Source organism: Myotis myotis, unplaced genomic scaffold (genome assembly GCF_014108235.1).
Source record: "Myotis myotis isolate mMyoMyo1 unplaced genomic scaffold, mMyoMyo1.p scaffold_m19_p_4, whole genome shotgun sequence".
Classification (NCBI taxonomy): Eukaryota; Metazoa; Chordata; class Mammalia; order Chiroptera; family Vespertilionidae; genus Myotis; species Myotis myotis.
Genome location: NW_023416346.1, coordinates 90,246,172 through 90,534,529, shown reverse-complemented (window position 1 = coordinate 90,534,529; position 288,358 = coordinate 90,246,172). Strand labels below are relative to the sequence as shown.

At 41.3% G+C, this 288,358-nt stretch overlaps 3 protein-coding genes and 1 pseudogene across 7 annotated transcripts in view; 2 read left to right on the top strand and 2 right to left on the bottom strand.

The window, feature by feature from the left end:
• The window catches only part of UPRT (uracil phosphoribosyltransferase homolog), an 89,745-nt gene extending 81,841 nt beyond the window's left edge, over positions 1 to 7,904 (bottom strand). For all 3 annotated transcript variants that reach the window (XM_036305679.1, XM_036305681.1, XM_036305680.1), the window contains exon 1: positions 7,367 to 7,904. In XM_036305679.1, coding sequence (XP_036161572.1) covers positions 7,367 to 7,743 — 377 coding nt within the window. In that variant the 5' untranslated portion in view covers positions 7,744 to 7,904. The remainder of the gene's footprint in view (positions 1 to 7,366) is intronic.
• A 63,926-nt stretch (positions 7,905 to 71,830) lies between these two features.
• ABCB7 (ATP binding cassette subfamily B member 7) lies at positions 71,831 to 274,788 on the top strand. 3 transcript variants are annotated; one of them, XM_036304439.1, is made up of 15 exons: positions 71,831 to 72,031; positions 140,945 to 141,031; positions 170,059 to 170,178; positions 242,332 to 242,464; positions 243,552 to 243,820; positions 244,657 to 244,745; positions 244,838 to 244,925; positions 246,781 to 246,955; positions 248,244 to 248,401; positions 248,975 to 249,138; positions 249,297 to 249,426; positions 252,594 to 252,765; positions 263,231 to 263,334; positions 265,879 to 265,986; positions 273,217 to 274,788. In XM_036304439.1, exons 1-15 carry the CDS (start codon positions 71,864 to 71,866, stop codon positions 273,430 to 273,432), a joined length of 2,181 nt encoding a protein of 726 aa, XP_036160332.1. In that variant the 5' UTR covers positions 71,831 to 71,863; the 3' UTR covers positions 273,433 to 274,788. The 3 variants fall into 3 exon arrangements, with proteins under 3 accessions (XP_036160332.1, XP_036160333.1, XP_036160334.1); XM_036304440.1 differs by lacking the exon at positions 71,831 to 72,031 and adding an exon at positions 139,670 to 139,705; XM_036304441.1 differs by lacking the exons at positions 71,831 to 72,031; positions 140,945 to 141,031; positions 170,059 to 170,178 and adding an exon at positions 239,629 to 239,745.
• Positions 105,580 to 107,499, bottom strand: LOC118654251 (glycerophosphocholine phosphodiesterase GPCPD1-like; the record flags this gene model as incomplete). Its single annotated transcript, XM_036305589.1, has 1 exon — positions 105,580 to 107,499. A coding segment is annotated over one exon (1,872 nt), but the record flags the coding sequence as incomplete, so codon positions are not given.
• Positions 128,794 to 132,013, top strand: LOC118653729 (annotated as a pseudogene).
• Positions 274,789 to 288,358: the final 13,570 nt, after the last annotated feature.

Below are 288,358 nucleotides of genomic sequence, written 5' to 3'. Positions count from 1 at the left end.
GCAGGAGCTACGAAGAAATCTGCAGATTCCCCTTTCTTGTTTGGGGTTTGGAGGTGCCCAAATGAGGCCCAGCTGTGAAGTAATGCAAGCTGCTGTGGGGCCTTGGGCCCTCTCTTGGAAATTCTGGGTCTGTCTGGCCCACCTGCAGTTTGTTAGGTAATTTTAGATTGCAAAGGGTCAGTCCATTCATATGCAAAAGTCTCTGCTGCAGCCTGGGTGGGGCAGGGTCTCAGGGGATCAACAGGGCAGAGCAAGCAGCTATGTCTGATCCTCAGCCCTGCCCTAAGGGGCCCTGCGTCTCAGTGTCCAGGTAATCACTGAAAGCACCTCCGAGAGAAAGCCGTCCTCCGGTTCCGAGTTCTGCCCACTGCCAGACCGTCCAGTCTCTCCCCGCACGAGTCCGGGTCCCCAGAGACTTCCCAGAACTGGAGTTCAGAGCAGTCAGGGGCTTGTGACTCCCTCCCGATTCAAAAAGACAGTCGTGTCCTCAGTCACCAGCCCTTGCCGCGTGTGCCTACGTACCTCTGCACTCCACCTCCACAGCTCCTCTGAGTCTCAGTGTGCTTTTCTCTTTCCTTCTAGTTGCAGAATTTCCACTCAGCCAGCCTTCCTGTAGTTCTGGATGATGTCCGTTTTGTCTTTTAGTTGTATTTTTGAATTTGTTGTGGAAGGCAGCAATTTCCAGTGTTTACCTATGCCGCCATCTTGGTTTCTTATTATTAGTGTAGATTTTCTATTCTGAACATTACACCCCACAATTATTTTTATAACTGCTTATTTGCACTTCTTAATCGCTTCACCTTTTACAACCATCCTCCCTACCCTCCTCTCATCTGGCAACCTTCAATTTATTTTCTCCATCTATGAGTTTGTTTCTGTTTTGTTTGTTCATTTATTTTGTTTTTTAGATACCACATATAAATAAAATCATATGGTATTTGTCTTTTCTCTTTCTGACCTATGTCACTTGGCGTAATACACTCTGTGGCCATCCATGTTGATGGAAATGGTAAGATTTCATTCTTTTTTATGACTGACTTTTTAATTTTATTATATATAGATATAGATATAGATATGTACCACATCTTCTTTATCCATTCATCTATTGATAGACACTTAGGTATATATATATATCTTGGCTATTGTAAATAATGCTGCAAGGAACATAGAGAGGGATGCACTTATCTCTTCAAATTAGCATTTTGTGTTTCTTCAGATAAATACCCAGAAGGGGGATTGCTGGGTCATATGGTAATTCAATTTTTGAAGAAAACTCCACACTGTTTTCCATAGTGTCTGCACCATTTGCATTCCCACCAATTGTGCACAAGGGTTCCCCTTTCTCCACACCCTCATCAGTACTTGTTGTTTGTTGATTTATTGATGATAGCCATTCTGACAAGTGTGAGCTAATATCTCACAGTGATTTCAATTTGCATTTCTCTTATGATTAGTGATGTTGAGCATAATTTCATATGTTTATTGGCCATCTATATGTCCTCTCTGGAAAAATGTCTATTCAGGTCCTCTGCCCACTTTTTAAATTAGATTTTTTTGGTGTTAAGATACATGAGTTCCTTATATATTTTGGTTAACCCCTTATCAGATGTATCATTAGCTAATATCCACTCCCATTCATTAGGTTGTGTGTTTTCTTTTAAGGAGTTTGGATTTTATTCCAAGTATAATGAAAGACAGTGCAGTTTTAAGTAGAGGAGTGTTTTATAGTTTTTTAAGCAACAGGTAAAATGGAAGTAGAACATAAAAGCTTTTTCAGCAGATTTAAACCAAAGGAATGTTTCATTTAAAGTTAATTTATAGTGAAAGCTCTAAACATATAAACTCTATTTCCATAGTTACTTTGTTACTATGCGATCACTAAAATAATGAATAGTTACAAGGTTGGTCATGGTATGCAGATGATTTATAAATGACTTTAGTTCTCCTTCTTTCACTCTCATAAAAACACTAGAGGCCCAGTGCATGACATTTGTGCATTGTGGGGGGGATCCCCTCAGCCTGGTCTGCACCCTCTCACTGTCTGGGACCCCTCGGGGGATGTCTGACTGCAGGGATCAGGCCTAAACCGGCAGTTGGACATCCCTCCTACAATCAGAGACCATTGGCTCCTAACCGCACGCCTGCCTGCCTGCCTGATCTCCCGAACCCCTCTGCCTGCCTGCCTGATCACCTCTAACCACTCTGCCTGCCTGCCCGAGTACCACTAACCACTCGCCTGCCTGCCTGATTGCCCCTAACCACTCACCTGCCTGCCTGATCGCCCCTAACCCATCTGAGCCTGCCTGATCGCCCCTAACTGCCTGCCTGCCTGATTGCCCCTAACCTCCTCTGCCTGCCTGATCTCCCCTAACTGCTCGCCTGACTGCCTGATCGCCCCTAACCACTCTACCTGCCTGCCCGATCACCCCTAACTGCTCACTTGCCTGGCTGATCACCCCTAACTGCCTCTGCCTTGGCCCCTGCCACAGTGGTTCTGTCCGGAAGGACGTCTGGAATGACATCTGGAAGGTCATTTGGCTGTCCAGTCGAATTAGCATATTACACTTTTATTATTCTAGATACCCCTAGTGAAGTACTTGGAGCCAATCTAATCTGACTTTAAAAAAAATGAAAAATATGGCTTTTAGTAACTGTCAGGTGCAAGTCATCAAGGCTACAGCTCTTTAGTACCTTCCTTAAAAGCTCATAAAATACTGCCATTAATTATTTACTTGTACCTCAAAGCAAAGTTCAATCTAAACATTCAAAATCAGGTAAAAAATAGAGAAACTATCAGTTTTCCTTAGAACCCAGGTTTCAGTCATTCAGAAATGTATTTTTTATAATGATTGCAATATTAATACCCCTATGTGCAAGGTACTGTGACAGGCCAGACCTTCTTTCTGCCTCCTTGAGATCCAGACTAGCCCCTGAGACATTACCAGGATATGCCCAATAAATATTATAACACAAGTATGTATAGTTAAAAGAGGCACCTTCCTCCCTCCTAGCTTAAAAGCCAGTAGGAAAATTCACATGAAATACTCAGGGAAACCAAAAACATGTCCATGTTTTAAACAACTTGCAGGTGACAGCTTTGTGGGGGGGGTTTCTGTAGTGGACATTTTGTTTTTGCCCAAATTAAAGGGAAAAGTTCTGAGACTTCTCTGGTCTCAGGGTGATGCCAGACCAGGCTTTCTGGCTAGTTCTGTTTAGTGTGTAGAATCCTTGGCTCAGCCTATATCTTGAATCTGAAGCCAGGCAAATCACTATGCAAACGGCAGTGGCCCAGCCTGAGCACAGCACAATCACCAGAGTTGTCTGTAAAGCTACAGGTGCTCAAGTTCCACCCAAGACTACTAAGAATGGAAAGTAAAAACAGAAAAAAAGACTCCCCAAGCACTTCAGATGCACAGCTTTGGTTAAAAATATTATATTACCTAGTCAGATTACTCAAATCACATTAGGATGCACTCACATTAGAACTGCACAGGATGTTCATCCAGCCTAAGGTTAATTTTCTCCACTCCAGGTGACTAAAATAAAGTCACAAGACTGAATGTACTCTTTCTTTAGTGCTAGTTCACAGACTGAACTTGCTAAGATTGTTCAATTTTCATCCAAGCTTCAAACTGAGGCCATGGCAACCTCCCTTTGAATAAGTATATAGAAAATATTCAAATATTTGACTGCTCATGAAATAGCTTTACTTGAATGTTTCAGGAGACAAAAGAAAACAACAACAACATAAAACAGGGAGGGAAGCTGATTTTTTAAATATACTGTATTGCCTTAAATATGAGGTCATGACCAATAAGGGAAAAGTGCATCACACTCAGATTTTGCTGGGTTTAGGACAAAAACGTGGCAGCAGGGGAAGTATGGGTGGTTTAATCCACTGCAATAATAGAAACTGGAAATGAAGGAGTCATTTCTCTTTTGTGACCCATGTATAACAATAAATTATCTAACCATTGATGTTTTTAGATTACTGCACTTTCAGTGGGAGAAAAAAACATTTCCTTGAAATGCCACAATATAATCAACATACTATGTTTCAAATATTGCACATTTTTTATCAGTCCCATTTTCTCAATCTTGCCTGCTTTATATAGTTACAACAACATGCATTCCTCCTGGTTCAACCCTATTTCCCCATAGCAAAGTCAATTCAGAAAGCAATCCCTTCACCAGATAGGCGCTAAAGATTAAAAAAAAAAAAAAAAACAATAAAAGGAATAACAAGTACTACAATGTCTTCTATTATCAGACAGCCCTATCATATGATGTCACATAAAAATAGAGAAGAGTATAAAGCCTCAAGGAAGACAGCATATGATTAAGTGACGGCGCCTTCAATAACTAGACCTAAATAAATATAGTTCCTCTTACCACAGGTACGTTACAAAAACCCCTAAAGGGGATGAAACAGGTCTTTCTAGTGTTGGGGATGCCAATTTTTGAAGATATAAGCAAAAGAGGCCTCTGTTAACAGATTTCATTAACGAAAACAAAACTAAAACACTGTCTGCAGCCTAAGCAACTAAGCAGCAATTATCAAAAATCATAGTGCATCGTTCCGTACTGTATCATAGCATGATAAAAATTATCTAGAATCTCTCAATGTTTTTTTAAAATAACAATGTGCGTTGTATGTACAGTTTAATTTCTTTTACTATCTCCTGGAAGCTCAAGAAACCAGCACTTATGGATGCAATCAGAACCATGCACAAATCCAAATGTGAAGTCTTGAAATGCCTTAAATGTGCACAGCTCTTCACTCTTTATAACAAATATTCAGACAGTAAAATATCTTCTTTTAGCCTTCCAGGAACTCCGTAAAACACTGCCAACATCCTCATTTTACAAATGATAAAGTTGAAGCACAGAGATGCTAAACATCTTGCCTAAGATCACTATGGATACTAATGTCCCCTTCCAAACTCAGAAAAAAAAAATGTTTCCCTTACACCCAGGTTTACTATACTACCCAGGCTTTTCTAAGTAATGCAGTAAAATCAGGTATTGATAGTGTCATATATGAATGCTGAATGTCATGCCCTCTCCAAGTTCTACAGCAATGCTTTACTCTTACATTCTCATGTAAAAATCTAATGAAATCTAAGGAACCCTTTGCCATAAAAAAGGCACATGTGCAAAAGTTCATAGCAGTGTTATTCATAATACCCAGAGTGGAAACCACCTAAATGTCCATCACTTGATGAATGGATTAAAAAATTGTTATATATCCATAACATGGAATATCATTCAGCCAAAAAAGGAATGGCGTGCTGACACAACATGAATAAACCTTGAAAACATTATGCTAAACAGGAAAAAAAAAACTAGTCACAAAACACCACATGTTGTATGATTCCACTTGTATGAAATGTCCAGAATAGGCAAATCAATAGAGTCATAAAGTAGTCTAGGGATTCAGGTGGGTTGGGGAGAAATGGGTATTGAATGCTCGTGAGTATGAAGTTTCTTGTCAGAGTGATGAAATTGATTATGTGATGGCTGCACAGCCATGAATATTCTAAGTCACTGAATTGTACACTTTAAACAGTGTATGATATGGTATGTGAATTATATATCAATAAATATTCTACTTTTAAAAAATCCTTAAAAATGCACATACAAGTAATATTTCCCAGATAATTTTGGAAGGTTTGCTAAAGTCCCTGAGCCCATCTACAGGTGCAGAGGGAGTCAAAACTCAAGGCCAGCAACTCTTGTTCTATAGAACCAAGAATCATCATCCTATTTTCTTTGTTTTACAGTTAATTTTATTTCAGTTTACCCCATCTCAACTACCAAGCCTATGCATCCTACATTTTAAGATCATTACTTCACCTATTAAATCACATGACCACAGGTTTTCAATATGGATTCATTAAAAACAAATAGTATAGCTTTATAAATACAATTTTTAAAAGCTTTAGAAAGAACTTTTAGTAATCGAGTATTATTTACAAGACATTGTTGGAATTTAAATATGTAAAAGATACATTTTTTTTGTCCTCAAGGAGCTTAAAATCTAAAAGGTGAGATAATATCAATATACAAATAACAATATACAAAATAGTAGGTGAATTATGCATTTAAAAGGTCAGGGAAGATCAGCAGAGGAAGAATGATTAAAGGAAAGCTTCTTGGCAGAGGTGGACATTTAATTCTAGGTTTGGCCTAGAAGAATAGATAGGATTTGAACATGCAGAGGAGTAGAAAGACTTTCAGATGAGAGTAGAAGCCTACCTATATGGTAGGCCATCAGAAGCCAAAGAGAACTGCTGAGTTGGGCAGTTACCTAATCAAAGTGGGATATTAATAAGGTTGATTGCTCCGTAATGTGTGGATGCATGTGGAAAAGAAAAAAAACTGGATCAGGGAAACAAATTAGGAGCCTATTACAATAGTATTAAGAAAAGGTTACTAGTCTGATTTAGGGAGTGATGTCCTGACTCAGTAGTCATTTTAAAAGATCAAAGCATCCACCAAAAAGTTAATTTTTAGACATGCAGTACATACTCATTTAAAGTTCTGCCAATATAGAAGCCAGCTATAGTTCCATCATGGTGCATATGTCCCTTGAGAAACCCCATCTACAACGTAAGTTCTGAGATTTCAATGTAGCATTTAACATGAAGTTTTTGCTACCTTAGTTTGTGAAATTAGGAAGAGCACCAAAGGCTCCTTTAGGCCCCCTTTCCTCCATTAATTATACAGGAAACAGTCGATATTCTAAAAGTTTACAATAAAACAATCCTTATAAGTACCGCGCGCTAACCGATTGCGCCACTGGAGCTCCAGTTTACAATAAAACAATCCTTATGAGTTGGATGACAAGCTTGCACGTGACCAAGTAAACCTCAACTCCAAGACTAAAAGACCTTAGACAAAGTGTTATCTGTAATAGCAAATCCCAAAGGGACAGATGGCCTGTTGAGCACAACAGAATTTCCTTGAAATGGCTTTATTTCTATTGTGAGCCTGAGGTGATTGCAGGTAGAGTATAACCTTAGGTAGTTTTATAGATTTACCACGTAGATAGGCACCGGACAAATAGCATAGGCGCGTTTACCTGCCTGGAACGAATTCTTCATCGCTCAGAAGAGATAAAAAGAAAGCAGGAGGCTACCTACAAGGTTTCCTTCCTCGGGAAACACAAAGCGAGGTCAAACACTGGGACTAGGAAAAAGAGGGTCGGAGTGACCAGAGCCCTTCAAAGAAAAAGCCCTGCCCAGATCTCCACAAGCCAGTTTCCCCAGGCCCAGAAAATTAGCCCTGAGCCCTTTTACTTCTAATTCCCGCCCACCTCCAGATAGACCCTCCAACTCCCTCTCCCCTTCAGTTCTTGGCTCACTTGTCCCGGATGATGGTCTGCAGCTCCCGGATCTGCTCATTCATGGGTAGCAGCTTAAGCTGAGCCCCAATCTGCCAGGAGAGTTGGCTGTCCCTTAGGAAGGAGTCGCCGGCGGATGCGTCATAGTTGCCACTGCCATGGTTGTGCTCCTGGCTGAGGCTGGCGCTGCTGCAGGCCTGAGGGCTCCCCTCCCCCAATACACTAGAATGGGCGTGACTGGTGAGGAGAGTCGGTTTGGCCTTGGAGGTGCTGTTTCCCCCCACATAATCTGGGGTCGGGTCGCCAGGTCGCAGCGTCTCGGGGCTTGGGATAGAGGCAGAGTTTACTTGTTGGTTGTGACAGGGCATGGAGTCCGGACTCCGTAACTCCGTGGCCATACACCGACCCCGGGCTGTCCCCGCAGCTACCACCCCCTAAGGATAAAGGAGAACGGGGAGAAAGGGTGCGTGCTCACGTGCTCGCCTGATAGCCCCCGCCTCCTAGGAATTTATAGCCTCTTAGCCCTCTCACCCCTTGGACTTCCTCTGGTTCCCTTTGGCCTCGCCCTTTCCCAGCCCCGCCCACCAGATGTACAGACTGCTAGACACTCTATTGGCTTCTCTCCCTGCCACTCTGCAGCAGCACACTGTTTGTTAACCCTTTGAGTCACTCCAGTGGTGTGAGTTTCCACATCTAGACAGGCAGATCAGTTGAGGCTAAGGATGCTTAGTTGCAGGGTCTTTTGGGAGCCCCTAGGGATTCTGCATGCAGAACTTTGGGTGAGTTTTAGAGCTAGGAAAAACTAGGGGGGTGATAAAATGATGACACACACAAGGCCCATGTTTTCAGACTTTGTTTCTTGGCAGAGAGCTTATACTTCAATAACTACATCTTCAGTTAGCTTCTCTATGTGACGGAAAGGACCAAAGTTTTGCCACCCTGAAGCTGCTTTGGGGGATATTGAGTTTAAGCTGTTTATTAAAAAAAATAAGACTCAGAAAGAACCTACCCAAGAAATTCAGAGAACCTGATTCAAGAAGTAGAATTCAGGGTGTTCCCTTTAGCCTAATTTGAATTAAATATGATAAACAAGAGAGCTTCAGGCAGGGACCTGTTAGCTAGATACCCCCTGTGTCCCAATGTTTCTGAGTTACCTAGCAAGGATGCTTTGCCATATGTATTCTTCTCTTCCTCAGCTACCTGTAAATCCCCCATTTTCACTTCTGAAATCTAATGTCCTGTTCCTCCCCTTTTCTCATTTGTTCAAAATGTCTTATATACCTAATGTTGCCCCACTGTCTTTGGAAATTTTATGGATTTATCTATGTGAATTCCCCATGTGCATGTATTAAACTTTGATTTTCTCCTGTCAATCTGTCTCTGTTCACTTGGTTATTAGCCCAGCCAGAAGAACTTGGAAGGTGGTATGAAAAGTATTAATATATTTTAGCCCCCACTTAACCAAAAGAGGAAGTAAAAATATGCCTAGAAGACTGCCCAAGAACCTGCCCTCTACTAGACTATTCAACCAGTTTAAGCTTCCCAAGTGTGCTTGACTGCTAGCGTTTTCCTTATCTGTATTGGTTGGACCCTACACTGTACAATTACCATGGGGATTCTGATAGCATTTTAAATCCACTACTGGGGCAGGATAGTAAGAAGCCAGGAAAATTCCTTGATAATGGGGAAACTGAGACAGCTGATTCAAAATGGCCTCATCCAGCACCCTGACTCACCTGCCCCCTTCTCCCTTGCATGACCACTCCCTTAAGCCTTAAGCCCTCAGGACAATAAGGTTCTGAAAAGCCTCAGATCTGGTTGACAACAGAGACAGAATTTTGGTCCAACTAGAGATAACATCTAGGCCTCAGTTATGTTTCAGCTCCAGGTCCAGAAAAGCAGCAAAACCAGAAGCAACAACATGGTCCAGCTGCAACAACTAATGATCTCCTACCTTAGCACAATCCTGAAAGTATACACATGGGAAGCTGATTAATATTCTATTGAGACCCTCTGCTTGGACCTCCCCTGAAATTCCTGCCTGTACTAAACAGATAAAACCCTTTAAGAGAAAGGACCCAGTGGACACACTCTTTCTCTAGGGCATGCTTGTGACTCCCTCCATTCTTTTCTAAGGTGTGTAGCTTTGCTTTCTTTCTCCTAAGCCTTAAAGGTTGCCAGGAGACTTGCAACCAGAGGAGTAGTAGGCAGCAGCAACTCTTCCAGGGCTAAGCCCCTGAATCTGTCTCCAAGGGCCCTTCTTTTGTCTCTGTAACTTGTTTCCTGCATCCATGCTACAACCCAGCTGGCTCATTTCTGCCTCTATGACTTTCTTTCTAAAAGTCTAAATAAACTTCTTGCACTAAAGTTGTTGGCTATGAATTCTTTCTTTACCAATGTCTAACCATCACTAACACTACCACTTGGGTGTTTTTTAAATGCTTGAAAAGACACATTTAGTGTGTGGAATCAGTATAAATACTTGAAGTAAGAATGGCTACAGCAGTACTTTTCAACATCAGTGTGTATTAAAATTGTAAAGCTTGCTAAAAAGCAGGTTCTCATGGACTACTTTTGAGATTCTGTTTCGGTAAATCTGAGATAGAACCCAAGAATCTTTATTCTTAACAACTAATCCAGCCAATTGATTTTTTTACATGGTACTCTTTGTTGAACAGTGACTTATAGGCTCCATTTTTAAACAGCTACAAGCTGAAAGTCAGAAACCTGACAATTTTGCTAAAAAATTATCGAGCAGCATTTTAAAAATCCCTTCCCCATCTACTAGTATGTGAGATGCTTTAACAATTTGACCCCTAAATATTCTTCCAATTTAGAAATTCTAAAATTCTATTTGCCTTGCAAACAGCCAATTCTTAAAATGTCCTGTTCCACACAGGAGCATGAGCAACAGATGCAGAGATTCAGAGAAATATAAATAACAGATAACAGGAATACCTAGGTCTTTGGTGGGAATTGATCCATTTTATGTTTGTTTAATGTTTTGGTATTAATATTATTTTTATCCCTTTATCTCCAATTGTCTCTAGTGTTTGTCTGACCCTTTAGGTCAGTACACTATTAGCTGTAATTATACAAAGTTTAAATTTTATTGGATGATAGGAATTGCAGCCTAAAATTATAATGTGACTGACTTTTGAAGGTCTATGCATCTTTTCACCCAGCACAGAATTAAATTCAAAGGAACTATTTTTACTCTTACAGAAAACACCCATGCATACATTTCCCTACATTAACCAATAATCATTAGCAAATCTATCTAGTCAGATTAAGAATTTAAGATGCTATTAAAGCAAAATTCACTAAGGATTAATCATAACACCTTAAATATAGTGGTTTATAATTTACAAAGAACTTTTATACACTTTCTCATTTAATTCTCAAAAAAAGCTTGAGGATAACCAATCCTACTTTATAGATGACATTTGCATAATTATTCTCCCTAAAGTGATTGTCCAAGGCCACCCATCCAAAAAGAAAAACAAGACTGTAACCTCAGTATTTTGACTTTAAATTCAGTCTTATTTACACACAGCTACATATTCAAAAAATCAGTAAGTTCTCTCATTTATATCACAATTTTGATGTATTCCAGCTTGCTTTCTAGAGATTTTTTGTTTTCTTTCTGTGTTTCCTCATTACTGTGGTTATTTCTGATATTTGCTGGTCTCCTCTGTCTAGGCATCTATGTATTGACCTTTCTCTAACAGCTTTCTCTGAAGAGGTCTTTCTACCGTTTTCCAGTAGGTGGTGCTGAATCACAAGATTTTTACATCTGTTACCTCCCTGAGCTGACTTTCTTGGCTTTCATCACATAGTACAGCCACACTGCTTGGAGGTGGGGGTCTGTTTTGCCCTCACTTTAATGGCAACCTTGAAACTCTGTAAGGTCCCCCCACATACCCCACCTGGGGATCAATGACAGAGGGAAACAGCAATTCTGTGGGAAGCAGCCTATTGTCTTCACTAGCAGAGAGGTGTGGACAAAGAGCCTGGAATGCTGGTGACCCTTGAGCCCTGGCAAAGGTCAGAGCTATGCACCAACTGTTTAGTTGAGACAATGGTAGCTGAAGCAACTTCCCGACCAGATAGTAATGTAAATCCTTACTGATAAGATAGTCTGTCTATTACTGGAAATAGCCTGCCTAAGGGCTATAGGTGTATCTCAAACTGAATAAAAGGGTGGCAAGGCCTGAGAACAAGCAGAGTCCTTCCTCTTGCATTGGGCTCCCACCTGGCCCCCCAATTTCCAAATTATTATTTCTTGTCTCGTCTCTGTCATTTGCACACAACCCCTCTACCAGAAACCGAATCCTGAACCATGCATGATGTGGGTGATTCACACAATTCTACTTCAACAGCTATTGGTTTGCAGATAATGTGCTCCCCTACCTTACACCAAGGATAACTAGAGGTGAGTTTTGGGAGTCTAATGGGCATCAGGACTCTGTGGCTCCATGTCTTTTGAGCACAGGCCACCTGACAGCAGATAGCCAGGCAGAACACCTACACTGTACCCTTGCTCAGGTGTCTCAGCTGGCTCAGTCACAGTTTACACTGCTCACCCTGCTGAAGAGCCAAGAGAGGCTCTGTATTCCTCCTGGCCCATGGAAGTGCATGCTACCACCAGTTTCCTCCCTTCTTTGGTTGATTCAGAGAGGGAAATCACTTTGGCCAGAGTCCCACTGCCTCAACCATAGACTACGAGACACCTGACCCCCACTGTCATGGGCTCCGGGACCCTTGTAATGAGTTGCAGAGTGACATGACTCCAGCAAGAGTCACACAACACTGGCCAAAGTCACAGTACCTGAGCCTCAGGCCCCGAGACTACTTCTCCCAGGCTGTGGACTCTGGGAACCCACAGTGAGCACATACCAGTGAGACCTCAGGCAAACCTTCCCAAAAGATATGGAATCATGATCATATCCAAATCAACTTGCACAATGAAGCCGGGGGTGAGTCACATTGCCAATCCATGATGAGATTTCATCCATGAATAAGAAACTAACATTAAAGACCCAACTACATCAAAAGAACCCAAATAGCTCAAGTAGAGAGCTCAGCTAGATCACCAAGCCCAGGAGACCTGAGAGACTGCACCACTGGGTCCCCAAAATCAACAACTACATAGCACCACCCCCGAAAGAACCTGGATAGCAGTTGGATCTAAGACATAGAAACAATTAAAATGGTACAGCAAAAAATGGGGAGACAAAATACAATCCCCAAAGGAAAGAAAAAGAGAAATCACCAGAAAGGGAATTAAATGAAATGAGGCAAGAAACATGTCAGAGAAATAATTTAGATAATGGTTATAAGGATGCTCAAAAAGCTGGATGAAAAGTACACAGAACTCAATGGGAATTATAAGGAGCTGAATGAGAATGTCACCAACATGAAAAGGAACCAAGAGTAAGTGAAGCATGACCTACCTGCAATGAAGAAAACAATAGAAGGCTTAAACAGTAGACTAGAAGAAGCTGAGGACTGCATCAGTGAATTAGAAGACAAGGTAGGAAAAACCACACAGACACAAGAGAAACTGGGAAAAAAAAAAAAACTTAAAAAGCAGGAGGAGAGCCTGCGAGAGCTTTGGAACAACACAAAATGAAACAACATCTGCATAATAGGGATACCAGAAGTAGAGGAAACGGAGCAAGGAATAGAAAACCGTTTTGAAGAAATAATGACAGAAAACTTTCTTGATGTTGGCAAGAAAAAAACCCACAAAAGTCCAAGAAGCACTTAGAATCCCAAACAAGATGAACCACAAAAGACCAACACCAAGACACATCATAATTAAACTGGCAAAATCAATGACAAAGAACTTTAAAGGCTGCCAGAGAGAGACAGAAAGTTACCTACAAGGAATCACCCATAAGAATATCAACTGAGAGATTCAAGATGGCTGCCAATGGGATGGCAGGCTGCAAGATAGGGTGTGAGTGAGAGAATGAAAGGAGATTGCATGGATATGTCTATATTTGTGATTGAGGGACAGCTATATTCCAAGGAATTGTTGGGGACTGCTGGATGGGGCTCCCTGGCCAGGATGCCTCTAATGCTGCTGAAATCTCTCCTGGAGTGGCCAGCTCTGCTGCTGAGACCATGCCATCTTGAAGGGGACAGAGTGGAAGTGAACTGAAGTCCAGCCTTACCTTCAATGGGGAGACCTCGGACCCTACAACCACAACCCCCAGGGACAAGCTGCCTCAGCTGTGAACCCAGGAACACTAAGACTCCAGCCTCTCCAACTGCGGGTGCCTAGAAAGTCTGTCCAGGAGACAAAGAGGCGTGAATATGCGGATGAGCCCTGTACCTTCTCACGGGCAGATAGAAGGAAGAGCTGAATCGAGTACATCCACCTGGTATTGGTGAATTAAACACAGCTGGTGAGGCAATCTGTGGATGGAAAGGTCAGATATCGCCTAGGGAAAGGTGAGATCTGGGATCCAGGCTGGAGGGAGAAACACACACACAACACGCATAAAATGTGCACAGTGGGGAATAGAGTCACAGAGGGAGACTGCACTCCACAAAATCCTTGGCTGTTGGGGTCAGTGTAGCCCTCGAATGTGGAAGGGGGTCCACAGGGCTGCTGGCAGAAGGGGACTATAGAAATTAACCCACAGCAGGGCTGGGCCCAGAAAGGCAGCCTGAAGTTTTACCAGTATACCAGCTGTGGAGTGCCAGGCGAAAAAGACACGAGTCTGTGCACTTCCTGTGGCATTTTTTTTTTGTCATTTTCTTTTTAAATCCTTGCTTTTGATTGCTAAGTTCAGTACATAGGACGGTGATGGTGAACCTTTTGAGCTCAGCGTGTCAAAATTTTGAAAAACCCTAACTTAACTCTGGTGCCATGTCACATATAGAAATATTTATAATTTTTTTTTATATTTTCAACCATAGTAAAAAAAGGATTTATATTTTTGATATTTATTTTATATATTTAAATGCCATTTAACAAAGAAAAATCAACCAAAAATATGTATAAAATGAACAAAAACAGAAAAACAATGTGCATTTAGGAAAAAATAATAAAAACAATGATAATCAAATGGTATGAAAACTAGAAATTAGTGACTTTTTTGGTGCTGAAGTTTATCTGCTAATTCTTCGATTGCAGGTTCATACTTTGGTGCACTTCAAGGCCAAGCAAGCGCCACTAACTTCATCTGTTAGCTGGTTTCTTTTGTTCATTTCAATATTATTTAATGCTGAAAACAAAGTCTCACAAAAATATGTTGATGAAAAAATTGTTAGCAAAGCCATCGCTAGATTTTTTATGTCGCTAAAAGTGTCAGGTACTCTGTTCCAAGCACTCAAAATTTCTTGTTCATAGTTGCACTCTTCTTCATTATTCAAACGATTTCATTCCAGATTTTCAAGTTTCGACCTTAAGTCGACAAACACATGAGTCCAAATGCTACCTTGAAAATCTGCAAGTTGCATCTCTAAATCATCAATTTGCATCCATTGGGAATCCCTTAATTCCAAAGTACTGTAAAAAACTACATCCGGATACTTAATTATTTTAATGGTCTGTTCTAGGCTTCTAAATTGGTTGAATCTTTCGCTGAACTGTTCAAATAACGAGTTTACTATATTATGGTACATAAATATGGACTCCATTACACTCGTTGTAGTGGCCTGCTGGAAATACTTTTTCATCCGAGGAAAATACTTATAAGTTTTAGTTTCAATATCTCGCTTAAAAATTTTAAGTTTATTTTCAAAAGATTTGATGTATCCAAACATAACGTCAATACTTTTGCCAAAACCTTATAATTTTAAGTTCAGTTCATTCATATGAACAGAGAGATCTGTAAAAAATATCAAATTGCTGACCCACTTATGATCATTGATCTGAGGAAAGTTTGCCAGATCCTTATTCTCAATAAATACCGTAATTTCTTCAAAGCACTCCACAAATCGCTCAAGTACTTTACCTCGACTCAGCCATCTCACATTATTGAACATCAGTAGTCCACTGTAGGTTGAATCAACTTCCTGTAAAAGTGCAGAAAATTCTCGCTTGTGAAGGGATCGAGAAGCTATAAAATTCACAATTTTTGTTACAACTGACATTAAATCATTCAATTCTGAGAATCCCAATTTGGCACACAACACCTCCTGATGGATAATGCAATGAAAAGGTACTAGTGGATGTCTAATAGCTTCCATGAACAATTTCAGGAATCCCACGTTTTTTTCCCACCATATTTGGTGTCCCATCTGTTGTGACTGACACAATTTTAGAGATATCAATGTTTAGGTCACTGAATGTTTTTATAACAATCTTACATATTTTGTTTCCTGATGTACTTATTGGCACTGATTCTAACTTTATCAACTCTTATCTTTGTGAGACCATCAGAATAGACAGTAAAGCAATAATGGCCAACCAAGCATTTGATGTGACATCAGTAGTTTCATCAAGAGAAATCAAAAAATATTTACAACTATTTAAGTCTTTTTTAAATTGATGTTGTACGTTTTTGTTAAGATCTATTATTCTGTCTTTGATAGTATTTCTAATGAATGGTAACTCAGAAATTCTTTTAATAATATCATCTTTATGTTTCATATCGTGAAATAGAGCTGATGCACATCTTAGAAATGTTTCCTTAATAAATTCTCCATCACTGAGGGCTTTTCCATGCTGAGCTATGGAGTGAGCAATACAGTAACTTGCTGATGTTAAATTTGTAGAGCATCTTACAAATTTAATGATGGAATTTTATTGACTTTTATAGAGGTGTAGCTGCCTAGAAATGTATTCCGTCCTTTCATCAAATACTTTTTTTCAAGAGCTGACAATGATTAGTTTCAAAATGTCTCTTTACATTCCACGTTCTGCTTACTACCATTTCATTACACAGTATGCACAATGATCTGTTGTTTCGGGTGACAATCCCGTACATCTCCGTCCATATGTCTTGAAAGGGTCAGCTACTGCTACTTCCACTTCAATCTTGCTTTTCTATTTTTTTGATTCTCCATCACAAGGCTGCAAAAATAAATAAATATAAATCACGGCATTTTTTATAAAAGGTTGATAGGTTTCTTACCTATTAACTTTTTGCAGTGTTGTTGCACTGACTCCTGGTGCAAAACAATTCAAAGATAGTATGTATAACCAACAAATATATGATGCTGTAAACAATTATCTGACACGCAGAATGTCTCGCGAGCACTATTGCACTGTATATCTTTTTCTTCTAACCCTCCCACTCCTGTCTCCTAACGAACATGGTGATCACGTGCATCGGTTTGCCAAATGCACCCGAATGCACGGGAAGCTTACCCAAGGCACATGTTGACAATAACGAGGCTGTTTCCAGAATTGGGCATTTTGTCACTCGAGTAAAAATAAAATGTCGTGAGTAAAGATTAATCTCTTTATAGTGCAATTCTTAACCTTTTTATATTAATGTCAATATTGGAACAATGTATCTTGGATGTTTTCACTATGTATCTTTGCTACACAACACTGATGTACATGTTTACATCTGGTTTTAGAATTACATTATTGATCATGAGTAACGTGAGTAATAATATTACTCGAGTGATGTCCAACTCTGGCCGTTGCGAGAGACAAATATTTATCTGAATTATGCATAATTTGAATTATGCAACTCTTTGTCTCTGTAGATGCGTGTCACCAAAAATGAGTTCACGTGTCACCTCTGACACGCATGTCATAGGTTCGCCATCACTGACATAGGATCTTCCAAGTAAAAAACACTCACCGAGACTGCAGGGAAAAGCTGTTTTTGTGGAACCTGGGGATCAGAGTGGGGAGAGATGAACAGAAAACCAGATCTAGGGCAGTCTATCCGCCCAACCCAGTATTTAGTGCTGCAGGAAAAGCAGTCTAAACACTGGGTAGGGGAGGGGCCTTTTAGCACCAGATATCAATACAGAAACACTGCCACTCAGGGGTTGTATCAGAAATTGATTCTTGTGCTAATACAACTAAAGGCAGGCTGAGAAACAAAGAGGTGCCGACTGCTTGAAAACAGGGTTGTGGCTTATGACACAGAGGAGCAGTGGAGCGCAGGGAACTTCAATACTGTGCTGTCTACCTGACAGGAAAAAGACCTGCCAAGCAGAACAGTAGAGGAAGTGAACAACCTCCACCGATTCACATTATTATTTTTATCTTTAACTTGAGAAACTAAATTTTTCTCTCACTTGATTTTACCTTTTTTATTATATTTTTATTTTTAATTATTATTACTACTATTATTTTACCTTTTTTAAAGTTTTATTTTATTTTCTTCTTTATAATATTTTACTTTGGGATTAGAGATCTACATTCTATTTTTATTTTTCCTTTAGCATTATTTTATTCTATCTCAATTTTTTCTTTATGCCAACACTCTCTTCCTCACATTTCCACTTTCTTTGTCCTGATTCTCTTACCCCAATCAAAAGACATAGGGTAGCTGAGTGGATAAGAAAACATGACCCATATATCTACTGTCTACAGGAAACCCACCTCAGAACAAAGGACTCACACACACTGATGGTGAAGGGATGGAAAAAGGCTTCTCAGGCAAATGAAAGTGAAAAAAAGCTGGGGGAGCAATACTTATATCTGACAAATTAGACCTCAAAGTGAAGGCCATAACAAGACATAAGGAAGGCCACTTCATAATACTAAAGGGAGCAATTCAACAAGCATATATAACTCTGGTAAACATATACACAACCAATACAGGAGCATTCAAATACATTAAAAAAAAAACTGCTGGAGGATATCAAGGGAGAGATTGACAGCAATACAGTCACAGTAGGGGACTTTAATACCCCACTAACACCACTGGACAAATTCTCTAAACAAAAAATCAGCAAAGAAACAGCAATCCTAAATGACTCACTAGATCAGATGGAAGTAATTGACCTCTTCAGAACATTTCACCCCAAAGACACAAAATATACATTCTCCTCAAGTGCACATGGGTCATTTTCAAAGATAGACCATATATTGGGACACAGGCAAACTCTTCAAATTCAAGAAGAAAGAAATTATATCAAGCATCTTCTCAGATCACAATTGCATAAAACTAGAAATCAACTACAATAATAACAATAAAAAAGTCTAACACCTAGAAGCTAAATAGCTTGCTATTAAACAATGATTGGGATACCAAAGAGATCAAAGAAGAAATAAAAAGCATCATGACAACAAATAACCATGAAAACACAACAATCCAAAATCTATGGGACACAGTGAAAGCAGTCTTGAGAGGGAAGCTCATAGCTAGCTGCACAGGACTATTTCAAAAAACAAGAAACAATGGTAATAAATTACCTAACCCTACAACTCAAAGAGTTAGAAAGAGAGCAACAAGAAAAACCCAGCGTAAGCAGAAGGAAGGAAATAATAAAGATCAGAGTGGAGATAAACGACATAGAGACCAAAAACAAATAAATAAATAAAATCAAAAATAAATAATACGAAAGATCAACAAAACCAAGAGTTAGTTCTTTGAAATGATAGACAAGATTGATGAACCTATAGCCAGGCTCATCAAGCAGCAAAAAGAGAGGACCCAAATAAACAAAATCAGAAATGAAAGAGGTGAAATAACAACCAATCCCACAAAAATACAAACGATTATGAAAAAATACTATGAACAACTCTATTCCAACAAAAACGACAACCTAGACGAAATGGACATATTCTTTAAAAAAAATAGAAGCTCCCAAAAATCAACCAGGAAGAATAAAAAAACCTGAATAGGACAATAACTACCAAAGAAATTGAAATAGCCATAAAAAAAATCTTCCAGCAAACAAAAGCCCTGGTCAGGCGGCTTTACAGGGGAGTTCTACCAAGCATTCAAAGAAGGACTACAACCTATCCTCCTCAGACGATTCCAAAAAATTCAAGAGGAAGGAACACTTCCAAGCTCTTTCTATGAATCCAGCATTACCCTAATCCCCAAACCAGATAAAGACACCACAAAAAAAAAAAAACTACAGGCCAATATTTTTGATGAATGTAGATGCTAAAATCCTCAACAAAATTCTAGCAAATCAAATAGAACATTACATTACAAAGATCATACACCATGACCAAGTGGGATTTATTCCAGGGATGCAAGGATGATACAATAACCACGAATCAATAAATGTGATACATCACGTAAACTAACTGAGAGACAAAAGTGACATAATCATATCAATTGATGCAGAAAAAGCATTTGACAAAATCCAACACCCTTTCTTGATAAAAACTCTCAGCAAAGTGGGAAAAGAGGGGTCATACCTCAACATAATAAAAGCCCTATATGAAAAACGTACAACCAACATCATATTCAATGGGAAAAAACTAAACACATTTCCCCTAAGAACGGGAACAAGACAAGGATGCCCACTCTCACCACTCCTGTTTGACATAGTACTGGAAGTGTTAGCCATTGTGATTAGACAAGAAGAAGAAATAAAAGGCATCCAAATTGGAAAAGAAGAAGGAAAACTGTCCTTATTCGCAGATGACATCATATTGTATATAAAAAACCCTAAGGACTCCATCAAAAAACTATTAGACTTAATAAATGAATTCGGCAATGTAGCAGGATACAAAATTAACGCCAAGAAATCTATGGCATTTCTATACAGCAATAGTGAGCTTACAGAAAGAGAGACTAAAAAAGCAATCCCATTTACCATCACACCAAAAATAAATTAAGATACCTAGGAATAAACTTAAGTAAAGAGGTAAAAGACCACTACTCAGAAAACTACAGGACATTGAAAAAAGAGACAGAGGAAGACATAAACAGATGAAAGAACATACCATGTTCATGGAGTGGTATAATCAACATCATTTAAGTGTCCATACTACCCAAAGCAATTTATAAATTCAACGCACTTCCCATTAAAATACCAACGGCATATTTCACAGACCTAGAACGAACTCTCCAAAAATTCATCTGGAATAAAAAACAAACAAACAAATAAAAAAAACAAAAAACAAAAAAACAGAATAGCTGCAGCGATCCTGAGAAAGATGAACAAAGTAGGTGGGACCTTAATACCTGATATCAAATGGTATTAGAAAGCCACTGTTCTCAAAACTGCCTGGTACTGGCACAAGAACAGACATATAGATCAATGGAATAGAATAGAGAGCCCAGAAATCGACCCGAACCAATATGCTCAATTAATATTTGACAAAGGAGGCAAGGACACACAATGGAGTCAAGACAGTCTCTTCAATAAATGGTGTTGGGAAAATTGGACAGATACATGCAAAAAAAATGAAACTACACCACCAACTTACACCATACACAAAAATAAACTCAAAATGGATAAAGGACTTACATGTAAGATGGGAAACCATAAAAATACTAGAGGAATCCAAAGGCAGCAAAATCTCAGACATATGCCGAAGCAATTTCTTCACCGATACAGCTCCTAGGGCATTGGAAACTAAAGAGAAAATAAACAAATGGGACTACATCAAAATAAAAGGCTTCTGCACAGCAAAAGAAACCATCAACAAAACAACGAGAAAGTCCACTGCATGGGAGAACATATTCGCCAATGTTATCACCGATAAGGGTTTAATTTCCAACATTTATAGGGAACTCATACAACTTGACAAAAGGAAGATAAACAATCCCATCAAAAAATGGGCAAAGGACCTAAATAGACACTTTTCAAAAGAGGACATTCAGAAAGCTAAGAGACATATGAAAACATGCTCAAAGTCACTAATCATCTGAGAGATGCAAATCAAAACAACAATGAGGTATAATCTCACACCTGTCAGAAGGGCTATCATCAACTAATAAACAAAGGACAAGTGCTGGAGAGGATGTGGAGAAAAAGGAACACTTGTGCACTGCTGGTGGGAATGCAGACTGGTGCAGCCACTATGGAAGACAGTATGGAGTTTCCTCAAAAAGTTAAAAATGGAACTCCCATTTGACCCAGTGATCCCACTTCTAGGAATATATCCCCAAAAACCAGAAACACCAATCAGAAAGATATATGCATCCCTATGTTCATAGCAGCACAATTTACCATAGCTAAGATTTGGAAACAGCCTAAGTGCTCATCAGCAGATGAGTGGATTAGAAAACTGTGGTACATCTATACAATGGAATACTATGCTGCTGTAAAAAAGAAGGAATTCTTACCATTTGCAACAGCATGGATGGAACTGGAGAGCATTCTGCTAAGTGAAATAAGCCAGTCAATGAGAGAAAAATACCACATGATCTCACTCATTTATGGATAATTAAGACCATTATAAACTGATGAACAAAAATAGATACAGAGGCAGAGCAACATCGAACAGACTGTCAAACTATAGCAGGAAGACTGGGGAGGGTTGGGGGGGTGGGTAAGACATCAACTGAAGGACTTGTATGCATACATATAAGCATAACCAATGGACACAAGACACTGGGGTGTATGGGAGGCTAGGGGAAGGTCAAGGGGAGAAAAAAATATAAGGGACATATATAATACTCTTTGTAATACTTTAAGCAATAAAACAATTTTTTAGAAAAGCTGTGGTACAGACCTGGCTGGTGTTTCTCAATGGTTAGAGCAGGGGGTCCTCAAACTTTTTAAACAGGGGGCTAGTTCACTGTCCCTCAGATCGTTGGAGGGCCGGACTATAGTTAAAAAAAAACAAAAACTATGAACAAATTCCTATGCACACTGCACATATCTTATTTTGAAGTACAAAAACAAAACAGGTCAAATACAATATTTGTATTTGCATGTGGCCCGGGGGCTGTAGTTTGAGGAACCCTGGGTTAGAGCATCAGCCCGTGTACTCAATGTTTGCAGGTTTAATTACCAGTCAAGGGCACGTACCTGAGTTGCAGGTTCTATCCCCGACCCAGGTCAGGGCACCTGTGGGAGGCAACCAATCAATGTGTCTGTCTCCCATTGATGTTTCTCTCTCTACATTCCTCCTCCTCCTCTCTCCCTCTCTAAAAAAATTAACGGGAAGAAATATCCTGAGGTGAGGATTAACAACAACAACAATAAAAACTGTGTTACATTTACACAATGGAATACTACACGGCTTTTAAAAAGAAGGAAATCTTACCTTTGGGACAGCATGGGTGGATCTGGATATTATAATGCTAAGCCAAATAAGCCCATCATAGAAAGTCAAATACCATATGATCTCACTTATATGTGGAATCTAGTGAACAAAATGAACTGATAAACAAAAAAGAACCAGAATCATGGAGACAAGGTATAGACTGACAGATATCAGATGGCATTTGGGTGGGCCAGATGGTATGAAAGATGGTGAAGACAATAGCCAAAGATCACATATGCAAAGACCATGGACACAGAGAACAATGTGGTAAGGGCCAGAGGGAAGGGAGGGCGGGATCTGGATAGAAGGGGGCAAAGGGGGACACCAGTAATAATGTCAATAAAAATGTTAAAAAAAAAGATATGAGTTGCAGGCACTCATCTTTATTATAGACTATGCTGGTGGAGCAGGCTATAATACTCTGTCAGGGCTTCCTCTTCTCTAGAAAGTGTTAGAAATCCTGTGAAATTCTATCACTTAAGCTATATTTCTACTGAGTGGAAATGGTAACACTTCTAATTGTATCTGTTATTGCAATATCATTCTTCTCAAATGAAATTTCTTTTTATAATAGGTTGGTAATAGGTAAGGCGGAGATAGAAAGAAAATGTCTAAAACATAGAGTTGAAAGACACAGGGTTTTAAAAAATCACATTACTTTAAATTATTATACATCATAAGTGCAATAGAGAAAATAATGACAAACCCATTTTGGACAAATTTACTGTATGACTAAACTAGGGTAACCAACCATTCCATTTTCCCTAGGGCTATTCTGGCTTAGTATTGAAAGTCATACAACAACTTAATCTTAGTAATAATCTGTCTCCAGAATCACACAATAGAATGACTTATATTTCAGGAACGTTTTATGGTATGTGAATACTTCATCATTTTTATATTTATTTAAAAACAGAAAACAATATTAGCTAACTTAAAATTTTAAAAATTAACTAATCAAAAAATTGGCCAATGATTTTTTTCACTTTTCTTTTAAATTTTCTCCACACAAATACACTGTATCTACAATTATTTAATTTAGCCTTTCCTTTGAGTATTATATTACAAGCATTTTAATATGTCATTGACATGCCTGTCAATCTTTTCCTTTGTGATTTCATCTGCTACTTCAAACCTTAGAGAACTGTAATCTCTGTGGATTTTTCTTAGTTTCAATCAAGTACAATGTCTCTTCCAATCCTCCTTTTCTCATCCTTTCCTTGAACTTTGCTTTAAATATTGTTTGTTTTAGATATACCTCAAGGCAGATTTACTTTTAAGCCTCAATCTCTTGTTTATATCACACATGTAAAGGATTCAGACAAGGGGTAATCAATTTCAATTTATGAGGATTTATGAGTAAAGGTTATAGAAATTGTGCTTGTTCAACTTTGACACTGAATCAGCTTGTTGGTGTGGATGAGAAGATTGGCAAACTTTAAAAGACTTCAAGTAGATGAAAGGATAGATACTATTCACCAACTGTTCTCCATTTCTGTTAAGAGTTAAAGGAAATGTATATACTAGGGTAAGAACAACTTAGGTTTGAAAATATAGAATTGTTAAACAGTTATCAGAATTAATATATAGAGTTCTATTATGAAGAAAGACTGAAAAAAGAATTAAGTTGATCTTGCCTAGATTGCAAAATTGCAGACTCTGTAATGATTTTAAATATTTATATAGCATTTTGTAGTTTACAAAACAATTCTCCATAATTATTTCATCTGAATCTCACAGCAGCCATGTGAAGTAGGCATATATCCACTTAAGGATGAGGAAACTGACTTACTGAATTTCAAAGTTAGAAAGTTGTACAACTTGCTCTCTTTTAAAAATGTTTTTTATGGGACATAAGGATGGCCAAGAGACATATGAAAACATGCTCAAAGTCACTAATCATCCAAGAGATACAACTCAAAATGACAAGGAGGTACCATCTCACCCCGGTCAGAATGGCTATCATCAATAAATCAACAAATGACAAGTGCTGGAGAGGATATGGAGAAAAAGGAACACTTGTGCACTGCTGGTGGGAATGCAGACTGGTGCAGCCACTGTGGAGAACTGTATGGAGTTTCCTTAAAAAACTAAAAATGGAACTTCCATTTGACCCAGTGATCCCACCTCTAGGAATATATCCCAAGAAACCAGAAACACCAATCAGAAAGGTTATATGCACCCCCATGTTCATAGCAGCACAATTTACAATAGCTAAGATTTGGTAACAGCCTAAATGCCCATCAGCAGATGAGTGGATTAAAAAACTTTGGCACATCTATGCAATGGAATACTATGCCGCAGTAAAAAGGAAGGAACTCCTACCATTTGCAACAGCATGGATGGAACTGGAGAGCATTATGCTAAGTGAAATAAGTCAGTCAGAGAAAGATAAATATCACATGATCTCACTCATTTGTGGACTATGATGAACAACATTAACCGATGAACAAAAACAGATCTAAAGACAGAGAAACATTGATCAGATGCTCAAACCTCAGAGGGAAGGTATGTGGGAAACAGATTATTGTCTTCACTATGTGATAAGCATAGACAGAGAACCTCCCGATGTTATGCCCAGAATTCAAGATCCCCAAGAAACCATGCCAGGGAGTCAGTCCGATGCAAAAGCAGAAGGTCCTTTATTGAGTTAGCTAACCCGACCCGGGCCTCCAGTCGACGCAGCGACCGGAAACCGAGTGAGACCCGTGTGAAAATCAGGGCTTTAATAGTGAGGGGAGGGGAGCTGGCTGTGGCCCTGCCGATTGGCCGGGCGCAAGTCGGGTCTTGTTACACAGGATGTGGTCATCTCTATGGCGCGCACATCCCTTGCTTGTCATTGGTTAGTTCAAAGAAATCCTGGGCGTGGCCAGCAGGGGCCTGGGCTCGGGAAGAAGGCACTTTTCTGAGCATATGGCCTCTGCCCCAACATGGAGGATCCAGGGTAAGATGGAGGGCATAGCCCTCGCCCTTTCATTCCCCCCTTGTCTTGGAACTCCCGGCTCAATCATGAGATGGACTGCACTTTTATTTCACCGTTGCTAGGGGCCCGTAGTGAGCACACAGAACTATCAACTGAACTATTTTATACACTTAACAAATGGTCCGGTGGAAGGGAAAGAAACCATTTTAGCTTTAACAACTTCTATTGAAATAGGATTTTTCTTCTTAAAATTCCTCCATGGCTATTAAAAAGCCAAATAAAGATTAATTTATTTACTGTCCTGATGTTTGCATAAACACAACAAGAATGGTAACTGACTACCTTTGCTGGAATTTCATGGTTGAACCTTAATGTGCCCCGTAGGGCCAGGAAGCCAAGCCATCCAGCTGCCATCAGGCCTGCCTGCAGTACCTGCTGAGTTAGGTGAATCCCTCACCTGTAGCAACTCCACCTGAGCCCATGCTCCAGGCTTTAAGGCCCATCTCAGTAGCCCTCCTACTCGTTGCGGCCCAGAGTGTGTGGGGGTTCTGCAGGGATGCAGAGGCATCTTTACTGTTCCCCTTCTACTCTTACCAACCGCCAGTGATGGTAGGGCATGGGCCTGACGCTCCAGCGCCAGCCGTCTTCAGGGCTCCCAGGCAGGATACCAGGCTTTCTTCATGGCATTCTTAGTGGCTTCAAGTCTTTAGAGCTCAGATAGGGCTCTTTAAAACATGATACTCCAGTCAAAGTTTTCCGTTACTACTAGGCACCAGTCTTACTGAATCTATGCAAAGAAACGTACTTACTTAGCATTGCCAGATTTTGGAGGAATTACATAAGGAGAAAAACATACTGATTTACTCTAAGATTTTCTGACTTTCCTTGCTAATTTCTTTTCATGGATTTAAAACAAAACAGTAATTGTTGGTCCATGCCTCAGACTTTCTAGTCTAAACAGGCTTTTTCCAGCTTTACTACCCCTGGCATGGGCATGGTGACTCAGACCTGCAAGACAGTATTACAGGCTGTCAACTGTTAGCTGTCTCTCAACAGAGACCAGAACCTGATGGGCACCCTTCCCTGCCCAGTTGGGCACTTGTCCTCTTGGCAGCTAGACACCCTTTACTTTTGGGGGACACCCCACACAGCTCCCTTCCAGGACAGCCAACATACATTCAAACCTGCAAAAGAATCAAAGGTTAATATAACATATCAATACAATGAAACATAATATTGGCATCATGGCCGCTTCAGGTAGCCAAATCTACCACTAAACATGTGATCCTATAAATGGTCCTTGTCTCTTTGGAGCCATGTCCATGAAGATTCAGGCATTATCTAAGTGTATTACACAGTATTGTGGGGGCTCCTGGTGACAGGAGCGATCGTGAGTCATGTTACCGGCATCAGGCAGGTCAAGCACTCCGTAGCTTGAGCTTGAGCAGGTTGCATTGATCTTGATCGATCGATGCTCCATTTGGTGATGAAGTTTTTCCGGATGGACCCAGGTCGTGACGCCGTCTACCTTGAGAGCGGTGGGGGTCTTCAGCACCACAGTGTAGGGACCCTTCCAACGTGGCTCTAGGGTCACCCAGCAGTGCCTTCTGATGTAGACCCAATCTCCTGGTCTGTGCTGATGAGGAGTTGGGGGTGGGCTGGTCCTGTAGATGGCGCGGAGGCGCAGCCAAATGTCCTCGTGCACCCTCTGGAGCCCTCTCAAGGAAAGAGATTGTTAAAGAAAAGCCACCCAGTCCTCACCAGTCTCTGAGTCAGATTCCTCCTCTCTTGGAGAACTTTAAAGTCCTGATGGCTTCTAGGTAACCCTGTTTATCAGTTACAGCACTCTTCTTTTTTGTACCAGTTCCCTTTGTGGCATAGCAGCAACCAGGCCTCTTTCAAGGGAGTACGCTAGAAGTGGGTATCAGCCCCTCCTTTGCTAGCAGCAACAGGTACCAAACTCTTTCAGTACATTTGACCAGCTTCATTCCTGCCCACCTTTACAGATTCTAAGGTCCATTGTTTTCCTTTAACCAGCAAGCTAAATGACACTGGCCTGTATTATTTAATTCAGCACAGGCAGGGGGAAGGGCCCATGGAATCTCTGCCCTGAGGAACTGTGAGCCCCACCCTTAAATGTCCCAATCAGACTAGAAAAGTCACAAATATCTTTTAAATCTACCCCAGAATTCCAAAATCCCAACCTAGCACAGAATATATTTCCACACTTACATAAACACAGTCTTGGGATCTTGAGCAGGTAACAGGAACACCGCCCAAGTCCCCTGATGGGGGCCTCCCTTTCCCACGTCCCAGGACGGGATTCTTGACCTATGTCTCATCCAGATAGAAACGGTACTCATATTGAACAAGGAAACCAAGACTAAATAGACATGATAACTAGATACATTCCCCATTAAGAACTTTGAGGTGCATGCCACATTTATACCACAAAATACCAACAAATCAGTTTCAGTTGTGTCAAGATACAGAACAAGTCCCTGAACAGAGGCGGTAAAAAACTGTCTAGGAATGCTTTTTTTTCTATCTTTCTAAAACCCTTAGCCAGTCCGAGTTTCGACTTCCCTCCGGAAGTCCCAGAGATGGTGAATACCATCTAGAAGCCATTCCTCCAGATACAGGACAAGTCCCTTAGAGATTCTTGATAATCTACATCAGTAATCCATTTATACAATCCCCTAAAAGTTAAAGAGGAAGGAAAGAACCATTCAATGTCCTTCAAGAGGATTAAACACATTGGATCCTCTGACGTTTCAGGGGTACCAAGGAAGGAGAAATTAGGCCATGTTCAGCCCTTCTCACAATCCATCATTAGTGACAAGTCCCAGCTCATTGGTATATTATTTACTTAACATTTCTTTTTTTTTTCTCCTATCACACCAAGGCCATGCTTTCCAGGTAGCTAGAACTCTTAGCCTTAATTCTTAGGTGATTAGCAATACATTTTAAGAGACACAGAAAAAAGAAAAATCTTTCTGGGTAACCTAGGTAAAACTTAGGAAAACATTTTCAACACTTAAAAACAGTTCTCAACATAATAGGATTTAGTCTGGACCATGGAATCAATTACTCTTAATTTGTTTATGATATTATGTATAACTGTGGTTCTACTGCTATCATACCACTGAAATTATATTAAGACAGTGATTGCTAATTTATTAAGTATTAAATAAATCCGCGAGGCTAGCACACTTTTTGCCCCATCTGCATTTCCGCAGTAAAACTCCGCCTTAAAACTCTACCCCTGAAATCCCATCCTGCCTTAGTGAGCAGACACTCCTTTTGTGATTGGCTAAGTCAGAGGGAGGGGCTGTTCCAAGATGGCGGCCCCCAGGGGCGCGGCAGGCCATGCGGCCAACATGGCGGCTGCCAAGTCAGGCAGCTCAATATTGTGACTGTCCACTGTTCTCTGACAGAGCAAACCAAAGCCCCTAAAAGTAGATGGCCAACATTATATTGTAGACAAACAGAAATCTCATTAGCTGTTTATACTCTTTATAATTATCTTAATATCAATTAAGTTTAAACTGGTTTTTGTATTAAAAATCTTCAGTTGAGGTCACAAAATCAATCCTCTCTTCTCAATCACATTAATAAGCAAAGGCATTTTCAATGAACAGATTAACTTCTATCATTTAGACCTCATATTAGGCATATTTAGATCAACATTTCAGTATTACAAATTTCAATGCTTTTAGATGATTTGCACGTAAAAGTTTTAAGTTTCCAGCCAATAAGCCTGGCACAGCTGCTAAAATGGTCACAATTTTCCTGTTGGGGAAGTCAAGAAACAAAACCATAGCTATTCACATGTAAACTTGACTATCAACTTCCTGGTGGTACTTGCCTCAGGGCGGGAAATTTCAAAAGCTACTTTAAATCGCCTTGGGAAACCTGCCTGTATTTTTTTGTCAGGTTCATCTCCGCCTTTTCAAAGACCAAAACAGTCTCGGGTTTTTATTCTGTACACAGCAAAAAGTCAAGTCCAGCTCAAAACTATGCGCACTCGTTTTTAAACTGGCCTTTTCCCTTTACATGTGCACAGAAATCCCGGATGCATTTATAAATTTGTAAACGCTTTTCAATTACAAGAAGGATTTTAATTTTAGAATACTTGGGGAGGGGGTGACCTGCTCCCATAGACCCTCACTCAGGCGGCCGTCCGACCGCCACACAAAGGAGGGGTGAGAGCAGTCCCCCTCCCTCCACATTCATACACTTTCACCAGACATCCATTCAGAGTTTAAACAATCCATCCAATTCCTAACAACTTCCCCATTCCTGAGGGAGCTCTAAAGCCTCCCCCAACCTCCTTGAAATTATTAATCCAGCAAGTCCACAAAATAAAACGGAAACACAAACAACTAAAGGGCCCAAAAAAGTACAGCCTTCCAACTCCATGGAAGCAAAAACCGAAAGCTAGACGTTGGCTGCGCGCCAACCAGCAGGAGCGACCCGCCTTTTCTCAGATTGAGGGGTTCCTACAGACCTTCCGACTCCGTGGAAGCAAAATTTCCCCTCTTCAGATGGAGGATCGGGGCGCCCCCCTACTCCTCCTGCCTGTCTCAGATTAAGGGGTTTCCTACAGACCTTCCGACTCCGCGGAAGCAAAGCTATACCCCTTCAGATGGAGGATCGGAGAGTCCCCCGGCTCCTCCCGCCTGTTGATCCCGTGCATCCACTCAGATCATTATTACAGGCATTTACAGGCATTTACAGATTTCAGAAGTGAGCTCACACCGGATAGATACAAAACAAAACACGCAACACAAACAAAACAAGACCTACCGCGGTCAGTCAGGCCCTCCGGACTGGGAGTCCCCTCAATGGTGTTGGGGATCCCGGACGAGCCCCCAAAATGTTATGCCCAGAATTCAAGATCCCCAAGAAACCATGCCAGGGAGTCAGTCCGATGCAAAAGCAGAAGGTCCTTTATTGAGTTAGCTAACCCGACCCGGGCCTCCAGTCGACGCAGCGACCGGAAACCGAGTGAGACCCGTGTGAAAATCAGGGCTTTAATAGTGAGGGGAGGGGAGCTGGCTGTGGCCCTGCCGATTGGCCGGGCGCAAGTCGGGTCTTGTTACACAGGATGTGGTCATCTCTATGGCGCGCACATCCCTTGCTTGTCATTGGTTAGTTCAAAGAAATCCTGGGCGTGGCCAGCAGGGGCCTGGGCTCGGGAAGAAGGCACTTTTCTGAGCACATGGCCTCTGCCCCAACATGGAGGATCCAGGGTAAGATGGAGGGCATAGCCCTCGCCCTTTCACCCGAAGGCTGGGTGCCTTTGAAGCCCTAGCAGAGGTCGGAGCTAGGTGCCACCTCTGTTTGTCCAGACAGTGGTAGCTGAAACTACTCCCCCATTTATTATTATGTAAATCCTTGTTGATGGGCTAGTCTGCCTGTTGCAGGGGGTCACCTGCCTAAGGGCTATGCTATGGGTGCATCCCAGAATCAATAAAAGCTTGGTGAGGCCTGAGCATGGGTGGAAGTCCTTCTCCTTGAGTTGGACTTGCCCGCCTGGTCCCCCAATATTTCCAATTATCTCTTGTCTTTTCATTTTCATTTGTGTGAGGCTTTCCTTCCAGGTCCTGAACCCTGACCCACGCGGGACATGGGAAGGAAACACTCAACATCTGGTGCCCAAATGGGAAAACTGGAAGTGAAGGTTTCGCTATAGCAAAAAAAGGAAGTTTCACCAAAAAAAGTGAGGGAGAAAGAATTCACCGAGAAAAGGTGTGAAAAATTCACCGAAAAAATGTGGGGGAAATTCACCGTATGCAATGCCCAGGATCAACTTCAGAAGTCACGAGCTATAAGTAGGCTGGGAACGTTTTCTTTCACCAGGCTTAGGGGGCAGGATTTGGCTTTTAAAAAAGTAAGAAACTTTATTATAGACTTTTGATTTGCATGCTTAAGGAGTTAAAATTTTAGAAGGTAATCTCTTACAGTTTTTGCATGTTATTATAGAACATAACCCTTGGTTTCTTGAAAAAGGTACATTGGATCTTAAAAGTTTGCCAAAAAGTTAATCAGAACTTGCCAAAAATTGTTTCCCCTTGTGGAAAACGGTATTTCATTTGCTAGAGCCTTTAGGAGAGGTCAAGGAGGATAGATCTCCTCCCCCTTGCACCCTCCGCTCCTTAAGAGGAGCAGAAAGCAAAGAAAAAATGGGATGAATGGCCTTCATGGCTCCCTCCACCTCCATGTCCTAATTCTGAAATGTTTAATTTGCCATTAATAGCATCACCTGTGCAAAAAGGCCAAATTATAAAGAAGCTGGAATATTAAAAGGTACTCTTTTAAATCAGGATGGGGAAAAAAAAGAGTGCTATGGTCATCTTAATTTGGTTTCTTGTCCAAATTAAAATCTTAATTTGTATTTGGAATCTAAAATCTGTAATAAGAAATGAAACCCCACTGCCGAATCCGCCTCTGGTGTGGAGAGATTCAAAGGTGGCAGGAAAAGGCAGAGTTATAAGCTCTCCCACAATGAGATTACTTAATGTTTTGTTTAAAAATTACCGGAGAACATCTTATGACAACCAAACTTTGGCTAAGATTACCTTGGGTGCTAGCCATGACTTTAGAAAGCGAAATAGGAAAAAATTTAAAATGTCTTTTTCTATTAAGCATGACTTTGGGAAAAATACACCATCTGAGTCATTTGCTGAAACTTCCCCCAAAGCAGGATGTGGGGGAAGAGAAGAAGGAAGCACATGGCGATCCAATATGGATGCCTCCTCTCCAAGTATTCTAATTTAAAGTCCTTCTTGTAATTGAAAAGTTTTACAAAATTTAAAATTGCGTCTGGGATTCCTGTGCACGTGTAAAGAGAAAAACTGGCTTGGAACTAATGTGCGATTTTGGACATTTAGATAGAGTTCTGAGCTGAAATCTCTTTACAAATGTACAAAATAAAACCCAAGACTGATTATTTCCTAAGAAAAATGGCGAATTTGCCTCAAAGGAAAAAAGATGCAAGCTGGTTCTAGCAACAAGATTGATATTTCCATAATAAAGAGTAGTCTTTAAAATGTTAATGAACCGCATTCCAAAGTTAACTTCAAGGCTAAAAGAAAATTCAGTAAAATTGTCTCTGTTTCAAAAATTTGCTAAAGAATATGCCTTAAAATAATTGGATTTGAATCTCAAGAATTATTAAACTATATTAATTATAAAAAACTAAGTAGCCCAGGTAAAAGATGGCTCCGCCCTTTAATTAAGGCTGGTTTCCCAAGGCAATTTCTAATGGAGGAAGGGCTAGCCTCCCTTCCCCCAACAGAACTAGCAGGTAGGCAAAAATTTCCCGCCAGTGGCAACTTCTAAAGAGAGGCTTCCCAGTTTCTGATCCTTGGGAGAAAGAATGTAACTAATTTGCATTTTAATGGTTACCTGTTTCCAGTCAATGGCAGCCCAAGTCTTTGGGAGTGTGCTAAATTGAATTAGATATTTTGAAATAACAAAATGCTAAAATATTAATCTAAATTTCCCTCATGAAAAATCTAGAGCACAGAATTAAATCTGTTGGTTCATTATGTCTTGCATTTTTGAAGTTTATTCTTAAAAATGTTACTGATTGAGAAATGCTAAATACTTGACTTAGCCTTGAAGTTAACTTTGGAATGCGGTTCAGATTGAATTGGGAGAAATTGTGTAGTTGTGGTAGCTAGATCCCTAAACTGTAGAAATTTATTTTTGAGAAAATAATTTTTGTTTTCTCTGAAATAATCAGGAATTCAAAATATGTTACTCATTGGTCTGATTAAAAAAGAGGATTAATTTTAAGACCTCAACTGAAAATTTTTAATACAAAAACCATTTTAAATTTAATTGATATTAAGATAATTATAAAAGGTATAAACAGCTAATGAGATTTCTGTTTGTCTGCAATATAATGTTGGCCATCTATTTTTTAGGGATTTTGGTTTGCTCTGTCAAAGAACAGTGTAGACAGCCACCCCTTTGAGCTGCCTGACTTGGCAGCCACCATGTTGGCCGAATGGCTTGCTGCTCCTCTGGGGGTCACCATCTTGAAACAGCAAAGGCCCCTCCCTCTGATTTAGCCAATCACAAAAGGAATGTCTGCTTACTGATGCAGGATGGGATTTCAAGGGTGGAGTTTTAAGGCGAAGTTTTACTACGGAAATGCGGATGGGGCAGAAAGTGTGCTTGCCTCTCGGATTTATTTAATACTATTTTTAAGAAGATATTTTTAATGCTTAATAAATTCGCAATCACGGTCTTAATATAATTTCAGTGGTATGATAGACCAATATTTTGAGCAGTTAGCTTTATAAGGGCGGACAATAGAGCTCATATTTCTTAAAAGGCTTGTAGATAGAGACATTTTTAAAAGACATCTTAAATTCTGAGTAGAACCACAGTTTTACATATATCATAAACAAATTAAGAGTAATTGATTCCATGGTCAAGACTAGATCCTATTATGTTGAGAACTGTTTTTAAGTGTTGAAAATTTTTTAATTAGATATGTATTTGACAGTTTTTCCCAAGTACAATATTTTTTTTTATGTGATTTTTATTTTTTATTTTTTTTATTTTTTTATTTTTTTAATTAAATCTTTATTGTTCAGATTATTACATTTGTTCCTCTTTTTTTTTCCCCCCATAACTCCCCTCCTCCCAGTTCCCGCCCCACCCTCCGCCCTCACTCCCCACCCACTGTCCTCATCCATAGGTGCACGATTTTTGTCCAGTCTCTTCCCACATCTCCCACACCCCTTTCCCCCCCAAGAATAGTCAGTCCATTCCCTTTCTATGTCCCTGATTCTATTATAATCAACAGTTCATTCTGCTCATCAGATTATTTATTCACTTGATTCTTAGATTCACTTGTTGATAGATGCATATTTGTTGTTCATAATTTGTATCTTTACCTTTTTCTTCCTCTTCCTCTTCCTCTTCTTAAAGGATACCTTTCAGCATTTCATATAATCCTGGTTTGGTGGTGATGAACTCCTTTAGCTTTTCCTTATCTGTGAAGCTCTTTATCTGTCCTTCAATTCTGAATGATAGCTTTGCTGGATAAAGTAATCTTGGTTGTAGGTTCTTGGTATTCATCACTTTGAATATTTCTTGCCACTCCCTTCTGGCCTGCAAAGTTTCTGTTGAGAAATCAGCTGACAGTCGTATGGGTATTCCCTTGTAGGTAACTGAGTTTCTTTCTCTTGCTGTTTTTAAGATTCTCTCTTTATCTTTTGCTCTTGGCATTTTAATTATGATGTGTCTTGGTGTGGTCCTCTTTGGATTCCTTTTGTTTGGGGTTCTCCGCGCTTCTTGGACCTGTAAGTCCATTTCTTTCACCAGGTGGGGGAAGTTTTCTGTCATTATTTCTTCAAATAGGTTTTCAATATCTTGCTCTCTCTCATCTTCTGGCACCCCTATAATTCTGATGTTGGTACGCTTGAAGCTGTCCCAGAGGCTCCTTACACTATCCTCGCATTTTTGGATTCTTTTTTCATTTTGTTTTTCCGGTTGGGTGTTTTTTGCTTCCTCGCATTTCAAATCATTGACTTGATTCTTGCGCTCCTCTGGTCTGCTGTCGGGAGTCTGTATAATATTCGTTATTTCAGTCCGTGTATGCTTAATTTCTAGTTGGTTCCCCAATATAAGATCGAGGGTCTCATTAGTTTTCTTGTAGATCTCATTAAGTTTATCGGCGGCTTCTAAACAGTTCTTGAGAGACCTTAAAAGTGTGGTTCTGAACTCTATATCTTCCATTGACAATTTTGTCCTGTTTCTTTGTCTCCGCATTTTGTTATGCTTCCTTGGTGCACCCCCTAGTGGTCTTTGTTCGAAGTCTTATAGTTAAATCTTGATTGTTGTAGCTAATTCCAGGGAGGGTTTGACCTCCAGGCCAAGTGGCTATGAGAATCAGCTGTGTCAGCAGTGAGAGAACTTCTGTCCTCTAGGGAGGTGCTAATCTAGCCTTTGCCTAAGGCTATCCAGCAAATGCCTGTGTGCAGGGCTTGGGCGGGGCGGGTCGCACAGGATCAACAGGGTGGGCCGGAGAGAGCAGTTATGGCGGCTCTCAGTCCTGTCCCCAGGGGCTCTGCCTCTCTGAGTCCCAGCACCCGCTGCAAAGCTCAGAGAGAAAGCTGCACTCGCTCTGACCGAAGCCAGACAGTCCCGCTTCTCCCGTTTGAGTCTGGGTCCCTAAAGACTCGCCTGGATCTGGAGCTCAGAGTCTGCGACTCCCTCCCGATTGAAAACGCCACCCGCGCCCTCCGCCGCCAGCCCGCTCTGCGCACTCCGCACCTCAGAATTTGACTTCAGCACTGCGCCTCCTCTGAGTGTCCGTATGCGTTTCTCTTTCCTCCTAGTTGTAGGACTTCCACTCAGCCAGCGTTCCTGTGGTTCTGGGTGATGTCCCTTCCGTTTTTTGGTTTCACTTTTGAAGTAGTTGTTCAAAGCAGCAAACTCCGGCGTTAACCTAAGCCGCCATCTTGGTTCTCCTGATTTTTATTTTCCCAAGCACAATATTTTAAAATATAATATGCTTGGTTGCATAAGGAATTTCTGCCAAATAAAAGAAAAAATTGATTTATTAGTAGCAATGTCTTTATTTAAACTAATATACCTTCCATGTCATTAAAACTTATTAATAAATGTATGCACAGACCCACAAAGTCATTTTTTAATCTCTTAAATCTAGAAAACCCTGTTTGACTTAAACTAAGAACAATTAAAGGTTATATGTTCCCTCCCTAAACAAAAGTTAAATAGCTTATGTCAAAGTATTTAAAAGGGACTGATAGCAATAATCCAATCAATGTTATTTATTGTTAACAAAGATAAGCAAAGTTAAATAATGAGCTTTATTTCAAATTAATTTAAATTGGCTATTGAGATGAATAACTATCTAAGAAGATTTAACTATATAGTAAACTGTTCCTGAAATATTAAATAAAAATTTTTATTGATGGTTCATCTAATAATAATTATTTAGCATTTAATAAATCCAAAGCAGTTATATCTCTATACAAGAAATTAAATCTAAAGTCTTCAAGACTGCATTAAAGAAATTTTTTCAAAAGGCTCTTCATATTATAGAATATTTCCTGTAAGAATATTACATTAAGCCTAAATTATTTTAAAATTGTTACTTTATTATGAATTTTCAATTGTAATGTCTATAACAGGACACCTGTGAGAATGCCCTGGTGTCAAAGTAGGCCAAAAAGAAAACAGTCTAATTAAATGAGAAGAATCTCAAATTTAACATTTGGTCAAGGATGTGTTTATATATTTCCAAAAAATTTCTCAAAGCACTCTGTGGATTAACACAAGACATTAATTTCAACATGGACATGAAAGAGAAACTGGTAAAATTAAAAAGGAGCCCAGAAGTGGCCAGGAGCGCAGGAACACCTAACAACATCCTTGCTATGTTAGCAGTAATCATCTGTACGGTAATATTACCTAGGGCAAATGTGGAAGTACTTCAGACTTATGCTCCTGACCTTTCATGGGTAAGAACCCTTATGTGGGCTGATCCCCCGCCTAATATAGTATCCAGTAGGAACATAGGTGGGGCAAGGAAGTAGGGGTCTATCACTACTTGCTCCTGGGAGAGGTGCAGAAAATGTAACTAAGAGCTTGTCTATACAAAAAGAAATTGACAGCCAGTTTAAAATTGAACTGCCATAGCCTAGAGCAAAGAATAACCTTACATGATATTATTCTACAATGTCATTAATAATTTTTGATATTTTATAACAGTATATTGTACATTTATCCCAAACAAACTTACAAGCTAATTCTTTAAATGTTTGGCAGGATTTAATTGAAGACATGAAAGGATTTAATACCTTCCACTGTGTGGGGGGCCTGCCTGAGAAGGCAATTGAGCATTCTGTATTGACCTCTCTTGCCCTTTTTGCCAAGAGGGTCCCTCTTCTCACAATCCAATTGCCTATAGCTGTTGCCTGCGTTCTCTGTTCATGCTGAGGTCATGGCGGCTGGTACCATGGATCTGTCTCTCGCCCAATGGCGTGAGCTGGGCCCTCTCTAGAGAAGAAACCTGGGTTCCCCAAGATATGTGATCAATGCCAGGGCACCGCCAGTAGGCTAGGGGATTCCAAGGCAGTTGCTGGGCATGGAGGCCATAGGGGCATAGGCTACCAAGGAGACAGAACTGAACCTCACATCACCCTGATTGGCCCCGGAGGATGGCTGGTTAGTCAATGACGGGTAAGATTCCTCTGGGAGGGACGACCTAAGACAGGCACAGTCACAGAGGGGCCTCAGGGGAGAACTTGGGGGTTAACAGAGGTGGGGCACAGATCCTCACCCCCCCATTTATGCAGGAGCTTGAACACTCGCCCCTTCTGAGGGAGGTCTCCTGCCCCCATGGCTGCTTCTCACTTCCCATGTCCAGCTCAGATCGGGACCCAGATAACAGAAAGAGACTTGGCCCAGCTGAGATCAGTACCCAGAGAACAGAGACCTGGCTGACAACAGCTATCCTATATCTAAATACATCCTAACAACAGGAATGCTCAGGGCCTCCTCAAGGATGCAAAATAATCCTTTCCACTAATATTTACAGTGTAAACTAAGATTGTTGTTAAAGTATTAAACTTGACAGTAAAATAGTAGTCAAGTTTTCAGATTAATTAAAATTGGCTCAAGAAGTATTAACCAAAATTTTCATTTCATGGTAAAATTGCTTAACATGCAATGAACCTAAAGCAGTCATATTTTTGTGCAGAAAAAAATAAAATTTATAGTTATCTAGACTGCATTATAAATTTTCCAAAAAGTCTCCTAATTAAATCAAAAAAGGGGGGATAGTGGGAAAATATAGTGGAAAAATGCCATGTAAGGAAATAGATCCTGTAACTAAATTACATCTAGAAAAATTTTTTCATTTATAATGCTAACAGCGAGACACCCAGGAAAACACACATGGTGTCAAAATAAGTCAAAGGAAAATCATTTGGGCAAATATAAAAAGGATCCACCAAGTAAAAATTTCTTTATTAACCTTTGGTCGAGAATATGTTTGTGTACTTTCAGAAAACAACTTCAAGACCATGTGGATTCCTGAAACAGAGAGGAATTATCAGGAATGCTCCAGCCATGAAGACAAGAGGAAAAAAAATCCAGAGATGGAAGACGCTGACAACACTTTTCCATGCTAGCAGTCAGCAGCTGTGTGTCGCTGCAGGTTGCCCAGGACAAAACCAGAGAGGGTCGGACCTGCATTGCCACCATTTGTCCATCATCCAGAACTGAAATATCATGGTTGACATGTACACATCAGGAACTGTCTGACATTGAAACTTGGACTCAGAACTATTGGACATTGAAATTGGGACTTAAACATTTTTTGTTCTTATATGTTTATTTCTGGCCTTCAGATACAAGATTTTTAAGGAAAAAATAAGGGGGAGATGTGGGAAACAGTTTATTGTCTTCACTATCTGATAAGCATAGACAGAGAACCTCCCGAAGGCTGGGTGCCTTTGAAGCGCTAGCAGAGGTCGGAGCTAGGTGCCACCTCTGTTTGTCCAGACAGTGGTAGCTGAAACTACTCCCCCATTTATTATTATGTAAACCCTTGCTGATGGGATAGTCTGCCTGTTGCAGGGGGTCACCTGCCTAAGGGCTATGCTATGGGTGCATCCCAGAATCAATAAAAGCTTGGTGAGGCCTGAGCACGGGTGGAAGTCCTTCTCCTTGAGTTGGACTTGCCCACCTGGTCCCCCAATATTTCCAATTATCTCTTGTCTTTTCATTTTCACTTGTGTGCGGCTCTGCTTCCAGGTCCTGAACCCTGACCCACGCGGGACATGGGAAGGAAACACTCAACAAAGGTAGGGGAGGAATGGGGTAAGGGGGAGAGATCAACCAAAGGACTTGTATGCAAGCATATAGGCCTAACCAATGGGCACAGACACCAGGGGAGTGAGGGCATGAGTGGGAGGGGTGGGGGCAAGGGGGTAATAAGGACACATATGTAATACCTTAATCAATAAAGAGAAATAATAATAAATAATAATAAATGTTTTTTATGAATTTTTTTAGAGAAAGAGAAAGGGAGGGGGGAGAGAGAGAGAGAGACATCAATGAGAGAAACATTGTTCAGTTGCCTCCCACATGCACTTCGACTGGGGATCGAGTCCACAACCTGGGCATGTGCCAGTGATGACACGCAACCAACTGAGCCATACTAGCCAGGGCAATGCCATACAATAGTTGAATTGTAAAGTGTACAATTTAATGGCTTTTAGCTTATTCATAGAATTGTGCAACCATCAGCACAATCAAGTTTTTTTTTAAGTTTTATCATCCCAGAAAGAAAACCCCATACCCAAAAGCAGTAACTCCACCATTTACCCATTTCAGGCAACCACTAATTTACATTCTCTTATAGAAGTGCTTATTCTACACATTTCATATAAAAACAAACATGCAATATATGGCCTTTTGGATTTGCTCACTTGCCACGCTTAGTATGTTTTCAAGGTCCATGTGTGTTGTAACATGTATCAATACTTTATCCCTTTGTATGGCTAAATAATATTTCATTTTATGGATATACCACATTTTGTTTATGCAGTCACTAGCTGATGAGCATTTGGGTAGTTTCCTCTTTTTTGCTATTATGAATAATGCTACTATGAGCATTCATGCACATGTTTTTGTATGGACATGTTTCCATTAACAGCTTGATCATAGGCAAAATTCTAAGACAGTCCCTAAGATTCCTGTTCTCTAGTGTATATGCCCTATGTAATCTTTTCCCCTTGAATGTGGGCAGAACTTGTGAATATGGTGGTATCACTTCTTTTATTTGGTTATGTTATATGGAAAAGATGGAGTAATTGGTAGTTGTAATTAAAGCCCGTAATCATTTGACTTTAAGTTAATCAAAAGGAGATTATCCATACTGGGTCTCACCTAATCAGGTAAGCCCTTTAAAAGACGGTCTAGAGTTCCATTCTCTCCACATCCTCACCAGCACTTATTGTTTGTTGACTTATTGATGGTAGCCATTCTGAAAAGTGTGAGGTGGTACGTCATTGTTGTTTTATTTTGTTAATTAAAATTTTTTTGGTGACATTCGCTAATATGATCATACATGCTCAGATGTGGGTTTTTATGTTGCAACAAAAGGCCCAATGAACAAAATTCGAGCATGGGTAGAGACCCTAGGCCTGGCCGGCAATCAGAGCCGATCTGTAGGGCAACCAGTGGGGTGATCAGGGGAGCCCCCCTGCTGGCACCTGCCTTGGCTGGCCTGGCACTGCTCGCTTGCTGGCCCTGCCCCCTGATCGCCCCACCGCCCGCTTGCCTCCCTCTGCAGAGTGACCGGTGGAGCAATTGGGGGCCTTGCTGGCACCCGCCTTGGCTGGCCTAGGGCCTGTAAGCTGGGTGCAGCTCCTGTGTTGAGCGTCTGCCCTCTGGTGGTCAGTGTGCATCATAGTGACCGGTCATTTCACCGTTCAGTTGATTTGCATATGAGGCTTTTATTATATAGGCTATCTGTATATTGCACTGTGTGCCCACCACTCTAAGTCAAATCTTCTCCCATCACCATATATTAGGACCCCCTTCACTCTCCACCCACTTCCCTCTGGCAACCACCAACTGCTGTTTGTGTTCATGAGTTTCAGTTTTATATCCCACACTAAAGGCCTGGTGCATGAAATTCACGCATGGGGGGGGGGAGGTGTCCCTCAGCCCAGCCCACACCCTCTCCAATCTGGGACCCCTTGAGGGATGTCCAACTGCCCAGTTAAGCTTGATCCTTGTGGGACATTCCAGTAGGATCAGGCCTAAACAGGCAGTCAGACATGCCTCTCACAATCCAGGACTGCTGGCACCCAACCACTCGCCTGCCTGCCAGCCTGATCACCCCCTAACCACTACCCTGCCAGCTTGATCGATGCCTATCTGCTCCCCTGCTGGCCCGGTCACCCCTAACTTCCCTCCCTTGCCAGCCTGGTCACCCCTAACTGTCCTGCCCTGCAGGCCTGGTCACCCCCAACTACCCTCCCCTGCAGGCCTGGTCACCCCTAGCTGCCCTCCCCTGCAGACCTGGTCCCCCCCAACTGCCCTCCCCTGTCAGCCTGGTTGCCCCCAACTGCCCTCCCCTGCAGTCCTGATTGTCCTGAACTGCCCTCCCTTTCAGACCTGGTTCCTCCCAAATGCCCTCTCCTGCAGGCCTGGTCACCCCCAACTGCCCTCCCCTGCCAGCCTGGTTGCCCCCAACTGCCCTTCCCTGCCAGCCTGATTGCCCCAAACTGCCCTCCCCTGCTGGCCATCTTGTGGTGGCCATCTTGTGTCCACATGGGGGCGCCATCTTGTGTGTTGGAGTGATGGTCAATTTGCATATTACCTATTTATTTGATAGGATATGAGTGAAAGCATATGCTTCTTAGCTTTTTCTGACTGACTTACTTAATTTAGCATAATATTTTCAAGGTCCATCCACGTTGTTGCAAATGGCACTATTTCATCCTTTCTTATGGCTGAGTAGTATTCCATACTGTATATGTAGCATATCTTTATCCACTCCTCTATTGCCAGGCACTTCAGTTGATTCCATGTCTTGGCCACTGTGACTAATGCTACAATGAACATTGAGAAACATATGTATTTGCAAACACGTGTTTTTGAGTTTGGGGGGTATATATCAAGGAGAGTGATTGCTGCATCATATGGTAGCTCTATTTTTAATTTTTTGAGGAATCCTAGAGTGCTTTCCATAGTGGTTATACAGTCTACATTCCCACCAGCAATAAGTGAGGGTTCCCCTTTTCCTACAACCTCTCCAACACTTGTTATTGCTTGTCTTGTTAATAATAGCCACTCTAGCCAAAACCGGTTTGGCTCAATGGATAGAGTGTCGGCCTGCGGACTGAAGGGTCCCAGGTTCGATTCTGGTCAAGGGCATGTACCTGGGTTGCGGGCATATCCCCAGTAGGAGATGTGCAGGAGGCAGCTGATCGATGTTTCTCTCTCATCAATGTTTCTAACTCTCTATCTCTCTCCCTTCCTCTCTGTAAAAACTCAATAAAATATATTTAAAAAAATAAAATAAAATAATAGCCACTCTAATAGGTGTGAGGTGGTAGCTCATTTTAGTTTTGATTTGCATTTCCCTAATTGCCAGTAAGGTTGAACATCTTTTCATATATCTATTGGCTGTTCATATGTCTTTTTGGGAGAATTGTATTTTCAGGCCCTCTGCCCACTTGATTGGGTTGTTTATTTGCTTGGGGTTGAGTTTTATGAGTTCTTTATATATTTTGGAAATTAAACCTTTGTTGGAGATTTTTAGTTTGATATAGCCCCATTCATTTATTTTTGTCTTTACTTCCCTTGCCTTTGGGGTCAAGTTCATAAAATGTTCTCTATGACCAAGGTCCATAAATTTGGTGGCTATATTTTCTTCTATGTAACTTATTTTTCAGGTCTTTTATTTAGGTCTTTGGTTCATTTTGAATTAATTTTTGTACATGGGGACAAACTGTAATTCAGTTTCATTCTTTTGCATGGGGCTTTCTTGTTTTCCTAGCACCATTTATTAAAGAAACTATCTTTACTCCACTTTCTGTTTTTGGCTCCTTTGTCAAAAATAGAGCCTAGCTATAAAACCACATGTATATGGACAGATAATTCTCATTGTCATTTAAATTTACATCTCTCTGGTGATTAGTGACATGGAGCATTTTTTAATGTCTCTTGGCCATTTGTATGTCCTCTTTGGAGAAGTGTCTATTTAGGTCCTCTGTCCATTTTCTAATTGGGTTGTCTTTGCTTTGTATGCGTACTTTATATATTTTGAAAATTAACCCCTTATCAGATGTATCATTGGAAAATATGTTCTCCCATACAATAGGGACCCTTTTCATTTTTATGCTATTTTCTTTTGCTGTGCAGAAGCTTTATAGTTTGATATAGTCCCATTTGTTCATTTTTCCTTTGTTTCTCTCACCCTGGGCTATGTATCAGTGAAAATTTTGCTCCATGAGATGTCTGATATTTTGCTGCTTATGTTTTCTTCTAGGATTTTTATCGTTTCACAACTTACATGTAAGTCTTTTATCCATTTGAGTTCATTCTTTTGTATGGATTAAGTTGGTGGTCTAGTTGCATCTTTTTGCATGTACCTGTCCAGGTTTACCAACACCATTTATTAAAGAGACTGTCTTTACTGCATTATATGCTCTTTCCTCCTTTGTAAAATATTAATTGAGCTTAATGTCTTGGGTCAATTTCTGGGTTCTTGGTTCTGTTCCATTGATCTATATGCCTGTTATTAGGAATGCAGACTGGTGCATCCACTATGGAAAAAAAAAAACAGTGTGGAACTGCCATTTGTCCCAGTGATCCTATTTCTAAGAATATATCCTAATAATCCCAATACACCAGTCAGAGAGAATACATGCACACCTATGTTCATAGCAGCATTGTTATTTACAATGGCTAAGATCTGGAAACAGCCCAAATGCCCATCAGGAGAAGAGTGGATAAAAAAGCTGTGGTACTTTTACACAATGGAGTACTATGCAGCTGTAAAAAAAAAAAAAAAAAAAAAAAAAAAAAAAAAAAAAAAAAGGACCTCTTACCCTTTGAGACAGCATGGATGTACCTAGAGAGTATTATGCTAAGTAAAATAAGCCAGTCAGAGAAAGAGAAGTATCACATGATCTCACTCATATGTGGAATCTAATGAATAAAATAAACTGATGAACAAAATAGGTCCATAGACATGGAAGTATGGAACAGACTGATGAATCTCAGAAAGAAGGGGAGCAGTAGGAGATTAACCAAAGAATTTACATGCATATATGCATAACCTATGGACACAGACAATAGTGCGGTGAAGGCTTGAGGGGTATGGGATGAACGGGGTCAAAGGGGGACATGTGTAATACTTTGAACAATAAAGATACATATTAAAAATTCAAACAATAAGCTCATTTTACCTTTAAAAACTTTAAGAATAAATCATGAAAGATAAATTAAGGAAGAGTATTATTTTTTTACTTGTCTGAAGTACATCTCAACAACTTCAGTCTTTCTGACTGAAATTTTAAAGATTCAGTAGCTGACAAATATTTGTGGAAAATCAAGCTTACCTGATCTCTCTCAACATGAAATAAAATGGAGGAGGCTGCTAGGGAATATATTAAAACATCAGATGACAATAAATAAGTTATAAATTAAAAAATAAATAAAAGCGGGTCTAGTCCTTTCCTGAAAATTCAAAGTAAAAAGGTGATCATTAGGTACAAACTTTCATTTATAAGGTGAATAAGTCCTGGTAATGTAATGTATAGTATCGTGACTATAGATAATAATACTGTGTTGTATGTTTGGAAGTTACTAAGAGAGTAGATCTTAAAAGTTCTCATAACAAGAAAATATATTTATAACTATGTGTGGTGATTGATGATAACTAAATATATTGAGATAATCATTTTGTGACATATACATATATAAATTATCATTTTGTACACCTAAAACTAAGACAATGTTATATGTCAATTATATTTCTATTAAAATAAGCAAAATATTTTCTTGCCAGTCTTGAAGTAACCAACTAAGTTAATTGCCTATAAAGGTATTCATATGGCAAGACCTGAGTATGCCTCTGGAAGCTGAAAGCAATCCTGAGCCAACATCCAGCAAAAATCAGCAGTGATTTTAGTCCTACAGATGCAAGGGAGTGAGTTTTGCCAGCAAGCAAGGACCTTAGAAGAGGGATCCCAAGTCTCAGATAAGATTACCACTCTGAGTTGATTTTATTTTGATAATACTCTTAGCAGAGGATGCAGCTAATTTGTACCCAGATTCTTGACCCATAGAAATTGTGAGATAATACCAGTATATGTTGTCTTAAGCTGCCAAGTGTGTGCTAACTTATTTAACAACAGACAGTGAATACAATATCCTTCTGATCCTTTCTAAATCACAACATAAAGTATTTCCTCTGTGTACCTGTGTTCCCTACCTTCTCCATGATTATTAATAACTAAAGGCCCAGTGGATGAAAATTCATGCAGTGGAGGGGGGATCTCTCAGCCCAGCCTGCCCCCTCTCACAGTCCAGGAGCTCTCAGGGGCGGGAGGTGACCCATCAATCAGGGGAAGGTGAAGTCCCCATCACACCTCTGCTGCTGCCACTGCCGGCAGCGCAAGCCTTGGCCAGCCCTGATTACCTGAGCCTCGGGTGGCCCTGGGCAGCTGGGCAGCCACATCCAAGGCTTGCCTGCACCTTGGGCCAACCCTGGGTGGCTGGGGGTGCTGAGGGGATTGGGGGACTTCAGAGGCAGGCGCACCGGTGGGGCTGAGGGGACTAGGTACTGCTCTCTTATGGCTGTGGGTGCCGCCATCTTTGAGGGCAGCAGCAGTCAATTAGCATATTCCCTCCTTATTGGCTGTGGGCGCCACCATCTTTGAGGGCAGGGCAGTCAATTAGCATATTCCCTCCTTATTGGCTGTGGGCACCACCATATTTGTGCTGGTGTGAAGGTCAATTAGCATATTCCCTCTTTACTAGATGGGATGTGTCATAACTATTGCAGTTGCCTGGGCAATTATAGATTTTTTTTAATCTCATTTTGCCAGAAAGCCTCACTCAAACATAAAGAAAATAATGATTCTGATTAGCAAGAAATCACAGAATCATGAGTTTTTATAGCCAGAGAAATCTTAGAAATGTTACATAAATAGTCTAATATGAATATTGATCAGGCTTAGACTAAATATTGATGTCATATGGCAGGCTATCAACCCTTTTGCAACCTGCCTCATTAAAATTATTTCCCAGATCACTCTATGCTTTTTCTATTCTCATTCTCATTCTTTCACTCCACTTCACTGACCTTTAGATCATCTTTTAAAAAACATTCCAGTCTTTTAAGGGAGAGGTTAAGATGGAAACTGAAGTGAGCTCTGAGAGATTAAAAACATCATGCTATGTATAGCTTCATCATGGATGTACATGCTACACTTCTTCACAGTTCAGTGGCTCTTTCACACCAGAGTAAAACCATGGAGCTATGAAAGCACAAGCTAATTAGATCCTGATGAAACAAAATCAGAGTACACCTAGCAACATTTCTAAGGGAGCCATTTGATTAAATTTTATATTTTCAAAATTGTAAGTAGGTAATACCAAATAAAGTAAACAAACAACTCTTAGAGTGCAAAATGAAAGAACCTTATTTCTTTAAAGATGAAAAAGCAAGAAAATACAATATAAACATATCCACATTTAAAAATAGTTGTTTGTGGGGGGGAGGTTGGGGGTTAATGGGGGGATGAGGACACATTTGTAATACCTTAACCAATAAAGAAATTTAAAAAAAATAGTTGTTTGTGTGTTAGTGTCATTTAAAAATAATAAAAAAACACAAAACATTTTCAATAGTCCAGCCAGCGTGGCTCAGTGGTTGAGTGTCGACCTACAAACCAGGAAGTCACGGTTCAATTCCCGGTCAGGGCACATAGCCATGTTGCAGGCTTGGTCCCTGGTGGGGGGCATGCAAGAGGCAGCCCATCAATGATACACTCTCATAATTGATGAGAGTATCTCTCTCTCCCTCTCCCTTCCTCTCTGAAATAAATAAAAATATATTAAAAAACATTTTCAGTTCATAGCAACACAATTTATCATAGCGAAGATCTGGAAACAGCCTAAGTGCCCATCAGCAGATGAGTGGATTAGAAAACTGTGGTACATCTACACAATGGAATACTATGCTGCTGTAAAAAAGAAGGAATTCTTACCATTTGCAGCAGCATGGATGGAACTGGAGAGCATTATGCTAAGTGAAATAAGCCAGTCAATGAAAGAAAAATACCACATGATCTCACTCATTTATGGATAATAAAGACCAGTATAAACTGATCAACAAAAATAGATACAGAGGCAGAGCAGCAGCTAACAGACTGTCAAACTACAGCGGGAAGGCTGGAGAGGGTTGGGGAGCGGGAAGCGGGGGGTAAGAGATCAACCAAAGGACTTGTATGCATGCATATAAGCATAACCAATGGACATAAGACACTGGGGATTAGGGAAGGCCAGGGGAATGTCAAAGCGGGGAAAAGAAGGAGATATATGTAATACTCTTTGTAATACTTTAAGCAATAAAAAAAAAGTGGAAAAAAAACATTTTCAATATAAAAATGATTTATAATTCATTTTACAGATTTTAAAAATAAGTGCCTACTGTACACCTGAAAACAATACAAAATAGCACTGAAATTAAAGTGTAATTGAAAAATTAAAAATACATAAAAATTTTAAAACCTAAATAATAAATACAACTATAATATAAATTGCTGAGTCTTCATGGAAATAAGGATGGGGGAGTTGTAGCCAAGAATTCAGTCAGTTACATAAACCCAAGCTTTGTAGTCTACTACTTTAATTGATAAGAATCAATCAGGTTAGTAGAAAGCATCCAGATAAATTATTCCATGTCATAAGATAACCTTTCTCATAAATAGCTCATTTTACACTAAAATTTGTCCTTCTTGAAGGGTTCAAAATATTTTGGCTCTGGACATATCTAGTTTAAAATAAATAATCTTTATTTAGCATGCTTTCACTTTATCCTTTAATAATTAGAGAATTTAGTTTTCATCTGGAAAAAAATCAGTGCCACTTGATTAATTTCTGAGCAATGTTTGGATAGGCTCAGAAAGAGATAATTCCTATTGTGCCATCTGCATGGGGTACCACAGTCCCAGAGAAAGTCCCAAGAGATCATTCTTTGGCAAGAAAAAGCTTAGTTGCTCTTTTACAATACATAGGATTGCCCACACTATTAGGGTCTATAAACAGCTTTGGCATACTCCTTAAACTCTATGAGGTACATTGGCAAATACAGTTTAGGTTGGTGGCACAGACATTGGGGCCAGGCTTAGGTTTGAGTTCTGGCTCTGCTGCTAATTAGGTAAGTAATCTTAGGCAAAGTTCCTAAACTTCTGCAAGTCTCAGTTTCCCTCAGCAGAAAAAAAGGATGATTTAATATTACTTACCTCATACAACATTTGAAAAGATTATATGAGCTCATGTACGTAAAGCAGGTAACAAGTCCCTATTACAAATTAAGCACCCAATAACTAATACTTATTATTATTATATATGAGAAGGATTAAGATATGATTATTTTGTATAGCATGCAAATGAATCAGCTCATTTATAAATTTGCAAAACATTTTCCCCTGAAGGTAAAGCAATAAAATTGACTAAAATCTCTAAAGTTTTATTAGGTTAAAAATAATGAAAACTTAGTATGAGTTTTTAAAAATTTTATACAAACAACTATAATTAAAGCACTCTATGGCACAGTACTAGGAGAAGGGGCTTTGGAGACCCTCTGGAGGTGGATATGAGTTCTTCTAAGCCAGTGGTCAGAAAACTCATTAGTCAACAGAGCCAAATATCAACAGTACAATGATTGAAATTTCTTTTGAGAGCCAAATTTTTTAAACTTAAACTATATAGGTAGGTACATTGTTATTAACTTAATTAGGGTACTCCTAAGCTGGACTTTGCTAAAAACGTCCTCAATCTGATTGAGGTACGTTCACTGAGGTCGACCCCTTCCAACTCTCCCATCCACACTCGTCTTGCATACTTGTTTCATCTATCTCCTTTCATTCATCCTCTCTATATGTCCAAACCATCTCAACATACCTTTCTCAATCCTTGACACTACATCTTTCACTCCACAATGTTCCCTAAAATTAACTTAATAAACTTTACTTAAAGTTTTAAGTCTGAGTTAAACTATAGGTACATTGAATAAAACTTGATATCATACTTAATAACGATATTATTTATTGATAAAATTAAATTCCTTACAATTTACCTTATATCCATAAAATTAAATCATGACAATGACTGACAAACACTAATGTGAACAATGGCCTTGCATCTCCTTGGAAAGTTTGGGTAAGTCAGGTTTGTATGTTGTTTTTAATTTTAGGCACGATTCCAGGTTCTCATCAATAATACGACTTCTCAATTTACTCTTGATAAGGTTCATGCTTGAAAATGATTGTTCACATAAATATGTGGACCTGAATAAGGAAAGAACAGCAAACGCTAGTTTTTTCAGTTGATTATATGAGTCAGGAATACTATTCCAGGTGTTAAAAATCAACATATCTTCCTTCTCCAGGTCTTTCAAAGACGACCACTTGTGCTGTGAACTAATTTCACATTTGTTTTTCTCCAATATTTCTATATCAGCACAAAGACGTTCAAATTTCGAGCTCCACAGTTCTTTGTTTTTTAAATCGAGCAATTGCATTTCAAAGTTGCCAATGTCAATATTAAAGGGAGAAAAATTTAATTTTGTTACAGTAGCATTGAGAGGATTTTTAACAAAGGCTAATGTCGCTTTGCTGTTTCTGAATTCCTGAAACCTGTTGAGAAAAGCTTCCCTCATATTTAAAAGTGTTGTTTTGAAATAGCAAATGTCAATATCAGAATTATTTTCTTGGCGATGTTTCAACAGGCTTGGAAAGTGAATCAAAGTTTCTCTTTTAAAATTTTGAGCAAAAAGAGATAATTTGTTTTCAAATGAAATAACTTCTTCTAACATCGAAAAAACTGTGTTTCCTTTCCCCTGTAGTTTACAATTAAGCTGATTTAGATGAGATGTAACGTCTACCATGAAATAAAATTTTTGGATCCACTGATCGTTCGTTACTTCTGATAGTGAACACCCTTCTCAAGGAGAAATGCTTTAATTTCTGTTAATAAGGAAGCGAAACATTTCAAAACATTTCCTTTTGATAACCAACATACCTTGTTATGCAGCAGAAGATCTGCGTACTCACTCTCCATTGCAACTAAAAATTCTTTAAATTGGCGATGATTAAGAGCTTTAGCTATAATGGAGTTCATAATCTTAATCACCAATTCCATAACTTTGCAAATTTCTTCTGGAAATTCCTTCTCATAAAGTGCTTCTTGATGAATGATGCAATGGTAAGTAAGTATCTCGTGATTAATTTTTTCTTTCAAAATAGCAACAAACCCGTTTCTTACGCCGGTCATACTTTTCGACCCCTCTGTTGAAATTGAGACAATTTTATCGAGTGGAATATGGTGTTTTTCAATGCACTCAATTACAGCATTTGCTATATCCTCTCCACGTGTTTGACCTTTGAGTGGCAATAATCCTAAAAGTTCTTCTTTAGGACCTGTAGATGAAATAAATCATACAAAAAGTGAAACTTGTGCTGTATCATTTATGTCACAAGACTCGTCAGCTGCTATTGATAAAGCTGAAACCAATTTAAGATCTTCGACTTGCTGGTTGGTTATATTCAAAGACATTTTGACTGGTCTATCTCTCACTGTTTTAGCAGACAATGGTAACTCTTTAATCTTTTTTTAATAATATCTGCTTTGTTCTTAAAATCCCGAAATAGCTCTTCAGATGCATTTATAAAACTTTTTATGTATTCACCGTCTGTATATGGTTTTCCTCTCTTAGCAATCTCTTGACTAACCACAAAACTTGCAATATTAACATTGTTGGAAGATTGCATCCAGTAATTAAATACAGAACTTGATTTTTCTTGACTCTTCTGAAGTTCCTCAACTGCTTTCTTCCTTGCATCACCGACAGGATATTTAGTACTAAATGACACGTGTTTAGTTGTAAAGTGTCTCTCCAAATTTGATTTCTTGTTATGCACCAATTTTTCCTAACAAATAAGACAGGTCAGAGGCCATTTAAATTTTGAATAAACGTGAAAGTCTCGGTACATTCAACTTTAAATTCACGGTTTTTGTCTTCCGTTTTTTTTTTTTGCTTCTTCTTTGTAGCCATCTCAAACAGGGCACCTAAAAAAATGTTTCATTTTATAAACTCAAAATGGATAAAGGACTTAAATGTACGACAGGAAACCATAAAAATTCTAGAAGAATCCAAAGGCAACAAAATCTCAGACATATGCCGAAGCAATTTCTTCACTGATACAGCTCCTAGGGCACTTGAAACGAAAGAGAAAATGAACAAATGGGACTACATCAAAATAAAAAGCTTCTGCACAGCAAAAGAAACCATGAACAAAACAACGAGAAAAACCACTATGTGGGAAAACATATTTGCCAATGTCATATCTGATAAGGGCCTAATCTCCAAAATTTATAGGGAACTCATACAACTTAACAAAAGGAAGATAAACAATCCAATCAAAAAATGGGCAAAGGACCTAAATAGACACCTTTCAAAAGAGGACATTCAGAAAGCCAAGAGACATATGAAAACATGCTCAAAGTCACTAATCATCCGAGAGATGCAAATCAAAACAACAATGAGGTACCATCTCACACCTGTCAGACTGGCTATCATCAACAAATCAACAAACAACAAGTGCTGGAGAGGATGTGGAGAAAAAGGAACACTCGTGCACTGCTGGTGGGAATGCAGACTGGTGCAGCCACTATGGAAGACAGTATGGAGTTTCCTTAAAAAACTGAAAATGGAACTCCCATTTGACCCTGTGATCCCACTTCTAGGAATATATCCCAAGAAACCAGAAACACCAATCAGAAAGGATATATGCACCCCTATGTTCATAGCAGCACAATTCACCATAGCTAAGATCTGGAAACAGCCTAAGTGCCCATCAGTAGATGAATGGATTAGAAAACTGTGGTACATCTACACGATGGAATACTATGCTGCTCTAAAAAGGAAGGAACTCTTACCATTTGCAACGGCATGGATGGAACTGGAGAGCATTATGCTAAGTGAAATAAGCCAGTCAATGAAGGAAAAATACCACATGATCTCACTCATTCATGGATAATAGAGACCATTATAAACTTTTGAACAATAATAGATACAGAGGCAGAGCTGCCTCAAACAGATTGTCAAACTGCAGCAGGAAGGCCGGGGAGGGTTGGGGGGCAGGAGGTAGGGGGGTAAGAGATCAACTAAAGGACTTGTATGCATGCATATAAGCATAACCAGTGGACATAAGACATTGGGGGATAGGGGAGGCTAGGGGACTGTCTAGGGCGGGGGGATAAAATGGACACATATGTAATACCCTTTGTAATACTTTAAGCAATAAAAAAAAAAATAAATAAATAAAAATAAAAATAAAAATAAAAACATGTAATAAATAACTTCAAAAAAAATGTTTCATTTTATAATAATAAAGCCACCAACACAAAATAATTACAATTCTTAAATTGATGACAAAAATACCTGTAGGATTTGCAGCTGGATGGAAAAATACAGGTAACTTTATGCTTCGAGTACATACTTTTGTCACTCGCGCGGGATTTGCAGACGCGACTAGCACTAACCACTGCACAATGAGAATCCTGACTGACTGGCTCACTCAACTTGTGCATGAATCGCGCATATCCCGCGGCCCACCTGCGCCGTGTCTCCCATTGCCCGACCAACCCACACCCCTCCTTCTTCTAACCCCACTTCTTCAAAATAAACTCGCCCAGGCCGAAAACCAACTTCTGCGCATGGGCCACAAAGTTTCAATTGCACTGTACATGTGCACCCACACGTGGTATTTTGTGGACGAGCCACACTCAAGGGGCCAAAGAGCCGCATGTGGCTCGTGAGCCGCGGTTTGCCGACCACTCTTCTAAGCTATGTATTCTTGGGCAAACTTTAAGCTTCCTTTTTCTCACTTGAAAAGGAGGGGTTACAAGAGAACCTACTATTTATGAGCTTTTTAAGAGGATAAAATTAGATGATTCAAGTTAAATTACTCAGCGTGGTGTTTAAAGGAGAATAAATGTTCAATGAATGTTCCCCTCAAGAAAAGGGAAGATGGTTTTCAAGATGGCAGCAGAGTAGGTGGATCTTTCTTGCATCTCCTCTGAGAACCAAAACGCAAATAAAAATAAATTCGGGAGCATTCACTGTGAATTACCAACTGAAGACTAGCAGAAGAGGAGACTTTTTTTTTTAATTAAATCTTTATTGTTCAGATTATTACATTTGTTCCTCTTTTTTCCCCCCATAACTCCCCTCCTCCCAGTTCCCGCCCCACCCTCCGCCCTCACTCCCCACCCACTGTCCTCATCCATAGGTGCACGATTTTTGTCCAGTCTCTTCCCACATCTCCCACACCCCTTTCCCCCCCAAGAATAGTCAGTCCATTCCCTTTCTATGTCCCTGATTCTATTATGATCACCAGATTATTTGCTCACTTGATTCTTAGATTCACTTGTTGATAGATGCATGTTTGTTGTTCATAATTTGTATCTTTGCCTTTTTCTTCTTCTTCCTCTTCTTAAAGGATACCTTTCAGCATTTCATATAATACTGGTTTGGTGGTGATGAACTCCTTTAGCTTTTCCTTATCTGTGAAGCTCTTTATCTGACCTTCAATTCTGAATGATAGCTTTGCTGGATAAAGTAATCTTGGGTGTAGGTTCTTGGTATTCATCACTTTGAATATTTCTTGCCATTCCCTTCTGGCCTGCAAAGTTTCTGTTGAGAAATCAGCTGACAGTCGTATGGGTATTCCCTTGTAGGTAACTGAGTTTCTTTCTCTTGCTGCTTTTAAGATTCTCTCTTTATCTTTTGCTCTTGGCATTTTAATTATGATGTGTCTTGGTGTGGTCCTCTTTGGATTCCTTTTGTTTGGGGTTCTCTGCGCTTCCTGGACCTGTAAGTCTATTTCTTTCACCAGGTGGGGGAAGTTTTCTGTCATTATTTCTTCAAATAGGTTTTCAATATCTTGGTCTCTCTCATCTTCTGGCACCCCTATAATTCTGATGTTGGTACGCTTGAAGCTGTCCCAGAGGCTCCTTACACTATCTTCGTATTTTTGGATTCTTTTTTCATTTTGCTTTTCCAGTTGGGTGTTTTTTGCTTCTTCGCATTTTAAATCTTTGACTTGATTCTTGCGCTCCTCTGGTCTGCTGTTGGGAGTCTGTATAGTATTCTTTATTTCAGTCAGTGTATGCTTAATTTCTAGTTGGTTCTTTATCATAAAATCGAGGGTCTCATTAGATTTCTTGTAGATCTCATTAAGTTTATCGGCAGCTTCTAGACAGTTCTTGAGTGACCTTAAAAGTGTGGTTCTGAACTCTATATCTTCCATTGACAATTTTGTCCTGTTTCTTTGTCTCCGCATTTTTTTTTATGCTTTCTTCGTGCACCCCCTAGTGGTTTTTGTGCGCAGTCTTGTTGTAGTTAAGCCTTGATTGTTGTAGTTAATACTGGGGGGATTTGACTTCCAGGCCAACTGGCTGTGAGAGTCAGCTGTGTCTGCAGTGGGAAAACTTCTGTCTTCTGGGGCAGAAGAGGAGACTTTTAACAAGGAAGGGCAGATACTACCACTAGATTGAACTTAGGAAGGCCACAACAAAGGGTGGTACAAAGGGTGAAGTAGCATGAGAGGCTGGCCCAGCTCCCACAGGCAGCAGGCCCAGGGTGAGGAGGGATATCTTGGTGGGGGCAGGGGAGGGGGGAGGATTCCAGGAGAGGAGTGAGGCCCAGACCCAGGGCTCTTCAGCCCAAAGAACCAGAGCAGAGAACAGTATGATCCACATAACATACAGCCATGAAAGGCAACAGGGCTTCTATCCACCAGGGAGAGAAGGAGACTGTTAGAGACAAAGCTACTTTATTTAATGATTGATTTCAAAGAGGAAGGATGTGGGAGAGAGAGATAGAAACATCAATGATGAGAGAGAATCATTTTGGCTGCTTCCTGCATGCCCCCTACTAGGGATTGAGCCCTCAACCCAGGCATGTGCCCTTGGTCTAAGCAAGTGGAATGTCCACTGTGAAGTGGCCTAAAGGTCAGTTCCCAGGGGAGGGCGTATCAATTCAATTCTTTGATCAGAGATAACAATATCACTTTCTGAAACTAAATTCTTTATTTTTTGTGCATTTTTTAAAAATATATTTTATTGATTTTTTACAGAGAGGAAGGAAGAGGGATAGACAGCCAGAAACATCGATGAGAGAGAAACATTGATCAGCTGCCCTCTGCACACCCCCCACTGGGGATGTGCCCACAACCAAGGTACATGCCCCTGACCGGAATCGAACCTGGGACCCTTCAGTCCGCAGGCCGACGCTCTATCCACTGAGCCAAACCGGTTAGGGCTTTTTTGTGCATTTTTAACATTAAGAAATATTTCATCACAACTGAAACTTAAGAAGGAAAAGATAATGGATCCCTATGTACCTGCAACCCAGCTTAGTCATATCTTAACATTTTAGTATATTTGCTTTAGATCTTAAAAATAATAATTTAGTGAAGACCCCTGTGTTACCATTCTCGAATTCTAGTCCCTTTGTTTTTAGATTTATTCCTATTTTATTCCTTTATGTTACTTTGGTGGAGTTTGAAAAGAAGAAGAGACAAATAGATTTGATTAACCCAATCATGATTATCTACATGTCCAACATATTTATAAACTTAATACCAAACACAGACAAGGATTATACAAGAAAATTATATGTCAATCCTACTTATGAACATAAATGAAAAATTAGAGAAATAAATAGTGAACTCAATCCAGCATTGTATAAAATAATACATCAAGACCAGTAGGCTTTATCCCAGAAATACAAAGATGACTGAATATATGGCCATATACTGATGTATTCTATAGCTGTTGGAAGTAGTTTGTCTATATGTCCCCTACATTAACAGTGTTAATTATCCATATGATAGACAACTTTTAAAGAATAAATATCATATAGAAAAAACACAATTCAGAAAAGATATTCAATAAAATTTAACATTCATTCAAGATTTTGAAACTCTTAGTTAACTAGAAATATAAAGGATCTTCTCTAAATTGACAAAGGTTATCTCTCCCACCATAAAAAAAAAATCTATTTCAAGCATTTTACTGAATCATTAGACTTTTAGTAGAGTTCTCCTTAAAGGCAGGAATATGCCTAGGATGCCCACTTACCCACCTACTATTTGACATTGTATTGGAAGTAATAGCCAATACAATAAGATAAAAATATAAACAAACATTATTAGAATTGAAAAAGTGAAGACAGCAGTAATTTGTAGATTATATCATTTTCCAGATAAAAAAATAATCTACAGATAAACTAATTAAAATGCAATAAGAAAGTTAAATAAGTTCGCTAAGTAGAAAGTCAACCCCCCAAATCAGTACCCTGTAGAGGATATAAAGTTTTTTAATTTATTTTTTATTGAATCTATTGGGGTGACATTGAATAATAAAATTATATAGGTTTCAAGTGTACAATTCTATAATACACCATCTGTATATTGTATCATGTGGTTACCATTCCAGGTCAACTCTCCTTCCATCACCATTTATTCCCCTTTACCTTCTTCTCTCTCCCCCCACACCCCTTCCCTCTGGCAATCACCATGCTGTTGTTTATGTCCATGTATGTTAACTTGTCCAAATTTTCCACACCTTTAATACTTATTTTGGGTTTTGTTCTATCAGCATTAAAATGTCCCACTATGATTGTGAATTTGTTGATTTCTCCATGTAATTTGGTCAACTATTGTTTTATATTAGTTGATATTATGAAGTGGATACAAGTTCATGTTTGTTACAGCTTTGTGGTAGCTGATAAAAGATTATTAAGTCACTTCCTTTTAATTTATATTAATAATTTTCACCATGAATTATCTTTTGTCTGATATTAATATTGCCATATCTTTACCTAGTGTATCTTTTTCTACCCCTTTATTGTTAGCTTTTCTGTGTGGTGATGTTTTAGATGTGTCTTTTGTAATCCACATGACTCCTGGTTTTGTTTTCATATCCAATATGAGTTGTTTAATAGACACTTATGATTAATTTACATTTATATTTAATTATAAATGTTTTGGGACTTGTTTTTATAATATTATCTTGTATTTCACTTGTGCCCTTGTTTGTTTACTTCTTTATCCCTCCTTTTCCATTTTCAGCTGATTTGATTTTCCCCCCTATGACTTTGAAAATTATGCATGTGATTTATATTCTTTCAGTGGTTACATTTATAATTTTTTTTGCAGAACTAAACCATTTTATTTATTTATTTTACTATTTTATTTTTTAATTTTCTTTTATTGCTTAAAGTATTAAAAAGAGTATTACATATATCTCCTTTTTTTCCCCCTTGACCTTCCCCCAGCCTCCCCTACCCCCAGTGTCTTGTGTCCTTTGGTTATGCTTATATGCATGCATACAAGTCCTTCGGTTGATCTCTTACCCCCCACCCCTAAACCCTCCCCGGCCTTCCCGCTATACTTTGACAGTCTGTTCGATGCTGCTCTGCTTCTGTGTCTATTTTAGTTCATCAGTTTATAATGGTCTTTATTATCCATAAATGAGTGAGATCATGTGGTATTTTTCTCTCATTGACTGGCTTATTTCAATTGGCAGAATGCTCTCCAGTTCCATCCATGCTGTTGCAAAAGGTAAGAATTCCTTCTTTTTTACAGCAGCATAGTATTCCATTGTGTAGATGTACCACAGTTTTCTAATCCATTCATCTGCTGATGGGCATTTAGGCTGTTTCCAAATCTTAGATATGGTAAATTGTGCTGCTATGAACATAGGGATGCATATATCCTTTCTGATTGGTGTTTCTGGTTTCTTGGAATATATTCCTAGAAGTGTGATCATTGGGTCAAATGGGAGTTCTATTTTTAACTTTTTGAGGAAACTCCATACTGTCTTCCATAGTGGCTGCACCAGTCTGCATTCCCACCAGCAGTGCACGAGTGTTCCCTTTTCTCCGCATCCTCTCCAGCACTTGTCGTTTGTTGATTTGTTGATGATAGCCATTCTGACAGGTGTGAGATGGTACCTCATTGTTGTTTTGATTTGCATCTCTCGGATGATTAGTGACTTTGAGCATGTTTTCATATGACTCTTGGCTTTCTGAATGTCCTCTTTTGAAAAGTGTCTATTTAGGTCCATTGCCCATTTTTTGAATGGACTGTTTATATTCCTTTTGTTAATTTGTAAGAGTTCCCTATAAATGTTGGAGATTAAACCCTTATCAGTGATAACATTGGTAAATATGTTCTCCCATGCAGTGGGCTTTCTTGCTGTTTTGTTGATGGTTTCTTTTGCTGTGCAGAAGCTTTTTATTTTGATGTCGTCCCATTTGTTCATTTTCTCTTTAGTTTCCAATGCCCTAGGAGCTGTATTAGTGAAGAAATTGCTTCGGCATATGTCTGAGATTTTGTTGCCTTTGGATTCCTCTAGTATTTTTATGGTTTCCCATCTTACATTTAAGTCATTTATCCATTTTGAGTTTATTTTTGTGTATGGTGTAAGTTGGTGATCTAGTTTCATTTTTCTGCATGTATCTGTCAAATTTTCCTGGCACCGTTTATTGAAGAGACTGTCTTGACTGCATTGTATGTTCTTGCCTCCTTTGTCAAATATTAATTGAGCATATTGGTTCGGGTCGATTTCTGGGCTCTCTATTCTATTCCATTGATCTATATGTCTGTTCTTGTGCCAGTACCAGGCAGTTTTGAGAACAGTGGCTTTGTAATACATCTTGATATCTTGTATTGAGATCCCGCAAACATTGTTCTTTCTCAGGATTGCTGCAGTTATTCGGGGTCTTTTTTAATTCCGGATGAATTTTTGGAGAGTTCGTTCTAGGTCTGTGAAATATGATGTTGGTATTTTAATGGGAAGTGTGTTGAATTTATAGATTGCTTTCAGTAGTATGGACATTTTAATGATGTTGATTCTACCAATCCATGTACACGGTATGTTCTTCCATCTGTTTATGTCTTCCTCTATCTCTTTTTTCAGTGTCCTGCAGTTTTCCGCATATAAGTCTTTTACCTCCTTAGTTAAGTTTATCCATAGGTATCTTAATTTTTTTGATGCGATGGTAAATGGGATTGCTTTTTTAGTCTCACTTTCTGTAAGTTCACTATTGGTGTAAAGAAATGCCATAGATTTGTTGGTATTAATTTTGTATCCTGCTACATTGCCGAATTCATTTGTTAAGTCTAATAATTTTTTGATGGAGTCTTTAGGGTTCTCTATGTACAGTATCATGTCATCTGCAAATAAAGACAGTTTTCCTTCTTCTTTTCCAATTTGGTTGCCTTTTATTTCTTCTTCTTGTCTGATTGCAACGGCTAGTACTTCCAGTACTATGTTGAACAGGATTAGTGAAAGGGGGCATCCCTGTATTGTTCCTGTTCTTAGGAGGAATGGTTTTACATTTTGCCCATTGATTATGATGTTGGCTGTGGGTTTGTCATATATGGCTTTTATTATGTTGAAGTATGATCCTTCTATTCCTATCTTGCTGAGGGTTTTTATCAAGAAAGGGTGTTGGATTTTGTCAAATGCTTTTTCTGCATCAATTGATATGACTATGTGGTTTTTATCTCTCAATTTGTTTATGTGATGTATTACGTTTATTGATTTGCGGATATTGTACCATCCTTGCATCCCTGGGATAAATCCAACTTGGTCATGGTTTATGATCTTTCTGATGTACTGCTGGATCTGATTTGCTAGGATTTTGTTGAGGATTTTGGCATCTATGTTCATGAGGGATATTGGCCTGTAATTCTCTTTCGTTGTGTTGTCTTTGTCTGGTTTTGGTATTAGGGTGATGCTGGCTTCATAGAACGAGCTTGGAAGTGTTCTTTCCTCTTGAATTTTTTTGAATAGTCTGGGGAGAATAAATGTTATTTCTTCCTTGAATGTTTGGTAAAACTCCCCTCTGAAGCCGTCTGGCCTTGGGCTTTTGTTTGCTGGAAGCTTTTTGATGACTGCTTCAATTTCTTCCATAGTTATTGGCCTATTGAGATTTTTAGATTCTTCCTGATTAAGTTTTAGAAGGTTGTATTTTTTCTAGGAATATGTCCATTTCCTCCAGGTTGTCTAGTTTGTTGGAGTAGAGTTGTTCATAGTATTTTGTAACAATCGTTTGTATTTCTGTGGGGTCTGTTGTTATTTCTCTTCTTTCATTTCTGATTTTGTTTATTTGGGTCCTCTCTCTTTGTTTCTTGGTGAACCTGGCTAGAGGTTGTTTATCCTTTCAAAGAACCAGCTCTTGGTTTTGTTAATCTTTTTATTGATTTTTTTTGGTCTTTATGTCGTTTATCTCTGCTCTGATCTTCATTATTTCCTTCGTTCTGCTTACACTGGGCTTTTCTTTTTGCTTTCTTTCTAACTCTTTGAGTTGTAAGGTTAGGTAATTTATTCTCATTGCTTCTTGTTTCTTTCAGTAGGCTTCTAGAGCTATGAACTTCCCTGTCAAGACTGTTTTCGCTGTGTCCCATAGGTTTGGATTGTTGTGTTTTCATTGTCGTTTTTTGTCATGATGTTTTTTATTTCTTCTTTGATCTCTTTGGTAACCCAGTCATTGTTTAATAGCATGCTATTTAGTCTCCATGTGTTTGATCTTTTTGGATTGTTTTTATTGTAGTTGATTTCCAGTTTTATGCCATTGTAATCTGAGAAGATGCTTGATAGGATTTCAATTTTCTTGAATTTGAAGAGACTTTGTCTGTGACCCAATATATGGTCTATCTTTGAAAATGACCCATGTGTACTTCAGAAGAATGTATATTCTGTGGCTTTCGGGTGAATTGTTCTGAAGAGGTCAATTAATTCCATCTGATCTAGTGAGTCATTTAGGATTGATGTTTCTTTGCTGATTTTTTCTTTAGAGGATTTGTCCAATGGTGATAATGGGGTGTTAAAGTCCCCTAGTATCGTTGTATTGCTGTCAATCTCTCTCTTGGTCTCCTCCAGAAGATTTCTTATGTATTTGGGTGCTCCTATATTGGGTGCGTATATGTTTACCAGAGTTATTTCTTCTTGTTGGATTGCTCCCTTTAGTATTATGAAATGGCATTCTTTCTCTCTTTTTATGTCCTTCAATTTGAGATCTAATTTGTCAGATATAAGTATTGCTACCCCGGCTTTTTTTTAATTTCCATTCGCCTGAAAAACCTTTTTCCATCCCTTCACCATCAGTCTGTCTGCGTCTTTTTTTCTGAGGTGGGTTTCCTGTAGACAGCAGATATATGGGTCATGTTTTCTTATGCACTCAGTTACCCTATGTCTTTTTATTGGGGGCATTAAATCCATTTACATTTAAAGTTATTATTGATAGATACTTGTTAGTCGCCATTTTTATTCTTTACCCCTGTGTTCCTTCTTTGTTTCCTATTTTTTCTTTTTACAGCAGACCCTTTAACATTTCTTGCATTTCTGGTTTGGTGGTAATAAACTCCCGAAGTCCTTTTTAGTCTGTGAGACACCTGATTTCACCCTCAATTTTGATTGATAGCCTTGCTGGGTACGGTATTCTTGGATTCAGACCCTTTCTTTGCATGACTTTATATATTTCATTCCATTCCCTTCTTGCCTGATGTGTTTCTGTTGAGAAATCAGTCACTAGTCTGATGGGGACTCCTTTGTAGGTGACTTTCTGTCTCTCTCTGGCTACTTTTAAGATTCTTGCTTTTTCATTGGTGTTTGCCAATTTAATTATAATGTGCCTTGGTGTTGGTCTTTTGGGGTTGACTATTTTTGGGACTCTGTGAGCTTCTTGGATTTGTGTGAGTTTTTTCTTCCCTATATCAGGGAAGTTTTCTGTCATTTTTTCAAATAGGTTTTCTATTCCTTGCTCAGTTTCCTCTTCTTCTGGCACCCCTATTATGCGGATGTTGTTTCGTTTCGTGTTGTCCCAGAGTTATCTGGCTCTTCTGCTGCTTTTTACTTTTTTTTTCTAGAAGCTGCTCTGCTTGGGTATTTTTTCCTACCTTTTCTTCTAGCTCACTGATGTGGTCCTCTGCTTCTTCTAGTCTACTGTTGATGCTTTCTATTGTGTTCTTTATAGCAGTGATGTCATTTTTCATTTCTTCTTGGTTCTTGTTCATTTCCTCTTGGTTCTTACACATATTGTTGAATTTGTCTTCCATTCTTTTCATCCACCTTATGACCATTTCTCTGAATTCTTTCTCTGATAGGTTGCTTGCCTCCATTGCCTCCATTTCGTTTAGTTCCTTTTCTGGTGATGCCTGTTTTTCTTTCATATGCGGGCTGGTTCTTGGTCTCCCCATGATCTCTCTTCTCCAGGTGTTTGGTTATGTAGGGCTCTCTCTGCTGCATTGATTTAAAGGCACAAAATACAACACAACAAGGCATAACGTACAAGGCACTGAACACAAATGTATTCACGATATTAATAACCCCAAATAAAGGTGACCACCTGAGCAAAGAGAATTAGGGAATAAGGAAGAAAGTAGACAAAAAGATAAAAGAGAAAAAGAAAAAAGACAGGAGTGCAAAAGTGAAATTGGGAAAAGGGAGAAAAAAAGTAAGAGAGAAAAGAGAGAGAATGAAATAGAAGAGGGGAAGAGACTATTTATATGGGGAGAAAACTCCAATAGAACTGCCACTAATTCCAACAAATTCCAGCAACAGATCCCTGGAGATGAATGCAAACTACAAACAACCATTAATATCAAGAGAGGCAAGGGAAAACAGAATAAAAAAAATAACCAGATGCCAAAACCGGTTTGGCTCAGTGGATAGAGCGTCGACCTGTGGACTGAAAGGTCCCAGGTTCGATTCAGGTCAAGGGCATGTACCTGGGTTGCGGGCACATCCCCAGTAGGAGATGTGCAGGAGGCAGCTGATCGATGTTTCTCTCTCATCGATGTTTCTAGCTCTCTATCTCTCTCCCTTCCTTTCTGTAAAAAATCAATAAAAATATATTTAAAAAAAATAACCAGAAAAGAAAGAAAAAACAACAGAAAAATAAAAATAAAAAGAAAAACAACCTCTCAAACAAGCATGAAAAAACCCAATATACTCAACAATCAAGCAAACAACAACAAAACAACAGAGAGAGAGAAAAAAATTTGGATAGTGAAGAAAGATAAGGGAGAGGTGTATATGGATTTAGAGCAGGGGATTGGAAATCCTATCTAATAAAAGAGAAACATGGTAATTAGCCGTACATCTGTTACCCTTCCCATTGGCTAATCAGGGCGATATGCAAATTAACTGCCAGCCAAGATGGCAGTTAACCACCAACAAAGATGGCGGTTAATTTGCATACATAGCCGCAATGCTGCCAGGTGAAAGGGGAAGGACTGAAGAATGGTGATCGGCAACCCAGGTGGCAGGCAAGAGCTGGGGGGTGGGCAAAGGCCACCTTCAGCCGGTGATTGCCATCGGAAAGCCGGTTGGGGTTGCAGGCTGGCATGCGTGGAGCGACTGCCATGGCGATTGGAGGGCGGGAGGGCCCCCGAGCAGGCCAGGCAGCAACCATGGTACACCCGGGGCGGGGTTGCCGGCTGGCCTGCACCCAGAGATCGCCATGGCAATCGGAGGGTGGGAGGGCCTGCCCCTGCAATGGGAGTGCAGGAGGGCCAGGCCCAGGTCAGGCCGCAACCCTGGACCCCATGGTGGCCAGGGTTGCCGGCTGGCCTGTACCCAGTGATCGCCATGGCGATCGGAGGGCAGGAGGGCCTGCACCTGACAATCGGAGGGCAGGAAGGCAGGAGGGCTGGGGCGCAGGCCAGGCCACAAAGGAGACTCCGGGGGCTGGCAGCTGGCCTGCGGCTGAGATTGCCATGGTGATCAGAGGGCGGGAGGGCCGGGGCACAGGCCAGGCCGCAACCCCGGACCCCACGGGGGCCAGGGTTGCTGGCTGGCCTGTGCCCAGCAATCGCCATGGCTATCGGAGGGCGGGAAGGCCGGGGCGCAGGCCAGGCCACAACACCGGACTCCTGGGGCTGGCAGCTGGCCTGGGGCCCGGAGATTGCCATGGTTATCAGAGGGCGGGAGTGCCGGGGCACAGGTCAGGCCGCAAACCCGGACTCCCCGGGGGCCAGGGTTGCCGGCTGGCCTGTGCCCAGCGATAGCATGGCGATCGGAGGGCGGGAGGGCCTGCGCTCCGTGATCGGAGGGCAGGAGGGCCGGGGCGCAGGCCAAGGGGCAACCCCAACCCCCCAGAAGCTGCCTGCCTGCGCCCGTGTGCGGCAGCAGAACCGACAGCCCAAGCCTGTGTGCAGCCTCTGAAGCCACCTGCTCACAGCCTGTGCAGCCACAGAAGCCGCCTGCTCACGCCTGTGTACAGCCACAAAAGCCGCCTGCCACCGCCTGTGACCTGATCCGGTCCGGGTTGCAGGCCCGTGCCCATGTGCGGCTGCAGAAGCCACCAGCCCTTGCCTGTGTGCAGCCGCAGAAGCCGCCTGCCTGCCGGATCCCACCATGATCCACTGAGTTATGAAGCCAGAGAGCAAGGAGAACTTCCAGCCCTGAGTCAAAGTGGGGAGTGGAGGACATGGCCTCCCCTCCTAAAGTCACCAAAGGACAGGACTTAACCTAAGCCACATCCTCTGAGACAGCCTGGCAGGCACCACTGACCCTCCCTGCAGGCTGGGCCCCCCTCCCCCTTCCCCTGTCCTTGCACAGCTCCCATAGCCCCCTGCTGGCTGAGTCAGGCACAACAGGTTTGCAGCCACAGGGGCGATCTAGCAGCTAATGAAAAATGGGAGAACGAACAAATGAAGCAGCTACTGCAGTGGGGAAAAGACATTCACCAAATTCTTTGTCTCTGAGAAACTGAGGCAGCCAGCACAGGCCCCTGCATGGGACAAGGCTTCTGCTTCTAAAGAAATGTCCTGGGGTTAGAGGTGAGGGGGTGCTGCCTTTCCCCTTTCGGAGCTCTCGGAGGAGTCTGTGCTCCCCCTCCTGGTATTCTTAACACCCAGAGACCCCTCCCCAGTCCAGGCAGGAATGTTCCATGCTGACCGCCTCCAGAAAACAGAAAACAAAGAGGCACTTCTTGACTTCAAGCCTCTAAACCAGTGGTTCTCTACCTTGGCTGCACATTAGAATCACTTGGGAATCTTTTTAAAATCCTGATTTCTGGGCCTCATCCTCCAGAAATTCTGTTTCTTTGTTATGGGGTGGGGCCACAACATAAGTAACAAAGAAACAGAATTTCCGGAGGATGAGGCCCAGAAATCAGGATTTTAAAAAGATTCCCAGGTGATTCTAATGTGCAGCCAAGGTTGAGAGCCACGGCTCTAAACAGACTTGACCACTGCGGGCAAAGACCTGCAGCTGAGAGGGGGCAGGTTCTGGGTGTCGAGGTCCAGAGCGTGGAAGACCTCCTGGGGGAGCAGTGGATCTGGAAGCCTGTGTGCTGGGTCAGAGACACGCCTGCCTCCCACCCTCCCCTGCCCTGCACATAGACGTGCCTGGACTGGGGTGAGGAGGAGGAGAACTAGAGGGAAGGAACACTGAGTGTTTGTTGGTGGCCATGTAAAAAGGACTGTGACCCTCCCCTCTCACTGAGTCACTCCCTAAGGCAGCAGGAGACGGAGGGTCTGAGAGCAGCCACACAGCTTTGTGGCCGTGACCAAGGCACCAAGATGGTGTCCATGCAACGGGGCTGAGGAGGTGTCAGAGGACCTCACCCCAGAAAACCCAATAGCTCTTTGTGTGAGAGAGAGAAGGTGGCAGGGAGGGAGGGAGAGAGCAAATTGGACTCAAGAGGCCTCAAGGCCCAGATGAGGAGAATATACCAAGGATCAGCATGGACTTGAGCTCTGAGGTGAGGGTCAAGGGCAGCTGGGTGGGGGCCAGCCCAGACAGAAGACTGAGGTCCAGATGTTCTTGACCCTGCTCGGTTCTTTGGCACCTCTGCCTGAGATATAAACTGTCTGACATGGAAGTACAACTCCAGAGAAGGGGGTGGGGAACCTAAGTTAAATAATATTTTGTTTTTGTTTTTTCACTTGGCAGAATGGGGGCTGAAGTTGAAGTTAGGTTTGGTTACTAAACAATAAAGAAAGCAACATTTCTTGCACACCCGACTGTGTGGTCTGAGTTTGCTGCTGCCTATAAACCGAGAAAAACTTGTAAAATGAAGTACTAATCTCTAGGGTTTAGGTCAGACCGAGTAGTGCCACTCAGCCAGAAGCTGGCTCATGGCTGGCCAGTGCAGTGATGGTGGCAGGAGCTTCTCCCACCTCCGTGGCAGCACTAAGAATGTCCAACTAACAGTTTAGGCCCGACCCTTGGGGGCCTAAGCCTTTAGTCGGACATCCCCCGAGGGCTCCCTGGCTGCCAGAGGGATGTCTGACTGAAAGCTTAAGCCTGATCCTCCGGGGAGTGGGCCCAAGTCAACAGGTGGATATCCCCCAAGGGGTCCTGGACTGCAAATGGGCGCAGGCGGGGCTGAGGGATGCACCCTTCCCTCCGCCCCCCGCCCCGAGTGCACAAATTTTGTGCACCGGGCCTCTAGTTGGATATATAAGTAGGGTGAAATTTTGATGGGGGTAAAAAAAGGAATATGGAAAATCTAAGGCAGGAATAGGGTAAGAGAAACAGGACAATAAAGGGGAAAAGTGAGGAAGAGTGTTTTGGCATAAAGGTAAAGTTGAGGTAGAGAAAAATGATGCTAAAGGAAGGATGAAAATAGAATGTAGAACACTAATCCCAAAATAAAATAAAGAGAAAATAAAATGACACTTTAAAAAATGGTAAAATGGTAGTAGTAATAATACTGGTTAAAAATAAAAATGTAGTAATTAAAAGGGTAAAATCAGGTGATGAAAAAAGAAAAAAAATTGGTTTCTTAATTAAAAGGTGAAAAAAGAATAAAAAAATAAAAAAAAATGTGCAGTAGTGAAGGTCCTTCAGTTCTACTCTTCTGTCGGGCACGCATTAGTCCTACCGGGTATTCAGGAGAGTGTTGAATTTCCCTGCGATACACTGTTCCTCCGTGTTGTAAACCACAGTCCTGATTTTAAAGCATGCCGTATTTGTTTCCCAGACTGCCTTTATTTGTATTTACAGAAGGGTCAGTTTGTGGCTCTGCCTCTGGGTGGCAGTGTGTCTGGATTGACCTCCAAGGCTATAAGTCCTCTCTATCCAGTAGTTAGTGTTTATTTTCTCTATTGTACTTAAAACTGGTTTGGGAAAGTCCACTGCGCAGAGCTGGTTCTTTAATCGTTACTCCCGCTCTGTTTCCCAGGTTCCACAAAAACAACTTTCCCCTACAGGCTCTGCGAGTGTCCCCAACTGGGCAATCCCATGCACTGGGTTTAATAATCAAATGCAAAGACTTAAGGGGAAGGGAAAAAAACAAGAGCCTGAGAAGTTGCACGAATTCGCAACCCTTCACCTTCCAGCTCTGTGCACAGTCTCCTCTGCACGCCCTCTCTCCCCTGGCACCAAGCAGCCGGCACACTGGCAAAATCCGAGGTTGCCTTTTTGCATCCAGTCCAGCTATGGGCTTATTTTTAGCGTTCCCTTCTGCCAGCAGCCCTGTGGGAGCCCTTCCACACTCGCGGATCATGCTGGCCTAAAGGCCGCGGACTTTGTGGGGTGCAGACCTCCCTGTGCACGTTCCTCTCCCCAACCTGAATTGCAAACCGCACCTTCAGGCGAAATCTGACCTTTCCATGAGGAGAAGCAGGGCTCCACGTAGTCACACTGTCCCAGATCTGGTGTTTCCGGGTTAGCAGCCCATCTCTGGATGCCAGGTCTTTGGATGTATACGCTTTCAATAACAGCCACTCAAGATGGCGCGGTTTCCACGGCTGAGCCGGTGCTCCGGGAGAGATTCCAGCCACAGTCTCCAAACATCACCTTTCTCCAGGAGTCCTCCGCCTTTCCCGGCTGCAAACTGTCTCTCAGCTGAATATCCTCTGCTTATTTGGGCTGTATGTTACCTGCTTCAGCTGCTCACCCTATCTGCTCTGGGACAAGACACGGGACACGTCCATCTATACCTCCGCCATTTTTTACCCCTCCCCCTCTGAGGTTTGATGGTCTGATCAATGCTTCTCTGTCTCTGGATCTGTTTTTGTTCATCAGTTTATGTTGTTCATTATATTCCACAAATGAGTGAGATTATGTGATATTTTTTCTTTCTCTGACTGGCTTATTTTGCTTAGTATAACGCTCTCCAGTTTTATCCATGCTGTTGCAAATGGTAAGAATTCCTTCTTTTTTCCCTCAGCGTAGTATTCCATTGTGTAGATGTACCACAGTTTTTAATCCACTCATCTGCTGATGGGCACTTAGGCTGTTTCCAAATCTTAGCTATGGCAAATTGTGCTGCTAGGAACATAGGGGTGCATATATCCCTTCTGATTGGTGTTTCAAGTTTCTTGGAATATAATCCTAGAAGTGGGATCACTGGGTCAAATGGGAGTTCCATTTTTAGTTTTTGAGGAGACTCCATACTGTTCTTCACAGTGGCTGCCCCAGTCTGCATTCCCACCAGCAGTGCACGAGGGTTCCTTTTTCTCCGTATCCTCACCAGCACTTGTCATTTGTTGATTTGTTAATGATAGCCATTCTGACAGGTGTGAGATTGTACTACATTGTTTTGATTTGCATCTCTTGGATGATTAGTGACTTTGAGCATGTTTTCATATGACTCTTGGCCTTCCTTATGTCTTCTTTTGAAAAGTATCTATTTAGGTGAGTTGCCCATTTTTTGATTGGGTTGTTTATTTTCCTTTTGTTAAGTTGTATGAGTTCCCTCTAAATGTTGGAGATTAAACCCTTATCAGTGATAACATTGGCAAATATGTTTTCCCATGCAGTGGGCTTTCTTGTTGTTTTGTTGATGGTTTCTTTAGCTGTACAAAAGCTTTTTATTTTGATGTAGTCACATTTGTTTATTTTCTTTTCAGTTTCCAGTGCCCTACAAGCTGTATTGGTGAAGAAATTGTTTCAGCATATGTCTGAGATTTTGCTGCCTATGGATTCCTCTAGTATTTTTATGGTTTCTCGTCTTATGTTTAAGTCCTTTATCCATTTTGAGTTTATCTTTGTGTATGGTGTAAGTTGGTGGTCTAGTTTCATTTTTTGCATGTATCTGTCCAATTTTCCCAGCACCATTTATTGAAAAGACTGTCTTGACTCCATTGTATGTTCTTGCCTCCTTTGTCAAATATTAATTGAGCATAGTGGTTTGGGTCAATTTCTGGGTTCTCTATTCTATTCTATTGGTCTATATGTCTGTTCTTGTGCCAGTACCAGGCAGTTTTGAGAACAGTGGCTTTGTAATACTGCTTGATATCTGGTATTGAGATCCCTTACTTTGTTCTTCTTTCTCAGGATTGTAAAGCCTTTATTTTATGACTGAATTTAATGACTTGACTCTAGTCTGAATTACCCACTTAAGCTAGAGTGGTTTAATGGACATGCAAATTTGATCATGTTACTCTTCTGATTAAAACCCTTCACTGGCTATATAATCAATTACTAACTTCTTAGAGGCCTTTTCACCATTAGTTCACTTGCTCACCCAGGCTCATCTCCTATTACTCTGTGATATACTCCCTAAACTCCTGAACCTAGAAAATTTTTATGCCTTTTTTTTAGCATGCCATTTCATTTATATGGAATTCTCTTCCACTGGAAAATTAATCTTATTTAAATAACTCTGCTCAAACATCATCTTACATTGAAACCTGAAATATAATATGAATCTTGAAACAAAGTAAAGCTAACTTCTTGGGCCAGGCATAGTCTTTGTCTTCATCAGACTTATCATTAGTCCAGGGTAGTGGTCGGCAATCTGCGGCTCGGCAAACTGCGGCTCGCGATCCACATGCGGCTCTTTGGCCCCTTGAGTGTGGCTCTTCCACAAAATACCGACTTCTGCGCATGGGCCATGACGTTTCAATTTCACTGTACGTGGGCGCCTGCACATGGTATTTTGTGGTATTTTGTGGGAGAGCCACACTCAAGGGGCCAAAGAGCCACATGTGGCTCGTGAGCCGCAGTTTGTCGACCACGGGTCCAGGGTGTGTCTACATAAGGAGTTCATAATTATTTGCCTGTGCTGTCTGACAGGTTTGAGAAAGCAGCAATGAATATAAAATTGCAATTGCATTATTGTCTCCATGGTTTCAAGTAACATTTACACTTGGAAATGCAGTTTCCCAAATAACTAAACATATTTCAACATCATTTTGTTTGATGACAGTGGTGTCAAAAGAATATAACCCTGTTGCCCTAGCTGGTTTAGCTCAGTGGGTAGAGCATTGGCCTTTGGACCAAAGGGTCCTGGGTTTGATTCTGGTCAAGGGCACATACATGCCTTGGTTTCAGGCGTTCTCTCACATTGATGTTTCTCTCTTTCTTTCTCTCTCTCTTTCATGCACCCTAAAAATCAATGGAGAAAAAAAAATCCTCAGGTGAGGATTAACAAAAACAAACAAACAAAAAAAGAATATATCCGTGTCTTTAAACATGAATTTTATATACATTTACATTTTACTATCTCTCATCTAATCTAGCTGTTTTGAAATAATTAAGGACGCTGCAGAAAACAAAGGGAAGAGCTAGAGATGCAAATTAGCTCAGTAAAGCTGTATGTAAAACCCTCCCAAAAGCAACAGACCAGACTGCAAGGGTCCTCAAACTACGGGCCCGCGGGCCACATGCAAATACAAATATTGTATTGTTCCCGTTTTGTTTTTTTACTTCAAAATAAGATATGTGCAGTGTGCATAGGAATTTGTTCATAGTTTTTTTTTAAAACTATAGTCCGGCCCTCCAACGGTCTGAGGGACAGTGAACTGGCCCCCTGTTTAAAAAGTTTGAGGACCCCTGGACCAGAGGATAACCACTACTAGGTTGGCACAATCAGCCAACTAAAAGCGCTTAAAATACGAAGAGACCATGACTAGGATGAAGCCCCTTCCCTGGGGAAATGAATATTTGTAGTTTAATCTACCCCAAGTGTTAGTGCACAGGAGAGTGAAGATAAGAATATGCAAAGGGAAAACGCAGAGTGGAGTGTGGTACTGAGTTGGAGGTGATAAGAGGCGAGTGAAATGATGGACAAGATAAGTTTGCTAGATTTAGCAAATTTAATATTTGAGATATATCTATATTTAAAAATGGAACAAAATAGATCCAGAAACATAGAAGCATGAAACAGACGGACGAATTTCAGAGAGAAGGCAGGAGTGGGGTGGGTGGGTAGGGAGAGATTTACCAGAGAATTTATATGCATATATGCATAGCTTACGGTGTGGTGAAGGCTGGGAGGGGCGGGTGCGTTGTGGAGGCGATCAATGGGAAAAAAAAAACCAAAACGAAGGGGATATCTGTAATGCTTTCAACAATAAAGATAAGTTAAAAAATAAAATTAAAAATTGAAAAAAATGATACATTATTTATCTGAAATTCAAATTTAACTGCGCATCCTGTATTTTATCTGGCAAATCTAGGAAAAGAGAAAAAGACAGTATTACTCTGATGTTCCCGGTTGTGTAAGAAAAACTTGCAAAGGCCGGCCCTACTAGAAAAAAAGCGGTTGCACTAAGGTACCTGAATCTTAAGAGAAGCTATTTCCGGTCTTGGGCCCTGGGAAAACGAGGGGGGAGGGGAAGAAAGGACTAAGGCCTCTAAGTTCAGTCCTCCAGTGTCCCACAATCCTCTGCTCTCGCTTCCTCTTTCCTCGCTCAAGATGGCGCTGCTCGCGATACATTCCTGGCGCTGGGCTGCCGCGGCGGCTGCTTTCGAAAAGCGTTTGCACTTCGCGATTCTGATCCGGCCTCTAGTCTCTGTGCGCGGATCAGGTCCGCAACGGGGGTCACGTCAGCTCGGCGTCCCAGGAACTGCTCGAATTTCCCAGGTAAGATGCCTTTCACATGGAAGAGTAGGGTTCTGAAGGGCAAGGGGGGAAACGTTGCCCTCTTAACCTCGGATCAGAAAAGGAGCCAAGAAGAAAGGTTGTCAGGGCTATCTCGGAGTAGCAGTAAGTGAAGTAAATTAGGGTTAGTAATTTGAGAAAGGGGTGAAGGAAACCTTTGGGGTACAGCAAATGGGAATGGGACCGGCGGTTCTGGACAGAGGTCATCCGGAACACCAGTAACTCGTAGGATTTACAGTGTTCTCTTAGTTTAAGAGATGGGGTGGACACCATTCCCATACTGCTTACCTTGGTAAATGCAAGGAAAACTGACTACTTTCCAAAGTTAGTAATGGAATTTGGGACCAATTTGCCAATGGTTCTGATTTTACTCGGAAGTAGCATTTGGAGAGTACTCAAGAAGATGGCAAACTAGGTATAAGCAAGCGGCAAATTGGGTTGGCACCAGTTATCCCCCTTGCTGACAGGGCTCCTTGATAAGCCAAAACCGTAATTATCTTTTTCTCCAAAACATAGGCCGTCCTAAATTTATATGTAAGCATGATTGTCCTTTGAACCGAAAACAGTGCTCTTCTGTGTACACAGGTCGCTTTGGAAGCCATAAGGCTACTTATCTTTAACTACTGAATGTAGTTATGCTTATAGTGCCTCATAATATTTGTGTCCGTTATTATCTGTTAAGAACAGGGTTTTAAAATTTTTTATTTGCATTTGCTCTACTTCAGTGTACCTTTTTATTTCTTACATATCGACCAAACATTTAATTGCCACCACTTGTTCATCAGTATTACTAAAGTGTTATCAGCTTTGTATGAGAAATAACCTCTTAAATTTTGATTCTTCATCAACAAATATTTAATATCTACTATGTACATAGCACTATGCTACATAATGGGGTACCAAGAGAAACATCTTAATGCCTTCAAGATTGGTCAATTTCATTAAGGAGATTGGATCTATGCATTACAAGAGTCACTAAAAAACAATGTAGTAGTTGTAGTTGCTGTAGACATCCAGAGGAAATAGTGATAATGAAGGGCCAAATTATAAAATGGATCTCATACTGGTGATAGAACTGGGAGAACATTCCAAGCAGGGACAATAGGTAATGATGCTAGGCATGTGGAATGAATTCATTCATTCAATAATTAATGAACAGAACAAAATATAGGCCGTGTCCTTAAAGTTTAAAAGCCTAGTAGTGGAAATAGATTAAGTAAACAGGCAATTATAATACAATAGTGCAATGATGGAAAATGTCCAAAGTACTGGAAGATATACATGAGGGGCATCAAGTCTAATCTTGAGGTGGAGAAAATTGCCTTCAGTGATGGATACAAAAGCAAAGACCTGAAACATTAGGAGAAGTTAGCCAGTTAAGGAGGGAATAGCATGTGCAAAGGCCCAAATGTAAGAGAGAACATGGTCCTTATGCAGAACTGTATATGGTTTACACTAGTGACTAGTGAGTTCAAGATAGGAAGTGGCAGATTAGGCTAGAGAAGCAAATCCAGATCGTTTTCTTAAGGTTTTAGGAATACTTTATTGTTGAAAGTTTGTAACATGATCTCCTGGGAACCATTCTTGTTCTGTAGTCCTCTAATAAGCCAAATAAAATTAAGATAAAATTTGTAGGACTTTGTCCGCCTGGAAGAATGAAGGGGAAAAGAAGTTATTAGGTGTTTCAGAGGAGGTGATGGCAATAAAATGTTAGCGTTCTCTTTTTATGAACACTATCCCCACAACTTACTTACTCCACTGTCCTCTACACTCTACCATTTCCTTTGATTACAATGTCTGTGATGTGAAAAACAAGGGAAAGATGTTTCCTTTGCCTTCTCCTTCTCAGAGGCATGCAACTCTTGCCACCTTTTTTAAAAAAATGCATTTAACAGGGAGATGAAGGAACTATTATAAAGCTTTTAAAGTAGAACCTGATATAATATGAGGCACATTCAAATTACTTAGTGACTTGTGATTTAAGATTACAAAGTAAATATTGAATGCAATCTTTTAGGACAATCATTAGTATATAGCATAATATTTTAGAGCTGGAAAGAAACCTTTTTGGTGTGTTACAAAATGTTAGTGGGTTGGATCAGCACTCTTTTAAAGGTGAAATTTAGTAGAATAGGAAAGGAAGTATTGCTGTGTACATATTAAAGGACATATTGCTTTATGTACTTTTATATGTTTATACACATACACATTCCCACATGTATATGATTACTGGGATGCATTTAAATGTGTTTTTCACACTAGAGCCTGTGTATAATATGGTAGTAATTAGCTTCATGTGTCTGTTTAAATTAAATTAAGTTAAAAACTTAATTTCTCAATTGCCACATTCTAAAGTCTGAATAGCCACATGGATATGGAACATTTCCATCATTGCCGGAAGTTCTGTTGAACAGTGCTGCTATGGAGAGAATACCATATCCGGCCCTTCTAATTCTGCAGATGAGGAAACTTAAGTCTTAATAATTGACAGCCTTTAAGGCCATTCATTCATTTATTGTCTTCTGTGGGTCAGGTATTTATAGAAGGGTTGCTAAGACTCTGGCAGACACTAGGCACACAGTGTTTGTTGAATCGTTATGATACTGGTCTAATAATTAATAGAGCACTATTAATAGAGGGAAACACCTTAAACATAAAAGTTTTTCTTAAAATTGGAAGATTTTGTGTGATAAGATTTAAATTGTAATGATTTATTATACAGTTGCCTCTCTGTGATGTTAGTTGATAATAAAAGGACTTATGAATTTTGAATGATAGAATTTTGGGTTCATTTCATGAATATTTAAATGGTAGAAACTGAATTAATCTATAGCACCTTTTATCTAAGTTTAAAATGTCCTTGACTCTTGATCATATACTTCATTTTTTAAAATTAAATTTATTGGGGTGGCATTTGTTAATAATATTATATAGGTTTCAAGTGTATAAGTCTATAAATTCTATAATACATCATCTATATATAGCATTATGTGTTTACCACCCAAAGTCAAATGTTCTTCTATCACCATATATTTGACCCTCTTTACTCTTTACTACCTCTCCCCCAACCCCCTTCCCCTCTGGTAACCACCATACTGTTGTCTGGTCTATGAGTTTTTGTTGTCTTGTTTGTTCATTTGTTGTTTTCAGTTTTATATCCCATATGAGTGGAATAATAAGGTATTTGCTTTTTCTATCTGACTTATTTAGCTTAGCATGATATTCTTAAGAACTATCTATGTTGTCACAAATGGCAGTATTTCATCTTTTCTTATGGTATTCCATTGTATATATGTACCACATTTGTTTGTTTTTTAAACAAATTTATTGAGATTAATTCAAATATCATACATTTAAAGTGTGCAATTCAATAATAGATTTTAGTATATTCAATAATATGTGCCACCGTCACCATAGTCAACTTACATTTTCCATTACATCAAATACCATATGATTTCATTAATATGTGGAATATAATGAACAAAATAAACTGACGAACAAAATAAAACCAGAAGCATAGATACGTGGAACAGACTGGCAAGTGCCAGAGGGGAGTGGGTGGGGGTAACTGGATAAAGAAGGTGAAGGAATTAGCTAAAGAACATGTATGCATTACCCATGGACAGGGAAAATAGTGTGGTGAAGGCCAAGGGAGGAGGAAGCAGAGGTGAGTGGAGGTGGGAAAAGGTGGGTTATTGGGGGACATCTGCAATAGTGTTGACATCAAAAAATTTTAATAAATAAAAATAAAACTATTAACATTTTGGCTATCACCTCCCATTCCTCTCCCCAACCTGCCCTAAGCAGCCAGTAATCTATGTTCAGTCTCTATAGATTTGTCCATTCTGGACATTTCACTTGCATGGAATTGAGACTGACTTCTTTCACTTAGCATTATGTTTTCAAGGATCATTCATGTTGGGCATGTATTAGGTATTATATAGTTTTTCATTGTCATGTAATATTCCGTGATGCAGATATATAAGATATTATGCATTGCTCGGTTGATGGACATTTGAGATGTTTCCATCTTTTGGCTGTCATGAATAATGCAACAATAAGCATTCATGTACAAGTTTTTTATGGACATAAGTTTTCATTTCTCTTGGATGTATACTTAGGGATAGAATTGCTGGGTCATATGGTAACTCTATATTTAATTATTTAAGGAACTGCCAGACTCGTTTTCAAAGTGACTACACCATTTTGCATTACCATAAGAAGTGTATGAGGGTTAAAATTTTTCCACATCCTTGTTGATGTTGGTCAAACATTTAATTAACTCACTTTAGTCAAGCCATCTTAGTGGATGTGAAGTGTTATCTCATTTTTTAAATATATTTTTAATTGATTTCAGAGAGGAAGGTAGAGGGAGAGAGAAATAGAAACATCAATGATGAGAGAGAATCATTGGCTGTCTCCTGTACGCCCCCTTTTCAGGATCTAGCCCGAAACCCAGGCATGTGCCCTTGACAGGAATCGAACTGGGGACCCTTCAGTCTGCAGGCCCACGCTCTATCCACTGAACCAAATCGGCTGGGGCTCATTGTGGTTTTGATTTGTATTTCCCTGATGACTAAAGATGTTGATCATCTATCCATGTGCTTATTGGCCATTTGTATATCTTTGGAGAACTATCTATTCAGGTTGTTTGCCCATTTTTAAATTGGATTATTGTTCTTTTATTATTGAGATGTGTGAGTTTCTTATATATTCCAGATTCAAGTCCCAGATCAGATATATGATTTACAAATATTTCTCTAATTCTGTTATTTTTTCTCTCTTGATAGTGTCCTTTGAAGCATAAAATTTTTTCATTTTGAAGAAGTTAAATTTATGTTTTTCTTTTGTTAGTCAAACTTTTGTTATTATAGCTCTAAATCCATTGCCAAATATGAGGTCATGAATATTTACCCAGGTGTTTTCTTCTACTGAGATATAGAAACATTATTCTTGTATAGCTGTCATTCCTTTTCTCTGTTTTGCTTTACATATAGTGCAATTATAAACATTACAATCCTAATGGTACATTATCATAATTACTTTACATAATTTTATGACTTTTAAGGAAGCAGAGATAAGAAATGACAAATAAATATTTATGGCTTTTGTTAATATTCTCTACATTTGTTTTCTTGTGTTTGAGTTTCCAGGTGGAGTCATTTCTTCATCCTTCATCCCAGAATAGCTGTGGTCCTACCCATCTCCTTTGTGATGTCATTGGCAAATATATTGCATCTCTGTATGTTATAATCTCTACAATACATTATATACATACTAGAGGCCTGGTGCATGAAATACGTGCATGGGTAGGGTCCCTAGGCCTGGCTGGAATCGGGGCTGATCTGTGGGAAAACCGGCGAGGCGATCTGGGAGCCCCCGCTCGCACCCACCTTGACCAGCCTGGCGCCGCCCGCTCGCTCCCCTGCCCCCCGCCGCCACCACCAGTCACCTCCCTCTGCGGGGCAACTGGTGGAGCGATGGGGGGGGGGGGGGTTGAGGCCCTGCTAGGACCCACCTTGGCTGGCCTGGGGCCTGCAGGCTGGGGGCAGGTCCTGCATTGAGCGTCTGCCCCCTGGTGGTTAGTGTGCTTCATAGCGACCGGTTCCACTAATCATTCCGCTATTTGGTTGACTTGCATATTAGTCTTTTATTATATAGGATTATTTGTGGACATAAGAACATCCAAATTAGTAGAGAACTTTTATAAGAATTTATTTAAGTCCTGACTGGGTAGCTCAGTTGGTTGGAGCCTTGTCCCAATATGCCAGGGTTGTGGGTTCGATATCATGTCAGGGCACATACAGGAATCAATCAATGAATGCATGAATAAGTGGAACAACAAATTAATCTCTCTCTCTCTCTCTCTCTCGCTTTCTCTCTCAAATAAATAAATAATTTTTTAAAATAATTTAGTTAAGCCAAATTAGTGATAGTTGATTTCAAATGCTCCTGAGAATGACAATTTTTCAGTTTCTTTTATAGTTTTGGAATTAAGGTCATAAAGATTACATGGAAGTGGGAGAAAGCAAGTTGGGGCTTGGATTACAGCAGGGGTGGGCAACATCAGGCCCATGGACCGTATAAGGCCTGTGGAATCATTTGGTCTGGCCCTGCCAAGACATTAGGGGTGAGTTAATTAAATATTTGACCAAATATAGCAGGCTAATTTTTAACTTGATAATTTTGTATTTGTCCCCAAATGATGTTATAAATATCCAAGTGGCCCTTGGCAGAAAAAAGGTTCCCCACCCCTGGATTACAAGATAGTTAACTATATTATTTGTGCTCAGGGGTCTGAAAAAACATTATTACTCTGGCATTTCAAAGGTGTGTTAACCTAGATGCACAAGAACAATGAACAGGGATTTCTTAAGGCAATGATAAACTTTTTACTAAAGAAGTTTTGTGCCTAGGGCATGACCTGCCCAGTTAGGAATTTAGGATCAGATCACCCTGTGAGATTACTTTAAGTTTGATTTATTAAAGCACCCCCCTTTTGAAAGTAGAAAAAGTGTGCATTTATAGGGTCTTTTATAGTCCTACTAGAGGCCCAGTGCACGGGTTCATTTACTGGTGGGGTCCTTCAGCCTGGCCTGCGCCTTCTCACAATCCAGGACCCCTTGGGGGATGTAGCAGTGCGCAAAGCAGCAGGTGGCAGGGGAGGAGCCCCAGCTGGAGCCGGGTGCCACGCTGCTCCCCCTCATCCTGGTCCTGGTGCGCCTGCTGCCACAGCTGGCTGCTGGGTAGTGCTGCTGCAGCAGTGGGAGAGGCTCCTGCTGCAGCAACTGTGCTCTCCAGCAATGAACCTGGTTTCTGGCTGAGCAGCGCTCCCGTTGTGGGAGTGCAATGACCACCAGGGGGCGACTCCTGCATTAAGCGTCTGCCCCCTGTCATCAGTGTGCATCATAACGATTGGTTGACCGGTTGTTTGGTCGACTGGTTGTAACAATAGCTTAGGCTTTTATATATATACTAGAGGCCCGGTGCACAAAAATTTGTGCACTCGGGGGGGAGGGGGGGGCCCTCAGCCCGGCCTGTGCCCTCTCGCAGTCTGGGACCCCTCGGGAGATAACGACCTGCTGGCTTAGGCCCGCTCCCGGGTGGCAGAGGGCAGGCCCAATCCCTAGGTGCAGCCCCTGGTCGGGTTCAGAGCAGGGCCGATTGGGGAGTTGGGGCGCCTTCCCCTGTCATGCACAGAGCAGGGCGGATTGGGAGGTTGCGATGCCACCCTCAGTCATGCTCAGGGTAGGGCCGATTGGGGGGTTGGGGCACCGTCCCCTGTCACACTCAAGGCAGAGTTGATGGGGAGGTTGTGGCGCCACCCCCTGTCACGCACAGAGCAGGGCCAATCAGGGGGCTGGGGCGCTGCCCCCTGTCACGCACAGAGCAGGGTCAATCGGGGTTGGGGAGCTCCCCCCTGTCACGCACAGAGTAGGGCCCATCAGGGGGTTGAGGAGCTCCCCCCTGTCACTCACAGAGTAGGGCTGATAGGGGAGTTGGCTCACCGCCCCCTGTCACACACAGAGCAGGGCGGATCAGGGGGTTGGGGCGCCGCCACTGTCACACTCAGGGAAGGGCCGATGGGGAGGTTATGACTCTACCCCATCACACACAGAGCAGGACCCTTGGGGGGGGGGGTTGAGGCGCCACCCTCTATCACCCACAGAGCAGGGCCGATGGGGAGGTTATGGCTCTACCCCGTCACACACAGAGCAGGGCCCGTGGGGTGAGGGGGTTGGGGCGCCACACCCTGTCACACACAGAGCCGCAGGGTGATCAGGGTTTTGGGGAGCTCCCCCCTATGAGGCACAGAGCAGGGCCGATCAGGGGGTTGGGGCGCCTTCACCTGTCATGAACAGAGCAGGCCCATAGGCAGGTTGTGGCCCCGCCCCCTGTCACACACAGAGCCACAGGGCGATCAGGGGTTTGGGCGCTGCCCCTGTCACACTGATCCCGGTGCCGGGAGGCCTCTCAGCTCCGCTGATCCCAGTGCTGGGAGGCATATTACCCTTTTACTATATAGAATAGAGGCCTGGTGCATGAGTGGGGGCCGGCTGGTTTGCCCTGAAGGGTGTCCTGGATCAGGGTGGGGGTCCCCACTGGGGTGCCTGGCCAGCCTGGATGAGGGGATGATGGCTGTTTGCAGCTGGTCACACACCCTTCAGGGTGGGGGTCCCCACTGGGGTGCCTGGCCAGTCTGGGTGAGGGGCTGAGGGCTGTTTTCAGGCTAGGACTGAAGCTCCCAACTGCTCCTTTTTTTCTTTTCTTTTTTTTTTTTTTTTATTCTGAGCCAGCTTTAGCTCTGAGGCTCCAGCTTTTAGGCCTCCGCTCCTGGAAGCAGGTATCTGGTTTGTTTCGGTTCTACAATTGAAACTCTGTATCAACTCCAGCTCTGAGATCCCAGCTGGCTGAAAGCTGGTTTCTGGGGTTTTGTTTAGCGTCTATATTTGTTACAATGTTTGAAACTGCAGGCTCAGAGGACTGCAGCGGCAGGCGGGGAACGTTGGAGTCCTCCGCCACTGAAGCAAGCAAGCCTCATGTTAGTTTCAAGCTGCCTGGCTGCCGGCCGCCATCTTGGCTGACAGTTAATTTGCATATCTCGCTGATTAGCCAATGGGAAGGGTAGCGGTCGTACGCCAATTACCATGTTTCTCTTTTATTAGATTAGACTAGAGGCCCGGTGCAGGAAATTCGTGCACAGGCGCGGGGAGGGTTGTCTCTCAGCCCAGCCTGCACCCTCTCCAATCTGGGATCCCTCTCGCAATCTGGGACTGCTGGCTCCCAACTGCTCGCCTGCCTGCCTGCTTGCTTGTCCCTAACCACTTCTGCCTACCAGCCTAATCACCCCCTAACCACTCCCCTGCCAGCCCGATCGATGCCTAACTCCTCCCCTGCTGGCCCGGTCGCCCCCAACTGCCGGTCTGGTCTCCCCTAATTGCCCTCCCCTTCAGGCCTGGTCGCCCCCAACTGCCCTCCCCTGCTGGCCTGATCACTCCTAACTGCCCTCCCCTGCTGGCCTGATTGCCTGTAACTGCCCTCCCCTGCCGGCCAGCTTGTGGCTGTGGGCGCTGCCATCTTTGAGGACATGGCAGTAAATTAGCATATTCCCTTATTGGCTGTGGGCACCACCATCTTTGCAGCCTGCTGCTCAGTCGTTTGATCGTCCCTTACTAACCCTCCTGTTGGCCTGCTTTCCCCATGCAGCCTGCTGCTCAGTCATTTGGTTGTCCTTCACTATCCCCCCTGCCAGCCTGGTCGCCCCACGCAGCCTGTTTGGTTGTGATGGTCACTTAGGCTTTTATATATATAGATAGATACAGTCATGTGCTGGTTAAGTATTGGATATATTTTGAGGAATACATTATGTTTTAAGAATGTTCACACCTGTAGAGAATTTTTTTTTGTTAATCCTCCCCCAAGGATATTTTTTCCATTGATTTTTAGAGAGAGTAGAAGGGAGATAGGAAGGGATGGAAAGGGGGGAAGGGATGGGAGAGAGTGAGAGAGAGAGAGAGAGAGAGAGAGAGAGAGAGAGAAAGAGAAAGAGAAAGAGAGAGAATTCTCGATGTGAGACACACTGATTGGTTGTCGCCTGCACCGGGCGCGGATAGAACCTGTAACTCAGGTACGTGCCCTTGACTGGTAATTGAACCTGTGACCTTTTGGTGTACAGGCTAACACTCTAACCACTGGACATACTGGCCAGAGCCTGTAGAGATATGTATTTGAGCCAAAAAGAATACACTTGGAAGCAAGATCTTAACAGGCTGAGATAAATGTTTTGTAGAATAGCAGTTTGCAGTTTCTTTTATGCATTTGAGATTAAGGAGGGAAGTAGGTAAGATTACAAGAAGGTGGCAAGAAGCAACTCGGGGATGGGATTACAGGATAGTTAAGATTATGTGCTTTCTTGAGGGGTCTGAAAGGGGGCATTTCAAAGGTGTTTTAACCTAGATGCACAGAAATAATGGACAGGACTTTTAAAAATATATATATTTTTTATTGATTTCAGAGAGAGGAAGGGAGAGGAAGAGAGATAGAAACTTCAGTGATGAAAGAGAATCATTAATCGGCTGCCTCCTGCACACCCTCTACTGGGGGATCGAGCCTGCAACCCAGCATGTAACCTCACTGGGAATTTAAACAAGGACCTCTTGGTTCATTCATGGGTTGATGCTCAACCACTGAGCCACACCTGCCGGGATTGGACAGGGTTTGCTTAAGGCAATGATAAGCCTTAGTAAATAAGTTGTATCCCCGTGGCATGACTACCCACCATGACTTCCCAGTTGTGAATTAAGATCAGAACATCCTGTGAGGTTACTTTCCACAGAACTCCCATTCCAGTCAACAGTTGTTAGACCATGTTGATGTCAACAACGTCCAAAGATATAGAGAACTTTTATAAGTTTATTTGAGTCAATCTGATAATTGCCAGGAAGCAAAATCTTAACATATTGCAAAAATGTTCCAAGGGCCTGCCGACTGAAGGGTCCCAGGTTCAATTCTGGTCAAGGGCACATGCTGGGGTTGTGGGCTCGATTCCCCAGTAGGGGGCATGCAGGAGGCAGCCAATCAATTCGCTCTCATCATTGATGAGTCTGTCTCTCTCCCTCTCCCTTCCTCTCTGAAATCAATAAAAAAATATAAAAAAAATGCTCCTGAGGATGGCAGTTTTACAGCTTATTTTATACACTAGAGGCCCAGTGCACAAAAATTTGTGCACTCGGGGGAAGGGGGGGGTCCCTCAGACCGGCCTGTGCCCTCTCGCAGTCTGGGACCCCTCGGGAGATAACGACCTGCTGGCTTAGGCCCGCTCCCGGGTGGCAGAGGGCAGGCCCAATCCCTAGGTGCAGCTCCTGGTCGGGCTCAGAGCAGGGCCGATTGGGGAGTTGGGGCGCCTTCTCCTGTCATGCACAGAGCAGGGCGGATCGGGAGGCTGCGATGCCACCCTCAGTCACGCTCAGGGTAGGGCTGATTGGGGGGTTGGGGCACCACCCCCTGTCACACTCAAGGCAATGTCGATGGGGAGGTTGTGGCGCCACCCCCTGTCACGCACAGAGCAGGGCCCATCAGGGGGGTTGGGGCTCCATACCCTGTCATGCACAGAGCAGGGTCAATCAGGGGGTTGGGGAGCTCCCCCCTGTCACGCACAGAGCAGGGCCTATCAGGGGGTTGAGGAGCTCCCCCCTGTCACTCACAGAGTAGGGCCGATAGAGGAGTTGGGGCACCGCCTCCTGTCACATTCAGGGCAGGGCTGATCAGGGGGTTGGGGCGCCACCACTGTCACACTCAGGGCAGGGCAGATGGGGAGGTTATGACTCTACCCCATCACACACAGAGCAGGGCCCGTGGGGGGGGGGAGGGGTTGGGGCGCCGCCCTCTATCACCCACAGAGCAGTACTTAGATGCAAAAAGACAGTAAAACAGACTTACCTAAGATACAGATTGACCTTTCTGAAGGAAGCTATAGGCCCAGAATGAGACTACCTGCCAAGATTCGCTTTTAGTTAAGAATTTTTAAGTTCAGACCATCCTATGTGGTTACTTTTGTTCTCTTGAGTTGGTAAGGCCTGCTATGCAGGCTTGCTCTGGGCTTGTCAGGTTTACTATGTGGCCCTTTTTTCATCCACAGTGATTTCCTGATTGGGCAAACATCATGGAGTGTGCTTACTAGTATAGCCTACTACACAGCTAGGTTAGGTGGTGTAGCCTCTTTGCAGAGGAAGAATAATTTTTCCTTTACGCTTCTGGGTTCTTGGCTGAGATGTCCCTGTACTAAATGACGAGAAAAACAAACAAAAGTTTAATAACATGTTTACCTCCTCTATACATGGGAGACATCTAGGAAACTGAGTAATTCACCAAAATGACTGAAGTCAATACCTTAAATATCGTCTTCAGCTGAAGACAAAAGATGTTGGGAATGGGACAGTTATGGGAGGTTGCCAGGAAAAGCATAGTAAACAGGAGTAAAGCTTGTTAGGGTTTGGCAGGTGATGCGGGCTGTGAAAGAATTCACAACTAAGAGAAGAGATGAAGTGAGGAAATTTATTTAACTTTCCATGGGAGGAAAGGGCCAGTGTATTGCTATTCAATACAACGGAGGTAAGAAAGAGTGGTTTGCACTTTTAAAGAGAGGGTGATTGTGGTGAAGGTGACAAGATTTGGGGGTGGGGTGTCTTGAAGAATTACAGTTTGCTTGCTTTCCAGGAGACAGTCCAGCCGATGTCCTAAGGAGGACATCAGTATTTTCCCCCAAGCCTATAAAACAAAAGTTTAGAACAAAAGTTATTATAAGTTCAAAAGGGGAGGGGGAAGGGAACTTTTTACTAACTAGAGACTCCTTATTGTGAATTATTACCGAGTTGTTAAGTAAAATAGCTGGGAGGAGGGGGTTGTGGGGAAAGTGTTGCCTTTAATTCAGCCCTTACCTGTCCTGCTTTGAATAGAGAGGCAGCCTGAATCAAGAGAACCAGCAATCGCTGCCTTTAATTACCAGGTGCTTCCCATAAATTGTGGAAGGCCACAGCAAAAGAGAGGCCTTTTTCTGTGCTTACATGGTTGTTATGCAGATTTAAGTCTATCTTCTGCATTGATAAAAGTTTGTAAAAATAAGGTCATTGACCTCTTCCTGGTACAGTCCAGGGAGACACCTTTTACAAATGTAAATGTGAAAAATAGAGTACCTTACTTCTGGACTTCTATTAACTGAAGTGGGAATATAATAACACTAGGGAAATGATCTTTTTAAAATCTTCACCTAAGGATATTTTTTCCATTTATTTTTCAGATAAAGTGGAAGGGAGGGTGGAGAGAGAGAGAGAGAGAGAGAGAGAGAGAGAGAGAGAGAGAGAGAGAGAGAGAGAAAGAGAGAGAGAGAGAGAAGAGAGAAAGAAAGAAAGAAAGAAAGAGAGGAAGAAAGAGAGGAAGAAAGAGAGGAAGAGAGAGAGGGGAACATTGATGTGAGACACATGGGTGCCTCGTGCACTTCTGCACTTGCCCTAACCTGTGCCTGGGATAAAACCGGAAACTGAGGTACCTGCTGCCCTTGACTGGGAATTGAGCCTGAGACCCTTTGATCCCTAGGCAGATACTCTAACCACGGAGCACTAGCCAGGGGGGGAATTCTTTTTACTCTGCTTTTTATTTATTTTTATTTTATTTTATTATTTTATTTTTTAAAAAATATATTTTATTGATTTTTTACAGAGAGGAGGGGAGAGGGATAGAGAGTTAGAAACATCGATCAGCTGCCTCCTGCACACTCCCTACTGGGGATGTGCCCACAACCAAGGTACATGCCCTTGACCGGAATCGAACCTGGGACCCTTGAGTCCGCAGGCCGATGCTCTATCCATTGAGCCAAACCGGTTAGGGCTATTTTTATTTGTTTTAAATTAAATCTTTTTCATTGAAAGTATTACATATGTCCCTCTTTTTTCCCCATTGACCGCTTCTAGCACACCCCAGTCCCCTGCCCCAGTCATTCACCACTCTATTGTCTGTTTCCATGGGTTATGCATATAAGCATACAAGTTCTTTGGTTGCTCTCTTCCCACCCCACCCCCGCCTTCCCTCTGAGATTCCACAGTCTGTTCCATGCTTCTATGTCTTTGGATCTATTTTGTTCAACAGTTTATTTTGTTCATTAGATTCCACATATGAGTGAGATCATGTGATACTTGTCTTTTTCTGACTGGCTTATTTTGCTTAGTATAATACTCTCCAGGTCCCTACATGCTGTCTCAGGGTAAGAGATCCTTCTTTTTACTGCTGCATAGTATTCCATGGTATAATGTACCACAACTTTTTTTTATCCACTCATCTACTCTACTTTTTAGAGATCCTAGTTTTTAAGACTTAGATTTCAAAATAGAAGATGCATATCAAGGAACTACAGTGATTACTGAGAAGACAGAATGTAATAAGAGAGTGAAAAACAGAGCTTGGGAAAAAATTGAGGATGTTTTTAAGTGGATTATTTTGCATGGAAATAAAGAGGGTGAGAGGTGATCCAGTGACATTTAAAGTTCACAATAATCCCTTATGATACTTTTTATTTCTAAGGTATCTGTTTTATTGTCTATTCTTTCATTTCTGATTTTATTTGAGTCTTTTTTCTTAGTCTAACTAAATGTTTGTTGATTTCGTTTATCTTTCCAAAGAAACAACCAATCAACAATTTTTGGTGTGTTGATTTTGTTCTCTATTTAATTTATCGCTGCTCTACTCTATTATTTCCTTCCTTCCTCTGTCTTTGGGTTTAGTTTGTTGTTTACCTGCCTGGAAGTGAAAAGTAAGGTTGTTTATTTGAGATTTTCTTAGTTCAGGCTTCTTTAATAAAGTATAACTGAAGTTTATTTTTCAGAGTTCTGAAGGCTGGGAAGTCTAAGATCCAGATGCCCCAGGAGCTTCAGTGTCTGGCAAGGGTCTGTTTCCTGGTTCATAGATGGCTGTCTTCTTGCTGTATCTTTACGTTGTGGAATGGCCCAGAGATCTCTCTGGGGTCTCTATAAGATGGCAGTAATCCCATTCATGAAGCTGTCCCTTTCCTTACCTGATCACCTCTCAAAGGCCCCACCTCCAAATATGATTGCTTTGTGGATTAGGTTTAAGCATATGAATTTTGGGTGGAGGGGACACATTCAGTCTATTGGAGAGGTCTTCCTTTTTACTGAAGTATTTATCACTATAAACTTCCCTGTTATTATTTTGCTGCATCCCATAAATTTTGGTATATTGTGTTTTACTATTCGCGTATCTCAAGATACTTTTTACAATTACTTTTGATTTCCTCTTTGGTCCAATAGTTGTTCAAGATTATGTTGTTTAGTTTCCAAGTGTTTATCACTTATCCTTTTGTGGCTGTTACTGATTTCTAGTTTTATTCTGTTGTGGTTGGAGAATATACTTGGGAATAATTTCCATCGTCTTAAATTTGTTAAAACTTGTTTTGTGACCTAACACTTGATCTGTCCTGGAGAATGTTGTGTGTGAGTTTGAGAAGATTATGTATTCTGCACATATCTGTTAGGTCTATTTGCTCTATGGTATTGCTCAAGTCAGCTGTTTCTTTATTGTTTGTATGCTTTATCCATTATTATAAAAGAGTATTTAAGCCCTCTACTACCCTTAGATCTGTCAATATTTGCTTTTTATATTTGGACTAGAGGCCTGGTGCACAAAATTCATGCAGGGTGGGGTACCCTCAGCCCAGCCTGTACCCTCTCCAATCTGGGACATCCCTGTCACAATCCGGGAATGCTGGCTCCTAACTGCTTACCTGCCTGCCTGATTGCCCCTAACTGCCCCCCTGCCAGCCTGATCACGCCTAACCACCTCTGCTTGCTGTCCTGATTGCCCCTAACTGCCCCCCCCTGCTGACCTGGCCACCCCCAACTGCCCCCCTCCCTGCCGGCCTGGTCATCCCCAACTGTGCCCCTCTGCCAGCCTGGTTGCCCCTCACTGCCACCCCCCCGCCAGCTTGGTCGCCCCACGCAGCCTGCTGTTCAATTGTTTGGTCATCCCTTACTAACCCCCCTGCTGGCCTGGTCGCCCCACACAGCCTGCTGCTCAGTCATTTGGTCGTCCCTTACTAACCCCCCTGCCGGCCTTGTCATCCCATGCAGCCTGTTGTTCAGTCGTTACTGTTACTGTGACGGCGTCCTGGACAATATGCATATTCTTCTATTATTAGTATAGATGTTCTGATGTTGGGTGTGTATATATTTAAAATTTTATATCTTCCTGTTGAATTAGCTCTTTTACCATTAAAATGACATTTTTCTTTTGGTCTCAAGAGACAAGTTTAGACTTAAAGTCTATTTTTTCTGATTTAATAATGATCATCTTTGCCCTGTTTTGGTTACCAATTGCATGAAATATTTTCTTCCATTCCTTCATTTGCAGCTTATGCTTCTTGTCTTTTTTACTTATATTTTTTTGCAGAGTAATCACTCCTCAGAGACAGGGACTACAAGGCCTAGCACATCTGGTTCCTAGTGACAGTCTCGCTACAATAGTTGAGTGATGAGGGAATGGCCTGAAGAATGTATGTGTGCCCAGGCTCTCTTAGTTATATCTCTCCATAGAGGTGTCTGTCCAAATATGCAAATTTTGACTGTCCTCAGGCAGCAATGGGTTTTATGTTTGAGGAACAGAAAGAAGCTGGTGTGGCTATAGGAGCCCAAAACACAGTGAGATGAGTCCTGAGAGAGGGACCAAGGCCAGTCAACTAGAGCCTTGAAAGACATGGTAAGGCATTTGGATTTTGTCTTCAGAAATGAGAAACCACTGACTCTTTGATGCAGAGAGTGCTATTTTCCTGTGTCTCCCATAACACCATGTTTTGCTGTCTATTTCGTGCACTACTAGACTTGGAGTTCTTTAAAGGCAAGAGCTCCATATTGTTCATAGGGTAGCTCCAGGGCTTGGCTTTGAGTGACATGCAGAGGCATTTAATGAATTTATTTGTTTATAATTGTTTGTTACTTTATATCGGTCAATGAAAAATAAAAAGCAACTCAAAGTCAAATTAGGATTAATATTGTACAAATGTCTGTTTTGGCACCAGTAAATACATCATTCATCCACATCACACTATCTTGGAATTTACGAAAAATCCAGGTGAGCACAAGGCTGAGGATCACTTTTATACAATAAAAAGAAACATTTGCTGAGTAAATTAATAGTGCAAATGAGACTGAAAAAGAAAGATTAAATTATACATGGAAACTGTTTACTATATTTTAGTAGGGCCAATTTAAATTTAAAAATTTTATACTTGAATTGCCAGCTGCTTGTTTAACTATTCCATAATTCAGGAAGCTTCTTACCCATACCCACAAGAAATATTAGTTTGAATTAATTTTTAACTGTATTTGGGTGATTCAAATTAGATTATTTTCCAGTGTTCAGTTTGTTGGTTAATAACATGTGGTGGTTATTGTGATCAACTCCAAATAAACCAATGATTACACATGTGCATACTCACACACATACTAGTACATGTCAAAACTGGTTCTGATTTTTTGTTGACTTTTAATCTTATGCAGACCTATACCTGAGCCTAAGTTTGTTTTTCTTTGCTTATTTTTTATTTTCTCAGTCTTACACTGTAATGTTATTGACATAATATTATTGTATTAGTTTAAGGTATACAACATAATAACTTTTATATCTGTACATACTGTGAAATAATTACACAATATGTTTAGTTAATATGTATTACCTTACAGTTGCAATTTTTATTATTTTTCTTATGATGAGAATTTAAGATTTACTCTCATCAACATTCAAATATACAGTACAGTATTGTTAACTATAGGACTGTGCTATATATTATATTCTGAAGAATTTATTTTATAACTGGAAGTTTGCACCTTTTGATCACCTTCATCCATTTTCCTCACCTCCCACTGCCGACAACCCCCATCAATCTGTTCTGTTTCTGTGAGTTTGGTTTTTTTTTTTTTTTTTTTAAATATATTTTATGGATTTTTTTACAGAGAGGAAGGGAGAGAGATAGAGAGTTAGAAACATCGATGAGAGAGAAACATCGATCAGCTGCCTCCTGCACATCTCCCACTGGGGACATGCCCGCAACCCAGGTACGTGCCCTTGACCGGAATCGAACCTGGGACCTTTCAGTCCGCAGGCCGACGCTCTATCCATTGAGCCAAACCGGTTTCGGCGAGTTTGGTTTTTTAGACTTCACATGTAAGTGAAATCATACAGTATTTGTCTTTCTTGGTCTGACTTTTTAAAAATACTTAGCATTATGCCCTCAGGTTCCATCCATATTGTTGCAAATGGCAGGGTTTCCTTTTTTATGGCTGAATAATATTCCCTTTTGTACATTTTCTTTATCCAGTCATCCATCAATGGACACATAGGTTGTTCTCATGCCTTAGCTATTGTAAATAATTCTGCAATGGCTAAAGGGTGCAGATATCTTTTGAGACAGTGATTTTGTTTTCTTTGGATAAATATGTAGAAATGGAATTGCTAGATCTTATTGTAGTTCTATTTTTAATATTTTGTGGAACCTCCATACTGTTTTACATACTAGCCACATTAGTTTACATTCACGCCATCAGTGTACAAGGGTTCCTTTTTCTACACATCATTGCCAACAAATATTGTCTCTTGTCTTTTTGATGATAGCCATTTTAACAGGCAAGAAGCAGTATCTCAATTTGGTTTTGATTTGCATTTCCCTGATAATGATGTCAAGCCTCTTTTAGTGTACTTGTTGACCATTTACGTCTTCTCTGGAGAAATATCCATTTCTTCAATTTTTAAATTGGATTTTTAGTTTTTGCTAATGAGTTGTATGATTTCCATGTATTTATTTTAGATATTAACCCTTTATCAGATATATGGTTTGCAAATATATTCTCCAACTCAATATGTTGCATTTTCAGCTTGTTGATTGTCTCCTGTGATGTGTAGAGTTTTACAGTTTAATGTACTTCCATTTGTCTATTTTTGCTTTCGTTTTTGATGTATTTAAGAAAACATTGCCAAAACTAGTGTCATGACAGTTTTTCCTCTTGTTCTTGAAGTTTTATAGTTTTTGTACTTATTTTTAGATCTTTAATCCATTTTGAGTTGACTTTTGTGTAAGTGCTCAGCTTCATTCTTTTGCATGTGAATATCCAGTGTACCCTTACCATTTGTTTAAGAGATTGTCTTCGATTGTGTGGTGTTTGCACTCTTGTGAAAGACCATTTTGCCATATAGGGAGGACTGTATTTCTGGCCTCTGTTTAAGTTCTGTTGATTTGTATGTCTGTCATTATACCAGTCTCATACTGTTTTTATTACTATTGCATTGTGATGTTTTCAAATCAGAAAGTGTGAGGCCTCCAACTTATTTTGTCAACATTGTTGTGGCTCCTCAGGGACCCTTGAGTTTCCATATGAATTTTAGGATTTTTTCCCCCATTTCTACAAAGAAATGCTACTGTGATTTTGATTGATAGTGCACTGAATCGGTAGATTGCTATGAGTAGTATAGATTTTTAAAAATAGTTTTTAAACAGAGAGGAAGGGAGAGGGAGAGAGATAAAAACTTTGATGTGAGAGTGAAACATCGATTGGCTGTCTTCTGCACACCACCTAATAGGGATCGAGCCCACAACCCAGCATGTGCCCTGACTAGGAATTAAACCTGCAACTTTTCAGTGCTCAGGACCACAGCCAATCAACTGAGCCACACCCAACAAGACTGTTCCTATGTATTTTTTTATGCAATTGTAAATGTAATTATTTTTTTTGTTAATTTTTAAAAACAATTTTTTTCTTTTTTTTTCTTTATTGATTAAAGTATTCCATATGTGTCCTTATCCCCCCATTGCCCCCCCCCCCCCCCCCCCGCAACCCTCAACTCATGCCCTCAACCCCTGGTGCCTGTGTCCATTGGTTAGGCTTATATGCATGCACACAAGTCCTTTGGTTGATCTCCCCCCGTACCCCCACCCTCCCCGACCTTCCCTCTGAGGTTTGACGGGCTGATTGATGCTTCTCTGTCTCTGGATCTGTTTTTGTTCATCAGTTTATGTTGTTCATTATATTCCATAAATGAGTGAGATCATGTGATAGTTATCTTTCTCTGGCTGGCTTATTTCGCTTAGCATAATGCTCTCCAGTTCCATCCATGCTGTTGCAAATGGTAAGAATTCCTTCTTTTTCACCACAGTGTAGTATTCCATTGTGTAGATGTACCACAGTTTTTTAATTCACTCATCTGCTGATGGGCACTTAGACTGTTTTCAAATCTTAGCTATGATAAATAGTGCTGCTATGAACATAGGGGTGTATATTTTCTGATTGATGTTTTTAGTTTCTTGGGATATATTCCTAGAAGTGGGATCACTGGGTCAAATGGGAGTTCCATTTTTGTTTTTTTGAGGGAACTTCATACTATTCTCCATAGTGGCTGCACCAGTGTGCATTCCCACCAGCAGTCCATGAGGGTTCCTTTTTCTCCATATCCTCGCCAGCACCTGTTGTTTGTTGATGATAGCCATTCTGACAGGTGGGAGATGCTACCACATTGTTTTGATTTGCATCTCGGATGATTAGTGACTTTGAGCATGTTTTCATATGTCTCTTGGCCTTCCTTATGTCTTCTTTAGAAAAATATTTATTTAGGTCCGAAAAGTATCTATTTAGGTCCGTTGCCCATTTTTTGATTGGGTTGTTTATCTTCCTTTTGTTAAATTGTATGAGTTCCCTGTAAATGTTGGAGATTAAACCCTTATCAGAGATAACATTGGCAAATATGTTCTCCCATGCAGTGGGCTTCCTTGTTGTTTTGTTGATGGTTTCTTTCTTTTTTTTTTTTTTTTTAAAAATATATTTTATTGATTTTTTACAGAGAGGAAGGGAGAGAGATAGAGAGTTAGAAACATCGATGAGAGAGAAACATCGATCAGCTGCCTCCTGCACATCTCCCACTGGGGATGTGCCCGCAACCCAGGTACATGCCCTTGACCGGAATCGAACCTGGGACCTTTCAGTCTGCAGGCCGACGCTCTATCCACTGAGCCAAACCGGTTTCGGCGTTGATGGTTTCTTTTGCTGTACAAAAGCTTTTTATTTTGATGTAGTCCCATTTGTTTATTTTCTCTTTAGTTTCCATTGCCCTAGGAACTATCAGTGAAGAAATTGCTTTGGCCTATGTCTGAGATTTTGCTGCCTGTGGATTCCTCTAATATTTTTATGGTTTCCCATCTTATGTTTAAGTCCTTTATCCATTTTGAGTTTATTTTTGTGAATGGTATAAGTTGGTGGTCTAGTTTCATTTTTTTGCGTGTATCTGGCCAATTTTCCCAACACCATTTATTGAAAAGACTGTCTTGACTCCATTGTATGTTCTTGCGTCCTTTGTCAAATATTAATTGAGCATAGTGGTTTGGGTCTATTTCTGGGTTCTCTATTCTGTTCCATTGATCTATATGCCTGTTGTTATGTCAGTAGAGTGGGGCCTTGACTTACGAGTTTAATTCGTTCCGTGACGGAGCTCGTAACCCAAATAACTTGTATGTCAAATCAAAAAGTGAATGAGTGAGACACGTGATGCTGGGCTGATGTGGTGTTCACTGTGACATTTGCTGTGCCAACTAGTGGTGGGGTATCTGAAGCTGGCTCGTAACCCGAATTTTACCTTGCAACTCAAAGCAAAAAATTGGCCGAGAGACAGCTCGTATCTCGAAAAACTCGTTAGTCGGGACACTCGTAAGTCAAGGCCCCACTGTACCAGGCAGTTTTGAGAAAAGTGGTTTTGTAATACAGCTTGATATCTGGTATTGAGATCCCTTACTTTGTTTTTCTTTCTCAGTATTGCTGCAGCTATTCGGGTTCTTTTTTTAATTCTGGATGAATTTTTGGAGAGTTCGTTCTAGGTCTGTGAAATATGCTGTTGGTATTTTAATGGGGAGTGCATTGAATCTATAGATTGCTTTGGGTAGTATGGACATTTTAATGATGTTGATTCTACCAATCCATGAACATGGTATGTTTTTCCATCTGTTTATGTCTCTCTCTGTCTCTTTTTTCAATGTTCTGTAGTTTTCCGAGTATAGGTCTTTTACCTCTTTAGTTAGGTTTATTCCTAGATATCTTAATTTTTTTGGTGCGATGGTAAATGGGATTGTTTTTTGTTTAGTCTCTCTTTCTGTAAGTTCACTATTGGTGTATAGAAATGCCATAGATTTCTTGGCGTTAATTTTGTGTCCTGCTACATTGCTGAATTCGTTTATTAAGTCTAATAATATTTTGATGGAGTCTTTAGAGTTTTCTATGTACAGTGTCATGTCATCTGCGAATAATGACAGTTTTACTTCTTCTTTTCCAATTTGGATACCTTTTATTTCTTCTTTTTGTTTAATTGCTATGGCTAGCACTTCAGAACTATGTTGAACAGGAGTGGTGAAAGTGGGCATCCCTGTCTCGTTCCTGTTCTTAGGTGAAATGGTTTTAGATTTTGCCCATTGGGTATGATGTTGGCTGTAGGTTTGTCATTTAAGGCTTTTATTATGTTGAGGTATTATCTCTCTATTCCCATTTTCCTGAGGGTTTTTATCAGGAAAGTGTGTTAGATTTTGTGAAATGCTTTTTCTGCATCAATTGGTATGACTATGTGATTTTTATTTCTCAATTTGTTTATGTGATGTATCATGTTTATTGCTTTGCGGATATTGTGCCATCCTTGCATCCCTGGGATAGATCTTACTTGGTTATGGTATATGATCTTTCTGGTGTAATGCTGGATCCAATTTGCTGGAATGTTGTTGAGGATTTTGGTATCTATGTTCATGAGGGATATTGGCCTGTAATTCTCTTTTGTTGTGTTGTCTTTATATGGTTTTGGCATTAGGGTGATGCTGGCTTTATAGAATGAGCTTGGAAGTGTTCCTTTCTCTTGAATTTTTAGGAATAGTCTGAGGAGGATGGGTTTTAATTCTTCCTTGAATGTTTGGTAAAACTCCCCTGTGAAGCTATCTGGGCCCGGGCTTTTGTTTGCTGGAATCTTTTTTGATGACTGCTTCAATTTCTTCCAGAGTTATCAGCCTATTGAGATTTTTAGATTCTTTCTGATTTAGTTTTGGGAGGTTGTATTTTTTCTAGGAATATGTCCATTTCCTCTAGGTCTGGGGTGGGCAACTTCTGGCACGCGTGGCAAATACGGCACGCCAGTAACTTTTGCTGGCATGCAAAATCCTCTCTTATAATCTTCCATTTACAATTTTTTTCTTAATATTGACTTTTTAATTTTTCAGATAAATTCATTGTAGGTGCATCTTAGATAAAGAAATAATTTTACATAGCAAGTTTTCTTAAAGACCATAGACATGGATTGACGAGAGAAGGGAAGAGCAATTTCTATGCCTCTGCCTTAACTCTCCCTGCCTTCCTTAGATCTGACCAGGGTTTTGGTTTCATCCACATACGCTTGTGAATCTTTGTTCTCAGTGATGAATTTTGTTAAGTCTCGGAATAGGAATAGCTTGACGGAAGAAAGTAGTAGCTCGTACATATCTCTGAAGGTCACGAAATATAAACCTGATGTAAAATCTCTGTCATCAGTGATACAGCAGCAAAAGTCCCACTGATAATATCAAACGGAGCCATAAAGTTTTCTGTTGGACTATCAGTGTACATGTATACATTAAAAAATAAATGTATTTTTCATCATCATATACTGTGTTTTTGTCGCTCGAATTAATTTTATTATTTCTTCAAGGTTCTTCACATATGTACACCTTAAGAGATATCAAGTAGGCGTAACATGTTCTCAAAAAATTAGGGCTGGCACGCAGGAGAATTTTGAGTCAGAGCTTTTGCTGGTTTTGGCACGCACTCACAACAAGGTTGCCCACCCCTGCTCTAGGTTGTCTAGTTTGTTGGAATAGAGTTGTTCATAGTGTTCTTTAAATAGTCCTTTGTATTTCTGTGGGTTCTGTTGTTATTTCGCCTCTTTCATTTCTGATTTTGTTTATTTGCGTCCTCTCTCTTTGCTTCTTGGTAGTCTGGTTAGCGGTTCATCAATCTTGTTTATCCTTTCAAAGAAGCAATGTTGTTTATCATTTTAACTTGGTTTCATTGATCATTGTATTTTTTTGTCTCTATGTCATTTATTTCTGCTCTGATCTTTATTATCTCTTTCCTTCTGCTCACTTTGGGCTTCTCTTGTTGCTCTCTTTCTAATCCTTTAAATTACCGAGTTAGATTATTTACTACCATTTTTTAGTGTTTTTTGAGGTAGGCCTGTAGAGCTATAAACTTCCCTCTCAGGAATGAATGCTTTCATTGTGTCCCATAGATTTTGGATTGTTGTGTTTTCACTGTCATTCGTTTCCTGGATGTTTTTGATTTCTTCTTTGATCTCTTTGGTAACCCAATCATTGTTTAATAGCATGCTATTCAGCTTCCAAGTGTTTGAATTTTTTTGATTGTTTTTATTGTAGTTTATTTCTAATATTATGCCATTGTGATCTGAGAAGATGCTTGATATTATTTCAATCTTTTTGAATTTGGATAGACTTTGCTTGTGACCCAATATGTGGTCTATCTTTGAAAATGTCCCATGTGCACTTGAGAAGACTGTATATTCTGTGGTTTTGGGGTGGAATGTTCTGAAGATGTCAGTTAAGTCCATCTGATCTAGGGAGTCATTTAGGATTGTTGTTTCTTTGCTGATTTTATTGGCTAGAGCATTTATCCAGAGATGTCAGTCCCTTTTTCTAGGCATCAAAGTCCCCTTCAATGATTCTATGGTTATTGTTGATCTCTCCCTTGATATCTTCCAGGAGTTTTTTAATGTATTTGGGTGCTCCTGCATTGGGTGCATTTATGTTTATCAGAGTTATATCCTCTTGCTGTATTGATCCCTTTAGTATTATGAAGTGTACTTCCTTATCTCTTGTTATAGCCTTCACTTTGAGGTCTATTTTGTCAGATATAAGTATTGCTACCCCAGCTCTTTTTTAAATTTCCATTTGCCTGAGAGATATTTTTCCACCCCTTCACTTTCAGTCCAGGTGAGTCCCTCGTTGTGTGGTGGGTCTCTTGTAGACAGCATATATATGGGTAATGTTTTTTTTTTTTTTATCCATTCAGCCACTTGATGCCTTTTGATTGGAGCATTTAGTCCATGTATGTTTAAAGTTATTATTGATAGGTACTTGTTTGTAGCCATTTTTTTTTGTGCCTGTGTTCCTTCTTTTTTTATTTCATCTTTTTTTCACCAGTCCCTTTAGCATTTCTTTTCTTTTTTTAAAATATATTTTATTGATTTTTTATAGAGAGGAAGAGAGAGAGATAGAGAGTTAGAAATATCGATGAGAGAGAAACACCAATCAGCTGCCTCCTGCACACTACCCACCGGGGATGTGCCCGCAACCAAGGTACATGCCCTTGAGTGGAATCGAACCTGGGACCCTTGAGTCTGCAGGCCGACACTTTATCCACTGAGCCAAACCAGTCAGGGCCCTTTAGCATTTCTTGCATTGCTGGCTTGGTAGTGATAAACTCCCTTAGCCTCTTTTTTTTTGGTCTGTGAAGCTCCTTATTTCCCCTTCAAATTTGAATGACAAGCTCGCTGGATAGAGTATTCTTGGATTCAGTCCCTTGCTATGCTTTACTTTGTAAATTTCCTTCCATTCTTTCCTGGCCTTTTGTGTTTCTGTTGAGAAATGATTTGATAATCTAATGGGAGATCCCTTGTATGTAACTTTCTGTTTCTCTCTTGTAGCCTTGAAGATTCTCTCTTTGTCTTGAACATTTGCCATCGTAGTTATTACATGTATTCATTTCCGTGTTCATCTTGTTTGGGACTCTCTGTGCTTGTGTGACTTTTTTTCTTCCCTACATCAGGGAAGTTTTCTGAGATTATTTCTTAGAATAGGTTTTCTAAGCCTTGTTCCTCTTCCTTTTGTTCTGGCACCCCTATTATTCTTATGTTGCTTCATTTCTTGTTGTCCCTTAGGCTCTCCTCCTGTCTTTTAATTTTTTTCTCCAGTTGCAGTTCAGATTGGGTGTGTTTTTCTTCCCTGTCTTCTGATTTGCTAATTCAGTCCTCCGCTTCTCTTAGTCTACTGTTGAAACTTTTCATGGTGTTTTTTATTGCAGCTATATCACTCTTTATTTCGTCTTGTTACATAAGTTGTTGATTTTTTTCATCCATCAGGTTTATGAACTGTATGAGTTTTATTCTGAACTAGAGGCACGGTGCACAAAAATTTGTGCACTCAGGGGGTGGTGTCCCTCAGCCCGGCCTGTGCCCTCTCACTGTCTGGGACCCCTCGGGGGATGACCACCTGCTGGCTTAGGCCTGCTCCCCTGGGGATTGGGCCTAAGCTGGCAATCAGACATCCCTCTGGCAGCCCGGGAGCCCTCAGGGGATGTCCAGTTGCCAGCGGGGAGCAGGCCTAAGCTGCAGTCAGACATCCTTAGCGCTGCTGAGGAGGCGGGAGAGGCTCCCACCACCACTGCTGTACTGGCAGCCATCAGCCTGGCTTGTGGCTGAGCAGAGGTCCCCCTGTGGGAGCGCACTGACCACCAGGGGGCAGCTCCTGCATTGAGCGTCTGCCCCCTGGTGGTCAGTGTGTGTCATAGTGACCAGTCATTCCCAGTCGTTCTGCTGTTAGGGTCAATTTACATATTACCCTTTTATTATATAGGATTCTTTTTCTGATATCTGTATGCTTCTGTTTCACTTAGCTGCTTTTTTGGGAATTCCTCCTTTTCTTTCCTTTGAGGTTTAATTTGTCTACCCATTTTGCTCTCACCGAAGGATCTAGGTGTTGAGTTGTGCAGGGGTTGTTCCACACATGCCATTGGCTCTTTGCACGTCGGCTGCTACTCGGCGGGTCGTGGCAGCGGCTGCTCCTCTGTTGGCAGCGGCTCCTCTGATTGGCATTGTTCACAATGGTGGTGGCTCCTCTGGCTGGCAGTGGCAGGCTGCTCGTGCAGCTGCTGCTCCTCAGACGGGGCGGGCTGCTTATGAGGCTCCTGCTCTTTGGACAGTGGCGGCCTGCTCTTGCGGCTGTTGGTCCTCGGGCAGGGGCGGGCTGTTCACGGGGCTGCTGTTCCTCGGATGGGATCTGGCTGCTCGCATGGCTGTTGTTCCTAGAACCGGGATGAGCTGCTTGCGTGCTGCTGCTCCTCAGATGGGGGCGGCCTGCTCGTGGGGGCTGTGCTTCTCTGACGGTCATGGGCTGCTCGTCAGGCTGCTGCTCCTTGGACAGTGGCAGATTGCTCGCAGGGCTGCTGTTCCTTGTATGGGGGTGGGCTGCTTGCACAGCTGCTGCTCCTCGGATGTGGGCAGGCTGCTTACGGTGTTGTTCCTTGGATGGGGGCAGGCTGCTCCCATGGCTGCTGCTCCTCAATAGTGTGTGGGCCAGTCACAGAGCTGCTGCTCCTTGGTCGGGACTGAACTGCACACGAGGCTGCTGTTCCTTGAACCATGGGAGGGCCACTTGCACAGCTGCCACTCCTCAGACGGGGGCGGGCTGCTCACGTGGCTCCTGCTCACATGTTCGCAGTGCCCTGGGCTGAAGTGTTTTGCTGGTCAGAGGAGAGCATTCTTCGGAACTCACAGGAGCCTGCACCCAGGGTGGATGGAGTCTCGGTGACTGTGGGTCTGCAGCTGAGCCAGCAGGTCCTTGGCGAGGGTGGATGTAGAGTCTTGGGTGTTATCTGAGGGCACCCTTGGTGGAGATGAGGCTGGGCTCCCAGTCACAGCAGCTCTCCCCTTCAAAAAGGTGAGGCCTCTGTGGAAGAGCTGGCTGCTCTGGTACTGTTTGCAAAGTAGCAGAGGCTGCCTGGTTAGGCTAGCCTGGTTAGCCTGCCCCCGAATGTCCTGTGGGATCTAACTATGACACACAGACACACACACACACACTGCACACAACCACACACTCTTTTGTTCCCCCACTCACGGTATCTCCCTCACTGCTGCCTTCTTCCTTCGTCTGTAGTTGGGTCTGGAGTGTTATTGACCTGTTCGTGGATGGAGTCTCCTCTTCGGGTGTCTGCTTATGTGACTCGCTCTCTAGGACATTGACCAAACAGGATAAAATTCACCTTGACAAGACACGACACAAAGGGAACAAAATATCAATGTACTTATGATACTGATAACCCCAATATAAGTGACCACCAGAGAGAAGAGAATTAGGGGAGAGAAAAGAGAGCATATATGATATCAAGGAGAAAAAAATGGTATGAGAGAAAAGAAAAATAAGAAAAAGGAAGAAAAGGGGAAAAAATATATATGGGGAGAAAACACCATAGAACAAACAGAAAAACCAAAGCATACAAACCCCAAATACCCAGTAAAGAGGGTGGGGGCAGAATATTATATTCAGAAAGTAAGGATAAGAATTGGATGGATATGGGGAGGACCTCAGTTGAGGAAGTAGAGAGAGGATGATTGGAGAAGAACAAAGAGAAAGAGAATAAAAAATTAAAAAAAATTGACTAATAGGTTAAAAATTAAATAAATTAGAATGATGGAATAATAATGTGAAAAGAAATAGGAAATAAAGACACAAATGAAAAATGGAAAATAAAAAAGAAAAAAGATCACAAAATAATAACAAAATAAAATAAAAATAAAAATGAAAAAGTGAAGTGTGGTTCATTTGGCTGCTTTAAGGTCCCACTCTTCTATACTTGTGCCTTCTCAGTTTCCTGTTTCTGGGACTGAAGGCCTCTCTTTAGGCCAGTCCCTGTGGACTCTTAGGGACTATTCAGATTTTTTTTGGTATCCTTTGTGCCATTCAGGGTGTAGTCTGGGTGTGGATGTATTGGTTGCCTGAAGACTGCAGGGAGGGGCTATCTCTCCAGGAGAAAATGGCTTCCTATGTCCCGCAAGTCAGGTATGACTCAGCGACAGACTTGCGTCTACCTCTCCCAGACCCTCTCCTCTCCCCAGCCTCTCCCCAGACTCCACAAGTCCACACCTCCACCTGCACCTCAGCCACGGGTGAATGTTCGTATCTGAAAGGTCCTATGAACTAGGTTCAGTGAACAAAAGCAAAGACCAAAAAGGGGAAAGAGCTGCACCACTGTGAGCCGCTCTCTCCCTGGCACGTTGTGGCCTGGGCAGCCGTCCAAAATGCTCCCTCTGGACTCAGTGTCTTGTGACTGTGGACCCAGATCCAGAATTCCCTACCACCAGCATTCCTGTGGACCTCCTTTCCACAGTCAGACGCTTTGCCTGTCCCAAGGGATGCGGCCTCGGTGCCCTGCGGTTTTCCTCTGGTCCTCTGGGCTCAGAGGTCTCCCAGTTCTCTCCAGCCCAGATCCCTGATTCTACCATTCTCCAGGTGTCCTCCTGGCTGTGAATTTTCTCACCAGCTGTGTCTACTTCACCAGTTCAGGGTGGATGTTATTCAATTTAGTTACTTGTTCTGTTTGCTCCGGGACAAGGCTTTGTACACATCCATCTATTTGATCGCCATTTTGTCTCTCCAATGTCATTATTTTCTTAATTTCTTTCTGATTGTTCATTACTGGTGTATAAAATGCAACTAATTTCTGAATATTAACTTTTTATCCTGCTACCTTACTGAACTCATTTATCAATCCTAAGAGTTTTTTTGGTCAAATCTTTAGGTCTCTCTTTTTTTAAAAAATATATTTTATTGATTTTTTACAGCGAGGAAGGGAGAGGAATAGAGAGTTAGAAACATCGATGAGAAAGAAACATCGATCAGCTGCCCGCTGCACCCCCCCTACTGGGGATGTGTTTGCAACCAAGGTATATGCCCTTGACTGGAATCGAACCTGGGACCCTTTAGTCCACAGGCCAATGCTCCATCCACTGAGCCAAACCGGCTAGGGCTAGGTCTCTTTACATACAGTACCATGTCATCTGCAAATAGTGACAATTTCATTTCTTTCTTTCCAATTGGGATTCCATTTATTTGATTTTATCGTCTGGTTGCTGTGGCTAGGACTTCCAATACTATGTTGAATAAAGTGGTGAAAATGGAGATCTTTGTCTTTTTTTGCACCTTAAGGAAAATGCTTTTAGTTTCTTCCTGTTGAGTATGATGTTAGCTGTGGGTTTGTCATATATGGCCTTTATTATTTTCAGGTACCTTCTTTCTATTCCCACATTGCTGATAGATTTTATCATAAAAGTATGTTGGATTTTTTTCAAATGCTTTCCCTGCATCTATTGATATGATCATATGACTTTTATCCTTTATTTTGTTCATGTGGTGCATGACCTGAATTGATTTGCAAATATTGTACCAACCTTGTATTCCAGGAATAAACCCCAGTTGATCATCTTTTTAATGTATTGCTGAATTTGATTTGCTAATATTTTCTTGAGGATTTTTGCAATTAGTTTATCAGGAATATTGGCTTAATATTGTATATGTTTGTAATATCTTTGCCTGGTTTTGGAATTAGGATAATGCTGGACTCATAAAATCAATGTGGTAGCCTTTCCTTTTTTTTGAAGTTTCTGAAATAGTTTGAGAAATATAGGTGTTAGTTCTTTGAATGTTTGATAAAATTCACATGTGAAGCGATCTAGTATAAGAGTTTCTTTTTCTAGTGTATTTTTATTGATTTCAGAGGAAGGGAGAGGGGGAGAGAGGGAAAGAAACATCAATGATGAGAGAATCATTGTGTGGCTGCCTCCTGCATGCCCCCCACTGGGGATTGATCCTGCAAATGGGGCATGTGCCCTTGACTGGAATCTAACCCAGGACCCTTCAGTCCGCAGGCCGACACTCTATCCACTGAACCAAACCAGCTAGGACTGTTGGGAGTTTTTTGATTCGATTTTGTTGGTAGTAATCATTCTGTTCAGATTTTCTGTTTCTTTTTGATGCAGTCTTAGAACATTGTATGTTTCTAGGAATGTATCCATTTATTCCAGATTATCTTTTTGTTGTCATATACTTGTTCATAGTATTTTCTTACAATCCTTTTTATTCCTATAGTGACTTGTTCTCCCTTATCCTCTTTCATTTCTGACTAGTTAAAAGGGAATTAATTAGAGGAAACATTTTAATATTGCTATTTGCCATTTCTCTATATAGAAGTGTCAGAGATGAAAGAAAATTAGTAAAATGTATATGAAAATCTTTCTCCTGTCAGAGTCTGGGGCACGCCATGGGAACCAGAGTCAAGGCCCCGCCCACCCATGTGCGCCTTGAAATCGTGCAGATCCAGACCCAGCCGGCCCCACCCCCATCAAGCCCCGCTGGGTGAGGGGCGCGGCCTGACATTCCCTGGCCCAGGCTGGGGGGTGCACCTTGGGCCAGGGGGCACGGCCTGAGGTCCCCTGTCAAACCCCGCCAGGTGGGGGGTGCAGCCTCAGATCCCCCAGCCCGGCGCTGGAGCGGGGGTGCCGCCTGAGGTTCCCCAGCCTGGGCCGGGGCCTGGGCCTGGGGTGTGCCTTGAGGTCCCCCATCAATCCCCGCGGGTGAGGGGCATGGCCTGAGGTCCCCCGTCAAGCCCCATGGGCGGGGGTTGTGGCCTGATGTCCCCATCAAGCCCCACATGGCGGGGTTGTGGCCTCAGGTCCCCTGTTCTGATGCCGGGGCAGTGGGCGCAGCCTGAGGTCCCCTGTTAAGCTCCGCTGGGCGGGAGATGGGGCCTGAGGTCCCCCATCAAGCCCTGCCGGGTGGGGGTGCAGCCTGAGGTCCCCTGGCCCGGCGCTGTGGCGGAGGGCATGGCTTGAGGTCCCCTGGGCTGGCGTCAGGGTGGGGGGCGCGGCCTCAGGTCCCCTGTCAAGTCCCACCAGGTGGGGGGGTGCAGCCTCAGGTCCCCTGTCCCGGCCCAGTGCCACACAGCCTCAGGTCCCTGCTGATTGCTTGCTAAGGATCGTTATGGGAACTTGGCCTCCTCTGTGGACGCAGCCATCTTGTTATGGTGTGGTGGTCAATTTGCATATTCCCTCTTTATTAGATAGGATTATATTTACTTGGATCCTGTCTCTTTTTTTCTTGATGAGTTTGGTTAAAGGTTTATCCGTTTTGCTTATATTTTCAAAAGAATTAGCTCTTGCTCTCTTTGATCTTATGTATTGTTTTTTAGACTCTTTTGTTTAGTTCCACTCTTTATTTCCTTTCTTCAATTCCCTGTAGGCTTTGTTATTTTTCTAGTTCCTTTAGGCGATTGGTTAGATATTTTTTAATTTGAGATTTTTCTTGTTTCTTGAGGTTGCCTGTATTGCTATGAATTTCCCTTTTAGGACAGCTTTCTCTGTGTCAGATAGATTTTAGGTCAAATTTTATTTTCATTTGTCTCAAGGTATCATTTGATTTGTTCCTTGAATTCACTGTTTAGTAGCATGTTATTTATACTCCATGTGTTTGTGTGTTTTTCAATTTTCTTCCTTTAATAGATTTCTAGTTTCATATTATTGTGTTTGGAGAAGATACTTGATGTGATTTCAATCTTCCAAAATTTATTGAGACTTGTGTTTTATCCTTACCTGTGGCCTATCCTGGGAAATGTTTTATGTGTAGTTGAAAATAATCTATGCTTTGTGTTGAAATGCTCTAAAAACATCAAGCCTATTTGGTTTAACATATTATTTAAGACTGTTGATTCCTCATTTTTCTGTCTGGAAGACCTATCCATTGATGTCAATGGAGAGCTAAAGTTCCCTGCTGTGACTGTATTACTGTGGATCTCTCCCTTTATGTCCATCAATAGTTGCTTTATGTATTCCCTCATTGGATGCATAAATATTTATAAGAGCTATAGCCTCTTGTTGGATTGATCTTTTTATCATTATGAGATGTCCTTCTTTGTCTTTTATAATAGTCTTTGTTTTAAAGTCTATTTTGTCTGATAAAGATATTGCTATCCCAGTTTTTTTTGTACTATTTGCATGAAGCATCTTTTTCATTTTTTAGTTTCATCCGGTGTGTCTGTGAATCTCTAGTGGGTCTCTTCTTGTTTTTTCATCCATTCAGCCATCCTATGTTTTTTGATGGGAACATTTAAACCATTTACATTTAAAGTGATGATTAATAGGCCCATAGTTATTCCATTTTATAATTTATGTTTATGTTCTTTTTCCCCCTTCTTATCGAAGTTCTATTAACATTTCTTGGTGGTGAAGAACTCCTTTAGCTTTTACTTGTCTAGTAAGCTCTTTCTCTCTTTCAGTTTTAAATGATAGCCTTGTTTGGTAATCTTGGTTGTAGGTGTTTTCTTTTCATTACCTTGAATATTTTCTAATTCCTTCTGGCCTAAAAAGTTTGTGTTGAGAAATATGCTAATAGTCTTAGGGGAACCTCCTTGTAGGAAACTAAGTACCTTTCTTTTACTGCTTTTAAGTTTATCTCTTTTACTTTACCGTTCACCATTTCTTTTTTTTTTGAGTTGATAGACTCAGGATATATTTGAAGATAGAATCAACATGATTTTGTTTGACTGGATTTGGGATATGAGATAAAGAACAGAATCATGAAGGACTTCAAGGATTTGGCCTGAGAAACTGGAAAGACAGAGTTGTCATTTATACTGAAATCGGTTAAATCTATAGCTAGATAAAAAAAAGTAAAGAGAGCCAACCAACACGGCTCAGTGACTGAGTGTTGACTTATGAACCAGGAGGTCACAGTTCCATTCCCGGTCAGGGCACATGCCCAGGTTGCAGGCTAGATCTCCAGTGGGGGGCATGCAGGAGGCAGCTGATCAATAATTCTCATCATTAATGTTTGTATCTCTTTCTCCCTCTCCCTTCCTCTCTCAAATCAATAAAAATATATTTATATATAAAAAAAAGTTTAGATAGAGGTCAAGGGAAAGATCTGAGTTGGAGATATAAAAATTTAGGAATATATAAAGGTATGAAAAGCCACAGAACTGGGTAAGATCATTAAGAAAGCTGGTGTAGACTGAAGTGGTCTGGGGCAGACAGCCTCACCCTCAAGGTAACTTAGAGCCCAGTCACCAGAACAAGCTTACCACGTGATTTCCAAAGTATGAAAAATTCCACTGACAAATGTTAAGATAAGCCTCAGGCTGAGCTACTGAATTTTAACTAAGTTTAATAGTATTTATGCTATAAAATGAAAGCTACTTTTTTGCTAACAGTTCATGAAAGTTTTTCATGAAAAACAAATACCTATCATAAATTAGACCATTAACTCCAAATTCCTTCAATTTCTTCCTGTTTTCCGGGTCGTTGGTATCATCACCCCAGCAGAATATGACTAGTCCCTTAGCTTTTGCCTCTTCAATGTAGGATGGGTTTCTGAGCAGTTCAGTATGTGCATTTATCCCCAGTAGATTTTCAAACTGTGCAAAACTCATTGCAATAGCAGTTGTCCGAGATCTGAGGTCCATGAGTTCAGGGTAAATATTAGACTTTCCTTGAGTCAAAAATAATATGGGATATTTGTTCTGCTTGTGCCGAACCATTGTGCAGATAGCTGCATCAAATGAAGAAAACACTATTCTTCTCTTTCCAGAATTTTCTAAGACAGTTTTTAAAATGATATCCAAAAACAGATTCATGTCAAAATATGTTGATAAGTTACCATCCCAAATTCCATCACTTTGTTGGCAGATCCACTTTATTTCTATGTTATACCCTACATCTTCTGGCAACGACTCTAAAACCATCTTAAGAGAAGGAAATGGCTGATTATCAGATAAAGAATTTTCTTCTTCAACCACAGATTCTTTTAGATCTTTAGATTTTAGTGCAGTCACATGAGTAAGCTTTAACAACTGGAGTTGGTCAAATGTTAATTCCTTTACTGTAATTTCAAATAATTCAACCGGATCAGCCTCAAATTTCTTTTTCATAGTCAAACAACAGGTGAGGTCATGATACACCACAGGCACAAAATCTTTTGAAAGATGTACATCAAATTCCACAAAGGCTGCACCATGATTAGCAGCATTTCTTAAAGAAGCAATAGTATTTTTTTGAACTTTAGCAAGCTTAGCAGTTGTTGTAGAATTCCCCGCACCTCGATGTCCAACATCCAATGGTGTTCTTGGCTTCCAATACTTGGAAAATGAAGATTTCATGTCACAACTGTATCCCGGTAATGGCTTAATAATTATATAGTCAACTCTTACTTTGCCTATAGTTTGTCTGGAATTTCTGCTCATGATAGGAAGAGTGAGGACTCCAGCACTTTTCCCACTCTCATCAATGGTAGATGATAAGAGGCATGCTGTACCCACATGTCTAGGAAGAGTATCACCCTGAACTACATGTTCACCGAGATCTTCCTCAAAAAAATCAAATATTAGTTCCAAATTATCTGGTTCTATTGTCTGTATGCTATATTCTGTCCAACGATCAGGCTGTAAGTCATACCCACAATCCGGCTGTGAATGCTTGCACTTGAACTCAGTGTCGCTTATCAAGGATATCTCCAGGGTATTGGACATTTTGTGAAGAACAGTGGGAGACACCCTATCATCATCATCTTCCTCCAGACCCTCTAGTGTCAGCTTCACTCTAAATCTAGATTTTTTAAATTTCTTCTTGGTTATAGAGACAGGAGGCTTTTCAGAATAATGCAAACGTAATCTTATTTCAGTCTGACACGTCAGCCATCCCGAATCCAAATTCTCAGCACCACTGTGGATTCCAAATTGTCCATTGTCAATAATAATTTCACTTTCTAAAGGGGTTATTGATCGTGGTTGTAGATGAGTCTCCCACTTGTAAACTATGACTTGACATGGACCACCGATAGTCTTTGGTTCTAAAAAGCACCCTTTGAAGTAGCGATACTGAACTGATTCTCCTCTACTGAGTACAATGGTTGCTTTCCAAAACATGCTTTCATCTGTCTCATTCTCTGGAAGGAGAGCCACAGCATTTTGAGGATTCCAGTTTCCCACAGCATCACAGCTTCCACATATAGCAAAAACTTCTCCTGGAAACAGAGTTCCTCTTATTTCAAAGGTTAATCTGAGAAGGTGTCATTATGATGGATTTATTTGAGGATGTGCTCCCGGGCCCGTGCCGCCGCCGCCGCGCCCGAGAGTGAGTGCCGCGGGCCGGCCGAGCTGCCGGGCTCCGGGCGTCCTCGCCTCGCCAGCGCTCCCCAAGGTGGCCCGCAGCGTCGCCCGGCTGCGCTCAAACCGGTTTCAGCTGCTCCAGACCCTCCGTTCACCATTTCAATTAGATGTGTCTTAGTTTGGTCTTCTTTGGGTTCATCTTGTTTTGGAATCTCTCTTCTTCCTGGACTCAGGTGTCCTTTCCATTCACCAACCTAGGGAAGTTTCCAGTCATTATTTATTCAAATAGTTTGTAGTCTTTTGCTCCCTCTCCTCTTTCTGGTACCCCTCTGATACAAATGTTGTTACTCTTGATATTATACCAGCGGTCCCTTAAACTATATTTATTTTTAAAAATTTTTTTTCTGTTTTGTTTGGGTGTTTTCTGCACCTTTACTGCTGATTGGATCCTCTGCCCTTAATTTCTTTTAGAGCAGTCTTTCTTTCATTTATTGTATTCTTTATTTCAGACTGGTTCTTTTTATGGATACTATGTTCCCTTTTATGCTTACTATTTCTTTGTTGAAGTTCTCCCTAAGTTCCTTGAGCATCATATATAACCAGTGTTTTATATATATATATATATTTTTTTATTGATTTCAGAAAGGAAGTGAGAGGGAGAGAGAGAGATAGAAACATCAATGATGAGAGAATATCATTGATAGGCTGCCTCCTGCATGCCCCCTACTGGGGATTGAACCTGCAACCTGGGCATGTGCCCTTGGCCTGAATCAAACCCAGGACCCTTCAGTCTATAGGCCGACGCTCTATGCACTGAGCCAAACCGGCTAGGGCTAACCAGGGTTTTGAACTGTGTTTCAGGTAGACTGCTTGCCTCTATTTCATTAGTTCTTTATAAGTACCGCACGCTAACCGATTGCGCTACTGGAGCTCCTATTTCATTAGTTCTTTAGAGTTTTGTCTAGTTCTTTCATTTCGGACATGTTTCTTTGTTCCCTCATTTTGTCTATGTTTCTGTGTTTCTGTGCATTAGGTAGGTGTTCTATGTCTCCCAGCCTGGGCAGGGTGGCCTTATGTAGTAGGTGTCCTGTGCAGCCCAGTGGCGCTTTATTCCTGATACCTGAGCCTAGTGCTCCAGGAATGTCCCTTGTGTGGGTTTTGTTTACCCACCTATTGCAGTTGAGCCTGGATTGCTGTTGGCTTATCAGTAGGTTGGATTGATCCTCAGGCTGACTGACTGGTTGTCAGAATTGGCCATGACCACAGCACATGAGTTGCTGTGCGGGAGCTGACCCCACACTGGGATTTGCCTCCATGGATTCTGGTGTCTGTTGAGACCACTCTTTGGTTGTGCCACTTGTGGAGCTTATTGGGTGGTGTTCTGTTGTCTTCTGAAGCCAGAATCAGCTGTGTTGGTTTGGAGCCTCTTGGGAGGGGCTTTGGTGAAGGCCCATGTCAGCGGCTTTCTGTGAATGATTCTGCACTCACAGAAAGTGATCTGTGCTGGACTTAGAAGTATGTGAGAGGGGCCACTGTGCAAACCAAGTCTCATTGCCTCCAGTACTATGCCTGGGCCAGTTCATCATAAGATAAGGCGTAGGGTACCCTGAATCCTGTTGCCACCTGCTGGCTGCCAGTAAGGCTCACCTGTTGAAAGGGACTTGGTCTGTATGTGAGTTGGATGAGGCAGGGTGTTGGTGAGTCACCAAGGTGTGGGGAGTTAATTTCACTAGATTTATACAAATTCAGATTTGGTGCCAGTGCTGGTTCTTGGGCTACTCGGGAAAAGGCACAGGGCACCCTGAGGCTAGCCACTACCCACCTGCCATCTACTGACCTTTGAGAATTTATTTATTTATTTATTTAAAAGTATATTTTATTGATTTTTTGCAGAGAGGAAGGGAGAGGGATAGAGAGTTAGAAACATCGATGAGAAGGAAACATCGATCAGCTGCCTCCTGCACACCCCCTACTGGTGATGTGTCCGCAACCAAGGTACATACCTTTGACCGGAATCGAACCTGGGACCCTTCAGTCTGCAGGCTGATGCTCTATCCACTGAGCCAAACCGGTTAGGGCCCTTTGAGAATTTTTAAGAAAGACTGCAGTGGGGTTTGAGGTTGACTGCCTGTTGCTTAACACATTGCGGCGGATCACGAGAATTCTCGCTTCATATTTCACAGTATCATATTTTATAAAGATATTAGCTTGTAAGAACATGTAATAACTTCAAAATGCAATGGTTATTTAATTTTAAAGTGTGCCTTTAACATTTATGTAAAACGTTTTTTTGTACTTGTTCAATAGAAACTTATTTGGCCACTGGGTAAAGCTAGCAATAAAACTACTGGTCCGCAGTGTGTTAAGTAGCTTCTGGCAGTATGCAACTTGGGTGGGGCAGGGTCTCAGGGATTCATCAGAGTAGAGGGAACAGAGATCACCAGGCTAATGCAGATTCAGATTTAGTTGTGTTGGGGGAGAGCTCAACGTGGTTTCCACCCACTGGCCATGCAGGGGGAGGGCTCAATACAGACTGGTAGCTGTCCTTTCAATCATTGCCCTGAAACACACAAGTCACTTTATTCCTATATGCCTCTCTGAGAGCTAGTTTATTCCTGTATATCCCTCTAAGAGTCCAGAGTGAGTGCCTGTGAGTGAGCAAGTCTGTGTGAGGGCTGTTTTTAGAGGATATCTGGCTTTCCAGCGGTGTTTTTTCTCACCTGAATGGATGGAATACCCACTCATTTTCACAGATAGGTGTTTTTGGGGCTCCTCTTCCCAGCACTGATGCTCTGGGCTGGGTAGCATGGTGTGCAGCTGGAACCCCTCGATCCTCAGGGAGGACCTTTGTAGCTGAGATATCCTTTGGATTCTTCATTGCTGCCCTTCAATCATCACACAGGGGTGTTGAGACAACCAGTTTTGTGGCTCTGCCTCTCCTACCAGGCTTGACATGGCTTCTTGTTTATATCCTTAGATTTAGGACTTCTGTGCAACTAGGCTTCAGATGGTTCTCCAGGTTGCTTGTTTATAATTTAGTTGTAATTTTGATGTTATGGGAGGAGGAGAGCACAGAGTTCACTGAGTCCATTGTCTTGTCTAGACCTTTCATTCATTTTGAATTTTATTTATTTCAGTCTTCTTTCTTTTCTTACCTATTCTGGCTAAGAGTTTTTCAGTTTTCCAAAAGACCAACTTAGTTTTATCAATTTTTTCCCTTCTCAATTTTTAAATTTATACTCTAATCTTTATTATTTTCTTTCTTTTATTAACTTTGGTTGTAGTTTTTTCTTGTCATTTTAGTTTCTTAAGATGTAATGTTAAATGGTTGATTTGAGTTTTTTATTCATTTTTAGCATTAGTATTGCTATAAATTTCCTTCTTAGTACCAATTTTGCTGTATCTTATAAGTTTTTGGTATGTTGTGTTTTCATTTTTATTTGCCTAAGGATCTATTCTAATTTACTTTGAGATTTAATTGGTTAACAGTGTGTTCAATTTCCTTATATCTGTGAATGTTCTAATTTTCTTTCTGCTATTGATTTCTAGTTTTGTTCCATTTTGGTGGTAAAAGATACTTGATATGAGTTCAGTCTTTTAAAATTTGTTGTCTTGTGACCAAACATGTGGTCATTCCTTGAGAATATTTCACATACATTTGGAAAAATGTGTATTCTGCTTTTGTTGCATGTTGTGTTATATATGTTGCTCTAAAGCATTGTTTAAATACTTGGTTCCTTATTGATATTCTGTATGGTGGTTTTGGATTGAGCTTATTATACTACAGGTTTTTTTCGGTCTCTTGTAACAACTTTTTTTCTTAAAGTGTATTTTCTCTGTTATTAGTTTTGCCACTCCAGGTCTCTTTTGGTGGTTATATGTGTGGAATATCTTTTTCCATCCTTTTACTTTCAACCCTTTTTAAAATCTTTGGGTCTAAACAGTGTTTCTTAGATTGTGTTTTTATTTTATTTTTATTTTTAATATATTTTATTGATTTTTTTACAGAGAGAAAGGGAGAGGGATAGAGAGTTAGAAACATCGATGAGAGAGAAACATTGATCAGCTGCCTCCTGCACACTCCCTACTGGGGATGTGCCTGCAACCAAGGTACATGCTCTTGACCAAAATCGAACCTGGGACCCTTGAGTCCGCAGGCCGACGATCTATCCACTGAGCCAGACCGATTAGGGCTAGATTGTGTTTTTAAATCCATTCAGCCAATTCCTGGCTTTTGATTGGTGAGTTTAATTAATGTACTTAAACATTTTTTTTAATTGATTTCAGAGAGGAAGGGAGAGGGAGTGAGAGATAGAAACATCAGTGATGAGAGAGAATCATTGATCAGCTGCCTCCTGCATTCCCCACACTGGGGATGCAGTCCACAACCCAGGCATGTGCCCTGACTGAGAATCGAACTTCATAGGTTGACGCTCAACAACTGAGCCACGCCTGGCTGGGCTAATTCATTTACTTTTGTAGTTATTTCTAATTAGGAAGGATTTCTGCCTTTATTTGTTTTCACTATGTTGTTAACCATTTTTCTCCTTCAAATCTTGCCCTTTTCAGGTATAGTTGATTATTTTTGTGTACCACTTTGATTTCCTTCTCATTTAATTTTGTATATATTTTTTAGAAATTAATGTGTACTGTAGGGATTATAATTAACATCCTAAATTTATAACAATGTAATTTGAATTAATTATAATTTAGCTTCAATAGCATACAAAAATGGTGCTGCTATATAGGTGCACTCTAACCCCATTACATTATTGTTATCATATATATATTTTTTATTTTTTTGTTAATTCGTTTTTTAAAATTCTTTATTGTTTAAAGTATTACATATGAATCTTTTTTCCCCCATTGACCTCTCCCTGCTTGTTCCCACCTTCCTAGGACATGCCCTCAAGCCCCTATGGAATGTGTCCATGGGTTATGCTTATATGGTTGATCTCTCACCCCGCCCCCTCAACCCTCCCTGCTGCAACCCCCCTTCCCCTTGAGGATGGATGGTCTGTTCGATGCTTCTATGTCTCTGGATATATTTTTTATTTAATTTAATTTTTTAAATAAATCTTTATTGTTCAGATTATTACAGTTCTTTCTCTTTTTCCCCCCATAGCTTCCGTCCACCCAGTTCCCACCCCACCACCTACCCTTACCCCCCTCACTGTCCTCGTCTATAGGTGTACGATTTATGTCCAGTCTCTTCCCACACCCACCACACCCCCTTTCCCCCGAGAATTGTCAGTCCACTCTCTTTCTTTGCCCTTGATTCTATTCTATTCACCAGTTTATTCTGTTTGTCAGTTTTCTTATTCACTTGATTTTTAGATTCACTTGTTGATAGATGTGTATTTGTTGTTCATAATTTGTATCTTTACCTTTTTCTTCTTCTTACTCTTCTTAAAGAATACCCTTCAGCATTTCATATAATACTGGTTTGTCAGTGATGAACTCCTTTAGCTTTTTCTTATCTGTGAAGCTCTTTATCTGACCTTCAATTCTAAATGATAGCTTTGCTGGGTAGAGTAATCTTGGTTGTAGGTCCTTGCTATTCATCACTTTGAATATTTCTTGCCACTCCCTTCTGGCCTGCATAGTTCCTGTTGAGAAATCAGCTAACCATCATATGGGTACTCCCTTGTAGGTAACTAACTGTTTTTCTCTTGCTGCTTTTAATATTCTCACGTGGTCTTTTGCTCTTGGCATTTTAATTATGATGTATCTTGGTGTGGTCCTCTTTGTATTCCTCTTGTTTGGGGTTCTCTGTGCTTCTTGGACTTGTAAGTCTATTTCTTTCACCACATAGGGGAAGTTTTCTGTCATTATTTCTTCAAATAGGTGTTCAGTATCTTGCTGTCTCTCTTCATCTGGCACCATCATAATTCGGATGTTGGTACGCTTGAAGTTGTCCCAGAGGCTCCTTACAATATCTTCATATTTTTGGGTTCTTTTTTCATTTTGCTTTTCTGGTTGGGTGTTTTTTGCTTCTTCATATTTCAAATCTTTGACTTGACTCTTGGAATCCTCTAATCTGCTGTTGGATCTCTGTATGTTATTCTTTATTTCAGTCAGTGTATGCTTAATTTCTAGTTGGACCTTTTTCATATCCTCGAGGGTCTCACTAAATTTCTTGGAGGTTTCTAGAAGATTCTTGAGCAGGGGTGGGCAAACTTTTTGACTTGAGGGCCACAATGGGTTCTTAAACTGGACCGGAGGGCTGGAACAAAAGCATGGATGGAGTGTTTGTGTGAACTAATATAAATTCAAAGTAAACATCATTACATAAAAGGGTACAGTCGTTTTTTTCAATAGTTTTATTCATTTCAAACGGGCCGGATCCGGCCCGCGGGCTGTAGTTTGCCCATGGCTGTTCTTGAGTAACCTTATAACCATGGTTTTGAACTCTATATCCAGTATTTTGCTTTCATCCATTTCTTTCATTTGTGACACGTTTCTTTGTCTCTGCATTTTGGCTGGTTCCCTGTGTTGACAGAGTGGCTTTGTGTACTAGGCGTCCTATAGGGCCCAGTGGCTTAGCCTCCCCGATCACTTGATGTGGACACTCTTGGTGCACGCCCTTGTGGGCTGTGTGCACAGTCTTGTTGTAGTTAAGCCTTGATTGTTGTAGATATCACTGGGAGGAATTGACCTCCAGGCCAGTTGGCTGTGAGGCCAGTTGTGTCTACAGTGGGAGAACTTCTGTGCTGGAGACACCCTTATTAGGCAGGACTTGCTTCAGTGGAGCTTTGGCGCTCACTGAGTTTGCCCCGAGTCTGTCTCTTATGGATGTGAAGAGTTGTAATGTGGATGGTCTCATTCTGACCACTGGGTACACTGGCTCTTGGATCTCCAAGGAGGTGCAAAGTCAGCCACTGCTTGAGGCCACCCAGCAGGAGTTACAGAGAGATCTGCAGATTCCTCTTCTTTGGGGTTTGGAGGTGCCCAGATGAGGCGCAGCTGTGAAACAATGCAGGCTGCTGACTAGCCTTGGGCCTTCTTTTGGAAGCTCTGGAGCTCTCTGACCCAGCTGCAGTTTGTCAGGTTTTTAGACAGAGAAAGGCCAGGCCATTTGTATGCAAAGGCCTTTGCCACAGCTTGAATGGGGATTGTAAATTGGGTGGGGTGGGGTCTTAGGGAATCACCGGGGCGGAGCAAACTGCAATGGCTTCCCTTCAGCCCTGCCTTGGAGAGGTCCCAGGTCTCTGTGCCCCTCGGCCCTGTGCAGGAACAATGAAAGCTGCGAGCACCTCTGCAAGAAAGCTGCCCTCATGTTCCAGCCCAATGCCAGACAGTCCAGTTTCTCTCCGTATGAGTCTGGGTCCCCAGATTGTCACCCGGAACTGGAGTTCAGAGCAGTCAGGAGCTTGTGCCTCCCTCCCAGTTGAAAAAGACAACAGCGTACCCAGCTGCCAGCTCCTTTGGCACGCCTCCATACCTCCACACTTCCACCCCTCTGCACCTCCTACCGGACTCAATGCGCTTTTCTCTTTCCTTGTAGTTGTAGAATTTCCACTCAGCCAGCCTTCCCATGGTTCTGGATGATATTCGTTTTGTCTTTTAGTTGTAGTTTTAATGTGGTTGTGTGTGGCAGCAAGTTCAGGTGTTTACCTATGCCGCCATCTTGGTTGTCTCCCCTCTGGATCTGTTTTAGATCGTCAGTATATGTTGTTCATAATATTTCACATATGAGTGAGGTAATGTGATATTTATCTTTCTCTGATTGGCTTATTTCACTTAGCATAATGCTCACCAGTTCCATCCATACTGTTACAAATGGTAGGAGTTCCTTCCTTTTTACAGCAGCATAGTATTCAACTGTGTAGATGTACCACAGGTTTTTAAATACACTCATCTGCGATTGGGCACTTAGGCTGTTTCCAAATCTTAGTTATTGTAAATTGTGCTGCTGTGAACTTAGGGGTGCATATATCCTTTCTTATTGGTCTTTCTGATTTCTCAGGAGATATGCCAAAAAGTGGGATTACAGGGTCAAATGAGAGTTCCATTTTTAACTTTTTAAGGAAATTCCATACTGTTTTCCACAGTAGCTGCACCAGTCTGCATTCCCACCAGTAGTGAACAAGAATTCCTTTTTCTCCGCATCCTCACCAGCACTTGCCATTTGTTGATTTGTTGATGATAGACATTCTGACAGGTTTGAGATGGTACCTCATTGTCATTTTGATTTGCATCTCTCGGATGATTAGCGACCTTGGGCATGTTTTCATATGTCTCTTGGCCTTCTGTATGTCCACTTTCAAAAAGTTTCTATATAGTCCTTTGCCCATTTGTTGATTGGATTGTTTATCTTCCTTTTGTTAACATGTAAGAGTTCCCTATAAATGTTGGAGTTTAGGCCCTTATGAGATATATCATAGGCAAATATGTTCTCCCATGCAGTGGGCTTTCTTATTGTTTTGTTGATGGTTTCCTTTGCTGTGCAGAAGTTTTTATTTTGATGTAGTCCCATTTGCATGTTTTCTTTAGTCTCCGTTCCCTAGGAGCTGTATCATTAAATAAATATATTGCTACAACATATGTCTGATATTTTGCTGCCTGTGGATTCTTCCAAGGTTTTTATGATTTCCCGTCTTACATTTAAGTCCTTTTTCCATTTTGAGTTTATATTTGTGTATGGTGTGAGTTGGTGGTCTAGTTTAATTGTTTTGCATGTGTCTGACCAATTTTACCAACACCATTTATTGAAGAGACTGTCTTAGACTCCATTGTATGCTCTTGCCACCTATGTCAAATATTAATTGAGCATAATGACTTGGGTTGGTTTCTGGGTTCTTTGTTCTGTTCTGTTGGTCTATATGTCTCTTCTTGGGCCAGTACCAGGCAGTTTTGAGAATAGTAGCTTTCTATTATAGCTTGATATCTAGTATTGTGATCCCTTGAACTTGGTCTTCTTTCTTGGATTGCTGCGGCTATTTGGGGTCTTTTTTTATTCCATATGAATTTTTGGAGAGTTTCTTGTAGGTGTGTGAAATATGCCGTTGGAACTTTTATTTTATTTTTTTTAAATTTGATAAAGATATTTTATTAACGTACACTTGAATCTTACTTCCTATTTTATAAAGTGATTTACATAAATCATCTTTTAAAATATAATTTTTTCAATTGTAGTTTACATTCAATGTTATTTTGTATTAGTTTCAGGTGTACAGCCTAGTGGTTAGACAACCATATAATTTACAAAGTGGTTCCCCTGATATTTTCAGTACCCACCTGGCACTATACACAGTTATTACAATATTATTGACTATATTTCATATACTGTACTTTACATCCTTATGACTATTTTGTAACTACCAATCTGTACCTCTCAATCCCTTTACCTTTTTTTTAATTAATTAATTTATTTTTTTTAATTGCTTAAAGTATTACAAAGGGTACTACATATGTGTCTTTTTTTTTTCCCCGCTCTTGACTATCCCCTGGCCTCCCCCACCCCCCAGCGTCCCATGTCCATTGGTTATGCATATATGCATGCATACAAGTCCTTTGGTTGATCTCTTATACCCCTCCCTCCTGCCCCCCAACTTTCCCCGGCCTTCCCGCTGCAGTTTGACAATCTGTTTGAGGCAGCTCTACCTCTGTATCTATTACTGTTCAAAAGTTTATAATGGTCTCTATTATCCATGAATGAGTGAGATCATGGGGTATTTTTCCTTCATTGACTGGCTTATTTCACTTAGCATAATGCTCTCCAGTTCCATCCATGCCGTTGCAAATGGTAGGAGTTCCTTCTTTTTTACATCAGCATAGTATTCCATCGTGTAGATGTACCACAGTTTTCTAATCCATTCATCTACTGATGGGCACTTAGGCTGTTTCCAGATCTTAGCTATGGTGAATTGTGCTGCTATGAACATATGGGTGCATATATCCTTTCTGATTGGTGTTTCTGGTTTCCTGGGATATATTCCTAGAAGTGGGATCACAGGGTCAAATGGTAGTTCCATTTGTAGTTTTTTGAGGAAACTCCATACTGTCTTCCATAGTGGCTGCACCAGTCTGCATTCCCACCAGCAGTGCACAAATGTTCCTTTTTCTCCACATCCTCTCCAGCACTTGTCGTTTGTTGATTTGTTGATGATAGCCAGTCTGACAGGTGTGAGATGATACCTCATTGTTGTTTTGATTTGCATCTCTCGGATGATTAGTGACTTTGAGCATGTTTTCATATGTCTCTTGGCTTTCTGAATGTCCTCTTTAGAAAGGTGTCTATTTAGGTCCTTTGCCCATTTTTTGATTGGATTGTTTATCTTCCTTTTGTTAAGTTGTATGAGTTCCCTATAAATTTTGGAGATTAGGCCCTTATCAGATATGACATTGGCAAATATGTTTTCCCACACAGTGGGTTTTCTTGTTGTTTTGTTGATGGTTTCTTTTGCTGTGCAGAAGCTTTTTATTTTGAAGTAGTCCCATTTGTTCATTTTCTCTTTAGTTTCAAGTGCCCTAGGAGCTGTATCAGTGAAGAAATTGCTTCGGCATATGTCTGAGATTTTGTTGCCTTTGGATTCTTCTAGAATTTTTATGGTTTCCTGTCGTACATTTAAGTCCTTTATCCATTTTGAGTTTATTTTTGTGTATGGTGTAAGTTGTTTGTCTAGTTTCATTTTCTTGCATGTATCTGTCCAATTTTCCCAACACCATTTATTGAAGAGACTATCCTGGCTCCGTTGTATGTTCTTGCCTCCTTTGTCAAATATTAACTGAGCATATTGGTTCGGGCCAATTTCTGGGCTCTCTATTCTATTCCATTGTCTGTTCTTGTGCCAGTACCAGGCAGTTTTGAGAACAGTGGCTTTGTAATACAGCTTGATATCTGGTATTGAGATCCCACCTACTTTGTTCTTTCTCAGGATTGCTGCAGTTATTCGGGGTCTTTTTTTATTCCAGATGAATTTTTGGAGAGTTCGTTCTAGATCTGTGAAGTATGCCGTTGGTATTTTAATGGGAAGTGCGTTGAATTTATAGATTGATTTGGGTAGTATGGACATTTTAATGATGTTGATCCTACCAATCCATGAACACGGAATGTTCTTCCATTTGTTTATGTCTTCCTCTATCTCTTTTTTCAACGTCCCGTAGTTTTCTGAGTAGAGGTCTTTTACCTCTTTAGTTAAGTTTATTCCTAGGTAGCTTAATTTCTTTGGTGCGATGGTAAATGGGATTGTTTTTGTAATCTCTCTTTCTGAAAGTTCACTATTGGTGTATAGAAATGCCTCGGATTTCTTGGGGTTAATTTTGTATCCTGCTACATTGCCAAATTCATGTATTAAGTCTAGTAGTTTTTTGATGGAGTATCTAGAGTTTTGTATGTATAATATCATGTTGTCTGCAAATAAGGACAGTTTTACTTCCTCTTTTCCAATTTGGATGCCTTTTATTTCTTCCTCTTGCCTAATTGCAATGGCTAACACTTCCAGTACTATGTTGAACAGGAGTGGTGAGAGCGGGCATCCCTGTCTTGTTCCTGTTCTTAGGGGAAATGGTGTTAGTTTTTGTCCACTGAGTATGATGTTGGCTGTGGGCCTGTCATATATGGCTTTTATTATGTTGAGGTATGATCCTTCTACTCCCACCTTGCTGAGAGTTTTTATCAAAAATGGGTGTTGAATTTTTTCAAATGCTTTTTCTGCATCAATTGATATGACTATGTGGTTTTTTTCTTTCATTTGTTTATGTGATGTATCACGTTTATTGATTTGCGGATATTGTACCATCCTTGCATCCCTGGGATGAATCCTACTTGGTCATGGTGTATGATCTTTCTGATGTACTGCTGGATCCGATTTGCTAAGATTTTGTTGTGGATTTTGGCATCTATGTTCATGAGCGATATTGGCCTGTAATTCTCTTTCATTGTGTTGTCTTTACTGGGTTTTGGTATTAGGGTGATGCTGGCTTCATAGAATGAGCTTGGAAGTGTTCCTTCCTCCTGAATTTTTTGTAGTAGTCTGAGGAGGATAGGTTTTAGTTCTTCCTTGAATGTTTGGTAAAATTCCCCTGTGAAGCCGTCTGGTCCTGGGCTTTTGTTGGATGGAAGCTTTTTGATGACTGCTTCAGTTTCTTCCATAGTTATTGGCCTATTGAGATTTTTAGATTCTTCCTGATTGAGTTTTGGAATGTTGTATTTTTCTAGGAATTTGTCCATGTCTTCCAGGTTGTCTAGTTTGTTGGAGTAGAGCTGTCCATAGTATTTTTTAACAATCATTTTTATTTCTGTGGGGTCTGTTGTTATTTCGCCCCTATCGTTTCTGATTTTGTTTATTTGGGTCCTCTCTCTTTGCTTCTTGGTGAGCATGGCTAGAGGTTTGTCAATCTTGCTTATCCTTTCGAAGAACCACTCTTGGTTTCATTGATTTTCTGTATTATTTTTTTGGTCTCTATGTCATTTATTTCTGCTTTAATCTTTATTATCTCCTTCCTTCTGCTCACTCTGGGGTTTCTTTGTTGCTCTCTTTGTAATTCTTTGAGTTGTAGAGTTAGATGATTTACTACCATTTTTTCTTGTTTTTTGAGATAGGCCTGTAGAGCTATAAACTTTCCTCTCAGGACTGCATTCATTGTGTCCCATAGGTTTTGGATTGTTGTGTTTTCATTGTCATTAGTTTCCAGGATGTTTTTAATTTCTTCTTTGATCTCATTGGTAACCCAATCAATATTTAATAACATGCTTTTCAGCTTCCAAGTGTTTGAGTATTTTGGGTTGTTTTTATTGTAGTTAATTTCTAATATTACTCCATCGTGGTCTGAGAAGATGCTTGGTATGATTTCAATCTTCTTGAATTTGGGGAGACTTTGTTTGTGACCCAATATGTGGTCTATTTTTGAATCTGTCCTATGAGCACTTGAGAAGAATTTATATTCCGTGGCTGTGGGGTGAAGTGTTCTGAAGATGTCAATTAAGTCCATCTGATCTAGTGAGTCATTTAGGATTGCTGTTTCTTTGCTGATTGTTTGTCTAGAGGATTTATCCAGTGATGACAGTAGGGGATTAAAGTCCCCTACTATGATTGTACTGTTGTTGATCTCTCCTTTGATATCTTCCAGGAGATTTTTTATGTATTTGGTTGCTCCTGCATTGGGTGCATATATGTTTATCAGGGTTATATCTTCTTGTTGTATTGATCCCTTTAGTATTATGAAGTGGCCTTCCGTATCTCTTGTTATGGCCTTCACTTTGAGGTCTATTTTGTCTGATATAAGTATTGCTACCCCAGCTTTCTTTTCTTTTCCATTAGCCTGAAAGATATTTTTCCAGCCCTTCACTTTCAGTCTGTGTGAGGCCTTTCTAATGAGGTGGGTCTCTTGTAGACAGCAAATGTATGGGTCATGATTTTTTATCCATTCAGCCACTCGATATCTTTTGGTTGGAGCATTTAGCCCGTTTACATTTAAAGTTATTATTGAAAGGTACTTGTTTGTAGCCATTTCTTTTTTTGTGTGTGGCTGTTTTCTTTCTGGGCTTTTTAGTTCTTCTTTTTACACCAGTCCCTTTAGCATTTCTTGCATTGCTGGCTTGGTGGTGATAAACTCCCTTAGCCTTTTTTTGTCTGTGAAGCTTCTTATTTCCCCTTCAAGTTTGAATGATAGCCTTGCTGGATAGAGTATTCTTGGATTCAGTCCTTTGCTTTGCATCACTTTGTAAATTTCCGTCCATTCTTTTCTGGCCTGATGTGTTTCTGTTGAGAAATCATTTGATAATCTAATGGGAGATCCCTTGTATGTAACTTTCCGTCTCTCTCTTGCAGCCTGTAAGATTCTCTCTTTGTCCTGAATATTTGCCATGTTAATTATGATGTTTCTTGGTGTGGGTCTTTTCGGGTTCACCTTGCTTGGGACTCTCTGGGCTTGTGTGACTTTTTTCTTCCCCACCTCAGGGAAGTTTTCTGATATTATTTCTTCGAATAAGTTTTCTAATCCTTGTTCATCTTTCTGTTGTTCTGGCACCCCTATTATTCGTATGTTGTTTCGTTTCATGTTGTCCCAAAGCTCCCTTAGGCTCTCCTCCTGTCTTTTCATTTTTTTCTCCAATTGCAGTACATTTTGGGTGTGTTTTGCTTCCTTGTCTTCTAATTCACTAATTCGGTCCTCCGCTTCTCCTAGTCTACTGTTGATACATTCAATGGTGTTTTTCATTGCAGCTATATCACTCTTCATTTCTTCTTGGGTCTTACTTAAGTTGTTGATTTTTTCATCTGTTTCTTCTAGCTTCTTCCATATGTTATTGATTTTTTCATCTGTTTCGTCTTGCTTCTTGCATAGGTCGTCGATTTTTTCCTCCATCCGGTTTATGCACTCTAGGACCCTTATTCTGAATTCTTTTTCTGTCATGTTGCATGCCTCTGTATTACTTAGCTGTTTTTCTGGAGAGTCCTCCTTCTCTTTCCTTTGGGGGTTTCTTTGTCTACCCATGTTTGATCTCACTGACATATCTAGACGTTGAGTCTTTCAGTGGCTGCTCCTTGGGTGGCAGTGACTCCTTGGTCTGTGGTTGCTCTTCGGGTGGTTGCGGTAGCAGCTGCTGTTCAGTTGGCAGCAGCTCCTCTGGTGGGTGCTGTTCACAGCTGTGGTGGCTCTTCTGGCTGGTGGGGCGAGGTTTCACGTACAGCTGCTGTTCCTCTGCAGAGGGCGTGGTGCTCAGGAGGCTGCTGTTGCTTGGATCTGCTGTGTTGATTGAAAGGCACACAATACAACACAACAAGGCACCACGTACTAGGCACTAAACACAAATATATTCACGATATTAATAACCTCAAATAAAGGTGACCACCCAAATTAAGAAAATTATGGGATAAGGAAGAAGGAAGAGAAAAAGATAAAAGAGAAAAAAGAAAAGAAAAGTAGGGACCAAAAAAAGGAGTGCAAAAATGAAATTGGGAAAAAGGAGGGGGGAAAATAGAAGCGAGAAAATAAAAGAAAAAAAAAGCAAAAAGAGAGAATGAAGAGGAAGAGTGGAAGAGACTTTTTATATGAGGAGAATACTCCTATAGAACCACCACTAATCCAAACAAATTCCAGCAACAGCTCCCTGGAGATGGATGCAAACTAGGAACAACCAATAATATAATGGTGAAAATAGAATGGAGAACACTAACCCCAAAATAAAATAAAGAGAAAATAAAATGTCACTTTAAAAAATGGTAAAATGGTAGCAGTAATAATACTGGTTAAAAGTAAGAAGGTAGTAATTAACAGGGTAAAATCAGGTGATGGAAAAAGAAGAGGAAAAAAAAGAAGGAAAAGAAGAAAAAAAAATTGGTTTCTTAGTTAAAAGGTGAAAAAAGAAAAAAAAAATTTGCAGTTGTGAAGGTCCTTCGGTTCTTCTATTCTTCAGTCTGGCTCGCCTTTAGTCCTGCCAGGTCTTCAGGAGTGTGTTGAGTTTCCCTGCGATACACTGTTCCTCTGTGTTGTAAACCACAGTCCTTATTTTAAAGCAGGCCGTATTTGTTTCCCAGACTGCCTTATTTTGTGTTTAGCAAAGAGTCAGTTTGTGGCTCAGCCTCTGGGTGGCCGTGTCTGGGATTGGCCTCTGAGGCTATATGGCTTCTCTATCGCACTTAAAACTGATTTGGAGAGGTCAACTATCCAGAGCTGGTTCCTTAGTAGTTACCCGCTCTGTGTTGTTGCTGGGATTCAGACTCCAGTCTTCTGTTGCTGTCTGACCCTTCTCATTTTCATGTTAAGTAGTCAACATCATGGTGAAGTTCCAAGGGATCCATAGCTCCCTTCTTTGTGCCTGTCTCCACAACCTTGTCTGCAAGTAGGCGGGACCAGCTTTTAGAGGCTTGGTTCATCTAGCTTTTTTAACTTCACAGAGCTGCTTTCTGTCTTCTGTCAATTTTAACACTAGATTGCCCACGGAAGTCATTTTGACTGCTTTTTAAATTCAATTAGAAAAACAATTATGTATATAAGGACACAATGTCTTAGAATTTTGTGACTTTTTGTACAACATATAAATGCGTTTATTAATAATTGTAGTTACCTCCCCCTCCTCCATTTCCGGTATATATATCTGTGTTATACATATATTGCCCAAAAGCAGTCATTTTGACTGCTTGGGAAATTTTAAATAATCAAATGACTCTTATTATTTAATTGAGTAAATTTCTTATATGACCAGTTCGGCTCTGTATTGAAATAACAGTTTTCATTTTTTTTCGATTACCGTCACATGATAACATACAAGTACATGATAAATTGTCGATACTTGATAAGTTGCAGTTGCTCAATAAGCTAAACTAGTACTTGTTATTTGAATCTTTATGCAGTGATACTTGTTCTAATAAGTTGTTTATTTTATTTCTTTTGTGCCCTAAATTCATGAAAGAAATGTCGAATAGAAGTGAGATATTGGAAAAGCTAAGGAACATGAGTGAAGAGTGCTCCGATATTATTCTTTCACGATGCAGTCATTTTGACTGCTTTTGGGCTATATAGGTATATACTAAGTTTCAGTCTTTCTAGTGTTAATCACTCAAGTGAATATTTCTGACAGGCCTTTAGATGGAGGTGGTGCTGTATTGGTTTCTAGGACTGAATGTCCCCTTTTCAACCCAGTCCTGGAGGGCTCCTTGGGGCTATACAGAGTCTTTGTTTTCTTAGTAAAGATCAATGTGTAGGCTGGGTGTGGCTATATTAGCTGTCTTTAGGCTGCTGGGAGGGGCTGACTCTTCAGGGAAAAAATGGCTGCTTAGGTCCAGAGAGTGCCAGATTCCTGGTCACCTCTCCCTGCCCTGCTCCCCTCAAGAACCTCTCCCCAGACTCCACTAATCTGCACCTCCACCTGTACCACAGCCTCATGTGATTGTTTGTAATGGAAAGGTCCTATGAACTGGGATTAGGGAATAAAAGCACGGACAGAACAGAGGCAAAGCAACTTCGCCACTATGAGTTTCTATTTCCCCGGCACCACGAGGTTTTGGGCAACTCTTAGGCTGCCTTTCTGGGTGCAGCCTCTCTCAGCTGTGGACTTAGATCTATATTCCCCAGCTACCAGCAGCCCTGTGGACTTCCTTTCCACAGTTGGATGTTACGCCTGTCCTCAAAGGACATGACCATGGTGCAAGTGCAACTTTTTTTTGACCCTCTCGGCCTGGTGGTCATGCATGTCACTTCAGCCCAGATCCCTGATCCTACCATTTTGTAGGCGTTCTCTCCCCTTTCAGGCTGTGAATTGTCTTACCAGCTGTGTCTAATTTGCCATTTCCTGGTGAATGTTATTCGATTTAGTTGCTCCTTCTATCTGCTCCAGGATAAGGCATAGGACATGGCTGCCTATTCGGCTGCCATTTCTCCCCCTCTGTCTCATTTATTTTTAATTATTTGCATTTTCATCTTTTGCACCTTCTGCTGCTCTTAAGAAATTATATGTTGAGTTTATTTGCCCCTGATTATTTCTTCATTTTCATTCTAATTTAGGCTTTACTTTTAAAATGTGATTTTTCTTTAAATAAAATTTTTTAAAAATTTTTTTATTGATTTCAGATAGGGAGGTTGAGGGGGAGAGAGATAGAAACATCACTGATGAGAGAGAGTCATTGATTGGTTGCCTCTTGCATGCACCTGCAACCTAGGCATTACCTCCTGGTTCATAGATGGACACTAAACCACTGAGTCATGCCGGCTGGGCTTTTTCTTAAAATTTTAGCTTATATTAATTATTTTATAATCATGCCTTTCTCTTGTACTCTCCTGGTCTGTAGTGCTGTAATTCTGTTTATTATTTTGTATTTTTATACTAAGCTTATATGGGTTTGATTTTGATCATTTCCTGTTGCTCATTTTTATATGAAATGACTTTGCCTGACCTGAGCTTTTAGAGGCTTGGTTCATCTAGCTTTTCTAACTTCATAGAGCTGCCTTTTGTGTTGTTTTCAGTGATATCCTGTCTCTCTTCCCCTTCATTTCTTTTGTCTGGGTCTTCTCCTTTACTTCTATTGTCCTTGTCTTGCCTAATTTTAATTCCACTTCCAGCAGTTTTTCCTCATTGTGTCCTGAAAGGAAGATTTATTGGTGAGTTTATTTATTTAGTTTTTTTTATTGATGAATTTTGAGAGTTCATGGGATTAGACTTTTCCAGCTCCTTCAGAATGTATTATCTCAGACAGCTTGCATTCATTTACTATTGGGATTAAAAAACAGCCCTTTGTCATGTACTGTTCCTAATTTGGCCACTAAGTTTTACAGTGAATACACTCTGGGTATTCTGATCAGGTGGCCTCTCCTTATCTATATATATAAAAGGCTAATATGCTATGTGTTCATCCGTCTGGTAGCTATGATGCACACTGACCACCAGGGGGCACACACTCAATGCAGGAGCTGCTGTGATACACACTGGCCACTTACAGAGAAACGGCACCACGGACCTGGTGCCCACAAAGCAACACTCAGCTTCCCCCAAGTGGGACACAGGCCCCGCCATCACCCTGGAGCGACAGCCCACTCTCTCGCAGCCGATGCTGCTGAGACCCCATGGTGCAAAATGCGGCCCACAGCCCAGCCCAGAAATGGTGGCAGTGGGCGGTGGGAAATGATGTCATGTAGCAACACTTGGCTTCCTCTCCCTAGCGATGACTAGCCTCCTTGCAGTTTCTTCAGCCCAGGAACACAACTTGCTTTATAGCCAGGTGGAAACATTTCACACTGTAACCAAATGTCTGTGAAGTATTTTCCCATGCCTCATCTCATTTGATCCTCACAGAAGTCCTGGAGTAGGTAGGTAGGATACTCGGTGGAATCCTATTTTTTTTTTTCAGTAGCCAGAAAACGGAGATTTAGGAAGCTTAGAAACTTGACCTGACTGAAAAGAAGTAAGAAATGGTGGACCTTGAAAATGACTTGAGGTTTTCTCACTGCACAGAATATAGTCCAACACTGTTGCTGTTAAATATTTTACCCTTTGTTCTCCCTGTGTGATCTACCATAATAATCTGCTTCGGGTTGATATTTACTGCTATATTGCTGACAGTTACCTGAAAGAGAAGTTGGGGTGCTTCACTGGGCTGGATAAAGTTTAGCTAAATCAGAAAGCAGGTCTAATTAAGCAACTTTATTCTATATATATAAAAGGCTAAGTTGAGTTGCACATGTGCAATACATATAAAGCTCTCACTGGCGCCGATCACGCGTGTGTGTGTGTGTGTGTGTGTGTGTGTGTTTCCACTTGTCATTGTGGATCATGAATTTGGTTGACACTTCTATTATAGAGAATAGGGATATTAAAATATTTCTTCTAATTAATTTTCTTTCAGTGTGCATGAATTCGTGCATCGGGCCACTAGTTACCACAGAATTGTTGATACCTTGCAGGTCATGTGGCTGTTGGTGGTTTCCTTCCTTGTTCTTGCATTTTGAAGGTCAAGGGGATTTCTTATGTCTCAGTGTGTTGTACCTGTTGTTTGTACATTCTATATAGTTATTTTGTTTGTAATGTGATAATTCCAGCAGATGAAAATGCTATGCTTCCACTGCTTTGCCATCTCCTCCATCATGTTTTCTAACTATTTTTTTTCTTTTTGTGGTAAAAATCACATTATGTGAGATCTACTCTCTTTAAAAAAAGTAAGTGTTCCTTATAATTATGAGCATAATATTGTACAGGAAATATATAGGACTTATTCATCTTGTATAACTAAATCTTTATACTATTGTATAGCAACTTCCATGTCCTTTTCCTCCAAGCCCCAGTCAACCACCATTCTACTTTCTGTTTCTATGATTTAAAATTTTTTAAATTGATTTCAGAGATGAAGGGAGAGGGAGAGAGAAGATAGAAACATCAGTGATGAGAGAGAAACATTGATAGGCTGACTCCTGCATGCCTCACTCTGGGGGTCGAGCCTGCAACCTGGGCATGTGCTCTGACCAGGAATAGAACCATGACCTCCTGGTTCATAGGTTGACGCTCAACCACTGAGCCTCGGTGGCTGGGCTGCTTCTATGACTCTGAATACACTAGAAACCTCATATAAGTGGAATCATGCAGTATTTATCTATGACTAGCTTATTCGACATAGCATGATATCCTCTAGATTCAGCCATGTTGCCATATGTGACAGGATTTCATTTTCATGGCTAAATAGTATTCCATTTTATGTATGTGCATTTTACTTATCTATTCATCCATTGATGGACATATACATTCCTTTTACAGTTGGGCTCCTGTGAATAATGCTGCAATAAATACCGGAGTGCAAGAATGTTTTTGAGATTTTGATTTCAATTCTTTTGGATAAATACCCAGATCTGAAATTGGTGGATCATATGTTAGTTCTATTTTTTAACATTTGGAGGAACCTTCATACCATTTTTCATAGCAGCTGCATCAAAATTTCTACCAGCAGTGTACAGCATTCCAATTTTTCCACATCTTCACCAACACTTTTTTTGTTTTTTCATAATTGCCATCCTTAACAGGTGTAAAGCATTATCTCACTGACTTTGATTTGTATTTTTCTTCTGCCATTAATTTCAAGTTTTGTTTTATGTTTGGCAAATGATTTGTATAATTTCAGTCTTCTTAATAAATGCATTCATATGTTGTAAAAAAAGTCACAAAATTCTAAGACATTGTGTCCTTATATACATAATTGTTTTTCTAATTGAAATTAAAAAACAGTCAAAATGACTTCCTTGGGCAATGTAGTGTTAATAATTTCAGTCTTCTTAAATTTGCTTAACACTAGATTGCCCAAGGAAGTCATTTTGACTGTTTTTTAATTTCAATTAGAAAAACAATTATGTATATAAGGACACAATGTCTTAGAATTTTGTGACTTTTCTTACAACATATGAATGCGTTTATTAATAATTGTAGTTACCTCCCCCTCCTTCATTTCCGGTATATATGTATGTGTTATACCTATATTGCCCAAAAGCAGTCATTTTGACTGCTTGGGGGGGGGAAATTATGACTCTTATTATTGAATTGAGTAAATTTCTTATATGACCAGGTCGGCTCTGTATTGAAATAACAGTTTTCATTTTTTTTCGATTACCGTCACATGATAACATACAAGTACATGATAAATTGTCAATACTTGATAAGTTGCAGTTGCTCAATAAGCTAAACGAGTACTTGTTATTCGAATCTTTATGCAGTGATACGTGTTCTAATAAGTTGTTTATTTTATTTCTTTTGTGCCCTAAATTCATGAAAGAAATGTCGAATAGAAGTGAGTTATTGGAAAAGCTAAGGAACATGAGTGAAGAGTGCTCCGATATTATTCTTTCACAATGCAGTCATTTTGACTGTTTTTGGGCAATATAGGTATATACTAAATTTCAGTCTTTCTAGTGTTAAATTTGTTTTGTTATCTAATAAGTGATTTATTCTGGAGAATGTTCTGTATGTACTTGAGAAGAATGTGTATTCTATTATTGTTAGGTGGAATGTTTCCTTAAACTCATTTGGTTTACAGTGTTATTCAAGTTCTCTAATTTCCTGTTGATCCTTTGTATTTTTTTCTGTTTTTGAAAGAGGGATAGTAAAGTTGCCAACTATTGTGTTGCCCTGTATTTCTCCCTTCATTTCTGTCAGAGTTTGCTTCATATATCATGTACTCAGATGTTGGATGCCTATCCTAATATATAAAAACCCGGGGTCTGTAACGACCGAACAGACTACCGGTCCATTCCCCTGGCCTTCAGGCTCCATTGATCAGGGGATGGCTAACGGGGGAACCAGGGTCACTCAGGCTCCAATGAATCTGTAGCTGCAGTGACTGGTGAGCGGGCAGAAGGCAGATCGCTTAGTCCCTCCCCCAGCCCGCAGGCTCCCATTGATCAGGGGATGACTAACAGGGAACCAGAGTGAGTGGCACGGGGACTGGCGAGCAGCTGGAAGGCAGGCCTCTTGGTCCTTCCTCCCGGCCCTCAGATTCCAATTAATCGGTAGCCGAGGTGGAGCAGAACTGGGGACTGGCTTTCTTAGTAGTCCTGTAGGTTCAGTCTCCAGAGGACAGGCCAGGCAGCAATGGACCAGCGCTTCCGGCTCTATCCCGACAGCGCTGCCGGCCTCCTGGAACTTGGCCTCGGGCACTGCGACTGCTTCTCCTCCATAGACGCTCCACAAGGAAGAAAGGATACCACCAGCAGCGGCAGGGGTGACCAGCGGTGACTGATTGCTCTCCCTGTGCTTCCTCCAGGTCACTTGAGCCAGCCCCGCCCGCCCCACTCTATATGAAGTGTGATCACTGCACTTGGAAGGAATGTAGTAAAAAAAGGAAAACTGATAACCACAAGAATGCTGCAATCAACATCCAGAGTCCAGCTCAGGAGAACAGAGAGAAGGGAGAATTCCATAAGGTGGCTGATGCCAAGATATTTCTGAGTGACTGCCTGGCATGTGACAGTTGTGTGACCACAGAGGAAGGAGTCCAGGTTTCTCAACAGAACATTAAGGACTTCTTCTGTGTTCTGAACCTTAATAAGAAATGTGATACCTCACAGCACAAGGTGCTGGCAGTGTCCGTGTGCCTTATTTTGCTGGTAAATTCAGCCTCAGTGTCATTGATGCATCCAGAAGGCTCTGCAGCTTTCTCAAATGCCTTTGGGCGCACTGTCTTTGACATAAAGATAGCTGTGGGCTTCAGCAACCTGGAGAGTCAGAAGGAATTTGTGTGTTGGTACTGCCAGCACCATGAGGAAGAGCCCCGGCTACCCATGCTGACCTCTGCCTACCCCAGCTGGGACCAATATGTAGAGCGTGTGCTGGGTCACCCCATCACCCCCACCTCTGCATGGCCAAGTCTCCCCAGCAGTACATGGGCTTTTTGGTGAAGAATTACTTCAACAGATCACAGAACCTGTCCCCAGACAAGATTTTCCACGTCATTGTGGCCCCGTGTTATGACAAGAAACTGGAGGCCCTTTGTGAAGATGTTCCCACAGCTTCACACAGTTCCCAGGGTCCTGACTGTGTGTTAACCTTAGGTGAAATTGCCCAGATAATGGAGCAAAGTGACCTCGCCTCGAATGACGCCACTGTGGACACGCTGTTTGGAGACATGAAGGAGAAGGAGGTGAGGCTCCATGAGGGTGCTAGCTCTGACAGGTACCTGGTGCACATCTTCAGGCACATGGCCAAAGAACTGTTCAACAAGGACGTGGGAGTGCTCACCTACCGCACTCTGAGGAACAAAGACTTCCAGGAGGTTACCCTTGAATGGGACAAAGAGGTTCTGCTACGCTTTGAAGCTGCTTACGGCTTTCAGAGCATCCAGAAGTGGTCCTGAAGCTGTAGACGGGCAAGTTCCCCTGCCACTTTGTGGAGGTCCTGGCCTGCTCCAGGCATGCCTAAGCAGCAGGGGCCAGGGCCTGGCCCAGGTGGACGACGGGTGTGCGGACAGGGTGCTGCGGTGGCAGATGGAAGGCATCTACGCTGCCATCTCGGTGTGGCCCCCGGAGACCAGCACCCATGTGCAGGAGCTATACCAGGAGTGTCTGGGGAGGCAGCGGGGAGAGGCGGGGTGGGGGGCGACTCCCCCTGGGCCCAGGTGGCCCTGCACACTGCCTAGCAGGGCCCAGGGCAGCTTGCCAGAATATCAAGTGGTAAAGGTCCAGCAGATGCCCCGCCTGCAGGCCGCCTGAAGAGGGGTGTCAGACATGTGAAGGAAAGGCTTAGCATCTCTCTTATTCAGAATTTGGTATTCAGAATTCCCTGCTCCCCATCTGTCAGCTCCCTCCCTCTGAGGAGCGCTGTCGTCGTCACATGGATGCAACTGGAATATTGTATCTCAAGAGGATTGCCCCAATGTACGTATCCTTTTATCCGACGATGAAAAAATCCCAAAGAACGAGAATGGAGACAGACTACTATCCTTTAGGCTTAAAAAAAACCTGGAAGTGTCCTGCGAAGAGCTGAGACTTGGTTCTGTTCACTTGCCTCACAGAGATTGGATGAGGAAATGGCCCAGTTTGGCCCTGACTTTACCTACTTACCTTACTCTTGAAGGTGTCTTTGCCACATTGTGAATAAACTGCCACCTTTTGGAATAGGGGCTCTTACGAAAGTCTGCATTCCCAACTTTTTTTGAAACATCTATGTTGTGCAACTGTGGCCTCCATCCTGAAATCAGGTCCTGTTGCTGGGAATCAGGAGGCACTGGAGTGGAGCCCTCCCGCCCCCCAGCATGCCCTTTTACATTCAGGGATTGAGTTTAACTCACTTTGGGGGAGGCCTGGCAAGGGTGACAGGTGTCACAAATGGAAGGATGGAGAATGGAGAGGCAGACACCCTGTTTGGTCCCTCCCTGGGTGGGGTCAAGCAGATGAAGGCCAGCCAGCCCGCCTCACAATTGGGTGAGATAGCCTCCTCTGTGTCCACCTCTCGCCCCGTGGGCCCAGCCACTCCCCTCAGCTCTGGGCAGCCCTCTGCGTTCCATGACAGTGCACTCTGCCCTCACATGCTTTTTGCCCTAAGTGAGAAGGGAGAGAGCAGTTGGCCCACAGACAACTACACAGAACGATAGGGCTCATGGCTGGTGAGCGCAGTGGCAGTGGTGGGAGCCTCTCCTGCCTCCATGCAATGCTAAGGAGCAGTGAGCTGAGTGGTAAGGAGCATTGAGCAGGTGGGTGGTAAGAAGCGAGGGATCCCGGACTGCCAGAAGGATTTCCAACTGTCGGCTTAGGCCCACAGGGAATGGGCCTAAGTTGGCAGGCAGACATCCCCTGAGGGGTCCTGGACTGCGAGAGGGTGCAGGCTGGGCTGAGGGGACCCCCCCCCCCCAGTGCATGAATTTCACGCACCAGGCCTCTAGTGTATTTATAATTGATAAGTCTTTCTGGTAAATTGAAGCTCTTATCATTATAGTGGGGCCCAGTGCACGAAATTGTGCGCCTTGAAAGGAACTGTGGTTCGCGAGGCTGCAGTGGGCACAGGGGCGGGTCTCAACCCATCCTCTGTGCCCTCGCCTGTCCCTCCCACAGTGGCCCCCAGTCCCCTCTCTGCCAGCAACCCTGCTCCAGGCACCACCGCTTGCACCTGCTGATGGCATGGAGCTATTGGGGCCGGTGCCAGCAGTGGGTGTGAGTGGCAGTTGCTGCCCAGATCACCCCTCTGGAGCAGGGGCAGGTGGAGAAGCCCTTAGGGGCCATTGGGGCCGGTAGCTGTAGCTCGAACCCGCTGATGGTGCCGAGTGATCAGGACTGGCACAGGGGACCGGCAGCAGGTGCAAGCAGTGGCTCCGGCACCGTCTGTGGGTGCGAGCAGGGCCAGCGCCCGTAGCAGGTGCGAGCTCCGGGTGGGACCACGGGGTGCAGGAGCAAAGAATTTTCAGTAATCACTAGAGGCTCGCCCAGATGACAACTGGCATCCCGCCTTGGTCTGGTGCCCCCACTCAACCTGCTCCACCATTCTCCCACAGCCAACGCCCACCATGTTCCACCCTCTGCCACCTGCTGCCAACACCTGTCATGTTCTGTGCATGCCTCCTGGTGGTCAGCACACATCATAGCGACCGGTTGTTCGGTTGTTCCACCGTTTGGTCTTTTTGCAAATTAGGGTTTTATATGTATATATAAAACCACTTTTCGCCCACCCCCGCCCCTGACCTCAGGTCTTTTCCATCCTATTGCCTGTGTCCATGGATTATGCATATCCTGTCCTATATAATAAAAGGCCAACATGCAAATTGTCCCCTCGGCAGTTCGACTGGGAGACCAGAGGTTCAATTGCTTGCTGTGACATGCGCTGACCACCAGGGGGTGGCGCAGAACATGGTGGGTGACCAGCGGCGGCAGCAGGGCACTGGGAGAGTGGGGGGAGGAGGAGGCAGGGAGGCCGGGAGGCGGGGAACCGCGTGGTGGCGGCACGGAGGCGGTGAGGGAAGAAGGAGGTGGGGAGGCCGGGAGGTGGGGAACCTGATTGGCCTTGATCACCAACCAGGCCTAGTGACCCTACCTGTGCACGAATTTCGTGCACCGGGCCACTAGTAGGCATATAAGTTCTTTGGTTATCTCTTCCCACCCCGCCTTCCCTCTGAGATCCACTGTCTGTACCATGCTTCTATGCCTCTGAACCTATTTTGTTCATCTGTTTATTTTGTTCATTAGATTCCACATATGAGTGAGATTATGTGATACTTATCTTTCTCTTACTTAGCCTGTGTGTCTTTACTAGTAAGTCTAAAGTAAGTCTTTTGTAGACAGCATAATTGGATCTTGTTTTTTCTTAAATCTATTCAGCCACTTTATTTTGATTGGAGAACTTATCTTTAAAGTTTAAAATAATTATTGATAAAAAAGGACTTGGCTATTTAATGTATCTCAATTAAATATTTCTAGTTATAGTTATTATGCTTTTATTTTTAATTTGTATACTAGAAAAAGTGGGTTTTGTACCACTTTTAGAGTATTATGGTATTCTTTATTTGTCTATATACAGGGTGGGGCAAACGTAGGTTTACAATTGTTCATATGAAAAATAATACAATAACTAAAATTAACAATACAAGAATAAAATCTGTGTTTCATGTGCTTAGAACTGTAAACCTACTTTTGTCCCACCCTGTATTTACCTTTACCAGGTTGCTTTTATACTTTCATATACTTTTGTGTTGATGTTTAACTCTATTTCATTTCAACTAGAACAATACCCTTTATCATATCTTGTAACGGCAGCTCTACATTGATGAATTTCCTCAACATTTGTTTATCTGAATGTCTCTCTCTCCCCTTCATTTTTGAAGGACATTTTTGCTGTATAGAGTATTTTTGTTTGGCAATAATTTTCTTTTATGACTTTTAATATATCATTCCATTCCCTTATGTTCTACAAAACCTCTGATGAGAAATCTATTAATAGTCTTATTGGGGCTCCCTTTTATGTGATGAGTCACTTTTCTCTTTTTGCTTTCAAAATTCTGACTTTGTACTTGAGTATTGACAATTTAATTATAATGTGGCCTGCTGGGGACTTCTTTGATTTTATCTTTTTTAGTCTGAGCTTCTTGGATCTGGTTATCCATTTTTCTTTCTCCAGATTTTGGAAGTTTTCAACCACTATAATATTTATGTACCTTTCTCTCTTCTCATTCTGAGATGCCTATAATATGAAGAGCAAGCATGTCAAACTCAAAGGCTATCATGGGCCAAATAGACAATATTTAAGTTTATGTGGGCTTCAAAAAACCAAAAACTTCAATTTTCATAGAAATGTAGGTTTATTTCGATAGAGACATGCTGAATACAAAGGGCTGAAATAAATGAGTAATCGTTAACATAAAATAATAAAACATTTTAATAAAAATTAATATTTTTTCTTGAACATTAACTTACCAGACACTGAATAAATGCAAAATTAATAAGCATAACGCAAATAATCCTATTTTTCTTGTTCTCCGAAAGCGAAGTATTTCCTGTTGTGCACACCAAACAAGTCAGTACAAGACTAATGACGTGGAAATTGGCTGCTAAAATATTCACTGCTAGTATTAGTGAAGAGAAATGGTGCGCTTGTGCATAAGGCGCGTAAGGGAAATGAATGCAACATGATTATAGTAATCAGCCATTAGCGAACGTTGTAGTTCATTATTATGTATAACAGGATATTGTAAAAATTAAGTTATGAAATTTTTATTAAAATGTTTCTTACATACCATTATATTGTCTGGGCTGCAAAAAATACTCGTTTGTGGGCCGCATGTGGCCTGTGGGCCACGTGTTTGACATGCTTGATGAAGAGCGATTCATGTGTCCCTTAAGTCCCATAGGCTTTCTTCACTCTTTTTCATTCTTGCTCCTGTTTACTCTTCTGACTGGATAATTTCAAATGACCTTTCATCAAGTTGGCTTATTCTTTGTTCTCCTTGATCAAGTCTTCTGTTGAACCCAGCTATTGAATTTTTCAGGTCAGAATTTGTATTATTTAGCTCCAAAACTTTCTTTTTTATATTTTCTGTCTCTTGACATTCTCATTTTGTCCGTGTGCCATTTTCTCAAACTCACTGAAAATCTTTATGATAGTTATTTTAAAAATTTTGTCACATCATTCATATACCTTCATTTCTTTAGTGTAAGTTTCTGGAGCTTCATTTTTTCCCCTTCAACTGGACCTTCTTTTTCGCTTTCATGTTTCTTTTACCTTGTGTTGGTATCTGCACAGTTGAAGAAATAGCCGTATCTCCTAGTCCAGTGGTCGGCAAACTCATTAGTCAACAGAGCCAAATATCAACAGTACAATGATTGAAATTTCTTTTGAGAGCCAAATTTTTTAAACTTAAACTATATAGGTAGGTATATTGTTATTAACTTAATTAGGGTACTCCTAAGCTGGCCTTTGCTAAAAACATCCTCAATCTGATTGAGGTACGTTTGCTGAGATCGATCCCTTCTAACTCTCCCATCCACACTCGTCTTGTATACTTGTTTCGTCTATATCCTTTCTGAAAACTGACTTCTGCGCATGGGCCATGAAGTTTCAATTGCAGTGTACGTGCGCGCACGCATGTGTTTTGTGGAAGAGTCACACTCAAGGGGCCAAAGAGTCGCATGTGGCTCGCGAGGCGCGGTTTGCCAACCACTGTCCTAGTCTATATGCACTGGCTTTGACTGGGAAAGACCTTCACCAATCATTCCAGCTAGAGATTTTGGGGGCCTGTGGTTGTATTTTCTCTGGACTTGTATTTATAGATTTGTAATTAGAGGGATTTGTTGGTTTCTTTTTCCAGGCCCTCATTATCAGGAGGAAAGCCTTAAATTGTGTGTCTCCTCCCAATTGTGCAAAGCCATGTTAACTGTATCAACACACCAACTGCTTTTCCTTTGTTCTTAGCTGCCACCAGGCATCCAATTTTTTCTGGTTTCATCAGTACTAATTAGTGAGCTGAGACAGAAACCAGTACTTTATGTAGTTCTCTGTGATTCTGGAATATTGTATACACTAGAGGACCGGTGCACGAATTCATGCACCAGTGGGGTCCCTAAGCCTGGCCTGTGGGATCGGGCCGAAATTGGCTCTCCAACATCCCCTGAGGGGTCCCAGATTGTGAGAGGGCACAGGCCAGGCCAAGGGACCCCAATGGTGCACGATCGGGGCTGGGGAGGGACATGGGAGGTTGGCCAGCTGGGGAGGGACCGCAGGAGGGCTCCAGAGCATGTTTGGCCTATGTTGCTTAGTCCCGATTGGCCGGACCCAGCAGCAAGCTAACTTACCAGTTGGAGCTCTGCCCCTGGTGGTCAGTGCACATCCTAGCAACTGGTCAACCGGTCGACTGTCTGCACGTCATAGCGAGCGGTTGAGCAGCCTTAGCATATCATTAGCATATTACTTTTTGATTGGTTGATCGGCCGACCGGACACTTAGCATATTAGGCTTTTATTATATAGGATGCTTCACTCTCTTTTCTCACCTGCTGGAGAAGTCGTAGGATAGGATGATTTTTCTTGGTGTTGAGCTCTGCCAGCTTAGGGGGAGGAGTTTATGTAAAGTGAAATTGTTCTTTTTACCTTTTTCAGTGCAACTGTTCTGACTTTGTTATTGTCTAGGGCACTGTAGCATCTTAACTGGGATGTGGAATTCTCATAAAGGTATTTTGGTCCATGTATCATTGTTAACTTAGTATTTCCTTGGGAGAAAAAGTGCTGAGGTTTCCTTTTCTGATATCTTGTGATGTCACTCCTTTAACTTTTTAAGTGTGACATATTTGCAGAAAAATGCAAATATCATGTATACAGCTTGATGACTTTTTTTCACAAAGTGACCAGACCCATGTGAATTTGTGTCCACAATGCCATCATATTCAAAAGACAATTTAGTTGCATATAAAACTCTGTTAGACATTCTTTTCCCTTCAAGGCTTTGAAAATCTTACTCCATTGTCTTTTTGCATCAAACTTGTTGAAAAGTCTGATGTCAATCTGATTCTTTTTACTTTATTTGTTCTTTCTAGCCTCTTATAGAATTTATTCTTATACTTTGATATTTCTAAGTGAATATGTCTAGATAACACTTTTGGTGGTGCCACTCTTTATTTATTTTTATTTTTTTAAAAAATATACTTTATTGATTTTTCACAGAGAGGAAGGGAGAGGGATAGAGAGTTAGAAACATCGATGAGAGAGAAACATCGATCAGCTGCCTCCTGCACACTCCCTACTGGGTATGTGCCCGCAACCAAGGTACGTGCCCGCAACCAGAATCGAACCTGGGACCCTTGGGTGCGCAGGCCGATGCTCTATCCATTGAGCCAAACAGGTTAGGGCAGCCACTCTTTATTTTTAACATCACAATTGCATTGATGATTTTGCCACAAATTAAACAATATCACATGTGCCATATTAACAACATCAAAATTAACCAGATGTTCAAGGGTGTCAATTGGGAAGGTGACAGTTAGTACCAGTAAGCTCACTAGCTCCAGTATTGTTACTGATATTATTAATATCAATAATGTTAGGAACAAGCATCTTCATTCTACCACTTCCTGGCTATATTAACTTGAGCAAGGCAGCCTCTCTGAGCCCCTGTATCTAGTCTGTAAAATGGGAATAATAATAATTATAAATACTTGTAGGGTTGTAGTGAGCATGAAATGAGATAATGTAGTGTTGAGCAGGAGGCCAGCCAAATAGTGAGTACTTCTTGAACGATTCTTACTAAAAATTAGTATAGGTCTTTCTAATCCACATTGTAATGCAAAAATATTTAGCAAAAGAAAACCACAATGAAAATATGAAAAGTGAATAAAATAATAATTGTCCTGCCCTTCAATGAGTCTGTTATTTTGTTCTGGGCTAAGTATCTTCAGTGATGAACTAAAATTGAAGTTTATTTTTTAGGTGGATGAGAGAGGGCAGTCAAGATATATCTTACCATTACATTTGTCTTACTGTGATATTTATGCCTGCATCTGTCAGTTTTAGATTATAAACTTCTAAAGCATAAAGGATCATGTATTTACATTTTTGGTTGATTACAGTGGGTAAGATAAAACCCTTTTTGTATTACAAAAGTGAATCCTAATTTAAGAAGATTGTTATGGTAATTTAGAGCAAAGTTGATTTACTCTTGAAACGTTCTCAAGTGACTTTAAGGTTCTAGTTGCTTCTCTTAAAGGCATTTACAAAAAACCCAGTTTTTAAAATGCTTCTAAGAGAGCTATCAGTTTTTTTTCCTGGCATTATGTGAAAATACGTGTTTTAGCTATTGTATGAGTTATAGTCATAAGGAATTTTCAAAGCGCGGTTGCAAAGAATATTGATATTTTTAGAAAAAATGGGTAGATTTTCAGGGCTCAGATACATAAATGATATAAGTGAGAGGCAGTCAAATTAATGCATTTTTGTGTATGTTTGAAAGGGTGCCATATCTTTTGAAAGGGTTATGTTTTTCATTTGAAAAGCTAATGCAATTATTTTTGGCAATAATTGTTTTACCAGAAATACATTTGGATTTTATATCATGTCTCTGTTTATGATGCGAGGAGATAATGGAACAGAGGTTAACAACCTTCTCAGTTTGAGTGCTATTAACAGTACTGAAATGACAAAAAATAGGTGGATACATTCAGATGTCCAATAGACATATGAAAAAATGCTCAACATCAGTAATCATCTGAGAGATGCAAATTAAAACATCAATGAGATATTACCTCACATCTGTCACAATGGTTATCATCAATAAATCAACAAACACCAAGTTCTTGGGAGGATGTCAAAAAAAGGGAACCCTCGTCCACTGTTGGTGGGAATGCAGACTGGCACAGCCACTTATGTAAAACATTATGGAGTTTTCTCATAAAATTAAAAATAGAACTACCATTTGACCCAGCGATTCTATTCTGGGACTATATACTCAGAATCCTGAAACATCAATCAGAAAGAATATATGTACCCTGTGTAAATAGCCCAAGCAGTGGTAGGTACATTTACACAATGGAATGCTACCTGGTTTTAAAAGAAAAAGGAACTCTTACCTTTTTGTGATAGCATGGGTGGACCTGGATATTATTAGGGCTAAGTAAAGTAGGCCAGTAAAAGAAAGACAAATACCATATGATCTCACTTATATGTAGAATCTACTGAACAAAATAAACTGATGAACAAAATAGTATCAGAGGCATGGAAACAAGGGCACTGGATGAAAGAAGTTGAAGAGATTAGCCAAAAAACATATATGCCTAACCCATAGACACAGGTAAGAGTGTGGTGATGGCCAGATGGAAGGGGATCGGGGAATGGGGACATCTGTAGTAGTGTCAACAATAAAAATAAATTAAGGCAGATAGAAGAGAAAGAGAAATCTACCAGTACATGAAAAGATAATTTTTATTTCCTTAACCTGAGCAGTAGTAATCTTAAGGCCTTTAAAAATTATAAAAGACAAGATGTTTGTGTATTTTCAGGGCTAGTTGGAATATTTGTAGATAGCTCAATTTTATAAGCTAATCCAACAAGCATTGAAATCTACCCTGCCCATATGCAGAACGCTGTGGTATGTTCCATGGAAGATATAAAAATAAAACAGACTGTCCCTAATATTAAGAAACTAGAGGCCCGGTGTACAAAATTCATGCATGGGGGTGTGTCTGTCCCTTAGCCTGACCTGCACCCTCTCCAATGTGGGAGCCCTCAGGGGATGTCCTACTGATGGCTTAGGCCCACTCCCCGTGGTTCTCTGCTCTCTGCGGGGCCTGCCTGCTCCACACCACAGTGACTGCCAAGCAGGCCATGCTGGGTGGCGCCTGCAGGTGGCGCTTGCTTGCTCCCAGGTCGCCGCGGCGACAGCCAAGCAGGCTGTGCAGTGCTGGGAGCTGCCTCCTCCCTGCTGTCAGTCTCTGCCGGGGTCCAGCCCCAGCGGTCCAGGGGTTCCCAAAGGTGTGGACGGAGTCGGTGAAGAATGTTTTACACGGAGACAGCGTTCAGAACTCTCTAACTCTCTTTAGTCTCTGTGGATCTTCCTGTGCCTGGCTGAGGCCACAGAGAAAGATCCACGGAGACTAAAGAGAGCTAGAGAGTTCTGAACGCTGTCTCCGTGTAAAACATTCTTCGCCGACTCCGTCCACACCTTTGGGAACCCCTGGCCCGCTGGGGCTGGACCCCGGCAAGTCTCCACAGAGGCGCTGAGGTTAATTTGCATACTCAAGCCTGATTGGCTGGTGGGCATCACAAAGGTATGGTCAATTTGCATCTTTCTCTTTTATTAGTGTGGGTTTACCATGTAATAGGAGAGACAACACATGTGTGCAAGTTACTATAACATAAGATGGACGGTGAAGTATTAAAAAATACTTTGTTTCTAAATGTTTATATTTCAGGCAAACTAAGAAAAATAATCAGTGTGTAAAATCAACTATATTAAATTATAAAGGAAAACTGTACAGACATGGAAAGCAATAATTAACTGTATAATATGCTTGGTATCATTTTCAACTAGGCTCTCCAAGCATGGCCGCTGATAGAAAAGAGGACATGTTGGCATGGTCACGCAGGAGGAGGACTCCACACAGACCCGAAAGAAGGGGTAAGAGCAAGTAACAAGTAAATGGAAATTCTTATAGATGACTGTGTTTGGATAGAAAGTATGTAAAAGATTATCATATTCCAGAATATTTGGATTTTGGTTTTCTTTTTTTTTTAAATTATCTTTTTTGTTTGTTAGTTTATTATCTTAAGCTTTACATATGTCTCCTTTTTCCCAAACTGACCCCTCCCAACCATTCCCACCAGGGCAGGCCCCTACCGCCCCAGAGTCTGTGTCCATTGATTATGCCAGTGGTTCTCAACCTTCTGGCCCTTTAAATACAGTTCCTTATGTTGGGACCCAACCATAAAATTATTTTTGTTGCTACTTCATAACTGTAATGTTGCTACTCTTATGAATCATAATGTAAATATCTGATACGCAGGATGGTCTTAGGCGACCCCTGTGAAAGGGTCGTTTGACCGTCAAAGTGGTTGTGACCCAAAGGTTGAGAACCACTGGATTATGCTAACATGCATGCATACAAGTCCTTTGGTTGCTCTCAAAACCCCCCACCTCCCCTGCCATCTATTTTTGTTCACCAAATTATGTTGATCATTATATCCTACATATGTGTGAGATGATGTGATATTTATCTTTCTCCGACTGGCTTATTTCACTTAGCATAGTGCTCTTCATTTCCATCCATGCTGTTGCAAATGGTAAAAGTTCCTTCCTTTTTATAGCAGCGTAGTATTCCATTGTGTAGATGTACCATTGTTTACTAATTCATCTGCTGATGGGCACTTAGGTTGTTTCCAGATCTTAGCTATGGTGAATTGTGCTGCTATGAACATAGGGGTGCATATATCCTTTCTGATTGGTGCTTCTGGTTTCTTGGGATATATTCCTAGAAAAGTGGGATTACTAGGTCAAATGGGAGTTCCATTTATAACTTTTGAGGAAACTCCATACTGTCTTTCACAGTGGCTGCACCAGTCTGCATTCCCACCAGTAGTGCACGAAGGTTCCTTTTTCTCCCTATCCTTGCCAGCACTTGTTGTTTCTTGATTTGTTAATGATAGCAATTTTGACAGGTGTGAGATGGCATTTCATTGTCATTTTGATTTGCATCTCGGATGATTAGTGACTTTGAGCATCTTTTCATATGTCTCTCAGCCTTCTGTATGTCCTTTTTTCAAAAAGTTTCTACTTAGGTCCTTTGCCCATTTTTTGATTGGATCATGTATCTTTCTTTTGTTAAGTTATATGAGTTCTCTGTAAATTTTGGAGATTAAACCCTTATCTGAAATAGCATTGGCAAATATGTTCTCCCATGCAGTGGGCTCTCTTGTTGTTTTGTTGATGGTTTCTTTTGCTGTGCAGAAGCTTTTTATTTTGATGTAGTCCCATCTGTTTATTTTCTCTTTATTTTCCATTGCCCCAGGAGCTGTATCGGTAAACGACATATGTCTGATATTTTGCTGCCTATGGATTCTTCTAATATTTTTATGGTTTCCTCTCTTACATTTAAGTCTTTTATCCATTTTTGAGTTTATTTTTGTGTATGGTGTAAGTTGGTGATCTAGTTTCATTTTTTTTTCGTGTATCTGTCCAATTTTCCCAGGACCCTTTATTGAAGAGAGTGTCTTAACTCCACTGTATGCTCTTGCCTCCTTTATGAAATGTTAATTGAGCGTAATTGCTTGTGTTAATTTCTGGCTTCTCTCTTTGGCTCCATTGAACTATATGTAAGTTCTTGTGCCAGTACCAGGCAGTTTTGAGAACAGTGGCTTTGTATTACAGCTTGATATCTGGTATTGTGATTCCTCCAACTTTGTTTTTCTTTCTCAGTATTGTGTCTATTCAGAGTGTTTTTTTATTCCAGATGAATTTTTGGAGAGTTTTTTGTAGATCTGTGAAATATTCCGTTGGTATCTTAATGTAGATTACATTGAATGTATAAGTTACTTTGGGTAGTATGGATATTTTAATGATGTTGATTCTATTAATCCATGAACATGGTATATTTTTCTATTTGTTTATGTCCTCCTCTATCTCTTTTTTGAATGTCCTGTAGTTTTCTAATTAAAGGTCTTTTACTGCATTAGATAAGTTTATTCCTAGATATCTTAATTTTTTTTTTTAGTGCAGTGGTAAATGAGCTTATCTTTTCAATTTCTCTTTCTGTGAGTTCATTATTGGTGTATAAAAAAGCCGTAGATTTCTGGGTATTAATACTGTATTCTGTCACATTGCCAAATTCATTTATTATGTCTAGTAGTTTTTTGGTGGAGTCTTTAGGTTTTTCCATGTACAGTATCATGTCATCTGCGAATAAGAACAGTTTTACCTTTTCTTTTCCAATTTGGATACCTTTCATTTCTTGTTCTTGTCTGACCGCTATGGCTAACACTTCTGAATACTTTGTCGAACAGGAGTGGTGACAGTGGGGATTCCTGTCTTTTTTTTTTTTTTAAATATGTCTTTATTGTTCAGATTATCACAGTTGTTCCTCTTCCCCTCCAAATAGCTCCCCTCCAAATAGCTCCCCTCCACCCAGTTCCGACCCCACACCATGACCTTACCCCCCCATTGTCCTCGTCCATAGGTGTTCGATTTTTGTCCAGTCTTTTTCTGCACCCCCACACCCCATTCCCCTCAAGAATTGTCAGTCCACTCCCTTTTTATGCCCCTGATTCTTTTATATTCACCAGTTTATTCTGTTCATCAGATTTTTGTTCACTTGATTTTTAGATTCACTGTTGATAGATATGTATTTGTTGTCACTTTGTTGTTCATAATTTTTATCTTTACCTTTTTCTTCTTTTTCTTCTTCTTAAAGAATACCCTTCAACATCTATACATATAAAAGCCTAAGTTACTGAATGTCCTCATGACCGAACAACCAGTTGACCGGTGACTATGATGCGCACTGACCACCAGGGGCAGGCACTCAATCCAGGAGCTGCCCCTTGGTGGCCAGTGTGCTCCAACAGCCAACCTCTCGTGGCTGGCCAATCTCCCCTGGTCCCTCCCCCTGGCTGGCCGGCCAGCCCCAATGGACCCTATCACTGGCCAGGCCGAGGGACTTGCATGAATTCGTGCAGCAGGCCTCTAGTTTCATACAATACTGGTTTGGCGGTGATGAACTCCTTTAGCTTGTTCTTAGTTGTGAAGCTCTGTATCTGACCTTCAATTCTAAATGATAGCTTTGCTGGGTAGAGTAATCTTGGTTTTATGTTCTTGCTATTCATCACTTTGAATATTTCTTGCCACTCCCTTCTGGCCTGCATAGTTTCTGTTGAGAAATCAGCTGACAGTCCTATGGGTACTCCCTTGTAGGTAACTAACTGTTTTTCTCTTGCTGCTTTTAATATTCTCACTTGGTCTTTTGCCCTTGGCATTTTAATGATGATGTGTCTTGGTGTGGACCTCTTTGTATTCCTCTTGTTTGGGGCTCTCTGTGTTTCCTGGACTTGTAAGTCTATTTCTTTCACCAGGTAGGGGAAGTTTTCTGTCATTATTTCTTCAAATAGGTTTTCAATACTTTGCTCTCTCTCTTCTTCTGGCACCCCCACAATTCGGATGTTGGTACGCTTGAAGTTATCCTCAAGGCTTCTTACACTATCTTCATATTTTTGGATTCTTTTTTCACTTCCAGTTGGGTGTTTTTTGCTTCTTCGTATTTCAAATCTTTGACTTGATTCTTGGGATCCTCTAATCTGCTGTTGGATCTCTGTATATTATTCTTTTTTTTCTTTTCTTTTTTTTATTGCTTAAAGTATTACAAAGGGTGTCCATTTTATCCCCCCGCCCTAGACAGTCCCCTAGCCTCCCCTATCCCCCAATGTCTTATGTCCACTGGTTATGCTTATATGCATGCATACAAGTCCCTTAGTTGATCTCTTACCCCCCTACCTACTGCCCCCCAACCCTCCCCGGCCTTCCTGCTGCAGTTTGCCAATCTGTTTGAGGTAGCTCTGCCTCTGTATCTATTATTGTTCAAAAGTTTATAATGGTCTCTATTATCCATGAATGAGTGAGATCATGTGGTATTTTTCCTTCATTGACTGGCTTATTTCACTTAGCATAATGCTCTCCAGTTCCATCCATGACATTGCAAATGGTAAGAGTTCCTTCCTTTTTAGAGCAGCATAGTATTCCATCGTGTAGATGTACCACAGTTTTCTAATCCATTCATCTACTGATGGGCACTTAGGCTGTTTCCAGATCTTAGCTATGGTGAATTGTGCTGCTATGAACATAGGGGTGCATATATCCTTTCTGATTGGTGTTTCTGGTTTCTTGGGATATATTCCTAGAAGTGGGATCACAGGGTCAAATGGGAGTTCCATTTTCAGTTTCTTAAGGAAACTCCATACTGTCTTCCATAGTGGCTGCACCAGTCTGCATTCCCACCAGCAGTGCACAAGTGTTCCTTTTTCTCCACATCCTCTCCAGCACTTGTCGTTTGTTGATTTGTTGATGATAGCCAGTCTGACAGGTGTGAGATGGTACCTCATTGTTGTTTTGATTTGCATCTCTCGGATGATTAGTGACTTTGAGCATGTTTTCATATGTCTCTTGGCTTTCTGAATGTCCTCTTTTGAAAGGTGTCTATTTAGGTCCTTTGCCCATTTTTTTATTGGATTGTTTATCTTCCTTTTGTTAAGTTGTATGAGTTCCCTATAAATTTTGGAGATTAGGCCCTTATCAGATATGACATTGGCAAATATGTTTTCCCACACAGTGGGTTTTCTCGTTGTTTTGTTGATGGTTTCTTTTGCTGTGCAGAAGCTTTTTATTTTGAAGTAGTCCCATTTGTTCATTTTCTCTTTAGTTTCAAGTGCCCTAGGAGCTGTATCAGTGAAGAAATTGCTTCGGCATATGTCTGAGATTTTGTTGCCTTTGGATTCTTCTAGAATTTTTATGGTTTCCTGTCGTACATTTAAGTCCTTTATCCATTTTGAGTTCATTTTTGTGTATGGTTTAAGTTGGTGGTCTAGTTTCATTTTCTTGCATATATCTGTCCAATTTTCCCAACACCATTTATTGAAGAGACTATCTTGGCTCCATTGTATGTTCTTGCCTCCTTTGTCAAATATTAATTGAGCATATTGGTTCGGGCCTGTATATTATTCTTTATTTCAATTTGTGTAAGCTTAATTTCTGCTTGGTCCTTTTTCATTTCCTTGAGGGTTTCACTAAATTTCTCAGAGATTTCTACAAGATTCTTGAGTAACCTTATAACCATGGTTTTGAACTCTATATTCAGTATTTTGCTTTCATCCATTTCTTTCATTTGTGACATGTTTCATTGTTTCCACATTCTGGTTGCTTCCCTGTGTTGATAGAGTGGCTTTCTGTGCTAAGTGTCCTCTAGGGCCCAGTGGCTCAGCCTCCACAGTCACTTGACGTGGACGCTCTTCATGCACTTTTTTGTGGGCTGTGTGCACAGTCTTTTTGTAGTTAAGCCTTGATTGCTGTTTCTATCACTGGGAGGAATTGATCTCCATACTAATTGGCTGTGAGGACCAGTTATGTCTACAATGGGTGACCTGCTGTGCTGGAAACATCATTATGGGGCAGGACTTGCTTCAGTGGGGCTTTGGTGCTCACTGAGTCTGCCCCCTGAGTGTGTCTCTTGCGGATCTGAAGAGTTGTAATCTGGTGTTTTCTCACTCTGACCACTGGGTACACTGGCTCTTGGATCTCTAAGGAAGAACAAAGTCAGCCACTGCTTGAGGCCACCCAGCAGGAGCTACAGAGAGATGTGCAGATTCCACCTCTTTGTGGTTTGGAGGTACCCAGATGAGACACAGCTGTGAAGCAATGTAGGCTGTTGACTAGCCTTAGGCCTTCTTTTGGAAACTCTGGGGTTCGTTGACCCAGCTGTAGTTTTTTAGGTTTTAGATTGCAAAGGCCAGGCCGTTCATATGCAAAAGCCTGTGCACATAGCTTTGGTGGGGTTGTAAATTGGGTGGGACCGTGTCTCAGGGAATCACTGGGTGGTGCAAATAGCAATGGTTGCCTTTGGTGCTGTCGTGGATAGGTCCTGGGGTCTCGGTGTTCAGCGGCCCCATGCAGGAACAGTGAATGCTGTGAGCACCTCTGAGAGAAAGCCACCCTCGTGTTCCAGCCCGATGCCAGACAGTCCACTTTTTCCCCATATGAGTCTGGGTCCCCATAGTCTAACTCCAAACTGGAATTCAGAGTAATCGGGAGTTTGTATCTCCCTGCCGATTGAAAAAGACCACAGTGTACCCAGTTGCCAGCACGTTTTGTGCTCCTCCGTACCTCCGCTTTTCCGCACCTCTGCACTTCCTACCAGTCTACATGTGCTTTTCTCTTTCCCTATACTTGTCGAAGTTTCAGTCAGCCAGCCTTCCTGTGGTTCTGGATGATATCTGTTTTGTCTTTTATTGTAATTTTGATGTGGTTGTGCGAGGCAGCAAGGTTAGTTGTTTACCTATGCTGCCATCTTGGTTCCTCTGGGCATTCCTGCCTTGTTCCTCATCTTAGGGGAGATGGTTTTAGTTTTTGCCCATTGAGTATGATGTTGGCTGTAGGTTTATCCTATATGGCCTTTATCATGTTGAGATATGCTCCTGGATTTCCCACTTTGATGAGAGTGTTTTGTTTTGTTTTCTATCAAAAATTGGTGTTGGATTTTGTCGAATGTTTTTTCTGCATCTTTTGATATGATTATGTGATTTTTGTCTTTCAATTTGTTTATGTGATGTATCACGTTTATGGATTTGTGAATATTGTACCAGCCTTGCATCTCTGCAATAAAATCCACTTGATCATGGTTTATGTTCTTTTTAATATATTGCTGTATGCGATTTGCTAATATTTTGTTGAAGATTTTAGCATCTGTTTTCATCAGGTATGTTGGTCCATAATTCTCTTTCTTTCTAGTGTCTTTATCTGGTTTTGGAATTAGGATAATGCTGGCCTCATAAAAAGAGTTTGGAAGTGTTTCTCTTGGATTTTCTGAAATAGTTTGAGGAGTATAGGTGTTAGTTCTTCTTTGAATGTTGGGAAAAACTCCCCTGTGAAGCTGTCTGCAGCTGGGCTTTTGTTTGGTGGGAGTTTTTTGATTACTGCTTCTATTTCATTGGTTGTTATTGGCCTATTCAGGTTTTTTGATTCTTCCTGATTCAGTTCTGGGATATTGTATTTTTTTAGTAATTTGTCTATTTCATCCACATTGTCCAGTTTTTTGGCATATAGTTGTTCATAGTGTTTTCTTACAAACCTTAGTATTTCCGTGTTGTCAGTAGTTGCTTCTCTACTTTTATTTCTGATTTTATTTATTTGGGTCCTCTCTGTTGTTTCTTGATGAATCTGGCAAATGCCTTATCAATTTTGTTTATTCCTTCAAAAAACCAGCTCTTGGTTTCATTGATTTTTTTTCATCTCTATGTTATTTATTTCTGCTCTAATTTTTATTATTTCCTTCTACTTACTCTGGGCTTGTCTTGTTGTTCTTTTTTCTAGTTGTTTAAATCAGGGGTCCTCAAACTACGGCCCGCGGGCCACATGCAAATACAAATATTGTATTTGTTCCCGTTTTGTTTTTTTACTTCAAAATAAGATATGTGCAGTGTGCATAGGAATTTGTTCATAGTTTTTTTTAAACTATAGTCCAGCCCTTCAACGGTCTTAGGGACAGTGAACTGGCCCCCTGCTTAAAAAGTTTGAGGACCCCTGGTTTAAATCATAGGGTTCAATAGTTTAGTCCTGATTTTTTTTTTTTACTATATTTGTATTGATTTCAGAGATTAAGGGAGAGTGAGAGAGAGATAGAAACATCAATGATGAGAGAGAATCATTGATTGACTGCCTCCTGCACACCCCACACTGGGGATTGAGCCCACAAACCGGGCATGTGTCCTTGACTGGAATCGAACCCGGAAACTTTCAGTCCTTAGGCCAATGCTCTTTCCTGAGCAAAACCAGCCAGGGATGATTATTCTTGGTTGTTTTTTTGTTTTGTGTTGTTTTTGAGGTATGCCTGTAGTTTTATGAACTTTCCTCTCAGGACTGCTTTTGCTGTGTCTCAGAGATTTTGGCTTGTTGTGTGTACATTTTCATTTGTTTCTAGGAAGTTTTTTTATTTCTTTCTTGATCTCGTTTGTAATTCATTCATTCTTTAATAACATGCTATTTAGCCTCCATGTCTTTGAATGTTTTGGGGTGTTGTTACTATAGTTGATTTGTAATTTCATTCCACTGTGATCTGAGAAGATGCTCGATATGATTTCAGTCTTCTTGAACTTGTAGAGACTTCTTTTGTGACCAACATATAGTCTATGTTTGTTAATGATCCTTGTGCACTTGAGAAGAATGTATATTTTGCTGTGTTGGGGTGAAATATTCTATAAATGTCAATTAAATCTATTGTGTCCTTTGGAGTCTCTGTTTCCTTGTTAAGATTTTGTCTGGAAGATCTATCCAGTGAAGTCAGAGTGGTGTTAAATTCCCCTACTATGGCTGTATTGACAACCTCTCCATTAAAGCCCTCTAGAAGTTTTTTTATATATTTAGGTGCTCCTATATTGGATGCATGTACGTTTATCAGGGTTATATCCTCTTGTTGGATTGATCCCTTTAGTATTATGTAGTGACCTTTTTTGTCTCTTTCGATGGTCTTCATTTTAAATTCTATTTTGTTGGATATGAGTTTTTCCTCTCCAGCCTTTTTTCCTTTCCATTTGCAGGGAAAAAAATTTTCCAACCCTTCACTCTCATCCTGTGTCTGTCTTTTGTTTTTAGGTGGGTCTCTTGTACACAGCATATAGTTGGGTCATGTTTTTGTATCTATTTAGCTACCCTACGCCTTTTGATGGGAACATTTAATGCATTTACAAGTAGGGTTTTTATTGATACGTACCTATTTATTATCATTTTCATTCTGTATGGCTATGTTTCTCTGTTTCTTATTTTAATTATAGCAGTCCCTTTAGTATTTCTTGTAATGCTGGCTTGATGGTGATGTAATCCTTTAGCCTTTGTCTTTTTTGTGTCTGGGACACTCCTTATTTGACTGTGTATTTTGAATGATAGCCTTGCTGGATATAGTAATCTTGGTCTCAGATCCTTGCTTTCCTTTACCTTGAGTACTTCATCCCATTCCCTTCTGGCCTGTAGAGTTTCTGATGAGAAATCAGGTATTAGCCTTATGGGAACTCCTTTGTAGGTAACAGTTTGCTTTTTTTTTTTTTAATATATTTTATTGATTTTTTACAGAGAGGATTGGAGAGGGATAGAGAGTTAGAAACATTCATCAGCTGCCTTCTGCACACCCCCTACTGGGGATGTGCCCGCAATGAAGGTACTTGCCCTTGACCGGAATCGAACCCGGGACCCCCCGCAGTCTGCAGGCCAACACTCTATCCACTGAGCCAAACCGGTCAGGGCAACAGTTTGCTTTTCTCTTGCTGCCTTTAAGATTCTCTCTTTGTCTTTAATTTTTGCCATTTTAATTATGATGTGTCTGGACGTCTGCCTCTTTGGGTTCTTCTTGGTTGTGGTTCTCTGTGCCTCCTGAACTTGTGTGACTCTTTCCTTTACCAAGTTAGGGAAGTTTCCTGCCATTATTTCTTCAAACACCTTCTCTTTGCCTCTCTGCCTATTCTGGCACACCTATTATTGTAATATTAGTAGCCTGGTGCATGAAATTCATGCACATTGAGAGGGAATTAATTAGAGGAATGTAATTTGGACTCACTTTCTAATATCAATAATATGTGAGCATGAGGCAGTCCACGTTTCTGAAATTCAATGACATGAATTTTAGCTATTACTTTGCCAAATAAATGGAATTTACAGATACCATTTAAAAGAGCATTCAGCTTAATATTAAAAACTCTGGCTACCAAGTCAGGTCTGTTTTCAACTTTTTGCCAGCATTGTAAATTGTTTGCAATATCTTTTCATTTGGGGTTGCATGTCATGGTTACGAATAAATCGGGTTTGCCATACCTTGTTACAATTGCCATAGCATCCTGATATCGCTGCTGCGTATTTCTGGGACTACCCTTAGAAGATGATGGAAGTATTATCATTTTACCAATTGGCACATTGTCATTTTCAGATCTAGATTTGAGATAATCCATCAAACCACTATATTTTTTAACTCTCAACTCAGATTGGTTTGCTTTGATGAAATTTTTCCAATTGGCCTCCATTTTTTAATACGAATCCACGGTAAACTGTTGAGTTCATTTTCCTGCATTTAAAATAGGATTAAACGTGTCCCACACAGAGAGATGAAATCCATAATACTGCATTTGTGTGACTCGTGTTCTTACATTTTGTCTAGTATTATTGTCAATTACACTGTTGTCTCTGAGTCTTAATGCAATATCTGTTCCCCAGCCTTTTTCACCATGTGGAAAAAGAATAGGATATGTCATTGCATCTAATGTAGGAAACAGGATATTGATTTGTTTCATTTTAGTGGCATTGGGATTATTGGGATCTGGTTTACAATGAATGAGCAAGTCCCTTTCAAAAGGAGGTTCTCCATCTTTGTTTCTGAATATGTCAGCAACCTCGGTTACACGGGGAGAATTATATCTACCTGGGTCTCTGTTATGATCATATTTAATTGCCATTGTTACTTCTGTGGGAGCAATACCTTTTGCTGCTGCTTCAGATTGGGCTTCCTTTTCTACCTCATGTAGCATCTTGTAGGATTTTGTTAATTCATTTATTTCATCTATGAGGTTGTTGATGTTGATCATGAGTCTTTCTGAGCAGCCCTGGTTTTCTGGCATTGCTAATCTTTTACTTGTAGCTTTGGCTGTATCCAAAATATAGAGTTGAGCAAACTTCTAAGAAACACCATCCGGAGGATGTAAAGTTCCAGTAAGATGATTAACTTGCCCGTGTATTCTAAAACAGTATGGCCCATATCCTGATGGCTATGCATTATTTGCATCCATGGAAGCAAACGCAAAAGAACTATTTATGGAACGAATATTTTCTATGAAATTTTTACTGTCAGAATCTTTGTTTGTCATTAAGCTTTTTAAATATACCGGGTAATCTGGAAAATGTATATCATTTGGACAGGCTTTCCCTTTGCTACAACATCGAGTAAATTTCCCATAGGATGAATTTCCATCAGAGAAATTTAGTGATAGGCAAAATTCACATCAAACAGTCACTCCACCACAACTGTGTTCGAGAATTGCAATGTCATGTACTCCATTTTTGCTGCCTTCTTTCAACTTCAAAGGCACAGTGGTCTTTAGACATTTCCTGTGGATAACGCCATGTTTTTTGGTATCAGAATGACGTTTTTCCAGTAGCTGGTGTTCAGATACATTCTGTCGCAGGCGCCGCCTTCTTTCAAGATACGATGCACACTGCTCTTCAGATATTTTCTGTTGATAATGCTGGCATCTTTCGGCTGCAGAGCTGTGTTTTATCAACAGTTGTTCTTTAGACATAGTCCCACCTCTCTACTCTCACGGTCTGAGATACAGTGAATGAGAGTCCTGGATGTCAGGCCGCTGAGAGCTGTCTGACCAAAGGCTGATTCTGGCTGATTCTGTGGGGGTGGGACTTCCTCCTCCCTGCTGTCAGTTTCCACAGCTGTGATGAGGAAGCTGGGGTGACAGAGGGATCCGCACCCTCCTAGCCGCCCTCTCTCTTGTTCTGCTCTGTGTCCAGTGGTCTCCTGCTCTGCCAAGTCCTCCAAACCTCCCGCTCCTCTCTCGCTCTGCTCTCGACTGGCAAGGTCCTGGGAGCCCATGGGTGTGGCTATGGCTTCACCTCCCAGGGCTGGCGGAGGTCCCAGGAGCCTGTGGGCGTGGCTTGGAGCGGCAGGCCTCGATTCTTGGGCCGGCAATGGTCCCGGGAACCCGTGGTCGCCGTCACCTCCTGGGGCGCTTAACACCTGCATATGCAAATTAACCGCCATTTTTGTCCCGTTAATTTGCATAGACACTCTGGCTTGTTGGAGTGGCTTGTGGGTGTGGCTTGAGTGTAGCAAAGGGACGGTTAATTTGCATGTTTCTCTTGTTATATAGGATTGTTGGTTTTCACATTTTCCCACAGCTCCCTTAAGCTGTCCTCATGTTTTTTAATTTTTTTTCTGATCGAATATTTTCAAATCTGTATTCTAATTCACTGATTCTATCATTAGCTTCCCCTAATCTGCTGTGTATTCCTTCCAGTGTGTTCTTTATTTGTGTTATGTCATTCTTTATCTCAGACTGTTGTTTTTCCATAGTCACTAGGTGTACCAGTTAATAATGTGGATTTTTTTCAATAGATGGAGTTACACATATGGTGATATATATGCAATTTGATATGTATGCTATTTTGTTGTATTGACAGCAAGCTTCAAATCTTCATATGTCAAATTTTCTGAAGGTGTTAACATTCTAGATATTTTTACGCTTAAAAATTTTGAATTTCGTGCCAAAAAAAGAGCATTTGCGCAAAGTTTTAATTCATTGTTTTGAAGAAAAAGTTATTGTATATTTCGGGAAGCTTATGGTGAACATGCTCCATATCAAGATACTTGTGAACTCTGGTTTAAACACTTTAAAAGTGATGATTTCTATGTGAAAGACAAAACATGTCCAGGTCAATCGAAAAGGTTTGAAGACCAACAATTACAAGCATTATTGGATGAAGATGCATGTCAAACTCAAAAACAACTTGCAGAAAGATTAAATGTTGCTCAGCAAACAATTTCCAATCTTTTACAAGCAATGGGAAAGATTTTAAAGGAAGGAAAATGGGTGCCACATCAACTGAACGAAAGATAAATGGAAAACCGAAAAGTCATCAGTAAAATGTTGCTTCAACAGCACGAAAGAAAGTCTTTTCTGCATCGAATTGTGACTGGCAATGAAAAGTGGATTTATTTTGGAAAGCCCAAATGCACAAAATCAGGGTTGATCCAGGTCAACCATCAACATCGACTGCAAGGCCAAATCGCTTTGGAAAGAAGACAATGCTCTGTGTTTGTTGGGATCAGGAAGGTGTGGTGTATTATGAGCTTCTAAAACCAGGTGAAACTGTTAATACTGATCGCTACTGACAACAAATAATCAATTTGAACCACGCTTTGATCGTGAACTAACCAGAATGTGCCAGAAGACACGGAAAAGTAATTTTGCTTCATGATAACGCACCATCACACACTTCAAAACCAGTTAAAGACAGGTTAAAAGATTTTACCTGGGAAGTATTAACCCACCCGCCCTATTCACCAGACGTTGCTTCTTCAGATTACCACTTGTTCCAATCAATGGCATACACACTTTCTGAGCAGCACTTCAAAACATATGAAGAAGTGGAAAATTGGGTCTCTGAATGGTTTGCCTCAAAACAAGAAAAGTTCTATTGGGACAGTATCCACAAATTACCTGAAAGATGGGGGAAATGTATAGCTAGTGATGGACATTACTTTGTGTAAAGCACTTTTGATGTTTCTTTTTTAATTATCCTGTTTTCTTTGATTACAAAATCTGCCATTTTTATCCGGAACACCTAGTACTATATCTTTTTGCATGCTGTTGAGCATTTTTACCATCATTACTCTGAACTCTGTTTCAGATAAATTTTTTTTAATTTATTTTTTATTTTTTATTTATTTTTATTTATTAAAGTATTACAGAGTATTACACATGTCTCCTCCCCCCCCCCCTTTGACATTCCCTTGGCTTCCCCCACCCCCCAGTGTCTTGTGTCCATTAGTTATTCTCATATGCGTGCATATAAGTCCTTCAGTTGATCTTCCACCCCCCCCCCAACCATCCCCAGGGTTCCCACTGTAGTTTGACAGTCTGCTCAATGCTGCTCTGCCTCTGTATCCATTTTTGTTCAACAGTCTATAATGGTCCTTATGCATAAATGAGTGAGTTCATGTGCTATTTTTCTCAGCTTCCCAGGGGCCGTCTCAGTCTCACAGGGTCCATCTCAGCCTTACAGGGGCCGTCCCAGCCGTACAGGGGCCGTCTCAGCCTCACAGGGGCTGTCTCAGTCTCACAGGGGCCGCCTCAACCTCACAGGGGCCGCCTCAACCTCACCAGGGCCGTCTCAACCTCACTGGGGCCGTCTCGACCTCACCGGTGCCGTCTCAACTTCACCGGGGCCGATTCAACCTCACCGGGGCCGATTCAACCTCACCGGGGCCTTCTCAGCCTCACCGGGGCCATCCCAGCCTCACAGGGGCCGTCTCAACCTCACAGGAGCTGTTTCAACCTCTCCGGGGCTGTTGCACTGTCACCGGGGCTGTCTCAACCTCACCGGGGCCGTCTTGACCTCACCGGTGCCATCTCGACTTCACTGGTGCCGTCTCAACCTAACCGGGGCCGTCTCAACCTCACTGGGGCCGTCTCAGCCTCACCAGGCCCGTTTCAGCCTCACCGGGGCCCCCAGCCTCACCAGGGCCGTCTCAGCCTCATGGGGGCCATCCCAGCCCCACAGGGGCCATCCTAGCCCCCAGGGGCCGTCTCGGCCCTTTGGGGACCGCCTCGGCCTCACGGGGCCCGTCTAAGCAACATGAAGTTTGGCATTCTGTCCTTTGTTGGGCGGCTCCTTGCTGGACAAAATCTCCAGGCGTTCCTGGTGGCTGAATATCTGGTATGCTTGCTTGGATTTCGTTTTCTACCAAGTGCACAGACTGCCTGTCTGCTGTCTCCCAGTGTCCCATGTGAGACTGGATCTGGTGGACCTGCCTGTGCATTTGCTGGTACAGCGGTTCCACGTCACCGGCCCAGCCGGCTCTGGCTCCGGCTTCCTCCGAACGTGATTTTGCTTCTTGAGTGTGCCCCTTATGTATGCAAGGAGTTGAAATCTCATTCTGCTGGGATGGGCTGCAAGAGCGCCGGTGGTTCTCTTTGTGCCACTAACACAGCTTGGGTGGGGATATAAATTGAGTAGGGCGGGGCCCCTGGGAATCACCATGGTGGAGCAAGGGGCAATGGCGTCTCTGCGACTCCTCGCCTCTCCCCTACTCTGCGTCTCACGTCCCCGAGTGCTGGCGAGTAGCTCCGTGAGACAGGCACTCTCACTCTCTGGCCATTGCAAAGTTGTCCCGCCTCTCCCCGTAGGGGTCTGGGACCTCAGTATCCCGCCCCAACCATGCTCAGTGGATTTGAGAGTCTGCATCCCCTTCTGATTGAGAAAAACCGCGCATCCAGTTGCAGCCAGCCTGGCGAGAAACTCTGCACCTCTGTTCTTGGCGAATCACCAGGGCAGGGCCAAGGGCAATGGCGTCTCTGCGACTCCTTGCCTCTCTGCGACTCAGCGTCTCGCGTCCCCTAGTGCTGACAAGCAGCTCCGCGAGACAGCCACTCTCGCTCTCCGGCCAGTTGCAAGGCCATCCTGCCTCTCCCCGTAGGGGTCTGGGACCTCAATATCCCTCCCCAACCACGCTCAGTGGATTTGATAGTCCGTATCCCTTTCTGATTGAATAAAACCACGCATCCAGTTGCAGCCCGCCTGGCACGCAACGCTGTACCTCCATTCTTGGAGCCTCTGCACAACCTACTCAGTCTCAATGCTCTTCTTTCTTTCCTTCCAGTTGTAGAGCTTCCACTGGGCCAGCTTTCCCATGGTTCTGAATGATAACTGTTTGTTTTATAGTTGGTAGTCTCAATGTTGTTGTGGGAGGCTGCACGCACAGGTCTGTACCTTATGCCGCCATGTTGGTTCTCATCAGATAAATTTCTTGTCTCTGCTTCATATATCTGTTCTTCTGGAGAATTCTTTGGTTCTTTCATTTGGGCGTTGTCTGTCTCCTCATTTTGGCTTCCTGTTTGGGTGTGTAAGTATCTATTAGGTAGATCCTCTACATTTCTCAATCTCTAGTGCAGGACAGTTTTAAAGGCTGTTTCTGACTAGTTATATCAGGCATAGACTCAGTGTTTCCAGCGACAGTCTCTGCCTACAGTCTGATAGGATTCTGACTTGTGCCCCCCCATTCCCCCAGGCAATTGTTCTCAGGTGTGGTGAGAGTTTTTTCAACTGTGTGAGGCAGTTGCTTCTGCCTGGAGGCTAATTGTTATTTTTAATCTCTTAAGTGGCCTCGGGGCACTGTATTTTCCAATAGGGTGTGTCAACTGTCTTCTCCCCAGGGAAGGCAAATGTCTATGTGGGAAAGATGTCATCCCCAGGGTGAGGGAATGACTCAGCCCCGGAAACTTGGGGTGTCTGCCTTCTGAGCTCTTTCCCCTAGTCCACAGTCCTGGCTTCTGTTCTCACAGCTCTATCTACTTCACCCTCCTGCTGGTGCACAAGATAGGTGTCTCCACAGTGAATTTTGTTTGTTGGTCCTTTAAGAGGGTTCCTGAATTTTCAACTTTTACTCCCTGGCAGACAGCACCCCACTGCTTTTCACAGCCAGCTGGATTCCCTCCTCAGTTTTAGTGCTCTCTGCTGGGGATTAGATCCCAGAGTTCTCAGTGGCAATCTCCCACAGCTGAGATATGTCTCTGGTTGCCTGGCCAGCCCTTTCGCACCTCTGCCCCTCCTACCAGTCCCTAGGCGGTGTCCACTTTCGGTCCTCAGGTATCAGGGTTCTCTCCTGTGAGTTTTCCGTTGATTATTCAGGAAATTTTTCTGTATTTTACTTGTAATACCAGCTTGATCCTGGGAGCATGTCTGTGTAGCATCCACTGACTCTGCAGCCATTTTAATCCTCTTTTGAGCTTTAGATAACCCTTTTGTCTTTTAGGATTACTATTGGGTGTCCAGTATGAATTAACTGTGATAATTTGGAAAAATTGTAGATTGTCTTTCAGGATTTTATTTGAAGCCTTCAATTTTTTTTTCAGCAGGAATAAGTTGGTTTAAAATTCTTTAAATATGTGCTCCACCCTCTGAAATGCCTGTTTGATTTGGCTGTAGTTTTTAAAAATGACATTATTTTTCAAACTTTATAATTTATCTAAATTAAACTGAAGAAATGTTCTTTAACAACTTAATGGAATCACAGTGCATGAATACACTGTTATGGGTTGGCTCAATGAGATAGACCACTGACTCAGAATTGAAATTTAAGAGCCTTTTATTAAGCTGGCCAGCTGACCACAGCGCCTATCTCCCCCTCTGGGAGATTCGGAGCATGTGGCAGAGATCAAGGGTGCAGTATGATCTTTATATAGCAAAGCAGTGTTAAAAATCAATTACAAAGCATTCCATTAAAAGTTCATAAAGAGTTCACAAGAACAAAGGGGGTAAACAGAGTCACACCTGGCTGGAGCATATCATAATTCATTGTTTTTCTAAGACAATCTAACAATTTTTCTTCCACTGTTACCCTGACACAATCCTGCTTCCACGGTTACCCTGACACAATCCTTGAACACAATCCTCCCTCGTACATCCCCCTCCCTTCGAGCACATTCAATTTCTTATGTCTCATTTCCTCCCCTCAGCACATTCTGTAACATTCTGTAACCCTTTCATGGCTCCGTCCCCTACCCTGTAACATTCCCTACTGGTCTTATGCCCGAATCAAATCTTTGATTCAGTGCCCTCCTCTACGATATGAAATTCAGGAGGCATTTGGCAATGTAGGGGTCGAGCCACCAGGGAAGAGTCCGGCATTTGATGGTGAAGAATTGGCTCGGCCGCTGACATAGAGTCTTAGTTCCCATGTCTTTCTCCTTCCCATTGGTCAGTTCACCAGGTGAGAGGCATGAGGAGGACGGGGTTACAATTTCCAGTGCCTCTTTCCTGCGACTTTGATGGCGGTTGGAGTGCTCAGCACCACCTGGTAGGGTCCATCCCATCTAGGTTCCAGGCTGCTAGGGTCGTGGCGCTGCACCCAGACGAGATCACCCAGAGAGAAGGCAGGCTGTGTTGGACTGGATCTCAGCACGTCTTCCTCCCGTATGGCTTTCATCACCCGTTGTGCTGACATGGCGCTGCTCTGCAAAGCCTGTAAGGACTTAAGCAAATTTTGGGTAGACAGCCGGGCAATTTTTTCCTCCCTTAGGCGGGGAAGAAGAGGTGGCGGCCTGCCAAACATAATTTCAAAAGGGGTGAGTCCTTTTATATACGGAGTACACCTAGCTCTGAGGAGGGCAAAAGGAAGGAGACTTACCCAGTTTTCGCCAGTCTCTAATTTTAACTTAGTTAATGTTTTCTTTAAGATCCGATTTATCCCCTCTACCTGTCCAGAACTCTGTGGTCTATAAACACAATGCAATTTCCAAGTAACTTTCAGGGCCTTAACTATGGATTGTAACTTTGGCGATAAACGCCGGGCCATCATCGGACCCCATATATAGTGGTAAGCTAAACCGGGGGACAATTTTAGTGAGGAGTTTTCTAACTACCACCTGTGCTGTCTCTGCCTTGGTTGGGTATGCCTCAGGCCAGCCAGAGAAGGTATCAATGAAAACCAGCAGGTACTTAGACCCTCCTTGTCCTCCTGGTATCTCGGTGAAGTCCACTTCCCAGTGTTCTCCAGGGTTCTGACCTCGGAATCGCTGTCCCGGCCGGCGACAACAGGGAGCCCTTGATTCACCCGGGCACACACTTGGCACCCTCTAGCCAAGTCTTGGGATATTTTCTGGAGCCCTGGGATGTAAAATTCTCTTTCTAGTAGTTCTGATAGCTTTGTTCCCCCCAGGTGGGTGCTCTAGTGGGCCTGGGAAGCGATGGTCCGCCCCAGGGCTTCTGGCACTATAGGCCTCCCGTCTGGCAGAATTAGCCATCCAGCCTCTCCTTCCCGGGCCCTTAGTTTCTCAGCTAGCCACTGCTCCTCTGGCAGATGAGTAGGCTTCTCTGGGAGCCTTCGTGCTGGCAGGGCTACGAGAACTTCTAGGGGCCCTACTGATCTTTTAGCCACTTCCTTGGCCTCCTGTAAGGGCAGTGTGAGGAGATATATCCTTGCAGTCCCTGGGTAGGTCTGGCAGGACGAGTGCCAGGGCGCTCACCAGGGCTTTTTAGATCTCTCCTGGCTCCTCCTCATGTCACTACTGCCGCCCCGCATACTGCATACCGGGTACCTTCCTCTACGAAGCTGCTCCCGTCGGTGTAGAGGGTCTCATCCGGATTCTGCAGGGGCTGGTCTACAAGGTCCTCATGGAGGGAAGTGAGGGTAGTCAGTGTCTCCTCGCAGTCATGCAAAGGGGCCTTCTGCCTTCTCGTCAGGGAGGAGTGTGGCCGGGTTCAAGGCAGCTGTTTTCAGGAAGCTAAAATGTTTACTCTTTTTCCCTTTCCCCACCAGAGGGCCTGAGTGAGTGCTATGAGTTCCACAAGGAAGTCCACCTTTTGGCCCCCCACTGTCAGGGTCATTCTGGGCTCCTGGGGGCCAGCTGAGCCCCGACAACCCCAATCCACCTCCTCCACCAGCATGGGAGGGAGTCGGTTCCCCTGCACGTTCAGGGCACTCCCTTTTCCAATGTCCTTCCTTTCTGCAAAATGCACATTGATTTTTCCCAAGCCTGGGTTGGACTCCTTTTCTTCCGCAAGGCTTTTCTTTGCCCTTGTTGTCTCTCCGGCCCCTTGGGCCTCCCTCCTCGCTCAGGGCCAGGAGGACCTTGGCCATCCGGGTGTTTGAACCTGCCATCGGGTCCTTCCGATTGTCAAAAACCTTCTGGGCCACCTCAACCAACTTAGAGATTGATTTCCCCTCAAAGCCTTCTAACTTCTGTCATTTTTTCTAATATTTGGGGCCGACTGGGAAATAAATGCAACATTGATAGCCCTCCGACTTTCCGGGGCATCAGGATTAGGCCCCTGGACTGTCTCTGTCACCTTAGAGAGGTTTGTGGGTCTCCAAGCAGCAGCTCGGATGCCCTCTAATAGAGTCTGGCGATACCGATCGAGAGCCTTCTTTCCCCTGTCACTATAGGGGTTCCAGTTGGGTTGCTTGGAGGGAAACACAGCCTTTAATCTGTACTAAAGGAGCTTTATTTCCTTACAGGGTCTTACATGTCACAGGACCTCACAGGGTTTGTAATTCCTGTAACAGAGGGCTAGTATTCATCACTTTATTAACCCCCTCTGTTCTAGACAGGCCTTCCCCAGTTTCCTACAGTTGAGGTTTTGTGCCACCCCTGGCATGGGCATGGTCACACAGGCCTGTAAGACAGCATACAGGTTGCTAACTGTCAACTGTCTCTCAATAGAGACCAAAATTTAATGGGTATTCTTTGCCCACCTGGGCAACTGCCCTCTCGGCAGCTAGACACCTTTTACCTTTTGGGTTCATCCTACATAGTCTTCTTTCAGGACAGTTTACATATAGGCTAATTCTTCTTTCTAGCCATAAATACAGTTTGTCCAATTTCCTTAAAATGTATTCTGGCACAGGAGAAAGTTGTTTTGCTGTGCATAGGTAGCTTAACCCCTATACAACTGGGCTCGGACCTCTGCCTAGCAAATTGCAGTCTATAAGTTCAATATGCAGCCTCCGGTCCTCCTAACCCAACGAGGTTTCGGCTAGTCTCTGAGTCAGACTTCTCCTCTCTTGGAGAATTTCAAAGTCCTGATGGCTCCCAGGTCCAGGGAGAGTGCCCTTTTCTTAACTCTGTTTATTAGTTACAGGGCCCTGCTTTCCTTGTCTTCCCACCAGTCCCCTTTATGGCAGAGCAGCGACCAGGCCTCTTTGAAGGGAGTGTGCTGGAAGGGGATATCAGCCCCTCCTCTTCCAGCAGCAACAGGTACTAAACCCTTTCAGTACATTTGCAAGCAGGGAGCTTTTACTAGCTCTATCTGCAGTTTTCATAGATCTCAGGCTTGCTACTCTATTTCTGGGGCTGTAGGAAGGCTAGTACCAGTCACTGGTTTATGGCTTAACTGCTGTAGCCTGCAAGCCAAAGGCCTAAGTACTTTCTCGCTGCTGCTGCTGCTTCTCTTTTTTTAGGGCCACTGCAGGCAGCTCAGGCATCCAGCCTCCCTTCTTTGATCATTCATTCCCAATCTGGTCTGGAGCTGGGGAATAGCGCCTTTATCTGCCTTTCATCACCAGAGGGCTGTTTGTCTGGCCCCAGATCTATAGAGGGCCGGCCTGCCAAGTGGCAACATAGGAACTGCAGGACTGGCGGATGTCGCAAGGTCCTGCAGGTTCTCCCCCTCTCTCCCTGAAGGACCAGGGGAGCCTTTCCCTTCTGGGGCCCGGCCAAAAGAATTGTCTGTCTCTGTCCCAATTTTCCCCTTGGGAGGGATGCCCTTATCTACCGGGGTTTCTTGGACAATATGTCAACCCAAACCTGAATATAAGGAATTTGGTTAGGATGCCCTGGGTGGCCGTATATGACATAATGGACCCGGTAGGCAGCGGTCAGATCAAAAGACCCTGCATTCGGCCACCCCTCCTGGAAAGTGGGCCACTCCCATTCACAGAATCGCTGTAAATCAAAAGCATTAACATTATAACTTTTAAATCTACCCCAGAACTTCAGTTTAATACAGTAAATTACAACCCAGGTAAGAGCAACTGATAGACAGAAATCTTTATTAACTAAGTAGGCTGATTCCCCTTTAACAGTGAGCAAAAGACTCTGAGAAAAAATAATTCTCGCAGCTGCAAGAGGCTTTGAAGACTATTAAAGGGGCCAGACCATACGTTCAGCCAAGCGTATCAACATAAAGCAGAATAAATCAAAGTAGCTTTTACTTTATACAGACCAGTAATGATTTACACTTTCTTAGTAGATCAGCCCAGGGTGGAGCTGTATCTAGTCCTTCTTCTCTGTAGTAATTTGGCTAGTCCCACACAAACAAACTTTTTCCCAACCCCATGATGATCGGTGGTGAGAGACAGACAAGGGAGGGGGTGACCTGTTTTCACAGATCCTCAGTCAGATGCCCGCCTGGCCGCGTCCCTTGGGAGCTTAGATTCGCCTTAGCTAAGGTGCACCCGTATAAACCCCGGGCCTGGTCACCTCCACATGGGGGTGAGTCACCGTTATGCCATATGACGAATCGCGGAACCGCAGGTTGGGGCCCACTCGGACTCCGTAACCGAAGTCGTGGAGCCACATAAAGGAGAGGAGAGGGCAGGCCCCCTCCCTCCACACTCACACACTTTCACCAGACATTCACTCAGAGTTTAAACAATCCACCCAATTCCTAACAATTTCCCCATTCCTGAGGGAGCTCTATAGCTTGCCGGGAGGTGATCAAGCTCCCCTTCCACTCCCCCGGAGTGGGCCTGACTGATAGGGGGTCGACAAAGATGACTGACCCTGACCCATTTGACAAAGACAAAGACAACAAAGAACAAAGACAAAATAAATCAGCCAAATGCAACCTAAGGTTTCCCGGAACCTGCAGCTCGGTCCTTGAAGTCCTGAAAATTTTCAAAAAACATTGCAGCAGGGTGTACACAGAAGCAGACAACTTTTTGACAATAAACACCAAGACAAACAAATACCAGACAGACAAACCCAGTGCAGCCTACAGCCACACGAACCAGGGACCCCGGCCACCGTCGTGGCCGCGGGTCAGGACCAGGAGTACCGCTGCGTCCAGCCCTCCGTATAGGTCCTTCCGTGGGACGTCCCAATTCCTGTTTAACGACCGGTCCTTACCTCTCTCGAGAGTCCAGGTGGCTCAGTTTCCAAATTGAAAGTTTTTGGGTGGACTGGAGGCCTCCTTGATAGTCGTTCTCCACAGGTGTGGGGTATCTCGCTGAGTGCCCGGCAACAAGTGGGGGAGAGCCTCCTGCCTTGAATAGGGGGTCCCTCTCACCCCTGCCGGGGGAGAGCCTCCTGCCCTAAACAAGGGGTCCCTCTCACCCCTGCCGGGGGAGAGCCTCCTGCCCTGAATAGGGGGTCCCTCTCCTCCCTGCCGGGTATCTCGCTGCGGGCCTCCAAATGTTATGGGTTGGCTCAACGAGATAGACCACTGACTCAGAATTGAAATTTAAGAGCCTTTTATTAAGCTGGCCAGCTGACCACAGCGCCTATCTCCTCCTCTGGGAGATTCGGAGCATGTGGCAGAGATCAAGGGTGCAGTATGATCTTTATATAGCAAAGCAGTGTTAAAAATCAATTACAAAGCATTCCATTAAAAGTTCATAAAGAGTTCACAAGAACAAAGGGGGTAAACAGAGTCACACCTGGCTGGAGCATATCATAATTCATTGTTTTTCTAAGACAATCTAACAATTTTTCTTCCACTGTTACCCTGACACAATCCTGCTTCCACGGTTACCCTGACACAATCCTTGAACACAATCCTCCCTCGTACATCCCCCTCCCTTCGAGCACATTCAATTTCTTATGTCTCATTTCCTCCCCTCAGCACATTCTGTAACATTCTGTAACCCTTTCATGGCTCCGTCCCCTACCCTGTAACATACACAACGTCAGAACCTAGTTCATTATATGAAGTGGTGACGTTTTATGTTCTATTATGCCAATTACAATAATTTTCTTGCTCTCAGTTATAGTTTTCTGTTCTTATTGAAAAAATTGTGGGGTGTGTTGTAGAAGGTTTTGACATGAGAGAGTTTTTCTAATGATACTGGAAACAGGGCCTTTTGCCTTTATTCCATCAAGAAAAATAAAACACTGAACTTGTGAAATGAAAAAGTGGTTGAAATGCCCCTGTTCATGTTATAATGTATTAAACTATATTTATTTAGTAATAGTTTGATTAGAAAAATGAATTTTTTTCTTTTATTTTTATTAAATTTTTTGAGGTAAGATTGGTCAACATGAACATATAAGTTTCAGTTGTGGGTTTCTATGTTGAAAAGTGAATTTTAAAATTACAGCCTTATTCTCTTTTAAAAACTCCTTACCAGATAAGAGTGCATGTGTAAGTCTTGTTTTCAGTACAACATGAATACTTTTATTTCTGTCATTGACCTGCAATCTGAAAATTACCTAACAAACTGCAGCTGGGTCAGAGAGACCCAGAACTTCCAAAAGAAGTGAATTTTAAAATTTCAGCACTTACACATGCACTCTTAACTGGTAAGGTGTTTTTAAAATTCACTTTTTATTTCTTTACTCAGTAAGAAAACTCACTAAAAGATGTTGGAAAAATAGTTTGCTGAGCCTTGGCTGAAATAACCATAATATAAGACTACCCTGTATTATATAATTTGTTGTCCTAGGTTTCTGATATAGTTTCTTTCCCCTTTAAAAATAAATTATATATTTTTCTTATTATATGTGAGCTACGGAGAATGCAAGCAAAATATATATAAAAAATCATCAATGAGTCCTCTTATAGGTACTGATGTTAACACTTTTGGGGGTATTGCTTTGTAGATACATTTGTGTGTGTTTTTTTGTTTGTTGTTTTTATTATTATTATTATTTTTTAAATTAAATCTTTATTGGTCAGATTATTACAGTTGTTCCTCTTTTTTCCTCCCATAGCTCCCCCTCCACTCGGTTCCCACCCCACCCTCTGCCCTTACCTCCCCCCCACTGTCCTCATCCGTAAGTGTACAATTTTTGTCCAGTCTCTTCCCGAACCCCCCACACCCTTTTCCCCCCTGAGAATAGTCAGTCCACTCCCTTTCTATGCCCCTGATTCTATTATGTTAACCAGTTTATTCTGCTCATCAGATTATTTATTCACTTGATTTTTAGATTCACTTGTTGATAGATGTGTATTTGTTGTTCATAATTTGTATCTTTACCTTTTCTTCTTCTTCCTCTTCTTAAAGGATACCTTTCAGCATTTCATATAATACTGGTTTAGTGGTGATGAACTCCTTTAGCTTTTTCTTATCTGTGAAGCTCTTTATCTGACCTTCTATTCTGAATGATAGTTTTGCTGGATAAAGTAATCTTGGTTGCAGGTTCTTGCTATTCATCACTTTGAATATTTCTTGCCACTCCCTTCTGGCCTGCAAAGTTTCTGTTGAGAAATCAGCTGACAGTCGTATGAGTACTCCCTTGTAGGTAACTGACTGTTTCTCTCTTGCTGCTTTAAGATTCTCTCTGTCTTTTGCTCTTGGCATTTTAATTATGATGTGTCTTGGTGTAGTCCTGTTTGGATTCCTTTTGTTTGGGATTCTCTGCGCTTCCTGGACTTGTAAGTCTATTTCTTTCACCAGGTAGGGGAAGTTTTCTGTCATTATTTCTTCAAATAGGTTTTCAATATCTTGATCTCTCTCGTCTTCTGGCACCATCATAATTCGGATGTTGGTACGCTTGAAGTCCCAGAGGCTCCTTACGCTATCTTCATATTTTTGGATTCGTTTTTCTTTTTGTTTTTCCAGTTGGGTGTTTTTTGCTTCTTCGTATTTAACCTCTTTGATTTGACCTTGCAATCATCTAGTCTTCTGTTGGAACTCTGTATAATGTTCTTGATTTCAGTCAGTGTATGCTTAATTTCTAGTTGGTCCTTTTTCATAACCTTGAGGGTCTCACTAGATTTCTTGAGGGTCTCACTAAATTTATTGGTGGTTTCTAGAAAATTCTTGAAAAACCTTATAAGTGTGGTTTTGAACTCTATATCCAGTAGTTTGCTTTCCTCCATTTCTTGTCATTTGTGACCTGTTTCTTTGTCTCTGCATATTTTATGCTTCCCTGTGTTGATAGAGTGGCTTTCTGTGCTAGGTGTCCTCTAGGGCCCAGTGGCTCAGCCTCCTCAATTACCTGAGGTGGACACTCTTGGTGCACCCCCTTGTTGGCTTTGTGCACAGTCTTGTTGTAGTTAAGCCTTGATTGTTGTAGGTATCACTGGGAGGAACTGACCTTCAGGCCAATTGGCTGTGAGAATCAGCTGTGACTGCAGTGGGAGATCTTCTGTGCTAGAGACACCCTTCTGGAGCAAGACTTGCTTCAGTGGGGCTTTGGTGCTCACTGAGTCTGCCCACTGAGTGTGTCCCTTATGGATCTGAGGAGTTGTAATCTGGATGGTCACACTCTGACCACTGGGTACACTGGCTCTTGGATCTCTACGGAGGTGCTAATTTAGCCTCTGCTTGAGGCTACCCAGCAGGAGCTATGGAGAGATCTGCAGATTCCTCTTCTTTGTTTGCGGTTTGGAGGTTCCCAGATTAAGCCCAGCTGTGAAGCAGTGCAAGCTGCTGTGGGGCCTTGGGCCTTCTTTTGGAAGTTCTGGGTCTCTCTGACCCAGCTGCAGTTTGTTAGGTAATTTTCAGATTGCAAAGGGCCAGGCCCTTTCATATGCAAAAGCCTCTACACACAGCTTGGGTGGGGCGGGGTCTCAGAGGATCAACAGGGAAGAGCATGCAGCTATGGCTGCTCCCCAGTCCTACCCTATGCGGCCTCGCGTCTTAGTGTCCCAGTAATCGCTGAAAGCACCTCTGAGAGAAAGCCACCCTTGAGTTCCACCCGATGCCAGACAGTCCAGTTTCTCCCTGTATGAGTCTGGATCCCCAGAGACTCGCCAGGAACTGGAGTTCAGAGCAGTCGGGAGCCTGAGACTCCCTCCCAATCGAAAAAGACAATGGAGTCCTCAGTTGCCAGCCTTTCCATGTGCGCCTCCGTATCTCTGCACTTTACATCCGCACCTCCTCTGAGTCTCAGTGTGCTTTCTCTTCCCTTCTGGTTGTAGAATTTCCACTCAGCCAGCCTTCCTGTGGTTCTGGATGATGTCTGTTTTGTCTTTTAGTTGCATTTTTGAAGTAGTTGTACGAGGCAGCAATTTCCGGTGTTTATCTATGCCGCCATCTTGGTTTTTGTAGGTACATTTGTATGCATGTGTAAACTCTTATACATATTACATTATTTTCCTCGTTAAAATAACTTTAACTCTGCTTTTTTAACTTCCTGTGTGTCTGTGTGACTACATATATTTCTAAATGGCTATTGTTTATATGTATTCACTGTAATTTCTTTACAAGTTTTTACATTGTTGATCATATAAGCTGTTTAACATTTTTTTCCTATTAAAACAGCATGGGAATAAAGTATCCTTATAGCAAAATACTTTGTTCAAAAAATATTTGTTGAGTACCTAATGTATGTCAGCCACTGTATTTGGTATTTGGTTATAACAGTGACCACAAAACCCAAAGTTACTGATCACATGGAATTTAAATTCTAGCAGGAGAGCAGATATTATCAAATATAACCACATTGCTGTACATGTCGTTTATAACTGAAATGAATACTCTGTAAGAAAGGAATACTGTTCTGCAAAAAAAAAAAAATACAGCGAAGGATCCTGACTAGAGTTAGGGAAGCCCTCATTGAGAAAGTGCTGCTTGATCTGGCAATTAACTAGTTGTAAGAGGTTTTGGGTGGTGTGGATTGGCATTTTAGAGAGAAAGATTATTCCAAACAGAGTGAATGTTATTGTACAAAGGCCTTGTTGCAGAGAAATTATATCATACCTAAGAAACTTAAAGCCAGTGTGGTATGGACACTAAAAGTAGTGGTGTAAGATAAGGCTAGAGTTGTAGTCAGGGACCTGGTTAAGCAGAGCCTCATAAATCATGTTATGGACTTCATTCTAAGAGGGAAAGGATACCTTCAAAGGGTTTTAAGTTGGGAGTAATATTTGATTGTACAGTGAACTAATTGTACAGGGAACAGAGTGGATGCAGGGAGATCAGATAGGAGGTTGATGTAACGGGTTAGGTAAGAAATGATTGCTTGGATTAGGTTGGTGGAGGAAATAGAAGTAGAGAAACTCAAGAAATTTTTAGAAAATAAAATTTTTTAAACTTGGAACATTCTGAAGTATTTTTTAAAGCATAAGTTTTCAGAGATGGAATTCTCAAAACAAAGAATTATTTTTAAAATCTTATGGTAGATATCGAATTGCTTTCTAGAAAGATTGTTTCAGTATACTCTCCCATTAACTGTGTATTGGAATGCTCATTTCCATATCTTCCTACCAATAATGATCATTAACTTTTCTATTTTTTAATTTTTTACTTTTTAATACCTTTTCGAGAAATTGAGTAATTACTTCAAATTTTAATATGGGTTTTTTTTTTTAACCAACTGTAATAATATAGTAGCTTTGGAATACAGTAGTCCCCCTTATCTATAGTTTTGCTTTCTGTGGTTTCAGTTACTGGAGGTCAACCATGGTGCAAAATATTAAATGGGAATTCCAGAAAAAAAATAATTCATAAGTTTTAAATCGTGCAACATTCTTAGTAGTGTGATGAAGCCTTGCACCCTTCCACCCTAGATTTGAATCATCCTTTTGTCCAGCGTATCTGCATTGTATATGCTATCTACCCATTTAGTTGTCTTGGTTATCAGATCAACTGTGTGGTATTGCAGTGCTTGTGTTCAGGTAACACTTATTTAACTTAATAATAGCCTCAAAGCCATTCACATAACTTTTATTACAGTATATTGTTATAATTGTTCTATTATTGTTGTCAGTAATATATTAAATGTTAATATATTAAATATTATCATATATATATATATATATATATATATATATATATGAAATTACATAGTATATTTAGGGTTTGATACTATCCACAGTTTCAGGCATCCACTGGGTGTCATGGAATATATCCCCTGTTGATAAGGGAGGACTACTTTATATTTTGGCTTTAGAAAGTGTGGTTTTGATTCTTAATATTGTACCTTTAAAAGCTGAAACTAAAACAAAGGGTTTAATGGGAATGTTTCCTCGGGAACATGGTGAAAAGAAATGTAAGGTAGACTTAAGGTAGATCAAGCATTAGTGTAATAACCCACCCTCTGCCAAGACACCTACCTTCCTAAACATTATATTGTAACACTGTTGTATCATTAGTTTGGGCTTAGGGCTTCAAACCATTTTAAGTAAATGTACTGATAAAAACCCCAAAAGTATATAACGATTTTGACCACAAAGATGGAAATGTTTAAATTTTATATAATGTGTTAATAGTTAATTAGTAAGAAATAAATGTATAGTGCATGTCCCCCTCACCCCCAGTTAGGAACTTTTTGGCATTATAAGGATAACTATAGCTGAAAGTAGGAAATTAAGAGAAATGAATAGCTTTTTCAAAGCAAGTGAAAGTTTCTTTTTTTCCAAAATAGTTTGAGTTTGAAAGATATTGACCTTAGATTCAGTATACAAGTTATGTTTGTAATCTTTTTATATTTTTCTCATTAGGGACATAATTCTACATTATTGAAATATAGTTATATTTGAAATAACATGGTACTCACTGCTTTGTTTTCTCTCAACAGTTAAAAGATGTTGATACTCGGAAAATCATAAAAGCAATGCTTTCTTATGTGTGGCCCAAAGACAGGCCAGATCTACGAGCTAGGGTTGCCATTTCCCTGGGATTTTTGGGTTGCGCAAAGGTAAGAGAAATTATGTGTTGATCATTGTTATAAGAAATGCTATGATATTTTCTAGTATTGAAACTTGGGCTGACTTGAGGCACTTTTGGGGGAGTATTGTCAACTTTTAGGATCCTATCATAACTGTTGTATGCAATCAGCAGAAATTATATGGTAATGTCTGATTTATCTGTGGATCAGACTTAGAACAGCCTCAACTTAATGGAATTCATTCCTGATCTCCAATACAAGATCATTTATTGGAGTAAAACTTAAGGAAATTTTATAAAAGAAACTCCTCAGTGTCTTGTTGGCTTTTATTTAATACATATTTAATACATTGTTCTCAGTTCCCAGTAACTTGAAAAAGATAAAGACATTTTAGGCAGAATGATAGTCCTAAGTGGTAAACAACAGTGTGATATCAAGGGAAAAAAAGAGGGAAAGAAACGATAACAAAAGCTGGGCAGTTTGGTACCATTCAATATAGGGGCTCTCTATATATTAGCAGCCTCCTTAGTTTCTTGCTGTATTGTAACACATATTAATAAGGCAAACTTATAATAATGACTGAGCTTTCAATAAATATTCCTTATTTTTAATTTATTCACATTTTAAGTCAGTGATGTACATATCTTTAGGTATAGTATACAGTAATGGTACAATTATAGACTGTGGAGCCAGACTTCCTGGGGTAACCTTGCACAAGTTGCTTAGTCTCTGTGCCCCAGCTTGTTAATTTAATTTGTAAAATAAAGCAAAATAAGGTTGTTATAAGGAATAAATAATTTAAAATACAAAAGGCTTAGAACTGTGCCTGGCACACAGTGAAACATAATATACATGCTAAAATCAAAATAAATTCAGATTTTCATCAGAAATATGGTAAAAATAAAGTCTACTTAAAAGTATAAATGAGGTTTGGCTATAATTTCGTTACCAGTCTTACATATGTGTTAATATTTTGTTTTAGAACTCAGGTCTTATAATTTACTTCTCTATATCATGTGTGTTCCTGTTTATTTACTCACTAAAGGCCCAGTGCGCACAAAATCGTGCACCAGTGCTTCCGCTTGCCTCAGCTGGCCTCCCTTCCCATCGCTGCTCATAGCTCACATCCCGCCTACCATGAGAGCTGCTGCTCATTTGGTTGTCACAGCATGACGACCACGGGCCTTTTATGATATAGACTAGTGGCCCGATGCATGAAATTCGTGCACGGGGGAGGGGGGGCATGGTGGTTCCCTCAATCCAGCCTGCACCCTCTCCAATCGGGGATCTCTGTGGGATTGGGCCTAAACCGGCAGTTGGACATCCCTCTCTCAATCTGGAACCGCTGGTTCCTAACCACTCACCTGCCTGCCTGCCTGATTTCCCCAACAGCCCTCCCCTGCTGGCCTGATCTCGCACCCAATGGCCCTCCCCTGCCAGCCAGTTCTCACCCCCAACTGCCCTCCCCTACTGGCCTGATCTTGCCTCCAACTGCCTTCTCCTGCTGGCCTAATCTCACCCCCAACTGCTCTCCCCTGCTGGCCTGATCACCCCTAACTGCCTCTGCCTTGGCCCCCACCACCATGGCTTTGTCCAGAAAGAAGTCGGACGTCCGGAAGATGGCCGGTCGACCCAGTCTAATTAGCATATTACCCTTTTATTAGTATAGATCAGGGTTCCTCAAACTACGGCCCGCGGGCCACATGCAAATACAAATATTTTATTTGTTCCCGTTTTGTTTTTTTACTTCAAAATAAGATATGTGCAGTGTGCATAGGAATTTGTTCATAGTTTTTTTTTTAAACTATAGTCCGTCCCTCCAACGGTCTGAGGGACAGTGAACTGGCCCCCTGTTTAAAAAGTTTGAGGACCCTTGGTCTAGATTATATAAGATAGGATTTCTTAAATTGGTGGTGGTGGGGGAACCTTTTTCAGCAGGAGGAGATTCTCTTGGCAGACAAAAATACATATCCCTGTATCTGGACTGATAGCCAGCCATATGCACTATACTGCCAAACCAGTCATTAAGAAATTGAACCGCTTTCTTGCACCTTACACCAAATAGCTGTTGCCCTTAAAACCCCTCCTCCGCCCCTACCTTAGGTTCTGGCTTTGCAGTTCACCCAGATTAGGTTCTGATTGGTTGGTTTCTATGCCAGTCAGTGTCAAAAGCACTGCCTCCTAGGCAGCCATTGGCTCTTCACAGTTCACCCAGATTTGGTTCTGATTGGTTGGTTTCTATGCCAGTCAGTGTCTCCAGGCCTATCTCCCAGCCTGTTCAGAGAGGCAGGGCTGATCAGCAGCCTCCATGACTGCTGGTGAGGCCCAGAAAGAAAGAGAGGCATGGCTGCTGCTGAGGCCCGGAGAGTGAGAGAGGCAAGGGCTGATCAAAAGCTGCCATGGAGGCTGTGGATCAGACCCTGCTTCTCTCTCTGGGCCTGATCCACAGCCCCCTTGGCAGTCAGTGCTGTGTCGTGGCGCCCGAAGCAGCGGCAGTCAGTGCTGGGTTGCCATGGCTGCAGGACTGATTTCCAGTGTTTGGTTGTCCGTTTGGTCGTTTTGGACGTTATGGACCCTGGCAATATATATATATATATATATATATATATATATATATATATATATATATATATATCTTTTTTCCTACCCCAAAAGTATTTATTGAGAACTTGTCATTCAAAGTACTATTTTTGGCCCTGCAGAATATTCAGATATAAATAATGCACATTTCTTCTCTCAAATCATACAGAATAACACACGTTTTATTTTATTGCTATAATACAAAGTAGGTCATAAATGATTTAAAAAAATTGTTGAGGGTGTTTCAAAGGAAAGAACCTCAATGATGGGGAGTCAGGAAAGATTTCATAGAGGAGGTGATGTCTGAGACAGGCCTGGATTAATGAATAGGATTGTTATAGATATAGGAATAACAAGAAGAAGATGAGAGGGAACGTAGAGTATGTATAGAGAAGTGAGTAGTACAACTTCCTCCAGTGAGAGGGTAATGTTTCCGAGGAATTGAAAGTACTTTTGAAAAGATAAATAGAGCTCCTAAGGCAAAATTCCTTAACTGTACAATAAAAATTTATTTAATTATGTTGGAAACTATTACATTATGTTGGAAGTAGTAAACTCTATTTTGAGTAGTAAGGTAGTAAAGTTAGAGCTTTAGTTTAGGAAATTAATCTGACCCTGATGTATAAGATGGATTAAGGTAATGAGAGACCTAAAGTACAGATACCATTCATTTTCAATTCATGCATTCATTCAGCAAATATTTATCGACTTGTTATGATACTAATTTAATAGTCTAAATGAGAAGTAATAGTTTGTACTGGAGTAGTGGCATAAATGGTAATGTGGAGGGAAAAGATGCCAGAGATATTGTGAGGTAAGGGAGGTAGAATTAATAAGACTTAGCAACAGATAAAAAAGAGGAATAGGATTCAAAGATATTGTCAAGAATTAGAGAATGATAATGCCTTTTTAACAGAAGTATGTTGGGAGGTCTTTGTGAAGATGAAAATTTTGGTTTTAGGCATGTTAAGTTTGAGGTGCTGGTAAAACATCGAGATAGAGATGTTTAGCTGGTAATACAAAATATAAGACAAGCTGAGGAAGGAGCCCAGGGTTAGAGAGATTAGTAGATACTAGTTGAAACAATGCAAGTTGATGAATTCACCAAGGAAAAGAACAGAAATAGAAGACGACTAGAGACAGACCCTGTGATAAATATGTTCCTATAGGAAAGTAAAGTAAATAGTAGTGGAACCATTGGAAAGAGTGATTGGAGAGGTAAGAGTTAAACCAAAATACTTTAGTTGGTCACCTTTCTCATCTATGGACTCTGTTAAGTTCTCTCTCAATGAACCAGACCCTTCTCTGGGAGAGGAATTAAATCAGGACGCTGAGCAACAGACCAAGAATCCATACTTTATTCAATTTGTTTAAGCTTAGAGAGAGAATACCATTATAAATCGAATGTTGTAATTTAAAAACTCATATTCATTTCTAGTACAGTTCTGGTTGCTAAATTATCTTCTATCCACAAGTTACTCAATGGTAAAGCTTATACTGAGGCAGAAGTAGCAAACTGGCCTTTATTCCTTCATTAGCTGAATGTAAGTACCTTGCTGACAAGTTAAAGGCAGACTGTTTTCTAAAACATGACTAATTTAGTCAAATAATGGCATTTGGATACACTATTTTTAGAGTGAATTCCACTCTTTCTTGAAACACAGATTTCTGTTACTTGGTGATAGGTAACATCAGGATATGAAATCTAGATCAATCTAATGTCCTTAAGGACAGAGTTATTTTTACAAGGCTAATATTTGATTCTCTGTCAACAAATAATTAGTACCTATAGTTTGTAAACTGTTGTACTAACCTCTTATAATCTAGTTAAAAGTAATTAGAAATGAATATAGAAAAATTAATCCTCAGAGGGATCCAAAACGACAGAATGGGTAAATGTTGCCCTTACCTCCTCCCATGACTATATCAAAATTACAACTCAGTTATCTGGAGAACTATTTGAAGAATAGCTGAACAGAAGTTTTATAACTGAGGACATAAAGAAGAAGCCACGTCTAGACCTGTATGAGGGACAGAGATGTGAAACGCCCCTGGATACATGAGGAAGGGTTGAGAATCCAGAGCGATATTTCAGCTTTAGAGGACCCCCTTAGGGCATGGGGACCTCAGCCTGCCACCAGGTTCCTCAACTCAAAACACCACTGCTGGGAAGAGTAGCCCATGAAACATCTGGCTGTGAAAATCATCTGGGATTCGGTCTACTGGGCTAAGACAGAAGGCTAGTTAGAAACCCAGGCATGCTGTTAAAGAGCCAGCACACAAAATTTTGCTCACAAACACTCACCCTGGGCTTCCAAGGAGGGGGCAGCAGCTCAGAGATTACCAGAATCATACAGGGAGAGACTGAGTTTTGTGGTTTCAGGGACCGGGCTGGAGAGACAGTGCTAATGTCCTTGTGTTGATTGCCTCACCTCAATTGCCAACGGGACACCATCTTTTCTGGACTTAGTAATCCTTTTATATGGCTAGGGCAGTGATGGCGAACCTATGACACGCGTGTCAGAGGTGACACGTGAACTCATTTTTTTGGTTGATTTTTCTTTGTTAAATGGCATTTAAATATATAAAATAAATATCACAAATATAAATCTTTGTTTTACTGTGGTTGCAAATATCAAAAAATTTCTATATGTGACACGGCACCAGAGTTAAGTTAGGGTTTTTCAAAATTTTGACACGTCGAGCTCAAAAGGTTTGCCATCACTGGGCTAGGGAGGTACCCTAGCCCCATCATGATGACTCCTGATACCCCACTCTGCCAATCTCACATATGGCTCTGGGCTCTGCCCATGTGGACTGGTGAACATGGGCCCATGTTGCACTCTTTCTTAAAAAAAAAAATGCTCAAGGAATTCCGGGGAAACATGGAGGTGCCAGAGACACACAAGGAGAGACTGATTTTGTGTGATTTTAAAACGAAGGCCATCTTCCTGTACACAGGACAGTAATAAAAAAACTGCCAACAAACAAATGTCCTGGATGGTTTCACAGGTGAATTTTACCAAGCATTCAAAGAAGAATTGATATCTTCCCAAAAATTCAACAAGAGGGAAGACCTCTTTAGGAGGCCAGTTTCATCCTAATCCCAACAGCAGATAACAACACTACAAAGAAAGAAAAGTAAAGACCAATATCCCAAATGAACATAGGTACGAAATCCCTGAACAAAATATTAGCAAACTGAATCTATCAATACATGGAGCAATTCATACACCATGACCAAGTGGGATTTATTCCTGGGATGCAAGGTGGGTACAGCATCCACAAATCAATTAATGTGATATACCACATAAACAAATGATAAAAATTATAAGGTCACATTAATAGGCAAAGAAAAACCATTTGATAAAATCCAGCACCCATTTATGATAAACACTCTCAGCAAAGTGAGATTAAAAGGAACTTATCTCAACATAATAAAGGCCACATATGACAAACCCATTGTTAACATGCTCAACAGGTAAAAACTATAAGTTGTTTAAGATTAGGAACAAGACAGAGTTGTACACTCACTATTCTTATTCAACATAGCACTAGAAGTCCCAGCCACAGCAATTGGACAAAAAGCAGAAATAAAAGTCATCCAAATTAGAAAGGAAGAAGCAAAACTGTTTGTTATTTGCAGATGACATTATAGTACATATTGAGAATCCTAAAGATTTTACCAAAAAATTACTGGAACTGATAAATTAATTCAGTAAAGTAGCAGGATACAAAATAAATATTCAGAAATTTATTGCATTTTTATACTCCAATAATGAACTACCAGAAAGATAAATTAAGAAAAATACCTAATTTGCAATTGTATCATAAAATATAAATTATCAAGTAAGAAATTTAACCAAGGAGGTAAAACACCTGTATTTGGAAAATTATAAGACATTGAAGAAAAAAATTAAAGAAGTTTCAAATAAATGGAAGCACGTACTCTGTTCATGGAAAGGAAGAATTAACATCATTAAAATGTTCATACTAACCAAATTTGTCTGTGGATTCAACACACTTCCTATCAAAATACTAATGGTGTATTTCACAGAACTACAACAAATTCTCCAAAGATTTATATGGAACCTCCAAAGGCACCAAACAGCCACAGCAATCTTGAGAAAGAACAAAGTCAGAGGTATCACATTACCTGATACCAAACAGTACTACAAGGTGTTAGTAATCAAAGCAGCATGGTACTGGCATAAAAACAGACATATAAATCACTGTAACAGAACAGAGCCCAGAAATAAACCCACTCCTTTACAGACAATATTTGACAAAGGAGGCAAAAACATACATTGGGATAAACATAGTCTATTGAATAAATGGTGTTGGGAATATTGAAACTAAAACTGGATCACTTTCTTACTGCTTATATAAGAATAAACTCAAAGTGAATTAAAGACTTACATGTAAGACTCGAAACCATAAAACTTACAGAAGAAAACAGTACAATCTCTTGACATTGCTTTTTGTAATATTTTTTGTGATATATCTCCTAGGGCAAGGGAAACAAAAGAAAAATGACTATATCAAGTTAAAAAGGTTTAAACAGCAAAAAAAAAAAAAAAATCAGTGAAATGGAAAGACAACCTACTGAATGGGAGAACATATTTGCCAATACATCTGATAAGGGGTTAATATCCAAAATTTATAAAGAACTGGTAATGGTCAACACCAAAACAATCAAACAATCCAATTAAAAATTGGGCAGAATATCTGAATAGACACTTCTAAAAGGATATCCAGATGGCCAGTATGTAAAGATGCTCAATGTCACTAATTGTCAGGGAAATGCAAATTAAAACCACAATGAAGTATCACCTCACAGGTGTTAGAATAGCTACCATCAATAAATCAACAAACAACAAATATTGGCCAGGTTGTGGAGACTATGGAACCCTTGTGCACTGTAGGTGGGAATACAGACTGGTGTAGCTACAGTGGAAAGCAATATGTAGTTACCTAGAAAAAAATAAAAAGTACAACTGACTTATGACCCACCAATTCCACTTCTGAGTATATATTAGAAGAAACCTCAAATAGTATTTGAAAATACATGTTATAGTATGTTGATTGCAGCATTATTTACAATAGCCAAGATATGGAAACAACCCAAGTACCCATCAATAGTTTAGTGGATAAAAATGTTCTGGTAGATATATTTTATACAACATTACTCAGCTATAAAAAGGAGTGAAATCTTAACATTTGCAACGGTATGGTTTTCCCTAGAAGTTACTAAGTGAAATAAGCCAGTCAGAGGAAGACAAATACTATATAATTTCACTCATATGTGGAATCTAAAGGACAAAATAAATGAACAAAGTATAAACAGACTCATAGATACAGAGAACAGACTGATGGTTGCCAGAGGGGTGGACAGTTGGGGGACTGTTTGAAAGATGAAGAGATTACAAAACACAGATTGGTAGATACAAAATAGTCATAAGGATATAAAGTACAGCATAAGGAACATAGTCAATAATCTATACATATAAAACCCTAATATGCAAATAGACCAAGTGTCAGAACAATGGAACAACTGGTCATTATGTGCGCTGACCACCAGGGGGCGCACGTGGGACATGACAGATGTCAGCAGAGTGTCAGCCGTGGTGGGATAGAGGAGCAAGTGCATGGGAGTGCCAAACCAAGGCGGGGCACTGGTCACTGTCATCTGGGTGAGCCTCTGGTGGTTACGGAAAATTCTTTGCTCCTGTGTGCCACGGTCCCGCCTGGTGCTTGCACCCGCTGCTGGCGGTTGTGAGCGGTGGCTCCCAGTCCCAATCACCCCTCAGGAGTTCTCCACCTCCCCCTGCTCCTGAGGGGCAATCGGGGCCAGCAGCTGGCTGTGCTTGCACCCACTTCTGGCTCCAGAGCCACCACTCGCACCCGCTGCTGGTGCCCAGCGCTGGTCCTGATCGCTCGGTGCCATTAGTGGGTGCAAACAGTGGCTGCTGACCCCAATCGCCCCTGAGGGCTTCTCCACCTCCCCCTGCTCCTGAGGGGCGATTGGGACAGCAGCTGCCGCTTGCACCTGCTGATGGCACCGGCCCCGCTCGAACCCCCTGCTGGCACTGGCCCCAATTGCTCTTCGCTGTTATCGGGTGCAAGTGGGGCTGGCGCCATCAGCATGTGGGAGTGGCGGCAGCAGGAGCGGGGCTGCCAGCAGAGAGGGGACTGGGGGCTGTGTTGGGAGGGGTCAAGTGAGGACGTGGAGGATGGGCCGACATCCGCCCCTGTGCCCACCGCAGCTTCGCGGCTCACCGTTCCTTTCAAGATCACAAATTTGTGGACTGGGCCTCTAGTATTGTAATAACTATGATTGGTTCCAGTTGGGTACTTGGAATATCAGGGGGCTCACTTTGTAAATACATGATTGTCTAAAATACTATGCTATACACCTGAAAGTAATATAAGATTTAATATAAACTTTAATTGAAAAATAACATTTAAAAATAGAAAACAGAAAAATCTATCCTCAAAACATATGTTTGATTCCTTTTGGTTCAGAAATAGGAAGAAATTGCCAGATGTTATTATGTGTACTTGCTCGGTACTTTCAGAGCATATAGAAAAACAGTTTTCTTTTTATTAGACAGGAATCAGACCATAGAATAACTTTAGGAATAAAGAGCATAGCAGCATTTAAACATTCCTAACATTGTTTTTCCATCTTTTGTACTGTCCTCACTTTAAAAGTGATCACTATCCCAAATATTTAAAACCTGGTCATTGTTTATTTCTGAGTAGTATTGCAGTTGTTATTTATAATTGGTGTGCAAAGATGGATTATTATCCTTTTCATTCCTTGGCTTCCTATTTTTTCCTGAACTTGTTTATATGCTTTGGCATATGAGTACTTTGGACCAACCTGTGCTCCTTTATACTCTGGTCTTCTTTATCTCCTCTACATACTTCTGAGAACTTTAGGATAGGGTTCAAGATCTTTCTTAGCTCTAAAAGAATGCTGCCCCGTCATCGGAATGGGGTGGTGATTTCATAATGAGGCCTGAGGCATCCATCAGAGAGATGGAAGACAGAAAATGAGAAATACCAACTGAGAATTAAAAAGGAGGAGGATTTCATTCTTAATATATGAGGCTACAGCATACCATCTGTTTACTTATTTGCGTTTTGATGTTCTTTTTATTCCGAGGGTCTTAATGCTATCATTGTCTCCAGCAAAGCATTTCAAGATAAAATGTACTATTTAGAGAGGCCTTGCAGCCTAGAGGAAGACAAGAGGATGTGTTGATAATCTATCCAAGTTGTAACAATTCTATTACATTACATTACAGTTCAGTATGACATGTTTTAAGGGTTCTGCTGCCAAGAGAGATACAGAGAAAACACTGCTTGGCTTCATTTCTTAAATTCCTACAAATAATATATAATGCCTTTTCTTACCATACATACATATGTTATAGGAGTATCACATCATCCTTAATCTCGGGATTTTGAGATCTTCTAACAATTTTTTAAATACAACCTTTCTATTAGTATTTTACATACAACTGTACCATGATTGAAAGGAAATATAAAATATATTTACTGCCTTAGCTGGTTTGGCTCAGTGGATAGAACATCACCCTGAGGATTGAAGGGTCCCAGCCTCGATTCGGTCATGGACACATGCCTAGCTTGCAGGCTCAATCCCCAGTAGGGGACATGCAGGAGGTATCCGATCAATGATTCTCATCATTGATGTTTTATCTCTCCTTCTCCCTTCCTCTCTGAAATCAACAAAAATATATTTTAAAAATAAAAATAAAACATATTTACTGAACTCTGATTTCATAAAATAAATGTTCATTTTAATACTAGTGGCCTGGTGCACGGATTTGTGCACATTGAAAGGAAATTAATTAGAAGAAATATTTTAATATCGCTATTCGCCCTTTCTCTATAATAGAAGTGTCAACCAAATTCACGATCAACAATGACAGATCAAAACACATGTGTGCGATTTGTGCCAGTGAGAGCTTTATATGTATGTATTGTGCATGTGCAAGTCAACGTTTATTTTTAAATTGCCAATGTGGGTCATATGTACTGGACGGTAGGATGGCCGTACGGTCGGTCACTTAGCCTTTTATATATATAGACTAGAGGCCTGGTGCACAAAAATTTGTGCACTCGGGGGGGAGATGGGGCCCCTCAGCCTGGCCTGTGCCCTCTCGCAGTCTGGGACCCCTCGGGAGATAACGCCCTGCTGGCTTAGGCCTGCTCCTCGGTGGCAGAGGGCAGGCCCAATCCCTAGGTGCAGCCCCTGGTCAGGCTCAGAGCAGGGCCGATTGGGGAGTTGGGGCGCCGCCCCCTGTCATCCACAGAGCAGGGCAGATTGGGAGGTTGTGATGCCATCCTCAGTCACACTCACGGTAGGGCCGATTGGGGGGTTGGGGCACCTCCTCCTGTCACACTCAAGGCAGGGTTGATGGGGAGGTTGCGGCGCCACCCCCTGTCACGCACAGAGCAGGGCCAATCCGGGTGTTGGGGCGCTGCCCCCTGTCACTCACAGAGAAGGGCCCATCGGGGGGTTGGGGCTCCGTACCCTGTCATGCACAGAGCAGGGCCAATCAGGGGGTTGGGGCGCTGCCCCTGTCACTCACAGAGCAGGGCCCATCAGGGGGGTTGGGGCTCCGTACCCTGTCACGCACAGAGCAGGGTCGATCAGGGGGTTGGGGAGCTCCCCCCTGTCATGCACAGAGCAGGGCCCATCAGGGGTTTGGGGAGCTCCCCCCTGTCACGCACAGAGCAGGGCCCATCAGGGGGTTGAGGAGCTCCCCCCGTCACTCACAGAGTAGGGCCGATAGGGGAGTTGGGGCACCGCCCCCTGTCACACACAGAGCAGGGCAGATCAGGGGTTTGGGGCGTTCCCACACTCACACTCAGGGCAGGGCCCATGGGAAGGTTATGGCTCTACACTGTCACACACAGAGCAGGGCCCGTGGGGGGGGGGTTGGGGCGCCGCACCCTGTTACACACAGAGCAGGGCCGATCAGGGGGTTGGGGTGCCACACCCTGTCACACACAGAGCAGCAGGGCGATCAGGCGGTTGGGGAGCTCCCCCGTATCAGGCACAGAGCAGAGCTGATCAGGGGGTTGGGGTGCCTTCCCCTGTTAGGAACAGAGCAGGGTGGGTAGGGAGGTTGTGGCACTCCCCCCTTTCACACACAGAGCCGCAGGGCGATCAGGGGGTTTGGGCCCTGCCCCCTGTCATGCTGATCCCTGTGCCGGGAGGCCTCGCGGCTCCGCTGATCCCGGTGCTGGGAGGCATATTACCCTTTTACTATATAGGATAGAGGCCTAGTGCGTGGGTGGGGCTGTCTGGTTTGCCCTGAAGGGTGTCCTGGATCAGGGTGGGGGTCCCCACTGGGGTGCCTGGCCAGCTAGGGTGAGGGGATGATGGCTGTTTGCAGCTGGTCACACACCCTTCAGGATGGGGATCCCCACTGGAGTGCCTGGCCAGCCTGGATGAGGGGATGATGGCTGTTTGCAGCTGGTCACACACCCTTCAGGGTGGGGGTCCCCACTGGGGTGCCTGGCCAGTCTGGGTGAGGGGCTGAGGGCTGAAGCTCCCAACTGCTCCTTTTTTTCTTTTTTTTTTTTTATATTCTGGGCCAGCTTTAGCTCTGGCTCCAGCTCTGAGGCCTCTGCTGCTGAAAGCAGGTATCTGGTTTGTTTGTGTTCTATAATCGAAACAATGTATAACTCCAGCTCTGAGATCCCGGCTCGCTGAAAGCAGGTTTCTGGGGTTTTGTTTAGCTTTTATATTTGTTACAATGTTTCAAACTGCAGGCTCAGAGGCCGGCAAGGCAGGCGGGGAACATTGGTTTCCTCCGCCACTGAAGCAAGCAAGCCTCATGTTAGTTTCAAGCTGCCTGGCTGCTGGCCGCCATCTTGGCTGACAGTTAATTTGCATATCACCCTGATTAGCTAATGGGAAGGGTAGCGGTCGTACGCTAATTACCATGTTTCTCTTTTATTAGATCGGATTATAAAAGTTTACTCATTACTCATATTCTCTAACCACCATCACCTTGGGAAATACTTAGTTGACAGAGAATTTGGGGGCACATTAAGTTAAAGTATCATGTTCAGAAATATGTTCTCAATAATCTGTTGGAAATGAATATAAACCACATTTAAAATTATAAAATAATTTTACAAGAAGGTATTCTCTATTAAAATATAATCAATACCCCTTTTCTCCAAGAAAGCATTATCTATACTAATAAAAGTGTAATATACTAATTAAACCAGACATCCTTCCGGACAAAGCAATGGTGGCGGGCCTGGGAAGAGCAGTTAGGGGCAATCAGGCCTGCAGGGGAGGGCAGTTAGGGGCAACCAGGTTGGCCAGCAAAGGAGGGCAGTTAGGGGCGACCAGGCTGGCAGGTAGAGGTGGTTAGGAGCAATCAGGCTGGCAGGCAGAGTGGTTAGGGGCAATCAATCAGGCAATCAGAGGGGTTAGGGGCAATCAGACAAGCAGTCAGTGTGGTTAGGAGCAATCAGGCAGGCAGGCAGATGAGTGGTTAGGAGCCAGCAGGGCTTAGGCCTACACCAGCAGTCGGACATCCCCCGAGGAGTCCCGGATTGGAGTGGCCGGGCTGAGGATCTGGACCTCTAGTATAAAATAAGGGATAATATATGTGTCTTAGTCCATTTTCACTGCTATCATATAATAAAAGGGTAATATGAAAATTGATTCTAATGGTGGAACAACCAGGAATGACCGGTCACTATGACGTGCACTGACCACCAGGGGGCAGACGCTTAACATAGGAGCTGCCCGCTGGTGGTCAGTCTGCTTCCACAGGGTGAGCCCCGCTCAGCCATAAGCCAGGGAGTGGGCCAGAGTTGGCAGGTGGATATCCCCTGAGGGGTCCCAGACTGCAAGAGAGCGCAGGCCGGGCTGAGGGGACGCCCACCCCCCACCCCCCCACCCCCCCAGTGCACGAATTTTCATGCACCGGGCCGCTAGTAACAGAATAACATGCATTGATCCACTGGTTTTTTGTTTGTTTGTTTTTTCATTTTAACCTCACATGATGTAAGGGGCAAAAGGGATCTCTGGGGATTCTTTTTTAAGCGTATTAATCCCATTTGTAAGTCCTCTGCAGTTATGACCTAAACACCTCCTAATAGCTCCATCTCTTAATACTATCACCCTGGGGGTTAGAATTAAACCTATATATTGAGTAGGGGTGGCGCAGGAGCAGGACACAAACATTCATACCATAGTGATATGTGTTGAGCAAACATTTGTTAAGTGATTGTTAAATACAAGGAACTGTGCTTTGCAACTGGGAATACAAAAATAAATAAAATGTGGTCCTTGCTCTTCTGGAGTTGTAGTGTATTGAAGGATAAAATATATAAACAATGATAATGTATAACATTAAAAATACCCAAAGGAAGTCACAAATGAAGCTGTATGGGAATCTTAACAATTAGGCATTTAGGAAAGGCTTCATGCATGACCTAGAGCCGTGGTTGGCAAACTGCGTCTTGTGAGCCACATGCGGCTCTTTGGCCCCTTAAGTGTGGCTCTTCCTAAGCCTTAGGAGTACCCTAATTAAGTTAATAACAATGTACCTACCTATATAGTTTAAGTTTAAAAAATTTGGCTCTCAAAAGAAATTTCAATCGTTGTACTGTTGATATTTGGCTCTGTTGACTAATGAGTTTGCCGACCACTGAGCTAGAGCTTTTCAGTAACTATGAACTTGACGTTGGTAACTTCAAATGACTCATGCACTTCTTGCTTAGCTTTGGTTCTTTAAAATTTTATGAAAAATACTTTTTAACATGTAACAGTGCTACTTAAATCCTTTTAAGTTGAGTAGTATGTTTTATACCCTGGAGTACTTTTAAAAATTAAAATACTATATTTTAAGCTTACAGAAAAATTAAGCAATAAGTATAGAATGTTCTTTATTTAAAAAACTAGGGGCCCGGTGCACGAAATTCGTGCACTGGGTGTGTGTGGGGGGGAGTGTCCCTCAGCCCAGCCTGCCCCCTCTCACATACTGGGAGCCCTCAGGCGTTGACCCCCATCACCCTCTGATCGCCTGATCGGCCCCTTGCCCAGGCCTGACGCCTCCGCCAGAGGTGTTAGGCTTGGACAGGGGACCCCCATCTCCCCCCGATCACTGGCTCTGGCCCCCGCCCAGGCCTGAGGCCTCTGGCCCAGGAATCATGCCTGGGCAGGGGACTCCCATCTCCCTCTGATCGCTTGCTCCACCCCCCGCCCAAGCCTGACGCCTCTGACCCAGGCTTCAGGCCTGGGCAAGGGGACCCTCATATCCCCCCAATCCCCAGCTCCGCCCCCCACCCAGGCCTGATGCCTCGGCCAGAGGAGTTGACCCTCATCACCCTCTGATCACCAATCACCGGATCGGCCCCTTGACCAGGCCTGAGGCCTCCGGCAGAGGTGTCAGGCCTGGGCAGGGGACCCCCAGCTCCCCGCGGTTGCAGGCTCCGCTCCTGCCCAGGCCTAACGCCTCTGGCCTAGGCGTCTGGCCCGGGCAGCGGGGACCCACAGCTGCAGCGGCCCCGCGATCATGGGCTTCGCTTTAGGCCCAGGCAAGGGACCCCTAGCTCCCGGGACTGCCAGCTTCGACCGTGCCCAGCTCCCATCGCTGGCTCCACCCCTACTTCCTGCTATCACTGGCCAGGGCGGCAAAGGCGCCTGATTCTCCGATCATGGCTGGGGGGCAGGGCAAAGGCGGCCCCAGGCCGCCTTTGCCATGCCCCCCAGCTCTTAGCTCCCCGCTGGGTTTCCGATCACTGTCAGTGGCAGGGGGTTCTTCCTGCTTTCCCTTTTGCCTCCCTGCATTGTGCCTACATATGCAAATTAGCCGCCATCTTGTTGGCAGTTAACTGCCAATCTTAGTTGGCAGTTAACTGCCAATCTTAGTTGGCAGTTAATTTGCATATAGCCCTGATTAGCCAATGAAAACGGTATCGCCGTACGCCAATTACCATTTTTCTCTTTTATTAGTGTACATTCTTTATTGTTTAAAGTATTATATGAGTCTCCTTTTTCCCCCCATTGATCTCCCTCCTACCACCCCCTCCCCCAAACACAAGCCCTCTAAAAAACATTGTTTTTTTCTATTACTAACATTTTGCATTAGTGTACTACATTTGTCATAATTGATATACCAATTATAAAAAATACATTATTCTCATTAACTAAATTAATAGTTTAGGAGTAACTGTTTTGTAGTTTATATAAGTTCATGGAAATGCATAATGTTATGTATTCATCATTAAAGTATTGTACAGAATAATTTTCACTGCCTTAAGAATTCCATATGGTCCACCTATTTATCTCTCTCTTCATCTTCCCAGATCCTTGGTAACCAATGATCATTTTACTCTCTGAAATTTTGCCTTTTGTCAGACCGTCATATAATTGGAAATCATATAACATGTACCCACTTATGACTGGCTGGTTTCACTTAGCAATATGCATTTCAGAGTCATTTATGTCTTTTTGTGACTTGAGAGTTTATGTCTTTTTTATTGCTGAATATATTCCATTGTATGGATGTACCATGATGTGTTTATCCATTCACCTGTTGCTTTCAGATATGGGCAATTGTAAATAAACTGTAATAAGCATTTGTTCAGGATTTTGTGTAACATAAATTTTCAGTTTATTTGGGTAATTACTAAGCAATGCAATTGTTAGACTATATTATAAGACTGGTTATTTTTGTGAGAAACTGCCGAACTGTCTTCCAAAGTGGCTGTTCCATTTTGCATTCCCACCAATAATGATTGAGAGTTATTGTTGCTCCACATCCTTGTCAACATTTGTCTGGATTTTGGACATTCTAATTGACGTGTAGTGTTATCTCATTTTTATTCTAATTTGATTTGCCTAATATGACATAACTTTTCATTTGCTTTTTGGCCATCTGTATATATTCTTTAGTGAGGTGTGTGTAGTCTTTTATTGTTCATTTTCTATTGACTTGTAAGAGTTCTTTGTATTACATTTTGGATACCAGTCCTTGGTCAGATGTCTTGAAAATATTTCCACTCAATTTGTGGCTGTATTTTCATTCTCAGCAGAAATTGTAAATTTTGATGAAGTCCAATTTACCAGTGTTTTGTGGGTTATGCTTTTAGTGTTGCATCTAAAGGTCACTAAGCTTTTCTTTCATGTTATCTTCTAGAATTTTTATAGCTTTGTGCTTTACATTTAGGTCTGTGATCCATTTGGAGTTAATTTTTGAAAACGGTATGAGATCAGTGTCTAAAAACTTTTTAAAAATTAGTTCCAAAACAATTTTTTGAAAATGTCCCACTGGGCTGCCTTCACACTGTTGCCAAAGATCAGTTAACTATTTTTGTGTATATTTGTCTATTTCTGGACTCTCTATTCTTTCCCATTGATGTATTTGTCTATTCTTTTACCCTTATCATACTGTCTTAATTAGTGTAGTTTTATAGTCAGTCTTAAAGTCAAGTAGGGACAGCCCTTCAACATTATTTTCTTCAATATTGTGTTGGATATTTTCGGTCTTTTTCTTTACTATATAAACTTTAAAATCAATTTGTTCATTTCTAGCAAATTACTTGCTGGGATTTTGATTGGGATTGCATCGCCAATATAGATCACGTTTGGGAAGAATTGACATCTTTACAATATTGAATCATCCATGAATGTGAAATATCTCTCCAATCATTTAGTTGTTTTTTGATTTTTTTTTTCATCAGAGTTTTCTAATTTTCCTCATATAGATTTTGTACTTTTTTTGGTAGATTTATACGTAATTGTTTTATTTTTTAGTACTCATTTAAATGTTGTTATTTTTTTACTTTAAATTGTGAATTGTTATTGGAGGAATATAGGAAAGCAATTGACTTTTGCATATTACCTTTTTATCCTTCAATCTTGCTATATTTGCTTATTAATTCAGGGGTTTTTTGTTAACTCTTATGGATTTTTCTACATGCGTAATCATCCTATCTAATCCTATCTAATAAAAGAGAAACATGGTAATTAGCCGTACCTCCGCTACCCTTCCCATTGGCTAATCAGGGCGATATGCAAATTAACTGCCAGCCAAGATGGCAGCCGGCAGCCCGGCAGCTTGAAGCGAACATGAGGCTTGTTTGCTTCAGTGACGGAGGACTCCAATGTTCCCCGCCTGCTGCTGCCAGCCTCTGAACTTGCAGTTTGAAACATTGTTACAAATATAGAAGCTACACAAAACCCCAGAAACCTGCTTTCAGCCAGCCGGGATCTCAGAGCTGGAGTTAAAACAGTGTTTCAATTATAGAACCCAAACAAATCAGATACCTGCTTTCAGCAGCAGAGGCCTAAGAGCTGGAGCCAAGCCTCAGAGCTAAAGCTGGCCCAGTATAAAAAAAAAAGGAGCGGTTGGAAGCTTCAGTCACCCGCCAGCCTGAAAACAGCCCTCAGCCCCTCACCCAGACTGGCCAGGCACCCCAGTGGGGACCCCACCCTGAATGGTGTGTGACCAGCTGCAAACAGCCATCATCCCCTCATCCAGGCCTGCCAGGCACCCCAGTGGGGACCCCCACCCTGATCCAGGACACCCTTCAGGGCAAACCAGCCGGCCCCGACCCGTGCACCAGGCCTCTATCCTATATAGTAAAAGGGTAATATGCCTCCCAGCACCGGGATCAGTGGAGCCGCGAGGCCTCCCGGCACTGGGATCAGCATGACAGGGGGCAGCGCCCAAACCCCCTGATCGCCCTGTGGCTCTGTGTGTGATAGGGGCAGGGCCACAACCTCCCTATCCGCCCTGCTCTGTTCCTGACAGGGGAAGGCGCCCCAACCCCCTGATCAGCTCTGCTCTGTGCCTGATAGGGGGTAGCTCCCAAACCCCCTGATCGCCCTGCTGCTCTGTGTGTGACAGGGTGTGGCGCCCCAACCCCCTGATGGGCCCTGCTCTGTGCTTGACAGGGGGGAGCTCCCCAACCCCCTGATGGGCCCTGCTCTGTGCATGACAGGGGGGAGCTCCCCAACCCCCTAATGGGCCCTGCTCTGTGAGTGACAAGGGCAGCGCCCCAACCCCGTGATCGGCCCTGCTCCTGCGTGAAATGGGGTGGCGCCGCAACCTCCCCATCGACCCTACCTTGCGTGTGACGGGGGCGGTGCCCCAACCCCCCAATCGGCCCTACCCTGAGCGTGACTGAGGGTGGCATCGCAACCTCCCGATCCGCCCTGCTCTGTGCATGACAGGGGGTGGCGCCCCAACTCCCCAATCAGTCCTGCTCTGAGCCCGTCCAGGGGCTGCACCTAGGGATTGGGCCTGCCCTCTGCCACCCGGGAGCAGGCCTAAGCCAGCAGGTCGTTATCTCCTGAGGGGTTCCAGACTGCGAGAGGGCACAGGCCAGGCTGAGGGACCCTCCCTCCCCCCCGAGTGCACAAATTTTTGTGCACCATGCCTCTAGTAATCTAATAAAAGGATAATATGCAAATTAACCAATACTGCATCACAGATGGTGGTGCCCATAGCCACAAGATGGCAGTGCCCAGTCCTCTTAGCCCCATCGGAGTCCCCCAGTCCCAGGGTGTCGGCCACTGAGAGTGGGCAGTGTGAGCGGCCTGGCTGGGTAGCGGGCACAGAGGGGTGTGGTAGAGGTGGGGATGAACGCTTGCGTCGTTCCCCTGGCAACAAGGCAAGCATTCTGTGCCTGGCCGCGGATGGGCCTCTGGCCATGCTGGGGCGCGGATGGGCCTCTGGCCAGGCCAGAGGGCGGAATGCTTGCGTCGTCGCCCTGGCAACATGGCAAACATTCCGTGCCCAGCTACAGATGGGCCTTTGGTCAGGCTGGGGCATGGAATGTTTCCGTCGTTGACCTGGAGATGAGGCAGGCGTTCCATGCCCGGCCGTGGATTGGCCTCTGGGCCACGGAGTGTCTCTGCACAGCCTGCGCGGAGTGGCCAGGCCTGCAGAGAGTTACTGGTGCACAGATTCGCCAATAGCTACTAGAGTAGGGGTGGGCAAACTTTTTGACTTAAGGGCCACAATGGGTTCTTAAACTGGACCGGAGGGCCGGAACAAAAGCATGGATGGAGTGTTTGTGTGAACTAATATAAATTCAAAGTAAACATCATTACATAGAAGGGTACGGTCTTTTTTGTTTTGTTTTTTAATACATTTCAAACAGGCCGGATCCGGCCCACGGGCCGTAGTTTGCCCACGGCTGTACTAGAGTAATCATATAATCTGCAAAAATTATTTATTTCTTTTGTCCTAATATGTATACCTTTTATTTCTTTTACTTGCTTTTATTTCCGTTTCTTGCTTTATTTTACCGTTTTGAACAATAGCAATAAGACAGGACATCCTTGCCTTGTTCCTAATCTTATGAGAAAACCATCTAGTTTTCCATAATTAAGTATATTATGAGCTATAGAGTTCTATGTATATATTCTTAACCCTTTGAATGCCAACCAATATCCTAGGAATTATGCTAAAATTACCAAGGCATTTTTGCTGATTTTACAGCAGTTTAGGAAAAAAAATTATGAATTGCAAGTAAATGAAGTTACATATTCAAAAACTTAAGGAAACCTTTACTACATTTGTTTTCATCTTTGACATATATTGTTTCCTGATTGTATTATAAAATACTAGTACAAAAAAAAATTGCCAACCACTGGCTAGCCTGAGCTCTAGATGTGCTCCAAGCGCCCCGAGACTTTCAAAGCTTCACACACCTGTTCCGCTATATCATTTTAATGGATTTATTGTTGTTGTTTTTTGATAACAGACTTTAATGAAGTATAATTTATATGCAGTAAAGTACACAATTCCTAAATGAATATTGCTCAGTACCGTTTTGCATAGGATTCTTGTGTCCTCAATGCCTGTGGTCAATTTTAGAACTACAAACATTTGGCATCAGAAGTAATCTGCACTTAGGTGCCATCTGTCAATGAAGAGTGAACTACTAGCATCTCATAGTGACACTGCAGGAGGAGCGCGATCGCGCTCCCCTGCACCAAAAGGGTTAAACAAGTTGAAGAAATCCCCCTCTTTTTCCAGCTTGCTGAAAGTTTTTATCATGAATAGGTGCTAGATTTTGTCCCATAGTTTTTTTGCATCTATTGATATTATTTGATATATTTTCTTTTACTTGCCTGTTAAAGTGATAAATTACATTATAGCCGTGCATCACTTAAAAAAAGGGATATGTTTTGAGAAATGCATTGTTAGGTGATTTTGACATTGTGAAAATAATGTAAAGTGCATTTACAGGAACCTAGATGCTTTAGCTTACTACATCCCTAAGCTCTATGATATACCTTATTGCTCCTAGGCTACAAACCAGTACCTGTTACTATACTGAATACTCTGGGCAATTATAACACAACTGGAGGCCCGATGCACAAAATTCGTGCAAGGGGCTCGGCACCCGCCACTGCAGTGGCCTCCTCAGCCTCTGCCGCCGCAGCTTTATCCAGAAGGTCGACTGAAAGGATGTATGGTCTATTGTTGAGTGTTTCCTTCCACGACTCGCGTGGAGTAGGGTTCGGTATCTGAAAGAGGAGCCGCACAACAAATGAGAGAAAAAGACACGAGATAATTTTGCAATATTGGGGGACCAGGCGGCAAGTCCCGAAGGACTTCTTGAGTTGGACTTGCCCGCCTGGACCTCCGATATTGCAAAATTATCTCGTGTCTTTTCTCTCATTTGTTGTGCGGCTCCTCTTTCAGGTACCGAACCCTACTCCATGCGGGTCGTGGAAGGAAACACACTCGACAGTCTAATTAACGTATTACACTGTTATCATTATAATTAAGTATTTGTGTATATAAACATATATAAACATAGAAAAGGTACAGGAAAAAATACAGTATAAAGGATATATAAAATGATACACCTATATAGGGCACTTACCACAAATGGAGTTTGCAGGACTGAAAGTTGCTCTGGGTAAGTCAGTGAGTGAGTGTTGAGAGAATATGGTGTCCTTAAGGTGGACAACTGGGGATAAATGGAGAGGCAAGAAGGGAGGAGAGCCCAGATGGCCACAGATGTAGCCCTGAAGCCAGGAGGTGGGTAACAGCTCTGCCGGAGAGGGGAGGAACCTGGTGCTAGAAGATGCTTCTGTGGGCTGATAAGAACAGAGAGTCTTGGTGGGCTCTCCAGCAGGGGTAGCAGTGTGAATAGCAGCTGAGCCAACTGAGACTCCTTGATAAGGACACAAGATTGGGGACAAGGACACAATATAGGGTTTCTGCAGCTTTCTGCTTTCAGGTGTGGGTGTTTCAGGCAAAGAAATGAAGCAATAGAACTTTGCCGCCCCATGGACTCCCCAAACTAGCCTCCACTTGTCCTTGGTGTTGGGGTGAGGAGCACATTATCTGAAAACAGAGGGCTATTGCAGTAGAAATGCTTTTTCCCCTCTATGATTGATCCCCAGTTGGGGTAAATGGGGCTGTGGCTGAAGTCCCGGCTGGTCAAAACAAATCCCACCCACAAGCATCATGTCTGTACTGTCTGACAGAAACCCAAGAAGTTCAGCTCTGGGAGAGCATAGAGGTAAAAATCTTGTGATTCAGTGACACCTACCAGAAAATAGGAGAAAAACCTCTTCAGAGAAAGGTGCTAGAGAAAGGACAGTAATTTGATAGATGCCTAGACAGAGGAGACCAGCGATTACCATGAATAACCAAGGTATTGAGGACTCTTAGAAAGAAAATGAAAAATCTCTAGAAAGCAAGCTGGAACACATGGAAATATGGTATATAAATGACAGAGAATTCAAGATTACAGGTCTGAAAATACTCAAGGAGATGTGAGAAAATAAAGAGAGGCAATTCACTGCACTCATTAAACAAATTAATGAACTAAATGAGTACTTTACAAAAGAGCTTGAAATTTTTTAAAAAGAACCAATCAGAAATCCTGGAAATGAAGCATGAAATTAGAGATTAGGAGTGAACTACCGAGCATAGGAAACAGAGCAGACCAGATGAAGGAAAGTATTTGTGACATTGAAGATAGGAATCTAGAAATGACAAAGATGGAAGAAGAAAGAGACCTGACCATAAAAATAAATGAAAGAGACCTACAAGAACTATCTGACTCCATTAGAAAAAGTGCATAAGAATTATAAGAATACCAGAAGGAGAGAGGAACAGAGATACTCAAACAAATAGTGGAAGAGAACTTCCCAAACCTATGGAAAGAGCTAGATTCTCAAATCCAAGAAGCAAACAGAACACCTAGTTACTTCAATCGAAAGAGGCTCTCTCCAAGACACATTATATTAAAATTGTAAAAAATAAATGACATAAAAATCTCAAAGTAGGAAGTGACCTACAAAGGAAAACCCATCAGAATTTTGTCTGACATATCAGCAGAAACTCTACAAGAGTGGAACCAAATATTCAAACAACTGAAAGAGAGAAATTGCCAGCCAAGAATAATATATCCAGCAAAATTATCCTTTAGATATGAAGAATAAATACGTTCCCAGACATACAGAAACAGAGGGATTTAATCACTAGAAAATCTTAATTGCAGGAAATATATAAGGCAGTTCCACCTGAAACAAAAAGCATAAGGTTGCAATGCTAAAAGTAAGATCACCCAAAATATATAACCTTCCTAGAGTATATCATGAAGAATTGGAAAATCTAAATAGATTGATAATCATTGAGGAAATTTAAACAACCATCTAAAACCTCCCTAAATTTAAAAGCCCAGGACCAGATGGCTTCACCAGTGAATTCTACCAAACATTCAAAAATTTTTAAATCTATGCAATTGTAAAAAAGAGGGATCTCTTTCACGTTGTGACAGAATGAATGGACCTAGAGAATATTATGCTAAGTAAAATAAGCCAATCTGAGCAAGACAAACATCACATGATCTCATTATTTGTGGAATCTTAAGAATAAAATGTATTGGCTGGAAGCATGGAGGCATAGAACAGACTGACATACCTTGATGTGGGGACAAAGTGGGGGAGGGGTGGCGGAGAATCAAGAAGCGATAAACCAAAGAACTTATATACTAATGCATAGCCTTGGGCAATAGGGTAGTGAAGAACTGGGGGAGTGAATAGGGCCTGGGAGGTGGAGGGTAAAGGAAGGGAAATGGGAGACATCTGTAATACTATCAACAATAAAAATTACTTCTAAATAAATAAAACCTGTCTTTCTGAAACTCTTCCAAAAAATTGAAGAACAGACAATACTTCCGAACATATTTAATGAAGACAACATAACTCTAGTAGCAAAAACCTGGCAAGGATAACAGAAGAAAAGAAAACTATAGAGCAATATCTCTGATGAATCCTAAACAAAATACTATCAAATCAAATACAATACATAAAAAAATGATACATCACGATCAAGTGGGGTTCATTCCAGAGGTACAGGGATGGTTCAACATATGCAATTCAATCAATGTAATGCACCACATCAATAAAAGTGGATAAAAATCATGTTATGTTATCAGTAGATTCTAGAAAAGTATTTGATAAAATACAACATCCATTTATGATTAAAACACTAAATAGAGTAGGAATAGAAGGAAAGTACCTCAACATAATAAAGGCCATCCTATATAATAAAAGACTAATATGCAAATTGACTGAACGTTAGAATGACTGGTTGCTATGATGCACACTGACTACCAGGGGCAAACACTCAACACAGGAGGTGCCCCCTGGTGGTCATTGCGCTCCCACAGGGAGAGTTCACTCAGCCAGAAGCCGGGCTCACAACTGGCGAGTGCAGTGGTGGTGGTGGGAGCCTCTCCCAACTCCATGGCAGCGCTAGAGATGTCTGACTGCCGGCTTAGGCCCACTCCCCACAGACATCCGTCAATTCGACATCCCTTGAGGGCTCCTGGATTGCAAGAGGGCACAGGCCAGGCTGAGGGACACCCCTCCCCTGAGTGCATGAATTTCATGTGCTGGGCCTCTAGTATACGATAAAACTTCAGCTAGTATTGTACTCAATGGCAAAAAAACTGAAAGCTTTTCCTCTAAAATCAGGAACAAGACAAGGATACCGATTCTCACCACTCCTATTCAACGTAGTTCTAGAAGTCCTACCCAAACCTAGAAGCTAAGAAAAAGAAATAAAAGGCATCCAAATAGGGAAGGAAGAAGTAAGTGTCACTTTTATCAGATGACATGATTCTGAACATAGGAAACCCTAAAGATTCCACCAAAAAACTACTTGAAATAAATACAGCAAAGTTCCAAGATATAAAATCAATGTGCAAAAATCCATTGCCTCCCTGTATACTAACAACAAAATGTCAGAAAAAGAAATGAAAACAAACAAACCCACAATTCCTTTTGCAATTGCAACCAAAAAAATAAAATACTTAGCAATAAACTTAACAAAAATCATGAAAGACCTATATACTGAAAACTGCAAAGTATTAAAAGAGATTATAAAAGGGACCTAACTGGTATGGTTCAGTGGATAGAATGTCAGCTTGCGGACTGAAGGGTTTCGATTTCAATTCCAATCAAGCGCACATGCCTGGGTTGGGGCCTCAATCCCTAGTAGGGCGCATGCAGGAGGCAGCCAATCAATGATCCTCCATCATCATTTACGTTTCTATTTCTCTCTCCCTCTCTCTTCCTCTCTGAAATTAATAAAAATATTTTTTTTAATATATTAAAAATAAAAGAGTGTAAAAGGCACAACAACAAAATGGGAAAATATCCCGTGTTCATGGATGGGAAAAAATCAACATAGTTAAAAATGACCACATTACCTAAAGTAATATACAGTTTACAAAAAATTATCAGATTTGTATGGGATCACAAAAGACCCCAAATAGCTAAATCAATTCTGAGAAGAAAAAAAAACAAAGCCTGAGGTATCACACTACCTGACTTCAAATTATACTATAGAGCTATGATAATCAAAACACCATGGTAATGGCAGAAAAACAAGAGGTACAGATCAATGTAACAGAATTGAGAGCTCAATTGAGATATAAAACCACATGCATATGGGCAGATAATTTTTGACAAAGTCCCAGAAAAACACAATGGAATAATGAAAGCCTCTTTGATAAATGGTGCTGAGAAAATTGGAAAGCCACATACAAAAGAATAAAACTGGATTACACTTTGCCCCTATGTGCAAAAATTAACTCAAAATGGATTAAAGATCTAAAAATATTTATAACAATAAATTACATGAACTCAAGATGGCGGACGAGAGTGAGACAGCAGTGAAGTCACCGGCCCCTTTGCGGCTGCAGATGATGGAAGGGAACGGAAAGGGCCATGAGCACTACAGCGACTGGGAGAACGAGGAGGACAACAAGCTGCAACCGGGGGTTACGAGATCCTTGGAGTCCAATTCCTGTCCAGTCTCCCACCACCTGAGTTTCTGGGGTGCGGGGAAATCACCGGGAGCTTTAGTGTAACCCCACCCCCATATTCTTATTGGCTGAGGCATTGAGATTCTGCCTGGTGATTGGTTGCTTTCTTTGTCATTTACCAGGGGTGGGTGCTCAGTATATTAAGGGCCGGAGACATTCAATACTTTTATTATATAAAAGTTCTGTGTGTGCTTCAGGCGCCTCCCGGAAAAAGACCCTGCAGGATGATGGTTTTCGATGGCACAACACAGGTCCACATTACCGTACAGTTCAAAGGGAACGTTACTTATAGAGGTGTTGTATGAACAATGTGATTAGCAATAACTAATAAAACACTTCGCTGCGCTTCATCTTCAAGGAGGAAGTTAACCAGGCTATACAAACCATAATTATGTTGTAAAATGTCCCTACCAGAGAATCTGAAAATATAAACTCACCTTATAAACCCTAAAAATAATAATAATAATAATAAATTACATAGAAGTAAGCTCAGGTACAAAACTTATGTGCTTATCTTGATCTTAGAGTACATTTTAAGAACTTAACTTCAAAGGCAAGGGAAGTAGAAGCAAAAATAAATGAATTGGACTATATCAAACTAAAAGGCTTCTGAACTGCAGAAGAAACTGACAATACAATGAGGCAGCCGACCAGAAGGGAGATGATATTAGCAAATACTATTTCCATCAAAGGTTTAATACATAAAATATACAAAGAACTCATAACAACAACAAACGAACAACCTAATTAAAAAATGGGAAGAGTACTTGAACAGGCACTTCTCCCAAGAAGACATATAACCAGCCAATAGATACATGAAAAGATGTTCAGCCTACTAGCATTTATGGAAATGCAAATCAAAATTACAATGTGATACCATCTCACACCTGTTAGAGTGACTCTGATAAAAAGGAAAAGCACTAACAAGTGTTGGAGAGGTTATGGAGAAAAGGGAACCGTCATTCACTGCTTGTGGGAATGTAGACTGGTACAGCCACAATGGAAGACAGTCTTGCAGTTCCTTCAAAAATTAAGAATAGAGCTCTATATGACCTAGCACTGCCTCTCCTGAGTATATACCAAAAAAAAAAAAAAAAATCAAAAAAATGTATTCTTAAAGATGGATGCTCCCCTGTGTTCATTACAGTATTATTCACATTGACCAAGACACTGAGGCAACCAAGGTGTCCTTCGATATGATTATGGATAAGGAAGATGTATTTATATACAATGGAATACTACTCAGGTATAACAAAAGATGAAGTATTGCCATTTGCGATAATATGGATAGATCTTGAGAATTTATGCTGAGTGAAATAACTCAGACAAATCTACGAACCATATGATTTCATTCATACGTGAGATATATAACTGAAAGTTGTGGACAGAAACAGCTATCTCACTGTCACCAGAGAGAAGGGGTTTGTGGAGTTCAGGGGATGAAGGGAGGCTAATATATGGTGAGGGGAGATGATTTGACTTTGGTTGGTGGGCACACAGTACAATATACACATCTTGTAACATAACAGTCCACACCTTAAACATATCCCGTTCCCCATTGTCACCCAAATATATGTAATAAAAATAAATGTAATAGAATAATATAAATTACAAGTAGTCGGACTTCTAAAACCCCAAAACTGATCCCTTTTTCAACACACAAACACAACTGAAAAATCCAAGGATGGTAGATTGTAATGAGCAGCGGAGCCTGTATGGAGAAAGGACAGAGACAGTTTCCTAAGATTAAGCTCGGTGCCTGTCCTGGCTCCATAGTGCATGGAAGTAATGGAGAAATTGGGCTGCAACCCATAGAGTGTAGCCTGGAGCATAAGAGAAGCAGATGTAGTTATCCCCCATGAAAAGACATCTTGCTTCCTCATTCCCCATCATGTCAGACCCATCAGAATGGGTGGCTCAGAAGCTTGCCTCCCTAGTTGCACCCTTCCCTGAAGAGCCTGGCAAAGAAAGCTAAGAAGTCACAGACAGTCTGTTGGTGCTCAAGGTAATTGCTGGTGGCATTTCAGGGTCAGATAGTAGCACTGCAGAAAGCAAATCTGCCTCATGCTTCCCAGCAGAGCCCATGAAAGAAAGCTTTTACCCAGAGACAGCACAGTTTGTGCCCAGTTCTCTTGTTGGCAGAGTGGCACAGCCTAAGCAGCAAAAACTTGCTTTCCTTTCCTCACCCATCCTAACAGTCTAGTAGTGGCAGTGGAGACACCTTCAAACACATAGTGAGGCCAACAACATTAATAAGAAGGAAATAGCACAGGGAACTTGCAATATCATTTCTTCACCACTCCCACATTTCTTCACCACAGTGATGGTGCCGGTAACTTAGGCAAGCCAGTCACAGAGGGGACACCCACAATCCCAGTGAGTGTGTGGCATATTCCTTAACATAAGTGATGCCATTTCACCTCAATCCCAGATGCAAAAAAAGTGATAGTAAGAGAAAAAAGTTTGCATTCGAATACCATTCACTGGTAGACAAAAGAAAGTACCTGCCTATCAATAAATGCTCAAAATTGTTGATAGCAAAGTCATCCTCCTATATAATAAAAGGGTAATATGCAAATTGACCACACAGTGGAACAAACAGTCACTATAACTTGCACTGACCACCAGGGGGCAGACACTCAACACAGGAGCTGCCCCCAGCTCGCAGGCCCTGATCAGGTAATTCGATGGAGAATGGGGGACCAGGGGTGGGTGGCGGTGATGTGGGCGGCGCCAGGCCAAGGCCCCCAGCCCGCTGGTCGCCCCACATACAGAGGGCGACCTGCAGTGGGAAGCGGGGCTGGCAAGCGGGCAAGAACGGCCAACTTCTTGGTTTCTCCCCCTGGCCTACAGGCTCAGATCACCCGATGGGGAATGGGGAACTAGGGGTTGGTGGCGGCAATGGGCGGGGCTGGCAAGCAGGCGGGAATGGCCAACCTCTCAGTCCCACCCCCCTGCCCCCACAGCTGGCAGGCTCCTATCACCTGGTGGTGAATGGGGGACTGGTGGGTGGTGGGGGGGGGGCAGGGCCAGCTGTGGCAGCCAGGGAAGAAGGCCCTGATTGCAGGCGAGGCCTAGCAACTGTACCCATACATGAATTTCATGCACCGGGCCTCTAGTATCTAAATAAAAAAAGAGTTCACTACCTCAAATGTGCAGGCAGAAACAATCTATCAAATACCCTGAAAAACCAAGGTTACATGGGAGTACTAAAAGAAAAGTCTCCAGAAACCAAAGTTGTAGAAGACTGTGACTTAACGGACAGAAAATTTATGATTGTAGCTATGAGGAAGCTCAATAACACACAAGAGAACTAGCAAAGGCAGTGAGTTCAGAAAGAAAATGAAGTTTCCCTCCTTTTACCAGAGGGATGGAAACTAAAACAAAAAAACAAACAAAATACAAATTCTGGAGCTGAAAAAATTAATAAATGGGATGAAGAATGCATTAGCATTAGATATAGACCTGAGCACATGGAAGAGAGAATTAGTGGGCTCAAAGATAGAAACCTAGAAATGACTCAGGAGAGAGAGAACTAAGAGTTTATAAATTAAAACAACTCTTTGAGAATTATCTGACTCCAATTGAAAGAGCAACATAAAGATGTTAGATATACCAGAAGGAGAAAAGAGTGAGAACAATACAGAGAGCATATTCAAACAAATAATTGATGAATACTTCTTAAACCTAAGCAAAGAACTGGATCCCTGAATTCAAGAAGTTAACAGAACACCTAATTATTTATGCAAAATGACCTTGTTCAAGATACATTATATTAAAATTGTTAAAAGTTAATGACAAGTAAAATTTCTAAAGGCGTCAAGGATAAAAAGAGTAACCTAGACAGGAAACCCAATTAGATTTTCATCAGGTCTTTTATCAGAAACTTTATAAGCCAGGAGATGGATGAAATGTTCAAAATATTGAAAGAGAGAAACCATTGGCCAAGAGTAATAGAAGGTAAAGCAAAAGAGGTTTACACTTGTGAATAAGGGAAACAATTTATTATTGTGTTATTATTAATTACTAGAGGCCCGGTGCACAAAATTCGTACACTCGGGCAGGGGCGGGGGGGTGGGGTGGACCTTCAGCCCAGTCTGCGTCCCTTTGCAGTCCGAGAGCACTCGGGGGATGTCTAACTGACAGCTTAGGCCTGCTCCCCGCAGTCAGACATCCTTAGCGCTGCAGCAGAAAAAGGAGAAGCTCCTGCCACCACCATTGCACTCGCCAGCTATGAGTCTGGCTTTTAACTGAGCCATGCTCCACCTGTGGGAGCACACTGACCACCAGGGGTCAGGTCCTGCATTGAGTGTCTGCCCCCTGGTGGTCAGTGTGCATCATAGCGACCTGTCATTCTGCTGTTCTGTCGATTTGCTTATTAGCCTTTTATTATATAGGATTATGTAATTTTCCATATTGGCAACTGTTAATCTACTTTTGCCACACGCTCTATATTCAGCAAAGTTATGCTTTGGATAGGAAGGAGAAATAAAGACTTACCCAGTCAAAAACAAAAACTGAATCACAGAAGATGGAGAGCAAGAAGACAAAGCCAGCAAAGTCCCCACTGTTGCCTTTCTCTCTATCCCACAGCAGGGACCAGAGCCAGGTCCTCCCTCCATCTTTGGAATGCAGACTAGTAATTCATTGATAACAGTTATGAGGGTCTCCCTGTGAATAGCCAGTATAGCTCCTTTCTTTTCTGGAAGATTCCCATTCTAGAGCTGGATCTGTCAGAGCTAGAAAGTCTGGATCTGTCAGATACATCGACCTACAAGGTCAAGGACAGCAGAATTGTCAGAATGATCCAGCAAGGAAGTGAAACAGAGCAGGAGAAAATCCCTGAAGGTGATGCCCTCCTTAAGTGCAGCACCTTCAAGTTCTGGAGAACCCCCATTGCCAGCATCCACTCCTTCGAACTGGACTTACCTTAAGCCCAAGACTTTTATCACCCACAGTGCTCTCATTGTCTTCCCTTTCAAGCCTCTTCCTTTCTCTCCTTTTCCCCTATTAATCTTGCTCTGTCCCCTCAATTGTGTTAAATCTGCCAGAGTTGTGTTTTATTTATTCATTTATTCGTTCATTTGTTCATTCATTTATTGTATCAGTTTTTCTCAAAATCCCTCAAGGCACAAAGCAAAGTGTTCAAGCAACGGAGTACTTACTGTGCTACATGGATTCCTCCTTCCCACCCCTTATTTATTCCAGAAAATTCCTGATGGGGGAACCAGAGAGTGGTATAGCCTGATAAAATAGAAGGACTGATTTTTTTTAAACCTCATTTTAATCAGATTTAGAAATTGCTCCAACCTTCCTAATTTTCTGCTCTAGGTCAATAAATACAATTTTTTCTTCAAGGGTTGATGAATACCTTGTAAGTTTTAATGTGAGGTTATCTGCTACAAGACAGTAGGATTTCTAAAAGGTAAGGTGATAAGACACTTGCTTTTTTGATTATTCTCCTTCTCTTAGAGAAATTGTGGGTTAAGGTGTGAAACAAGCAGCAATAATGTCTTGGAACATGAAAATAGGGGAAAGACCTGAACCATTTTAGAAATAGCTAATTTCTCTCAAAAAGGTATTTTTTCTTCAAGCCTACTCACTTTACAATTTTGCTCCTAATTGGAGGTTGACAACTCTGAGGAAAATCACTCAATTTCAAATCTTACAATGCAATCTTGCTGACTATTAATATTTGGTATGGTTTTGATTCTGTTTCTAAAAGACATCAGGTTAGGTCCTTCCTGTATTTGAGATATATATATATATATATATATATATATATATATATATATATATATATGAATATATTTTATTGATTTTTTTATAGAGAGGAAGGGAGAGGGATAGAGAGTTAGAAACATCGATGAGAGAGAAACATCGATTCAGCTGCCTCCTGCACACCCCCCCACTGGGGATGTGCCTGCAAACAAGGTATATGCTCTTGACCGGAATCGAACCTGGGACCTTTCAGTCCACAGGCCAATGCTCTATCCACTGAGCCAAACCGGTTAGAGCTGAGATGTATATTGATCAATGGGTCTCAGGGAAAGTTTTTCACATATCTTGAGACCATGAAATGAACAATCATATTCTGACCCTACATCCTGTTCTAACTCCTTACAAATTTTTGATGCTGATTTGTACTACTATTTAATAATTTCTGTAACAAAGATATTCAATCCCAGAGAGGAAAAAAGCTAAGAGAATTTACCTCCACAAGATCTGCATTTCAAGAAATATTGAATGGAGCAATTGTACCTGAAACAAAAAGACAAAAGTATGCAAAACTTTGAGTAGGATGACAAAATAGACAGACAGAAGGGGCAAAGTGCAACCTTTTTTCAAAAGAGTATTAAACACTTAACTATATTATAAATGTTAAAGGGGAAATGTCTATTTTTTATTGCTTACACTATTACCAATGTTCCCCACCCCCCCAACCCTGTGCTTTCCTCCACCCAGCCCCTACAGTGCTCACTGACCTTCACCACATTGTTGTCTGTATCCATGGGCCATAGATATATGTTCTTTGACTAATCTCTTCACCTTCTTTTATCCAATCCCCCACCCTCCTCCCCTCAGACAGCTGTCAATCTGTTCCATGTATTCATGCCTCTAGTTCTATTTTGTTTATCCGTTTATTTTATTCATTAGATTCCACATATAAGTGAGATAATATGGTATTCGTCATTTTCTGACTGGCTTATTTTGCTTAGCATAATAATCTCTAGGTACATCCATTCCTTTGAAAAGGGTAACACTTTCTTTTTTAAAATTGTGTAGTGTTCCACTGTGTATATGTACCACAGCTTCTTTATACAGTCATCTACTGATGGGGACTTGGGCTGCTTCCAGATCTTGGCTATTTTAAATAATGCTGCTATGAACATAGGAGTACATATATTTATTCTGATTGATGTTTCGGGATTCTTAGGATATATTCCCAGATGTAGATTGGTGGGTCAAAAGGCTATTCTGTTTTTACTTTTTGAGGAAACTTCATACTGCTTTCCACAGTGACTATATCAGTCTGCATTCCCACCAACAGTAATATAACTTGATATGTGGTATTTTCATCCCTCCAACTTTGCTCTTCTATCTCCGAATTGCTCTGGCTATTTGGGATTTTTTTTATTCAATATAAATTTTTGGACAGTTTGTTCTAGGTCTGAGAAATATGCCGTTGGTATTTTAATGGGGATTGCAGATAGATTTGGGTAGTATGGACATTTTAATGATGTTTATTCTACCAATCCATGAACATGGTATATTCTTCTACTTGTTTATATCTTTTCACAGGGGTTGCCTAAGACCATCGGAAAACACATATATATCACTATGCTTTAATTATGTTCAATTTGTAACAATGAAAATACATCCTGCATATCAGATATTTACATTACGATTCATAACAGTAGCAAAATTACAGTTATGAAGTAGCAACGAAAATAATTTTATGGGTGAGGGTCACCACAACATGAGGAACTGTATTAAAGGGTCGCGGCATTAGGAAGGTTGAGAACCACTGCTCTAGTTCTATAAGTTGTAGGGTTAGATAAGTTATTACCAGTTTTTCTTTTCTTTTCTTTTCTTTTCTTTTCTTTTCTTTTCTCTTTTCTTTTCTTTTCTTTTCTTTTCTTTTCTTTTCTTTTCTTTTCTTTTCTCTCCTCTCCTCTCCTCTCCTCTCCTCTCCTCTCCTCCCCTCCCCTCCCCTCCCCTCCCCTCCCCCCCCCTCCCCTCCCCTCCCCTCTTCTTCTTTCTTTCTTTATTTCTACCAGTTTTTCCTTCCTTCCTTCCTTCCTTCCTTCCTTCCTTCCTTCCTTCCTTCCTTCCTTCCTTCCTTCCTTCCTTCCTATTTTTTTAGCTAGGGGTATAGTGTTATGAACTTCCCTCTCAGGATTGGTTTCACTGTGTCCCATAGATTTTGGATTGTTGTGTTTTCATTTTCATTTGTTTCCAAATTTTTTTAAATTTCCTCTTTGATCTCTTTGGAAACCCATTCATTGTTTAATAGCATGCTATTTAGCCTCCAAGTGTTTGAATTTTTTTCGATTGTTTTTTTTTGTAGTTTTCTAATATTATGGCATTGTGATCTGAGAAGATGCTTGATATGCTTTCAATCTTCCTGAATTTGTAGAGACTTCATCTGTGTTCTGAAATATGGTGTATCTTTAAAAATGTCCCATGTACCCTTGAGAAGGATGTATATTCATTCCATAGCTTTGGGGTGCAATTTTCTGAAGATGTCTATTAATTCCATCTGATCTAGTGATTCATTTAGAATTGGTGTTTCTTTGCTGATTTATTGTCTAGAGAATTTATCCAGTGATGTCAATGGTTTATTAAAGTCCCCTACTATGATTGCTTTGCTGCCAATCTCTGCCTTGATATCTTCCATAAGTTTTTTTATGCATTTGGGAGCTCCTGTATTGAGTGCCTATATGTTTACCAGACTTATATCTTCTTGTTGAATCAATTCCTATAGTATTACTAAAGGCCCAGTGCACAAATTCATGCACCATTGGGGTCCCTCAGCCTGGCCTGCGGGATCAGGCCAAACGGGCTCTCCGACATCCCCTGAGGGGTCCCGGATGGCAAGAGGGTGCAGGCCAGGCCGAGGGACCCCACTGGTGCCATGATAGGGGCCGTTGAGGGATGCGGGAGGTTTCCCAGCCAGGGAAGGACCGTGGGAGGGCTCCAGTGCGTGTCTGGCCCATCTCGCTCAGTCCAGATTGGTTGGACTCCAGCAGCAAGCTAACCTACTGGTTGGAGCTCTCCTCCCTGGTGGTCAGTGCACGTCATAGCGACTGGTCAACCGATCGACTGTCTGCCCCCTGGTGGTCAGTGCACGTCGTAGCAAGCGGTTGAGTGGCCTTAGCATATCAATAGATATTATGCTTTGAATGATTGAACAGCCAACTGGTCAACCGGACACTTAGCATATTAGGCTTTTATTATATTGGATTAAGTGGCCTTCCTTATCTCTTGCTATGGTCTTCACTTTGAGGTCATTTTTGTCAGATATAATTATTTCTATCCCAGCTTTTTTTTTTTTTTTCCATTTCCATTTGCCCGAAGAATTTTTTCATCCATTCACTTTCAGTCTGTGAGACCTTTGTTCTGGGGTGGGTCTCTTGAAGAGAGCGTGTGTGTGTGTGTGTGTGTGTGTGTGTGTGTGTGTATCATGTTTTTTTATCCTTTCAGCTACCCTATGTCTTTTGATTGTAGCATTTCTTGCATTGCTAGCTTGATGGTAATAAACTCTCTTAGCATTTTTTTTGTCTGCGAAGCTCCTGATTTCACCCTGGCTTTGAATGATAGCCTTGCTGGCTAGAGTATTTTTGGATTCAATCCCTTGCTTTGCATCACTTTGTATTCTTCATTCCATTCCCTTCTGGCCTGTTGTGTTTCTGTTGAGAAATCAGTTGATGGTCTGATGGGAGATCCCTTAGTTGTAACTTTCTGTTTCTCTCTGGCAGCCTTTAAGATTCTTACTTTGTTGTTGATGATTGCCAATTTAATTACAATTTGCCTTGGTGTCAGTCTTTTCGAATTCATCTTGATTGGGACTCTGTTCTTTTTGTACTTGTGTGACTTTTTTCTTCTCCAGGTCAGGGAAGTTTTTGTCATTATTTCTTCAAATTGTTTTTTATTTCTTTTAAAAAAATATATCTTTATTGATTTCAGCAAGGAAGGGAGGGAGAAAGAGAGATAGAAACATCAATGATGAAAGAGAATCATTTATTGGCTGCCTCCTGCATGTCTCCCACTGGGGATCAAGCCTGCAACCTAGTCATATGCCCTTGACCAGAATCGAACCTGGGACCCTGATGATCCATCCACTGAGCCAAACCAGCCAGGGCTGTTTTTTATTTCTTCAAACTGGTTTTCTGTTCGTTGCTTAGCTTCCTCTCATTCTGGCACCCTTATTATGTTGATATTGTTTGTGTGTGTGTGTTTTCCCAGAGCTCCCTTAGGCTTTCCTCCTAATTTTTAAAATTTTTTTCAGTTGTTGCTCCTCTTTGGTGTTTTTTCTATCCTTTCTTCTACATCGCTGATTCAGTCCTCAGCTTCTTCTAGTCAACTGTTGATACCTTATATTGTATCTATTATTGCAGCTATGTCATTCTTCATTTCCTCTTGATTCTTACACATGGTGAGTTTCTCATCCAGAAGTTTGAGCATCCTTATAACCATTAATCTGAATTACTTCTCTGAAAAATTGCTTGCCTCCATATCATTTAGTGCTTTTTTAGTGATTCTTCCTTTTCTCCATTTGGGGATTATTTCTTTGTCTCTTCATTTTTGCTATTCCTTTGTAATTATTTCTATGTATTAGATCAAACTGCTATGCCACCTAAATTTTTTTGAATGGTCTTATGTAGTAGATGCTTTGTGGAACCCATTGGTGAAGTCTCTCATTACTCCTGGATTGGGAGTTTTAGGGAGGCCCCCTACTTGAGATATTTGGGTGCTCCTGATGTAGTTCAAATGTTATTGTTTCATTCCTGGATGGAGTCTTTTCTCAGGGTGTCTGATTATGTGGCTCGCTCCCTACCACGTCGTGCCAGCTGTTGTGGAGGTGCTGATTGAACAGCACAAAATACATGTCAAGACACAACACAGGACAAAACACAAATGTACACAAGACACTGATAACCCCAATAAAAGTGACCACTGGAGAAAAGAGAATTAGGAAGGAGAAAGGAGAAAAAGAGTGATAGCGAGAGCCCTAACCGGTTTGGCTCAGTGGATAGAGCGTCGGCCTGTGGACTGAAAGGTCCCAGATTCGATTCTCGTCAAGGGCATGTGCCTTGGTTGCAGGCACATCCCCAGTAGGGAGTGTGCAGGAGGCAGCTGAATTGATGTTTCTCTCTCATCGATGTTTCTAACTCTCTCTCCCTTCCTCTCTGTAAAAAATCAATAAAATATATTTTTTTTAAAAAAGAAGAATGATAGTGAGAAAAAAAAGACTGTAGGGATAAAACACAACAAAACAAACAAATAAACCAACAAGCACCAACAAAAAACACCCAGAAAAAAGTGGGGCAGGGTCTGTAGATGCAGAGATTAAATAGAGAAAATAAGGTTGAGGAATTGTACAAATAGGGGAAAGACTATGTTTTAGAATAGAGGAAGGAGAAAAGAAATGAGAAATGAAGAAAAAATACAAAGACATTTCATTTTTGAAAAGGAGAATAGAGGAGAGAGCAGAAAGGCCTAAATTTAGGAAGTGAAACAATTTTTTAAAAATTAGAAGAAAAAAAGAGAAAAAAATTGAGTAGAGAAGAGAAAGGAAAGAGATGTGTAAATGGGATAGGAGCAGGGAAGAGGAAATCCTATATAATAAAGAGCTAGGGTGTAACTACCGTTTTGACCTAAGGCTCAACCAGACCAGAAGTCAGTGCTGTGTTGCTGTGGTTGCAGGTCGACTATGCTGGGTGTGAGTCAGTCGAGGGCAGGAGCCAGTCCCGAGCGGGAGTCAGTCCTGGTCCTGGCCACGCCGGATGGGAGTCAGTCCGGATGGGGGTCAGTCCGGGTCCCGGCTGCGAGTCAGTTCCGGGCAGGATTCAGTTCCGAGTGGGAGCCAGTCCTGGGTGGGAGTCAGTCCTGGGTCATGTAAGTGGAAGCTGTAAGAAACAGAAACAAGGCAGACCAGTCCCTACACATGGGGAGATATTGGCAGAAGAATAGCAGGGAGCCAGAACTCCCACCATCTCATAACAATAATGAATACCCATCCCCCTCCCCCGACACACACACCTACAAACCTTGGGCCAAGTGGGGAACCTGGACTTCTACTCTCTTCTTGAAATAATGAGGTGGCATCTCACCCTTCCCTTACCAGAGCACTATCAAAGCAAAGCCAGATAACATAGGGTTGAAAAAGATCCAGAGTATCATAATGCTCAAAATTTCTAGGTTTCAATTATCAAATTATTCATACAAAGAAGCAGAAGGATCTAAAACTGAATAAAAAAGATAATAGATACTATGCCGAAACCGGTTTGGCTCAGTGGATAGAGCATCAGCCTGTGGACTGAAAGGTCCCAGGTTCGATTCCGGTCAAGGGCATGTACCTGGGTTGCGGCCACATCCCCAGTAGGGAGTGTGCAGGAGGCAGCTGATTGATGTTTCTCTCTCATCGATGTTTCTAATTCTCTATCTCTCTCCCTTCCTCTCTGTAAAAAATCAATAAAATATATATATTTTTAAAAAAAGATAATAGATACTAACACTGAGATAGTAGAGATGATAGAGTTATTTGATAATAAATTTAAAGCAGCCATCAAAATAATCTTTACATGAGTGATTTTGAACATCCTTAAATCACTGAAAGTCACTTAAATGGGGAAAAGAAGTTATGGCAAGTAAATAGAAAATCTCAGCAACGAAAATGAAGCTATAAAGAAGAACCAAATGAAAATTATAGTACAGAAGAATATAATAACTGAAATAACTCAGTGAATAGGCTCAAAGCAGAATGGATGGAACAGAGAAAACACTCAGGGAACTAGAAAATAGAATAATAAAAATATCCAATGAGAATAAGGAGAACATTGGTTTGAAAACAACAACAGAAAAAGATTAGAACCACAAGAACCAGTGGAATCATAACAACAACAACAAAAATAAATAAATAAAACTGTAACATTTGGAGTCCAGGAAGAAATGAAAGGAGATGAAGCTGAAAGAGTACTTGAAGAAATAATGGCTGAAAACTCTTCCAACTGGTCAAAAGACAGAAATCCTCAATTTTAAGAAGGTGAGGAAATACAAAATGAGAGAAACCCAAAGATAGCAACACCCACATCATAGTCAAACTTCTGAAAAATAAAAACAAAGAAAAAAAATCTTGAAAGTTCTGAATGACAAATAACACTTTATCTATAAGGAAAAAGTAATTCTCATGACAATAGGTTTTCCAATAGAAACCATAAAGTCTAAAAATAAAGGAACTGTCAACAGAGTCCTATTTCCAGAGAAAATATCCTTCAGCAATATGAGGAAAATCAAGGCACCTCAGGAAAGAGAAAACACAAATGTAAACAAGAATTGATAATGAATAATATCCAAATCTCAAAAAATATATGAAATATATTCAATATCATCTCTCCAGGTAAACTCAAATTTATTCCTCCATTACTTACTTACCAGGATAGCTAAAATTAAATAGGTTTATAATGTTAATTATTGGCAAGTATCTGCAGGATCTGGAACTCTCATTCACTGCAGGTGGTTGTATAACTTGGATAAAAGGATGCAAAACTGTTTCTACTAAACTAAACATATGCCTACAGCATGAGCCATTAAATTTACTGCTTTTATATATCCAAAAGATGTGAGCATATAGGTCCTCAAAATCATATGTGAAAGGATGTTTAGCGTATCTTTATTCATAATATTTTTAAATTAGAAACAACTTACAAATCTGCCTACAGGAAAATGGAAGAATGGTAGTAAATTCAAATACTAGAATACTACATACCTACAAAAAAAGAATAAAATCCTGATATGAAGAACAGTATGGGTTAATTTCATAGATATTATGTTGAGCAAAAGAAGTGAGACACAAATGAGAATATATCATATAAATCCACTAATATGAATTTCATGAACTGATGGTACTATCAATGATAATAAAGGTCAGAAAATTAAGAAATTCTGAGGGTAATAGTCAGAAAGGGGGATGAAAGAAACTTCTAAAATCTTGAAAAAGATTCTACATCTTATACTGGGTGTTACATATGTAAACAAGTTTGATCTCTACATTTATGTTTCATGCACAGGTGAAGTTAAATATAAGTGTTTTCTAGCACTGCAAGTCGCTTATTATTTGAGCTTGGGTTCCTCAACTTTCAGAGTCCATGCTAGTCTCCATTATGTCATATTACCATCTGAAGATAAATAGTGACATCAAGATCTAATTCTACAGCTCAGTAACCCTGAAAAATGAAAGAGGATTTATCCTGATTAAAAACTCTGAAGAAATCATACTAGCAATTCAATATAATTCACCAAATATTCTGTATAAAATATCATCTCAAATGGAGTACCATTTATGATTCAATAATTGGAATTTAAGAGGAGGTAAAAGAGTAGGTCTTTTGTTATTCTCATAGTTTATGGACTCAGTAGTAATACTGATAAACTATTGAAAAAGTAGATTTTTACTTTTTCTACAAATATTTGAATTGTTTGGGTAATACCAAAAGACTGTACATTTTTAGCCTAAACATACTTTAATATGTTTTTATTGTTAATTTTAGAGAGGAAGGGAGAGGGAGAGGAAGATAGAAACATCAACGATGCGAGAGAATCACTGATCGGCTTCCTCCTTTGGAATACCCCACACTGGGGATCTAGCCTGCAACTCGGGCATGTGCCCTGACCAGGAATCGAACTGTGACTTCTTGGTTCATAGGTTGATGCTCAACCACTGAGAAACACCAGCCAGGCAGCCTAAACATACTTTAAAAAGTGACTGTTATATATTGGGAAATGAGATGTTAAAGTAATATGTAATACTAAATAATAAAAGGCTAATATGCAAATTGACCAAGCAGGAGAACAACTGATTGCTATGAATGCACTGACCACCAGGGGGCAGATGCTCAATGCAGGAGCTGTCCCTGGTGGTCAGTGCGCTCCCACAGGGGGAACGTCGTTCAGCCAGAAGCCCTGAGCGAGGCTCACTGCTGGCAAGTGCAGCAGTGGTGGCAGGAGCCTCTCCCATGGGGAGCAGGCCTAAGCCATCAGTTGGACATCCACCGAGGGCTCTTAGACTGCGAGAGGGCACAGGCTGGGCTAAGGACCTCCCCCCACCCCGTGTGCACGAATTTCGTGCACCGGGCCTTTAGTTAGATATATGACTAAACCAACAGTGTCTAGAACAGTGATGGCGAACCTTTTGAGCTCAGTGTGTCAGCATTTTGAAAACCCTAACTTAACTCTGGTGCCGTGTCACATATAGAAATTTTTTGATATTTGCAACCAGAGTAAAACAAAGACATATTTTTTATATTTATTTTATATATTTAAATACCATTTAACAAAGAAAAATTAACCAAAAAAATGAGTTCACATGTCACCTCTGACACGCGTGTCATAGGTTCGCCATCACTGGTCTAGAATACATCAATAAAGCAGATAAAGAATATCCACTTTTAAAAAGGGGGAAAAAAGAAGGAAATAGAAAACCTAAATAAAAACTGGAGGAAAGAAAGAGAAGTGAGGAACAATATGGTGTAAAAAAAGGAAAAATAAGATAAGATACAATGAAATAAAATAATTAAAAAAATTTTAGAGAGAACCAAGATGGCAGCATAGGTTAACGCTGGAGTTTGCTGCCTCGAACAACCACCTCAAATATACAACTAAAAGACCGAACGGACATCACCCAGAACCACAGGAACGCTGGCTGAGTGGAAGTCCTACAACTAGGATTAAAGAGAAACGCATACCGAGACTCAGAGGAGGCGCAGTGCTGAAGTCAAATACTAAGGTGTGGAGTGCATGCAGAGCGGGCTGGTGGCTGAGGACGCTGTTGTCATTTTCAATCGGGAGGGAGTCGCAGACTCTGAGCTCCAGATCCGGGTGAGTCTTTAGGGACCCAGACTCAAACGGGAGAAGCGGGACTGTCTGGATTCGGTCGGAACTCGAAGGCAGCTTTCTCTCCGAGGTTTGCAGCGGTTGCTGGGACTCAGAGAGGCAGAGCCCCTGGGGACTGGGCTGAGAGCAGCCATAACTGCTCCCTCTGGCCCACCCTGTTGATCCCGTGCAACCTGCCCCACCCTGCCGAAGCCCTGCACAGAGGCATTTGCCAGATAGTGCCGGGAGCCGGTCCATCCTTGCTGTTTCAAGGGACCTGGCATATTGTTCTTAATATGTTTGCTCACCTTCTTGGCACTATGTGTTTTAACCAAGGTCTCCTCTCTGAGAAAGGTTGTTTCCCCAGGTAGGGATTTTCCCCTGAAGTTAGGGAGGGAATAAAACCTCTTAACTAAGTGCCAGGCGGGTAATTAATCACTTTAACTACGAACAATCGTGCTTAAGCTACATAATCTTTACTCCCTGGAATGAAGATAAGAAACGCCCTAACCTTTGTAATAGAGATTGATAGGATTGAATCAACTGGTATAAATACAGATGCAACAAGACAGCAAGACCCAGAACTTAGAACACAGAACTGAGAAGACAGAACCAGGAGAAGACAGAACCTACACACAGAACTTAGAACACAGAACTTAGATTGAGAGAACATGGCAAAGGATCCTGGACTGAACCTGACTACAGAAATTGGCAAGAGAACCTGACTAGAACCTGGTGACTGAACCTGGCTGGAGAACCTGGACAGAACCTGGGTGGAGAACCTAGCGAGGGAACATGGCTACAGAACCTGGCTGGAGAACCTGGAGAACCTAGCAAGAGAACATGGATACAGAACCTGGCTGGAGATCCAAACCAGAACTTCGCTGGAGATCCAGACCAGAACTTGGCTGGAGATCCTGGCTGTAGATCCTGGCTAGGCTGCTGATCAACTGAACGCTGCCTCCATGTCATTACTTCTTCACCGACTCCATCTACGCCTTTGGGAACCCCTGGACCTGCTGGGGCAGGACTCTAGCATCTGGCGCCCGAACAGGGACCCCTAGGTAAGCCCCACTCTCGGGATGGATAGGACTCCACCGTAGGAAGAGGGTGGATAGTTGTCGCCGACTCCGTCCACACCTTTGGGAACCCCTGGAACAGGATTCCCCTAGATGTAACAAGGCAGAACTAAGAAGACCGAACCTACACAGAACTAGAGACAGAAGAACTTCGCTGGAGAGAACATGGCAAAAGATCCTGGACTGAACCTGACTACAGAAATTGGCAAGAGAACCTGACTAGAACCTGGTGACTGAACCTGGCTGGAGAACCTGGACAGAACCTGGGTGGAGAACCTAGCGAGGGAACATGGCTACAGAACCTGGCTGGAGAACCTGGAGAACCTAGCAAGAGAACATGGACACAGAACCTGGCTGGAGATCTGAAGCAGAACCTCTCTGGAGATCCAGACCAGAACATGGCTGGAGATCCTGGCTGGAGATCCTGGCTAGGCTGCTGATCAACTGAACACTGCCTCCATGTCATTCCTTCTTCACCGACTCCGTCTACGCCTTTGGGAACCCCTGGACCTGCTGGGGCAGGACCCCGGCATCTGGCGCCCGAACAGGGACCCCTTAGGTAAGCCCCCCCCGCACTCGGGACGGATCGGACTCCACCGTAGGAAGAGGGTGGATAGTCTTCGCCAACTCCGTCCACACCTTTGGGAACCCCTGGAACAGGATTCCCCTAGGTAAGCCCCCTCCATTGAGAACCCCCACACTCGGGATGGATAGGACTCCACCAGGGTGCTACAGACCCCCCTATAGAAGATAAGTAGGGTAAGAAGGTGGATAGTACAGAACTTAGATTGAGAAGATGTGCCATACTGAGTCCAAAGAAAGAAGACTCTGTATTGATCTTTAGATTAAGAAGATGTGCCATACTGAGTCTAAAGAAATAAGACTCTGTATTGATCTTTTGACACATATGCTTGCTAGCAGAGGAATTAAGGTTACTCCCAGTCAGACAGAACGTTTTATACAAGAAGTATGTCCATGCTTTTCTGAGGAAGGAAAGGTAAATGGAAAGGCATGAGAGGAGGTAGGCCCAAGGAGCCTTATCCACCCTGGGAAAGTGCAGGATTGGCAAGCTCTCTCTGGAGTGATAGATCAGGACTCAGGTAATAGCGGAAAGCGCCAATCCTACTCTTAAAATGGATACAAGAGAGCATTTGGGGTTTTTCTTTTTAATGCCTGCTTTTAAAAAATAAAAAAGGGGGAATTTGCCGGGAGCTGGTCCATCCTTGCTGTTTCAAGGGACCTGGCATATTGTTCTTAATATGTTTGCTCACCTTCTTGGCACTATGTGTTTTAACCAAGGTCTCCTCTCTGAGAAAGGTTGTTTCCCCAGGTAGGGATTTTCCCCTGAAGTTAGGGAGGGAATAAAACCTCTTAACTAAGTGCCAGGCGGGTAATTAATCACTTTAACTACGAACAATCGTGCTTAAGCTACATAATCTTTACTCCCTGGAATGAAGATAAGAAACGCCCTAACCTTTGTAATAGAGATTGATAGGATTGAATCAACTGGTATAAATACAGATGCAACAAGACAGCAAGACCCAGAACTTAGAACACAGAACTGAGAAGACAGAACCAGGAGAAGACAGAACTTAGAACACAGAACTTAGAACACAGGACTTAGAACACAAAACTTAGATTGAGAGAACATGGCAAAAGATCCTGGACTGAACCTGACTACAGAAATTGGCAAGAGAACCTGACTAGAACCTGGTGACTGAACCTGGCTGGAGAACCTGGACAGAACCTGGGTGGAGAACCTAGCGAGGGAACATGGCTACAGAACCTGGCTGGAGAACCTGGAGAACCTAGCAAGAGAACATGGACACAGAACCTGGCTGGAGATCCTAAGCAGAACTTCGCTGGAGATCCAGACCAGAACCTGGCTGGAAAACCTGACTAGAGAACCTGGCTAGGCTGCTGATCAACTGAACACTGTCTCTGTGTCATTCCTTCTTCGCCAACTCCATCCACACCTTTGGGGACCCCTGGACCTGCTGGGGTTGGACTCCGGCAAGATAGCCTCAGGCAAAGGCTAGATTAGCACCTCCCTAGAGGACAGAAATTTTCTCACTGCAGACACAGCTGATTCTCACAGCCAGTTGGCCTGGAGGTCAAATCCCTGCCAGTATTACCTACAACAATCTAGGCTTAACTACAACAAGACTGCGCATAAAGACCACTAGGGGGTGCACCAAGAAAACATAAAAAAATGCGGAGACAAAGAAACAGGACGCAGATGTCAGAAATTGAAGATAGCTCAAAACCACACTTTTAAGGTCTTTCAATAATTTTCTAAAAACTGCCAATAAATGTAGTGAGATCCTCAAGAAATCTAATGAGATCCTCGATGTTGTGATAAAGAACCAAGTAGAAATTAAGCATACACTGACTGAAATAAAGAATATTATACAGACACCCAACAGCAGGCCAGAGGAGCGCAAGAATCAAGTCAAAGAATTGAAATGTGAAGAAGCAAAAAACACCCAACCAGAAAAGCAAAATGAAAAAAGAATCCAAAAATACGAAGATAGTGTAAGGAGCCTCTGGGACAGCTTCAAGCGTACCAACATCAGAATTATAGGGGTGCCAGAAGATGAGAGAGAGCAAGATATTGAAAACCTATTTGAAGAAATAATGACAGAAAACTTCCCCTACCTGGTGAAAGAAATAGACTTACAACTCCAGGAAGTGCAGAGAACCCGAAACAAAAGGAATCCAAAGAGGACCACATCAAGACACATCATAATTAAAATGCCAAGAGCAAAAGACAAAGAGAGAATCTTAAAAGCAGCAAGAGAAAGAAACTCAGTTACCTACAAGGGAGTACCCATACGACTGTCAGCTGATTTCTCAACAGAAACTTTGCAGGCCAGAAGGGGGTGGCAAGAAATATTCAAAGTGATGAATGCCAAGAACCTACAACCAAGATTACTTTATCCAGCAAAGCTATCATTCAGAATTGAAGGTCAGATAAAGAGCTTCACAGATAAGAAAAAGCTAAAGGAGTTCATCACCACCAAACCAGTATTATATGAAATGCTGAAAGGTATCCTTTAAGAAAAGGAAGAGGAAGAAAAAGGTAAAGGTACAAATTATGAAGAACAAATATGCATCTATCAACAAGTGAATCTAAGAATCAAGTGAATAAATAATCTGATGAACAGAATGAACTGGTGGTTATTATAGAATCAGGGACATAGAAAGGGAATGGACTGACTATTCTTGGGGGGAAAAGGTGTGGGAGATGCGGGAAGAGACTAGACAAAAATCGTGCACCTATGGATGAGGACAGTGGGTGGGGAGTGAGGGCGGAGGGTGGGGCGGGAACTGGGAGGAGGGTAGTTATGGGGGGGAAAAAAGAGGAACAAATGTAATAATCTGAACAATAAAGATTTAATTAAAAAAATTAAAGAAAATAAAAAAAAATTTAATAGAAATCTATACTAATAAAATTGTAATATGCTAATTAGACCAGACATCCTTCAGACATCCTTCCGACATCCTTTTGGACAAAGCCACCATGGCGGGGGCTGAGGCAGAGGCAGTTAGGGGCCATCAGGCCAGCAGGGAAGAGTGGTTAGGGGCAAACAGGCAGGCAGGCAGAGTGGTTAGGGGCGATCAGGCAGGCAGGCAGGTGAGAGGGTAGGAGCCAGTAATCCTGGATTGCTAGAGGGATGTCCAACTGCTGGTTTAGGCCAGATCCCACAGGGACATCCCCCAGGGGTCCCAGATTGGAGAGGGTACAGGCCAGGTTGAGGGGACCCCCACAACCCCTGCACAAATTTTGTGCACTGGGCCTCTAGTTTAAAAATAAAAAAGTGAAGTGTTCACTTCATCTAAATTTCATTGACCAATGGGAACTGGTTTAGTACCCCACTCTTCTGTCTGCTAATTCTGGGCTTCCTGTTAGGTATTTAGGTGCTGGCCACTGTCAGGCACTGTCTTTTAGCATTTAGCACCCTGCTTGAATCTCCAACTGATCCTCAAGGTCCTCTGCTTGTGTCTGTCTCCACAGGCTTTGGCTGCAAGAAGGTGGGGCCAATCTGCCCCCTTTGCCTGTCTTCCAGCTGTCAGTCTTAATCACTCAAGAGTCTGTTTCTGACAGGGCTTTAGGTGGGGTTGGTGCTGTTTCACTTTCAGGAAGTAAGATGGGTGTTTTTTCCTGACCCAGAGCTTCTTACTTCTCCACAAGTGACTCAAAACATTACTCTAGCCCTGGTTGGTCAGAGATTGTTGTATGGAGACCAATGGGGTTGGCTAGCAACTTGGAGTTTTTGTCAGTCTGGTTCCCAGAATAGTGGGGCAGATGACCCCTCTTCCAAGGGGCTCTTTGGGCCTATGCAGACCTTTAAATTTAGCCTCTGCCTTTGTTTCCTTTGTGTAGTTCAAAAAGCTGGCAGGGTGTGGCAGTCTGTATTACCTGCCTTGAGGCTACTCTGAGGGGCTGGCTCTTCAAGGGAGAAATGGCCGCTTAGGTTTGGAAGCTTAAGAATGTCCCAATACCGGACTCCAGGCCACATATCCCTGCCCTGCTTACCCCCCAGCCTCTCCTCAGGCACCTGAAGTTTGTGCCTCTCTCTTTGTGTCAAAGCCTCGAATGAGTGTTTGCAATTGAAAAGTCCTATGTTCTGGGTTTAGGGAATAGAAGCAAAGACAAAACAACCATGATACGGTGGGTTTCTCTCCCCCTAACCTGTGTTCCTCCAGCAGCCTTTCTAAGTGCTGCCTTTTTGCTGCAGTGGTCTTAGGTCCAGATTCCCTGGCCAAAGCAGGCATGTGGCTTTTCCTTTCCACAGTTGGATGTTATGCCTGTCGCCAAGGGACCTGGCTTTGGTGCAACGCAGCTTCCTCCTCACCATCTCGGTCTGCTGGCTGACTGTCCCTCTCCAGCCCAGATCCCCATTCCTACTGTTCTCCCTGCGTCCTCTGCCCTTCCTTGTTGTAAATTGTCTTCTCAGCTTTGTTAATTCTGGGTGGATGTTTTCTACTTTAGTTGCTTTTCCAGTTTGGCCCGGGATAAGGTGCACGACAGGTCTTCCTATTCAGCCGCCATTTTCTCTACCCCACAAATCTCACTCACAACACTATATTAAAAGGATTATATGTCATGATCAGTGGGATTTATTTCAAGAGCACAGGTTCCGTTCATCATTCACAAATCAATCAGTGATACCCGACTTTAACAAAATAAGAGATAAAAATCATATGATTATATCAATAGATGTAGAAAAATTATTTGGCAAGAAACAGTATCCATTTTTTATTAAAACATATGGCAAAGTGTATATAGAAAGAAAGTACCTCAACCTAGTAAAGGCCACATATGATAAATAATCAGCCAGTATTATACTCCATGGTGATAAAACTGAAAGCTTTTCCTCTAATATCAGGAGGAAAACAGCTTGCCCACTCTTACTACTATTATTCAACATAGTATTGGAAGTTCTAGTCAGAGCAATCATACAATAAAAGAAAAAATAAAAGTCATTAATCTACAAAAATGTGTTCTGTTTCTGTATATTAGAAAGATAAATTCCATTTATCTTTAGAAAGATAAATTCCATATACAATTTTCAACAAAAAGAAATAACAGTGGAAGTGGAAGACGTGTATACTAGAAAGTACAAGACACTGTTGAAAACACAAATAAATGGAATTATTCATGGATCAGAATAATTAACATTGTATAAATGGCCATATTACTTAAAGCAATGTACAGATTTAATGCTATTCCCATCAAAATCCCGATGGCATTTTATCAGAAATGGTACAAAATTTCCCCAAATTTCTATGGAACCACAAAATATACTGAATAGCCAAAGCAATCCTGATGAAAATAAAAACAAAGGTGAACAAGGCATCACACTCCTTGACTTCAGACAATACTACAGAGCTGCTTAATCCAAACAATGTGATATTGGCAGGAAAAAACAGATACATAGACCAATGGAACAGTATTGAGAGCTCTGAAATAAACCCACACATATATGGGCAACTAATTTTCATCAAAGGAGCTAAAAATATACAATGTAGACAGGAACATCTTCAATAAATTGTTCTGGGAAAACTGGAAAGCCACATGTGAAGGAATGAAAATAGACTGCTAACTGACACCATACAGAAATATAGCGGAAAATAAAGACTTGGAAATCAGACCTCAAACAATAAAATACTTAGAAGGAAAAATAAGCACTAAACTTATGGATCTTGGTCTAATAGGGATTTTTGTGAAGTTGCCTCCAAAGGCAAGGAAAGTAAAAGCAAAAATAAATAAATGAATACATTAAACTAAAATGCTTCTGCACAGCTAAAGAAACCATCAACAAAACAAAACAACAACAAAAAACAACCAACCAAGTTAGAGAAAAGGTATCTGCAAACAATACTTCCAATAAGTAGATATATAAAGAACTCATACATCTCAACAACAACAAAAAAATCTGATTAAAAATGTTTAGAGCTCTTCCATTGAAGACCTACAGGTGGCCAACAGCTATATGAAAAGATGCTCATCATAAGGGACATGCAAATCAAAACCACAATGAAATACAACCTCATGCCTATTAGAAATAATAAGTGTTAGAGAGGGTGTGGATAAAAGGGATCTCTCACACACCTCCAGTATGAATGTAAATTGGTTCCGCCGTTATGGAAAATAGTATGGAGGTTTCTGATAAAATTCAGAATTCCCTTTTCTGGGCATCTACCCAAAAAATTTGAACACACTAATTCACAGAGATATTTGCACCTATATATTCATTTCAGCATTATTCACAATAGCCAAAACATGAAAACAGCCTAAATGTCCTTCTACTGATTATTGTATTAAGAAGATGTGGTACATACTATACAGTGGAATACATCTCAGCCATCAAGATGAAATACTGCCTTTTGCAACAACATGGATGGATCTTGAGAGTGTTATGCTAAGTGAAATTTATCTGATAGAAAAGTACAAGAACAGTATGATTTCACTCATATGTGAGATTTAAAACAATAAAGCAACAAAAAGCAAACTCAAAGATACAACAGAATGGTGTTTACCAGAGGGAAAGGGGAATAGGGGTAGAGGAGGAAAAATATAAAAGGGCTCAGATATATGGTGACAGAAGACTAGGCTTTAGGTAGTGAACTCACAATAGTTCACAGATGTTGTATTATAAAGTTACCTACCTGAAATTTATGTAATATTATTTACCAATTTTACCCCAATAAATTTAATTTAAACAGACACATAGTATAGCTATACAAAAATATTTTCTTTATATCTTTATTCTATGTTTCATATGTACTTTTTTGATAAAAAGACATAAGCACACACATTAGCTTAGGCTGACATGGGATCAGTGTCATCAGTATCACTGTCTTCTACTTCCACATCTTATCTCACTGGAAGGTCTTCAGGGGCAGTAACACACATGGAACTGTCATCTTCTATGCTAATGGTGCCTTCTGGAACACCTCCTGAAGGAACTCCCTGAGGCTCATTTAGAGGAGGTGTCACTCTTCAGGAATATATCCATGGTGGTTTGCTTGATTTATTTGTTTTTTCATCATAGATTTACTTGTAAACAGATAATGCACCATGAACATTCCAACCTTTTGATGAAAACCTTTCATAATCGGGTTCTGTATTTTCAAACTTTTTAAGGAGCATGTTGCCAAACCCTTCATTGTGAATTTTCTTTGGGGGCCCTTCTATTCCTTCTCTGGTTTCCTTTTCTCTTGCCTCTTCTTCAGCTCTGCATTCCTGTTCCTATTCCTACAACTCCTCATCTGTACCTCTAGGAGTTCCTCAATGCCATCATCCACAGACTAGGTTAAAGTTTATCATCTCTATCACAGCCTTGTTGATTTTGCAGTCTTTGCTCTATTGTGTTATGATGTCTCTAGGCAGTAGGAATTTTTCAGTTCAATTATAATGTTACAGGACCATTGTCATATGTGCTATCCATCGTTGACTGAAATGTTATGCAGCGCATTACTAATTGATTTTCAAATGTTAAACCGGCCATGCATGCCTAAAATGAAATCCACTTAGTCATGTTGTGTAATTATTTTTATGCATTATTAGATTTGATTTGGTGAGAATTTTAAAAACTTATTTCATGAGAGATAGAGATTAATAGTTTTCCTGTCGTGTAATGTCTTTGTCTCATTTTGGTATTAGTGTGATGCTGGCCTCATAGAATGAGTTAGAAAATGTTCCCATTATCTCTGTTTTTCTGGAAGAGATGAATGGTTTTTACAAATTAACTAAGTGCTTTGGCCAGTATTGTTCTTGTCTTGCCTTGCTAATCAAATCTACCTTTACTGCTTTTGTCCTTTATGTTTTCTCTTCTGATCCTTTTGGGACAGTAGAGATAGGTTAAAAAAAAACAAACTCTTTATTCCTTTACATATCTGTTAGGTCCTTTTTGGCAGCAGTAGTTACATATCCCTTAATTGTCAGAGGCTACTGTAAAAGAAATTAATGTTTTTTTCAGGTGTACAATTTTTTTAATCTTTATTGTTGACATTATTACAGATGTCCCTGCTCCCCCCCTCCCCCCCCCCACTGTCCCTCTCCACCTGGTTCTTGCCCAACCCTGGCCTTCGCCACCCTAATGTCTCTGTCCATAGAGAATGCATATATGCATATAAGATTTTTGTTTAATCTCTTCCCACCCCCTTCTCTCTGAGAATCATTAATCTGTTCTATTTCCATGCCTCCAATTCTATTTTATTAACCAGTTTATTCTGTTATTAGATTTCTTATTTGTTTATGTTTATTTTTAGGTTCAATTGTTGATAGATATGTATTTGTTGCCATTTTCTTGTTCATATTTTTTATCTTTTTCTTTTTCTTCTTCCTGTTCTTAAAGAATACACTTCACCATTTCATACAATACTGGTTTGGTGCTGATGAACTCCATTAACTTTTTCTGGTCTGTGAAGCTCTTTATCTGATCTTCAATTCTAAATGATAGCTTTGCTGGGTAGAATAATCTTGGTTGTAGGTCCTTGCTATTCATGACTTTAAATATTTTTTGCCACTCCCTTCCCGCCTGCATAGTTTCTGTTGAGAAATCAGTTGGCAGTCATATGAGCATTCCTTTGTAGGTCACTAACTGCTTTTCTTTTGCTGCTTTATAAGATTCTCTCTTTGTCTTTAACCCTTGGCATTTTAATGATGATGTGTCTTTGTGTGGTCCTCTTTGGGTTCCTCTTGTTTGGGACCGTATGTGCTTCCTGGACACGTAAGTCTATTTCTTTCACCAGGTAGGGGAAGTTTTCTGTCATTATTTCTTCAAATAGGTTTTCAATATCTTGCTCTCTCTCTTCTTCTGGCACCATCATAATTCGGATGTTGGTACGCTTGAAGTTGTCCCAGAGGCTCCTTACACTATCTTCATATTTTTGGATTCTATTTTCTTTTTGCTCTTCTGGTTGGGTATTTTTTGCTTCCTCAGAATTCTCTACTGTTGTATCCGTGTATATCAGTGGTTCTCAACCTTCCTAATGCCGCGACCCTTTAATACAGTTCCTCATGTTGTGGTGACCCCCAACCATAAAATTATTTTCGTTGCTACTTTGTAACTGTAATTTTGCTACTATTATGAACCGTAATGTAAATATCTGATATGCAGGATGTATTTTCATTGTTATAAATTGAACATAATTAAAGCATAGTGATTAATCACAAAAACAATATGTAATTATATATGTATTTTCCGATGGTCTTAGGCAACCCCTGTGAAAGGGTCGTTTGACCCCCAAAGAGGTCGCGACCCACAGGTTGAGAACCGCTGCTGTATATTATCCTTTATTTCAGTCAGTGTATGCTTAATTTCTGACTGGTCCTTTTCCATTTTTTGGAGGTTTCTAGAAGATTCTTGAGTAACCTTATAACCATGATTTTGAATTCTATATCCAGTAGTTTGATTTCATCCATTTCTTTCATTTGTGACATGTTTCTTTGTTTCCACATTTAGGCTGCTTCCCTGTGTTTGTTTCTATGTATTGGGTAGAGCTGTTATGTCCCCTTGAGTTGGTAGAGTGGCCTTGTGAAGTAGGTGTTCTATAGGGCTCAGTGGCTGAGCCTCCCCAGTCACCTGAAGTGGGAGCTCTAGGTGTACCCCTTTGTGGGATGTGAGCACAGTCTTATTGTAGTTGAGACTTGATTGCTGTTGGTGTTACTTAGAGGAATTGACCTACAGGCCAATTCGCTGTGAGGACCAACTGCAACTACAGTGGGAGAGCTGCTGTGCAGGAGACACCCCTATGGAGCAGTACTTGCTTCAGTGGGCCCTTGGTGCTCACTGAATATGCCCCTTGAGTGTGTCGCTTATGGATGTGTAGAATTGTAACCTGGTATGGTCTGACACTGACCACTGGGTACACTGGCTCTTGGGTCTCCAGGGAGGTGCAAAGTCAGCCACTGCCTGGGGCCTCCAAGCAGGAGCTACAGAGAGATCTGCAGACTCCTCCCCTTTGTATCAGGTTTGGAAGTGCCCAGGTGAGGACCAGCTTGAAGCAAGGCATGCTGGTGCTGGTGCCGGGTCTTGGGGCTTTTATTGATAGGTTTGGGTCTCCTAGAACTAGCTTCAGCTTGCTGGATATATTTTACCCTGAGCGAGGACAGGCCATTCATATGCCAAAGCCTCTGTACACAGCTTGGGTGGCATTGTAAATTAGATGAGTCGGGGTCTTAGGGAATCACCAGGGTAGAGCAAACAGAAATGGCTGCCAGTCAGCCCTGCGACCCAGGAGGTCCCAGTATAGGAACAATGATCCCTGTGAGTACCTCCCTCTAGGAGAAAGCTGCCCCTGAGTTCCTGCCCCATGCCAGACAATTCAGTTCCTCCTCATATGTGTCTGTGTTGCCCATAGCCTCTCCCTGGCACTGGAGCTCAGAGGAAGCAGGCCCTTGTAAGTTCATTTCATTGTGTTGGCCTTTAAAGAGGAACAGCTGGGTCTCCAGCAGCCTCTGTGTCACTGAGCCCCAATCTGCACTGGTTTTTACATCCCATAATTCTTACTACCTATGGGGACTTCTTTTCCCAGCTCTGGGACCCTGCTGGGGTCCAACCCCAGCAGGTCCAGGGGTTCCCAAAGGTGTAGACGGAGTCGGCGAAGAAGGAAGGACACGGAGACAGTGTTCAGTTGATCAGCAGCCTAGCCAGGATCTCCAGCCAGGATCTCCAGCCAAGTTCTGGTCTGGATCTCCAGCGAAGTTCTGCTGTTTATTGTCTTGTTACATCCGTATTTATCCCAGTTGATTTTAATCCTGTCAATTTCTATTACAAAGGTTAGGGCGTTTCTTATCTCCATTCCAGGGAGTAAAGATTATGTAGCTTAAGCATGATTGTTTGTAGTGATTAACTACCCGCCTGGCACTTAGTTAAGGAGTTTCATCCCCTCCCTGACTTCAGGGAAAAATTCCTACCTGGGGAAACAACCTTTCTAGGAGAGGCATCCCCTCCCTGACTTCAGGGAAAAATTCCTACCTGGGGAAACAACCTTTCTTGGAGAGGTGACCTTGGTTAAAACACACAGCGCTAAGGGGAGCAAACATATTAAGAACAGTATGCTATATACGCCAGGTCCCTTGAAACATATGCTGTGCAGATGTTTCTTTCCTGCAGCAACTGTGTCAAGCAGCAAGGATGGACCGGCCTCCGGCAAATTCCCCCTTTTTTATTTTTTAAATGATCACGCATGCAAATCAGTGGCCACCTCTCAGATTGGGCCATTTAAGTCTCGGAAGAAGAGTGGCAAGCAATGATAGTGAGCATAGCTATAAACATAGTGGATGGAGCACAGAAGGAGCCCCATTCCTGTAGAAGGTTGCCAGCCTCTTCAGTCAAGGGATTTCAGCTGTCCTCAAGTTGTTGGTTTGGTTGTCTTTGTTGGTCTGGCTAGCGGGCAGCGTCACTGGCGACAGCCTTCCCGAAGCGTCAGCAAGTTGAAGGGCTGCATCAAAGGGTCCATCAGGGCCGTGGTTGATGGTGGTGTCGATGTCCGAGGAGGAGTAAGCTGTGCCCTCTGGATCCAGCTGATATGGAAAATGGAGGGTAGTAGAAAAAGAAGAGAAAGCAAAAGAACTACAAGGCATGGAAGTGTTTAGAAAAAAGAGGGAGAAGAAAGGGAAGAATGCAGCATCCTGACACAGCCCTTTCCTTCAGCTGCCCCTTTCCCTGTGGTCCAAGGTAGAAATGGGAAACAAGTCCTGTTGCAGTGAGAGGGCAGCTGCTGTCAGCCAGTCTCTGTCTTTACCTGGGTCCCGATCTGAGCTGGGCATGGGAAGCAGGAAGCAGCCATGGGGACAGGAGACCTTCCTCAGAAGGGCCGAGTGTTCAAGCCCCTGCACCATTGGGGAGGGGGGTCTGTGCCCCACCTTTGTTGCACCCCAAGTTTTCTCCTACTGGCCCCCGACTGTGCCTGTCTTAGGTTGCCCCACCCTGTGGAGTCTTACCCGTCGTTGACTACCAGCCATCTCTGGGCCAAGTAGGGTGATGTGAGGTTCAGTTCTGTCTCCTTGGTAGCCTATGTCCCTCTGGCCTCCATGCCCAGCAACTGCCTTTGGATTCCCTCGCCTGCTGGCGGGGCTCTGGCATTGATCATAGGGAACTCAGGTTTCTTCTCTAGAGAGGGCCCAGCTTACGCCATTGGGCCAGAGACAGATCCATGGTACCAGCCACCATGAGGCTTCAACCTCAGCATAAACAGAGAGCTTAGGCAACAGCTATGGGCAATTGGATTGTAAGAAGAGGGTCCCTCTGGCACAAGGGTAAGAGGCGCCAATACAGGACAAAGGAGAGTCCTGGAACAGGGCTTTCTCAGCCCAGGATGTCAGGCTCTTGGCACAAGACAACTCCATGTATGGGGCATATACCAAACACCCCTAGTCACGGCATAAAAGGGAGGTGCCCTTCCTGGAACAGTAGGGTAGGGAGATTCTAGAAAACACTGTGTTCAGGAAAGAAGGAGAAAGGCCAAAGAACCAGCAAACAAGTAGTTAGATTTTAAAAAAAGGAAAAAGGAAAGGAGATGTGGGGCAAAGCTGGGACATGTGGAAAGACAAAACGGAGGCACATGTGATCCTCCCAATGGACAGATTGTTCCAGCTCAGGGCTGCACATCTGCTGCAGACGGGCACTGGTCAGGTGTGCTATGATGAGGCAGAGATGGCGGGCGGTGAGACATAAGGTCGGACTAGACGGTCTGGAATCCACACAGGTGAGTCTGCGTCCTGTGGAAATATACAAGCATATCCTCTCCCCTGGGTTAAAAGTACATCAGGTCCCTTCCAGGCTCCTGTAAGCAAGTCTCTCCATTTGACGAGGGCTTTAGGTTTAGTTAGATCAGGGTTCCAATGCCTGTACATCGGGGAATTTCCCTCAGAATCTACATTTAGTATATTAATTACAAATTGAGCATGTTGTAGAACATGATGCGGAGAGGAATATTTAAACTCATTTTCTCGTAATTTTTTAATTTGTGTTTTTAAAGTTTGGTGAGCCCTTTCTACTATTGCTTGGCCTTGAGGATTGTAGGGTATTCCTGTAGTATGTGCGATGCCGAATGTAGAGCATAAGTTTTTAAAAGCTCTAGAGGTATAGGCAGGCCCATTGTCAGTTTTAAGTGCCCTTGGTATTCCTAGGTAGGAAAAGCATTGGAATAGATGTTGACTTACATCTTTAAAGGCTTCTCCTGTACGTGCAGAAGCAAGGATAACATGAGAAAAGGTATCAATACAAACATGCACATAGCAAAGTTTGCCAAAAGATGGGACATGAGTAATATCCATCTGCCATAAGTCACAGGGTCTAAGTCCTCTTGGATTAACTCCAGTAGCAGGGCTAGGAAAATGAGTAGGACAATGGCCGCAGTCACGCATAATACTTCGAGCAGCTTCTCTAGATATGCGATAATATAGACGGAGAGCAGAAGCATTTTGATGGTGAATGGCATGAGACCGCCGGGCTTCTTCTAGAGCTGTACAAACTACTAGGCGAGTTAGTAAATCCGCCTGATAATTTCCTTCGCTTAAGGGTCCTGGTAGGCAGGAATGAGCTCTAATATGTCCAATATAGAAAGCCTTTTCTCGTTTGTGAATGCAAGTTTGTAGCTGAGTTAACAAAGAGAAAATGGCTGTTCTTCCTTGTGGGAGAGAGGCGGTCTCAATATGAGGAAATAATTTAACTATATATTGAGAGTCAGTGTACAAGTTAAAGGGAACCTGTTGCAATTGTTCAAAAGCATAAATAACTGCCAAAAACTCTGTTCTCTGAGCTGATGTCTCTAGAGTTTGTTGAACGTGGGTTATTGAGTCAATGATTGTTACTGCCCTACCATTAGAGGAGCCATCTGTGAATACTAAGGAGGCAGGAGGTAATAATGGCTCTTTTGAACATTTAATAGGAAATATAAACGGATGTAGGGAGAGAAATTGCAATATAGGTGATCTTGGCAAATGATGTAAAATTTGTCCTGGGAAGTTACCTATAGCTATTTGCCACTCTTCTTCAAATTGTAATAGTGTGTCTAATTGTTCTCTTTTATAAGGTATTATTATCTCAGTAACTTCTCTTCCAAAGAGTTCGATACTGCGTCGTCTACCTTTGATAATGAGAGTGGCCACTAGGGAGGGATAGGGTGGTACAATCTTCCTAGGAGTGACAGGTAAATGTATCCATTCTAATGGTCCTTCCTGCCACAAGCATCCTGAAGGAGTATATTTAGTGGCTAGAATAATTAAGGCCCAAGATTTGGAATAATCTAGATACTGTAGTTGCTGTTTATTGATGGCCTGTTCTATTTTTGCTATAGCCTTTTCTCCTTCTACAGTTAATTGTCGGGGAGACTTAGGGTTAGAATCTCCCTTTAAAATGTCAAATAGAGGTTTTAAGTCAAGAGTGGTTATTTTTAGATATGGCCTGACCCAGTTGATATCACCTAATAGTTTCCGATAATCATTCAATGTGTTTAAATGATCTTTTCTTAATTGTAGAGGCTGATGGGTGATAGTAGAGGTATGTAATATCTGCCTAAGTATGAAAAAGAAGGTTCAGTCTGAATCTTTTCTGGGGCTATTTTCAGACCATGTTCTTCTAAAGCAAGGATGGTCTGAGTAAGAATTTCCTGTAAAGTCGCCCGATCTTTATGAGCTAGTAAAATATCATCCATATAATGAATAAGCTATAGATCTGAAAATTTCTTTCTAATAACTTGCAATGCCTGATCTACAAACTTTTGACATAATGTAGGACTATTTTTCATCCCTTGTGGGAGAACCTTCCATTGGTATCTCTGATAAGGCTGTTTAAAGTTTTCTGATGGTATGCTGAATGCGAATCTTTGACAATCAGCTGGGTGAAGAGGTATAGTGAAAAAACAATCCTGTAAGTCAATAACAACAACACAATACTCCTGTGGAATTGCCACAGGAGGGCAATCCAGGTTGTAAGGAGCCCATATCTTCCATGGTGGCATTTATGGCTCTTAGATCTTGCAAAAGTCTCCACTTGCCTGATTTCTTTCTTATTACAAATATGGGTGTGTTCCAGGGACTATTTGATGGCTCTATATGTCCCTCTGCTAATTGCTGATCAATTAATTGTCGGGCTGCTGATATTTTCTCAGATGTTAAGGGCCATTGCTCAACCCATACTGGTTGTGACGATTTCCAGACTATGGGATCAGCAGTCCTAAGGGCAATGGCCCCAATTACAGATCCTGTCGAGGAGTGTGAGGTATTACTTTCCTTTCCTAATCCCTTTCCTGGATTAAATCTCATGTCTAGCATCTGTGATGTTACTCTATCACTGGGGCTATATAATACAACTCCCATTTGAGACAAGATATCTCTTCCCCATAATGTAAAGGGGATAGTCGTAATTACATAGGGACAGAATGTTCCTGAATGTTGATCTTCATCAGTCCAAGTTAGAATCTGAGAACTCTTTTTTACATTAGATGCCTTGCCTAGTCCTACTAGGGAAGTGGAGGTGGTTTGCGTGGGCCATGAAGAGGGCCAATCCTTCTCTGCTATGCAGGAAACATCTGCTCCTGTATCCAATAGACCTTCAATTGGTTTTCCCTGAATTTGTAAAATTTTTGTAGGTCTAGTAGCATGGATTTCTTGTATCCAAAATGCTGCATCACTAGATCCAAAGCCTCCGGCCCCTCTAGCTTCCTGGGTAACAGCTGTCCCTATTTTATGTATTGGTAACAGGATTAATTGGGCAATTCTCTGGTTGGGCTGAATCTGTATAGTTGTGGTGGGTGGGGAAAGTAAAATCTGTATTTCTCCTGTGTAGTCTGCATCAACAACTCCTGGGATGACTAAGATCCCCTGTAACGAGGTGGAGCTCCGTCCTAATATTAAACCTACAGTTCCCTCAGGCAGTGGCCCAGACACTCCTGTAGGAATGGCTGCTACTGGCAGGTCTGGGGTTAGTACTGCATGGGTGGTTGAGTGGAGGTCCAATCCTGCACTGCCTGGGGTTGCCCTGAAGAGGTCACTGACTGATCGAAATTTGCAAAGGGGTTGAAGGTTGATGCCCCTATTATTGCAGGGGCCTGGGGCTGGCCCCTTCTCAAGTTTCCCGATTGAGGTGATGGGATATAACCTCCTTGGGAGCTATTTGTAGAGTTTAAAGGCTGACCATTTTTATGGTATTTTGATCTACATTCCTTTGCCCAATGGAATCCTTTCTGACATCGGGGACAAACGGTTTTTGGAGGATTAATATTATTCCCTAATGTATTTCCAGGCTGTCGAGGAGCTTGCCATCTGGCCTGAGTATTATTATTTTTATTTGGGCATTCTCTGCTAAAGTGCCCAGATAAGCCACAAGAGTAGCAGTTCATATTTCTTTTATTACCTGTATTATTGCTGGCTTGTCCTATAGCCTGTACATATTGAGGGTATGTCTCCCCTTTGAGAGCTGCAGCTATAGCTACACCCTGTATAAATGCTGGACTTACATCAGCACACTGTTTTATAAAATCATTTATAGTTCCTGTTCTGTGAATCGGCCTTAATAAAGCCTGACAGGTATTATTAGCATTTTCAAAAGCCAGTTGTTTGATTAGGATATCGGCTGCCTCTTTGTTATTGATTACTCTCTTGACTGCCTGCATGAGGCGAGAAAGGAAATCCTGATATGGTTCCTTGACCTTCTGTTTAACCTCTGTAAGGGTGGTGGTTTTTCCTGCTGTATAAGGTAGGGATTTCCAGGCACTTACTGCACAACTGGTTACTTTGGTAAGTGCCTCTGTGGGCATATTCATTTGCTCCTCAGCCGTGTTAAAATCACCTTCTCCTAATATCATGTCTAGGGTTATTCTTTTTCTGGTTTTTTTGCTAGTGGCTACAGCTTTCTTAGCAAGATCTTCATATTCAGTTTTCCATAATAAGTAATCGCCTCCTGAGAGACAGGCTTTACAAACCTGTGACCAATCATAAGGAGTGATCCATTTACTGGCTAGGGTTTCTACCAAGGTTTGTGTGTAAGGAGCTAGAGGTCCATATTCAGAGCAGGTCAATTTTAATTCTTTAAGTACTTTGTAAGGTATAGGCTCCAAGGTGGGGTTTCTATTCCCACCAGACTCATTCTCATATGTAACTGGGAAGCAGAGTGAGAATTCAAGATCTCCATTAGCTTCAGCTTCTCTTATCGCCCTTTGAAATTTAGACATGGAGCTCATAGGAGCCACAGGACCTGGTTTAGGCTTCCTTTCTAATTTGGGGAGCCTGTTTTGAATGGGAGGGCCATTCTCCTCTCTACTGACTGGAAAGGACCAACGGTCATGTTTATGATATTTATTCTCCTCCCGATCAGTAGGCATAGCTAAATTGCTTTTAGATTGAGCTGAAGACAATGATGATGTGTCCTCTCTGGGTGGAGCCGAGGGACTATTTAAATTTTGAGAAAGTTCAACCGTTTTTGCCTCTGGTGCCAATGTGTCACAGATTGAATCCCAGAGGGAAAAGAAACATGGCAGGACCTTCTCAGATTCATGGTGTTTCTTTAATTGCTTTCCTACTTCAACCCAAGTTTTTAAATTAACAGTTCCATCCTCTGGAAGCCATTGACATACTTCTTCTATAAAACTTTCTGTCTCACTGGGAAAAACCTCAACTCCAATTCTGCTAGTAAGCATATGCGTTAAAAGATTAATACAGAGTCTTTTTTCTTTAGACTCAGTATGACCCATCTTGTCAATCTAAGATCTGTACTAACTACTCGCTTACCCTACTTATTCTCTATGGGGGGGGTGGGGTCTGCAGCACCCTACGGTGCAGTCCTATCCGTCCCAAGTACGGGGGGACTTACCTAAGGGAACCCTGTTCGGGCGCCAGATGCCGGGGTCCAACCCCAGCAGGTCCAGGGGTTCCCAAAGGTGTAGACGGAGTCAGCGAAGAAGGAAGGACACGGAGACAGTGTTCAGTTGATCAGCAGCCTAGCCAGGATCTCCAGCCAGGATCTCCAGCCAAGTTCTGGTCTGGATCTCCAGCGAAGTTCTGCTGTTTATTGTCTTGTTACATCCGTATTTATCCCAGTTGATTTTAATCCTGTCAATTTCTATTACAAAGGTTAGGGCGTTTCTTATCTCCATTCCAGGGAGTAAAGATTATGTAGCTTAAGCATGATTGTTTGTAGTGATTAACTACCCGCCTGGCACTTAGTTAAGGAGTTTCATCCCCTCCCTGACTTCAGGGAAAAATTCCTACCTGGGGAAACAACCTTTCTAGGAGAGGCATCCCCTCCCTGACTTCAGGGAAAAATTCCTACCTGGGGAAACAACCTTTCTTGGAGAGGTGACCTTGGTTAAAACACACAGCGCTAAGGGGAGCAAACATATTAAGAACAGTATGCTATATACGCCAGGTCCCTTGAAACATATGCTGTGCAGATGTTTCTTTCCTGCAGCAACTGTGTCAAGCAGCAAGGATGGACTGGCTTCCAGCAGGACCCTTGGCTGGGTGTCCAGTGTGGGGCTGAGACCCTTTCTCCTCTGTGTGGCTTCCACAGAGACGATCCCCCTCCCAATTAAAAAAGTGGCACATGTGGATGCCAGACCAGGCCGTTCCGTGCCTCCACACCTCCTACCAGTCTCAGTGTGCTTTCTTCACTTCTTTAGTTGTAGTACTTCCTTTCAGTCAGCTTTCCAGCAGTTTTGAGTGATGGTTGTTCTGTATTTTAGTTGTAATTTTGATGTAGTTTTGGGAGGCAGCGAGTACAGGTGTTTATCTACGCCACCATCTTTCTCAATCCAGATTAATTGTTGAGGAATTTAGCTATTAGAAGATCTGGAAAAATTGAATCTCTCACATGAAATAGATAATTCTTTAATGACTAGGAAGAGAAAAGTCATTTAAACCTGGAAAGAGACCCTCAGTAAACTGATCATATTGACCATCACTTTTTTGTATCATATAGATACAGCATACCTTTTGCTGTCCTTTAGATAACTTTACTTTTTCCTTAATGCCTTTCTTCAATCAGTGTCCCATTTTGTGTTAAAATTAAATGAATTTAGTTTTTATATGGTATACCAGTCCCTTAAACTTCCAGAGGTTTGTAGATTATATATGTGGTTTAACCTTTTGATGTAGGAAAGAAAAATGTTTTGTGATAAGAAGTCCCTTTATTTCTCTTGTGTATAAATTAATGGGTACATTGTAGTTATAGCTGAAATATACTTTTTTGTCACATGATTATAATCTAGTAAAAATGGCCAGTTTCTCAACATTTAGAAAGCAACAGGGGGAGGAGAGTTCATATTGAGTCCATTTTGATTGAAATACTCTATCTTCTGGCCTCACTTTTAGCCTTCTCCAGCCTATAGAGAGCCAGGTTTGCTGTGACCTGAGACATTGGCTTTATATTGTGAAATTTATTTTTAATATACGTGCTGTAAAATGAACTATTTTTGGTACATAGTTCTATGATTTTTAACACATGTATATATTTATGTAAGTACTAGGGGCCCAGTGCATTAATTTGTGCACCTTAAAGGAACTGTGGGCTGCGAGCCTACATTTGGCACAGCAGCGGGTCTTGGGCTATTCTCCACACCCCTGCCTGGCCCCTCCCCCTGTAGCCCCCAGTCCCCTGTATGCTGGCAGCCCCGCTCCTGCTGCCGCCGCTCCCACACACTGACAGCACCAGCCCTGCTCGCACCCGCTGAAGGCGCAGAGCTGTTGGGGCTGGTGCCAGCAGCAGGTGCAAGTGGGGCTGGCACTGTCAGTGAGTGCGAGCGGCAGCTGCTGTCCCAATCACCCCTCAGGAGCAGGGGGAAGTGGAGAAGCCCTCAGGGACAATTGGGGCCGGCAGCCGCTGCTCGTACTCACTGATGGTGCCAAGCGATCAGGGCCGACTCCAGGCACCGGCAGTGGGTGCGAGCAGGGCTGGCGCCTGCAGCAGGTACAAGCACTGATCACGACAGTGGTGCGCAGGAGCAAAGAATTTTCAGTAACCACCAGAGGCTCACACCGGTGACAGCGACCGGCACCCCGCCTTGGTCTGGCACCCCCGCTCACCTGCTCCACCATCCTGCCACAGCTGATGCCCACCATGTTCCACGCTCTGCCACCTGCTGCTGACACCTGCCATGTTTGCATGCCTCTGGTGGTCAGCGCACATCATAGCAACCGGTTCGGTTTTTCCACCATTCGGTCTATTTCCATATTAGCCTTTTATTATATAGGTTTACCACTGTCAGGATATCGAAATGTGCCATTACCTCAAATGTGTACTTTGTGTAACCCATTTGTAGACATACACTCTCTAGACCCTTAGCTGCTGGATGCTATTAATTTATCTTCTATCACTATAGTTTTGTCATTTTGAGAATACCATTTAAATCAGCGGTCACCAACCTTTCGGACCTCACCACCAGTGGTCCACGGACCACCGGTTGGCGACTGCTGATATAAATAGACTCATATAGTATGTTTGCCTTTTGATCTGGCTTCTGTCACTTAACATACTGTTTTTGTTGTTCATCCCAATCATTGAATACTAGAGGCCTGATGCATGAAATTCGTGCAAGTGTAGGCCTTTCTTCCCCTGGCTACTGGCATCGGCTTCCTCTGGCACCCGGGACCTGGGCTTCCCTCTGGCCGCCAGCTTCATCCGGGAGGTTGTCCAGTCTAATTAGCATATTGCACTTTTATTATTATAGATATTAGCAGTTATTTTTTACTGCCTAGTAGTATTCCATATTATGGATGTACTAGAGTTTGTTTATGCATTCACCCATTGGTGGATATTTGGTTTCTTTCCACCCTTTGGCAATTATAACTAGAGTTGCTATAAACACTCAGGTACACATTTTTTTGAGAACCTGAATTTTCATTTCCCTGTGATAAATACCTAGAAGAGATTGCAGGGTAAATGTATTTTTAACTGTAAGGAACTACTAAACTCTCTTCCAAAATCATTGTTTTTGTCTTCCCACCAGTAATATATGAAAGTTTCAGTTGCTTCACAGCTGTGCCAACATTTGGTATTGTCAGGTATATAGTACAGTGGAGCCTTGACTTACGAGTGTCCCGACTAATGAGTTTTTCGAGATACGAGCCGTCTCTCGGCCGATTTTTTGCTTTGAGTTGCGAGCTAAAATTCGGGTTACGAGCCAGCTTCAGATACCCCACCGCTAGTTGGCGCAGCGAACATCACAGTGAACGCCACAACATCAGCCCAGCATCACGTGTCTCACTCGTTCACAATTGATTTGACATACAAGTAATTTGAGTTACGAGCTCCATCACAGAACGAATTAAACTCGTAAGTCAAGGCCCCACTGTGCTACCTATGGTTTCAATATGTATTTCCCTAATGTTAATGATGTTGAATATCTTGGTATGTGCTTAGTCGTCATCCATATATTCACTTTGAAGTGTTTGTTCAAGTGTTTTTTCCATGTTTTAGTTGAGCTGTTGTTTTTCCCATTGAATTTTGTGAGTCATTTATGTACAGGTTCCCTCACTATCCCACAGTAGAGCATTCCTATGAAAGCTTTTGTAAGTCAAAATGGCATAAAGCGAAGAATATCCTCTGCTGTCCAAAGTTCTCATTATGCCACTTGGTTTTATGAAAGATCTACATTAGTACGGTAACAACTTTTTTTTTTTTTTTAAATATATTTTATTGATTTTTTACAGAGAGGAAGGGAGAGAGATAGAGAGTCAGAAACATCGATGAGAGAGAAACATCGACCAGCCGCCTCCTGCACATCCCCCACTGGGGATGTGCCCGCAACCCAGGCACATGCCCCTGACCGGAATCGAACCTGGGACCTTTCAGTCCGCAGGCCGACGCTCTATCCACTGAGCCAAACCGGTTTCGGCAACAACTTTTTTCATAAAACTGAAAATCCTCTTAGGATTTTTTTCATTTGGTGAAAACAGGTAAAGGGTGTCCCAAAATTCACGCAAGAAGTAATTTTGATAGAAAACACAGGTTTTTAATTAAAAATTGTAAATTTTTTATTGGTTCATAAAATATACAGTATAGGGTTATGTATGGAATAGCATATCGGGTAAATGGCCTCCACGGCTTTGCTGGCACATACACACTCTTTTGTTGAAATTTTCCATGACCAAAATGTGGCTGCTCAGACAATAACAGTTAATGATGCTCGCTATTGCGACATAATAATCCAGTTTTTTGTGCCGTGGAGACCATTTACCCGATATGCTATTCCATACATAACCCTATACGGTATACTTTATGAATCAATAAAAAATTTACAATTTTTAATTATAAACCTATGTTTTCTATCAAAATTACTTCTTGAGTGAATTTTGGGACATGCTTTACTAATATAGGTCTTTCATAAAGCAAGGTGGCATAACACAAACATTCAGAAAGTGGAGGATACCTGTCTTTATTTCATCCAAGTATATAGCTTTTTTAAATTCCCTTCATAGTGTCTTATAGAACAAAAGTTTTTAATTTTGATAGGTTGCAGTTTATCTTTTTTTTATTATTATTTTATGGATTATGCTTTGGTTGTTTTGTCTGAGAACTGTTTCCCTAACTGAAGGCCATTAAGATCTGTGTTTTCTTCTAAAAGTTCTATTTTTACCTTTTACATTTAGATCTGTGATTCATTTTAAGTTAATTCTTGTATCCAGTTTATATGAAGGTTCATTGTTTTTTCCAGTTGTTTCTATCCTCTTTCCTATTAAATTTCCTTTGTTATTTATTGCTGCTATAACAACTTATCACAAACTTAATAGTTTAAAACAACACAAATTTATTATTTTACATCTCTGAAGGTTATAAGTACAAAATTAGGTTTCACTGGATCAAAATAATGGCATTTGGCAGGACTGTGCTCTCTCCAGAGGCTCTTGGGGCAGATCTGTTTCTTTGCCTTCTCCAGCTCCCAGAGATCACCTGCATTCCTTGACTTGTGGCCCCTTCCTCCATCTTACAGCCAGAAGCATCTTATTCAGTCTTTCCTTCGTCCTCTCCATTATGCCATGAAGCCCATCCATTTAGGTTTCTTTATAAATTTCAGTTTCTAAGTTTTTATTTGTATTTTGTTTATGTTCTTTATTTGCTGAGACATTCTATTTTTTGTTGTTTCAAGCATGCTCATAAATGATCCTTGAAGCACTTTTATAGTGGCTACTCTGAAATCCTTGTGAGATAGTTCTGACATTTGTGTTCGTTTATTGTTTTCTCATTCAAGTTGATATCTTAGTAGTCTTTGGTGTGATGAATGATTTTTTTATTGAAACCTGTTTATTTTGGGTACTGTTATGAGACTATGGATTTTATTTAAAGCTGTTTAGCAAGCCTCCTGTGACAGTGTTCCAAATAGGAATGGGCTGCTGCCCCATTACTGCAGGTGGTGATGAAAGTCCAGGTTCTCACCTCAGCCTCCATTCATTCCTAGGGGAAGGGACTGCTTATGACTGCTAGGTGGTGTAGGAGCTCAGGTTCTTCATATAGGATGAAAGACAAGCTATATAGTGATCTATGTCTAGAATATACATAAAGAACTCTTGAAACTCAACAGTAAAAAAACACACAAAACAGTCGAGTTATAAAATATGAACAAATATATCACCAAAGAGGATAAATGATGGCAAATAAACACATGAAAAGATATTCAACTTCTTTGCCATTAGGGAAACACAAATTAAAACTACAATGAGATATGATTCTATACCTATTAAAATGTTTTCAAATTTTTAAAAAGTGATGATACCAAATGTTGATGAGGATGTAGATGAACTGCATCATTCATACTTTACTGTAGGAATATAAAATGGTACAGCCACTCTGAAACAGTATGGCATTTTCTTAAAAAGTCAATGTAGACTTACCATACTACTTAGCAGTTTTACTCTTGAGCATTTATCCTAAAGATATGAAAACTTATGACCACATGTATGAAAATGTTCATAACACCACTATTTGTAATAGTGCCAAACTAGAAAAAACCAAAATGTTCTTCAGGGGTGAATCGTTGAAATATGTTGTTATACTAGAGGCCCAGTGCACAAAATTCATGCACTGGGGGGAGGTCTCTCAGCCCATCCTGTGCCCTCTCACAGTCCAGGACCCTTCAGGAGATGTCCACCTGCTGGCTTAAGCCCGATCCCCCCAGCAGTCAGACATCCCTCTAACAGTCTGGGGCTCTCACAGTCCAGGACCCCTCACTCCTTACTGCCTGCCTACAGCAGAGGTGGGAAAGGCTCCTGCCATGGCCGCTGTGCTCGCCAGCCGTGAGCCCGGCTTCTGGCTGAGTGGCACTCCCCCTGGTGGTCAGTGCTCATCATAGCGACCGGTCGTTCCACTGTTTGGTCAATTTGCATATTAGGGTTTTGTTATATAGGACTAGAGGCCCGGTGAATGAAAATTCATGCACTGGGGGTGGGTCCCTCAGCCCGGCCTGCCCTCTCTGACAGTCTGGGAGCCCTCAGGGGATGTCTCTCTGTGGGAGGCACCAGGCTGATCAAGGGAAGGTGCCACCCCAATCACCCCGCTGCTGCTGCCCCTGCCGGTCGTGGCAGCTGTGAAGCCTGAGCCCCGGGCCTCACAGCCGCTGGGGCTCATGGCTGCCTGAGCCCTGGGCGTCGCAGCCACCAGGGCTCACGGCTGCCTGAGTCCCGGGCCTCTCAGCCACCAGGGTTCACGACTGCCTGAGCCCATACCTGTGTGAGCCCATAGCTGCCTGAACCCTGGGCCTTGTGGCCGCCGGGGCTCACAGCTGCCTGAGCCCATGGCTGCCTGAGCTCTGGGCCTCTCAGCCACCAGGGCTCACAGCTGCCTGAGCCCATGGCTGCCTGAGCCCACGGCTGCCTGAGCCCTGGGCCTCGCAGCCACCGGGGCTCACGGCTGCCTGAGCCCCAGGCCTCGCAGCCACTGGGGCTTGCAGCTGCCGGGGCTTTGTCTGGATGGACGTCTGCCCTTATTAGCATATTACCCTTTTATTAGTATAGACTAGAGGCCCGGTGCACAAAAATTTGTGCACTGGCGGGGGGGGGGTGTCCTTCAGCCCCACTTGTGCCCTCTCACAGTCTGGGACCCCTCGGGAGATAACGACCTGCTGGCTTAGGCCCACTCCCGGGTGGCAGAGGGCAAGCCCAATCCCTAGGTGCCTGCCCTGCAGCCCCTGGTCGGGCTCAGAGCAGGGCCGATTGGGGAGTTGGGGCGCTGCCCCCTGTCATGCACAGAGCAGGGCGGATCGGGAGGTTGTGATGCCACCCTCAGTCACGCTCAGGGTAGGGCCAATTGGGGGGTTGGAGTGCCGCCCCCTGTCACACTCAAGGCAGGGTCGATGGGGAGGTTGCGATGCCACCCCCTGTCACACACAGAGCAGGGTCAATCAGGGGGTTGGGGCGCTGCCCCCTGTCATGCACAGAGCAGGGCGGATCAGGGGGTTGTGGTGCCACCCCTGTCACATACAGAGCCGGCCGATCAGGGGGTTGGGGCGCTGCCCCCTGTCACGCACAGAGCAGGGCCCATCAGGGGGGTTGGGGCTCCGCACCCTGTCACACACAGAGCAGGGCCCATCAGGGGGGTTGGGGCTCCGTACCCTGTCACATACAGAGCAGGGCTGATCAGGGGGTTGGGGAGCTCCCCCCTGTAACGCACAGAGCAGGGCCGATCAGGGGGTTTGGGCATTGCCCCATGTCACGCTGCTCCAGGGGCCAGGAGGCCTCGCGGCTCCGCTGATCCCGGTGCTGGGAGGCATATTACCCTTTTACTATATAGGATAGAGGCCTGGTGCATGGGTGGGGGCCGGCTGGTTTGCCCTGAAGGGTGTCCTGGATCAGGGTGGGGGTCCCGCTTGGGTGCCTGGCCAGCCTGGATAAGGGGATGATGGCTGTTTGCATCTGGTCACACCCGCTTCAGGGTGGGGGTCCCCACTGGGGTGCCTGGCTAGTCTGGGTGAGGGGCTGAGGGCCGTTTTCAGGCTGGCGTGTGACTGAAGCTCCCAACCGCTCCTTTTTTCCTTTTTTTTTATTCTTGGATTTATGGCTATCACTGGAGCTGAGAGCTGGCTTTAGCTGTGAGACCTCGCTGCTGAAAGCAGGTTTCTGGCTTTGTTTACTTTCTGTATTTGAAACTTTGTTGCGACTCCAGCTCTGAAATCCCGACTGACTGAAAACAGGTTTCTGGGGTTTTGTTTAGCTTCTATATTTGTAACAATGTTTCTTAGCAGCTCAGAGCCCAGCAGCGGCAGGCGGGAAATGTTGGAGTCCTCCGTCACTGAAGCAAGCAAGCCTCCTGTTCGTGTCAGTAGCCTGGCTGCCGGCCGCCATCTTGGCTGGCAGTTAATTTGCATATCTCCCTGATTAGCCAATGGGAAGGGTAGCGGACGTATGGCTAATTACCATGTTTCTCTTTTATTAGATAGGATGATAAGTTCTTGATACATGCATCATCTTCAGTGAACCTCAAGGATATTATGCTGATTGAAAAGCCAATCTCAAAAGGTTACATACTATTATGATTTCATGTATATAATATTCTCAAAATCACTGAAGTATAGAATTTATGAACAGATTGGTGATTCCCAGTAGACAGGGACTGGATTGAGGCAAGGTGAAATGGGAGTGAATATAAAAGAGGTAATACAAGGGAGTTCTTTTGTGGTAATGGGATAGTTCTGCATCTTGATTGTGTACATAGATCTAAACCTGAGATAACATTGCATAGAACCATATACATGATTCAAACCACACACACTTACATGAATACACATTTTAAAATGGGAAAACTGAGTTCTATAGTCTAGTTAACAACACAACATAGTAAGGCTGTGAGTTATGAGAATTATCTGCTAGCTGTAATTATCACTTTATTTCTCACTCAAGTATATTGAAATGCAAATGAGGGGATGTGGCTATATTATATGGAACACCTGAATCTGCTCAAATTTATCCAAATTACTTATACCATATTTTACAACTATAGCTGTTTGAGAGCATCCATTTTAGGGTACAAAAGTAGTAAAATATGGTTTCTACCTTATATGCTGCTAATATGGCTATGGTATAATAGAATTTCAAGTCAGACCTGGATTTTAATCCCAGTTCTGCTGCTTACCAGATCTGCATTTTCTCAATTGTAGGCATAATACCCATTTCATAGAATTGTTTTCATTCAACTATTTGTGAAAGGTGCCTAACACCATATCCCACTCACATAGCTGTTGTTCACAAAATGTTTTGTGTGGGGTTTTCTTTTGCTACAAAAAGTCATTGAGGTTGAGATGGTAGTATATTCATGCACCTATAGACAAAGTGAATGATAAATATATACTAAAAATGATAAATATTGAGGTATAATCTACAAAAAAGAGGAGTTGGAAAATGGTAAGTGCCAAGTAGGCTGTGGTTGTCAGAGAAGGCATTATGATAGGAATGGGATTCCAAGTAGGTTTTGAAGAATGGAGAGGTCTGGAGAGGTAAATCAGGTGGGAGACCATTATAAGCAAAAGCAAGAGCCTGAGGTTATATGGTTATATGGAAATCACAATTGAGAAGTAACCTGCTATCCCATTAGATTATATTTTGGAAGTTAGAAATCTTGAAAGCTTTAAGCAATTGATCCCATAGTGTTACATTCTTAAAAGTACCCCAATATCTGCTGTGTATTTTAATGATATTGCTTGGTTGCTAAGACACTTGTGTACCTTAGTTTGCAATCTTGATTTACATAGCTCCTGACAGTTGTAGGTAAATTCAGGGTTGTTGATAAAAAATTCTTTATGTTTAACAAAAATGAAAGGCATAATAATAAAATATTAACAAGATCTGGGTTTTCATTGTTTTCGTCAACCCTTATACAATTGTTTTCACATGTTATTAATGTATATGAGTTTAATTTCTTCAAATAAAACTTAGGCAGTTTAATAAACTTCATGTTTCTAAATGAAGGTTGTTGTTTTTGATACTATAACTTTGCATAGAAATGTAAGTGGTTGAATGTTTGCCCTTAATATATGAAAACATTATATTCCTAATTTTCATATATTGTTGGGATATTCTTGTGGAGAAATAGGTTAGTTTTGAAAGTTAGTTTGTTATTTAGTGGTTTTATTTTGTATGTGTTGGAGCAAAGGAATCTTTATGGGGCAAGTAGGTCTATCACTGTTATTTGGTATTCCAATGGTGAATCAGCCACACATGATAGTAATTTATTTGCTTTTGAGATCCTCTTTGCTATATAATTTCAGTTTTACCATTATTTTGGGGAATGAATAATTTTATATGCATGTATTAAATACCCTTTATATACGAAGCATTGTGTTCAACATGGGTAGGGCAGAAAGAGAAATATGATACAGACCATCAAGGATGTGTAGTAGGAAAGAAAAATATATACACAAATAACTATAAGGCAATTTGCCACAAGTGCCATGAGCTCTGTAGGATATCAGATAATGGAGAGATCTTTTTTTAGTGAATGATCAGGGATGATTTTATGATCAGGCAGGAGCAATTGACTAATGCACATAGGTTATAAATTAACGTTAACATGGCGGTCAGTGTGAGGTAGAAATCCTGAAATGACAGCTCTTCTAATGCCAAAGATTTTATCTTTATCAACTGGGAAAATCATTCTAATACTTGAAATGGTTAATATGGTTAATTTAAGGTAAATATTTATACTTTTATAAATAAACTAGAGGCCCAGTGCACGACATTCGTGCGGGGGGGGGGGGGGTGCGCGTTCTTCAGCCCAGCCTGTGCTCTCTCATAGTCCCAGACCCCCTCGGGGGATGTCTGCCTGCCATGGGGAGCAGGTTTAAGCTGGCAAGTAGACATCCCCCAAGAGGTCCTTAGCTCTGCCACGGAGGCGGGAGAGTCTCCCACCACCACCTCTGCACTTGCCAGCCGTGAGCCCGGCTTCTGGCTGAGCCCACAAAAGGAGCACCTGTATTGAGTATCTGCCCCCTGGTGGTCAGTGCACATCATAGCAACCGGTCATTCTGCCATTCGGTTGATTTGCATATTAGCCTTTTATTATATAGGATATTTTCATATGATGGGTAATTGCTGCTTTTATGTTTTTAGGCCATGAATATTGTGGTTCCTTTCATGTTTAAATATGCTGTAGACAACCTCAACCAGATGTCAGGAAACATGCTGAACCTGAGTGATGCACCAAATACAGTTGCAACCATGGCAACGGCAGTTCTGATTGGCTGTATGTATGATTCTTTGATCTGTCTACAGGTGTTGACTTTCTTCAAGAGGGTTTCATCATGTTTGAGCAGATGACCTTTTCACTACAAACACAATTTAGCATTTTTTATATGTATTGTTTTATGTGAGATTTTTTTGATATGTGGTTTTAAAAATTCTTTGTATCAGATATTTTCCAAAAATTCTGTTAATAATAGTCTCATTCTCCAAGTTCTAGAAAACAGTAATATGAAATGAGACATTAAAATTATAGCAACCACTTCTAATAGGCTTCTTGTAATATACCTTTAAAGAGTGAGGCAAGCTAGTTTCTTGATGTTGTTTTTATTAGCAGTTAAAAAGGCAATAGCTAAATAATGATTAATTAATTATTGTGCATTAATGTTTTATTAAATTATATCCAATAGCCATGACACAGAGAATATGTAAAGCAGAGAATATGATGCTTTGTGTCCCCATGCATTAGAAAGGACATTTTATGAGACTTAGGAGACTTGAATGGGGCCATGCTTTAGTCCAAGGGTGGGAACCTTTTTTCTGCCAAGGGCCATTTGGATATTTATAAAATCATTTGCAAGCCATACAAAATTATCAGCTTAAATTTAGCCTGCTATATTTGGTCAAACATTTAATTAACTCACCCTTAATGCCTTGGGAGGACCAGACCAAATGATTTTGTGGCCCACAGGGCAAATATTCCCCATCGCTGCTTTAGTCCATGAAGTTGATTTTTCAGTATCTCAATTTCATCAATTGTTATTTGGGGGAATTTAATCAGATCAAAAAACTTAGCAGATACTGTGTATTTATCTACAATAAGGCCATATGGGCTATTGTGTATTAAAAATATCTAGTTGGAGAAAAATCTTTCAACACCTGAGGCATATAGGGGGAATAACATTGAAATGGATCCATGGTGTTGGAAAGATTGGTACTCACTAAACTAGATGCTTTTTAGATTTCTTTTAGTGTAAGTATTCAGTGATGAATTCATTCATTATACAAATACTTTTGGGCCTTTATCATTTTTACATTCCTAGGATTCTAATGTTTTTATGCCCCATTTTTTCTTTTGACTGTATTGTTAGATGGTGTATCAAGAGCTGGAGCTGCCTTTTTTAATGAAGTTCGTAATGCAGTATTTGGCAAGGTAGCCCAAAATTCAATACGAAGAATAGCCAAAAATGTCTTTCTCCATCTTCACAACCTGGATCTGGCTTTCCACCTCAGCAGACAGACTGGAGCTTTATCGAAGGCTATCGACAGAGGGACAAGGGGTATCAGTTTTGTTCTGAGTGCTTTAGTATTTAATCTTCTGCCCATTATGTTTGAGGTCACTCTTGTCAGTGGTATTTTGGTAAGTAAAACATTTTTCATAACAAGCTTTTAATTTCTCATTAGTAGCTATTTAATACTTGAAGTTATTGTGGTATTGTGTGTCCATGGTTTGAAAGTACAATACCGTGATGCTAGAGAATTATGCAATATATTAAATTATTTACTACAAGCTTCAAGGGACTGTCCAAAATCTTTATCATGTTATTTTTCTTATTTGATTTCAGAGAGGAAGGGAAAAGGAGAGAGATATAGAAACATCAATGATGAGAGAGAATCATTGATTGGCTGCCTCCTACACACCCCCTACTGGGGATTGAGCCCACAATTCGGGCATGCGCCTTGACTGGGAATCAAACCAGGGCCTCCTGGTTCATAGGTCGACACTCAACTCCTGAGCCATACCAGCTGGGCTTATATTGTTATTTTAAAGAGCTGTTTAGTTCTAAACATTGATCAATAATTTAGCTGGTGCTTGCGATTATTGTTAACAGAGATTTTTGTATAGAACTTTAGACTGGTATACTCAAATTATCTGGGTTTCTATTCACCATTCATGACATTTTAGACAATTTCATATTTTTAAATTAAAATGTATATATATTATTCCTCTCATGGATTTTTGCACTATTATTATCAACATTTGACAGTAGCATCAGTGTGGCCGGTGCAGTTTGGCTTTCTTCCCTTGTTTCCTAAAGTAGATTTTCTAAGGTATTTTCTTTCTTCCCCAAATAATTATTCATTTATTCACCAACATATTTTTTAAAATCTTTTGAATAAAATTTGTTATTGTATATTATAAACTATTTGACAAGAACAGTGACTATTTCTCTTTTCTTCTTTTGCCTTCTTCAGTATTACAAATGCGGTGCCCAGTTTGCATTGGTGACTCTTGGGACACTTGGTGCATACACAGCATTCACAGTTGCCATCACCCGGTGGAGGTAAGGTATTCCCCAGAGGCCAGTCAAGATTTGGAAATTAGTTATGCTTCTTTAACAAACATTTCATGCCTATGCAAATTTTTGTCTTACAGAACTAGATTTAGAATAGAAATGAACAAAGCTGATAATGATGCAGGTAACGCTGCCATAGATTCGCTGCTGAATTATGAAACTGTGAAGGTACTATGTTTTATTATACTTTTCCTCGGCCTTTAAATTGTGCTAAGATTTGTTTTGCCATTTAATTTAATAGTTACTATAACTTAGAGCTTCAGATTAAGATAGTATCTGTAGGTGTGATAGAATAATAGTACCTTTATTATTTTTCTTTTATTTAGAAATTGTCCTTTATTTCCACATTAATTTTTTTGTGACACCATCAGAAAGTGATATGTGTATGGTTAGCATTTTTATGTAGAATGAACACTAAGCTAATGAATTTAGCATGTAAGTTCTTGGCTCTCTATCCTTCAGAGTGCCTATCATAGTGCTTTCATTTTGCTTATTTGTTAATTTTTCCATTTCACAATTATTAATTATTATTGAATTAGAGGCCGGTGCATGAAATTCATGCATGGGGGTGGGGGTGTCCCTCAGCCCGGCCTGCACCCTCTCCAATCCAGGACACCTTGGGGGATGTCCGACTGCCTCTCGCAATCTGAAACTGCTGGCTCCTAACCGCTCACCTGCCTGCCTGCCTGCCTGATCGTCCCTAACCAAATTTGCCTGCCTAACTGATCGCCCCTAACTGTGCCCCTACTGGCCTGATCACCCCTAACTGCTCCCCTGTTGGCCTGATTACCCCTAACCACCTATGCCTCACCCCACACCTGGGACCCAGGATTCCCTCCCTCTGGCCAACCATAGGCACCCAGGATCTGGGCCAGCTTCACCTATGCCAGCCACAGCCTTAGGGGACCATGGGTGGACAGCTTTGCCCGGGCCACAGCTGCAGGTGCCCAGGACCGCAGGGCAGGCAGCTTGTCCCTCTCCTGTGCCACAGCCTGGCTGGTCTCCATTCCTCTCTCACCAGCTCATTTTTGCCTGGCTGTTCCCCATTCCTCTCTCGCCAGCTCATTTGTGCCTGACTGGTACCCATTCCTCTGTTGCCAGCTCAATTGTGCCTGGCTGGTCCCCATTCCTCTCTCCCCAGTGTTGAGTGTCTGAGCCGTTATGGCATGAGAGCGTGATGGCCATTTGCATATTAGTTCTTTATTATATAGGATGCCTCTTGTTTGCAAAGCACTAAGTTCTGTGTAAAAAAAGAATGCTTCATATTTAATCCTTACCCTCCCAGAATTTGTTAATCTACTGAGAAAGTTAAAGTAAGTATGCCAATGACTGTACAAGAGGCATATTGCAGTGGGGACAATGTCAACTTAAAGTTCCAGGAGATATGGGGAAGGTTTGTGAATGAAGTACCCTTGATGGCTTTTTTTTTTTTTTTTTTTAATATATTTTATTGATTTTTTACAGAGAGGAAGGGAGAGAGATAGAGAGTTAGAAACATCGATGAGAGAGAAACATCGATCAGCTGCCTCCTGCACATCTCCTACTGGGGATATGCCCGCAACCCAGGTACATGCCCTTGACCGGAATCGAACCTGGGACCTTTCAGTCCACAGACCGACGCTCTATCCACTGAGCCAAACCGGTTTCGGCTTGATGGCTTTTTTTAAGATATGGGTATGTCCGACCAGCGTGGCTCAGTGTTTGAGGGTTGACCTATGAGCCAGGAGGTCACTGTTCGATTCCCAGTCAGGGCACATGCCTGGGTTGCGGGCTGGATCCCCAATGTGGGGCATGCAGGAGGTAGCCAATCAATGATTCTCTCTCATCAATGTTTCCATCTCTTTCTCCCCTTTTCAGCTCTCTGAAATCAATAAAAATATATTTAAAATTAAATAAATAAAATGGAGTGGGTACTACAGAATTTTTCTGTACATGAAAGTCTGATAAAAAGATAATAATTACTTTAAGAGAACAAATTCTAATATATGTGTTTGTAGTTACTATTTTTATATATTTTTTGTAGTATTTTAATAATGAAAACTATGAAGCACAAAGATATGATGGATTTTTGAAGACATATGAGACTGCTTCATTGAAAAGTACCTCTACTCTGGCTATGCTGAACTTTGGTCAAAGTGCTATTTTCAGTGTTGGTTTAACAGCTATAATGGTGCTTGCCAGTCAGGGAATTGTGGCAGGTAATGGATCTATGGTTTTAACATTCATGGATGTTTTACTTAACCTTTATAAATAAAGATTAATGAAATTAATGTGTGTAGTCTTCATTATAAAGCATATCCAGTAATGTGCTTTAACATCCTTGGAGTACTTTCCTTTGTGTATCAGAATGTGTTTTCTTGATTGTATAGTAATGTTTTTTTCCTTCATTTGGTTTAGCACTACAATTTTAGCACTAAGTCTCTCATTGGTTGGAATTACTGTTTATATATTTTTCGGGCCTACAATCTGATTGTTTGAGGAGTAACTTTTTTTAGCATCTAAAGTTTCTAATTTCTCTTATTGAACTGAAAATCAATGTAACTAGTCTTTAGTCCAAAGGACTAAAACTCAAGCAATCTTTTCTTTAGAATTACTAGTAACCTTTTAACCTTTCTAATAGTTTTTCATTTGAAAAACATTTTAAAAATTAATAATGTCTGTACCTCATTTTTGTTACCTGCCCACTCAAGTTAGGATTCATTTATTCACTGTGACCTTAATACATGGTTTATCATTTTCAGTCATGACATGCATTTGCTCCAATTTTTTAATATATACTCTTGTTTAAATTTCTTTTTTATATTACAAAGAAACTAGCTTAAGGAGAGATTTTCAACCTTTGGTTTTTATCCTCACTTAAGCCATACTTTTGTGTGTATAATGTATAGTGTATGGGTTGACTTTTCCTATTCTACTTAGCATATATCAAGTGCCCTGTCTTCCTAAATTATGGACTAAAGCAGTGGTTCTCAACCTTCCTAATGCCGCGACCCTTTAATATCGTTTCTCATGTTGTGGTGACGCCCAATCATAAAGTTATTTTTGTTGCCACTTCATAACTATAATTTTGCTACTGTTATGAATTGTAATATAAATATCTGATATGCTATTTTTGTTTTCCGATGGTCGTGACCCACAGGTTGAGAACCGCTGGACTAAAGGGTAAAGGGGGTCAAATATATGGTGATGGAAGAAGATTTGACTTTGGGCATTGGGCATACAGAGCAATATATAATATATAGATGGTATATCATAGAAATGTACACTTGAAACCTATATATTTTATTAACTAATGTCACCCCAATAAATTTAATTTAAAAAATGCTTTGAAATTTAAGTAGGCCTAAGAGTTGCTGATTTTGTACATTTTTTATTTTGTACATTTTGAACTGTATTGCAGAGTAATAGACTTTCTCTACTTTAAATTGGAACAGTTCATAACATCTAAAATACCTTTTTTTCTTCTTCTGTTAATTGCATATTAAGGTACCCTTACCGTTGGAGATCTAGTAATGGTGAATGGACTGCTTTTTCAGCTTTCATTACCCTTGAACTTTCTGGGAACTGTATATAGAGAAACTAGACAAGCACTCATAGATATGAATACCTTGTTTACATTACTCAAGGTAGACTCCCGAATTAAAGTAAGTAATTTATTTAGTACCTTTTAAAAAGCATGTGACCTTTGTCACTTTAATAGAATTATTCTAGGGGAATATTCTTGCATGACCATGGTAGGAAACCAATTTCATTTTTGCAGAAATTGAGATTATCATGTCTATTAGGAAATCGTTACGGTTTTTACTTCTATCTTTAGAAACCTTACAATGTTAACAAAGAATATTATGTCTAGAAGCTAAATATTGTTAACTGGAATTATTTGTACTTACACTTGATTTATTTTTGATAATAATGATTATACGATGTGCAATTGCCTCTTCTTACTTCCTCTACTTCCTTACTCCCCTGTCCAGTATCTCTTTACCTCCCTCCCAAAATACTGAAAAATTAAAGCATCCAGGATTTTTTACCTTAGCAGTGAAAAGCAAGTCTTTAAAAGCATGCTTAGAAGTGGTCTAACTGTACTTATAAACTTCCTTCTTCCCATTATTTTCCTTTTTATCTCCGTGAACTAGAAAATTATCTGCGTAGTTGTGCTCTAGGAAGTATTAAAGTGGCTGTTTTTGTGTTTTTTGTTTTTTTCTCTTCTCTGCTAGGACAAAGCGATGGCATCTCCCCTTCAGATCACACCACAGACAGCTACGGTGGCCTTTGATAATGTGCATTTTGAATACATTGAGGGGCAGAAAGTTCTTAGTGGAATATCTTTTGAAGTCCCTGCAGGAAAGAAAGTGGCCATTGTAGGAGGTAGTGGGTCAGGGTGGGTAATTTAGTTATTTATAAAATTCTACATCATTGATTAATGATTCCCAATATAATATTTTTTCTTTATCAAGATAGAATGAATACTGTTGTTTAAAACAGGGGTTTCCTAATGTCATTAGGAGCTAAATAACCTTTCCTTATCTCCAATTTCAGGAAAAGCACAATAGTGAGGCTGTTGTTTCGCTTCTATGAGCCTCAAAAGGGTAACATTTACCTTGCTGGTCAAAATATACAAGATGTGAGTCTGGAGAGCCTTCGGAGAGCAGTGGGAGTAGTGCCTCAGGTATTTAAATGAAAGAAGAAAACTACTTGGGGGGGAGATTTATTGGGTTGGTGGCTCTTTTACCAGAATAATTTGTATCCAAGGAATCAATATGTTCTAATTAGGAAACATTAAGCCCTGTAGGTCAAATTCTGTTACCAAAAAGACTGAAAAAAAGTGAATGGAAAGTCTACACGAAGGAACGATTTTTTTTAAGCCTTAGAAAGAGAGAGTAATATAGAGGAAAGAGCCAACACTGGTATCAAACAGAACCTGATTCTAACTCCAGCTCTAACCCTTATAAATTCTGTGGTTTTGGCCTCAGTTTCCTCATCTATAAAACAAGGATACTATTTCTCTTATAGGATAGAATTATTATAGATTAGAGATAATATGTGTAAAGCACCAAGCACAATGTTCATTATACAATTGTTCAGGAAGTGAAAATTATTATTGTAATTTTGAACAGTTTTAGATATAGTAAATTTATAAAAATTACAAAGCAGTTTGGCTGCCAACTTCAAGTTTGTATGCCTTGTTCACCACTGTCCCTTCAGTACCAAGCACAGTTCCTGACTCATAGTAAGCATTTAACAAGTATTTGCTGAATGACTTTGGGGTGGAGGGGTGGAGGAGTAAAGTAAAGCCAGAGTAAGAGTGTAGAAGACAAGAAGGAGATAGCTTTTATAGGATGTGAGTTTTTCTTATGCTGAAAGCCAATAGAGAGACCTGGGAATAAGTTGCGGCCTAGAATCAGAATCAGATTCCCTGGGAGAACTGTAGAAAAGGGATCAGACAGGTATGTGTAACTTGTACAAGGTCCCCAAGTGATCTGATGCATTCCATTCTGCTTTGTCCTCCCTTTCACTGAGAATCTCAAATGTTAGTGTACATGAATTACCTAGGGAGATTATTGAAATACCAGCTCGCTCTCTCACACACCTTGGTTCTCATTTAGGATTGCAATATGGGGCTGAGAAACCCATATTTTTTAATATGCCACCTAGGTGATTCTGTTACAGATATTCATAGACTATATGTTGGAAAACACTGACTTAAACTGTATATTAAGTAAACTGAATTATGAACTGTGCCTACTTAGGGCTCATTGTCCTCATCCATATAACTATGTATAACTAGATTCCAGCCATTCTCTTGAAAAATAAAACATTTTATTCATTAAGGATTAATATATGTGGTCAATAAAGGAAAGAGGAGATGTTCATCCTCATTGGAGGCCTTAGCAATATAAATTAAATCAAGCATGGAATGCCATTTTTTACTTACCAGATTGTCAAGGATTTTAAAATTTATGGCATCCAGTTTGGTCAGGGCTATGAATTAAATGGCCAGTCTCTTGTTTTGCTGGTGTAAGTATACAGCTTTCCTGATGAGCAAATTGGCAATATATATCAAGAGCCTGAAATATACTCACACACTTTATTCCAATAATTCTGCCCCTAGGAAGTTTTAGTAAGGAAATTAATAGATGCGAACAGATTTTTATATGCAAAGATACTCATTACAGCAGTATTTATAATAGCAAAATTAGAAAAAATATAAATGTCTAATAATAAGTAGATGGTTAAATTATCATAGTATCAGCTTTTTTCCGGGTCGGCTACGGAGTCTGAAGCTGCCACAGGATCCGGAGCTGTCGTATCCCCTCCTTTTCCACTTCCCGTTGCAACCAATAAAGGCCAAGGCCGTTGGTACCGTTAAAAAAAAAAAAAAAAAATTATCATAGTATCAAATGTCATACAGCCATTTGTAAATACCAAGTTTTTAAAGAATATTGAGTGTTGGCAAAATACTCAGATACAAAGTTTGTTGAAAAAGAGAATACCAAAACAAAACATAATATCCCCAGTTTTTAAATATTAAATGAATACATGTCAGTAGAGAAAAAAGATAGGAGAAACATTTTGGATAGTAGTAGTTATTGCTGGATGGTAAGATTATAGATTACTTAATTCATTTTTATTTTACCTTATTTTTTGTATTTTCACGGTTTCCAGTTAGCATTTGTTTAACTTTTTCTGAATATAAAGTATTTAAAAATAAGTATTTTCTCTTTATAGTACTTTAAGCTCATTTGGTTTAATTTCCAACTTAATAAAATAATATTTTATATTAGTAGTAGGAATATAAATGATTAGGATATTATTTAAATAATATCTAAAATTCTGATTATGATGTTAAAGAAGTTTTAATTGAGTATTCTTGTTCATTTGAACTAATGGAGTCATTTTATTTCATCTCACTAACTATTGCCTTCCAATCATTTGGAGACTTAAAGAGAAGTGGGAGATGGATGCTCTAATTAAATTAGGTTTAGTTTGTTATGTCAGGATAAATTAAAATAATAAATGAATGTTTGCAGTGAACTTTCATATTTTTTTCCTGTTTTAAGTTCAATTTAAAAGCTTTGAGAAACATATGTTTTTGTAAAGACATATTCTACCTCACTAGTAATTTGGGAAATGCTAATTTAAACCAAAAGCACATTTTACTTCTAAAGTAGCATCAACTAAAACTTACTAATATCCAGGATTGCTGAGTATATGGAGACTTGGCACCCTTATACACTATTGGTTGGAATGTGTACTTACTTGTCAGCATTTTAAGACTGTAGGGCAATACTATCAATGGATAAACATATGATTACCTTTCAACTCTGTCTACTTATAGGAATCCTTCTTACAGAAAGAAATACATGGGTGCACAAAAGTCATATATACAATGATATTTCAACATTCTTTGTAGTAACAAAAATTTAGAAACTACATTAATGTCCATCAATAGAGAAATGGATAAACTATGATGTACCCTTAGTATTACACAACTGTTAAAAAGAATGAAGTAGGTTTCTATTACTGATATATACAATCTCCAGGATGTGTTAAGTGAAAAAAGCAATTTGCAAAATAATACATATAATATGTCACCATTTGTGTTGAAAAAAGGTGTATGTTTAGGCCTATAAATGGATTGAAAAAAGTCAGCAATAATACACAGCAAATTGTTAATGGTAATTATCTCTGGGAAGGGAAATGGGATTGCAGGGATGTCGGGGGTGATTTGGGGGTTATCATGTTTTAGTCTTTATGTCTTTACTGTTATTTTAATAATCTTTATAATGAACATAAATATGTGTGTGTGTGTGTGTGTGTGTCTGCTTGCTCCAGGATGCTGTCCTCTTCCATAATACCATTTACTACAACCTGTTATATGGAAACATCAGTGCTTCACCTGAGGATGTGTATGCAGTGGCAAAATTAGCTGGACTCCATGATGCAATTCTTCGAATGCCCCATGGATATGACACCCAAGTAGGGGAACGAGGACTCAAGCTTTCAGGTAATCAGATTTTAGATTTGCCCCCCCACACACACACACACACACATACACACGCAGACCACCACCACCCTTGGATACTCCCTTCAAACTTTAATTTGTCATAGCCATTTTCTAGAAAATATAGTAGCAGTATTCAAAACTAATGCTTATCCAAGTGCTTTAGACAAGGTCCCCAAGCCTCCTATCCATCACTGTAAACAATCTAATATACCAGAAGTAAGTGTTCTCAAATCATACAAGTCTTTTTTTTCTTTTGCAGCTGCAAACACGTTAAGTGCTTAATAGTAAGTTATGGATATATGCTAAAATCAGTATTAACTTATTACCCATATTCTTAATATTAAAGGAAAGCCAGGTTCATTATTATTCTGGGAAAGTAGTAAGAGTATAGAGAAATAATTTGCTAGTGACTAGTGGATCTCATAATTTCCTCGATTATTATGTAATGTTTTGGATACTTTAGACTTCCTTGTACAGGATATACTTAATTGTTACACTTTTTTTGTAAATTATTTTTTAATTATAGTTGACATTCAATATATATTTGTTTCATATGTATAACAGTGGTTAGACTTTCATATACCCTATAAAATGATCACCCTCATAAGTCTAGTACCCAGGTGACACCATACTTTCCTTACAGCAATCTTCATTTACATTTCCTTGATTCAATGGTCAAGTAAATTTTGGGGCTTCTACATTTCTATTTAAGTGTTTAATTATGAGATTGATAAAGTTTAATAATGAATTATCCTAAAAGGACTGAATTTTTGGAAAGTCCATAAATATGTTTCTTTGCCCCAAATTATTTGAATTCCAGAGTAAAACAATATCTAATGCCTGAAAGTATTAATGTAACTCATATACTAAATCCTTTACATTTATTCTTCACTAGTGGCCCGGTGCACGAAATTCGTGCACATTAAAAGGGGATTAATTAGAGGAAATATTTTAATATTGCTATTTGCCCTTTCTCTATAATAGAAGTGTCAGAGATGAAAGAAAATTAGTAAAATGTATATGAAAATCTCCCTCCTGTCAGAATCTGGGGTGTGTCCCGTGACCCAGAGTCAAGTCCTCGACCACCTGCACATGCCTTGAAATTGCGCGAGACCCAGACCCTGCCGGCCCCACCCCCGTCAAGCCCCACAGGGCGGAGGGCGCAGCCTCAGGTCCTCCGGCGCCGGGGCGAGGGTGCAAGGGTGCAAGGGCGTGACAACCATTTGCATATTAGCTCTTTATTATATAGGATTCTAATTTAGTTTAAGGGGGAAATTTATAGAGTAGGGATAGGGGTAAGGCAAAAGGGGAATAAAGAATAGTATGCATGAATTTTAATATATCCCCATTTCTCTTTGTTACAAACTGGTTTCAATCACATTGATTAAGTACATACTACCTGTAATCTACTATGCTAAATGATTTAAGAGTTAAAAAGATGAAGCATAAATCAATCTTTCAAGGAATTTAGTCTATTAGAAAGTTTTGATCTAGGTTTAGAAAATGTTAAACAAAGATTATTTTCACACTTAGTTGGTTTGTAATAGTTATTTGGTCATTAATCAGTAATAAAAGGTGCCTGTATCATTCCAGTTCACTTTTATACTTTACCATTGCTTTTAATAGAAGTAATTTCCTATTAACTAGCTCACACTCAGATTATTTTTTCCATTTGGCTGACTCTGGAAATTCCCAATTTGTCACATAATATGGGCTTCCTTCCTCAACTTATGACTTTGACTCAGATGACTATGCCACATTGCATTTTCCAATCCTTTATTTTCCCTCTCAGCATACTTTTGAGAGTAGGGATGGCTAAAGAAATGTTATTTTTACCTGATACCCATCGCCTTACAACCAGACATCTCAAAAGGAGCAGTGTATTAATTGGCATCTATGCTCATAATTCTGGTAGAGATAAACAAATGCTCTTCAAGTTCCAAAATTATATTCAATAAAATCGGTACTGGGTTGGTTTCCATTTGAAATTTGGGAGGCACATCAAAAACATTGGTTGGTGAATACACAATGTAATATACAGATGATGTATTATAGAATTGTACACTTGAAACCTATATAATTTTATTAACCAATGTCACCCAGTGAATTTAATTAAAAACCTCAAATTAAAGAAATAACAAAAAGAATCCTTCTGCTGAGTGTCTGCTTCTTTTAGGAGCTTTCTGTTGCTGAGTTACTAGGTGGATCAGCAGAGAGTTCTGTCATGGTGTTTGCTTTGATAGGGAAATTTTGATCTTATGAAATGGGGAGGAGTGCAGATAGTATGAATATATACTTAGGCATTAATATTAGAGATAAGGAGTCCTTTTATATGTTGAAGAAAAGAAATTGCAGAACAAATATACTTGGTGTACCAGATAATAAAAAGGTGGAACTTGTTTTCTAAAGAGGTTACTGAAGCTGAAAAATATTTTTTCAGATATTAATAAATTAATAGGTAACAGACAAGAAAAGAAGCCAAAAGAGGCATATTAAGTAAAGTACCACCTTTTATATAGACACTAAAGTCTCAGTGCATGACAGTCATGCACTGGGCGGGGGGCGGGGGTCCCCTCAGCCCTACCTACACCCTTTCGCAGTCCGGGAGCCCTCGGGGGATGTCCAACTGACAACTTAGGCCTGCTTTCTCCAGGGAGTGGGCCAAAACTGCAGTTGGACATCCTTAGCACTGCCATGGAGACAGGCTGCTGCACTTGCAAGCCAAGCTTGTGGCTGAACAGCCCTCCTCCTGTTGGAGTTCACTGATCACCAGGGGCCAGCTCCTGCATTGAGCGTCTGCCTTCTGATGGCCAGCGCACATCATAGCGACCAGTCGTTCTGCTCTTTGGTCGATTTGCATATTACCATTTTATTATATAGAATACCTCAGAGATATTTTGGGTTTGGCTCCAGAGTACTGCAATAAAATGAAATATTACAATAAAGCACATCACAAATTTTTTAGTTTTTCAGTGCATATAAGAGCTAAGATTATATTTAGTCTATTAAGTATATAACAAAATATGTCTTAAAAATAATATATGCAAATTTAAAAATATTTTATTGCTAAAAATCCTAATGCCCATTTGAGCCTTCAGCGAGTCATAATTTTTGCTGGTTGGAGGAACTTTTTAAAAATTGTTGACATTATTACAGATGTTCCCCATTGTCTCCCCGCTTTGTCCACCACTACCCAGACCTTGCCCTCCTCACCTCTGGACCTCACCACATTGTTTTCTGTGTCCACGGGCAATGCATATATGTTCTTTACCCATTCTCTTCACCTTCTGTCATCCCATCTGTACCACCCACCTCCCCTCTTATCTGTCAGTTTATACCATCTATCCATGCCTCTGGTTCTATTTTGTCAGTTTATTTTGTTCATTAGATTCCACATATAAGTGAGATCATATGGTATTTGTCTTTTTCTCTGACTGGCTTATTACACTTAGCATAATAATCTCCAGGTTCCTCCATCCTGTCTCAAAGGGTAAGATATCCTTTGAGACAGCTGCATAGTATTCCATTGTGTAAATATTCCACAGCTTTTTTATCCATTCTTTTTTTATCCATTCATTTTTTATCCATCATCTACTGGTGGGCTGTTTCTAGATCTTGGCTATTTTAAAATATTGCTGCAATGATAGGGGTGCATATATTCTTTCTGATTGGTGTTTCAGAATTCTTAGGATATCTCTCCAGAAGTGAGATTACTGGATCATAAAGTAGTTTCACTTTTAATTTTTTGAGGAAACTCCATAAAATTTTCCTCAGTGGCTGCACCATTCTGCATTCCCCACCAATAGTACACTAGGGTTCCCTTTTCTCCACATCCTCCTCAGAACCTGTTGTTTGTTGATTTATTGATGGTATCCATTCTGACAGGTGTGAGGTGCTATGTCTTTGTGGTTTAATTTGCATCTCTCTAATGTTTAATGACAGTGAGCATTTTTTTCATTTGTATGTCCTCTTTGGAGAAGTGTCTATTCACTTCCTATGCCCAGTTCTTAATTGCATTGTGTGTCTTCTTGGTGTTGAGTTGTATGAGTTCTTTATATATTTTGGAAATTAACCCCTTATCAGACATATCATTGGCAAATCTGTTCTCCCATACAGTGGGTTCTCTTTTCATTTTGTTGATGGTTTCTTTTGCAGTGCAGAAGCTTTTTATTTTGATGTAGTCCCATTTGTTTATTTTATCCTTAGTTTCCTTTGCCCTAGGAGATGTATCTGTAAACATCTTGCTACGAGAGATGTCTGAGATTTTGCTGCCTATATTTTCTTATAGGATTCTTATTGTTTCACAACTGTTCCACAATTTAAGTCTTTTATCCACTTTGAGTTTATTCTTATGTATAATGTAAGTTAGTGGTCTACTGTCATTTTTTTGCATGTAACTTTCCAATTTTCCCAGCACCATTTATTGAGGAGACTGACTACTCTTGCCTCCTTTGTCAAATATTAATTGTCCATAGAGGCATAGGTTAGTTTCTGGGCTCTCCATTCTGTTTCTTTTGTCTATATGCCTGTTTTTTTTGCCAGTACCAGACTCTTTTGATTATAATGGCCTTGTAGTATAGTTTGATATCCAGTATTGTAATACCTCCAACTTTGCTCTTCTTTGTCAAGATTGTTGTGGCTATTTGGGGATGGATATATATATATAGTTTCAGAGAGGAAGGGAGAGGGAGAGAGAGCAACATCAATGATGAGAGAGAATCATTAATTGGCTGCCTTCTGCATGCCCCCTACTGGGGATCAAGCCCACAACCCGGGCATATGCCCTTGACTGGAATCGAACCCAGGACCTTTCAGCCCACAGGCTGACGCTCTATCCACTGAGCCAAACCAGCTAGGGCTGGGGTCTTTTTTAATTCCATTTGATTATTTTTCATGGTTTTTATGTCCTTTTCTTTCTTTCTTTTTTTTTTTTTTTTTTTGCTGTCGAGCATCCTTATAACCATTATTTTGAGCTCTATTTCTGATAAATTGCTTGCCTCCAACTCATTTAGCTCTTTTTCTGAAGATTACTCCTGTTCTTTCATTTGGGTCCTGTTTCTTTGTTTCCCCATTTTGGCTATCTCTTTATGTTTGTTTCTTTGTATTAGATAGAACTGCTATGACTCCCAGTCTTGGCGGGGTGGCCATTGGTAGATGGTCTTGCCTTGATGTTGACAGCTGCTGGCTGCTCAGGGTTGGTTATTGCTGAAGGTTGGGGTGGCTCTGGCAATTTCTTACGATAAGATAATGAAGTGTGTCCCATCAATTGACTCTTTCACAAACCATTTCTCTGTGGCATATGATGATGTTTGATAGCATTTTACCCACAGATCTTCTTTCAAATTGGAGCCAGTCCTCTCAAACCCTGCTGCTGCTTTATGAACTAAGTTTATAAAATATTTTAAATCTTTTGTCATTACTTCAACAATCTTCACAGCATCTTCACCAGCTGTAGATTCTATCTCAAGAAACCACTTTCTGTACTTATCCATAAGAAGTAACTCCCCATCCATTACAAGTTTATTTTGAGATTGCAGAAATTCAGTCACATCTTTGGGCTCCACTTTTAATTCTAATTCTCTTACTGTTTCCACCACATCTGCAGACTTCTTCCACTGAAGTCTTGAACCCCTTAAAGTCATCCATGAGATTTGGAATCAGCTTCTTCCAACCTCCTGTTAATGTTGATATTTTGACCTCTTCCCATGAATGATGAATGTTCTTAAAGGCATCTAGAATGGTGAATTCTTTCCAGAAGCTTTTCAATTCACTTTGCCCAAATCCTTCAGAGGAATCACTATCTATGGCAGCTATATCCTTACTAAATGTATTTCTTAAATAATAAGACTTGAGACTCAAAATTACTCCTTGATCCATGGTCTGCACAAAGGATATTGTGTTAGCTGGCATGAAAACAACATTAATCTCATTGTAAATCTCCATCAAAGCTATTGGGTAACCAGGTGCATTGTCAGTGAACAGTATTTTTGAAAGAAATCTTTTTTTTTTCCTGTGGAATAGGTCTCAAAAGAGAGCTTACAATATTCAGTAAATCATGTTGTAAACATGTGTACTGTCAGCCTGGCTTTGTTCCATTCGTAGAACACAGCAGAGCAGGTTTAGCATAGTTCTTAAGGGCCTTAGGATTTGCAAATGGTAAATGAGCATTGGCTTCAACTTAAAATCACCAGTTGCATTAGCCCCTAATAGGAGTCTCAGCCTGTCCTTTGAAGCTTTGAAGCCAGGCACTGACTTCTCCTCTCTAGCTATGAGAGTCCTAGACGGCTTTTTCCACTATATAACTGTTTCAGATATATTGAAAACCTGTTGTTTAGTGTTGCCACCTTTATAAATGTTCCTAGCTAGATCTTCTGGATAAGTTGCTGCAGCACTTGCTTTTACCTTGCATTTTTATGTTATGGAGTTGGCTTCTTTCCTTAAATCTCATGAACCAAATTCTCCTGGCTTCATACTTTTGTTCTGCAGCTTTCTCACCTCTCTAAGCCTTTATATAGACTTGAAGAGAGTTAGGACTTTGCTCTGGATTAGGCTTCAGCTTAAGGAAATGTCATGGTTTATTTGATTTTTCTATACAGACCACTAAAACTTTTAATCATATTAGCAATAAGACTGTTTCATTTTCTTATTATTGATAATGTTCACTGGTATAGAGCTTTTAATATTCTACAAGAACTTTCCCTTTTCATTCACAATTTGGCTGTTTGGCACAATCTAGATTTCAGCTTGTCTCAGCTTTATCATGCCTTCCTCACTGAGCTTAATAAATGCTGGCTTTTCATTTAAGTGAGAGGTGTGCAACCTTCCTTTCACTTGAAAGGCCATTATAGAGTTATTAATTGACCTAATTTCAATATTGTTAATGTCATAGGGAACAGAGAATTCCAAGGAGAGGGGGAGAGACAGGCAAACAGCAGATTAATGCAGCAGTCAGAACACACACATTTTTTATTAAATTCACTGCCTGATATGGGCATAGTTTATGGTGCCCCAAAACAATTATAATAGTAACAACAAAGATCACACTAATCAGAGATCAACACAAACAATATAATCCTATCTAATAAAAGAGTAATATGCAAATTAACCATCACTTGCTCAATCCGTCACAAAGATGGCGGTGGCCACGGAGCTGGAGCGAGCAGGAGGCTTGGGTTGCCCTGGCGATGGAGGAAGCCAAGCTTCCTGCCTGCCCTGCTGGCCCTGGGTTCCACTCAAGGCTACAAAGTTTCAATTATAGAAGATAAGTAAACAATAGATACCTGCTTCCAGCTGGTATGGCCTCCTCTCAAGGAGGGGCTGGGAGCTAGGGTTGCCAAGGGCAACCCCGACTTCAAGACAGACCAAGGCTACAAAGTTTCAATTATAGAAGTTAAATAAATCCCAGATACCTGCTTCCAGCCCGCGGGCATGGCCAGCCTGAAAACAGCCCTCAGCCCCTCACCCAGGCTGGCCAGGCACCCCAGCAGGACCCCCACCCTGATCCAGGACACCCTTCAGGGCAAACCAGCCAGCCCCCACCTGTGCACTAGGCCTCAATCCTATATAATAAAAGGGTAATATGCAAATTGACCCTAACAGCAGAACGACTGGGAATAACTGATCACTATGACACACACTGACCACCAGGGGGCAGACGCTCAATGCAGGAGCTGCCCCCTGGTGGTCAGTTCCCCCTGGTGGTCAGTGCACTCCCACAGGGGGAGCTCTGCTCAGCCACAAGCCAGGCTGACGGCTGCCACACAGCAGTGGTGGCGGGAGCCTCACCCTCCTCAGTAGCACTAAGGATGTCTAACTTTAGCTTAGATGTGCTCCCCACTGGCAAGTGGACATCCCCCAAGGGCTCCTGGGCTGCCAGAGGGATGTCTGACTGCCAGCTTAGGCCCGTTCCCCTGGGGAGCGGGCCTAAGTCAGCAGGTGGACATCCCCTGAGGGGTCCCGGACTGCAAGAGGGCACAGGCCGGGCTGAGGGTCCTCCCCCGAAGTGTACAAATTTTTGTGCACCGGGCCTCTAGTCTATAATGATAAAAGCGTAATATGCTAATTAGACTGGACGACCTTCTGGACGAAGCCGGGGCTGCGAGGGAAGCCCGGATCCTGGGTGCCAGAGGGAAGCCGGTGCTGACAGCCAGGGGAAGGAAGGCCTACTCTTGGACAAATTTCGTGCATCGGACCTCTAGTAATCTATACTAATAAAAGGGTAATATGCTAGTTAGGGAGGACGTCCATCCAGACAAAGTCACAGCAGCTGCGAGGCCCGGGGCTATCAGCAGCTGTGGGCTCACGGCAGTCGTAGGCTCAGGCAGTTGCAAGGCCCAGGGCTCAAGCAGCCATGAGCCCCGACGGCTGCGAGGCCTGGGGCTCAGGTGGCCATGTTCTCGGGCAGCCATGAACTCCGGCAGCTGCGAGGCCTGGGGCTCAGGTGGCTGTGGTCTCAGGCAGCTATGAGCCCCAGTGGCTGCGAGGCCTGGGGCTCAGGCATCTGCGAGGCCCGGGGCTTAGGCCTTGCTCCCACCACGGCCGACAGTGGCAGCAGCAGCAGGGTGATGGGCCCTGCTCTGTGAGTGACAGGGGGCAGTGCCCCAACCCCCTGATTGGCCCTGCTCTGTGCGTGACAGGGGGCGGTGCCCCAACCTCCCCATCAACCCTGCCTTGAGTGTGACAGGGGGCAGCACCCCAACCCCCCAATCGGCCCTACCCTGAGTGTGACTGAAGGTGGCATCACAACCTCCCAATCTGCCCTGCTCTGTGCATGACAGGGGGCGGTGCCCCAACTCCCCAATCAGCCTTGCTCTGAGCCCGACCAGGGGCTGCACCTAGGGATTGGGCCTGCCCACTGCCACCCGGGAGCAGGCCTAAGCCAGCAGGTCATTATCTCCCGATGGGTCCCAGACTGCAAGAGCACACAGGCCGGGCTGAGGGAATCCCCCTCCCCCCGAGTGCACAAATTTTTGTGCACCGGGCCTCTAGTCTATATAATAAAAGCCTAAGCAACTGTTATGGTGGAACTATATAATAAAAGCTTAAGCAGCCGTTATGGCGGAATGACCAGAACAACCCGTTTCTATGATGTGCACTGACCACCAGAGGGAAGTCGCTTAATGCAGGAGCTTGCCCATGGTGTTCAGTGTGCTCCGACAGGGAGAGTGCCACTCAGCCAGAAGTCAGGCTCACAGCAGCACTAAGGAGCAGCGAGCCAAGTGGTAAGGAGCAGTGAGCAGGCGTACATCCCCTGAGGGGTCCTGGACTGCGAAAGGACACAGGCCAACATCCTCTGAGGGGTCCCAGACTGCAAGAGGATGCAGGCCAGGCTAAGGGACACCACCACCACCACCCCCCCCCGCCCCTCCTCCAGTGCACAAAATTCGTGCATCGGGCCTCTAGTTCAGAAATAAAAGTGCACTTGCACCTTGTGATAGGAAGAGCATTAGACTATGCATCAATTAGGTCTAATCTGGATTCAACTAAGTCTTTTCTCTGTGACCATGAACAAATCACTTAACTTTTCTGGACATCTGTTTTGTTTGTTTGTTTTGGGTAAAGTAAGTCCTTTTTTGGGGGGTGACATTAGTTAATATAATTATATAGGTTTCAAGTATACAACTCTTATGATACATCGTCTGTATATTGCATTGTGTTTACCACCCAAAACTATTTGTTTTATATATACATTGATTTCAAAGAGGAAGGGAGAGGGATAGAGAGATAGAAACATCAATGATGAGAGAGAACCACTGATTGGCTGCCTCCTGCCCACCCCCACTGGGGGAGATCGAGTCTGCAACCCAGGCATGTGTCTTGGCTGGAATCCAACTTGGGACCCTTCAGTCCACAGGCCGAGCTTCATCCACTGAGCCAAACCAGCTAGGGCTGTTTTAAAATTCTTAAATGCTAAGAACCCAATAGTAAATAAGGCAAAATAAGATGTATCTAGTATATACCCTTAATTTTGAAGAGTGCTACAAAAATAATAGCTTTATGACAAAAAATCATTGAGAATACTGGCTGAATGATACCTTTTAATGTTAAGAGATAAATTGTTTTATGTCTTCAGGTTTCAGGTATTGTATTTGTTTTTGGCTTTTTCAGTTCTCTAATAGTGACATTTTTCTATCTGAGATTGCTGTTTCTGGGGAAGTGATATAAAGTACATATAAAGTAACATGTAATGAGAATATTTCTAGTTTGAGGAATAATTGTGGAATCAAAGTTTTTACTTCCCCTCTTCATTGTTTCACTTGCCATGAAGTCAGAATCAAAAACTACATTTATGTTCCAAGGAATGTAGTTTGTCCAAGGATATCATGTATAAACTTAAACTCTTATAACTGAACAGGTAAATGTTGAAGGTATTTTATTTGATGGTTATATTCTATGGAAATACTAGAAACATAAAATATGTCTTTATGCTATGCTTCCTTAAACTAATTTTTTTTTTTTTAACCAGGGGGAGAAAAGCAAAGAGTAGCAATTGCAAGAGCCATTTTGAAGGACCCTCAAGTTATTCTCTATGATGAAGCCACTTCATCATTAGATTCAATTACTGAAGAGGTAAATGTTAGTGGAAATATAAAACTCTTCAATTATCAATGCTTAAATTTTCTCCTTGGAAATTTTAATAAAATAGCTATATTCTTTTGTATTTTGAGTGAATTTCAATGAGAGGTGCTATAAAGCAAAATACTTAGCCATTTTTTCCTAGATAACAATTGTTGATAGTAAGAATGTCAGACTGCATTGAAAGATCACATTGTTCAGTTCATTTCCAAGTATGCCTTCTTTTGGAACTGTATGATACCTTATGCTCTTGTTGCATTGCCCTAGCATTTTTACAATTGCAAAATTCTCTAGTCTGCTGGCAAAGGAAGAAGATTTTAGTCTTTCTGCTATTACCACTTAACACGCATTAAAACAAGTCATGCAAATGATTGTGATACAGTATACACCAGAAAGCCTTTCACTTGTCATGGAGCAACTCACTGAAGTGCAAACAGGCACACACAGCCTGTAGTGCTGGTATCAATTTATATTTATTTCACAACAAGTATTATGAAACTGATGTCATGGTATTATTACCCATCAACTACATTAGACTTCATAACAACATCTTTGTATTAAATACAAAGTCTTAATAACAATGACAATTTCATGAATAAATTTCCTTAGTCTACATTGAAGATAGCTAGATGTTATTTGTCAGTTGTTTCCTTTCACCCATATTTACTTGAATATATAGTTAAAACCTAGTGTTGAAGGATAGGCCTAATTTCAGTTTTACAGCATATATGACAATAATTTTTGCATAAGGGAGTTAAGATCCAGGGCACATTATTTGATTTGTCATGTGCTTAAAACAGTTTAATTTCTAAGTGAATTGTTTAGTATCAGGATTTGTTACATTTGAAGGGAACCTTAAACAGGACAGACCCCATTCATAAGCAGAGTAGGAATCTATATATATAAAAGCCTAAGCGACTGGACAACTGGACAACCAGCCTATAGCTATGATGCGCACTGACCACCAGGGGGCAGGCACTCAACACAGGCTATGCCCCCTGGTGGTCAGTGCACTCTCACAGTGGGAGTGCCACTCAGCTGATAGATGGGCGCTACACCCCAGGCTCACGGGTAGCAAGCACAGCTGTGGCAGCAGTGTGAGCCTCTTCTGTGGACACTCACCCTGTGCACCTGAGCGGTGCCCAGCCCGGGATCGGGCTCCTCCCTAGCCTCCTGCCGCTTCTCGCACTACTTCGTACTGTGCAGAATCAACACGGACAGCAGGCTGGAGCCCTGGCAAGTAAAGCCAGGCTGCAGTGGCACGGAGGTCCACTGATCCCCACAGGCCAGCCAAGGGACCCCACAGGCCATGAGTCTGTTTATAAAAACTTTATACCTAAAAATATTTCCTCCATGTTTATTACAAATTAAGAGTCTCAACAGTCATTATTTGAGCCACGTAGCTTATCATCTTATGTAGCATAACTCATTAAGAGGTAGTAGAGACACCTCCCCAAGGGAATGAGTTACCAACAGATTTGGTAAATTTTAATGGTCCTTTTTAATAGGTCCATAGAGCACGTCAGAGTAATTTCTTGAGGATTAGGAAGTGGAGTCCCCACGAACATCACAATTTTTCTTAGAATTGGTCCTGGACTTCCTTTTCAGTCTGCAGTAGTAAAATATAAGGTCTTCTTTTCCTGGGTAACCATGTGCTCTTGATAATTTTATTTCTTTAATAAATACAATGTTTAAAAATATCTGTAGGAAGACATTTGGTATATCCCCATCTCCCACATGCCTATTTCCATTTAGCTAGCTGTATTTAGACCCAGGTTTCCAAATATAGCTGTGTGTGTGTGTGTGTGTGTGTGTGTGTGTGTGTGTGTGTGTGTGTAAAGTATATATATACACTTTACAGGCTGTCAAGAAAAATGTGTCCTCCAGAATGCATTAAGTAGTCAGAATTGTTTTAAAAATAAGTTTCCTCAATTTATACATGCACAGTTTTCTGTGTCCTTTCTGTCCTCTAAGTTTGAAGGAAAAGCAAATGCTCATGTCCCCATTGAGTCTCATATTTTTCTCTTGATCTTTTTTTTTTAATTTCTCTGCATCTTACCACTTGAGTCCCTCCTTATTTCATTTTTGCTCTCATTGACCAAATAAACATCATATCTGGCTATGCTCCTAATGTCACTGTATTCATCATTATGGTTTGTTTGTTTTTAAGTATAGAAAATATCCACCTTCTCCCAGACTAAAATTTACAGAAATGTTGCTTTTCTTTTTTTTTTTTTTTTAATTTTTATTGCTTAAAATATTACAAAGGGTATTACATATGTGTCCATATGTAATGTTGCTTTTCTTAAAGGTAATTTTTTCCATGATAATGTGGTCATATTTACCTTCCCTTTTTGATTGATTTTCTCCTTAGTTATTATTAGATTAGGTCAAATATTTGGTAGTGGTATAAAGTTTATGTAATATAAAATTAATTGACATTTTATATGTTTCTTTAAGGAATGTATGATTATTTTTTAATTTACCTAATAGATAGATCTTTTTTTCCCTCTTATTCTTTTGTTGCCAAACTTACAGACAATTCTTGGTGCCATGAGGGATGCAGTCAAACACAGAACTTCTATTTTCATTGCACACAGATTATCAACAGTAGTTGATGCAGATGAAATCATAGTCTTGGACAAGGTAAGAGATTTAACTTTAAAATTTAGTATTTGAAGAACATTGGGAATTTTAACAAACACAAGTAAATGAAATCGTTTCTCTAATAGTTTTTATCATAGGGAAAATAGTAAAATGGACAACCCACTTTCTCTCTTCTGTGGGAATTAATATAAAAGTGCACTGTCTAAATGTCCTAAACAAATCAAAGTACTACTATTGTGATTGGTGGATTTGAAAATTGTAATAGTTTTTCTTTTCTACTTTCTACAAGGACTTCTCCCCACCCCTGGTACATTATCAAACATTATTAAGTTTTTCACCTTTCATTCAGCATTTTCCTTGATTATCTTTCCCTACTAATAAATGAACCTTCAATTCTTTATGATTTTTGAAAGCTCAAGTACTGGAAGTTAAGGGAGAAGAAACATTCTCATATACTTTCCATATTAAATTACTGAGATAGAATTTTTCATGCCACTAAATGTTGTATAGGATGTTCTATGGTATGTATGTATATTATTCCCTTTATAAGTTACCTGTGTATTGGAGACCCTAGGTCTTTTTATTTATTTGTTCATCACTGTGTTCATTCATTAGAAAATAAAGTGATTTTTTTTCCCATTGTGATTCAACCAGAATATCTTAAATGAGAAATTTTGTGGATATACTTCATTATCTCATTGATGTTCAAGAATTTGAAATAAAATCTGCTGTTTTGTGCTTTTTTTTTTTTTTTTTTTTACTAAACTTTCCAATTTTATGCAGTTATGCAAATAAAGCCTTTTTTTATAAAATGTTAGTACTTTAGCAGGCATGTGCTTACCTGCATCATGACATGGGGTTCACAGTATTTATACAGTTATATTACAACATTGCCCCTTGGAGTTTGGATTATAATTGGAAATAACTTATTAATGATTATGGCACTTGTATATAAAATCTCTTTGGGTTCATAATTTGATGGTTCTATAATTGCATGATCTTGAAGATCAGAGATTTTTATTTTCTAGTGAAACTACTGTGACCTCATTCTGTCAGCAGTCTCTTATAATATTAATGTTGCGTCTACATGAGAAATAGCATTCCCACTGTTTGCTCAGTGGTTAGAGTATTGGCCTGTTTACCAAAGGTTCAAGGGTTCGATTCCTAGTCAAGGGCAGGTGCCTGGGTTGCAGGTTCAGGAGGCAACCAATGGAAGTGTCTCACATCAATGTTTCTCTCTCCTCAGTCCCTCCCACTCTCTCTAAAAAAAAAAATCAATGGAAAATATATCCTCAGGTGAGGATTAACAAAAAAAAGAAAAAGAATAGCATTCCTAAGATCCTTCCTCACCCTGTACAGCCTAGTGATTACCCCTTCCCCAGCCTTGGCAGGAGGCTAGATTTTTGCTTGTCAGGAAATTGAGTCAGAGAGGCTCTGGACACATTAAAGTTACCAAACAAATTAACAATGAGGGGCTAGATTAAGTGGGAATCAAAACATACCAAAAAAACAAGACCACTGACTGTCTTGTGCCACTGGCTCCAAGAACCTTGCCAACCAGTTGTTTATTTCTGCTATCATCATTCCTTCCCTCATCATCAGATAATTGGAAAATTCTTCTCTGGAGAAAAAAAAGGTAGCCTCAGAAAAAGAGATATTTTAATTTGAGGACCCCAACAAAAGGACCAGCTACCCATGTGATCATCCTTCCGTGAAACCAAACAGTTGAAAAGGCCACTCCCAAGTCAGCTTTTTAATGCACAATTATCAGCGGGTAATAAAAGAAAGACTTCTTAGACAAGTAAAAAAAAAAAAAAAGGTGGATTAAATAGCTTCTGCACAACAAATGAGAGATTTCATAGAGAAGGCTGAGAAACTGTGAGACCTTTCTGGGATCTGAGGACTCTCCAGGATAGGAGGAATCTGTGACTGACGTTGTTTTCATATCCCTCCACTTGGATAATGCAGGCAGGAACTCTATCCTTGTGCTCCAACTGATGCCTAAGGCCATCTGGAGCTTGATTCAGTGGGTCGAACAGGTTATAGCACTATACGTATTAGGCCACGGCTGTGTGTTCTCACAGGGCTGCCCTTCTATGACTGTTCCATAGGCAAAGAGCTGGAACAACAGGGAGTTACCACAGATGTGTGCATACCAGGCTATCCTTCCCCTAACCTACTCTTTGTGGCCAGGCTACAACCGAGGTGCCACATACTCCAGTCCTGATTTGAACCAGCTTACATAAACCAACTGGCACCCAGTCTACATAAAGGCCACTTCTACACAGACCACTTTTTCATGATTAGGAGAGATACCTATCACATCTATATTATAGGAACAACCAGAGAAAGTCAAAATAAGAGAGTAATATGCTCCAAATGAAGGAACAAGAGCAAAATCCAGAAAAATTTCCTAATGAAATGGAGATAAGTAATTCCCATTATAAAGAATTCAAATAAATGACTACAAGGATGCTCAACAAACTTGAGAGTATAATAAGGAAACTCCGAAAGAAAGAAGAGAGTTAGAAAATATAATAAAAAGCCAAAGATAAAGAATGCAGTAACTGAAATGGGAAAACACATTAGAAGGAATCAACAGTAGATTTCATACAGAAGAACAGAGTAGTGATCTGGAGACAGAATAGTCAAAATTCACCAATCAGGATATTGATAAGAAAAAAGCATTTTCAAAAACAAGGATAGTATAAGGGGCCTTTGGAACATCAAGCACACTAGGGATACACACATTATGGGGATACCAGAAGAAGACAGAGAAAGGGGCAGAAAGTATATTTGAAGAAATAATGGCTGTGAACATTTAAATCTGACAAAGGAAACAAAACAAACATTCACAGTTTCAAACAAGATGAACCCAAAGAGGCCCACACCAAGACATATTGTAATTAAAGTGGCAGAAGGTAAGGATAAAGAGAGTCTTGAAAGCAGCAAGAGGAAAACAATTCACATACAAGGGAAACCCCGTAAGTTTTTATCAGCTGATTTCTCAGCAGTAACTTTACAGGCCAGAAGGGAATGTCAGGAAATGGTTAAATTGTTGAAAGAAGAGAACTTACAACCTGGAAATACTGTATCCAGCAAAGTTATTGTTCATGGGAGAACCAAGATGGCGGCGTAAGGTACAGACCTGTTTGTGCTGCCTCCCACAACATTGAAAATACCAACTATAAGACAAAACAGCTATCATTCAGAACCATGGGAAAGCTGGCCCAATAGAAGTTCTACAACTGGAAGGAAAGAAAGAAGAGCATTGAGACTGAGTAGGATCTGCAGAGGCACCAAGAACAGAGGTACGGAGGCACGCGCCAGGCAGGCTGCAACTGGATGCACAGTTTTTTTCAATCCGAAGGGATTATAAACTCTCGAATCCACTGAGCTTGTTTGGCGCAGGATTCTGAGGTCCCAGACCCCTATAGGGAGAGGCGGGATGGCCTTGCAGCGGGTCGGAAAGCGAGGGTGGCTTTCTCGCAAAGCTGCTTGCCGGCACTCGGCACTCGGGGACGCGGAGTCGCAGAGAGGCGAGGAGTCGCGGAGACGCCATTGCTGTTTGCTCCGCCCTGGTGATTCCCTGAGACCCTGCCCTACTCAGTTTACATCCCCATCCAAGCTGTGCCAGAGGCACAGAAGTTATTGTTCATAATTGGAGGAGAGATTTTTCCAGACAAGCAAAAGTAAAGGAGTTTATCACCTAAACCTGTTTTACAGGTTATCTTAAGGGGTCTTTGTACACAAAAGACCATAACCAGAAATAAGAAACTTTAGGAAAGAAAAAAAAAAAAGCAGATATGTAAAAGCAAATAGAGAATTAACAGTGAATCAGCCACTTAAAATGCTAATATGAAAGTTAAAAAACAAAAATAGCAAGATTAACTATAACTACAATAAATAATTAGATGATACAGAAAATAAAGAGATATACAATATGACATCACAAACATACATGGTGGAGTGGTGAGTAAAATGCTGGTGCTTTTAGGATGTGTTTGAACTTAAAGGCCTATCAGCTTATAATAGTGTGCTATAGATATAGATGTATATGTATGCAACTCATGGTAACCTCAGACCAAAAACCTAGAAAAAATACACAAAAAATAAATAGAAAGGAATAAATCCTCCTCCACCCCCCAAAGAAAACTAGTAAATTTAATGGAAAGAGACCAGGAGATTAAAGGAATAGAAGAATTACAAAACAACCAAAAAACAAGAAATGGCAAGCACGTACTTATTAATAATTACTTTAAATGTAAAGGGCCTAAATGCGCCAATCAAAGACATAGGGTAGCTGAATGGATTAAAAAAACAAGACCCATCTATATATGGCCTACAAGAGACTCATTTCAGATAGAAAGACACATAGACTAAAAGTAAAGAGATAGAAAAAGTTATTCTGTACACATAGAAGTGAAAAGAAAGCAGGGGTAGCAATACTCCAGACAAAATAGACTTGAAAACAAAGTTTGTAAAAGGATAAAAAGCTGTTATATAATGATAAAGGGGTCCATCCAGGAACATATAACAATCATTGATATCTATGCATCCAACAGAGGAGTACCTAAATATGTAAAGCGAGTAATAACAGACATAGAGAAATTGACAGCAATACAATAATAGTAGGGGACTTTAATACCCCACTATCAACAATAGATTTATCAGATAGAAAATCAATACTTTGTCTTAAATGTCACATTAGATCATATCAACTTAATAGATATTTAAAGAACACTTCATTTAAAAACTGTAGAATACACATTCTTCTCAAGTATACATGGAACATTCTCCACAGTTGAATATTGAAATCATATCAAATATATTTTCCAATCTAAACAGTTTGAAACTAGAAATCAACTACAAGATGAAAACTAGAAAGAATACAATCACATGGAGACTAAACCACATGCTACCAAACAACCAATGGATCAAAGTGGAAATCAAACGGGAAAACAAAAACTACCTTGAAGCAAATGAAAGAGAAAAATACTGCTCTGAAAATTTTTTATAATACAGAAAAAGCAATACTAACAGGTTTATAGCTATACCTGCTTACCTCAGGAAACACAAAAGATTTCAAATAAACATCTTACCTTTAAACTTATGAACTAGAAAAAGAAGAAGAATCAAAACCATAAGTAAGTAGAAGGAATTAAATAATATAGATTAGAGCAGAAATAAATGAATTAGATACTAACAAGTAATAGAAATGATCTATGAAACTATGAGATGGTTCTTTAAAGGATGAACAAAAATGATAAAGCTTTAACCATCCTCATCAAGAAACAAAGAACCCAAATAAATCAGAAATGAAAGAGGGTAGGTTACAACCAACACCACAGAAATACAAAGGATTGTTTAAAAAATACTATAAATACAATAAGTAATATGCCAGCAAATTGCACAAACTAGAAGAAATAAATTTCTAGAAACATAGAACCTTTTAAGATAGAACCATGAATAAGCAAAATCTGAACAGACTGATAACGAGCAAGGAAATTGATGTAATAATGGAAAAACTTTCATCAAACAAAAGTCCAGGATCAACATAGTATTGGAAATCTTGTCCACAACAGTTACACAAGAAAAAGAAACAAAGGGCATCAAAATTGGCAAGTAAGAAGTAAAACTGTCACATATGTTTTAAGATTGGATTATTAAAACATATGTGACAGTTTTCTTTTGTAGAGTCTGTGATGCTATGTTTAGAGAACCCTAAAGACTATAAAATACTAATGGACTTAATAAGTGAATTCAGTCAAGTATCAGGATACAAAATTAATATATAGGAATCTTTCATAATTTTATACACTAATAACAGATGATCAGAAGGAGAAATTAAGAAATGAATCACATTTACAATTGCAGTAAAAAGAATAATATACCTAGAAATAAATTTAAACCAGGTGAAAGATCTATACTCTGAAAACTGTAAGATACTGAAGAAGTCAAAGAGGACACAAATAAATGGAAGGATACACCATGCATATCATTAAAATGTATTTACTACTCAAAGCAATTTACTGATTCATTGCTATCCTTATTAAAATACTAATGGCATTCTTTTCAGAACCAGGACAATTAAATGGAATTACAAAAGACCCCAAATAGTCAATGCAATCTTGAGAAAGAAGAACAAAGTTGGAGGTATCATGCTCCCTGGTTTCAAACTATATTATAAAACCATCTTAAACAAAACGCTATGGCACTGGCCGAAAAGCAGACACATCAATGGGACAGAATAGAACCTGCAAATAAACCCTCACTTATATAGTCAATTAATCTTCAACAAATGGGCACGAATATACAATGGAGAAATGAGAGTCTCTTCAATAAGTAGTTTTGGGAAAACTAGATAGATACATGCAAAAAAATGAAACTGGATCCCTCTCTTATACCACATACAAAAATAAACTCAGAATGGATTAAAGACTTATGTAAGACCTGAAACCATAAAACTTTTGGAATGAAACATAAGTAATAAACTATTTGACATCATTTATAGCATATCTTTTTAGATATGTCCCCTCGAGCAAGAGAAACAAAAGCAAAAATGAACAAATGGGGTTTCATCAAACTAAAAATCCTCTGCACAGTGAAAGAAACGATCAACATGATGAAAAGGTAACCTACTAAATGGGAAAAGATATTTGCAAATGATATATCCTATTAGAAGTTGATATTCAAAATATATAAGGAGCTTATACAACTCCATAGCAAAAATAATCCAATAAAAAATAGAAGGCACGGAATATTTCTCCAGAGAAGATGTACAGATGGTCAACAGACATCAAAACATGCTCAACATCACTAATGATTAGGGAGATGTAAATAAAAACCACAATGAGATATCACCTCACACCTGTCAAAATGGGTATTATCAAAAAGTCAATTAGCAAGTGCCAGCAAGGATTTGGAAAAAAGGTAACCCTTCTGCACTCTTGGTGTGATTATAAATTGTTGCAGCCACTATAATAGAAAACAGTATTGATATTTCTCAAAGTTAAAAATCGAACCATCATACAAATCAGCAATTTCACTTCTACATTTTTATCCAAGGAAAACAAATACTAATTTGAAAAGATATATGCATCCCTGAGTTCATTTAGCAATATTTACAATAGCTAAAATATGGAAGCAACCTAGGTGTCCATCAATAGCTGAATAGATAATGTGATCTTTAGTTAGAAAATATTATGTATTTTCAGTTATTTTGCTAGTTGTATGACCTTTCTCTATGTTTCATTTGCTTTTTTTTAGGGTAAAGTAGCTGAACGTGGTACCCATCATGGTTTGCTTGCTAATCCTGGCAGTATCTATTCAGAAATGTGGCATACACAGAGCAGCCATGTGCAGAACCTTGATAACTCCAAATGGCATGCAAAGAAAGAAAATGTATCCAAAGAGGAGGAAAGGAAGAGACTACAAGAAGAAATTGTGAACAGTGTGAAAGGCTGTGGAAACTGTTCCTGCTAAGTCACATGAGACATTTCCTTTTTATTTTTATTTTTTGAATATACATTTGCACTGAAGCAAAATTGTTTCATTAAAAAATTATATATTCCCATTATCCATACTCCTTCTTTTAGATAAGATTTATTTGAAAGTTGATTTGAGTTTTATATCTTTTACAAACTCTTAAACTATATTTAGCCCCAAATTATTTTCTTGTTATTGCCTTCACTTTGCTCAAATCATTATTTTTGTTACTATCTGACTTTATCCCATTTCCGTTTTTGAGGCCTGAGAGCCATTTGATGATATTCACAACCAGATGAATCGGATTGGTTCCAAATTTTTATAGTTTTTAAAACCTCCTTTATGCTGACAATTTCGGTAGAAAATGTCTGTTTGTTTTTATTAAAAAAAGAGGACAGTAAGGTTCATTGTTTTTCTTTTCTGCAACCTCCATTGAAATAATTCTGTGATAGATATCTATACTTACATTTTTAAAGTGTTCTCCACTATAACCTTTTTGAAGAAAAACCTCAATTCTCATGTTAGTTAATATAGAATGTTCTTCGTCAATAACCAGCATTATAGCTATCATCTAGTGGTGAGAATTTTATTTTTTTCCCCACCAAAATAAGATACTGCTTTTGTTTTGGACCAAAATTTATATATTTCTCTTTAAAGACTAAAGAACCCTGATATAATTTGATATTTGCCATACTGGCAGTAATAGCCTCGGAAATTAATAGCTTTTTCTGTTTCCATCTTAAATATACTGCTTTTGTTATCGGAAGTTACACAAAGAAACAAATAAATGAGATATGTGCATGCATGTGTGTGTGCACATGTTCACACGTGAATATAGTAACATCCACTTAAACATTCTTAGAGACCTTTAGATAAATAGGAGAGGGTTAGATGAACAGGACTCTAATCTGTATTGACACTTCAGAGTTACTTTATTTCAACATCTCCTCTTTTTCAGTAATTTAATGAGTCTCTTTAAGCTTGATTTAACAGGAGGAGCCCAAATGAAATATTCAAGTTTTACCTGCTGGAAATAATTAATAAAATGTTGATACTTGTTCACTGAGAAAGCTCTTCTCTCTTATAATTTGAATTTGCTTTCATTTGTTTGGTAGTAATCATTCAGTTTGAGAAACTGTATTTCATGACCAACCACATGACTATATTATGAGTCTTTATTTATCAGAAAAGGTTTTAAAGTAGTTATTTTATTGGTTTATGGGTTAGTGTGTTTTAAATGATAATTTGGTCTGGGTGAGACTAATGTTTCCTTGTTTTGTATATTCATTTGTGGGCGGATACTTATCTAACTTGAGTATCCAGTTTTGTTATATAAAGGCAATTTGACAAGTGGCTTGCAACCAGTATTTCATGATTAGTCTTCGACATCAGAGTAAGTGATGCAGGATCTTGCTTTTGAAGTTGTAGTTAATACTGACATGCATAATCAACTGAAAAATGGGGGGAGGAATGAACATTTCTTAATTTGAAGCCATAGACATTATTACTCTTCTGAAGGGGAAAAAAAAAAAGCAATTCCTTTAAACAAATCAGCTGTATTACTAGAAATGTGCTTATTCTAGATAGAAATTTTGTTTCTGTTAACTCCTTCTATACATTTTCAATGATGCTGATGGAAAAGATTTAGCTTAGCTGTATAATCAAGCAGGTAAAATTGAAGTAGCCATCAGAAATACTCATTTTGAGTGTGAATAGTGATATTCAAAGTAAGTGATTCTGCAGTGTGTGAAACATTTAGTCAAAAACATTTAGTCAAAGAAAAATAGGAATGTTTTTAAGTTGGGGGTAATTTCCCTAGTAAGGGTTTTGAAGCACTTTTTTTCCCCATATGATTGGAAGTGGTTTCTAGACCATTGGGTCATTGTGGTCATTAATCAATATTTTCAGCTAATAAAAGGTTACCTGAAACACACAAATTTTGTAGGGGTCATAACTAAATCTTAAATATTTTTCTCTTCATCATATTAAGGTGAGTCCTTACAGTGAAATAATAGACTAATTAAAATGAAAGAAAAGTTTTCTAGGATGATTCAGAAAAAATGGCTAGAAAAAGAGCTTTTAGTATAATTACATTACAATATTACATACACAAAAGGATAAAGTGTATAAATTTTGCAAATCAGTACTGCAACATAGTTTTTTTTAAATATATTTTTATTGATTTCAGAGTGGAAGGAAGGAGAGAGAGCTAGAAACATCAATGATGAGAGTGAATCACTGATTGGCTGCTTCCTGCATATCCCCTCCTGGGAATCGAGCCTCGTACCTGGGCATGTGCCCTGACATGGAATCGAACCGTGACCTCCAGATTCATAGGTTGATGCTCAACCACTGAGCCACACTGGCTGGGCTGCAACATAGTTTTTTATGTATTGGGATAAGTTAGAGTTTTGAAAAAGAGGCTCTTAAGATGGAGCATGATGATAGGGTTTTATCTCATCCCATTATTTTAAACATTTACTTTCTTCATAAGGGAATTCCAGTTTACAAAAATTAAATTGAAAGCGAGGTAATTTGGGATCATAAAAAATGGGCCAGATGTCTTCTTGAAGGTTTTTAACATAGAAATAACTTGGTGAGCATATAACCTCATTTGGAAATTGAGGGTCATTCTTAGAATCAGAAAGAAATCTTGGCATTTGGACAAGCTCACAGTATGTATTTACTTTTCTTCAGGGATTTGTACCTTTTATATACCCTAAGATAAATATTTTGCCTTTCCCTTTAGATACTGACAAAGCTCAGTTTTTAAAGATGGCTAGTTCAAAAATATATTTTACTTTAAAGACAAGATAGTTCAAGATTATATGATTCCTTATTTTGGATCACTGACCATACTGCCGTATTTCCTAATTACTGGCTGTGTCAGTAAGTAGCAACTTTTGCCAGTATATATACATAATTCTCCAACCTTGTAGCTTTATCATAGGACTTTTGTTGTGGATTAGTAGTTGCAAGCATTTGAATGTTTGTAATGGCAGCTTTCTTAAATTATAGATTAAGGTTCCTTTTCTCTCTGCATTAAGTATGTAGATTTTGAATGTAATGGTATTAAGTGACAATATTAAGTCAAAGAAGCTGGTTGAAACTGATTAGTTAAGACAAAATTAGTTAAGAGTAGCAAGAGAGGCCCTTAATGACAGTTTGCTCTTACAGCAGTATGTGCAGATAATCAGCAGTGGGTGTCCCAATAAAGCAACTTTTTTTGCAATGCACAGGCAGAATTGATATTTTGTCCCTCACACACTTAAAATAAGTACAGATAATTAATAGGCACTGGGAAAATTGCCTTACAGTCTTATGCAGAAGGTGAAAACTTGGAATTATTTCAGAAAGAAATTAATTGCTTGGATAGCTTATAATATGGCTTAAAAGGTAACAAATTATACTTTTTTCTCTTAGAATTGAGCTGTTATACTTTTTTTATTACAAATCAGTGAAAGGCAACTTTTTATTGCCCAGAGTTTCTGTTCTTAATGGTCAAGAAGGAAACTTTTGGGGTGGAGAAATGTCTTAACTGCAAACCATTCATTAAATTAGCATTTTGACTAGCGAGAGGCAGTTGAAATGAAATATGTTCTAGTTACATAACAGGTTAGAATATTTTTTATTTTAAAAAGGCAGCAGGGCCCTGACTGTTTTGGCTCAGTGGGTAGAGCGTCGGCCTATGGACTGAAGGGTCCCGGGTTCGATTCCAGTCAAGGGCATGTGCCTTGGTTGCGGGCACATCCCCAGTGGGGAGTGTGCAGGAGGCAGCTGATTGATGTTTCTATCTCATCTGTGTTTCTAACTCTCTATCCCTCTCCCTTCCTCTCTGTAGAAAAATCAATAAAATACATTAATAAAATAAAATAAAATAAAAATAAAAAGGCAGCAGAGCCCAGCCATGGTTGCTCAGTGGTTGAGCTTCGATCTATGAACCTGGAGGTCATCATTTGATTCCTGGTCAGGGCACATGCCTGGGTTGCTGGCTCAGTCCTCAGTAGGGGGCATGCAGGAGGCAGCCAATCAATGATTCTCATCATTGATGTTTCTATCTCTCTCCCTCTGCCTTCCTCTCTGAAATCAATCAAAATATTTTTTTTAAAGGCAGCAAGTTATTTCCATATTTCTTGTTCAATTTCTATTTCATAAAATCATAGGATTTTAGAGTTGGAAGGAATTTAGAGGCCCTTTAATCAATTTACTTCTACAAATGTGGAAACTGAACTTCAGAAGAAATCATTGAGCTTGCTAGAGACCATGCTGGAATGAAAACTCTGGCTCCTGAACACCCAGTCCATTTCTCTTTTTGCTGGACTACATTTCCACTCAGATATTATATTAAAAAATACAGTTGCCTCTTGAACAACATAATCTGTGTATAAGTGGACCCACACTCAGGACATAAAAGCAGAATGTGAGACAGACTTAAAAGCATTTTCCAATACATGCAGATCTGTGACACAGGGTGTCATGGTTCCCACACAGGGCAATAAGTTTGCTGGCACAAGAAACTTTGCCAAACTGAGCAAAAAGTTGCTCTGCTCCACAGGTGACTCCTAGAAACACGGGCCTAAAAATAATATCACACTCATCCCTGGCAATCTGGAAGGCAATGTGTATGACCAAGGCTGTGCCTTCACAGGACAGAAAAGGAATCACCATGCTACAAGTCCCTGGCTGAACATCAATCAAAAGTAAATTCCCTAAAATATGTTAGTGGCCTCCAGGCACACACACAACCAATAGTGAAGGTTAAGATCTTACTGACCAGTAAATGTGTTATGCTGACTCAGGGACAATCAGGTAGCTAGAATAAAAGATAACATAGGACTGCATACTGCAGGGGAAATAACCAAGCAAATAATGATCCCTCAGAGGAGGAGGATCATTATCCATAGTTGTTATCCTATCTAAAGTGGTAATATGCAAATTGACCATCACTCCAACACAAGATGGCCGCCCCCATGTGGACACATGATGGCCAGCAGAGGAGGGCAGTTGCGGGCGATCAGGCCTAGAGGGGAGGGCAGTTGTGGGTGATCAGGCTGGCAGGGGAGGGCAGTTGGGGAGAACCAGGCCTGCAGGAGAGGGCAGTTGAGGCCAATCAGGACTACAGGGGAGGGCAGTTGGGGGGGACCAGGCCTGCAGGGGAGGGCAGTTAGGGGGTGATCAGACTGGCAGGCAGAAGCGGTTAAGGGCAATCAGGCAGGCAGGCAGGTGAGCAGTTCGGAGCCAGCAGTCCTGGATTGTGGTGGGATCGGGCCTAAACAGGCAGTCGGACATCCCTCGAGGGATCCCAGTTTGGAGAGGGTTCAGGCTGGGCTGAGGGACACACACCCCCATGCACAAATTTCATGCACCAGGCCTCTAGTTTGTGTAATAATTCAAAACCTCTAAGTTTTATCATTTCCAGGATGAATCTTGTTTTCAAATAGGATAAACTAAAATAAAAGGATTATATTGGGATGCGCCTTAATCACTGATTTTGTTTATGAAAAGATGGTCTTGCTGGACCAGAGTAAAGGAGAAACATGGGATAATGGTGATACACCTAAAACAAAAATGATCAAAGTCTCCCCAGCTCACGTCAGATGGAAAGACATGTACAAACTGAAAGTAAAGGGATAGAAAAAGATATTTCATGAAAATGGATACACAAAAAAAGCTGAGGTAGCAATACTTACAACAGATAAAATAGACTTTAAAACAAAGGCTATATAATAAGAGACAAAGAAGGATCCAGCAATTCCACTTCGGGGTATTTATCCAAAGAAACCCAAAACACTAAATCGAAACACATATTACTTACAATAGGCAAGATATGGAAGCACCCTAAGTGTTCATCAACAGATGAGTGGATGAAGTGGTGCATATACACAATGGGATATTACCCAGCCATAAAGAAGATGAAATGCTGCCACCTGCAACACCCTGGATGAACCTTGATGGTATTATGCTGAGTGAAATGAGTCAGACAGAGGAAGACAAATGCCAGATGACTTCACTTATATGTGGAATATAAAGAACAAAATGAACAAATAAACAGAACAGAAAGAGACCCATAGATAGAGAACATTTTGATGGTTGCCAGATGGGGGGTGGGGTGGGAGGATGGGTGGAAAAAGTGAAGGGATTAAGAAGTAGAAATTGGTAGTTACAGAATAGTTATAGGGATGTACAGTACAACACAAGGTATATAGCCAATAATATATAATAATAAAAGGGTAATATGCTAATTAGACCAGACGTCCTTCCAGAGGAAGCTGGGGCCAGAAGGAAGCCCAGGTCCCAGGTGCCTGTGGGCAGCCAGAGGAAAGCAAGCCTGGGTCCCGGTTGCCTGCCAGCAGCCGGAGGGAAGCAAACCCGGGTCCCTGGTGCCGGAGGGAAGCTGGTGCCGGCAGCCAGGGGAAGGAAGGCCTACCCTTGCACGAGTTTCATGCATCAGGCCTCTAGTACTGTATAAAATGTCTGCTTTATAACAACAAAACATGAGACATGCAGAGAAACAGGAAAGTGGCACCCATACACAAGAAAAATAAAAGGCAATAAACACTGCCTTACAAGGGAAGGGGCCCAGATGGGGAGAATAGCAAAGATCAGTAAAATATACATATATATATATATATATTTATATATTTTTTTAAAAAAAATAGAAATTTTTAAGCTGAGAAGTATAACAAATGAGAAATTTACTAGAGGAGCTTAATACTATATTTGAGCTAGCAGAACAATCAACAAACGAAGATAGGTCAGTAGAGAAGACATCAATATGGAGAAGAGAGAAAAAACAATGAAGAAAATAACCTCAGAGAAATGTGGGACATCATTAAGTATACCAGCATAGGCATAATGAGAGCACCAGTAAAAAGGAAAGTAACACAAAAATATTCAAACAAACGGATGGAAATGTTTAATTTGATGAAAAACCACATAGGATCAAAACAGAGATCACACTCAGACACATTAGTTAAAAGTGGAAAGCTAAAGATGAGAAAATTATTAAAGCACTATGAGAAAAATGACAAGACATATAGGTGAACCCCAATATGATTAACAGGTAAAGTTGCATCAGGGACTGTGAAAAGATGGTATTTTCAAATTGCTGATAGTTTTAAAATTTTTTATCAACCAGGAATAATTTATCCAAAGCTATCATTCAAAAATGAAGGTGAAATAAAGATGGTGCCAGATAAGTAAAAAAATCAATTGTAATAGACCTGTATTATAAGAAGATTTCATACCTACCCTCAAGCTCTTCCAAAAAATTGAAAAAGCAGTACTTTCTAACACATTACCCTGATAGCAAGAGCTGGCAGGGATGACACAAAAACAGAAAATTGCAGATCATCAGCTCTGATGAATCTTATCTAAAAAAAGAGAAACATCCAAATTGACCGTACCATCACTACACCCACAAACCACGCCCACCAGCCATGCCCACCAGCCAATCAGAGCGACTATATGCAAATTAACCCAACCAAGATGGCGGCCGGCAGCCACCGAGCAGGAGCAAGCAGGCGGCTTGGTTGCCCGGCGATGGAGGAAGCCAAGTTTTCCGCCTCCCCTGGCCAGCAGGGGCCTCTGCTCAAGGCAACACAGTTTCAATTATAGAAGATAAATAAATCCCAGATACCTGCTTCCAGCCAGCCTTCACTGGGAGCTTGGGTGGCTGGGGGCCATGGCCAGCCTGCAAACAGCCATCAGCCCCTCACCCAGGATGGCCACACCCTCATGGAGTGAGGGTCCCCGCTGGGGAGCTTGGCCAGCCTGTAAACAGCCATCAGCCCCTCACCCAGGCTGGCCAGGCACCCCAGTGGGGTCCCCCACCCTGAAGGGGCTGTGGCCAGCCTGCAAACAGCCATCAGCCCCTCACCCAGGCTGGCCAGGCACCCCAGTGGGACCCCCACCCTGATCTGGGACACCCTTCAGGGCAAACCAGCCGGCCCCCATCCATGCACCAGGCCTCTATCCTATACAATAAAAGAGTAATATGCAAATTGACCCTAACAGCAGAATGACTTGGAATGACTGGTCACTATGGCACACACTGACCACCAGGGAGCAGACACTCAATGCAGGAGCTGCCCCCTGGTGATCAGTGTGCTCCCACAGGGGGAGCTCTGCTCAGCCACAAGCCAGGCTGACAGCTGCCAGTACAACGGTGGTGGTGGGAGCCTCTCCCGCCTCCTCAGCAGCGTTAAAGATGTCCAACTGCAGCTTAGGCCTGGTCCCCGCTGGCAAGTGGACATCCCCTGAGGGCTCCCGGGCTGCCAGAGGGATGTCTGACTGCCAGCTTAGGCCCAATCTCCTGGGGAGTGGGCCTAAGCCAGCAGGTGGTCATCCCCTGAGGGGTCCCAGACTATGAGAGGGCACAGGCTGAGGGACCCCCCTCGAGTGCACATATTTTTGTGCATCGGGCCTCTAGTACAGATATAAAATCCTGAACAAATGCTAGCAAACTGAATACAACAGTGGGGTTAATTTCAGGGGCACAAAGATGGTTCAACATATGCAAATCATATGATCATATCAATGGATGCAGAAAAAATATTTGACAAAACAAAACATCCATTCATGATTAAAACACTCAATAAATTGTGTATACAATGAACCCTGGTTGGTGTGACTCGGTTGAGGGTCGTATCATGCACTAGAAAGTGTCTAGATTCAATTACCCCTCATGGCACATGCCCCTTAGGGGTGCGTGTGGGAGGCAGCTGATTGATGTTTCTCTCTCCCTCTCCTTCTCTCTTCTAAATTCAATAAAAACATTTTTTACAAAAGACTGAGTTTTGGGACACTTCAGCTGGGAAAACCATAGGGAAGGTACAGCAGCACAGCTCCTGACCCCTGGGAGCATGGGGTCTTTGCCAGAGGCAGGGATCCTCAAACTAGAGCAACAGAGAAGTGAAGGGGAATCCACGTAGCATCTAGCAGTGGAAATCAGTGGAAATTCAGTCCATCAGGGGAACTTGGATTGCCTTATCCAAGGCAAAAAGCAAGTGCTGGGTTACAATACCAACCTGGGAAGCTAGCCTGGATTGGTATCTTTGGGCCACTCAGCAGAATGTCTGACTGGTAGAGTGGTCTTAGCAGACCACCCAGCAGTGAATCTGAAGGGTTGATTATTCTCTGGAAGAACTTTCAGCAGAGAATAGGATGGGTGCCAGTCTGAGTGTCCTGGGAGAGGTGTGATACTCCCTACCTCAAATGAAGAGGAGGCACCCTTTCCTCTACCTGTGGAACAGCTGTAGGCTGGAAATCTGCACCTGTGCCAGGGACTTGGACATCTGGTCTAGGGGGAGCCTGAGCAGAAGCCCTGCCTAGTGATTGATTGGTGGCTGTACTGGAAGATTACAGAGCCAAGTGAAGTGGGTTTTTTATTGTTTTGTTTGTTTGTTTGTTTGTTTATTGTTTAAATCCCTGCTAGAGGTGGCAACAGAGTGTACCAATGACCCAGGCAGATCTGAGGCATTGTAAGGAAGGAAGCACCTGCCCACCTCTCCTACAACCGATGGTCACCCCCTCCCCCCCACTGCCCAATGCAAAGTTGTTGAAACCATTCTGACTGGGATCAGATAACCCATAAAGCCCAGTCCTGTAGTGGAAGGAAAAGCAGCCCAGAACAAGTACATTCAAGGGGCAAGCCTGAAGCAGACCCAGCCTCTGGGCTAACCTAGCCCTGCTCACTGGAAAACTTGAGGACCCACCCTGCAGGCCTTCAGCCAGCCAGGCTGCCTAGGGCAGGCAGAGACAGTGACTCACATTGGCCTGCACCAGAGAACTGCCCAGGAGGCCCAAGACCCACACACCAAGGGGTCAGATACAGCAGCACAGAAGCAAATTCCAGTGAGCTCCACAAATACCAAAGCCAAAGCTTTTTTGTTGTTTATGTTGTTGTTTGTTTGTGTGTTTGCTTTCCTTTTTTTGGTTTGTTTGTTTTTTTTATTTTCTCTCCTTTTTTTAAACCATATTCTCTAATTGCTATCTTTTATTGTGGTTTAATTTTTTTCTTTCTCATTCTCTTTATTTTGTGTTGTTATTTTTAATTCAATTTTTCTCCTTTTCTCCCTTCTTTTTTCTCTTTTTTTCTTTTCCTATACTATATTTTATTTTATTTAGTATTATTACTTTTAAAAAATATTATTATTTTACTAATTATTTTCTATATTTTATTTTTATACTTATCCTATTTCCAGTCTCTTCTTTGCTGTAATATTTTCTTACAATTATTTTAGTGTTTTTGTTTCCATCTCTAATTCTTCTGGTCTCATGTTTTCTAGTATTTATTTTTTGAGTCTGTTTGTTTGTCTGGTTGTTTTTTAATCTTGGGGTTGAGGATGTTATTTTAATTATTGTTGGTGTTTTGTTTTTTGTTTCTTTGTTTTTGCTTTATGTTTTTGTTGTTTTTTTCCTTGATGTTCTTTTTTATTTGGTCTGGTTTTGATTTGTTTTGTTCTGTCAGCACCTGTATAATAGTTGGCATGATGTGGTTTTGGTTGAGACTCACAGTCAACAAGCCTGAAGGTTGAGCCCACCCACAAATGGAACAACACTCAAGACCCAAATTCAACAGGAGAACCTATATAACCCACACAAGAATAATTCCTAGAATATCCAGCACAGAAGATCATGGAGACTACACCGCTGGGTCCCACAAGAAGGTGACCTACCAAGACTAGAAGGCACAGCAGTTTTTTCTGACACACAGAAACAAACAAAAACAGAAAAAAATTGGGAAACAAAGAAACATGCCCCAAATGAAAGAACAGAAGTAATCTCCAGAAAAGAACTAAATGAAACTGAGGTGAGCAATTTATCAAATATAGAGTTCAAAGTAATATTTATATGGATGCTAAAACAACTTACTAGTAAAGAGAAGTGTAAGGAGCTTAGTGTAAACTATATCAGCATGAAAACAAATATACATGAATAAGAATCAATTGGAAATGAAGGCTGACACACCTAAAATAAAGAATATGCCTAGAGACCAGTAGAATGGCAAAGGCTCAAGAGGGGTGGCAAGATGGCAGGTAGAGGGAGAGGAGGAAGCTGCGTTACAAGAGTATCAATTCCCTCAGAAAAATAGAAGCCCAGCCCAGGCTGAGCACTAGAGCCCAGTCCCTTGGTGGCAGGCCTAACATCCAACTGTGAAAAGGAAAAGCCTCAGTGCTGCTGGCTGCTAGGGAGTCTGGACCTGAGACCACAGCCTCAGAAGCCTGCCTTGTCTAAGGCAAGCCCCCAGAAAACGCAGCCCTGTGCGAGGGAAAGCAGCCTGTGCTAGGGGGAGAGAAAGCCAGAGTTTCGTTGTTGTTTTTGTTTTGTTTTGTCTTTGTTCTTATTCTCTAAACCCAGAATACAGAACTTTTCAGTTGCAATCACTCATCCAAGGCTTTGGTGCAGGGAGGGAGGTGCAGAACTGAGGTGCCTGAGGAGAGGCTGGGGAGGGAAGCAGGGCAGGGAAACGTGGCCAGGAGATCTTAAATCTTAAGTTCTTAGGCTTCCAAACCTAAACAGCCATTTCTCCCCAGAGTAGCTAGCCCCTCCCAATAGCCCCAGAGCAGGAGAAAAAGCATGCAGCACCCTATATTTTGAGCTTTGCTGAGAAAACATAGGCAGAGGCTAAGCTTACAGGTCTGAATAGTCTGAAGAAGCCCTCAGTGACTGGATTGGAAGAGGGGCTGTCCACCCCACTATTCTGGGAACCAGACTGATAAAAAATCCAGGTTCCCAGCCAACCCCATTGATCTCCATACAAGAATCTCTGTCCAACCAAAGGCACAGTAATATTTTGGGCCATTTGTGGAGGAGTAGCTCTGGATCAGGAAAAAAAAATCACCCATCTTATTCCCTGAAAACAAAACAGCACCAACCTCACATAAAGCCGTGTCAGAATCAGATGCTAGAGTGATTAAGATTGACAGCTTGCAGACAGGCAAAGGGGGCAGATTGGCCCTTCCTCTTGAAGCCAAGGCCTGTGGAGACAGACACAAGCAGAGGACCAGTGGATCACTTGGAGCATCAAGCAAGATGCTAAAAGCCAAAAGACAGTGCCTGACATTGGTTAGCACCTGAGTAACTAAAAGGAAGCCCAGAATTGGCAGACAGAAGAGTAGGGTCCTAAACCAGTTCCCATGGGGGTATTAAAGCTCAGCTGAAACAAATGATACTTCACTTTTTAAAAATTTTTTACTAGAGGCCCAGTGCACGAATTCATGCACCAGTGGGATCTCTCGGCCTGGCCTGCGGGATAGGGCCAAAACTGGCTCTCTGACATCCCCTGAGGGGTCCCAGATTGTGAGAGGGTGCAGGCCAGGCCAAGGGACCTCACCAGTGCACGATCAGGGCTGGGGAGGGATGCGGGAGGTTGGCCAGCCAGGGAGGGACTGCAGGAGGGCTCCAGGGCATGTCCGGCCCATCTCACTCAGTCCTGATCGACAGGACACCAGTAGCAAGTTAACCTACTGGTCAGAGCATCTGCCCCCTGGTGGTCAGTGCATAACGAGTGGTTGAGAGGCCTTTAGCATGTCCTTAGCACATTACTCTTTGATTGGTTGAACGCCAATCGGATGACCAGACACGTAGCATATTAGGCTTTTATTATATAGAACTAGGGGCCCAGTGCACGAATTTGTGCACCTTGAAAGGAACTGTGGGCCAAGGTGGACACAAGAGGCGGGTCTCGATGCATCCTCTGTGCCCCAACCCAGTCCTTCCCACCATGGCCCCTATCCCCTGTCTGCAGTTAGCCCTGCTCCTGTCGCTGCCACTCCCACACACTGACAGTGCCAGTCCTGCTTGCATCCACTGACAGCGTGGAGCAATTAGGACCAGCGTCAGCAGTGGGTGCAAGCGGGGCCTGTGCCCTCAGTGGGTGTGAGCAGCAGCTGCTGCCTTGATTGCCCCTCAGGAGCAGGGGGAGGTGGAGAAGCCCTCAGGGGCGATCTGGGCTGGCAGCCACCACTCTCACCCGCTGATGGTGCTGAGCGATTTGGACGAGTGCTGGGTGCCGGCAGCGGGAGCAAGTGGAAGCTCCAGCACCAGCTGTGGTGCAAGCGGGGCCGGTGCCAGCAGTGGGTGTGAGGAGGGCTGTCACTGGCAGCGGGTATGAGAGGCAACAGCTGGCCCTGATCACCCCTCAGGAGTAGGGGCGATGGAGAAGCCCTGAGAGGTGATTGGGGCAGGCAGCTGCTGCTTGCACCTGCTGATGGTGCAAAGCGATCGGGGCCAGCAATGGGGCACTGGCAACGGGTGCAAGTGGCGGCTCCGGTGCCAGCAGTGGGTGCAAGTGGGGCCTGCACTGGCAGCAGGTGCAAGTATGGACAGGACTGTGACACATGGGAGCAAAGAAATTTTAGTAACCACCAGAGGTTCGCCCCAATGACAGCGAACAGCGCTCTGCCTTGTTCTGGCCCCTCTTCCACCATCCCACTGCGGCTGATGCCTGCCATGTTCCACATTCTGCTGCCTGCTGCCAACACCCTCCATGTTCTGCATGCGCCCCCTAGTGGTCAGCACACATCATAGCAACTGGTTGTTTAGTTTTGCCATTCGGTCTATTTGGATATTAAGGTTTTATATAGAGAGACTTTAAAATATTTATTTTATTTTTGCATGTTTTTCTTCCTCTTTTTTCTTTTTTCCTCCAATTTTTCTTCTCCTTTCTCCATTTTAGTTTCTCTATTTCCTTTCTTTCCCCCCCTTTTAAAAAATTGATCTTTAACTGCTTTATTGTTATCTTATTATTATAGTCTCTGTTGGTTTATTCATATATCTAATTCCCTCTTCCCTGCTTCTACTGCACTTCCCCTTCTCTTTTCTTTTTCTTCCCAACACATTTTTTTCTCTATTCTCTTGCTCTTTACTTCTCTGAATTTTTTAAACTTTTTTCACTTCTTAAATTTAGGCCTATCTGTTCTCTCCTCTATTCTGCTTTTCAAAAAAATTTTTTTCTTGTTTTCTCATTTCTTTTCTCCCTCCCCTATTCTAAACGGTGGTCCTTCCTCTATTCCTCCCATTCCTTCACCTTATTTTCTTTATTTAAGATCTACATCTGCAGATTCTGCCCCACCTTTTTTCTTTTTAAAATCTTTTTGTTTGGTTGTGCTTCTTGGTTTCTTTGTTTTGTTGTGTTTTCTCCCCATATTCCTTCTTTCTTTCTTTTCTTTATAATTTTTACTCTATTTTCTCTGTCTCTCCTGTCTTTGTGGCTGGAGCAATCTGTTCAGTTTCTCTCCTGGATCCCTTGTTGCAGGAATCCACATGGTCTTGGAGTTGTTCTCTGAAAGTATACAAACATATTCTCGACCAAAGGTTAATAATTGAAATTTTACTTGGGGAATCCTTTTTATATTTGCCCAAATGATTTTCCTATGGCTTATTTTGACACCACATATGTTTTTCATGGGTGTCTTGCTGTTAGCATTACAAAATGAAAAAAGAAATTTTTCTAGATGTAATTTAGTTACAGGATCTATTTCCTTACATGGTATTCTTCCACTATCCCCCTTTTTTTTGATTTAATTAGGAGACTTCTTGGAAATTTTATAATGCAGTCTAGATAGCTTTAAATATTAATTTTTTGCACGCAAAAACAATGAGCCTGAACATGCTTCAGGTTCATAGCATGTTTACCATGAACATTTTTGTTAATACTTTTTAAATAATTATTTATTTCAAATTAGCCAAATTTAATTAATTTGAAAACTATTTTGCTGTCAAATTTAATATTTTAACAATAATCTTAATTTACACTGTAAATATTAATGAAAAGGATCACTTTACATCCTTGTGAAGGCTCTGAGCATTCCTGTTATTAGACTAGATTTAGACATAGGGTCTGTTAGCCAAGCCTCCGTTTTTCTGGATTCTGATTTCAGCTGGACCAAATCTCTTCTGTTTGGTTCCTGATCTGGGC

Excerpts from the sequence above, each read along its gene's own strand:
- ABCB7 (XM_036304439.1), top strand. The coding sequence starts at position 71,864 with ATGGCGCTGCTCGCGATACATTCCTGGCGCTGGGCTGCCGCGGCGGCT. Across the intron at positions 246,956-248,243 it reads CAGTCAGGGAATTGTGGCAG|GTACCCTTACCGTTGGAGAT; the intron begins GTAATGGATCTA and ends TTGCATATTAAG. Across the intron at positions 265,987-273,216 it reads AAATCATAGTCTTGGACAAG|GGTAAAGTAGCTGAACGTGG; the intron begins GTAAGAGATTTA and ends GCTTTTTTTTAG.